This window comes from Dipodomys merriami, unplaced genomic scaffold, assembly GCF_024711535.1.
Source record: "Dipodomys merriami isolate MVZ:Mamm:240054 unplaced genomic scaffold, mDipMer1.0.p SCAF_156, whole genome shotgun sequence".
Taxonomy (NCBI): Eukaryota; Metazoa; Chordata; class Mammalia; order Rodentia; family Heteromyidae; genus Dipodomys; species Dipodomys merriami.
In genome coordinates this window covers 1,925,812-2,205,505 of record NW_027202893.1, presented here as the reverse complement: position 1 = coordinate 2,205,505, position 279,694 = coordinate 1,925,812, and the positions used below count along the sequence as shown (strand labels likewise).

The 279,694-nt window shown below is 46.5% G+C and overlaps 11 protein-coding genes across 25 annotated transcripts; 4 read left to right on the top strand and 7 right to left on the bottom strand.

Annotated features, from left to right (window-relative positions):
* The first annotated feature begins 19,698 nt into the window (after window positions 1-19,698).
* On the top strand, window positions 19,699-36,591 carry LOC138827497 (semaphorin-6C). 5 transcript variants are annotated; one of them, XM_070023060.1, is made up of 21 exons: window positions 19,699-19,914; window positions 21,850-21,902; window positions 22,662-22,762; window positions 23,574-23,751; window positions 27,308-27,422; window positions 27,712-27,775; window positions 27,933-27,989; window positions 28,924-29,025; window positions 29,236-29,326; window positions 29,522-29,641; window positions 29,782-29,870; window positions 31,078-31,295; window positions 31,580-31,711; window positions 31,993-32,145; window positions 32,371-32,544; window positions 33,036-33,182; window positions 33,462-33,539; window positions 33,985-34,040; window positions 34,177-34,221; window positions 34,566-34,661; window positions 35,036-36,589. In XM_070023060.1, the coding sequence occupies exons 4-21, from the start codon at window positions 23,628-23,630 to the stop codon at window positions 36,064-36,066; spliced, it is 2,892 nt and encodes a 963-aa protein (XP_069879161.1). In that variant the 5' UTR covers window positions 19,699-19,914; window positions 21,850-21,902; window positions 22,662-22,762; window positions 23,574-23,627; the 3' UTR covers window positions 36,067-36,589. The 5 variants fall into 5 exon arrangements, with proteins under 5 accessions (XP_069879161.1, XP_069879162.1, XP_069879160.1 ...); XM_070023061.1 differs by having other exon boundaries at window positions 19,699-19,918; XM_070023059.1 differs by lacking the exon at window positions 22,662-22,762.
* Window positions 36,592-48,028: 11,437 nt separating this feature from the next.
* Window positions 48,029-96,499, bottom strand: LOC138827496 (GA-binding protein subunit beta-2). 2 transcript variants are annotated; one of them, XM_070023057.1, is made up of 9 exons: window positions 96,225-96,499; window positions 84,402-84,541; window positions 80,560-80,727; window positions 79,382-79,576; window positions 72,604-72,754; window positions 65,398-65,505; window positions 60,695-60,880; window positions 56,747-56,877; window positions 48,029-56,322 (listed from the first exon to the last, which is right to left on the bottom strand). In XM_070023057.1, exons 2-9 carry the CDS (start codon window positions 84,507-84,509, stop codon window positions 56,023-56,025), a joined length of 1,347 nt encoding a protein of 448 aa, XP_069879158.1. In that variant the 5' UTR covers window positions 84,510-84,541; window positions 96,225-96,499; the 3' UTR covers window positions 48,029-56,022. The 2 variants fall into 2 exon arrangements, with proteins under 2 accessions (XP_069879158.1, XP_069879159.1); XM_070023058.1 differs by lacking the exon at window positions 65,398-65,505 and having other exon boundaries at window positions 96,225-96,496.
* Window positions 96,500-99,229: 2,730 nt separating this feature from the next.
* Window positions 99,230-108,078, bottom strand: LOC138827495 (protein AF1q). 2 transcript variants are annotated; one of them, XM_070023056.1, is made up of 2 exons: window positions 107,882-108,078; window positions 99,230-100,479 (listed from the first exon to the last, which is right to left on the bottom strand). In XM_070023056.1, the coding sequence occupies exon 2, from the start codon at window positions 100,475-100,477 to the stop codon at window positions 100,205-100,207; it is 273 nt and encodes a 90-aa protein (XP_069879157.1). In that variant the 5' UTR covers window positions 100,478-100,479; window positions 107,882-108,078; the 3' UTR covers window positions 99,230-100,204. The 2 variants fall into 2 exon arrangements, with proteins under 2 accessions (XP_069879157.1, XP_069879156.1); XM_070023055.1 differs by having other exon boundaries at window positions 99,230-100,483; window positions 107,882-108,072.
* Window positions 108,079-108,955: 877 nt separating this feature from the next.
* LOC138827494 (CDC42 small effector protein 1) lies at window positions 108,956-120,009 on the top strand. Its single transcript, XM_070023053.1, has 5 exons — window positions 108,956-109,084; window positions 113,680-113,982; window positions 114,968-115,078; window positions 115,959-116,046; window positions 117,834-120,009. Exons 2-4 carry the CDS (start codon window positions 113,929-113,931, stop codon window positions 116,031-116,033), a joined length of 240 nt encoding a protein of 79 aa, XP_069879154.1. The 5' UTR covers window positions 108,956-109,084; window positions 113,680-113,928; the 3' UTR covers window positions 116,034-116,046; window positions 117,834-120,009.
* A 614-nt stretch (window positions 120,010-120,623) lies between these two features.
* On the bottom strand, window positions 120,624-125,413 carry LOC138827493 (protein MENT-like). The gene is made up of 2 exons (XM_070023052.1): window positions 124,258-125,413; window positions 120,624-120,747 (listed from the first exon to the last, which is right to left on the bottom strand). Exons 1-2 carry the CDS (start codon window positions 125,284-125,286, stop codon window positions 120,727-120,729), a joined length of 1,050 nt encoding a protein of 349 aa, XP_069879153.1. The 5' UTR covers window positions 125,287-125,413; the 3' UTR covers window positions 120,624-120,726.
* A 120-nt stretch (window positions 125,414-125,533) lies between these two features.
* On the bottom strand, window positions 125,534-139,195 carry LOC138827433 (bcl-2/adenovirus E1B 19 kDa-interacting protein 2-like protein). Its single transcript, XM_070022920.1, has 10 exons — window positions 139,022-139,195; window positions 137,704-137,799; window positions 137,495-137,559; window positions 136,763-136,987; window positions 131,905-132,087; window positions 131,214-131,316; window positions 130,945-131,076; window positions 128,591-128,677; window positions 127,448-127,546; window positions 125,534-126,095 (listed from the first exon to the last, which is right to left on the bottom strand). The coding sequence occupies exons 1-10, from the start codon at window positions 139,060-139,062 to the stop codon at window positions 126,047-126,049; spliced, it is 1,080 nt and encodes a 359-aa protein (XP_069879021.1). The 5' UTR covers window positions 139,063-139,195; the 3' UTR covers window positions 125,534-126,046.
* Window positions 139,196-139,580: 385 nt separating this feature from the next.
* Window positions 139,581-171,702, bottom strand: LOC138827492 (exopolyphosphatase PRUNE1). The gene is made up of 8 exons (XM_070023051.1): window positions 171,519-171,702; window positions 157,805-157,897; window positions 156,732-156,934; window positions 153,853-154,037; window positions 152,763-152,921; window positions 151,301-151,395; window positions 148,225-148,383; window positions 139,581-142,025 (listed from the first exon to the last, which is right to left on the bottom strand). The coding sequence occupies exons 1-8, from the start codon at window positions 171,555-171,557 to the stop codon at window positions 141,597-141,599; spliced, it is 1,362 nt and encodes a 453-aa protein (XP_069879152.1). The 5' UTR covers window positions 171,558-171,702; the 3' UTR covers window positions 139,581-141,596.
* A 1,988-nt stretch (window positions 171,703-173,690) lies between these two features.
* LOC138827490 (ubiquitin carboxyl-terminal hydrolase MINDY-1-like) lies at window positions 173,691-186,499 on the top strand. Of its 4 annotated transcripts, none has more exons than XM_070023044.1 (10): window positions 173,691-174,297; window positions 178,461-179,251; window positions 180,159-180,216; window positions 180,952-181,016; window positions 181,559-181,717; window positions 182,510-182,612; window positions 183,229-183,371; window positions 184,895-185,044; window positions 185,580-185,732; window positions 185,959-186,499. In XM_070023044.1, the coding sequence occupies exons 2-10, from the start codon at window positions 178,799-178,801 to the stop codon at window positions 186,037-186,039; spliced, it is 1,365 nt and encodes a 454-aa protein (XP_069879145.1). In that variant the 5' UTR covers window positions 173,691-174,297; window positions 178,461-178,798; the 3' UTR covers window positions 186,040-186,499. The 4 variants fall into 4 exon arrangements, with proteins under 4 accessions (XP_069879145.1, XP_069879144.1, XP_069879143.1 ...); XM_070023043.1 differs by having other exon boundaries at window positions 173,692-174,297; window positions 184,853-185,044; window positions 185,607-185,732; XM_070023042.1 differs by having other exon boundaries at window positions 173,693-174,297; window positions 178,737-179,251; window positions 184,853-185,044.
* Window positions 186,500-187,241: 742 nt separating this feature from the next.
* On the bottom strand, window positions 187,242-207,934 carry LOC138827491 (annexin A9-like). Of its 5 annotated transcripts, none has more exons than XM_070023046.1 (17): window positions 207,049-207,934; window positions 205,929-206,064; window positions 203,966-204,208; window positions 202,488-202,558; window positions 202,284-202,385; window positions 201,835-201,924; window positions 200,615-200,711; window positions 199,890-199,984; window positions 199,448-199,561; window positions 199,118-199,208; window positions 197,879-197,958; window positions 197,626-197,685; window positions 196,052-196,136; window positions 195,800-195,895; window positions 195,644-195,702; window positions 188,695-188,817; window positions 187,243-187,538 (listed from the first exon to the last, which is right to left on the bottom strand). In XM_070023046.1, exons 6-17 carry the CDS (start codon window positions 201,907-201,909, stop codon window positions 187,476-187,478), a joined length of 1,038 nt encoding a protein of 345 aa, XP_069879147.1. In that variant the 5' UTR covers window positions 201,910-201,924; window positions 202,284-202,385; window positions 202,488-202,558; window positions 203,966-204,208; window positions 205,929-206,064; window positions 207,049-207,934; the 3' UTR covers window positions 187,243-187,475. The 5 variants fall into 5 exon arrangements, with proteins under 5 accessions (XP_069879150.1, XP_069879147.1, XP_069879148.1 ...); XM_070023047.1 differs by lacking the exon at window positions 207,049-207,934 and adding an exon at window positions 206,174-206,195 and having other exon boundaries at window positions 203,996-204,208; XM_070023048.1 differs by lacking the exons at window positions 203,966-204,208; window positions 205,929-206,064; window positions 207,049-207,934 and having other exon boundaries at window positions 202,488-202,825.
* A 2,867-nt stretch (window positions 207,935-210,801) lies between these two features.
* LOC138827488 (ceramide synthase 2) lies at window positions 210,802-221,292 on the top strand. Its single transcript, XM_070023040.1, has 11 exons — window positions 210,802-210,928; window positions 217,350-217,523; window positions 217,953-218,070; window positions 218,243-218,361; window positions 218,554-218,611; window positions 218,723-218,773; window positions 219,163-219,255; window positions 219,437-219,565; window positions 219,731-219,837; window positions 219,966-220,119; window positions 220,226-221,292. The coding sequence occupies exons 2-11, from the start codon at window positions 217,351-217,353 to the stop codon at window positions 220,364-220,366; spliced, it is 1,143 nt and encodes a 380-aa protein (XP_069879141.1). The 5' UTR covers window positions 210,802-210,928; window position 217,350; the 3' UTR covers window positions 220,367-221,292.
* A 94-nt stretch (window positions 221,293-221,386) lies between these two features.
* On the bottom strand, window positions 221,387-258,160 carry LOC138827487 (histone-lysine N-methyltransferase SETDB1). Of its 2 annotated transcripts, none has more exons than XM_070023038.1 (23): window positions 257,984-258,160; window positions 256,016-256,284; window positions 255,238-255,389; window positions 251,749-251,783; window positions 250,625-250,724; window positions 249,450-249,575; window positions 249,090-249,291; window positions 246,618-246,691; window positions 243,475-243,665; window positions 242,682-242,811; window positions 241,461-241,626; window positions 241,216-241,374; window positions 240,464-240,532; window positions 239,549-240,181; window positions 238,393-238,509; window positions 227,320-227,489; window positions 225,646-226,274; window positions 223,861-223,889; window positions 223,642-223,771; window positions 223,206-223,371; window positions 222,450-222,661; window positions 222,120-222,208; window positions 221,387-221,951 (listed from the first exon to the last, which is right to left on the bottom strand). In XM_070023038.1, exons 2-23 carry the CDS (start codon window positions 256,273-256,275, stop codon window positions 221,834-221,836), a joined length of 3,957 nt encoding a protein of 1,318 aa, XP_069879139.1. In that variant the 5' UTR covers window positions 256,276-256,284; window positions 257,984-258,160; the 3' UTR covers window positions 221,387-221,833. The 2 variants fall into 2 exon arrangements, with proteins under 2 accessions (XP_069879139.1, XP_069879140.1); XM_070023039.1 differs by having other exon boundaries at window positions 241,216-241,371.
* Window positions 258,161-279,694: the final 21,534 nt, after the last annotated feature.

Here is a 279,694-nt window from a genome sequence, read left to right as displayed (position 1 = left end):
AAAAGAAAAATCTTACAACCTGGTCAGGGAGAAGAATTTAAGCATAGATAATGATAATACCAACAAAGTCCATTAGCCTTGATGGAGGTTTAAAGAAGCTTGGATTCACTTCGACAGTGGAGAAAAAAAGACTTGCAAGGGTAGATTAAAGTCTCTAGTAGAGATGGGGATGAAGCACTGTCCAGAAGATGGGAATAACCTAATAATAACACATGGAATAAACCTAATCCGTGGCACTCACCAGAAGCGATGGCTTGTTTTGTATGTCTGGAGAATAGGTTGTCTGAGAACTGAAGGAAAAAAGTCCAGGATATGACAGGCTTTAAAGCATTTATGCTTAAGCAAGGTGCTGGTGTGGCTCATGCATAGAATTCTAGCTACTCAGGAGGCTAAGATCTGCAAATCCAAGAGTAGACAAGTCTCAAGAGATTCCTATCTCCAGTTAACCAGCAAAAAGCTAGAAATGGAGACACGGCTCATCTGGCAGAGCACTAGCCATAAATAAAAAAGGCAGAGTAATAACCAGGCACTGGTGGCTTACGCCTGTAATCCTAGCTACTTAGGAGGCTGAGATCTGAAGATCTCCGTTCAAAGCCAGCTTGGGCAGAAGTCCATGAGATTCTTATCTCCAATAAGCCACCAGAAAACCAGAAGTGGTGCTGTGGCTCAAGTGGTAGAGTGTTTGCCTTGAGTTGAAGAGCTGAGGGACAGCGCCCAGGCCCAGAGTTCAAGCCCCACAACCGACAAAAAAAAAAAAAAAAAAAAAAGCAGAGCAAGAGTTCAAGGCCCTAAGTTCAAGTGTTTCAGTTGTGGCAAAAGAGCTCGGGTTTACCAGGTACCGATGGCTCATGCCTGTAATCCTAGCTTCTCAGGAGGCTGAGATCTGAAGATCTTAGTTCAAAGCCAGCCTGGTGGGAAAGTCTGTGAGGTGTATGTGGACACACGTACACATGTGCTCCAATCCTGGAGCTTGAACCCAGCGCCTGGGAGCTGTCACAGAGCTTTTTTGCTAAAGGTTCATGGTCTGCCCCTTGAACCACACCTCTTCTTCCAGCTTGGTGGTTAATTGGTTTTGTTTTGTTTTTTGGGGGGGTTCCAGTTGTGGGGCCTGAACTCTGGGCCTGGGCGCTGTCCCTCAGCTCTTCAGCTAAAGGCTAGTGCTTTACCATTTGAGCCACAGCACCACTTCCAGCCTTTTTCTTTTTGCTTATGTGGTGCTGAGGAATCGAACCCAGGGCCTCATTCATGCAAGGCAAGCACTCTACCACTGAGCCACCTTCTCAGCCCCTGTTTGGTAGTTAATTGGAAAGAAGAGTTTCATGGACTTTCCTATCTGGATTGTCTTTGAACCATGACCCTCAGACATTTCAGCCTCTTGAGTAGTTACGATTATAGGCATGAACCACTAGTGCCCAGATCTGAGCTTCATCTCCAATAAACTACTTTAAAAAAGCTTGAAACCAGGCGATGGTAGCTCACACCTATAATCCCAGCTACTCAGGAGACTGAGACTAAGGATTGCTGTTCCAGCCCAGGCAAGAAAATCCGTGAGGCTCTTATCTCCAATAAACCACCAGAAAACTGGAAGTGGCGCTGTGGCTCAAATGGTAGAGCACTTGCCTTGAGCTGAAGAGCTGAGGGGCAGTGCCCAGGCTGAATTCAAGCCCCTTGACCACACACACACACACACACACACACACACACACACACACACACACACACACACACACACACACAGAGCCTGAAGTGGAGCTGTAGCACAAGTGGGAAAAAAAGAGAAATTTTAGAGTCAGAGAATAGTGGAACATGGCTGAAATCCACACACACACACACACACACACACACACACACACACACACACACACACACACACAGCCTGAAGTGGAGCTGTAGCACAAGTGGGAAAAAAAGAGAAATTTTAGAGTCAGAGAATAGTGGAACATGGCTGAAATCCCAGTATTTGGGAGGCTGAGGAGGGAAGATCTCAAGTTCTAGGTCAACCTGGGCTGCATAGTGAGACCATGTTTAGGATAGGGTGATCCTAGAAGGGAAAGTATTAAAAAAAAAAAAAAACAATTGGTTAAAGAATGTATAGAAATTTAGAAGTAAAAGTAGTCAGCGTGCTTCTGATCTGAACCCATTTGTTCTCCACTTTGAAGACTTTGTACACGTATTCTCGCCTCTTTATCACCCTGAGTGGAGCTGAAAGTCCTTGTTACAACTTGGATTGTGAACAGTTGACAACTCCTTAAATTAAGAGATAGGATCTCATTATGTAGTCCTTTGATGACCTCAAACTCAAGATCCCTTTGCCTTAGTCTCTCAGTACTGAGATTATAGTCAAGTGCCACTCTTCCTAGCTGGTTGACAACTCTTTGAAAGAGTTTAGTGACAAGGAATGAAGAGAAATAGAAAGCTTAAGGGAATGGAGAACTGGATTGAGAGGAAGACTATTTTTAGCTTTTGGTTTAGTATACTTGTCATTGGCTAAGAAAAGCGCCAGTGGAGAGATAGGCTAAGGAAATACAAAGGAGAACCATTCTCTTGCTGTTCTTACTATTCAGGAGGCTGACATCTGAAGAAAGAGGTTCAAAGTCAGCCCAGGCAAGAAAGTCTGTGAAACTCTTATCTCCAATTAAACAGCAAAAAGCCACGAATGGAGGTATGGCTCAAGTGGTAAAGCTCTCACCTTGAGTAAAAAAGCCAAGTGAGAGCATGAAGCCCTGAGTTCAAGCCCTAGAACTGGCACAAAAGAAAAAAAGGAAGAAAAGAAAATGGAAAGGAGTAAGGTGTAGGGGCAGATGGAAAAGAATGACACTGGGTAGTGGTGCATGCCTATAATCCCAGCTCTTAGGAGGCTGATACAGGAAGATTGTGAATTTGAAGCCAGCCTGGGCTACATAGCAAGACTGTGTCTCAAAACTAAAAATAAATAAAAACAATGAACTAAATGTTCAGAAGAAGGAAGTGAGAGGTGAGGAAAGGGACTAGCATTTGTGTAGTTTGTTAGATGTTACCAAAATCGCCTATTTAATCCTCATGGTACTTTGTGAATTAAATGTCACTACGTCCTTTTCTGCTGATGGGAAAAAAACCCGAAATCTTAAAGAGGTTAATGAGCTAGCACGGGGCAGAATGAGAATTTTATATGATTCTCAAGCACGTTTGTCAGTCATGGGGCCTGAACTCTGGGCCTGGGCGCTGTCCCTCAGCTCTTCAGCTCAAGGCTAGCACGCTACCACTTGAGCCATAGCACCACTTCTAGTTTTTTCTGTTTATGTGGTGTTAAGGAATCAAACCCAGGGCCTCATGCATGTGAGGCAATCACTCTACCCCTGAGCCACTTTCCCAGTCCCTCTCTTTTCTTTTCCTGATAAATTACCTGGCAAGTTTATGAAGTCATACATCATCAGCATGGCACAACAGTGTTCTGCTTCTGTATGCCCTATCAATACACTGAGCACATTATACTCTGGGGACAAAACACTTGGTGACACCACCAAAATCACAGAAGTAAGTCATCTTTATGAGAAACATATTACCTAGTTGGAAGATAAGAAGAAGAATAAAAACACAAGATGTGGTGGGGCTTGTGACTTATACTTCTTTGCTTTGCTAATTGCCCTAGACTAGACTTCCCATTAGACTGTAAACCCCTTGAAGACAGACACCAAGTTTTATTGTGCACAGTAAATACTTGCTGAAAGAATAATTTCAAAACATGTCCAGGCTTGGCTGGGAAGGTGGCTCAGGGGTAGAGTGATTGCCTCACATGCACTTGCCTTGCATGCCTGAGGCCCTGGGTTCGATTCCCCAGCACCACATAAGCAAAAAAATAAAAGAAAAAAGCCAGAAGTGGTGCTATGGCTCAAGTGGCAGAGTGCTAGCCTTGAGCTGAAGAGCTGAGGGACAGCGCCCAGGCCCAGAGTTCAGGTACCACACCGGACCCCCCCCCAAAAAAAAAAAAAAAACATGTCCAGGTTTCAAGAGGGAAGGGAGGCTGGTGCTGCTGGCTCACGCCTATAATCCTAGCTACTCAGGAAGCTGAGATCTGAGGATCATGGTTCAAAGCCAGCCCAGGCAGGAATGTCCCTGAGGCTCTTATCTCCAGTTAACCACCAGCAAACTGGAAGTAGTGCTATGGCTCAAGTGGTAGAGTGCTAGTCTTGAGCTGAAGAGATGAGGGACAGCGCCCAGGCCCAGAGTTCAGGCCCCACGACCAACCAAAAAAAAAAAAAAAAAAGGTAAGGGAGAAGCTAGGCTCCGGTGGCTCACGCCTGTAATCCTAGCTATTCCAGAGGCTGAGATCTGAGGGTCAAGATTTGAAGCCAGCCCAAGCAGAAATGAGCTCTTCTCTCTAGTAATGACCAAAAAGCCAAAAGTAGAGCTATGACTCAAGGTGTAGAGCACTAACCTTGAGCAAAAAAGCTAAAGGTCAGACTCCCTGGCCCTGAATTCAAGACAAAGTAGCCTTGCGCATGTGCACACACATAACACACACACACACACACACACACACACACACACACACACACACACACACACACACACACACACACACACACACACACGAAAGAAAGAAAGCCAGGTGCTGGTGGTTCAAACCTGTAATCCTACCTGAGATCTGAGAATCACAGTTCAAAGCCAGCCAGGGCAGAAAAGTCCATGAAACTCTTACCTCCAATTAATCACTAGAAAACTGGAAGTGGCACTGTGGCTAAAAGTGGTAGAGTGCTAGCCTTGAACAAAAGAAGCTCAGAGACAGCGCCTAGACCTTGAGTTCAAGCCAGTGACTGCTACCGGCAGGGGGACAGTCTCAGAATGTCCATTTAAATTTACATCGGAATAAGGCTTTCTTTTATTTTCTCTCAATCTATACTTCCTTATAGCAATCTCTGAACTTATCACATATAATTAGCAAATTAAAAGAGAAAGGAGGAACTTTTAGAAGAACAGTGATAATAAAATTAATACAATAAGAGAAGACTAGGGAGGGGTTGGGAATGTAGCTTAGTGGTACAGTGCTTGCCTAGTATGCACGAGCCTTTGGTTAGATTCCTCAGTACCACATAAACAGAAAAAGTCAGAAGTAGTTGGGCGCTGGTGGCTCATACCTGTAATCCTAGCTATTCAAGAGGCTGAGATCTGAGGATCACAGTTCAAAGCCAGCCTGGGCAGGAAAGTCTGTGAGACTCTTATCTCCAATAAACCACTAGAAAACTGAAGTGGTACTGTGGGTCACGCGGTAGAGCACTTGCCTTAAGCTGAAGAGCACAGGGACAGCACCCAAGCCCAGAGTTCAAGTCCCACAACTGACAAAAAAAAAGAAAAAAGAAAGAAAAAGAAAAGTCAGAAGTCGTGCTGTGGCTTAAGTGATAGGGTGCTAGCCTTGAGCAAATGAAGCTAAGGGACAGTGCCCAGGCCCTGAGTTCAAGCCCTAGAACTGGAAAAAAAAAAAAAAAAGGAAGAAAGAAAGGAAAGAAAGAAAGAAAGAAAGAAAGAAAGAAAGAAAGAAAGAAAGAAAGAAAGAAAGAAAGAAAGGATAGAAAGAAAGAAAGAAAGAAAGAAAGAAAGAAAGAAAGAAAGAAAGAAAGAAAGAAAGAAAGAAAGAAAGAAAGGAAGGGAAGGAAGGAAACACACAAAAACTAGGGAAACAAGAAGACAGTTGGATATTGCAACATCTGTGGTCAGAATTCTCTATATAAATTCTAGGCTTTGGGGTACTTGCTGTCATCTGGATGATTTTAAATGCTACTCTGAATAAACAAAACCTGATTCAAGGGCTGGGAGCCTGGCTCCAGTGGTAGAGTGCCTGTCTAGCCAGCACAGGCCCTGAGTTCAAGCCTCAGTACTGCCCAAAACAAAAACAGAACAAACAAAAACCTGGTTCAATGATGGCATCTTAAATGTATGTACCACTCTGAGTTTATGAGACATTTCACAACCTCCATGAAGTAGGCAGTTAGGCACAACATCCATTGAATATAACTGGTTTGTCCAAACCTGTTAACTAGAAGTTAATCTAAGTCTTAATATCTCCAGATTGTACCCTTTTTACTAGTTAACCACAGGAAGCCAGTAATACCTTTTTGAATCATCTCTCTTTGATTATATTATATTTATTTATATACGGTAAAACTGAGGCTTGAACTTGGGGCCACGTGCTTGCTACCATCTGAGCCATGCTACCAGCTCTTAATAATCTCTATTTGAAACAGAATAAAAGTTATGGGTATAGCACAGTGGTAGAGCACTTGCCCAGCATGCATGTGGTTCTGGGTTCAATCTCAAGCATTAGAAGAAGAAGAAGGAGAAAAAGAAAGGAAGGAAGGAAGGAGGAAGGAAGCCGAGGAGGAGGAAGTTGTTGCCAGTTACAGTGTGGTTCATACTTGTAATCGTAGCTACTTGAGAGGCAGAGATTGGAAATATGGAGGTAAATATGGAGCACAGGTAAAAAGTTAGGGAGGACTCATCTCAATGAAAAAGCATGGTGGCTACGCCTGCTATTTTTTGCTTCTTAGGAAGCTTAAGTAGGAGGATTGAGGTCAGACTGGCATGGACAAGAATGTGAGACTCTACCTGAAAAATAACTGAAGCCTTAAGACATAGAGTGAGGATAGCTCAAATCATAGAACAGCTGCTTCCCAAGCATGAAGCTCTAACTCAACCCAGTATCACAAAGGAAAAAAAAAAGCAGAATAAAAGCACTTAGAATGGAAAAGTCCCAAATTTGGCTCAGCTGAGGTTCCTGTTTGGGCAGGAGATTGAACACAATACTTCATACGCTAATCTGCTTGTTTGCTTGCATTTTTACTGGTTTTGGGGCTTGAACTCTGGGCCTACACACTGTCCCTGAGCTTCTTTTGCTCAAGGCTAGTGTTCCACTTGAGCCACAGCGCTACTTCTGGCTTTTTCTGAGTATTTTACTCAAGATAAGAATTTCAGGGCTGTGAAGTTGGCTCAGTGGTAGAGCACTTACCTTGCATGCCTGAGGTCCTGGGTTCAAATCCTCAGCACCACATAAGCAAAAAGAAAAAAGCCAGAAGTGGCGCTGTGGCTCAAGTAGTAGAGCGCTAGCCTTGAGCTGAAGAGCTGAGGGACAGCGCCCAGGCCCAGAGTTCAGGCCCCACTACTGGACCCCCCCCAAAAAAAGAATTTCATCCGCCAGGCTCTGGTGGCTCACCCCTGTAATCTCAGTTCAAAGCTAGCCTGGGGGGCTAGAAGGGTGGCTCAGTGGTAGAGCGCTTGCCTTGCATGCATGTGGCCCTGGGTTCGATTCCTCAGCACCACATAAGCAAAAAGAAAAAAAAGTTCGAAGTGGCGCTGTGGCTCAAGTGGTAGAGCGCTAGCCAAGAGCTGAAGAGCTGAGGGACAGCGCCCAGGCCCAGAGTTCAGGCCCCACAACTGGACCCAAAAAAACAAAAAACAAAAAAACAAACAATAACAACAAAGCTAGCCTGGGCAGGAAAGGCCATGAACCTCCTATTTCCAATAAACCAACAGAAAAATTGGAAGTAGCGCTGTGGCTCTAGTGGTAGAGCACTTGCCTTGAGCTGAAGAGCTGAGGGACAGAGCCCAGGCCTAGAGTTCAAGCCCCACAACTGACAAAAAAAAAAAAAAGAATTTCATGGACTTTCCTGATCAGGCTGGCTTTGAACCATAATCCTCAGATCTCAGCCACCTAAGTAACTATGATTACAGGCGTGAGCCACTGGTGCCCGGCCTAACATGCTTTCTACCACTGGCTATACCCCAGTTCTAGTCGAGCATCACCATTTTTTAAATTTTATTAAGGTGTCATACAGCTGGGCACTGGTGGCTCATGCCTATAATCCTCGCTATTCAGGAGGCTGAGATTTGAGGATTGCAGATTGAAGCCAGCCCAGGCAGGAGAGTCCATGAGACTCTTATTGCCAATTAACTGTCAGGAAATCTGAAGTGGTGCTGTGGTTCAAAGTGGTAGAACACTAGCCTTGAGTAAAAGAGCTCAGGGATAGTACCCAGGCCCTGAGTTCAAGCTACATGACCAAAAAAAAAAAAAAAAAAGAGGTGTCACTCTGTAGGTCAGATAATGAGTTCATTGCTGATTTGGATAATATCACCCCTCCCTTTGCTTTCCTCATGTTTCTCCCTCCTGTCCCTGTTCACAAGTTACATAGTTCATTTTCCAGGGTTCACCATTTTAAAGATCAGTTTCTTTTGTCAGTTCAGGAAGAGAAAGTTCAATGTGACTTTAAACAGTCAAACGACTTGCAGCTGGAGATAGTTCACAGCTTTTCATCTTTTGTCCCTCTTTAATCTTTGGTGCATTTATTTCTTCTTTTTCTTGCTGCATGCCAGAGATTATGACAAAGTGCTAGGGATAGAAAGATAAAAGGCAAGCTTCCTAGCTTCACACTAAGTGGTAAATACACATAAAAAAAATCCAAATCAAAGTATCCAATCAGCAATGAGTCTGGAGCTCAGGAGAAAGACCTGAAGACTTAGATTTAGTGGAGAGAAGCACGTCATTATTTTAACTTGGCGTGGATTGTTTTAACCAATGGGAATGTCCACAGCCAGGGGGTGGCTAAGTATGACCCCAGGGATCACCAACATTTAAGAAGAGGTCAGAGAAAGTTGAGAAAGACCACATTATTAGAAGGGAAGCCATTCATTCGCTTGAGAAATATATATGTATTAAGCCCCTCATCTCAGTCAAGAGAAAAAAGAACCCCAGGAGGCAAAAGAGGAGAAAATTTCAAGGAAGGAAAGGTCAACAGGGTCAAATGCCACAAAGAGGGCAAAAGGAAAAAGACTGAAGAGCTGTTCATTGAATATGACCAGGAGGTCTTTGGTGGCCTTGATGAAGCAATTTCCATGGACGGTGGGGGCAAAAATGAGATGGCCAAGTGGAAATCCTGAAGATGGATGTAGCCATCGGATAGAAAAGACACTCTAAGCCGGTGCTGATGGCTCACGCCTATAATCCTAGCTACTCAGGAATATGAGATCTGAGGCTCACAGGTCAAACAAAGCCAGTCTGGGCAGGAAAGCCTGTGAGACTCTTATCTCCAATAAACCACTATAAAACTGGAAGTGGCACTGTAGTTCAAGTGGTAAAGTGCTAGCATTGACCTGAAGAGCTGAAGGGCAGAGTCGAGGTCCAGAGTTCAAGAGAATTTAGGGGTGTAGAGGATTGAACTCATGGCTTCCTACTCTACCACTAAAGCTACTCCCTCAGTCTTTTTTTTTTTTTTTTTTTTTTTTTAAGATTTAAAAGAAATTAGCATTTAAAAGATTTAAAAGAAATATGCCTGGTGCTGTGGCTCATGCCTATAATCCTAGCTACTCAGGAGGCTGAGATCTGAGGATCATGGTTTGAAGCTAGCCCAGGCAGAAAAGTCCCTGTGGAAACTCTTATCTCCAATTAACCACTCAAAAAGTGGAAGTGGCACTGTGGCTCAAGTGGCAGAATGCTAGCCTTGAGCACAAAGAGCTCAGGGACAGTGACCAGGCCCTGAGTTCAAGCCCACAACCAACAAAAATAAATAAATAAATAAACAATTAGCATGTATTGGGGCTGGGAAGGTAGATCACTGGTAGGGTGCTTGCCTTGCATGCAGGAGGCCCTGGGTTTGATTCCTCAGCACCACATAAGCAGAAAAAGCCAAAAATGGTGCCATGGCTCAAGTGGTAGAGTGCTAGCCTGGAGGTGAAGAGCTGAGGGACAGTGCCCAGGCCCACCCAGAGTTCAGGCCCCACGACCAACAACAACAACAAAATTAGCATGTATTACTGGTACAGGGAGAGTGTTCACTGTGACATTTCTACACATATAAGCATTCATAATACAATGTACCCCTCCTTCTCTCTCCCTCATTCTCCCCTCTTAAAAACACTATCATCAGGTTTCAAGATTCTGTTTTCATTTATTTATTTATTTATTTATTTATTTTGTCGGTCGTGGGGCTTGAACTCTGGGCCTGGGCGCTGTCCCTCAGCTCTTCAGCTCAAGGCGAGCGCTCTACCACTTGAGCTACAGCGCCACTTCCGGTTTTCTGGTGGTTTATTGGAGATAGGAGTCTCACGGTCTCTCCTGCCCGGGCTGGCTCACCACGATCCTCAGATCTCAGCCTCCTGAGTAGCTAGTATTACAGGCGTGAGCCACCAGCGCCCGGCTTTCATTTATTTTCAAACACATAAAAAACATCCCACTGTATTTACCCTCTCCATTGGCCCTTCCCTTTTCCACTTGCACCTGCTGCCCCTACCCTATCACAGCCTGTTTTACTTTCCTGCGATTCTTTTTTCTCTTTTTCTTTTTTAATGAATATTAGTTGTACAAAGAGGTTTCACCATGGTAATGTGCACGTGCATACATTATACTTTAGTCAGCTTAACCTCATGTATTGAATTCTTGTTCCCCATCCCCCTTCCCACTCTCCTATTGTTCAGTAGCTGTCAGTGGATTTTTCTATGCCATCTTCATACAGAGACACTATGTATTTTAATATCCTCAATCATTCCCCTTCCTTCTCCCCGTCTCTCATCTCCCCAAACAGTCCTTCAGTTACATTCATTTTTTTTTCTTTCTTTTTTTTTTGGGGGGGGGGTCTGGTCGTGGGGCCTTGAACTCTGGGCCTGGGTGCTGTCCCTCAGCTCTTCAGCTCAAGGCTAGCGCTCTACCACTTGAGCCACAGCACCACTTCTGGCTTTTTTCTTTTTGCTTATGTGGTGCTGAATAATCGAACCCAGGGCTTCAGGCATGCAAGGCAAGCGCTCCATCACTGAGCCACCTTTCCAGCCCCATTCATTTTCTTTCTATATGGATGTACATACAAGTATGTATCTAAGCCGGGCGCTGGTGGCTCACGCCTGTAATCCTAGCTACTCAGGAGGCTGAGATCTGAGGATCTCGGTTCAAAGCCAGCCTGGGCAGGAGAGACTGTGAGACTCCTATCTCCAATAAACTACCAGAAAACCGGAAGTGGCACTGTAGCTCAAGTGGTAGAGCGCTCGCCTTGAGCTGAAGAGCTGAGGGACAGCGCCCAGGCCCAGAGTTCAAGCCCCACGACCAACAAAAAAAAAAACAAAAACAAAAACAAGTATGTATCTATGTATATCCTTTAGATCTAGACTCTGAAAATGCGCAAATATGTGATATTTGGCTTATTCCACTCAAGAAGATGATCTCCAATTTCACCCACCTTCCTGAAAATGTCATTCTTTTTTCTTTATGCCTGAGTAATATTCCTATCTAGCTAGCTAGCTAGCTAGCTTTTTTTTTGCCGGTCATGGGGCCTGAATTCTAGGCCTGGGCGCTGTCCCTCAGCTCTTCAGCTCAAGGCCAGCACTCTACCACTTGAGCCACAGCACCACTTCTGGCTTTTTCCACTTAGGTGGTGCTGAGGAATTGAACCCAGGGCCTCATTCATGCAAGGCAAGCACTCTACCACTGAGCCACTTTTCAGCCCTAGCTAGCTTTTTTTTTTGGTTAGTCGTGGGGCTTGAACTCTAGTCCTGGGCTCTGTCCCTGAGCTCTTCAGCTCAAGGCTAGCATTCTGCCACTTGTGCTACAGTGCCATTTCTGGTTTTCTAGTGGTTATAAGAGTCTTATGGTCTTTCCTGCCTAGGTAGCTTTGAACCGTGATCCTCAGATCTCAGCTTCCTGAGTAGCTAGGGTTACAGGCATGAGCCATCAGCGCCTGGCTTAGATGTCAGTCTCTTGAATAGGATACAAGTATGAGCCACCAGTGCCCAGTTTGCTAATTTGTTTGTTTTTCTGAGACAAAAAAAAAATCTCAATATGTGTCCCAGGCTGGCCTTGAACTCATGATCCCTCTGCGTCAGCTTTCTGAGTGCTGGGATTATAATGTCTAGCTGGAAATTTTTTCTTTTTGTTATCAGACTATGTATATATTAAAGGTAAGAAAGAGTTAAGAAATAAAAGAAGGAGGGCTGAGGGTATGGCTCAAGTGGGAGCGCCTCACCAGACCAGTGCAGGCCCTGAGTTTAAACTCCACTACAATAATAATAACAACATCTAAATAATAATAATAATATCTAAAGATGAAGGAAAGAAGGACCAGAGCATGGTGGTGCACACTTGTAATTCCAGCACTCTGGCGGCGGAGGCAGGATTGAAAGTTGAGGGTCAACCAGGGTTCCATAGCGAGTTCAAGGAAAGCCTAAGTTACGTAGTGAGATCTGCCTCCGTTTCCAGGGCAGCCCAATGAATAGCTCCCAGCCTTCTCATTTCTTTCCAGATCCAATGCTGTCATCCTAGCCGGCTGCCCCTCCTCCCTGGAGCTCTCCATTTGTTTTCTTGCTAATAGAGTTCTCTGTCTTCTTGCTTCAAAACAAATAAAACATTTCCACAACTTCAACCTTATAAAGAAAGGGCTTAAAACGATGCCCTACGCCTACTGGATCACTTGAACTCCTCACCTGAGTGTTGTGGGCCTTCCCGAATTTGGTTCCCCTGCTCCCAGCTAACCTCGCTGGGCCGTTCTCCACAAGCCTCGCAGGACTTTGCTAGTCAGACTTCGGTCTCCAGGCTCACCAGCTCAGAGTTTTTTTTCTTATCTCTGTCCCCCTTTGGAACATTTTCTTCATTTTCCAAGTTAACTCCCACCAAAGTTCCCTCGTCCTCCACAAGAAAATGTATCCAGCAGGCTAGAGATGTGACTAAGAGTAGAATGCTTGCACAGTGTGCTCAAGGCTGACGGTTTGGTCCCAGAGCTGAAAAAGAAAAACAAAAATGTATCCAGCATCTTTCTCTGGAGTCTTCATGAGAATGAATTTTGGTATGGGTTTTGTGTGTGTGTGTGTATTTTGTAGGGTTTTTCCTTTTGTGTCAGGGTTTCACAGTATAACCAGGTTGTGCTCCTACCTTAGCATGTAATTGATTGACTGATTCATTAATGAATTTTGTGCCCTATTGGAGCTTGAACTCATGGCTGTGCACTGTCGCTTCACTTTTTTGCTCAAGGCTGCCACTCTACCAGTTGAACCACAGCTCTACTTTCTGCTTCCCTTTCCCCCCCTTTCTTTTATGGTGGCCAAGCGGAGATGAGAGTTTCACAGGCTTCCTTGCCTTGTCTGGCTTTGACCTGTTATCCTCAGATCTCAGCACCCTGAATGGCTAGGATTACAGTTATGAGTCATTAGTGCCTGGATTGTCTTAGTTTTTAAGAGTGCTACGATTACAAACGCATACCACCATGCCCTGCTTTTGATATTGCTTTTTGACTACTTAGTAAATGCAAATCTTGTTTTAATTCAAATAAATGGTTATTTTCTTGTTTTTGCTGGTCATAGGGCCTGAACTCTGGGCCTGGGCGCTGTCCCTCAGCTCTTTAGCTCAAGGCTAGGACTTTTCCTCTTGAGCCACAGTACCACTCCTGCTTTTCCTGCTTATGTGGTGCTGAGGAATCAAGCCCAGGGCCTCATGCATGCAAGGCAAGCACTCTACCACTGAGCCACCTTCCCAGCCTAAATGGTTATTTTGAAAACTAGGATAAAACCCACCATGAATTTTGCAAGAGATTATGCTGGAATTAAATGTTTAATACTTATTGGATTGATTAAAATCTGAGTTAGGCCTTAAAAACTTTTTTTTCTGTTTTTTTTTGTTGTTGTTGTTGGTCATGGGGCTTGAACTCTGGGCCTGGGCGCTGTCCCTCAGCTCTTCAGCTCAAGGCGAGCGCTCTACCACTTGAGCTACAGCACCACTTCCGGTTTTCTGGTGGTTTATTGGAGATAGGAGTCTCACAGTCTCTCCTGCCCCGGCTGGCTTTGGACCGAGATCCTCAGATCTCAGGCTCCTGAGTAGCTAGGATTACAGGCGTGAGCCACCAGCGCCCGGCTTAGGCCTTAAAACTTTTATTTTTATTCCAATGAACTGTGTTTTGTTTTGTTTTTTAAGAATTTACATAGAGCCGGGCGCTGGTGGCTCACGCCTGTAATCCTAGCTACTCAGGAGGCTGAGATCTGAGGATCACAGTTCAAAGCCAGCCCAGGCAGGAAAAGTCTATGAAACTCTTATTTCCAATAAACACTCAGAAAACCAGGAGTGGTGCTGTAGCTCAAGTGGTAGAGTGCTCACCTTGAGCTGAAGAGCTGAGGGACAGCGCCCAGGCCCAGAGTTCAAACCCCATGAACTACAGACAAAAAACAAAAACAAAGATAGAAAGAAAAAGTATCACAGCTCCCTAGCCAGGTACTAACACCTGAAACTAAAACATTTTTAGTTAGTTCCCATCTTCACCTGTCAAATGTAAGAGTGACTTGACTAGGAAACAGCTGTGGTGGAGAAATTTGTAGGGAGAAGTTGGTGTCTTTTCCTTCCTTCCTTCCTTCCTTCCTTCCTTCCTTCCTTCCTTCCTTCCGTTCTTTCATTCTTCCTTTTCTTTTCTTTTCTTTTTTTGGCCGTCATGGGCTTGAACTCTGGGCCTGAGCCCTGTCCCTCAGCTCTTCAGCTCATGGCAAGCCCCCTACCACTTGAGCCACAGCGCCACTTCCAGTTTTCTGGTGGTTAATTGGAGATAAGAGTCTCACAGACTTTCCTGCCTGGGCTGGCTTTGAACCTCAATCCTCAGATCTCAGCCTCCTTAGTAGCTAGGATTACAGGCGTGAATCACCAGTTCCTGGCTTGCTTTATTTCTCTCTCTCTTTCTCTCTTCCTTTCTTTCTCTCTTCCTTTCTTTCTCTTTCTTTCTTCTTCTTCTTCTTCTTCTTTTTTTTTTTTTTTGGTTGATTGTGAGGCTTGAACTCTGGGCCTGGGGACTCTCCTTGAGCTCCTTTGCTCAAAGCTAGTGCTCTACCACTTTGAGCCACAGCATCACCTCCTGTTTTGGGGTTGTTAATTGAAGATAAGAGTCTCACAGAATTTCCTGCCAGGGCTGGCTTTGAACTATAATTCTCAGATCTAAGCTTCCCAAGTAGCTAGGATTGCAGGTGTGAGCCACCAGTGCCCAGCGTGGTGTCTTTTCATTTGGGAAGAATGGCCACCTTGTACAATCCAAGGAAAAGGGGTCCTGAGAAGAGACTGCTTTTTAGAAAACAGACCTCAGAGAGGGAGGACTGAATTCTACCTAAAATGATGGGTGCTCACTTGAATGTAAATCTACTCCTATTTTCCTAGTAATATACCATTCAGCAGTCCTCAGAGTTTTTAACAAAAGCCAGTAGCAAAGTCAGCCTGGGGCCCCTCCTAGCCTAAGACAGCCAATAGCATAGCCCTTGCTCTCTGTGTCTTAGGCAGGGAGTTGGGCAGGACTTGTAGAGTGGGTCTGGTTCTCGATTTACTTGAGAAACTTCTACTGATGTGCAAATACTGGAGTTTTAGGGGAAAGGCTCGCTGATCTCAAGTGCCCCAGACATGCAGCCTGATATTTAAGAACTTTAGATTATCTAGGAGTCTGGGTCAGGGAGCTGTGAAATAATATCTAAGCCTCATAAGCAAAATATCAAAAGTGTTTTCCTAGCTACTTCTGGGCTTAAGGATGAGAATGAGGGTGAGGAAAATATAGGCACCCAGCCAGCTGGGAAGTCTAGCAAGAAGACTATTGCCCTTCAGAGTCCAAGATAAAAGTATTGGAAAGGGAAATATTGGGGCTTTTTACTGAAAGATGATATGTAAGCCACCTCCAAAGCCACAGACCCTCAGATTCTGGGGCTGTAGGCATCAAACTCAAGAGTTAAGAGTCAAATCAAGGTTGTGCTAAGAGGGCATTATAGGCTGAGGGGCATGGCTCAAGGGTAGACTGCCTCCCTACCTAGCTTGAGGACTCGTGTTCAGCTTCCAGGACTAACAACAAAACAAACAAACAAGAATAAGGCATATAGATCCAGTCTGATGGATTTGCTGGTGACATGACCAGCAGATTGTCACAAGTGGAGGCTGCTGCCTGAAGGTGACCATCCACTCAATGTGCTGCTTCCTGGTCACTTGGAGGGGCTGGGCAGCATCAGCTGCAACAGCCAGGGGTTCAGGGAGAGGAGAGTCATTGAGAGGAGAGTTGTTTCTTTTGCTTTGTTTTGTTTTAGTTTGTCATGGGGCTTAAATTCAGGGCCTGGATGCTTCTCCTCCAGCTCCTTTTGCTCAGGACTAGAGTTCTACCAGTGTGAGCCAGAGTGCCACTTCTGGTTTCTGGAGGTTAATTGGAGATAAGAGTGAGTCTCACGAACTTTCCTGTCTGGGCTGACTTTGAATCTCAATCCTCAGCCTCCTGAGCACCAAGGATTGATTTACAGGTATAAGCCACCAGCACCTGACAAGGTTTTGTTTTTTGTTTTTTGGCCAGTCCTGGGGCTTAAACTCAGAGCCTGGCCCTGTCCCTGAGCTTCTTTTGCTCATGGCTAGCATTCTACCACTTGAGGCACAGTACCACTTCTGTTTTTTTCTGTTTATGTGGTACTGAGGAATTGAATCCTGGGCTTTATGCATGCTAGGCAAGCACTCTACCACTAAGCCACATTCCCAGCCCTTGTTTATTTGTTTTTCTTTGCTTAGATCCCTCACTGACTATTTGAAGGTGTTTTCCCATTACACTAAAGGATGGATCAGAGTTCCTCTGCACAGCCATCTTCTGTAGGCGGTCCCTCACCTTGAGTTCCTTCCTGTCTCTCCTCTGACTCAAGTACTACAAACTCAGCCTTCCAATGGGCCTTGATCTCCATTTGCAGGCTCTTCTTCCTGTCACCCGCCTCTTCTCCCTTCTCTCTTCCCTGGAGGATCTTGTACTCCCGCCATTTACTTGCTCTGCCAACACTTTATTACTTGAACCATGCTTATACCATGGCTAATGGCTTTCGCTGATAATTTTGGAGGCAGAATGTCACAGCCTTTTCTGCTTTGCTGGCTTCAAAGTTCAATCCTCTGCATCTCAACCTACTAAACTACTAGGATTATAGGCATGAATCACTGGTACAGGTTCTTTCCAAACTTTTTAATGCTTTCCAGTTTGCATATGGTATTTTGCTCATCTGCCCTACTTTTCTCAAATTTATCTCCTGAGTAACTTACAAATGCACAGCTAGGGATACAATAGATATAATGTCTTAAAACTTTAGATGAGTCAAATCTTGGCTCATACCTACTCAGGAGGCTGAGATTTGAGGATTGTGGTTTGAAGCCATCTTGGGCAGGAAAGTCAATGAAACTCTTACCTCCAATTAACAACCAAAGAGCCAGATGGGGAGATGTTGCTCAAGTGGCAGACTTCAGTGAAAAAAATTCAGGATCAGCACCCAGGCCCTGAGTTTAAGTCCTAGTACTCACAGTCTCACACACACACACACACACACACACACACACACACACACACACACACACACACACACACACACACACACACACACACAAACACAAACACACTTTTTTTTTTTTTTTTTTTTGTCGGTCGTGGGGCTTGAACTCTGGGCCTGGGCGCTGTCCCTCAGCTCTTCAGCTCAAGGCGAGCGCTCTACCACTTGAGCTACAGCGCCACTTCCGGTTTTCTGGTGGTTTATTGGAGATAGGAGTCTCACGGTCTCTCCTGCCCGGGCTGGCTTTGAACCGCTATCCTCAGATCTCAGCCTCCTGAGTAGCTAGGATTACAGGTGTGAGCCACCAGCGCCCGGCCTAACACAAACACACTTTAATGAATTGTACTTTAATCTTTTTCACTAATCTATTCAATAAATACATATTTGAATAACTAAGCCCTGTGTTAGGAGCTGGAGAAATTAATTTTAACCTTTAAGTGCTTCTACACTTTGAATTATCTTTCTCTTAAAACTTCTTTTCAATCTGGGCACCGGTGGCTCATGCCTGTAATCCTAGCTACTCAGGAGGCTGAGATCTGAGGATATATGATACAAAACCAGATCCAGATTCATATCTTCATTTAACCACCAGAAAACTGGAAGTGGCGCTATGGCTCAAGTGGTAGAGTGCTATCCTTGAGTTGAAGAACTGAGGGACAGTGCACAGACCCAGAGTTCAAGCCCCATGACTGACAAAACCAAAACTAAACAAAAAAAAAGCCTTCTTTTCAGCCTTTTAAACAATTCCTAATTTAACTATCTGCTAAATTGGCTTCGGTGGGGCTGGGAAGGTGGCTCAGTGGTAGAGTGCTTGCCTTGCATGCCTGAGGCCCTGGGTTCGATTCCCCAGCACCACATAAGCAAAAAGAAAAAAAAAGCTGGAAGTGGTGCTGTGGCTCAATTGGTAGAGCTCTAGCCTTGAGCTGAAGATCTGAGGGACAACACCCAGGCCCAGAGTTCAGGCCCCACGACTGGACCCCCCCCCCAAAAAAAAATTGGCTTGGGTCCAAAATCCCTCAGTGGTTTACCAGGCCTGGATCTCTGTTTCTGTGTGTGTGTGTGTGTGTGTGTGTGTGTGTGTGTGTGTGTGTGTGTAGGTGAGTGTATTACTCACTAATGTACTTAGCCCAGTTGTTGATGCTCTACACCTTCATCCCCATCCAGTCAAAGCTGGTGGAAAAATGGTACCTGCCCTTCCTTTCCTCTAATCTAATGTCCAAGATGTGGATGGAAGTGCCAACTCAGATAAAACTGTCCCAGAATGTCAATGTCTCCCAGGCCACCTACTTTCCTGGGAACTTTGAGAATGTCTTTTGTTCCAGCCCCACGCAGGGAAGAATCTTAGCAGCCAATTTTAGGGTGGAAACCAACAGTACTGTTTGAAGTTGCCTATTCTCCCTTCTCATGGACATTCCTAAAATCGAAGGTCTTTATGGAGGAGCAGTTTTGCTAATTGGAGGGATGTTCAAGATCCTCCCAGGAGAGGTGGGATACTACTGAGCCTGTGCTAATGGCATAGAATGAAGATAGGATAGCTGGTCACTTTACGTCTTTTAGATCTCCAGAGTGGCTCTTCCTTCTCTATTTCTCTGAATCAGTTAGGCTCAGTTCCATGTTTCTCTCTTGGCTTCAGCTCTCTCACCTGTCTTCTTCCATCAGCCAGCAGCCTGACTACTAACACTAGTTTCCTGACTTGCGTATGGTGGCCCAAGTCCATCCTGCTTTGGGAGGAGATGATGGGGACAAGGAAAACATGCCATGGGTACTTTCTTTCCTTTCTCAGGCCTCACGCCCCCAAATATGAGCTAGGCCTTCCTAGTGGGGTCAGGATGAGCTGGAGGCGGCACATGGGCATATAGAGGGAAAAGCACATAGAGGAGGAACGGAGGGTTGGAGCAGAGAACAGAAGAAGCAGGAGGAACCCCTAGGGGACGTAGTCGCCAAAGCCTTTGAAGGGAAGTGAGGGAGGACCGCGCAGGCTCTGACAGCCCAGCCCATTCGAGGCCCCCAGGTTTCCTGTCTCTATTTCCCTCAGCTTCTTTTCCCTCCTCTCTTATGACATTTCTCCCCAGGGCCTCTCCTCTGCCAGCTTGTCTGTTTCGGTGTGTGTCTCCTCTTCTGTCGGAGCGGGGAGGAGGGGGTCGAGGGGAGGGTCTCAGCGACTGTCCGTGGGGTCTCTCCATCTCGCCCCAGTCTCACCCTCCAGGTTCCGCCCTCTGGGTGGACGGTGCTTCTGGAGCTCCGCCCTCGAGCCATGCTATTGGTGGAAAGGTGGAGAGAAGGCGGAGTCTAGGCGACCTCTGAAGCCGCGATTAGTTGAGGCAACCTAGAGGCGGGCGGGAGGCGGGTCCTGCCAGGAGGCGGGCGGGGCCGCTGGGGCCGAGCCCAGAGCTCCGGGCGGTCGCATTGTTTTCCTCCGCGGATCCGAGGAGGGAGTGGGGGCCGCGACTCGAACCCTGGGCTCTCCTAACCCGACAGCGCCTGGGCGCCCACATCCAAGTACCGTTCAACCGGGACGCTCATCCCAGCTCACCTGAGCCCCAATCACGGATTTCGAACTCTGCACGGCGCGGAGCTGCTGACCGCCTGCTTCGAGCTCGAGCCTACTGACCCGGATCTCGAGCAAGTACCCCGGGGCGGGAATGGAGAGGTGGGGGGTGTGACGGGGGCGCTTGCAGGTCGGGGTCTGGCTTCCGCTGTGCCACAGCGACCCGGGAGGGGTCGCCGGCTTTCAGAGGGGGGGGTCAGCAGAGTTGGGTGCTGGGGGGGGAAGGGGTCCGCGGCGGAGGCCCCCCCCCGCCCACCGCACTGTTGGGCGCTGGGGCTGCGCTCCGTGCTCCTCTTCCCACCATTCTCACTTGTGTCGCCTCCTGCAAGATTCCAGGAGCACCAAGATGGATTTTTTTTTTCCCCGAGGCGCGCACGGTACAGAGGGTGGAAAGCCGCCCCCCCCGCCTCCCCCGCAGGGAAAACTGAGGCTCGGAGACCCGCGGAGGGCCAGACTCCCGAGGCCCCTGCAGCGATGCCAAAGGCGATGTGTGGTTCGGACTTGGGTGTCAGGGCTGCAGCTTCGTCCTTGTGCAAGCAGACGTCCGAGCACTCCCTGGGGGATCGGCTTGAGTAGAGTCGGGGTCTGGGGCATCGTCCCAGCTCCCGTCTCCTTCCTTCGCCCCCTTACTCGGTCCAGGGCTTTGTTAAGAGGAGAACCGAGGAGGAGGAGAACCGGGCATCGCCGCTCGGCGATGCCGCTCAGCGCCGGCCCGGGGCCCCGGGGTCCGCCCTCGTTGGTGCTCGGCTTCTGGCGCCGGTTCCCGGGGTCGGGGAGACCCGCCTCCGCTCCCCCACCCCCGCCCGGTCCCCGCCGCTCGGCGCCTGCAGGCCCCTCCAGCCCCTCCTCCCGCTAACGTGGCTCTGGGACCCGGTCCCGGCCGACTCTGCTGCCCGCCCCTCCTTAGCTTCACTGAGCGGGAGACGTCGAGCCCCTGGCCCGGAGCCCCGCCGCCCGCGAAGCTGGGGACACCTGGCTTCTCCTCGTTGGGGGCTGGGTGGGAGGGAGGCGGGGTAGGGGCCGAGCGCGGAAGGGCGGAGGGGAAAGGTCTTGGAGATCCGAACGCGCCCCCGACTCCCCCTAAAGAAGGTGGGCTGAGGCGGGAGACCAGCCCCAGGGCTTCCTGCTATTGTCCCCAGCCCGGCCTCCTCGGTCCCTTCCTCAGCTCCGCTACACTCTGGCTGTGACCTCGGCCACTCCCCAGAGGTGGCTGCTTGCCCCACCGAGAGGAGGGCTGAGTCCTTCTCCCAGCCTGGGGGCTGGGGGGGAGGGATCCGAAAGGGGAGGACAGAGTGGCCAGGTGTGTTCCTAGGGTTCCCCCAAGTCCCTGTGAGCCTCTCCCCCACCCAGACGCGAGGTTGGGTGGGAGCCACCCAGATGCTGCTTCCCCCAAGCAGCTATGGGAAGTCCTCTTAAAGATGTATCACTGCTGAGTCTCCTGGGCCAAGGCAAAGGCCAACCAAGTGTTTTTAGAGGCTGGACTAAGCCAGCTGAAGTGTGTGCGAGGGGGGCGGTGTGGGGAGAGGTTGGTGGAAGGGGCCGGGCCTGCTTTCTGAAGGAAGAAGGGACTGGGGTGTGTGTGAGGGGGGTGCTCGCTATCAGAGCATTTTGCCTGGAAATGAAGAGCATGCAAATGAGATGTAAATTAGCCTCTATTGTCCCTAGCTAGGGCGCTTTTTGCTGAGAATGCTGTTGGATGTTGAAGGTTTCAACATGGGAGTGGTCATCGTGTCCCACAAACTCTCCCGGGCACCCCTTTTCCCAAGGCTGGTGCCCAGCTTTCCGCAGCTTCTGGCTCGGGGCTCTCCCCAGTATGAAGATGTCAGTGCCTTTGTCACCGAACTAAATGTCAGCACCCCTCCTCACCCACGAGGTCCCCCTCCCAAAGCAGCATCTCCCCGATACTAGCCTTGGCAGACTTTGCCTGAATTCTCACATTGACTTTTAAGGGATGTGTTCAGGAAAGTGTAACTTAGTCTTTTTCCTCCTTTTGTCCCTTCTTCTGTCAGGTCAGAGGTCTCCTAAGCCCCCCTCCAGTCCCCCACAGGACTCCCCACCCCAGGTAAGAAAGGGCAGCCGAGTCTTGGGGGCAGGGGCTACAAGCAGGCCACTGCCAGGGAGCAGGAAGAGGGTCTGGCTATTTTCCCCACTTGTCAGAGACCAAAGTTGTTTCCAGGGTGAAGATACCAGTTGCCCTGGGCAACTTGAGGGGGGGCAGGTAGGGGAGCACAGGAGACAAGCTGTGTCCCTTTCTCTTCCCCTGGGAGCATCAGCATCCGGAATCATGGGCTGCGGGAGAGAAGGAGGCTAGACTTTGCCACACCGGAGGGTCGTTAGCTCGCTGACTGTCTGCCTCTGGGGAAGAGGGGGTCATCATTAGGTGTTTCTACCCCTTCCCTTCCTCCAGCTCTCATGGGGCTCCACCTGACGTCAGCCTCCCCACCAGTGACGCTGGAATGGGGGTGGGGGACAATGGGTCCTGGCTTCGAGAGCAGAATTACTGGGGAGATGGAAAGAGACTGGGCTTTGGTTTCTTCTTTAGAGGGGGACATGGGCTGGCCATGATCTGTTCACAAAAGAAAGGATGCTTCCCCCCTCTTGACCTGATTTCCGGCGCCTCCTCAGCCCCTCATTTCAATGTCAGGGAAAGGCAGGAAGCTGGTGTGCGCCTCCCACTGTGGGTCCAGCCAGGGTCAGCTGGCTGGGGGGGCTGATGAGTGGGAAGGAGACCCGGCTCATCATCCCTTCCACCATATCCGTCTTTTCTCTGGACTTTGGGCTACAATTGCCTGTCATTGAATTATTTATATTTCAATTTCAGAGGCAGCCCAATGAGGGAAGAAAGGAAAAGAGAGGCGCGTTGAGCTATTAAGCTTCACCAGTCCCTTCTCTCCCCGGCTCCTCATAGTTGGGGAGGAGGAGGTCTGTTCTCCCCCAAATCAAGTCCTTAGGAACCAGGGAGGGAATAAGGGGCTAGAGAGGCTGGGAGGGGGCCCAGTGGTCGAGGAGACAGCTGCAGCCAGAGCTAAATTTAGCCTCTGATCTGGCTTTGATGCAGATTCATTTTTGGCTAAGATTGTCGCCCCCCCCCCCTTTTCTCCCTCCCTGCCCAGCTTCTTCCCTAGCCTTGGAAGGACCCCTGAAATAGAAGCTTGGACCAAGACAATACCCCCCCCCAGGCTATCTGCCCCTGCATTCTGGTCTTCTTCACCCCCTAGAGAAGCTGGGAGCTGCCACCCAGCTGTGGGTGCCTGGGCGTGGTGCTTGCATTGCTCCCAGGGTGCCGTTGGGGTCTGGGAGGGAAAAGGAGCAGACTTGGTGCCCTCTGCCTCTTCCTCGTGCCAAGGAGTCACTATTTATAATTTTAAGGCTTCAGCGTCTAATTATAGCTGGAGAAGGGGTTAGCACAAGGGGGGCCAGGAGGTGTCACCTACCGAGTGTCCCAGCCAGTCAGGAGAGAAGAGTGAGAAGTCTGGGAGGGGGAATGGGAGCTAGCGTGTCCTGTCCTTACCTGGGGTCATGGGGGGGGGGGGGGCTCACACAAGCCAGTTTGGGCCAGTTGGAGAGGGAAGAGCCTTAGTGACAGTGACAGCTGGTTGGCACTGGGACAGTGCGGCGAGGAGGGCTCTAACCCCCACCTTACAAGGTCTTCTGGGGATAGGCGTGGGGAAGAGCCTACAACAGGGGTAGAAGGAAAGGGTCTCTTCCCCCACTTTTCTGTCTCCCTTTTCAGGGCCAGCTTATGGGTGAGGGGGCACCCCCTGGGGCCTGAGCTGCCCCGCACAGGATGCCCCGGGCCCCCTACCTCATGCCCTTGCTGCTACTGCTACTGCTGCTGCTGCTGTCACTTCCCCACACCCAGGCTGCCTTTCCTCAGGACCCCCTCCCTCTGTTGACCTCTGACCTGCAAGGTGAGTGCCCTCTACCCACCTCGCCCTTCTCATGAGCAAGGGGAGACTGAGATCCCTATGTGGGAGGCAAGGTACAGAAAGGCTCTGAGAAGCTAGGAGCCCAGCCAGCAACGGGGAAGAAACAGAGTGAGCTGGTACCTGATATTGGTTACTTCTCATCCTGGGGTCTGTATTTTTTTTATTATTATTTAAAAGGCAGTATCATTTAAGAATATGAGCTTTTGCCAGGCACTGGTGGCTCACATCCTAGCTACTCAGGAGGCTGAGATCTGAGGATCAGGGTTTGAAACCAGCCCAGGCAAGAAAGTCCGTGAGACTCCCATTAACCTTAAAAATGGAAGTAGAGTTGTGGCTCAAAGGGGTCAAGTGGCCCGGGAGCCCGGTGGCTTGTGCCTATAATCCTAGCGACTCAAGAGGCTGAGATGTGAGGATGGTGGTTTGAAGCCAGCCCAAGCAGAAAAGTCCCGATGAGACTCTTACTGTCAATTAACCACTCAAAAAAGTGGAGTGGTGCTGTGGCTCAAGCACAAAATGGCTCAGGGACAGACAACACCCAGGCCCTGAGTTCAAGCCCCAGGACTGGTGCGCGCGCACACACACACACACACACACACACACACACACACACACACACACACACACACACACACACACACACACACACACACACACACACACACACACACACACACACACACACACACACACACACACACTGGGGAGGTTGAGACAGGAGGATCTCAAGTTGAAGGCCAGCTTGAGCTACATAGAAAAACCCTACTAACAAAACAAAACAAAAAACTTGAGCTCTCAGCCAGAACAAAACTTAGCATACTTGAGTATCTGCTAAGCTGGTTATTCGCTGTGTGACCTTGTAAGGTTATTTAACCTCTCTATGCCTCAGTCTCCTCATCTGTAAAATGAAGATAATAATAGTATTCTACTTCACAAAGTTATTTGGAGATTAAATGAGGTAATAGATACAAATGAAGTAAAGTGCTGAGAACACTGTCTGGCATGAAGTAAATGCCTTATATTTGTTTGTTTTATTTTTGGCTACAAAGTAAAAGCCTGGGACTACTGCAGTGGTTCCCAACAATTCTTACCTCCCTGTCAACTGCTTGTACCACCAATAAGCCTGAGTCCCAACATGACAAATTAGAAGCCCACTTTTTCTTTTTTTTTTTTTTTGGGGGGGTCCGGTTGTGGGGCCTGAACTCTGGGCCTGGGCGCTGTCCCTCAGTTCTTCAGCTCAAGGCTAGCACTCTACCACTTGAGCCACAGCGCCACTTTCTGGCTTTTTTTGTTTTTGCTTATATGATGCTGGGAATTGAACCCAGGGCCTCAGGCATGCAAGGCAAGCACTTCTACCACTGAGCCAACTTCCCAGCCCTAGAAGCCCACTTTTTCTAAAACTTGTATCTGTTGACAGGCCCTTGCTTATATATTTAGGTTTCTGTTTGTTTATTATTGTTGTTTTGGTCTTTTTTTTTTTTTTTTGGAGAGCAGGGTCTTACTCTCAAGCCCAGGCTGGTCTGGAACTCATGATCCTCCTGCCTCAGCCTCCCAAGTGCTAGGATTACAGATGTGCACCACAAGCCCAGTTATATATAAGACTTGGAATAATTTTAAGGAGTTAGGAAATGCAGTTGAGATACTGGAGGTAATTGTTGGGGGACAGATAAGAATAACTGACAAAATGCCAGATGCAACCCTCTGTCATTTTATGAATAAAAAATTATCTATCCCTAAACTCTGGTCTTCCTTTGAACACTGATGACAGTGGGTTCAAATTACTTTTTTTTTTTTTTTGTCAGTCCTGGGGCTTGAACTCTGGGCCTGGACTCTGTCCCTGAGCTCTTCAGCTCAAGGCAAGTGCTCTACCACTTAAGCCACAGAGCCACTTCTGACAGTGGTTTCAATGATGAGACCAAGTCGACAGCTGGAGTGGGTCTGAAGTGGCAGAAGCAGCTGGGCGCTGGTGGCTCACGCCTGTAATCCTACCTACTCAGGAGGCCGAGATCTGAGGATCATGTTCCAAGCCAGCTCAGGAAGGAAAGTTCATGAAATTCTTATTTCCAATTAGCCATTAGAAAACTAGAAGTAGGGGCTGGGAAGGTGGCTCAGTGGTAGAGCGCTTGCCTTGCATGCCTGAGGCCCTGGGTTTGATTCCTCAGCACCACATAAGCAAAAAGAAAAAAGCTGGAAGTGGCGCTGTGGCTCAAGTGGTAGAGCGCTGGCCTAGAGCTGAAGAGCTGAGGGACAGTGCCCAGGCTCAGAGTTCAGGCCCCACGACTGGACCCCCCCAAAAAAAAACAAAAAAGAAGGAACTGGGCTCAGCTCTGGAATCAGTCTAATCCAAACGAGCTCCTAAGTTCCCTGGCGCTGTGGCTCAAGTGGTAGAGCGCTGGCCTAGAGCTGAAGAGCTGAGGGACAGTGCCCAGGCTCAGAGTTCAGGCCCCACGACTGGACCCCCCCAAAAAAAAACAAAAAAGAAGGAACTGGGCTCAGCTCTGGAATCAGTCTAATCCAAACGAGCTCCTAAGTTCCCTGATGCTCCCAGCCTTATGCTCCTCATCTGTGAAATGGGGCCAAAGTGAGTACCTGCCTCAGAGGGTTTGTGTACTAAATGAGACAGTGCATCTAAAGTGCTATGTAACCCAAGTGTGGCTCAAATGGTAGAGCACTAGCTTTAAGCACAAAAGCTTCAGGGACAGTGCCAGGCCCAGAATCAGTACAAGAGAAAATTTAAAAAAATAAAGTACTAAACAAGTGCTTGGCAGGAATTAAGTGCTCAGGGTTACTGGTATTATTAATTTGTGTGTGTGTGTGTGTGTGTGTGTGTGTGTGTGTGTGTGTGTGTGTGTGTGTGTGTGTGTGTGTGTGTGTGTGTGTGTGTTAGGGGGTGGTGATAGTAGAGATGGAGGTCTTGGGGCTTAAACTCAGGGCCTGAGCATGGTCCCTGAGGTTTTCCTGGTCCAGGCTAGTGTTCAACCAACTTAAGCCACAGCTTCATGTCTGGCTTTTTGGTAGTTAATTGGAGATAAGAATCTCATGGCCTTTCATGCCCAGGCTGGCTTTGAACCTCTGTCTTTTTTTTTTTTTAATATTTCTTTATTTGATTTGATTTGATTTTTGGGTCCGGTCGTGGGGCCTGAACTCTGGGCCTGGATGCTGTCCCTCAGCTCTTCAGCTCAAGGCTAGCGCTCTACCACTTGAGCCACAGCGCCACTTCTGGCTTTTTTCTTTTTGCTTATGTGGTGCTGAGGAATCGAACCCAGGGCCTCAGGCATGCAAGGCAAGCGCTCTATCACTGAGCCACCTTCCCAGCCCCTGAACCTCTGTCTTAAGATCTCAGCCTCCTAAGTAGCTAGGATTATAGGCATGAGCCACTGGCTCCCGGCTCACTGGTATTACTTTTATGAATAGCCTTGGGGCCCCTCTTACTTCACCTCTCCACTCTGTACATGGCCGTGTGTCACTGGTTAGACAGGGAGTCGTGGAAGAGGGTAGCATCCTGGCTGCTCTCAGCAGTCCACTTCTCTGTGTCTTCTAGGTACTTCCCCGTTAACTTGGTTCCGGGGCCTGGAGGATGATGCTGTGGCTGCAGAACTTGGGTTGGACTTTCAGAGATTCCTGACTTTGAACCGGACCTTGCTAGTGGCTGCCCGGTAAACTGGCCGAGGCCCAGTTGTGGGGCACACATGCATGCTCCTGGGCAGACATGGGACTTGCATGGCCACTGCAGCATCTTGCAGGGGACACATGCAGGTGCACAAGCCATGGGACATGGACATGCTTGGACCCAGTGCACAAATGCCAAGGCATGGAATAAAGGGGAGGGGAGGGGAGGAGGTCCGTGTGGTTTGTCCCTAAGCAGGTGATGAGGAGCAAGGTCGGGTAAGGAGCTCAGGCAGGGTGCGTTGGCTCAGCTCTGATCCCTCCTTACTGCCTCTTCAGGGACCACGTTTTCTCCTTCGATCTTCAAGCCCAAGAAGAAGGGGAGGGGCTGGTGCCCAACAAGGTGAGGAGCTGTGTGGGAGGAGGTGCAGGCCTGGAGAAGAGGCCGAGCAAGTTCTCCTGGGGGGCACGAGGGTGGGGAGAAGGCGCTGAAAAGAGCTGTAATGTGCAGAGAGGTCAAGGTTGTTCCATGGTTTGCCTTCTTTTGTGTTTCCTTTCAGTATCTAACATGGAGGAGCCAAGATATGGAGAACTGCGCGGTGCGGGGGAAGCTGACGGTGAGGAGGGGATGAGCACCGGAGCGGCCGTGCTCTGCTGCGGCCAATTCCTTACCCACTTCTCGCTGCCAGCCCACAGAGGACAGAGGGAGGAAGGAGAGCTCTTGCTTCTTATTTCCCTTTGGACACGAGAGAGAAAGAGAGAGAGAGAGAGAGAGAGAGAGAGAGAGAGAGAGAGAGAGAGAGAGAGAGAGAGAGAGAGAGAGAGAGAGAGAGAGAGCACGAAGAGGGGCTGAATGTGTCTTAGTGGTAGAGTGCTTGGCTAGCATGCATGAAGCCCTGGGTTCAATTCCTCAGTGCCACATAAACAGAAAAAGCTGGAAGTGGTGCTGTGACTCAAGTGGTAGAGTGCTAGCCTTGAGCAAAATAAGTTCATGGACAGCTTCCAGGTCCTGAGTTCAAACCCCAGGACTGGCAAAAAAAAAAAAAGAAAACAAAAGGAAGGAAGGAAGGAAAGAAGGAAGGAAGGAAGGAAGGAAGAAAGAAAGAGAAAGAAAGAAGGAAAGAGAGAAAGAAAGAAAAGTCGGTTGCTGGTGACTCACACCTGTAATCCTAGCTACTCAGAGGCTTAGATTTTAGGATTGTAGTTCAAAGCCAGCACCGGTGGAAATCCATGAGACTCTTGTCTCTAATTAATCACTTGAAAACCTTTGAGCAAAAGAGCTCAGGGACAGTGCCCAGGCACTGAGTTCAAGCTCCATGACTGGGGGGGGGGGGGGGGGGAAGGAAGGAAGGAAGGAAGGAAAGAAGAAAGGAAGGAAGGAAGGAAGGAAGGAAAGTGAGGCTCAGAGAGGCCAGAGGCTAGCAAATAGCTTAGTCTGGAAGCTTAGCCACATAACTCTGACTGGCTTAAGGATAGTAACCTTACTTCCTGTGACCCCCAATCCCAGTCAAGGGGTCCCCTATCACTAACCTAGAATTTTGGATTCTCTAGGACGAGTGCTACAACTACATTCGTGTTCTCGTTCCCTGGGACTCCCAGACACTCTTGGCCTGTGGGACAAATTCGTTCAGCCCTATGTGCCGCAGCTATGGGGTACAAAGGAGGTCTGGGGCGGGCCGGGGTAGGGAGGAGAGCTCAAGAGGAGCGATCGCTTTGGTGGGAAGGGACTAGCAGTTGGGAACGGGCCTGCATGGCATGCAAGGATTCTGAGGGTTTGGGGAAGGAGGCGAGGGGACAGGAGAGGGGGCTGCAGAGCCAGATTCCAGAACCCAGGGTTCTAGAACCTGCTTCCTCTGTCTCCAGATAACTTCGCTGCAGCAGGAGGGTGAGGAGCTGAGTGGGCAGGCTCGATGCCCCTTTGATGCCACCCAGTCCAATGTGGCCATCTTCGCAGGTGTGCACCTGGGCGTGAGGAGCCGCATATGGCTGGCGGGAGCTCCTTCCCCAGCTTGGTGTTTTCTCTGTGTCCCTGAGTTGGAGGGGTTGAAATAGGGGCCAGGGCAAGTCCTAGGTAGGGTGTGGGGGCCCATGCAACAGACAGGGAACAGACTTCTGAGCCCTTCCCTCACCTGCCTCCCCATATCTTCAGAGGGCAGTCTGTACTCAGCCACCGCCGCAGATTTCCAGGCCAGCGATGCTGTCGTGTACCGAAGCCTTGGGCCTCAGCCCCCCCTCCGTTCGGCCAAGTACGACTCCAAGTGGCTCCGAGGTCAGGGCCTGCCTCGGGAGGGAGGCTGGACTGTGTGGGGACAGTGGGAAGGTACTTGCCGAGGGAAGAGGGGGAGGAGCTAAGAGTGTCTGAGCAGCTATATAAATGCTCTTCCCTCCCCTTTCCCGTCCCACCCCTAGAGCCACACTTTGTCCATGCCTTGGAACATGGAGAGCATGTTTACTTCTTCTTCCGAGAGGTCTCTGTGGAGGATGCCCGGCTAGGAAGGGTAAGGAGATGGGCATCAGGGGTGGGTAGCCGGAGAGTCCTGTTGACCAAGAGGAGCTGGTTTGAGTCCAAGGGAAAGTTTCAGGTTCTAATCTCTACCACACAATTTCCTGAATGGCCCCCAGCTCTCTGCCGTGACAGAAGCTCTGAGCCTTATCCAAATTGACCCTTCACATCATTCCCTCTCTTTGCTATGGCCCATCTGCTTTTTTTGTGGAGGGGGGGGAGGGGACCGGTCATGGGGCCTGAACTCTGGGCCTGGGCGCTGTCCCTCAGCTCTTCAGCTCAAGGCTAGCGCTCTACCACTTGAGCCACAGCACCACTTCCGGCTTTTTTCTTTTTGCTTATGTGGTACTGAGGAATCGAACCCAGGGCCTCATGCATGCAAGGCAAGCACTCTACCACTGAGCCAACTTCCCAACCCTTTGTTATTTTCTTAAAGAAGCAAATGATGAGCCTAGTGCTGGTTATCTCCTACTAACCACCAGAAAACCAGTAGTGGTGCTGTGGCTCAAAGTGGTAGAGTGTTGCCTTGAGCACAAAAGTTCTGGAACAGGGCTGGGAAGATAGCTCAGTAGTAGAGTGCTTCCCTTGCATGCATGAGGCCCTGGGCTCCATTCCTCAGCACCACATAAACAGAAAAAGCTGGAAGTGGTGCTGTGGCTCAAGTGGTAGAGCATTAGCCTTGAGCTGAAGAACTGAGGGACAGCGCCCAGGCCCAGAGTTCAGGCCTCACAACGGACAAAAAAAAAAAGTTCTGGAACAGTGCCCAGGCCCTGAGTTCAAGCCCCATGACAAAAAAAGCAGGGGTGGGGGTGTGTGGGGAGGTGGCTCAGCAGTAGAGTGCTTCCCTCAGGGTTCGATTCCTCAGCACCACATAAACAGAAAAAGCCGGAAGTGGCGCTGTGGCTCAAGTGGTGGCAGAGCGCTAGCCTTGAGCTGAAGAGCTGAGGGACAGCGCCCAGGCCTAGAGTTCAAGCCCCACAGCTAACCAACCAACCAAAAAAAAAAAGGGTAGCAGTATTAATCACTTTGTCAGGTCACAAATTATCAATGTTTTTATATACTTACAATTTAAAATGGCTAGCCTTTTCACTTAAATATTTACGTAATTCCTCTTTCCCCCGCATTTGCTTCTTGGTGCTGATCGCTCAGCACGTTCCTTCCAGCCAACTGGCCCCGTGGTTCTCCGCCTCTCTTGCTGGCAGGTGCAGTTCTCCCGGGTGGCCCGGGTGTGTAAACGGGACAGGGGTGGCTCACCTCGAGCCTTGGACCGCCATTGGACATCCTTCCTAAAGCTGCGGCTCAACTGCTCTGTTCCTGGGGACTCTACCTTTTACTTCGACGTCTTGCAGGCATTGACTGGGCCTGTGAACCTGCACGGTCGCTCTGCGCTCTTTGGAGTCTTCACCACTCAGACCAATAGGTTGGTCCTTGGCTGACTAGTACTGAATCTGTTCCTTGTTCTACCTAAGTTCAAACTCCCCTCTTAAGTTCTATTGTTGGAGACAGTGAGGGTGTACTTTAAACACATCTGGTTTTCTGTTCTGCCCACTTGTTTTTCTTCTTCTCCTAGCATGGCAGCCAGTGGCCGCCGAGCCCCGGCTCTGCCTCCTGGCATAGTGCATGGAGGAAGGGCGGCCGCTCTTCTTACAGGCAGGAACTTTGCAGGCCCTTTCTTTCATCCTGCATTTTCTCTGGCTTCCTCAGCATTCCTGGCTCTGCAGTCTGCGCCTTCTACCTGGATGATGTTGAGCGTGGGTTTGAGGGCAAGTTCAAGGAGCAGAGGAGTCTGGATGGGGCCTGGACCCCTGTGTCTGAGGACAGGGTCCCTTCACCCAGGTACCCAGGATGGGGGTGGCTTTTGCTGGGGGGCAGAAGCAAAGTGTCTCGTCCCAAGATGGGATTAGGAGAAAGCCTAAGGTGGCCACGGCCTGAGCAAGGAGCTGGTGGGGGTCTGCAGTGACACTTGGGTTGCAAGAGGAAAGGGATGCAGTGGTGCCAGTGTCTGTGTGGAGGAAGCAGAGGTTTTTACCACCCCTGTTTGGGAGCAGCACTGGGGGCACGGCTTCGCGAAGGTCAGCTTCCCTGCCCTAAGGTGCTCCTTCCCACGTGCCCGCCAGGCCAGGGTCGTGTGCAGGTGTGGGAGGCGCTGCCTTGTTCTCCTCTTCTCAAGACCTCCCTGATGACGTCCTGACTTTCATCAAGGCGCACCCACTGCTAGACCCCGCTGTGCCACCTGCCACCCATCAGCCTCTCCTCACGCTCAGTAACAGGTATGGGGCTATGAAACACTTGACCATTGCCCCCTGTCCTTAGCCGCTCTTCCTTCTCTGGCTTTACAAAGTCAATTCCATTGGTGGGAGTAAAAGCTCGCGAAGGCAGAAGGGGGAGAGCGAAGAAGGGAGCCCAGAGGGTGCAAGGGAAGGACACTGGAGCGGGAACCTGGGTTCTCACCTTCAGCTAGACAGGTTGCCCTCACCCAAGGCCTATCACTCCAGGGCGCTATTGACCCAGGTAGCTGTGGACGGTATGGCTGGCCCCCATAGTAACACCACCGTCCTGTTCCTTGGCTCCAATGATGGGACAGTGCTGAAGGTGCTGCCCCCAGGGGGGCAATCCGGGGAGCCTGAGCCCATCCTATTGGAAGAGATTGATGCCTACAGCCCTTCGCGGTGAGTCTCTGGAGGGCTGCTCTCCGAGGGGCAGAGGTGGGCTGGGAGGAGGCGCATGGCTGTGTGGGAATGGACTAGGAACTCTAGTGATGGCTTTTGATGGGCCAGGAGCGGTGGGTCGAGAAAGGAGCATGGTGAGGAGAGCACCCAACTTAGTTTGTGACCTCCCTTCCTGTTCATCTTTTTTTTTTTTTTTGTCGGTCGTGGGGCTTGAACTCTGGGCTTGGGCGCTGTCCCTCAGCTCTTCAGCTCAAGGCGAGCGCTCTACCACTTGAGCTACAGCGCCACTTCCGGTTTTCTGGTGGTTTATTGGAGATAGGAGTCTCATGGTCTCTCCTGCCCAGGCTGGCTTTGAACCACGATCCTCAGATCTCAGCCTCCTGAGTAGCTAGGATTACAGGCGTGAGCCACCAGCGCCCGGCCCTGTTCATCATTTTGGGGAAAAGGGAACCTCGTTTGCTGCATTCTGATTCCTTCTGGCCTCACCCTAGGTGCAGCGGGAAGCGGGCAGCCCACACAGCACGACGGATTATAGGGCTGGAGCTGGACACTGAAGGTCACAGGCTTTTTGTGGCCTTCTCTGGCTGTATTGTCTACCTCCCTCTGAGCCGCTGTGCCAGGCATGGGGCTTGTCAAAGGTAAGAGGGGCCTGAAATCCAGTGCCACTGCCTCCCCAGGCTTCCTGGGTAGCAAGAGCACAGAGTGGGCTGGAGGGTGAAATGTAAGGGCATGCTTGGGGTAAAAGGGTACTTGAACGTTCTAAAGGGGACTAACAACCAAGGCCTTGAGGGCAGGCTGGGATGGGAATATGGGGCCGGGAACTTCCCGTAAGCCAGGGGAAGATTTGAAAAGGCCGTGAAATGGAATGTGACTGGAGTGAAGGGGGTCCCAGTCTCACATGACTCAGTTTCCCTTAGGAGTTGTCTGGCTTCTCGGGACCCATACTGTGGATGGCATAGCTCCAGAGGCTGTGTGGATATCAGAGGACCTGGTGGGTAAGTAAGGAGCCCGAAGATCTCCTGAGGATAATATTCTCCATCACTAAAGAAGGGGAGCCTGGGAAGCGGGGAGGGAGGATGAGAGGAGAGTAAAGCTAGGGGACTGCGTGCTAGGGAGTGGGAACAAGGGAGGGTGAAGAGAGGGTGAAGGAGGGGTGAATGTGATTGAAGTGCTTCTTGAGCAGGTATGAAAATAGAATAATGAAACCTGTTCCAAGTGTTCAAAAGGGGGAGGGGGGGTGAGAAAGATTAATAGGGGGGATGAATTTTATCAAAGTACATTATATGCATGTATGGAAATATCTAATGAAACTCTGTTCCAATTAATATACACTGATAATATATTAGAGAGAAAAGAATTAAAAGAATTGAGAAATAAAGGAGGTGTGGGAGATGGGGGTAAGGCACAGAACTGCTCTGAGTTGCCTCCTTTTCCTTCTAGGGCTGATGTGGCCCTCGCTGGGAACCATGAGCCCATGGAGCATGGTGACTGTCGAGGTAAACAGAGGCACACAGCTGCATGGTCTCATGGCCACATCTCAGGCTTTTGTCTCTCTTACCTTCAGTTCCACCTCCTTCAGTTCTTTATGAAGCTTCCTCCTACCCCCGTGTTTACCCTCTATTTTCTTCATAGATGGAGCCACCGGGAGTCAGTCTGGCCCTGGGGATTCTGCTTACGGTGAGTTCTCTCGTTCCAGCTCTCCTTCCCCTTGCTCAGCCTCCATACCAACTCTGTGGCCAAGAGCAGCAGCAGACAGCACTCTGCACACCTCATGGTCCCAGAAAAGGGTCAGCATCCTCCAGATACCAGCATCTGGCTCAATGCCTGGGTGCTTAATAAATAGGACTTAAACAAATAAAGGTTGTGTACGGTGAGCCCTTCCACCCCAAAAGGAAGTACAGATTAGAGTTCTGAACTCTTAGGTTCCCAAGATGGGGGCAGAGGGGAAGAGAACCTTTGTATGGGGGTGGCAGGGGGGAGAGCAGGAGCCTCACCGGCTCTGACCTGGTCTCTGTCACCAGTGCTTCTGGGTCCTGGCCCTTCCCTTGAGACCCCCAGTTCCCCCAGTGATGTCCACCCCGGGCCCCTGTCTTCCACTCTTGGAGCTCACACTGAGGGTAAGGGGACTTACCTGGGAGGGACGAGGAGTGCAGTGTGGGGCTGCTGATGGTTGGAGAATCCTAAGGCTGGTGTGGGGTGCCCACTAACGCCTGTGTGGGGCCTTCCTTGCCCAGAGCTGGGCATCGCAGCCCGCCTCCCCCTGCACGAGCAGTTCGGCAGAGGTTCTTGGCATGGCTCACAGGGGCCAGGCTGGGCTGGAGACCCCCCAGACCTACGGCCCAGCAGGTGTGGGGGGGGCCGCGGGGCGGGGTGGGGCAGGTGGTGAGGTCTGATCCGAGGCGCCAAGCGACTGGTGTTAAGACTTGCCCTGGAGGCCCAGCCTCGGCGGCCTCCGCGGGGCTGAGCCTCCCTCCTCCCTCTCGGTCGGCAGGCGTGCGCCGGGACCTCCTCCCCGCCTCGGCCTCCCGCTCCGTCCCCATCCCGCTGCTCCTGGCCAGTGTGGCGGCAGCCTTCGCCTTGGGCGCCTCGGTCTCCGGCCTCCTGGTCTCCTGTGTGTGTCGCCGCACCCACCACCGTCGGAACAAGGACGTGGAGTCGCCGGTGCTCCCGCGCCCGCTCTCGCTTCGCAGCCTGGCGCGGCTGCACGGGGCCGGCCTGGAGCCCCCGCCGCCGTCCAAGGACGCCGACCCGGCGCCGGCGCCGCAGCTCTACACCACCTTCCTGCCTCCGCCCGAGGCCGGGCCTCCGCCCGAGCTGGCCTGCCTGCCCACGCCCGAGTCCACGCCCGAGCTGCCCGTCAAGCACCTCCGCGCCTCCGGGGGCCCGTGGGAGTGGAACCAGAACGGGAACAACGCCAAGGAGGGTCCGGGGCGCGCGCGGGGCGGCCACGCGGCCGGCGGGCCCGCGCCGCGCGTGCTGGTGAGGCCGCCGCCGCCGGGCTGCCCGGGGCAGGCGGTGGAGGTGACCACGCTGGAGGAACTGCTGCGCTACCTGCACGGCCCGCAGCCGCCCCGCAAGGCCGCCGAGCCCCCGGCCCCGTTCACCTGCCGGCCGCTCCCGCCCGAGCCGGCCCCCAGCCCCCCCCTCTTCGCGGACTCGGGGGCGCTCCCCCGGGAATGCGCGCCGCCCCTCCGGCTGGACGTGCCCCCCGACGGCCAGGGTGCCGCGCCCGCCGCCCCCACGCGGCCCGCGCTCTCCGCCCCGGCTCCCCGCCTCGGGGTCGGGGGGAGCCGCCGCCTGCCGTTCCCCACGCACCGGGCGCCCCCGGCGCTGCTCACCCGCGTCCCCTCCGGGGGCCCCTCCAGGTACTCCGGGGGGCCCGGGAGACACCTCCTGTACCTGGGCCGGGCCGAGGGCTACCGCGGCCGCGCCCCGAAGAGGGTGGACGTCGACAAGTCCCCGTTGTCCCCCAAGTCTCCCCTGGTCGGGGCCGCCCCTCAGGGCAGCCATTTTAACTTTTAGAGGCTGCTGCTGGGGCGCCCGCCCCCCCCCCCCAGCCTCCCCGAGGATCGCCACCGCCCTCTCCGCCCCGCGCCTCCAGCCTTCCTGGACTCTGAGAGTCTCCCGGGGCCCCCGTCTGGCCCCGGGCTTATTTATTACCGTCGATTGTCTCCCCCCGCCCCGTCTCCGAGAGGGGGGTGGGAGGCGCGAAGCTCGTCCTCCCGGTGAGCCAGCGTTTTGGGGGGAAACGGCCGACTCCCACCTCCCCCCCTTCCCTTCCAGCCAAGCTGCCTTAACTCGCCCCTCCGGCGTCCTCGGAGGACTGGGCCCCGGGCGGGCCGCACGGCGGGCCGGAGGGGGGATGGACCGGGCTGGGGCCACGCGCGCGTTGTGTACAGAGTTCTCGGCCCCCCCGGGACTGGGACGTGCCTCCTCCTACTATGTAGGAGCCCCCGCTCCCCAATACAGCTGTGTCCCCGAGCCGCTGCCTGACTTCACTCGCGCCGGGGCGGGCGGGCAGGGCGGGCAGGGCGGGGTCGGCCGGCGCCCCCCCCCCCCGCGGCCCCCGCCGCCGCCCTCACCGTGGCCTCGCGCGCTCTCCCGGGGCGTTGGGAAGGCTGCAGTCCCGCCGGGGTTAATCAGGAAAGGTTTCCTGAAGGAGACGCGCGAAGACACGGCGCGTGGGGGATGAGCCGGGGCCCCCGGGACCCGCGGCGAGAGGTGAGGGACGCGCAGGAGGGAAGGGGCGGTCTCCAGGCCTAGGCTGGGGGGGAAGAGGGAGTTTTCTTTTTTTACCCCCTTTGAGAAATAAAATGAAGCAGCTTGATCGGAGTTTCACATCAGGAAATCTCGTCCTAAAGAGAATTAGACTTGTAGAGTCTGCAAAAACAAACACCCAGCAGAGAGGATTCCTCAGCCCTGTTGGGGGCAAGAGTTTGCCCCAGCAGTTTGGGGGGGGGGGAGCAGCTCCCCTTCAGTTAGCGGTAGAGGGTTTCATGCACGCATGCGCAGCCTCCCCTCCTGGAGCCTCCTGGCCGGCCGCTCGCCCAGAAACCCAGCGCGCCGCGCCGGGGATCAGTTCGCGTGTGCCCGTCGTGATGATGCTCCATTCCTTGGGCCGGTGCTGGCTGCAGATACCTGTTTATAGACCCTTGGGTACCGATGGGAAGCACCGGACCATCTGCCCCGCCCACCCCTGGAGTTAAGGACACTTAAAGCCTCGCGTGGGCGGCGCCTGCACCGGCGGATTTGCAAGTCCGGCTTTTCGCCCGCGCGTGGAGAGAACCATCCGCCCACTTGCAGCCCTGAGCCATCTCCAGCGCGCGCCGCCTGGAGGTAGGCCCAAGTCCTGCAGCCCAGGGACTCATCAGTTCCTCTCTCCATTAGCTTAAACGGTCTTGGCTCAGACCAAGAAGAAGAAAGAATTACTATCCCTCCTCCCGTCACTACTTGCGAAATAATGGGGTCGCTCAAGTGCTAAGGAGAAAGCGTGTTGGGGGTTCCTACAGAGTCATGCTTAGCAGTACGCTTTTACTAGGCAACAGTTTCCTTTTGCATCCTTATAAGCTTTGCGTGCATATTTTCCCCTCTGAATGGTTCTCGAATGTCACTTAAGCTTATTTGGACAAATTTGGTTGTCCTCCAGAATTTAATCTTTCTCCTTAGCAAGTTTTCCAACCAACCTCGGTTTTTCCCTTCTTGGATTCTGCTTTGGGGCCATCGTTACTGAGACTGTATAAAATAGGGGCGGAAGGTTTTTCCAGTCACCTGACTTCATTAAAACTTCTTCAAATCAGTATGGTAAAGCAAGGATAAAGAAAAGAAAACCTGAAGCCTAAAAACAGCCTCTGAGGAACTACTTTCACAGTTCTTGCCCTGAAGGTAGCTATAAGCAAAGGGGTAAATGATCTTAAGGTTTAAAACAAACTGAGAACTGGCGCTGGTGGCTCACGCCTGTAATCCTAGCTACTAAGGAGGCTGAGATCTGAGGATCTCGGTTCAAAGCCAGCCTGGGCAGGAAAATCTGTGAGACTCTTATCTCAAATTAACCACCAGAAAACGGGAAGTGGTACTGTGGCGCAGGTGGTAGAGTGCTCAGCACCCAGGCCCAGAGTTCAAAGCCACACAACCAACAAAACAATAAAACAAAAGAGACAGATAACTATAGTTTATGTTTGTAATCCTAGTTACTAGAGGCTGAGATTTGAATTGCAATTCAAAGCCAGACAGAACTGGAAAGTCTCAGACTTTAATCCATCAAAAAGTCAAGAATGAAACTTTGGCTCAAGTGGTAGAGTGCTAGCCTTGATCAAAAAATCTCAGGGAAAAAGCCGGGCAGTGGTGGCTTACACCTGTAATCCTAGATACTCAGAAGGCTGAAATCTGAGGATCATGGTTCAAAGCCAGCCTGGGCATGAAAGTCTGCAGACTCTTATCTCCAGTTAAACATCAGAAAACCGGAAATTATGCTATGGCTCAAGTGATAGAGTGCTAGCCTTGAGCTAAAGAGATGAGGGACAATGCCCAACCCCAGAGTTCAAGCCCCAGGACTTGCACAAAACAAAACAGACAACTGAGAAGGAAGTCTTTTCATGGGGGAGTTGGTTCTACTAATTGGTTCATACTAAAATCTGTGGATACTCAAGTCCCTCATATAAAATGTCATTGTAGGGGCTGGGAAGGTGGCTCAGTGGTAGAGTGCTTGCCTTGCATGAATGAGGCCCTGGGTTCGATTCCTCAGTACCACATAAGCAGAAAAAGCTGGAAGTGGCACTTTGGCTCAAGTGGTAGGGCGCTAGCCTTGAGCTGAAGAGCTGAGGGACAATGCTCAGGCCCAGAGTTCAGGCCCCATGACCGACAAAAAAAAAAGTCATTGTATTTGTATATAACCTATGTGTATATACTTCAGTATACTTTGAAGCATCTCTTGATTAAAATCATAATCTCTCAAAACAATAATCCCTAATGCAATATAAATACTATGTAAACTGCTGTTAATACTGTATTGTTTAGAAACAATGGCAAGAGATAAAAAGTCCACATATTCAGCAAAGACAGTTTTTTCCCACCAAATATTTTTGACCTGTGGCTAGTTGAATCTGTAGATTCAATCCAGACACACTGAGGTCAAGTATATATGCAGTAGAAATTTAGTGTTATAATTCTTTGCGAGCAGCAGCAATTTACAGATAAAGTCTTGGTTGTAATTTAATTGTAAAGGATGGTCATTTATTAGTACATATGACTATGGTGACTTCTCTTGCCCATAGTGTCTAATCTGGACTCTCAGGGCCAATAGAAACTCTTATGTTGTATTAAGTATAATGGGCCAGGCACTGGTAGCTCATGCCTGTAATCCTATTTACTCAGAAGGCTGAGAGCTGAGGATCGTGGTTCAAAGCCAGTTTGGGCCGTAAAGTCCATGAGATGCTTATCTACAATTAACCACCAGAAAACTGAAAGTGGCACTGTGTCTCAAAGTGGTACAAGGCTATCTTTGAGCAAAAGAACTCAGGGACAGCCTGGCCCCTGAATTCAAGCCCCACTACTGAGCAAAACAAACAAAAAACAGCCCTACTACTTGCTTTGTATGTGATGTTAGCAATTCAACTAACTCTCCTAGACAGTTTCATTTATTTATTTATTTATTTATTTATTTGCCAATCGTCGGACTTGAACTCTGGGCCTGGGCGTTGTCCCTCAGCTCTTCAGCTCAAGGCTAGTGCTCTAGCACTTGAGCCGCAACACCATTTCTGGCTTTGTCTGCTTATGTGGTGCTGAGGAATTGAACCCAGGGCCTCATGCATACAAGGCAAGCGCTCTACCACTGAGCCACCTTCTCAGCCCCTTTTATTTATTTTTTTGTTTTGTTTTTTGTTGGTCCTGGGGCCTGAACTTTGGGCTTGGGCGCTGTCCCTCAGCTCTTCAGCTCAAGGCTAGCACTCTACCACTTGAGCCACAGCGCCACTTCCAGCTTTGTCTGCTTATATGGTGCTGAGGAATTGAACTCAGGGCCTCATTCATGCAAGGAAAGCATTCTACCACTGAAGTCACCTGTGAAGGGGCTCAGTGAGGGGGTTTGAATTCAGGGCCTGGGCACTGTTCCTGAGCTCTTTTTGCGTAAGGCTAATACTCTACCACTTGAGCCACAGAGCCTCTTCCAGCTTTTTCTATTTACATGGTACTGAGGAATCAAACCCAGGGCTTTATGCATGCTAGGCAAGCACTCTGCCACTAAGCTATGTTCCTAGCCCTGCAGTTTCTTTTGTAAGGAATGGAGAGAACATATAACTTTTTTTTTTTTTTGTCAGTTGTGGGGCTTGAACTCTGGGCTTGGGCGCTATCCTTGAGCTCTTCAGCTAAAGGTGAGCTCTCTACCCCTTGAGCCACAGCCCCACGTCCAGTTTTCTGGTGTTTAATTGGAGATGCCCGGGCTGGCTTTGAGCTTTGGTTGATATCTTCATATATCAACCTCTTGAGTAGCTAGGATTATAGGCATGAGCCACCAGGCCTGGCAAGAACATATACTAATAGAGGTTTGTGAAACACTATATAAATAAATATTTAAATTACGTACTTCAGTCTGGGGATCTGTTTTCGTGGTAGAGTGCTTCCGGAGCATGTGCAAGACCCTAGGTAGATTCCTAGAACTGCAAAATAAAAACCTCAGTTAAGTTATTTAGCCAGTCATGGTAGTATATGCCTTAATCACAGCTGTTAGGGAAGTTAGGAGGATTGTGAGTTCAAGGACAGCTTTACTCTGCCTCACAAAAACCCAAACAAGGGCTGGGAAGGTGGCTCAGTGGTAGAGCACTTGCCTTGCAAGCATGAGGCCCTGGGTCCGATTCCTCAGTACCACATAAGCAAAAAGAAAAAAGCCGGAAGTGGCGCTGTGGCTCAAGTGGTAGAGCGCTAGCCTTGAGCTGAAGAGCTGAGGGACAGTGCCCAGGCCCAGAGTTCAGGCCCCATGACTGGCAAAAAACAAACAAAAACAAACAAACCCTGCTATTTGCCTCAAAGTACAATACTACCAAGTATGTAATTCACTATACTTGTGAGATACTTCCTCCTGATAGATTACAATAGTGAATAAAGGGGATGAATTCAAGAAATTATTATTGTGGATGACAGAAGTATAAACATCTCTTTAGCCAGGGGCTGATGGCTCACAACTGTTATTATAACTGCTCAGGAGGCTGAAATCCAAAGGATTGAGGTTCAAAGCCAGCCTGGGAAAAAGATCAAGAAACTTTTTTCTCCAAAATAACCAGCAACAAATGAGGTGGAAATGTGGTTCAAGTGGTAGAGCACTATCCTTAAGCAAGAAGACTGAGAACTTGAGGCTCTGAGATTAGGTGCCTAGCAAAAACAAAACAACAAATGTGTCTGCAGAAAACTAGAATAGGAGTGGGGTGCCCTTAGCTCATGCTTATAATCCTAGCTACTAAAGAGGCTGAGATCTGACGATCATGGTTCAAAGCTAACCCAGGCAGGAAAGTCCGTGAGACTCTTATCTCCAATGAACCACCAGAAAACTGGAAGTGGCGCTGTGGCTCAAGTGGGAGAGAGCTCACTTTGAGCTGAAGAGCTCAGGGACAGCGCCCAGACCCAGAATTCAAACCCCACAACTAACCAAAAAAAGAAAAGAAAACTAGAATTGTCAGGGCATGGTGGTTCTAGCTTGCAATCCCATTTACTCAGGAGGTGGAAGCAAGAGGGTTTCTGTGCCAGCCCTGACAAACTAAGTCAAGACCATAGCTTACAAACAATCTAAAAACAAAAAGTATGGGTATGGCCGGGCGCTGGTGGCTCACGCCTGTAATCCTAGCTACTCAGGAGGCTGAGATCTGAGGATCACGGTTCAAAGCCAGCCTGGGCAGGAAAGACTGTAAGACTCCTATCTCCGATAAACCACCAGAAAACCGGAAGTGGCGCTGTAGCTCAAGTGGTAGAGCGCTCGCCTTGAGCTGAAGAGCTGAGGGACAGCGCCCAGGCCCAGAGTTCAAGCCCCACAACCGACAAAAAAAAAAAAAAAAAAAAAGTATGGGTATGCCTCAGGTGGTGGAGCAGTTGCCTAGCATGAACAAGGCCCTGAGTTCCATCCCCAGTACTAGGGGGAAGTGCCAACCGGAGGATAGCGTTGTCATCCTTGGGGATTTCTAAGCTGATTTCTCAGAAGTATTCTAGTTATGGAGAAACCAGCTCCCCAGCAGACAGGGCCTATCAGCTTGAAAAAGGCTTTGGGGACCTGACACACAAAAGGTTCCCAAGTCACAGGGCTTGAAAAGCTGTTTAACATATTGAGTTCTTTGGGAGCTAAGTCACAAGGGCCTGAGCTATTACTATCAGAGTTGTTGTTCCTGATGCCACCATTCCATGCCTTCAAACACACAGGTGTGAGTCACTCTTTACTACATTATCCAGCATTTGATTCTTCAGAAATGTTGAGTCATAAGAATTTAAGGTTAAATCTGGACGCTGGTGGCTCATGTCTCTAATCATAGCTACTCAGGAAGTTGAAATCTGATGATTGAGGTTCAAAGCCAGCCTAATCAGGAAAGTCTATGCCACTCTTTGTCTCCAATTAATCACCAAAAAGCTGGAAGTTCAGCAGTGGCTCAGTGGTAGAGCAGTATACTTGAGCAAAAAAACAAGGGACAGTGCTCAGGCTCTGAGTTTAAGCCCCAGGATCAACACACACACACACACACACACACACACACACACACACACACACACACACCACGTGAATTTAAGCTTATACATATAACAGCTAGCCTCACGTGCATGGGTAAAATATGAGACATAAATTCAGAAGATCAACTACCTTTTATTAGGTGTATTAGGATTCCAACAGGGTGTAGATGACATGCTTAAAATAATGAAGGTGCTTAGATTACAGTCTTGTATCACCATGCCTGACTCTCCCATATTTATTTATTTATTTATTTGGGTCCGGTTGTGGGGCCTGAACTGTTGACCTGGGCGCTGTCCCTCAGCTCTTCAGCTCAAGGCTAGCGCTCTACCACTTGAGCCATAGCACCACTTCCGGCTTTTTTTTTTTTTTTTGCTTATGTGGTACTGAGGAATCGAACCCAGGGCCTCAGGCATGCAAGGCAAGCGCTCTACCACTGAGCCACCTTCCCAGACCCTCCCATATTTATTTATTTGCTATTGTTGGTTTGAAATGAAGGGCCTGGATGCTCTCCCTTAATTTTTTTTTTTTTTTGTCAGTCATTGGGCTTGAACTCTGGGCCTGGGCGCTGTCCCTGCGCTCTTCAGCTCAAGGCAAGCGCTCTGCCACTTGACCCACAGCACCACTTCCGGTTTTCTAGTGGTTTATTGGAGATAAGAGTCTCACGGACTTTCCGGAGCAGGCTGGCTTTGAACCGAGATCCTCAGATCTCAGCCTCCTCAGTAGCTAGGATTACAGGCGTGAGCCACCAGCACCCGGCTTTCCCTTTTTTTTTTTTTCTTTTTTGCACAAGGTTGGTACTCTACCACTTGAGCCACAGTTCCATTTCCAGGCTCTTGCTGGTTAATTGGACATAACTATCTCATGCAGCCAGGCGTAGCCTGTAATCCTAGCTACTAAGAAGGCTGAGATCTGAGGATCACCATTCAAAACCAACCCAGGCAGGAAAGTCTGTGACACTTAGCCACCAGAAAAAACAGAATTGGCTCTGTGGCTCTAAGTGGTAGAGTGCTAGCCTTGAGCAAAAGAACTCAGGGACAGCATCCAGGTCCTCAGTTCAAGGCCTGTGACTGACAAAAAAAAAAAAAAAAAAAATCTCAGAAACTTTCAAACCTTGATCCTCAGATGTCAGACTCTTTTTTTGGGGGGTCCAGTTGTGGGGCCTGAACTCTGGGCGTGGGCACTGTCCCTCAGTTCTTCAGCTTAAGGCTATCGCCCTACCACTTGAGCCACAGTGCCACTTCCGGCTTTTTTCTTTTTTTTTTTTTTCTTTTTTTTTTTTTTTTGGTCGGTCGTGGGGCTTGAACTCTGGGCCTGGGCGCTGTCCCTCAGCTCTTCAGCTCAAGGCAAGCGCTCTACCACTTGAGCTACAGCGCCACTTCCGGTTTTCTGGTGGTTTATTGGAGATAGGAGTCTCACGGTTTCTCCTGCCCGGGCTGGCTTTGAACCACGATCCTCAGATCTCAGCCTCCTGAGTAGCTAGGATTACAGGCGTGAGCCACCAGCGCCCGGCTTCCGGCTTTTTTCTTTTTGCTTATGTGGTGCTGAGGAATCGAACCCAGGGCCTCATGCATGCAAGGCAAGCGCTCTACCACTGAGCCACCTTCCCAGCCCCAGATGTCAGACTCTTAAGTAGCTAGGATTACATTTGTGAGCCACTGGGTGCTGTCCCCGTGTTCTTCAGCTCAAGGCTAGCGCTCTACCACTTGAGCCACAGCGCCACTTCTGGTTTTCTAGTGGTTTATTGGAGATAAGAGACTCATGGACTTTTCTGCCCCGGCTGGCTTTGAACCGTGATCCTCAGATCTCAGCCTCCTGAGTAGCTAGGATTACAGGTATGAGCCACCAGCGCCCGGCTCTCTCTTATTTCTTAAGTGCAATCTGAGATAAATGAAGCTGCCTAAATCCAGTGAGCAATATTCTGACTAAAGGACAAACTACAGAGGGATTAACACTAACAACTAGTATAGAAACTGTAGTTTTAGAAAGACTAATGTTTACAAGTTGTGAGGATAAGCAAAGACATAACTTGTATGCACTATATGAATGAGGATATACCTTGCAAGAGAGGTGTGTGTGTGTGTGTGTATCCATGCAAAGTGCTAAACTCATTGCCAGATATGTAGCAAAAATTTAAAGCCTCATAATTATTATTTATACATTGGGGCCTCTCCCAAACATCACTTTTTCTTCTTTTCTTCATTCCTTCCTCTTTACTATGCTGGTCCTGGGGCTTGAACTCAGGGCATGGGTGCCATCCCTGAGCTTTTGGCACAAAGGGTGCTCTACAGTTTGAGCCACACCTCCACTTCCAGAATTTTGGTGGCTAATTTTAGGTAAGTCTCAGGACTTTCCTGGGGAGGCTGGCTTTGAACCAGGATCCTCAGATCTCAGCTTCCTGAGTTGCTGGGATTATAGGTGAAAGCCCCTGATGCCCAGATTATTATTTTTCTTTATAATAATCTTTCATAAATTGAACAGCACCGTGTTTTTGCTCAAAGGTCCCCTCTCATCTTACTCACTCATGCCTCCTAGATGTCTTGCCTAAGGCGTTCATAGGTGTAGTTATCACCAGGTTGCTCCCATTCCAGTCTTTTTTCCTCTTTTCTTTTGTGCTGATACTTGGCTTTATCTCAGGGTCTTCAGCTCTTCAGCTTTCTCACTCACAATTGGCCTTCTATCACTTCAGCTATACCTCTAGTTCTAGCTTTTTTTCTGCCCCAGCTGGTTCTGAACCTCAATCCTCATTTTTTCGGCTTCCTGATTGGCTAGGATTATAAATGTAATCTACTGGTGCCCAACGTCTTCTGCATTTTCTATCAATCTAGGAGTAGAGGAATCTCGTCACAAAGAAAATATTAGTGGTGCCGGGGGCTGGTAACTCACGCCTGTAATCCTAGCTACTCAGGAGACTGAGATCCGAGGATCATGGTTCAAAGCCAGCCCTGGCAGGAATGTCCATGAGACTTTTATCTTCACTTAACCACCAGAAAGCCAGAAGTGGCGCTGTGGCTCAAGTGGTGGAGCAACCACTTTGAGCTGAAGAGCTGAGGGACAGCGTCTAGGCCCAGAGTTTAAGACTCAGGACTGCCAAAAAAAAAAAAAAGAAAGAAAGAAAATCTTAGCAAAGTCACCATAGTTCTTGGGTTTTTTTTTGGCCAGTCCTGGAGCTTGAATTCAGGGCCTGAGTTTCTTTCCTTCAAGGCTAGCACTTACTACTTCAGTCACAGTACCACTTCCAGCTTTTTCTGTTTATGTGGTACTGAGGAATGGAACCCAGGGCTTCATGCATGCAAGGCAAGCACTCTACCACCAAGCCACATTCTCAGCACTGGTTCATTGTTCCCCCCATTACTTAGGAATATGATATAGAACTTTAGTTGTTGTTTTTTGTTTTTGTTTTTTGGGTCTGGTCGTGGAGCCTGAACTCTGGGCCTGGGCGCTGTCCCTCAGCTCTTCAGCTCAAGGCTAGCGCTCAACCACTTGAGCCACAGCACCACTTCCGGCTTTTTTCTTTTTGCTTATGTGGTGCTGAGGAATCGAACCCAGGGCCTCATGCATGCAAGGCAAACGCTCTAACACTGAGCCACCTTCCCAGCCCCTAGGATTTTAATTCAAACAAACAGTTTGCTTCTCAAGGCTCCAGTTTTCCTACTCTCTTTCTTTCAGTATAGCAATGATCACGTATACATTTGTAAGGTACCTTTCAGAAGTACTTTGTAATTCATATATACATATTTATTCAATATATGTATTTACCAAAAAGTAATTTACCGGGCCGGGAAGGTGGCTCAGTGGTAGAGCGCTTGCCTTGCATGCATAAGGCCCTGGGTTCAATTCCTCAGCACCACATAAGGAAAAAAAGAAAAAAGCTGGAAGTGGTGCTGTGGCTCAAGTGGTAAAGCACTACCCTTGAGGTGAAGAGCTGAGGGACAGTACCCAGGCCCAGAGTTCAGGCCCACAACTGGACCCCCCCCCCCCAAAAAAAAAATTTTACCTATAGTCTAAATATATACTTTGAGAGTATCTGAGATTCTCATTGTTGAATCATAACTTTTTGTTGTTGTTGGTTGTGGGGCTTGAACTCAGGGCCTGTGCTTAGCCTCTGTGCTCAAGGCTAGTGCTCTACCATTTGAGCCACAGTGCCACTTCCAGTTTTTGAGTGGTTAAAGAGTCACAGGAGGCCTTTCTGCCCAGGCTGAGTTTGAACCTGGATCTTCAGATCTCAGCCTCCTGAGTAACGATTACAGGTGTGAGCCACCAGCACCCAGCTCAAAGCCAGACATTTTTGTTTTTGGCCTTGGTATTATGACCATTTTTTTCTTTTTCTTTTTGCAGGTCCTGGGGCTTGAACCCAGGGCCTGGGTGCTGTCCCTGAGCATCTTTTGCTCAAGGCTAGCACTCTACAACTTGAGCCACATTGCCACTTCCAGATTTTCTGAGTAGTTTATTGGAGATAAGTCTCTTGGACTTTTCTGTCTTGGCTTTAAACCAGGATCCTCAGCTTTCAACCTCCTGAGTAACTGGGATTACAGGCATGAGCCCCAGCGACCCAGCTTATTATCATCTTTGAAGAAAAGCATCCTTATTGCCAATGGAGCATCTTTTATGTGTGTGTGTGGGTGCCAGTCCTGGGCTTGAATTTAGGACCTGGGCGCTGTCTAACTTTTTTGCTCAAGGCTAGCATTATAGTTGAGCCATGGCTCCATTTTTGGCTTTTCAGTAGTTAACTGGAGATAAGAGTCTCATAGACTTTCCTGCCCGGGCTGGCTTTGAACCTGGAGCTTTAGACCTCAGCTTTCTGAGTAGCTAGAATTACAGGCATGAGTCACTGGTGGCCACTGGATAGAACATCATTTGAAAACACTATACATTAAATGGGAGCACCTCTCACTGGCCTAATCAGCTTATTCAACCCTAGCTAACAAGGGGATCATGCTACTATCAGACCGCTCTTTGTATATAATTAATAAATGGGTGCTGAATTTGGGCTGAGAGCAAACACCGTATTATCTAAGCAAATCCACTCTTTCCAAGCCTCCCTGAGCTCAGTGTTTTCCTCACTCTGGCTCAGCAATGACTCCCACATAAGACATAGGACACTTTCAGTTACCATTCTCCTCTCGTAGACGTCTACTGCTAGGCAAAGGGTAGATTTAATTTGCTCTGCCTGTCAAGAATACCCAGCCATGGAGTCACTAGATAAGGAGAAGGCAGAAGGTAGGAATACGATCAGAAGATAAATGTAATTTTTGCCTATGTGATGAAAAAGAATTCAATGACACTGATGTTTTATTAAGAAACATTTTTATTTTAACTGACAGTAGAAAAATTGTATGTATATATAGATCTGTGTAAGTGTATATTCACATAGCTGCTCATTCACACACACATCCACACAAACTTATCAGAATCAAACTATTTTATCGCAAATTTTAAAAAAAGGAAAGGATATTTAAGTTTTCCTAAAATTGAAGTTTCTGTACATAAAGCTGTCAGATGCCCTGGAAAACCAAGGACATTGTGAAGAGTCTAGGGACACGCCCCTGCCTGAAAAAACACAGTGGCCTTGGCAGAAGGAGAACACACAGGGCAAAGCCAGGAACAGAGTTGCTACCATTAAGCCAGGGAACAGAGTGGCTACCATTATTGTTGACAGAACAAGACGCTACAACCAACTGGGAAGAGGGTGTGACCTAGATTAATTCTCAGAAACAAATCAACGGCAGAATAAACAAAGTATGTGGTAATGGGGAGAGAAGGGGTCCAAAAGATAAGGCCTAAGGATTAAAGATGACCTACTAATTAGGTTCTAGTGCCTGGGAAAGCCTCAGTGAGATAAGAACAATGGAACCACAGAAGCAGTCGTGGGGCAGGGGGAAGGGGAAGGGAGAGAGATAGGGAATACAATTTCCTGCTATTAACAAGCCAAATTGCTACTGTAGAGTCTAGGAATGTCACCCCACCCCCTAATCCTAAAGAGGTTAATTTTTTTTTTTTAAGGGCAGCACCAGAGGCTCAAAGCTATTTAATTCCAATTCACATTCTTCTCAGTTCTGGTCTCTTGTTAGATAAATTGGCATAGCAAAGAGTACAAACTTAGAAAGGGGAAAGAATCACCACACAAAGTGGAGATAGATAAGGGCTGAAAGTGCATACAGGTGTCTTGACATGTATTCCATTTGGGGCTGCACAAAGACTAGAGAACAGCAATTCTCTAATAAACTAGGGCAAAAACTTATCCCATCACATTGTTAAACTTCTGGGCCAAGTTCATTCTGTGCTGTAAATCTTCTAGCCTGAAGGATCTTAATGTGAGGACATGGTCACACAGGCTTTCTCAAAATGAACATCATTTGTCAAAATGATGAGATTCTGAACCACAAAGGTAGCTATATTACAGAATGTTTGTTCTGTTCCTTTTACCATGACAGTTTATCGGGAGACTTCTGACTTGCTGGGATGTATAAGGGATTTTGTGTCAAAGTATCTTCCATAGGAGTAAAAGTAGGACTCTCAACCTTTCTGCATACATCATGTCATCACACTGTTGGCTAATCAATTCCATTTATTTATAACTTTTTAATGTTGTTTTTCTGGGGCTTGAACTCTACCATGTAAGCCACATCTCTACTTCCAGCTTTTTGGCTGGTTAACTGGAGATACAAGTCTCTAGGATTTGTCTGCCCAAGCTGGCTTCAAACCTTGATCCTCAGATCTTAGCCTCCTGAGTAGCTAAGATTACAGGAATGAGCCACCAGCACTTGGCAATAATTCCCTTCACAACCAGGCACTGGCTCTCCCTGAGACTTCACCCCTTGGGTTTCTCTTTACTGCTTGACAGAGAAGGGCAAGGTAAAGCAGTCTTCCTCATTTTCAGCCCATTCATTGGATATAAAGAAACCTCTGTGTTTCATTAAATTTAAAATTTCCAGGTTATACCAGGTAATTTAGAGATGAACCTAAAATGAACAATAGTGGGAAAATCCATATATATATATTTACAAACATGTACACTAACTTACATCTAGAAATACATATAAAAACTACCTATCATTCAATACCAAACAAATGGAGTTAGCTAGTAAATTTCTTTTATATCAGTATAAAAAAGGAAATCACTTTGTATGTCACAGATTTCTAGTATTATTGAGTAGACAAACATTTAATGCAATAGTAAAGCTGAAGTAGAGGGAAATCAAAGTAAAAAATAATAATATTTGACAAAAAAAAGTATCTTTTAAGGCACTGAGTTCAAAACAGGTAACCCTATAGCCAAATATTCTTACAGTTCAATCAAGATATCTTAACTCTGGCATTACAACTTAGAGGTCCCACAAAGTTAGGCACGGGAAGGGAATGTATATTTATACATTTACAATTAATTTCCCTGAAGTTAGGAATAAGAACAGAAGTATTAAAATTCTTTTTTTCCATCTTTTTACAGCAAAGGCTTAAGACCAAAATGCAAACATAGGGTCAAAATTCCTGACATTAATACTGATATTGCTAAAGCAGCATTATTTTAAAGCAAGCACCACTCTAAACTCCAAGTTCCTCTGGTTCAAACGCCAACTCTGGACTACTTGTCTGATGATTCTCAATAAACCAACTACGCCAAAAAGAAAAAAAAAAAAGGAGGGGGGCTGGGAAGGTGGCTCAGTGGTAGAGTTCTTACCTTGCATGAATGAGTCCCTGGGTTCGACTCCTCAGCACCACATAAACAGAAAAAGCCAGAAATGGCACTGTCCCAGGACCAGACCCCCCCCCAAAAAAAAGGCTAGCGCTCTACCACTTGAGCCACAGCACCACTTCCGGCTTTTTCTGTTTATGTGGTGCTGAGGAATGGAACCCAGGGCCTCAGGCATGCAAGGCAAGTGCTCTACCACTGAGCTACATTCCCTGCCCGAGCGCTAGCCTTGAACTGAAGAGATGAGGGACAGTGCCCAAGCCCAGAGTTCAGGCCCCATGACGGACCCCCCCCCCAAAAAAAAAAAAAAGTATCACCAGGTGTTGGTGGCTCCTAACTACTTAGGAGGCTGAGATCTGAGGATTGTGATTCAAAGGCAGCCTGGGTGGGAAAGGTTATTAACTATCAGAAAACTGGAAATGGCACTGTGGCTCAAAATGGTAGAGCTCTAGACTTGAAGGAAAAAGCGTAAGGACATTGCCCAGACCTTAAGTTCAAGCCTTATAACTGACAAAACAAAAACAGCTGGAATCTTCTAAACTGAAAGAATTAAGCCACATCTTAATGACTTCCATGACTGATTGAATTATGTAAAGTCATAAAATGGTAGTGCACTAGTTTGTTCGCTATTTACTTTTTTATGCTGGTAACTGAGGCTTGAACTGAGGCCTCAGTGCTGTCTTCTAGCTTTTTCACTCCAGTGCTCTACCAAACCTGAGTCACAGCTCCACTTCTGGCAGCTCTTCTGGCTTTTTGCTGGTTAATTGGATCCTTTTGTCTGGGTTGGATTCAAATTGTGGTCCTCAGATCTCAGCCTCCAGAGTAGTTACTAGGATTACAGACATGAGCCACCTGTACCCAGCTTTCTCCGCCACCCCCCCCCCCCCGCCCCACTCCTTTCAAATTTATCTTTTATTTTCAGACAATATTTCTATGTAGTCCAGGCTGGTCTCCAACCTCAGCTTTCTGAATGCTGGGATTAATGGTCTAACCCTTCAATATTTAATTTTTTTCTTGTGTGTGTGTGTGTGCCTGCGTGCGCGCACGCACACATGTGTTACTGGGGCCTGAACTCAGGGTCTTGCACTCTTACTCTTGCTCCAGGTTAGCCCTCTACCGTTTGAGCCACACCTCCAGTCTTCAATATTTAATTTCTAACTACTTGAAGGCATCCTGACCCACCCCCCTCTCCATGGTAATATAACTGGAGATCAAATCCTATGTCCCTTCTCTGGGATGTTAAACGGCCTATTCCTGTGCACCTCTTTCAAACATTTCCATTCTCTCCCTCCCTACCTTTTCTCTAACAAACTTCTTTCTTACTCTATTGTCAAAAATGACTTGACCTGTATTACAGGTTTTTTTTTTTTTTTTTTTTGTCGGTCGTGGGGCTTGAACTCTGGACCTGGGCGCTGTCCCTCAGCTCTTCAGCTCAAGGCGAGCGCTCTACCACTTGAGCTACAGCGCCACTTCCGATTTTTCTGGTGGTTTATTGGAGATAGGAATCTCAGGGTCTCTCCTGCCCGGGCTGGCTTTGAACCACGATCCTCAGATCTCAGCCTCCTGAGTAGCTAGGATTACAGGCGTGAGCCACCAGCGCCCGGCTATTACAGGTTTTTTTTTTTTTTTTTTTTTAGTGCAAACATATCTTTTACAATTCTCCTTATAGGTGGAGACTCTTTATGCAGGAAAGAGAGTGTCAGATGGATACTCACCATCCCCAATCAGTATAGCCCACAGAATGAGGTGGTTAGACTTGGGTGTGTTGGGTTAACCTCTACTCTCCCTTAATGGTGGAGGAGGAGTAAAACCAACATGTACACAAAGAACAAAAACAACTAACATCTAAAATGATTCTTGGTCCTTGTAGTTAAGCTAAGGTTTGAAATGCTGTACATAACAGCCTAATTATTAGCACTTGATTTCCAAAGGGACACAGAAGAAAAAAAAAAAAAGCACTTCAAATGGGAACAGGATAAGTTGATAGCAGATACAATTTCACTTTTTCTCTTATTGATGCATTTTGGAAGTGCTAGGTACTCAAAACCACAGAGAAAACCTAGCTTAGGTGGCTAGAAGCCAAGATTAGTTTCAAAACCAATCCTTTCTCTAAATGCCTCTAAGCCAATTCTGTTTGCTAAATTTGGTTTTGGGAATTATATTTTCAGTGTATTTTGAGCCCAAAATGATTCTGCAACTTGAAACACTACAAATTACTTCACTAATCAAGGTAAAGAGAATCAAGTTAACTTGTCAAATTCTTTTTTTTTAAGGTCAGTCGTGGGGCTTGAACTCTGGGCCTGGGCGCTGTCCCTCAGCTCTTCAGCTCAAGGCTAGTGCTCTACCACTTGAGCTACAGTGCCACTTCCCACTTGTCAAATTCTTTTCCAAATTAAAAATCCATGTGTTTGATTGGTGCTGGTGGCTCATGCCTGTAATCCCAGCTTCTCAGGAGGCTGAGATCTGAGGATCACAGTTAAAAGCCTGCTTGGGCTCCAATTAACCACCAAAAAAAGCCTGAAGTAGAGCTGTGGCTCAAATGGTAGAGTGCTAGCCTTGAGTAAAAAAAAAAAAGCTCAAGGGGCTGGGAAGGTGGCTCAGTGGTAGAGTGCTTGCCTTGCATGCCTGAGGCCCTGGTTCGATTCCTCAGCACCACATAAGCAAAAAGAAAAAAGCTGGAAGTGGCACTGTGGCTCAAGTGGTAGAGCGCTAGCCTTGAGCTGAAGAGCTGAGGGACAGCGCCCAGGCCCAGAGTTCAAGCCCCACGACCGGACCCAAAAAAGAAAAAAGAAAAAAAAAGCTCAAAACAGGGTCCAAGCCCTGAGTTCAAGTCCTAGGACTGGCACAAAAAAAAAAAAAAAAGCATGTTTTCCCCATGACCTTTAATTAAGAAAACCATATTCTAAACAATCATTCAAATGTTTACTTGGGGGCTGGGAATGTGGATTAGTGGTAAGTGCTCACATAGCATGCATGAAGCCCTGGAAGTGGTGCTGTGGCTCCAGTGGTAGACTGCTAGCCTTGAGCAAAAGAAACTAGGGACAGTGCCAGGCCCTGAGTTCAAGCCCCAAGACTGCCCCCCCCCAAAAAAAAAAAGTTTCTCTCAAGTTTCTTCTCATTTACAAACAAGCAAGCAAGTCTAAAATGGTGAGGGCTGGATTTCAAAGGCAATAATCTATCCAATGTAACCTCCTCACAACTTTTCTCTCTCCATCCCTTTCTCTCTTTCTTTTTTAAACCCTCATGCTGACATACCAAGAAAACCGAGCAATGAAACCACTTAACCAAAGCCTCTGGACAGATGGAGTAGGCAGTGGGAGAAAAAGGAGGAAGGTAGACAAAGGGGTCAGACACTGGTTTCTTACTTTATCACACGAATAGTTGCTATTCCCCTGGTCATACATACTGAGAAGGCATAAAGCTCTGTATTAGGCCCAAGCTTAGAGAAACAGAGTGATTTACTCACTCAAAATCAAATGGAAATGAAAATGATAGTCATCAGCATTCATCATCTCTACTCCATGACTTTTTTTTGCATGTAAGATACAGGGCCATAGAAAAGTCCATGTATCCTAAATGACAGGAGATTCAACAAAATTTCTAAAATTAAAGAGTTTGAGTTCAATTTTATATAAATAAATGTCTGGAAACAAGTTGTTCAGACTATCCTCCTGATTACAATTTTCTACAATACAGTCAATGTTAAGTTTTTATATCAAGACTAGTTTCACAGCCCAATAAGCCTCTTGTTGGCCGTTTTCCAGCACTCTGAAACTATAGACAGAGGACTTGGGTTTTATATACAACACTTCTCCCACATAAACAAGTGTTCTTTATAGTTTTAAATTTTTTGATTTCAGATTTTTTTTTCTTCTTTGTGCCAGTACTGGGGCCTGAACTTATGGCCTCGTGTTCTTGCAGGGCTTTCTTGCTCATAGCTGGTCCTCTATTAAACCTCCAGTCTGGTATTTTGCTGGCTAACTGGAGACTGTGTGCTGTGCTTTTCTGCCAGGTCTGGCTTCAAACATCAACCCTTTAAGTCTCAGCCTCCCAAGTAATTAGAATTATAGGCAAGAGTCACTCTCACTCAGCTATTTTTTTTAAAATTATGTATATGTTGCTAGAAATAGAACCCAGCTTTATCCATGCTAGGTACCCATTCTACCACTGAATTACATCTCCAGCAATATTCCCACTTTTTAAACTGATATCTGAGCTATGGACACATAATGGAGACAGAGCTTAGTTATGTAGTCCTGGCTGGCCTACTACCTAAGTCTCCTGAGTGCTGGGATTATTGATGTACACCACCATTCCAAGCTCATAATTTATTTTTGGTAAAATTACCTCAGGATAGTTGAGAGTGCCTCATTCTTTAGAAGTAGAATACATTCCTTTTTATTTCCCCAAAGTTTGCTTCTAATCTCCCTGCTAATCAGTTCCAAAGATATAAGGCAAAAGGCATTAGGTAACTTGAAATTTTCAGGCACAATTATTATTATTATTTTTTTTTTGTCGGTCGTGGGGCTTGAACTCTGGGCCTGGGCACTGTCCCTCAGCTCTTCAGCTCAAGGCGAGTGCTCTACCACTTGAGCTACAGCGCCACTTCCGGTTTTCTGGTGGTTTATTGGAGATAGGAGTCTCACGGTCTCTCTTGCCCGGGCTGGCTTTGAACCGCGATCCTCAGATCTCAGCCTCCTGAGTAGCTAGGATTACAGGCGTGAGCCACCAGTGCCCGGCTCAGGCACAATTATTAAAGGCTCTTCGTGTGTGTATATTAGAAGTATTATTTTGAAACCTTTTTATATAAAACCAGTTATTTATAAAAATAATCAACTTACAACATTCAGCACACATTTGCTTCTATGCTTAAAGCATTTACGATAGCTGAGAAATTTGGTCCTAATAAGTTGGGTCCCTTAGAAGTGTTTCCAAATATGGCTTTGAATTTTCCAGTTGCATACAGAGCCTTCGTGGGCCCAACCACTGTATCTTGCTATAGTTTTCTTCTTAAATATGTTCTTTTTCTTTTTTTGGTCAGTCGTGGGACTTGCACTCTGGGCCTGGGTGCTGTCCCTCAGCTCTTCAGCTGAAGGCTAGTGCTCTATTACTTGAGCCACAGTGTCACTGCTGGTTTTCTGGTGGTTAATTGGAGGTAAGAGTCTCACAGCGTTTCCTGCCCAGGCTGGCTTCGAATCACAATCCTCAGATTTCAGCCTCCTGAGTACCTAGGATTACAGGCATGAGCCACCGGCGTCAGGCATTCTTAATTATTATTTTTTTTGTGTGTGTGGTCGTGGGGCTTGAACTGAGCCTGGGAGCTGTCCCTAAACTCTTCAGCTTAAGGCTAGCGCTCTACCACTAGAGCCACAGAGCTACTGCAGGTTTTCTGGTGGTTTATTGGAGTTTCATGGACTTTCCTGTCCGGGCTGGCTTTGAACCACAATTCTCAGATCTCAGCCTCCTGAGTAGCTAGGATTACAGGCGTGAGCCACTGGAAACCAGCTCCATTCTTAATTTTTATTCGTTTGTCTTTGTATTTTCTTCTTAAAAGGAACAAGATGTACTCAATGCAAGTTGTGGCCCCTGCATGTTAAGATGAAACAGTTTCTATGGAAACTCCAACGTTGTTTTCTGTGGTGCCTCCTGACCTCCTCACTTCTGTTTCTCTTTCTTCCACCTCCCCCTCTGTTACTACTACAGTGTCCACTTCAGCTATCTCTTCAACCACAGTGAAATCAACTCCATTAGGCTGGTGTTGGGCCATAGCCTCTAGCTTAAGGCGGTACTGTTCTGCCTCCTGCTCTTTCTTTAGGAGCTGGTGTCGGTATTCTTGAGCTCTTCGATTGGCCTCCTGGAGTTGCTGCTGTAGTAATTCTCTTTCACTGCCTTCCTGTAAAGTGAACCGTGTCACCACATGGTAAACATTTCTTAATCCTTATTACCCACATCATATCACATATTATCCAGAAAGTAGATAAAAAAAATGAAGAAAGGTTCAGAGCTTAATAGTTACAGTTTTGGGTTTTCTCTTTTCTTTTTCTTTCTTTTTTTTTTGATCGGTCGTGGGGCTTGAACTCTGGGCCTGGGCACTGTCCCTGAGCTCTTCAGCTCAAGGCTAGCTCTTTACCACTTGAGCCACAGCACCACTTCCACTTCCGGTTTTCTGAGTTGCTTATTGGAGATAAGAGTCTCCTGGCCTTTCCTGCCCAAGCAGCCTTGAACCACAATCCTCAGATCTCAGCCTCCTGAGTAGCTAGGATTATAGGCATGAGCCACCATGCCTGGCTTCTCTTTTCTTCTAAAAATTACATTACCTTGCTCTCATCCACATTGTTTATTAATTCTTCCATCCTTGCTTTCTTTGTCAGTGGCAACTTCTCTGCCTCTTCTTCTTCCTCTTCAATTATAGTCTCCTCTGCAACCTGACCAGCAGGTACAGTTAGAACTATAAGCCAAAGGACACCAATTGGAAGTGATGAATACATAATAAAACAAAGAAGCTTTGTTTTTGTTTTTGGTTTTTTTTGGTCAGTCCTGGGGCATGAACTCTGGGCCTGGGCGCTGTCCCTCAGCTCTTCAGCTCAAGGCTAGCGCTCTACTACTTCAGCCACAGTGCCACTTCCAGTTTTCTGGTGGTAATTAGAGATAAGAGTCTCACAGAGTTTCCTGCCTGGGCTGGCTTTGAATTGCAATCCTCAGAACTTAGCCTTCTGAGTAATTAGGATTACAGGCGTGAACCACCAGTGCCTGGCTAGTTTTGCTTTTTACAAAAAAAAAAAAAAAAATGAAGTGAAGGGGGCTGGGAAGGTGGCTCAGTGGTAGAGCGCTTGCCTTCCATGCATGAGGCCCTGGGTTGATTCCTCAGCACCACATAAGCAAAAAGAAAAAAGCCGGAAGTGGCACTGTGGCTCAAGTGGTAGAGCGCTAGCCTTGAGCTGAAGAGCTGAGGGACAGTGCCCAAGCCGAGTTCAGGCCCATGACTGGACCCAAAAAAACAAACAAAAACAAAAAACAAAAACTGAAGTGAAATATATCCTGATACATTGTTTTTGATATCTCTGGGGTCTTAGAATCCACAGGTGTGGAAGTGGTGCTGTGCTCAGGTGGTAAAGTGCTCACCTTGAGCTGAAGAACTCAGGGACTGCGCCCAGGCCCAGCAGAGTTCAAGCCCCATGACCAAAAAAAAAAGAAAGAAAGAAAGAAAGAAAAAGAAAATTAGGGATAAAAATAGAGTCAACAGGTAAGTTATGGCTGTGTGTGTGTGTGTGTGTGTGTGTGTGTGTGTGTGTGTGTGTGTGTGTGTGTGTGTGTGTGTGTGTGTGTGTGTGTGTGTGTGTGTGTGTGTGAGAGAGAGAGAGAGAGAGAGAGAGAGAGAGAGAGAGAGAGAGAGAGAGAGAGAGAGAGAGAGAGAGAGGTCCACTTGTGGGGCCTGAACTTTGGGCCTGGGTGCTGTCCCTCAGCTCTTCAGCTCAAGGCTAGCGCTCTACCACTTGAGCCATAGCACCACTTCCGGCTTTTTTATTTTCTGCTTATGTGGTACTAAGGAATCGAACCCAGGGCCTCATGCATGCAAGGCAAGCGCTCTACCACTGAGCCACCTTCCCAGCCCGAGAACTAGTGTTTTATGTTGTTGTTGTTTTTTGTTTTTGCCAATTCTGGGGCTTGAATTCAGAGCCTGGGCACTGTCCCTGAGCGTCTTTTGCTCAAGGCTATTACTCCACCACTTGAGCCACAGTGTTACTTCTGGCGTTTTCTGTTTATGTTGTACTGATGAATGGAACCCAGGGCTTCATTCATGCTAGGCAAGCAGTCTACCACTAAGCCACATTCCCAGCCTGAGAAAGAGCTTTTATCAGACTGCTTCTTATCAGACTGTTTCTTTTCTGAGAGATTCTTTGTATCTGGCATTCTCCTGCTCTCACTATTAGTCGTTTTTTTGTTTTTTGCAGATCCTTGTACTTGCTGGGCTTCTTTGGCTGGTGCTTTACCACTTGAGACATGCCTTCCAGTCCTGCTTTTTGCTGGTTATTTAGAGACAGACCTTCAAGGACATTTCTGCCCAGACTAACCTTGAATTGTGGTCCTAGAGGTCTCAGCTACCTGAGTAGCTAGGATTACAGGCATGAGCTACCTGGTTCTATTATTTGTTCTTTTTTTTGTTTGGTCTTGGTGCTTGAACTCAGGGCCTGGGCGCTATCCCTGAATTCTTTTGCTGAAGGCTAGTGCTCTACCATTTTGAGCCACAGTACCACTTCTGGTTCTTCAGTGATTAATTGGAGATTAGAGTCTCACAGGAACTTTTCTGCCCAGGCTGGCAGAAAATCCTCAGATCTCAGCCTCCTCAGTAGCTAGAATTACAGGTGTGAGTCACCAGTGCTTGGCAAATATTATTTTTTTTTAATATTTCTTTTTGCTGGTCGTGGGGCTTGAACTCTGGACTTGGGCATTATCCCTTCGCTCTTCAGCTCAAGGCCAGCACTCTACTGCTTCAGTCACAGTACCACTTCTGGTTTTCTAGTGGTTTATTGGAGATAAAGAGTCTCACAGAGTTTCCTGCCTGGGCTGGCTTTGAACTGCAATTCTCAGATCTTAGCCTCCTGAGTAGCTAGGATTACAGGTGTAAGCCATCAGCTCTCGGTAGCAAATAGTATTTTTATTGTTTTGTTTTTGGCCAGTCCTGGGGCCTGAACTCTGGACCTGGGCACTGTCCCTGAGCTTCTTTTGCTCAAGGCTAGCACTCTACCACTTGAGCCACAGTACCACTTCTTTGTCTATTTTTTGTTGTTGTTTTGTGCCAGTACTGGGACTTGATCTAAGGGTCTAGATGCATTGTCCAGAGCTTTTTCACTTAAAGATGGCACTCTACTACTTGAGTTCAGCCTCCATTTCCAGCATTTGGTGGTTAATTGGAGATAGAGTCGCATGTACTTTCGTGCCTTGTCTGGCTCTGAACCTCAATCCTCAGATCTCAGCCTCCTGAGTAGCTAGGATTACAGACCCAGCAGGACTAATTCTTTTTATTTTATTTTTTATTTTTTATTTTTTTGCCGGTCATGGGGCCTGAACTCTGGGTCTGGGAGCTGTCCCTCAGCTCTTCAGCTCAAGGCTAGTGCTCTACCACTGGAGCCACAGCGCCACTTCCGGCTTTTTCTGTTTATGTGGTGCTGAGGAATCGAACCCAGGGCCTCATGATTGTAAGGCATGCACTCTGCCTTCCCAGCCCCTCTTTTTATTTTTTTATTTATTTTTTGGTTGTGGGGCCTGAACTCTGGGCCTGGGCGCTGTTCCTCAGCTTTTCAGCACAAGGCTAGCGCTCTACCATTTGAGCCACAGCGCCACTTCTGGTTTTTTTTGTTTTTGCTTATGTGGTGCTGAAAAATCGAACCCAGGGCCTCAGGCATGCAAGGCAAACGCTCTACCACTGAGCCACCTTCCCAGCCCATGGCTCTCAATTCTTGCTTAGGTTTTCTTACTCAAAGCTGGCACTCAACCACTTGAGCCACACTTGTACTTCTGGCTTTTTGCTAGTTAACTGGATCCTCTATGATCCCCATATTGAGTTTCTTGAATAGTCAGGTTTATGGGTGTGAGCCTCCCAGTACCTAGACTACTATTTGTCTTAATGGATCATTTTTGGGAACTGTTGAATGTCTAAAATACCTTTTTTACAGTTTTATGTGGAATTTGGGATTGAATGTAGGGCCTCACACATCCTAGGCAAATGCTCTACTACTTGAACCATACCCCAAGTCTTTTTGTTTGTATTTTACTTTTGAGATAGGGTCCCCATAAATATACCTGGCTGGTTTTGAGCTTGTCATCCTTTTGCCTCTCTCTTCAGTAGCTGGGGTTACAGGTACGTACCACCATACCGGGCTTAAAATACCTTTTTTTTTTTGGGTCTGGTCCTGGGGCCTGAACTCTGGGCCTGGGCGCTGTCCCTCAGCTCTTCAGCTCAAGGTTAGCGCTCTACCACTTGAGCCACAGTGTCACTTCCGGCTTTTTTTCTTTTTTTTTTTTGGGTCCCATCCTGGGGCCTGAACTCTGGGTCTGGGAGCTGTCCCTCAGCTCTTCAGCACAAGGCTAGAGCTCTACCACTTGAGCCACAGCGCCACTTCCGGCTTTTTTCTTTTTGCTTATGTGGTGCTAAGGAATCAAACCCAGGGCCTCATGCATGCAAGACAAGCACTCTACCACTGAGCCACCTTCCCAGCCCCTAAAAATATCTTTTAATAAACAATTGTCTATAGGCGATAACTTACCTTGATGTCCATCTTGCATAGTTACAATGAACGGCTGGCCAATGCCTCCAGTAGGAATTGCCGTTTGGATATTACTCAGAGGAACTCCATCCGTCACTATGGTGATAACTCTCTGGCCTCCACTGCCCATCACTTGATGGATTGATGAATCAACAGAATTCCCCTCTATGAATTCCTCTGAATTAGCTAGAGAAAACAAAAGTAAATTTAAGATTTCAACTTTTTAAAAAATAAGAATGTAATTTCAGCTGGGAGCTGGTGGTTCACACCTGTAATCCTAGCTATTCAGGAACGCTGAGATCTGAGGATCATGGTTCAAAGCCAGCTTGGGCAGGAAAGTCCATGAGTCTCCTATCTCCAATAAACGACTCAGAAAACCAGAAGTAGTCCTGTTTCTCAAGTGGTGAAGCGCTAGCCTTGAACTGAAGAGCTGAGGGACAGCGCCCAGGCCCGGAGTTCAAACCCCACAACCAACAAAAAAAAAATGTGTAATTTCATTCTCTTAGAAAAAGACACTATTCAGAGAAAGGAAAAACTGAAAAAAATAAGTTATTCCCAATACTTTACAAAAGCTTTCCTGAACAATGCTAAGTCAGAGAAGAAAAGAAAATAGGGAATGGATTAGAATGTATTTTCTGAAATGTCTTTGTTGAGATGCTAATTGCTTTCAACATGGATGGGTTTGATGTATAAATACATCTTCAAAATGCTAATTTAAATATATATATATATATATATATATATATATTTTTTTTTTTTTGTCAGTCGTGGGCTTGAACTCTGGGCCTGGGCGCTGTCCCTCAGCTCTTCCGCTCAAGGCCAGCGCTCTACCACTTGAGCTACAGCGCCACTTCCGGTTTTCTGGTGGTTTATTGGAGATAGGAGTCTCACGGTCTCTCCTGCCCCGGCTGGCTTTGGACCGAGATCCTCAGATCTCAGGCTCCTGAGTAGCTAGGATTACAGGCATGAGCCACCAGCGCCCGGCCTAATTTAAATATATTTAAACTTTTTTGTTTTGTGGCAAGTATCAGAGGCTTCAGTAGGCTAAGGAACATTGTGATTCTCCTACAATGTGTAAGATATGTTGAGTTTCCCCAATATATTTGTCTTGGAACCAATTTTTAGAAACATTTTATTTTTTTATTTTTATTTTTTTTTGGGTCCGGTCATGGGGCCTGAACTCTGGGCCTGGGCGCTGTCCCTCAGCTCTTCAGCTCAAGGCTAGCGCTCTACCACTAGAGCCATAGTGCCACTTCCGGCTTTTTTCTTTTTGCTTATGTGGTGCTGAGGAATTGAACCCAGGGCCTCAGGCATGCAAGGCAAGCGCTCTACCACTGAGCCACCTTCTCAGCCCTAGAAACATTTTAAAAGTCTAAATATATCTATGAAACTTAGAAAAATAACTGTAAATGAGAGTAGATAAAATGAGAACATTTAATAACAAGTTAACAAACTACCATGTATAGTAATTAAAAGATTGAAGTTTCACAGAAAAACATATGATACAAAGCTTTCCCATCTGATAAATCAACAGTAATATAAATAAGTGTTGAGCTAGGAATGTGGCTTCGTGGTAGAGTCCCTGCCTAGCATGCATGAAGCCTTGGGTTCAGTTCCAAAGTACCACATAAACAGAAAAAGCCGTAAGTGGCACTGTGGCTCAAGTGGTAGGGTGCTAGCCTTGAGTAGAAGTTCCATAATAGTGCCCAGGCTCTGGGCTCAAGCCCCAGGACTGGCAAAATAAATAAACAAATAAGCATTACATTTACCACTTACTATGTGGCAGGTTCCTTTCTAAGAGTTTTATATGAAGTATACTGAATTCCTATTTTGTTTAAGTATCTGAGCACACTAAGAAATATTAGACACACAGTTTCTACCACTGTGGGTAAGATTTTCTCTCTCTCTCTCTCCCCTCCCTCCTTTTTTTTTGAGCCAGTTCTGGGGATTGAACTCAGAGTCTGGGCACTGTCCCTGAGTTTCTTTTGCTCAAGGATAGCACTTTAAGCCGGGCGCTGGTGGCTCACGCCTGTAATCCTAGCTACTCAGGAGGCTGAGATCTGAGGATCGCGGTTCAAAGCCAGCCCGGGCAGGAGAGACCGTGAGACTCCTATCTCCAATAAAACCACCAGAAAACCGGAAGTGGCGCTGTAGCTCAAGTGGTAGAGCGCTCGCCTTGAGCTGAAGAGCTAAGGGACAACGCCCAGGCCCAGAGTTCAAGCCCCATGACCGACAAAAAAAAAAAAAAAAAAAGGATAGCACTTTATCACTTGAGCCACAGTACTACTTCTGGCCTTTTTCTGTTTATGTAGTACTGAGGAATCAAACTCAGGTTTTCATGCATGCTAGGCAAACACTCTACCACTAAGCCACATTCCCAGTCCTCAAGGCTACCTCTTGAGTCATACTTCACTTCAGGCTTTTTTGGTAATTAAATGGATGTACAATTCTCAGGGACTTTCCTGCCTCAGCTAGCTTTAAACTAAGATTCTCATATCTCAGCGTCCTGAGTAGCTAGGAGTACGGTATGAGCCACCAGCACCTGGTTGTACTTACATTTCTTGGGAAGAAATAGTAGTTAAATGTTAGATGTAAGGGCCTTGATAATTTAATACAACTATCATGCCAGAGATGAGAAAACTAAAGACTTAGTGAAGTTAAATGATTTATCCAAGATCAAAATAAAAGAGCAGCATGGATAAATTTAAGGTGAACAAATGTGGCAGTGGTCTCACTAGACACTTTGCTGAAAATGAATTATATAACTTGTGGGTTGGGATGGGAGGGAAAAACAGAGAGAATGAAGGAAGGGGTATTACTTTCCAAAAAGAAATGTACTCATTATGTGGCTTACATAATTGTTACCTCTCTGCATATCACCTTTATAATAACAATAAAAAATAAAAATTAAAAATTAAGCTGGGCACTGGTGGCTCATGCCTGTAATGCTAGCTACTTAGGAGGCTGAGATCTGAGGATCGTAGTTCAAAGCCAGCCCAGGCAGGAAACTCAGTGAGACTCTTTTTTTTTTTTTTTTTGTCGGCCGTGGGGCTTGAACTCTGGGCCTGGGTGCTGTCCCTCAGCCTTCAGCTCAAGGCGAGCGCTCTACCACTTGAGCCACAGCACCACTTCCGGTTTTCTGGTGGTTAATTGGGGATAGGAGTCTCACGGTCTCTCCTGCCCGGGCTGGCTTTGAACCGCGATCCTCAGATCTCAGCCTCCTGAGTAGCTAGGATTACAGGCACGAGCCACCAGCGCCCGGCTCAGTGAGACTCTTATCTCCAATAAACCACCAGAAAACTGGAAGTGGCACTGTGGCTCAAGTGGTAGAGTGTTCGCCTTGAGATGAAGAGCTCAGGGACAGCACCGAGGCCAAGTTCAAGCCCCACAACCAACCAAAAAAAATTTTAATTAATTAAAAATAAATTTAAAAAATACTTCCTTTCCTCAAGCAATGTCACTCATTCATACATATCTGAGCAGATATCCTTTATAGTTACTGATAGTAAGAAAAATAAGACTAGAATTAGAAGAGTGTTCTTATCACCCTACTGTCAATAGCACAAAGAAATCAGAGCAATCTGCTTTCATTTATTATAGAGTAGAACCCTATCAGAGTTCTATAAAGATTTCTAGGTGATTACTGAGCCCTACCTTTGACAATCTGCCCCCAGGTTTTCCTTTACATTAAACTATCTGTGGCTAAGTGATTTGGAAACTTTTATGTTTTTAAATATTAGAAGGGATATAACCTATAGATTCAAATAAATCCATTGAAAATGCCAAAATAAAACATGTTCAAAAACCAAAGCACATCAAAATTAAGTTCACAGGGTAAGACAATAAGAATGTGTATATTTAATTTAACTTAATTTATTTATTTATTTTTGTGGTCGTGGGACTTGAACTCTGGGCTTGGATGCTGTCTCTCAGCTCTTCAGCTCAAGGCGAGCGCTCTACCACTTTAGCTGCAGTGCCACTTCCGGTTTTCTGGTGGTTTATTGGAGATAAGAGTTTCACAGATTTTCCTGCCCAAGCTGGCTTTGAACCATGATCCTCAAGATCTCAGCCTCTTGAGTAGCTAGGATTACAGACGTGAGCCACCAGCACCCAGCTAAGAATGTATATATTTTAGTACTTTAATACAAGATATCTAGACTGCTACTTTGAATAGTTCTAAGATAGTTTTAGTCAAAACACAGCACAGATTATCTTTAAAAATCTAGGAATTTAAAACAAAACATTTCAATCCAAAACTATTAGTCAAGGCAAATCAATTTTTTTTTTAAATCAGTCATGGGGCCTGAACTCTGGGCCTGGGCTCTGTCCCTCAGCTCTTCACCCCAAGGCTAGCGCTCCACCACTTGAGCCTCAGCCCTACTTCTGGCTTTTTCTGCTTATGTGGTGCTGAGGAATCGAACCCAGGGCCTCATGCATGCAAGCAAGGCAAGCACTCTACCACTGAGCCACCTTCCCAGCCCCGGCAAATCAATTTTTCGTAAAAATACAAAGAAATAAGTCATTCTCTGTTATTCAACTCTCTGATACTATCTCTTTCTCATTGATTCAGTGATTCCATATCCTTTTCTCTAGCTTCCTTTAATTAAACTACAATTCTTTGATATTTCATGCAAATTAAATCTGCTGGAGATTTAAAAACAAAAGAAGACTGGAAATTCACCCAGCAGCTATCCCTTACCTACCTCTGTGTGAGCTGGCGAAGGGGGCTGAAGCCTCAGCAAGGGCTGCGAGGGTGGCCAGCACTGAAGTGGTGGGATGTGGGAACTGTACTGTTGATACATGGGGGTCACCTATTTCAGTAGAAAAGGCAAATGAGGTGCAGCGGAGTGAATAAATGGAGGCAAACTGAAAATGGCGTATTAAAAACTTCAGCTTTTCTCACTAATGTTCTTAATTTTGTTTTCTAATCCAAAATGATGCAAACCAATGATATCATGGTATCAAAACTCTTAAGAAACTAGAGTGTGGCTCAAGTGGTAGAGCTCCTGCCTAGCAAGTAGGAGGCCCTGGGTTCAAACCAGAGTACCAACAAAACAAAACCTTTTAAAAGTTTTACCCTGGGGGCTGGGAAGGTGGCTCAGTGGTAGAGTGCTTGCCTTGCATAAGTGAGGCCCTGGGTTCAATTCCTCAGCATTACATAAGCAGAAAAAACCAGAAGTGGTGCTGTGGCTCAAGCGGTAAAGTGCTAACCTTGAGCTGAAGAGCTGAGGACAGCACCCAGGCCCAGAGTTCAGGCCCCATGACCAACAAAAAACAGTTTTTCCTTTAAAATGGATTAATTTAATATGCTTGGTAGTAAGCCACTACAATCTCCTAATTGGATCATTCTCTTAGCACTGCCAATGCTGAGCATTTTAGCATTTTAGCAGTTTAACAGACTACAATCCACCCACTCATGAGTCTGGTTGTACATCTCTCCTTGGCAGCAGGTTTACAAGCATGCTTCACCTTGAGCTAAGTATGGAAAGGGAGCATGCTTTTCCTGCCTTTGTTCTACCATACGACCTCCGTTCATCAGCTAGAAAGATGAGAATAATATTGATCTCTAGTGCAAGGACAGTTAAAAACCTGGCATTTCATTGGCAGTACAATGGATTAATATACAAATTGATCTATTTTATAATATGATTTTTTTGTGTGTGTGCTACTGAGGTTTGAACCTAGGCTTTGTGTATGCTATGCCAGTGTTCTGCCAGTTGAGCTACATCCATAGCCCATGATGTGCTTTGTTTCTGAGGCAATTTCATTAGATAGTCCAGGCTAGCCTTGAACTCACAAGCTTCCTGCTTCTGCCCCTGAGTGCTAGACTTGATGAACTTTTAAAGAACTCTATTTATAACCTTTTACTCACAGAGGCCAGCTCAGACCTGTAATCCTAGATACTCAGGAGGCTGAGATCTGAGGATCACAGTTCAAAGCCAGCCAGGGCAAGAAACTCTGTGAGACTCATCTCCAATTAACCACCAGAAAACCGGAAGTGGCACTGTGGCTCAAAGTGCTAGAGTGCTAGCCTTGAGCTAAAGAGTTGAGGGACAGGGGCTGGGAAGGTGGCTCAGTGGTAGAGCGCTTGCCTTGCATGCCAGAGGCCCTGGGTTCGATTCCTCAGCACCACATAAGCAAAAAAAAAAAAAAAAGAAAGAAAGAAAAAAGCCGGAAGTGGCGCTGTGGCTCAAGTGGTAGAGCACTAGCCTTGAGCTGAAGAGCTGAGGGACAGTGCCCAGACCCAGAGTTTAGGTCCCACGACCGGACCCAAAAGAAAAACAAAAAACAAAAACAAAAACAAAGAGCTTCTTGCTGGAGCTGGCTTTGAACCATGATCCTCAGATCTTGGCCTCCTGAGAAGCTAGGATTATAGGCGTGAACTACTGGCACCAGCTTTTTTATTTTTTCCTTTTTCTCATGGCTAATACTCAACCGCTTAAGCCTTTTTATTTTTCATTTTTTCCCTTTTCTCATGGCTAATACTCAACCACTTAAGCCATTCTTCCAGTACCACCTTTTTGCTGGTTAGCCGGATGTAAGAGTTTCTCAAATTTGTCTGCCATGCTGGCTTTGAACCTCAATCCTCAGATCTCTGTCTCTAGAGCAAAGGCATGCACCAATGGGATCTGGGCTCAGTAATACTGCATTGTGCTAGACATGAGCTCTTCAGCTCAAGGTGAGCGCTCTACCACTTGACCCACAGTGCCACTTTCAGTTTTCTAGTGGTTTATTGGAGATCAGAGTCTCATGGACTTTACATGAGCCACCAGCGCCCGGCTACCCAGCCCTGATTTTTGCTGGTTATTTTGGAGATGGAATTTTCTTTTTTCTGGTTTTCTGAGTGGTTAATTAGAGATAAGAGTCTCACAGAGGGGCTGGGAAGCTGGCTCAGTGGTAGAGCGCTTGCCTTGCATGCCTGAGGCCCTGGGTTCGATTCCTCAGCACCACATAAGCAAAAAGAAAAAAGCCGGAAGTGGCACTGTGGCTCAAGTGGTAGGGCACTAGCCTTGAGCTAAAGAGCTGAGGGACAGTGCTCAGGCCCAGAGTTCAGGCCCCACAACCGGACCAAAAAAAAAAAAAAAAAAAAAAAGAGTCTCACAGAGTTTTCTGCCCAGGCTGGCTTAGAATTGTAATCCTCAGATCTCAGCCTCCTGAATAGATAGGATTATAGGCGTGAGCCACCAGAAACCAGAGAGTCTCAGGACTTTCCTGCCCAGGCTGCCTCCCAACTGTGATCCTCACACCTCAGCCTCCTGAGTAGCTAAGATTACAGTTGTGAGTCACTCACACCCAACTGGCTAATGTAAGTAAACTTACTGGTAAACTTATTTATATATTTATTTTGTGGGTTGTGTTGTCACTGAGCTCTTTTGCTCAAGGCTAGCACTCTATCACTTTAAGCCACAGCACCTCTTCCAGTTTTCTGGTGATTGAGGGTAAGATTCTCACAGACTTTCCTTCCTGGGCTGACTTCAAACTGTGATCCTCAGATCTCAGCCTTCTGAGTAGCAAGGATTACAGGCCTGAGCCACCAATGTCCTGCTGGTTTTTACTTTAAACAGTTGGGTAGAGCCAGGCACTCACTCAGACCTATAATTGTAGCTACTCAGGAAGATAAGATCTGAGGATCTCAGAAGCTAACCTGGGCAGGAAAATCTGTCAGACTTTTTTTTTGTTTTTTTGGTCAGTTGTGGGGCTTGAACTTAGGGCTTGGGTGCTATTCCTGAGCCTAGCCTCTTTGTGCTTAAGGCTAGCACTCTACCACTTGAGTCACAGCGCCACTTCTAGTTTTTGAGTGGTTAATTGGAGGTAAGAGTCTCATGGGGACTATTCTGCCCAGGCTGGCTTCAAACAATGATCCTGAGATATCAGCCTCCGGAGTAGCTAGGATTACAGGCATAAACCATCAGTGTCCTCCCAGATTTTTTTTTTTTTTTTTTTGATGGTCCTTGGGCTTGAACTTAAGGTCTGAGAGCTGTCTCTGAGCCTCTTTGTGCTAAGGCTAGCCCTCTACCACTTGAGCCTCAATGTCAAGTCTGGCTTTTTCTGTGTAGTTTACTGGAGGTAAAAGTCTCACAGACTTTCCTGCCAGGTTGGCCTTGAACGGCAATCCTTAGATCTCAGCCTCCTGAGTAGCTAGGATTATAGGCATGAGCCACTGGCACCCTGCCAGCCATGAGACTGTTATCTCCAATAAGCTACCTCCCCCCCCCCAAAAAAAAAGCTAGAAGTGGGGCTGTGGCTCAAGTGGCAGAGTGCTAGCCTTGAGCAAAAAAGCTCAGGGACAATGCCCAGGCCCTGAGTTCAAGCCCCAGGACAGGCACACAAATACATACAAATGGTAGATAGCTTGGCATGATAACTGTTGCAGTGGAAATGAGGGGGAGACACGATACCATATCAATTTCATTCTAATTCTCTCAAAAAACCCAGGGAACTAAGTGATAAGGGTGGAGCACAGTGTTTCACCTCCAGAAGATTCTGTATGTATTTAAAGACTCCCATATAGGGGAACATTCAGTTACCTATCCCTGAATTTTCCTGGTTAATGCACAACTATCTTATTATTTAGCCTGTCTTACCAAATGCTAAAATAAGAACTCACAATTCTTCCTGGATAATAGGGCATAAATGAGAGACCCTATTGGAAAAATAACTAAAGCTAAATGGGCTGGAGATATGGCTGAAGTGGTAGAGTATCTGCCCAGCAAGCACAAGTCCTGAGTTGAAACTCTAGTACTGACACACAGCAAAAATAAACTTATCTGCATGGGTAAGTCAACTCTAGTATGTGATTGTTTAGCAATGTCAATTTGCAGTTGTCAACACAGAAAAAGCAAAAGATCTGCCAACAGCTACTGACAACAATACTCATCTAAAGGGACCAAAGCAATGAATCTCTATTGAGAATATGTTTGGCTTTATTCCAGATCAGATAAGAAAAATTTCAGTAGTTAACCTAAAGACCATCTCTAGCTCTTTTCACGAGTTTTTGAACATATAAATATTAGCTTCTAAAGACTTTCTGGAGGTTGGAAGCATGGATCCTGAGTTTGAGTCCTGGTCTCAGACCAAAAAAAAAAAAAAAAGACTTTTTGGATTATAAAAGCACTTGCTTCTAAGTAATATAACCCAAACCACTAGGAACCAAAAGGTTTTGAATGTTTTAGATTACAAATGTATATATATATATATATATATATACACACACACACACATGTATATATATATATATATACACACACACATGTATATATATATATACACACACATATATATGTATATATATATACACACACACATATATATGTGTGTATATATATATATATCACATGTATATATATATACACACACATATATATGTATATATATATACACACACACACACACATATATATGTGTGTATATATATATATATGTATATATATTTAACTACTTTTTTGGTTAGCGCTGGGGCTTGAACTCAGGGCCTGGGCACTGTCCCTGAGCTGCTTTTGCTCAAGGCTAGCACTCTACCACCTGAGCCACAGCACCACATCTGGCTTTTTCTGTTTATGTAGTAGTAAGGAATCAAACCCTGGGCTTCATGCGTGCTAGGCAAGCACTCTATCACTAAGCCACATTCCCAGCCCTTAACTGCACATTTTTTTAAACCATTGAAATAAATTGACTTTAACTATTGATAGTCTATGAAATGAAAGTCACTATTGCCCCCTTGTGGGCATGGTATAGTCACCCTTCATTGAAAAGTTAAATTTTCTTTTTCTTTCTTTTTTTGGTTGGTGATATGGTTTTTGTCGTTATTTGTTTGAGGCGTCTTACTATGTAGTCCAAGTAGGTCTCAAACTCACTATGTAACCCAGGCTCATTTAATCTCAATTAATCTTCTTACATCGGCCTCTCAAAGGCTGGGATTATAGGTGTTCACTACCATGCCCAACACTATGTCATTTCATAGCTATTATTGAAGTATTGTTATAAAATTATACTGATATACAAAGCCTCAACAAGAAACTTATAAGAAAGTATCATTATATTCCAATTCCATGGACATGTAAACAAGGTTTATTAGAGAAGTACTTTTCCTATGTCAAGCAACTAGTTAGTCAATCAATAAATATTTCTGTCTGAAGTCTAAAATTCTATATGTATACCTGTTTCTTCAGTTTTATCAAACTGCCTTTCAATAATACCTCATTCAGGATACTTCCTTTAGCTGGGCACTGGTGGCTCATGCCTGTAATCCTAGCTACTCAGGCTGAGATCTGAGGACTGTGGTTTGAAGGCAGACAGACAAGCCTGTGAGATTCTTATTTCTACTAAACTATGCAACTATGGCCCAAGTGGTAGAGCACTTAGCCTTGAACAAAAGCTCAGGGACAGTGCACAGGCTGAGTTCAAGGCACAGGACTGGTATGAAAAAAAAAAGATACTTCTTTGATGTTACACAATTTAACTGGGAATATATTTATTTATTCTTATTTATTTTATTTATTTATTTTTCTGCCAGTTCTGGAGCTTGAACTCAGGGCCTAAGCGCTGTCTCTGAGATTCTTTTGCTCAAGGCTAGCACTCTACCACTTTGAACCAAAGCTCCACTCTGATTTCCTGGTGGTCAATTGGAGTTAAGAGTCTCATGGACTTGCCTGACTGGGCTGGCTTAGAACCATGATCTTAGATCTCAACCTCCTGAGCAGGATTACAGGCTCACTTTTACTGATGCCCAGCTCACTTCTAGCTTTTTGCTGGTTAACTATAGATCAAAGTCCTTTGAACTTGTCTGACCAGGCTGGCTTCAAACCATGATCTTCAGATAGCAAGTTACTAGCATTTGGCTATATTTTACTTTTTCTTTTTTGGTTGGTTGTGGGGCTTGAACTCTGGGCTTGGGCGCTGTCCCTGAGCTCTTTAGCTCAAGGCCAGCACTCTACCACTTGAGCCACAGGGCCACTTCCAGTTTTCTAGTGGTTTACTGGAGATGAGAGACTCATGGACTTTCCTGCCCGGGCTAGCTTTGAACTGTGATCCTCAGATCTCACCCTCCTGAATAGCTAGGATTAAAGGCATGAGCCACTGGCACCCGGCTTATATTTTACTTTTAACTTAAGTACTTTATGTATAATCCTAATGTGTGATCTTCCTTTCCCCCAGAAAGAATAAGTGCCTTGGCTTCAGAAGCTTTTTATAAATCTTTTGTTCAGGATTTTTTTTTTTTGGGGGGGGGGGGATTTATACCCAGGCCTTGCACATACTAGGCAAGTGCTCTACCTTGACCTTTAACCCCAGCACTGTTTTGGGAATATGTTAACAAAACAATGAGTATCAGCTGGGCACCAGTGGCTCATGCCTGTAATCCTAGCTACTTAGGAGGCTGAAATCTGAGAATTATGGTTCCAAGACAGCCTAGGCAGAAAAGTCCATGAAATTCTTTCTTTCTTTTTTTTTTTTTTTTTTTTGGTGGGGGGGTCCAGTCATGGGGCCTGAACTCTGGGCCTGGGCGCTGTCCCTCAGCTCTTCAGCTCAAAGCTAGCGCTCTACTATTTGAGCCACAGAGCCACTTCCGGCTTTTTTTCCCCTGCTTATGTGGTGCTGAGGAATCGAACCCAGGGCCTCAAGCATGCAAGGCAAGTGCTCTACCACTGAGCCACCTTCCCAGCCCCTCCATGAAATTCTTATCTCCAATCAACCACCAGAAAACCAAAAGTGGAGTTGTTGCTCAAAGCTGTAGAGCACGAGGCCTAAGCGAGAGAGCTCAGGGACAGAACCCATGCCCTGGAGTTCAAACCCTACAACCCCCCCCAAAAAAGGATGAGTATCATACCTTTAGAGTATTCATTCATTTCTAGAAAAACTTGGAGTTCTCTTCATTTTAGGTCTAAAAGCAATGTCATGTTATTGACCATTACCTGAGGTTGTTTTGGTGCTGGTTGAAGAAACAAAGCTAGCGAGGTTAACTACCTCTCCTGAGGTGAAGATGAATGGAGCAGCCACAGTCACAGGGTTAGTCACAGGGTTGGCTCTCTCTGGGTTAGCATTCACCTGATTCTGCATTGCTTCCTACCAAATGAAGCAGGGTATTTCAAAGTCAGAACACTGATTAACCTTAGTTATACAGTCATTGAACAGAAATGCACCTCCTCAATTGCCAGTGCTCTATCAAGCTGAACTAGTTCTGGCACACAATGTCCCAGGGAGCTCAGATCTCATTAAGAATACTGTTTTTTCTGTTTTGTGTTTTAAATCAGAGTTAACAGAGATGTTAGGTTGCTTTCTGAAACTTATTTCTGCTTGAGAAAAAGAAAGATGTATTATTTCCAACAACTTCTAGATAATTCACTTACCTTCTCTGGAAATTTTTTTCTTGAAATATGACGGAATTGATCTAAATAGTCTAAAAAGTAATTTACCTCACTAGAGATCAATTATCTACAAGTCAATGTGCTAGCAGGAGATCTCTAAAGAGAAAAATATTCTCTAGAGTTTTGTCCAACTACTTGTTCCATTCTGCCACGGAGGAAATTCCTAAGAGAATATATAACGAGCAAATAAATGAGTGCCAGATTTCAAAATCAAGTAGACTTTAAAGTACCATATGTTGTACTTTCATTTCCAGGGATATTTGCTCAATTTTGGTAAAAGGATGCTTCTCTATTATCTAATTAATTTTTTTTTTTTTTGGGTCCGGTTGTGGGGCCTGAACTCTGGGCCTGGGCGCTGTCCCTCAGCTCTTCAGCTCAAGGCTAGTGCCCTACCACTTGAGCCACAGCGCCACTTCCGATTTTTTTCTTTTTGCTTATGTGGTGCTGAGGAATTGAACCCAGGGCCTCAGGCATGCAAGGCAAGCGCTCTACCACTGAGCCAACTTCCCAGCCCCTCTAATTAATTTTTTAAAATATTTTTTTGTTGATTGTGGGGCTTGACAGTACCTGGGCACTGTCCCTGAGTTCTTCAGCTCAAGACAAGTACTCTACCATTTGAGCCATAGCACCATGTCCAGTTTTCTGGTAGTTAATTGGAGATAAGAGTATCACGAACTGTCCTGCCAGGGGCTGGCATTGAACTGCGATCCTCATATCTGAACCTCCTGAATAGCTAGGATTACAGGCCTGAGTCACCAGTGCCCAACTACTTTCAGAACTTTTATAAAAACATGATCACTACTTAAAAAGCCCAGTTATGAAAGGGCTCTATAAACAATTATTGGAAGTTGAAGAGAATAACCAGTCTCTGGGAAACCATCTGTTAGGGAAAACAAAAAGCTGAAACTGCAGCAGAAGTGGCTATTTTTCATATGCAATTATCCCCTTGACTAAGAATTTCAATTGAAACAGATTATTCACTCTGAGCACTGTTAAATTCCTTCTTCACTCTGCCCCTTTTTCTATCCTTTACCATCACTTCCTTAGTTCTAGCTCTCATCAGCGCTTGCCTAGTCTAATGAAAGTCACCATATGGTTATTTAGCATTGTCTTCCCTCTCCAATCTGTGTGCCATACTCCAAACAATTACCTTTTAAAAACAACAAATGTAATCATACCAATCCTCTACTATAAAACTTCCTTGAAGGTGGGTGTGATGGCATACACCTATACTCCCAGCACTTGGGAGGCTGAGGCAGGAGCTCAAGGCAAGTGCTCTACCACTTGAGCCACAAGTGCCACTTCCCATTTTCTTTTTTTTTGGTCGGTCGTGGGGCTTGAACTCTGGGCTTGGGCGCTGTCCCTCAGCTCTTCAAGCTCAAGGCCAGCGCTCTACCACTTGAGCTACAGCGCCACTTCCGGTTTTCTGGTGGTTTATTGGAGATAGGAGTTTCACGGTCTCTCTTGCCCGGGCTGGCTTTGAACCATGATCCTCAGATCTCAGCCTCCTGAGTAGCTAGGATTACAGGCGTGAGCCACCAGCACCCGGCTCACTTCCCATTTTCTGGTGTTTAATTGGGTATATGATTTCATGGACTTCCCTGCCCTGGCTGGCTTTGAACTCCAATCCTCAGATCTCAGCCTCCTGAGTGACTAGGATTATAAGCGTGAGCTGCCAGTGCCCCGAGAAGCAGTATCCTGTCTTAAAAGAAAGAATAGGGGCTGGGAAGGTGGCTCAGTGGTAGAGCGCTTGCCTTGCATGCATGAGACCTTGGGTTTGTTTCCTCAGCACCACATAAGCAGAAAAAACCGGAAGTGGTGCTGTAGCTCAAATGGTAGAGCGCTAGCCTTGAGCTGGAGCTAAGGGACAGTGCCAGGCCCAGAGTTCAGGCCTCACCACCACCAACAACAACAAAAGAACAATAAACAAACAAAACCCCACTATTACATATCCAAAAAGAAACGTAAAATTATATCATTTGTAGGAAAGCAGATGAAACTGGAGCTCACCATGTTGAATCAAGGTAAGACAAGTTCAAAAGCCAAATATTGCATGTTTTCACTCAGTTGTGGAATTTAGACTTAGAAGATTATTATATATATATATATACTTATATATATGCATATATATATATGTAAATATATGTGTGCATATATTTATTTGTGCTTTATATATATACATTTATATTATATATAATGTAACTGTATGGGATGGCTTGGAGGAGTAGTAGAAGATAGGAAGAGAATGATAAGAGATGAACTATTGAAATACATCATGTCTCTTATGAAGATGACATAAGGAAACTCACTGAAAGCTACTGAACAATGAGGGAGCTGGGAGGATGGGGAAAGAGACAGCAATAGATGAAGTTAAATTTAGTAAATTATATGTAAATTACCATGGTAAAACCTCTTTGAATGAAATATCCAAACAAATGATATATCCAAAAAAATCACAGAAACTAAAACAGGCTATATTGGGGGGAAGGTAGCAGATGGAGTAAAGAAGGACCAATAGAGAGGACGAAGGAGGGTGAATATAGCAAAGTACTTTATATGCATGCATGAAAATAGAATAGCACCTGGTAAAATTGAAGAAGGGAACCAGGAGAGATAAAGGAAAGAGATGGAGAGATAGGGAAAGCGATGGATAAGGGAAAGAGATGAGTTTGATTGGTGTACATTGCTCGTATGTATGGAAGTATGACAATGAACCCTGCCTTGTACAATTAATATATTCTAATAAAAATATTTTGAAGGCTGGGAAGGTGGCTCAGTGGTAAAGCGCTTGCTTGAGGCCCTGGGTTCAATTCCTCAGCACCCATAAGCAAAAAAAAGCCGGAAGTGGCGCTGTGGCTCAAGTGGTAGAGCGCTAGCCTTGTGCTGAAGCGCTGAGGGACAGCGCTCAGGCCCAGAGTTCAGGCCCACAACTGGACCCCCCCAAAAAAAATTAAAATTAAAAAAAAAATATGTATATATATATATATATATATATATATATATATATATATATATATATTGAGGGCTGAGAAGGTGGCTTAGTGGTAGAGCACTTGCCTTGCATGCTTGAGGCCCTGGGTTCGATTTCTCAGCACCACATAAGCAGAAAAAAAAAAGCCGGAAGTGGCGCTGTGGCTCAAGTGGTAGAGGGCTAGCCTTGCGCTGAAGAGCTGAGGGACAGTGCCCAGGCCCAGAGTTCAGGCCCCATGACCGGACCCCCCCCCCCAAAAAAGAAGTCTGAACTGGAGGTATGGCTCAAGTGGTAAAGTACCAGCCTTGAGTGAAAATGGTAAACAAGAATGTGCAGCCCTGAGTTCAAGCCCCAGCATCAGAATACATACACAAAAACTAGTCAGTAGATGGGTGCCAGAGGCTCGTGCTTATAATCCTAGCTATTCCAGAGGCTGAGATCTAAGGATCATAGGTCAAAGCCAGCCTGGGCAAGGAAAGTCTGTGAGACTCTTATCTCCAATTAACTACCAGAAAACCAGAAGTGGCAAAGTGGCTCAAATGGTAGAGCACTGCCTTGAGCTGAAGAGCTCAGATACAACATCTAGTCCCAGAGTTCAAGCCTCATGACCAATAACACAAAACAAAACAAAATTTAGTCAGTAAAAGTATTTTGAAAAACAACCAAAAAAAAAACCCAACAAAAAGAAGCTTCTATTAGATTCTTAATACCTATATAATAATTCAGGGTCCAGTCTAACTCTCAAGCCTTAACACTTGCTGTTCCTTCTTTGGCCATTCATTGGTCATATAATTATTTATTCTTTCTTAACACTTCATACTTCTTCATATCTCTATGTCTTTCATTTGCCTTTTCTAGCCTAGAATATAATTCTTTTACTTCTATCTACTTGTTCAAAACACTGTTTGAATTATACATATACTTCAATCCTTTTAAGTATCAATAATATTCCTTTGTGATCCCCTAATTTTTGCTAGATAGTATATGGTACACTAATGCTTTGTCAGTTGACCTGATGTGATCATTCCAAAGGCAAGGCCATATATCCTACCAATTTTTGTATGAGGGCTGGAGTTTTGGCTCAAGTAATAGAGTTCCTCCCTAGCAAGTGATATACCCTAAATCCAAAACCCTAGTACCTCAAGGGAAAAAGTTCTGTATCCTCTGTCCAATTGTTCTATGATATACAAATGCTGGCTTAAGAAATTAATGAGCCGGGCACCGATGGCTCACGCCTATAATCCTAGTTACTCAGGAGGCTGAGATCTGAGGATCGTGGTTAAAATCCAGCCTGGGCAAGAAAATCCATGAGACTCTTATCTTCAATTAACCACCAGAAAACTGCAAGTGGCTCTGTGGCTCAAGAGGTAGAGTGCTTGCTTTTTGCTGAAGAGCTCAAGGACAGCGCCCAGGCCCAGAGTTCAAGCCCCATGACCAACCAAAAAAAAAAAAAAAAATTAATGGAAAAGGGTTGGAGGCCTGCTCAAGTGGTAGAACAACAGTTGCCAGCAATTGCCAGCAAGCATTAGACCAAGTTTAAAGCCTTTCTCAAAAAAAAAAAAAAAGAAATGAATGAATAAAAAGCATCATAACTGGGGGGGGGAGGATTGGGTGGGGGGTCAGGGGCAGATGAGAACGGATGGGAAAGGAAAACAAAGGAGGCTACAATGCTTGATAAGAAATATACTCATTATCTTGCCCATGTAATTGTAACCCTCTGTTCAGCATTTTCACAATAAAAAAAAGGAAAAAAAATCATCATAACTGGGGGCGGGGAGGATTGGTTGGGGGGTCAGGGGGCAGATAAGAACGGATGGGAAAGGGAAACAAAGGAGGAGGCTACAATGCTTGATAAGAAATGTACTCATTTTTTTTGGGGGGGGGGTCCAGTCGTGGGGCCTGAACTCTGGGCCTGGGTGCTGTCCCTCAGCTCTTCAGCTCAAGGCTAACGCTCTACCATTTGAGCCACAGTGCCACTTCCGGCTTTTTTCTTTATGTGTTGCTGAGGAATCGAACCCAGGACCTCAGGCATGCAAGACAAGCGCTCTACCACTGAGCCACCTTCCCAGCCCCCAAGAAATGTACTCATTATCTTGCCCATGTAACTTAACTGTAACCCCTATGTTCAGCATTTTCACAATAAAAAAAAAAAAAGGAAAAAAAAACATCATAACTAGTTTTAATTCTGAGATGACTTTTTCACCCAATATGCTTTAGAGCTAAATACCATCTCAGTTGGTATACATTCAGAAAATATAATTTTTTTTTTTTTTGGTGCCAGTCCTGGAGCTTGAACACAGTGCCTGGGTGCTGTCCCTGAGCTTTCTTTTGCTCAAGGCTAGCACTCTGCCATTTGAACCACATCTCTACTTCTGGCTTTTTGGTGGTTAACTGGAGATGAGTTTCAGACTTTCCTGACCCGGCTGGCTTCAAACCATGATCCTCAGATCTTAGCTCCTGAGTAGCTAGGAATACAAGCATGAGCCACCAGCGCCTGGCTTATGTGTTTTAATGTTGTTCTAAGTCAAGTTTCATTAGAGAAAGGGAATATTTCATGAAAGCATATTCTAAAATAAAATAAAGGTGTTTGCTTTGGCAGAACTGGGGTTGAAACCCAGGACCTTACACTTGCTAAGCAGGTGCTCTACCACTTGAGCCACTGCCTCCACACTAATACTGATCATAAAAAAAAAAAAAAACAACAACTGACTGTCTATTTTTAAGCAAAAAGTGATTTTTCAATCAGGCAACCTTCAGAACATGAAGAGGTTCAGAGAGCTCTCCTCTGCAATGGGGGGCAGCGAATCTTTCCACATTCTTCTTTAACTACCTTCAAGGCTTTGTAGTCTTCTTAAATGCATTTATAACCAGGCATCCCAGTACTGGGAAGGCTGAAGCAGGAGTACTTGGAGCCTAATGCTAGCTTGGACTATCTAGTGAGACCCTACTTCAGAAAAATAAATAAATTTAGGGGCTGGGAAGGTGGCTCAGTGGTAGAGCACTTGCCTTGCATGCCTGAGGCCCTGGGTTCGATTCCTCAGCACCATATAAGCAAAACGAAAAAAGCCAGAAGTGGCCCTGTGGCTCAAGTGGTAGAGCGCTAGCCTTGAGCTGAAGAGCTGAGGGACAGCACCCAGGCCCAGAGTTCAGGCCCCACGACTGGACCAAAAAAAGAAAAAAAAGAAAAAGAAATAAATTTAATAAAAAATAAAAGTACTAATAGCAATGCGTTATAATATTAAGACACATTGGTAAGATGTGGAAAATTCACTTTTAATTCAACTTCCACCAAAAAAAAAGTCTTTATACTTTATTTGAAGTATACTTTGGGGAGTATAAAAAAGAGAACCATACCTGGAGGATGACCAAAATCTCAGCATTGTTTTTCTCCAGCGCTATGTCAAAGGCAGATTTATCAAACTTGCTGAAAGCATGGACATCAGCTCCATATTTGATAAGTAACTCTACAACATCTCGATGGTGATGCTCTGTAGCCCAATGTAAAGCTGTCATCTTCAGCATGTCCTTGGCATTCACATCTGCACCATTCTGTCATAGAAAAGCAACATTTCAATAGACACTGGTTACCACAGCACAGGTGCAAAATCCTATCACTAGATACAGAAGACTTCCATAGAGATCATACATACTTAAATTTAGATCACATTTACAAAATAGCAAAGAGAAAAACATTTCTCAAGTTCTCCTAAATGCTGATAAACATTATGCTTTCAATGAGTGGGTCTTCTAAGGACATTACTGGGAAATTATAGCAGATGGGAGAGGAAGGGGGAAAGAACAGATTTTTGTTGTAATTATTTTCAGAGCTGAATGCCAAAAAAAATATGCATAAGCACAGAAAACCTGCAGAAAAGGAATGAAGAAAAAAAATCAATAAAATCTATTTAGCCCTTTAAAAAATCAGAAAACAGGGCTGGGAAGGTGGCTCAGTGGTAGAGCACTTGCCTTGCATGCCTGAGGCCCTGGGTTCAATTCCTCAGCACCACATAAGCAAAAAGGAAAATGTCGGAAGTGGTGCTGTGGCTCAAGTGGTAGAGTGCTAGCCTTGAGCTGAAGAGCTAAGGAACAGCGCCCAGGCCCAGAATTCAGGCCCCACAACTGGACCAAAAAAAAAAAAAAAATTAGAAAATAATGATCATAGCCATGACAACTATAAAAAAAGAGGTACAACTCAATACTGTAAGTCATCTATACCTAATCTTTCCCAGCCCATTTTCCTACTGCTATTTAAAAAACAAACAAACCAGGAGGGGGCTGGGAAGGTGGCTCAGTGGTAGAGTGCTTGCCTTGCATGCATGAGGCCTTCGATTTGATTCCCTCAGCACCACATAAGCAGAAAAAGCCGGAAGTGGCCCTGTGGTTCAAGTGGTAGAGTGCTAGCCTTGAACTGAAGGGCTGAGGGACAGCACCCAGGCCCATAGTTCAGGCCCCACAACATACCAAAAAAAAAAAGGGGTGGGGTTGGGTGGTATATTTTCTATAACATATCTCTGCCATTATTCTTGCTTTACCCTAACAAGCAGTTCCACGATGTGTGCATGTCCATCAGCGGCAGCCATATGCAGAGGAGTCCTATCCACTTTGGTCCTGGCATCCCTGCTAACACCTGCACGAAGGAGCACTTCTGCTGTGGAATAATGACCATACTGGGCTGCAAGGTGGAGGGGTGATGTTCCAAGCTGTAAGGAAATAATACTCATTGAATATTTATTATGTGCAGAGTTCTAGAACATTGCTGGATACACAGCAGCAAGGTGAATCCTATGGTTCCTGTTCATGGAGACACAATCTGGGCAAATAAGATTAAAGAAGCCAGTGGCTCCTGCCTATACTCCTATCTACTAAGGAGGCTGAGATCTGAGGATCACGGTTCAAAGCCAGCGCGGGAAGGAATGTCCCTGAAACTCTTATCTCCAATAAACCACCAGAAAATCGGAAGTGGTGCTGTGGCTCAAGTGGTAGAGTGCTCACCTTGAGCTGAAAAGCTGAGGAAGGGCGCTCAGACCCAGAGTTCAAGCCCCATGACCAACCAAAAAAAAAAAAAATTAAAATAGTAATGGACAGATAAATCCCTCATGTGCATGAAGCCCTAGGCGCCATTCCTCAGTACCATATCAACAGAAAAGCTAACCTTGAACAAAAGGAGCTCAGGGCCTGAGTTCAAGCCCCAGGACTGTCAAAAAAAAAAAAAAAAAAAAAGATTTTAACCATGGTTATTTTAGAAAGTGGTTTTTTTTTGTTTGTTTTTTTAAAAAAAGGGCTATTAAAAAAAGATTCTAGCCAAGCACTGGAGGCTGAGATCAAGGTTCAAAGCTTGCCTGGGCAGGAAAGGCCATATGGGACTCAGCTCCAATTAACCACCTGAAAACTGGAAGTGGTACTATGGCTCAAAGTGGTAGAGCATTAACCTTGAACAAAAAGCTCAGGGGTAATGAGTGCCCAGGCCCCAAGTTTAAGCCCACAACTGACCAAAAAAAGGGGGAAAAGAGAGAGAGAGAGAGAGAGAAAGAGAGATTCTAAAGCTGGATATAGTGACAAACATCTGTAATCACAGAAGGCTAAAGCAGGAAGATCATAATTTCTAGGCCAGTGTGGGCTACATGATTAAGATGATGTCAAGTGGTGTGGCTGATGTAAGGGCTTCTCTGGGGCTCCCGCTTGCTGTGACACTGGCAGGCACCCAGCCCCCTCATAATGGACTATGGTGGGAGCACAGCTGCAAAGGTCCTCTAGGCCAAGTCTACTCGCAGTTTCACCTGTACCAGTCTGGTTTCTTCAGAGGTGTGAGGTGAGCTAGCAGGAGCTTTGATTTCATTCTAGCCTTCCCTACACAGTCTGGAAGTCTGAACCCAGTTGTCCTTGGTCGGCTAATGTCAGATGGGCCATCAAAAGCCCACTCAGGACAACTGGTGGATCTGAGTCGTGTGTTGGCCTGGGATGCTTGCCTGAGCCCTAGTTCCCAGGAATCAAAAGTGACCCAGGAGAGCCAGGCACTGGTGGCTCAGCCTGTAATCCTAGCTACTCAGGAGGCTGAGATCTGAGGATCACGGTTCAAAGCTAGCCTGAGCAGGAAACTCTATGAGACTCTTACCTCCAATAAACCACTAAAAACCAGAAGTGGCGCTGTGGCTCAAGAGGTGGAGTGCTCGCCTCGAGCTAAAGAGTGCAGGGATAGCACCCAAGCCCAGAGTTCAAACCCTACGACTGACAAAAAAAAAAAAAAAGTGACCCAGGAAAGGAGACAATGTATTTTTATTTTGAGTGTGTTGTAGGGCTTGAACTCAGGGCCTAGGCACTTCCCTAAGCTTTTTGTTCAAGGCTAACACTCTATTAATTTGAGCCACAGTTCTACTTTCGGCTTTTTTGGTGGTTAACTGGAGATAAGACCCTCATGGACTTTCCTGCCCTTGACTAGCTTTTTGAATCTTAATCCTCAGATCTCAGCCTCCTGAGTAGCTAGGATTACAGGCAGGAGCCATCCAGCACATGTCAACAATTATTATTTCTAATGGAGACCTGGGTTTCCACACAGGTCTTGATCTCTGAGGGCATCCCAATGAGGTATATAAATTCTCATGGCTGCAGCCTTTTGTCATTGGTCTGCCTCTTAAGGTCCTTGAGTTAAGGGATTAACGTTCTACTCAGCTTAAAGTTAGTAAATACATAGATGCCTTTTGTTGTTGTTGTTTTTGGTCATGGGGCTTGAACTCTGGGCCTGGGCACTGTCCCACAGCTTTTCAGCTCAAGACTAGCGCTCTACCACTTGAGCACAGCGCCACTTCCATAGATGCCTTCTTATTTCTAGTACTGACTGGAGGCCCTGAAGATGCACAATCAGTAGATGAAAACTTAAAATCCTATGCATTAACCTGAAGTTAATAAAGGGTTAAGAAGCCTCACCTTTTCCCATTCACCTCAGTGGCAACCAAATATCCCAAACTTAGTTTTAAATCAATGATCAGAGTTGGGCATAAGTGCTCATGGCTGTAATTCTAGCTACTAAGGAGGCTGAGATCTGAGGATCACAGTTCAAAGGCAGCCTGGACAGGAAAGTCCTTGAGAATCATCTCCAATTAATAACAGAAAAAACTGGAAGTAGCACTGTGGCTCAAGTGATAGAGAGCTTGCCTTGAGCATAATGAGCCCAGAGTTCAAGCCCCAGAACCAGAAAACAATGATCAGCATAAAACTATTTACTGAATTCACATAAATAAAAAAAAAGGATTTGAAAAGAAAAGGAAAGGAAAGGGTAAAGAAAAGAACATTCTGAGTCAGGGGTAAAGACAGACTCCAATGATCCTCAGGAAAAGACTGGTTACTGGAAGTTATGTGGAATTCAGGGTGAAAATTGCCTGGAATAGAAGTTTGTTGCTACAGTAAAGCAGAGCAAAAAAAATGATGAGATGAAGAGGCACCAAAAATTTAGAGATGGTGTTCTGACAGCAGTTAAGTTTGTATACCATCTCTGCAACCCTTGTAAAAGTTATCCATCAGCATCCGTTCTGCACACATATCTGTCTCTTTCCTTATGTTGCTCTTTAATCTGTTCACTTTAGACTCAGCCTCCATGCCTGACCGAATTTAATTCATATTGCTTCCTAAAGGTTTATTTATAGAAATGCTCATCTCATAGATTTCTTTCAACTCTTTTTGCTAAGAGGTTGTGCCTTCTTTTTTTTGGTCAGTCATACAGCTTGAACTTTTGGCCTGGGTGCTGTCCCTAAGCTGTTCAGCTCAAGGCAAGCACTCTTCCACTTGAGCCACTTCCAGTTTTCAGGTGGTTAATTGGAGATAAGAGTCTCAGACTTTCCTTCCCAGCCTGGTTTTGAACTGTGATCCTCAGATCTCAGCCTCCTGAATAGCTAAGACGTGAGCCACTGGTGCCTGGCAGAACCTGTGCCTTCTGAAGTTATTAATTAATTACCTCCACAATAGAGTTCATTTGTTCATTAACATTATTAACATCTTTGTTAAAATGACAAAATCCATGAACTTCACAAAAACCTTTTTTTTTGGGAGGGGGGCGGAGAAGAGGTGGAAAAGGGAGGTAGAAACTTCCCTCCCTTTTCCTTATTTATGCAGCACTTTTTTGCAGTGCGTGCTGGTACTGGCGTGCTTGAATTCAGGGCCTGGACACTGTCACTGAGCTTTTTCCACTCAAGGCAGGAACTCTACTACTTTGAGCCACAGCCCCAATTCTAGGTTTTCACTGGTTAATTGGAGATAAAAGTGAAGGAGGGCATTAGTTTAAGCCCTAGTACCAGCACAAAAAGAGAAAAAAAGAAAAGAAGAGACAAAGGATGGTAAAAGCACATTTTTGAAAACAATTAAGAGACATTTCTGCTAATCTTACCCAGTCTGTGGTGAATGGGGCACCGTTTGCCATCAATGTTCTTACTTCGTCATCTTGGCCTTTTCTTGCTGCTTCTAACAACCTCTTCCCCAAGTCCACCAAAGACATCTTTATGCATAGGAACAAAAGGTTTTGGGTGGCTAAAATTCAAACAAAAGGAAATAAGCCTATAAAATGTTTTTAGAAGACTTCTTATATAATAAATGCATGTGTACATGATACATCTCAAGTAGACTGTCTTGGGTCCAGGAAAGTGGCTTAGTGGTAGAGTGCTTACATAGCATGCAAGAAGCCCTGGGTTCGATTTGTCAGTACCACATAAACAGAAAAAGCCAGAAGTGGCGCTGTGGCTCAAGTGGTAGAGTGATAGCCTTGAGCAAACAAAGCTAAGGGACAGTACCCAGGCCCTGAGTCCAAGACTCAGGACTGGCAGGCATGCAGGCACAGACACACAGACACACAGACGACACACAGACACACACACACACACACACACACACACACACACACACACACACACACACACACAAGCAGACTGTCAAGTGGTCCCTTCTTTTTTGTTTTTTTTTTGTCGGTCATGGGGCTTGAACTCTGGGCTTGGGCACTATCCCTGTGCTCTTCAGCTCAAGGCGAGCACTCTACCACTTGGGCCACAGTGCAACTTCCAGTTTTCAAGTGGTTTATTTGAGGTAAGACTCTCATGGACTTCCCTGACCGAGCTGGCTTTGAACCACGATCCTCAGATCCCAGCCTCCTGAGTAGCTAGGATTACAGGCGTGAGCCACCAGAGCCTGGTGGTAGTCCCTTCTTTTCTTTTTTTTTTTTTTTTTTTTTGGGGGGGGGGTCTGGTTGTGGGGCCTGAACTCTGGGCCTGGGCGCTGTCCCTCAGCTCTTCAGCTCAAGGCTAGCACTCTACCACTTGAGCCACAGTGCCACTTCCGGCTTTTTTCTTATGTGGTGCTGAGGAATCGAACCCAGGGCCTCATGCATGCAAGGCCAGGGCTTTACCACTGAGCCACCTTCCCAGCCCTAGTCCCTTCTTTTCTATTTCAACTAATACAAACCAGATATTTGGGCAAAGTTTTTGATTCTAAACAATAGTTCCCTCACTTTTAATCTCTAGACCAGTACTATACACACACACACATATGACACAGTACAACCTTCCTAATATAAAGAATCCATAAAACAGAATTTCATTCCATTGAAATGACTCATGGTAGAATAGGAGTTTAGAAAACACACTGCAGGGCTGGGAAGGAGGCTCAATGGTAGAGTGCTTGCCTTGCATGCATGAGGCCCTGGGTTAGATTCCTCAGCACTACATAAACAGAAAAAGCTGGAAGTGGCACTCTGGCTCAAGTGGTAGAGTGCTAGCCTTGAGCTAAAGAGCTGAGGGACAGTACCCAGGCTCAGAGTACAGCCCCATGACCAAGAAAAAACAAAACAAAACAAAAAGCACACACTGCAGGGCTGGGAATATGGCTTTGTGGTAGAATGCTTGCCTAGCATGCATGAAGCCCTGAGTTTGATTCCTCAGTACCACATAAATAGAAAAAGCCAGAAATGGGCTGGGAAGGTGGCTCAGTGGTAGAGCACTTGCCTTGCATGCATGAGGCCCTGGGTTCGATTCCTCAGCACCACATAAGCAAAAAGAAAAAAGCCGGACGTGGTGCTGTGGCTCAAGTGGTAGAGCGCTAGCCTTGAGCTGAAGAGCTGAAGGACAGAGCCCAGTCCCAGATTTCAGGCCCCACAACCGGACCCCCTCCCCCCAGCAAAAAAAGAAAAAAGAAAAAAGAAAAAGCCAGAAGTGTTGTTATGGCTCAAGTGGTAGAGTGCTAGCTTTGAACTGAACTGCTCAGGGACAGCACCCAGGTCCCAAGTTCAAGCCCCACAAGTGACAAAAAACAAAAAACAAACCAAAACCCAGAGTGCAAAGTAATAAAACATTCATCCTAGTTCCAAGCAGGATGCAAAAAGGATGCCCATGGTGAAGCTTTTACTTGATGAAAATTGTTAGATTCCTTATTAGCAAATGATTTATTGCCAGTCCCGAGATTTGAATTGGGCCTGGGCTCTGTCCCTGAGCTTTCGTGTTCAAGGCTAGCATTCTACCAACTGAGCCATAGCTCTACTTCTGGCTTTTTTAGTGTTTAATTGGAAATGAGACCCTCATGGACTTTCCTACCCAGGCTGGCTTCAAACCTGATCCTCAGATCTCAGCCTTCTGAGTAGCTAGGATTAAGGCATAAACCATGGGAGCCTAGCTTACTTTTTCCCCTCCTGTTCCAGGGATCCAACCAGAGCCTCTCATTTGTTAGGCAAACGCTCTCTGAGGTATACTCTTGCCCCTCATTTCTTTCTGGAGGTGTATAGGTCTTTAGATGCCACAATGGAATAGGATACATCAAAGGCTCTAAATTTTTATCTTTTTTTTTTTTGGTCATGGGGCCTGAACTCTGGGCCTGGGCGCTGTCCCTCAGCTCTTCGGCTCAAGGCTAGCGCTCTACCACTTGAGCCACAACACCACTTCCAGGTTTTTCTGCTTATATGGTGCTGAGGAATTGAACCCAGGGCCTCATGCATGCAAGGCAAGCATTCTACCACTGAGCCACCTTCCAGCCCCCATCTTTTTTTTTTTAAATATAACTGTGATATACTGATATAATAAGGACCAAAATGTATAGAGGGCAAATTCCTAGTAGTTAAATACTCATCGGCTTAAGCTAGCAGTTAAAATCTGGTTCATGGACCAATTCACAGTCTTTCAGGGATGCATAGGACAAAACATTATCTGCCTTTTTCACTGTTAGGATTGCTTGTGTTTTAGCAGAAATCAAGTTGTGAAACAAACTTATTGTATTCTTTTTTTCTTTTTTTTTTCATTTTTGGAAATGTTTTTATTTACTTGTCTTCTATTTATTTTTCTACTTATGTTTTTATTTTATTTTTTATTGTGCAAATACTGTACAGAGGGGTTACAATTACATGGGCAAGATAATGAGTACATTTCTTATCAAACATTGTAGCCTCCTCCTTTATTTCCCCTTCCCATCCCTTCCCATCCTCTCCCCACCCCCCACTTACTGTATTCTTTACTGGCATGTTCTTTGAGAAAGAGGGGCTGGGAGGCCAATTCTACTTCAGAATATCCTGGACGCAATAGTAAACATTACTAACTTTATTTATTTTTTTTGGGGGGGGGGTTGGGGATTGGGGGCCTGAACTCTGGACCTGGGCGCTGTCCCTCAGCTCTTTATCCCAAGGCTAGCGCTCTACCACTTGAGCCACAGCGCCACTTCTGGCTTTTTTTTTTCTGCTTATGTGGTGCTGAGGAATTGAACCCAGGGCCTCATGCATGCAAAGCAAGCGCTCTACCACTGAGCCACCTTCTCAGCCCTTTATTAAATTAACATCCAAATGAGTGTTTATAATTCCTGTAACAGAAAGGGAAATAAAATATAAAGCACTTCTGCATGCCAAAATACAACAGGTTTCTTGGGAAACAGGATTGTGCAATTAAGTTGCAAACTGAAGTAACTTCTTTTATTACTTAGCACCATTAGTATTTTTTATTTTATTTTTATTTATTCAATTTTGTTGGTGGTGGGGCTTGAACTCTGGGCTTGGGTGCTCTCTCTGCACTCTTTAGCTAAGGCGAACTCTCTACCACTTGAGCCACTTCTGGTTTTCTAGTGGTTTATTGGAGATAAGAGTCTTATGGATTTTCCTCAGCCTCCTGAGTAGCTAGGATTACAGGCATGTGCCACTGGCACTGGTCTGGGCCCTGTACCTGAGCTTTTGTGCTGTAGACTAGAGCTCTATCACTTGAGCCACAGCTCTTCTGGATCTTTTGGTGCTTACTTGGAGATAGAGTCTCACAGGTTTTCCTGCCTGGGCTGGCTTCAAACTGTGAACCTTAGATCTCAGCCTCCTAAGTAGCTAGGATTACAGGTGTGCACCAATGGTACCTGGCTATCACTCCATTTTTATATGAAAGAATGACTAACAGAGGTGGACACTCAGGAGATAGAAGCCGGAGGATCAAGAGTTTGAGGCTGGTCTGGGCTACATAGAAAGAACCATTTTTACTTTCTTTCTTTTTTTTTTTTTTTTTTTGGGGGGTCCGGTAGTGGGGCCTGAACTCTGGGCCTGGGAGCTGTCCCTCAGCTCTTCAGCTCAAGGCTAGCGCTCTACCACTTGAGCCACAGCGCCACTTCCGGCTTTTTGCTTATGTGGTGCTGAGGAATCAAACCCAGGGCCTCATGCATGCAAGGCAAGCACTCTACCACTGGGCCACCTTCCCAGCCCCCATTTTTACTTTCTTTAAAAAAAAAGAGCTGGGTGCTAGTGGCTGATACCTGTAATCCTAGCTACTCAGGAGGCTGAGATCTGAGGATCACAGTTTCAAAGCCAGCCCCAGCAGGAAAGTCCGTGAGACTCTTATCTCCAATTAACTACCAGAAAACTGGAAGTGGCACTGTGGCTCAAGTGGCAGAGCACTTGCCTTGAGCTGAAGAGCTGAGGGACAGTGCCCAGGCCCAGAGTTCAAGCCCTACCACCAAAAAAAAAAAGAAAGAAAGAAAGAAAAGAACAAAAGAAAAAGAAAACAGAAACTAAGAAACTAAGAAACTGAGATCTGAGGCTCCCAGTTCAAAGCCAGGCAGGAAACTCAGGTAGGAAAGTATGAGATGGTGCCTACACCCTGAGTTCAAGCCTCAGTAACAGCCAAAAAAAAACCCCAAAAAACAAAAAACATGCTCCTGTGGGAAACTAAGATCTGGAGGACAGTGGTTTGAAGCCAATACATGCAGAAAGGTTCACTCAAGCTATGGGTTGAGGGCGAAGCTGAACTCCCTGGCATGTGCCTGTGATCTCAGAAACAATGGGAAGCCTACAGTAGATACAATTTCGGTTTAAGCCCATTTCCAGGCAGGAAATATAAACCTATCTCAAACACAGTCAAGAAAAAACAGGGACTAGAGATTGTGGTTCAAGTAGTAGAATGCCAGCCCTGAGCAACAAGGCCCTGAGCCTAAACCTCGGTACTGCCCAAAGCAAAAAGACACCAAATCCAGTGCAGCAGCTCATATCTGTAATCGCAACTACCTAGGAGGTAGAAATCAGGACTTCAAGGGCAGCTCAGGCAAAGAGTTAGTGAGACCCTCACCTCTTTCAGTCTTTGAGACTACCTATCTCTACAAATAAGCAGGGTGTGGTAGCCTGTACCTATGATTCTAGCTACAACTACATGGGAAGCATATGTAGGAGGAGCATGAGCTGAGGCTAGCTCGCAAAATACAAGACACATCTGAAAAATATAGTGAAAAAAGGCTGGGAGTATGACTCAAGAGGTAGAACACCCGCCTAGCAAGCACAAAGCTCTGAGTTCAAACTGCTCAATTCCCAAAATGTTTTTTAGAAAACTTGAATCTACCATCATGAGCTTGATAGCTTACTACTAAAGACTTTTGACAGAATTAGTGGTGATAGTAATGTGATTTTTGATACTGTACAATGAAATGAAATGAATCAACATTTGGAATTACACAATTTTGTAAGCCAATGCTTTTCCAAAGACCAATACTTGTTGACAAAGTGCTTTGGAGTACAGAGTACAAAAGTTCATTGATATGATTTCCAATTTCTCATTTCAACTAATTTTTATTCCCTTTTTATTTTGTCTGCTTTTTTAGTAGCATAAATAAGTTATACAAGGGGGGGTTCATATGACATGTCCATATATACATATAATGTCCCCCCTCCTCTCATCCTCGCTTCCCTCTTGTAACTAACTTTTAAGAAAAATTTAGCACAGGGGGGCTGGGAAGGTGGCTCAGTGGTAGAGCGCTTGCCTTGCATGCCTGAGGCCCTGGGTTCAATTCCTCAGCACCACATAAGCAAAAGAAAAAAGCGGACGTGGCACTGTGGCTCAAATGGTAGAGCGCTAGCCTTGAGCTGAAGAGCTGAAGGACAGCGCCCAGGCCCAGAGTTCAGTCCCCGCGACCGGACCCAAAAAAAAAAGAAAAAAGAAAAATCTAGCACAGAATATAGTCCAGGGCTGGGAAGGTGGCTCAGTGGTAGAGTGCTTGCCTTTCATGCATGAGGCCCTGGGTTCAATTCCTCAGCACCACATAAGCAGAAAAAGCACTGTGGCTCAAGTGGTAGAGTACTAGCCTTGAGATGGAGAGCTGAGGGACAGCGCCCAGGCCCAGAGTTCAGGCCGCACAACCAAATGTAGTCCAGTGGTGGAGTGCTTATCTTGCATGCAGGGCCCTGGGTTTGATTGCTAGCACCACAAATAAAAAGACCATTTTTCAAGTTTTGATGCAGCATCAAAGCAAACCTACAATTATCTGACAAAGGTATTAAAGAGCTGGGTGTGGTAGCAAATGCCTGTAATTTCAGTGTTTGGGAGATGGAGGCAAGGAAGACAGAGGCCAACCTGGGCCATTTGGCAAGAATGTCCAATGTGGATGAGTACTGTTCTACTCTGCCATTCTTTCTGCACCAGAATGGAATGGGTTTTCTAAAACCATGACTATCACAGAGTTTAGACATCAAGCAATTAAATGAGCTGAAGATGGTCAAGTGATTCATTTGCATAGGAACTGATACACAAACCTGAATGCCTACTCTGTACTCTGTACATGTATGATAATTGACATTTCATGTAGGATCATTTTGATAATTAAGAAAATTGTCTTAAAACAACAACAACAACAAAAAAAAAAAAAACAGCTGAATATAACTGTGGATGCCTGTAATTCTTGCAACCTAGGATCAAGACTTCCAGGGCAGTCAGCCAACAGTGGTTTATGCCTGTAATCCTAGTTCAAGGGCAGCCCAAACAGAAATGTCTGTGATACTCTTATTTATAAAATGAACAACAACAACAACAAAAAAGCTAGAAGTAGAGCTGTGGCTAAAGTGGTAGAACTCTAGTCTTTTTTTTTTTTTTTTTTTGGGGGGGGTCCAGTCGTGGGGCCTGAACTCTGGGTGCTGTCCCTCAGCTCAAGGCTAGCACTCTACCACTTGAGCCACAGCACCACTTCCGGCTTTTTTCTTTTTGCTTATGTGGTGCTGAGGAATCGAACCCAGGGCCTCATGCATGCTAGGTAAGCACTCTACCACTGAGCTACCTTCCCAGGCTAGAACTCTAGTCTTCAGCTTCAACAGAACTCAAGGACAGTGCTCAGGCCCTGAGTTCAAACCCCAGGACCAACACACAAACAAATAAAGAAGTCGGGCAGTAGTGGCTCACGCCTGTAATCCTAGATACTCAGGAGGCTGAGATCTGAGGATCACAGTTAAAAGCCAGCCCGGGCAGGAAAATCTATGAGACTCTTATCTCCAGTGATGCTGTGGCTTAAGGGGTAGAGCACTTGCCTTGAGCAGAAGAGCTGAGGGACAGCACCCAAGCCCCCAGAGTTCAAGCCCCAAGGTGGCATATGTGCCGGGGGGGGGGGGGGGGGGAGGGGGTTGGGGTGGAGACAGAGAGAGGTCATATTTAGATCAGTTGCCATTTAGTGGTAGTGATATCTGACTTACAAATAGCATCTTTTAGTGCTGGGAAGGTGGCTCAGTGGTAGAGCACTTGCCTTGCATGCACGAGGCCTTGGGTTCGATTCCTCAGCACCACACAAGCAAAAAGAAAAAAGCCAGAAGTAGTACTATGGCTCAAGTGGTAGAGCACTAGCCTTGAGCTGAAGAGCTGAGGGACAGCGCCCAGGCCCAGAGTTCAGGCCCCACGACCGGACCCCCAAATAGTATCTTTTAGCTGGGCACCCATAGCTTACACCTATAATCTTACTACTACTCAGGAGGCTAAGATCTGAGGATCACAGTTCAAAGCCAACCTGGGTAGGAAAGTCCATGAGACTTTTTTCTTTTTTTTTGGTCAGTCATTGGGCTTGGACTGTGGGCCTGGGCCCTGTCCCTCAGCTCTTCAGCTCAAGGTGAGCACTCTACCACTTGAGCCACAGTGCCACTTCTGGTTTTCAGGTGGTTAAATGTAGATAAGTGTCTCACAGATTTTCCTGCCTGGGCTGGCTTTGAACTGCGATCCTCAGGTCTCAGCCTCCTGAGTTGCTAGGATTACAGGTGTTAGCCATTGGCACCTGCCTAGGAGACTCTTATCCCCAATTAATCACAGAAAAAGCCAGAAGTGGTGCTGTGGCTCAAAGTGGTAGAGCACTAGACTTAAACAAAAGGAGTGCAGAGACAGTGCCCAGACCCAGAGTTTAAGCCCTAGGACTGGGGAGGGAGGAGATCATTTTCTTTCAGGCCCAAGACTGGGATTCAAAGTGAGTACCTGCTGCTACATTTATTCATTGGCTAGCAGTGTACCAACTGATCCATACATACGAGTTTTAAAAAGCACTATCGCCAGGCACTGGTGGCTCACGTCTGCAATCCTAGCTACTCGGGAGGCTGAGATCTGAGGATCATGGTTCAAAGCCAGCCTTAGCAGGAAAGTCCATGTGACTCTTATCTCCAATTAATCACCAGAAAACTGGAAGTGGCACTGTGGCTCCAGTGGTAGAGTGCTCGCCTTGAGCTGAAGAGCTAAGGGACAGCACCCAGACCCAGAGTTCAAGATCCGCGACCAACAACAAAAAAAAGCACTAAGTACCTATATGAAGGCAACTCTTAATCCCTTTTGCTTCTCTTAAGTGCTGTACAAGCTTGTGCCACAAAACTCATCTGCAATCTCATTCTTTAAGCCATGAAAAAGACTTTTTTTTCCTTTGTATTACTAGGATTTGAACTCAGGGCCTTGTGCTTTCTAGACAGGAACTCTACCACCTGAGCCAACCCTTTTTGATTTAGTTGCTTTTCAAGTAGGGCCTCACATTTCTTCCTGTGGACAGCTTGGACTGTGATCCTATTTTATGCCACCCTCACAGGTGAGGATTACAAATGAACACCACCACACCCTACTTGGCCTCAAATCATTCTTCTGATCTCTACCTCCCAAGCAGCTAAGATTACAAGCATAAACCATTGTGCCCAGCTGGGAAGCCTATACAGAGATATAATTAAACTTTGAAGTTAGAATGTAAATAGGCCCTTATGTCCATCACCCTGGTATAAAAGAGCATCTTAGAAATGTGTTCTTTTCTTGCTCTTTCCCAAGTTACTGGGTAACCTTTTTTTGTTGGTCGTGGGGCTTGAACTCTAGGCCTTGGAGCTGTCCCTAAGCTTTTGTGCTCAAAGCTAGCACTCTATCACTGGGCCACTTCCAGTTTTCTAGTAATTAATTGGGAGATAAGAGTCTCATGGGTTTTCCTGTCTGGGCTGGCTTCAAATCTCAGCCTCCTAAGTAGCTAGAATTACAGATGTGAGCCACCAGTGCCCTCCAAGTAATGGGGTTGTTTTTTTGTTTTGTCTTTTTGGTGTGTGTGTGTGTGTGTGTGTGTGTGTGTGTGTGTGTGTGTGTGTGTGTGTGTGTGTGTGTGTGTGTGTGTGTGTGTGTGTGTGTGTGTGTGTGTGTGTGTGTGTGTGTGTGTGTGTGTGTGTGTGTGTGTGTGTGTGTGTGTGTGTGTGTGTGTGTGTGTGTGCGCGCGCGCGCGCGCGCTGCTATTGGGGCTTAAACTGAGGGCCTAGGGCTCTGAGTGCTTTGCCATTTGACTTGTCTTTTCCCTGGTTAACTGAAGATAAGAATGGTGAAGATTTGTCTGCCCAGGCTGGCCTTGAACCTTGGATTGTCAGATCTCAGTCTTCTGAGTAACTAAGATTATAGGTATGAACTACTGGCAACTGGCTAAGTTACTCTGGATTTAACCTGAAGTACCTATCTGAAGTAAAAGTAAAATGCATTTTTAAGTAATAATGTTGGGGGCAGTGGGACTCTCCCAGTCATTCTCCCAGTACCCTATCTCAAGAGAAAAATCTAGACAATTTTACTAACAAATAGAAAACATTTTCCTTTAGTGGATTTACTTTCACTTCTATCAAATAAGAAAACAAGGGACTGTGAAGGTGGCTCAGTGGTAGAGTACTTGCCTCACATGCATGAGGCCCTGGATTCAATTCCTCAGCACCACATAAGCAGAAAAAGCCGGAAGTAGCACTGTGGCTCAAATGGTAGAGCACTAGCCTTGAATTGAAGAGCTGAGGGACACGGCCCATACTGAGTTGAAACCCCACGACCAACAAAACAAAAAATAAAAAATAAATAAAACCTGGGCCAGGAATGTGGCTTAGTGGTAGAGTACTTGCCTAACCTGCATGAAACCCTGGGTTCGATTTCTCAGTACCACATAAACAGAAAAAGCTGAAAGTGGTGCTGTGGTAGCCCTGACCACAGAGGCACTCAGGGACAGAGCCCAGGCCCTGAGTTCAAACCCCAGGACTAGCAAAAATAAATAAATAAATAAATAAATAAATAAACCACTTGGTGTAATGTGTAGCATTCTCCCCTCTCTCTGTCCTCCCCCACCCATTCTGGTGATTGAGTCAAGGGCCTCAGGAAAGCACTACAAGCTACCACTGAGCTATCTCTACCCCTAGCCCTGCCTCATAGGTCCTGTGAATAAAATAACAAAGCACCCATTCCACCTCCCTAATAAAAACACAAGAACTTCCAGTAAGTGTGTTTTAATAACTATGAAGTATTTGAGCCAACACAGCACTCTATTATCAAAGAGTAATTACTTTTGTTTACATAATAACTTGGAGTAAGATAGTTGTCTTTATCAAAAACGCGTTGGAAAATGTTGTTAAAGATCATCTCTCAGGCTGGGAAGGTGGCTCAGTGGTAGAGTGCTTGCCTTGCATGCATGAGGCCCTGGGTTCCATTCCTCAGCACCACATAAGCAGAAAAGGCCAGAAATGATGCTATAGCTCGAGTGGTAAAGCACTAGCCTTGAGCTGAAGAGCTGAGGGACAGTGCAGTGCCCAGGCCCAGAGTTGAGGCCCCATGACTGGTCAAAAAAAAAAGAAAAAAGAAAAGATAATCTCTCCTGGTCTAGGGTGGATCGAATGGTACCATGAAAATATGGTTACAGATCATCAAAAAAATAGTTAAAATTGTTCAAGGTAGACTGCAGAATGTCCTTTTCAATAGATGGTGAGACAGACAGAAGACAGTAGAAAAGAACCTTTATGGGACGAGGGAGAAGAACAGAGTGATGGTTCAAGGAAATCTGTAAGAATAGGAGAAAATTAGAGAGGGGAAACAATTGCAGAATCCATGGAAACGACTTTTTTTTTTTTTTTTTTTTGCAGCTGTGTAAGTTCCCACTGGGCGGCTAGCTGCACAAACAACTGTGCAAGCACTGAGGGTGGGGCCAGGATCGCTCGGGTTCAGATTACAGAGCTGGCTAAATGCTCAAATTATTCCTGAAACCAGAGCGTAAGGGGTCTCCGTCTGCTCCTCTATCACAACCCCCTCACTGCTTCACACCTAGATTTTCGTAGCAAAAGAGGAGGGTCAGTGTATGCATCCGGGAGCACTAAGGTGGGAGCCCCTGCAGCCCCCACCCCGCCCCTCCGGCCTGGCCTGCTCCGCGCCGCCCTCTAGTGGTCACCTCCGTGTCCTTGGGCTTCCCTCGGTCCAGCTCCCCGGCCCCAGGTCTTGCACCCACCCCCTACCTCACCTCCTTCCAGTCCCCTCCCCTTCCTCTCCACTGCATCCCCTTCCTCCGTCTCCCTCCCCCGAGGGGTGGGGGGGGGGGTGTCGGCAGGTCGGCCCCCACCAGTCTGGGGCCGGGCTGGGGAGCGGTCCTTGCCCCGGCCGGTCCAGTCCGCCCCTGGCCTCCCTCCCGCTCTCCCGCCCTCCCTCCCTCCCGTCTCCACGCATCTCTTCTTCCCCCTCACCTCCTCGTCCGGGGCGCTGCCAGCTTCGCTGTCACCGAGCCCGCCAGTTTGGTCCTGTTTCTCTCTCTAGTTAAGACTCCCTGTCAGTGACGGCTGCTTTTTGTTTTTTGGCTTTTTTTCATATATGCATATTTTGGGGGCCTCCCCCCCCCCCCGCGTGGAGAAATGGAGGCATCAAAATGGCGGTCCCGGAAGTGGAGGCGCAGCCAATGCCTCGGCGGAAGAATCTGTGGAAGGGAACTGCAGAGAAGGCTCACGTTTCCCTTGGAAGGGGACTGACGAAGCACCCTCGAGGCTCATTTCTTATCTCCTTGAGGCCGCCTAAGCCCTGGGGAAAGAGCGTGAGGGTCGCCTCTGGATGGGACTATTTGCTGTGGCGGAGGGTTATTGATTACGCTCTCACGTGAATGTAGATCCGGCAGGGGACGGGCCGCGGTGGTGATTTTGGCGCTAAGAGCCTGGGAACCTCCACGGAAGATCCACCCGGGGTCTTTTGAGCTCCCCGGGGGAGCGGGGAGGGGGAGGGCTGACTGAGGGGGAACACCTTCTTTGTCCCAACCCTGGGTGGTAGTATTCGGGACATCCCTGGCTTTGCGAGTGAGGCAGGCTGTGCAGCCTGAGGGACACACTTCCTTGTACAGCCTCCATAGAAGCGCCCTGCAGCAAGCTGTCAGGGACTCCCGAGACCTGCCTGTCCTGGGCCCTGCAAGAGGATGGCCCATGGGTTCAAAGTTCCTTGTCACTTCACCTACTACATAGTCGATCCTCATCTCCACAAGTTCCATGACTTCCGTGAGCAGTCAGCAAAGGACCTGTCATTTACCTTTTCTGCTTCCAGGATGTACCTATCTATGTAGACATATTTGATTGTTGAGGGTGGACATTAGGAAATATTACAAGTCTCCCCTTCTAAGTTCTGTTCTCTTTTTTTTGGGGGGGGGTCGGTCATGGGGTTTGAACTCAGGGCCTGAGCTCTTTGCTCAAGGCTAGCACTGTACTACTTAGCCACAGTTCCACTTCTGGTTTTCTGGTGCGCGCGGCTCCATGACAGTTTTTGTTTTGTTTTTTTGTCAGTCATGGGGATTGAACTCTGGGCCTGGGCACTGTTCCTCAGCTCTTCAGCTCAAGGTTAGTTAATGCTCTTGAGTCACAGCGCCACTTCTGCTTTTTCTGTTGATGTGGTGCTGAGGAATGGAACCCCAGGGCCTCATGCATTTGAGGCAAGCACTCTACCACTGAGCCACCTTCCCAGCCCCTCCATGAGACTTTAATCTCCAACTAGCCATCTCAAAGCCAGACATGGAACTGTGGCTTAAAATGGTAGCTAGCTACTCTTGAGTAAAAGCTCAAGGATAGTGCCCAGGCCCTGAGTTCAATCCCAACTGACAAAAAAAGAAAAAAGTATACTTTCCATATGGGTTATGTTCTTCTCTCATTCCTGTGAATATTCTATTGTCTGGCTGTGCCTTTCATGTAGTAGGAAAACTATATATATTTTTTTTTTTTGGTCCCGTTGTGGGGCCTGAACTCTGGGCCTGGGCGCTGTCCCTCAGCTCTTCAGCTCAAGGCTAGCGCTCTACCACTTGAGCCACAGCGCCACTTCCGGCTTTTTTTCTTTTTGCTTATGTGGTGCTGAGGAATCGAACCCAGGGCCTCATGCATGCAAGGCAAGCACTCTACCACTGAGCCACCTTCCCAGCCCCGGAAAACTATATTTTTCATTTGCTTTTTTTTTTTTTTTTTTTTTTGGCAGTCATGGGATTGAATTCTGGGCCTGGGTGCTGTCCTTCAGCTCATCAGCTCAAGGTTAGAGCTCTAGCACTTGAGCCACAGTGTCACTTCCAACTTTTTCTGTTTATATGTTGCTGAGGAATCGAACCCAGGGTTTCATGCATGCTAGGCAAGCACTCTACCACTGAGCCACCTTCCCAGCCCTGAAAAAAACTATTTGTAAATTCCAAATAGTCTTTTGGAATGAGGTGAGAAATATGCACATAGCCAGGGCCCGGTGGTGTATGCCTGTAATGCTAGCTACTCAGGAGGCTGAGGTGTGAGGATTGCAATTCAAAGCCAGCCCAGGCAGGAAACTCTGTGAAGCTCTAATTTCCAATAAATTTCTTTTCTTTTTTTTTTTTTTTGCCGGTCATGGGGCCTGAACTCTGGGTCTGGGTGCTGTCCCTCAGCTCTTCAGCTCAAGGCTAGCACTCTACCACTGGAGCCACAGCGCCACTTCCGGCTTTTTCTGTTTATGTGGTGCTCAGGAATCGAACCCAGGGCCTCATGCTTGCAAGGCATGCACTCTACCACTGAGCTACTTTCCCAGCCCCCAATAAATTTATTTTCAATAAATCCAGAAAACTAGAAGTGGCACTGTGGTTCAAGTGGTAGAGCACTAGCCTTTAGCTGAAGAGCTGAGGGACAGTGCCCAGGCCTAGAGTTCAAGCCCCACAACTGATGAAAGAAAGAAAGAAAGAAAGAAGCACATAACATTTGATCAAATAAGTTTCTTAGGCACCTAAGAAAATTACTACTTGAGGGGCTGAGAATGTGGCTCAGTGGTAGAATGCTTGCCTTGCATGCATGAGGCCCTGGGTTTGATTCCTCAGCACCACATTAGCAGAAAAAGCTGAAAGTGGCACTGTGGCTCACATGGTAGAGCGCTAGCCTTGAGCTGAAGAGCTGAGGGACAGCGTTCAGGCCCCAAGGATGGACCAAAAAAGAAAGAAAGAAAGAAAGAAAATTACTACTTCAAACCTGTTGGTACTATAAGCAAGCAGAACTTTCTACTTTAACTATGTTAATCTTAAATTGAACTCACTTTTTGTTACCTACCTGTTCAACTTGAAATGCACCATATAATGTATAAATGCTATTCAAATTGTTCTTCCTCAAAGCAGAATATTAGAAAGATAAATGTATATGCTATGTGTGTGTGTGTAGTTAGGAGCAATTTCTGGGTGTGTACTGTTTCCCTGTGGGAAGAAAGAGACAACAAGAATCCAGCCTTGGGATTTAATGTCTTTATTAAATAAATGAGTAAATGGCAGCACAAATCAGCAGCAATATTTTGGAAGGGGAGGGGAAACAAGGTATAGGGCCTGAGACCCATTGATCAGTATTATATATTGAAAATTCAGGGAGAGGTGGGGAGACATATTAAAGACCAAACCCTCTGTTACATGACTGAGTCAAAACTTTACAAATTGTTCTAATGGAAGGGTAACTTTTTAACAATTAAAATATTTTTCCTCAGTTCTAGATTTCAGCACAGAGATAAGGGCAAAGTTGTAAAGTAAGTAAGCTAAGTTCTCTCGAGAAAGTACTTCAGTATTTCTGAAATGTTTCAGTATTTTCCCCTAGTTTCATTTTCCATGATGTATTATTTCCTCCATTTTTATTAAACTCTCCTCAAATTTTTTTTTTGGAATAAAATGTATTGTATGAAGGAGCAGACTCAAAAAAGCAAAAGTCTTATTACCTTAATATTTTAGAAATCCTACTTGTTTTGTAGCAAATATCTGGAAACTTCCACATTTTCACCCTTGAGGAAATATTTATTGGCCTAGAGCAGGAATTAGGAAGATGTGAGTAATCTTTGACGCTGACTAAAATGGAATGAAATAACCCTCCATTTTTCTCTACTATACTACTCTTTAGTCCCCACCTTCTCCATAAACTCTGTTTTTCTAGGATTAATAATCCTGGAGTTTGGAGTGTGAGGAATCCCTGTTATCAACTACGCCATTGGTTGAACCCTATACATTGTGAAGGCCTTTGAGAGAATTTGAGTATACAGATCATTCAATAAATGAATAAATAAATAAATAAATAAATAAATAAATAAATAAATATAGAGATACAATTCAACTGGCAAATTCATCAGCACCACCAACACAATAGAGAAAAGAGAACAAGATTGAAATGGGAAAGGACTTCAAAGGGAAGACAATAAAGGTAAGATCATGGGAGAGGTCTTAGCCTTAGAGCAAGTCCAAATCAAAGGAGTGGATGCTGGCAATGGGAGCTCTCCAGAAGTTGAAGGTGCTGTATTCAAGGAGACTATCACCTTCAGGGCTTTTCTCCTGATCTGCTGCAGTTGCTTGTCCGGTTACTTTGCCAGGGCCGCTGTCTTTGATCTTGTAGGTAGATGTATCGGAGAGACCCAGGTCCTCCAACTCTGACAGATCCAGTTCTGGGATGGGCATCCTCCAGAAAAGAAAGGAGCTGTATTGGCTGCTCACAGGATCCCTCATAGCTTCCTAGGAAGAAACCGCTTGTTATTCTTATTGATAAAACTCCCTGGTCTTTCCATACTCAAATTCCGCATCCCCAGCTGGGCACTGGTGGCTCACACCTGTGATCTTAGCTATTCAGAAGGCTGAGATCTGAGGATTATGATTTGAAGCCAGCCTGGACAGGAAAGTCCATGAGCCTCTAATCTTCAATTAAACACCAAAAAGTCAGAAATGGAGCTGTGATTCAAAGTGATAGAGTGCTTGCTAAGAGACAGTACCTAGGCCCTGAGTTCAAGTCCCAAGACTGGCACATATATAAAAAGTTTCCAGGGCCAGGCGCTGGTGGCTCACGCCTGTAATCCTAGCTACTCAGGAGGCTGAAATCTGAGGATCACGGTTCAAAGCCAGCCCGGGCAGGAGAGACCGTGAGACTCCTATCTCCAATAAACCACCAGAAAACCGGAAGTTGCGCTGTAGCTCAAGTGGTAGAGCACTCGCCTTGAGCTGAAGAGCTGAGGGACAGTGCCCAGGCCCAGAGTTCAAGCCCCACGACCGACAAAAAAAAAAAAAAAAAAAGTTTCCAGGGGCTGGGAAGGTGGCTCAGTGGTAGAGCGCTTACCTTGCATGCATGAGGCCCTGGGTTTGATTCCTCAGCATCACATAAGAAAAAAGAAAAAAAAAAGCCAGAAGTGGTGCTGTGGCTCAAGTGGTAGAGCGCTAGCCTTGAGCTGAAGAGCTGAGGGACAGCACCCTGGCCCAGAGTTCAGGCCCCACGACTGGACCCAAAAAAACAAAAAAAGAGTTTCCACACTCCCTACTTATCTCTATAAGTAATCCAAGATCCTCAAACAGGAACTTTTCTTCTATTATTTTCTATCATTTCCTAACTTTTCCTATATTGGTATGATTTATTTACTGACTACTGGATTGTTTATCTTGGATCTGATTTTTAAGTTCTAAAATCTGTTTCCTCTCTTCCTAGCAATAGTACAGCGTCTACTAATTGTACTTATGCTCATTGTCTTGTTCAACTCCTCCACTCTTCTACCTTAAAATACTTCCCAATTTTTTTGGGGGGGTGGGGTCCAGTTGTGGGGCCTGAACTCTGGGCCTGGGCACTGTCTCTCAGCTCTTCAGCTCAAGGCTAGCGCTCTACCACTTGAGCCACAGCACTACTTCCAGCTTTTTTCTTTTTGCTTATGTGGTGCTGAGGAATTGAACCCAGGGCCTCATGCACGCAAGGCAAGCGCTCTACCACTGAGCCATCTTCCCAGCCCTACTTCCCAATTTTTTAAGGCTCTATTCAGGTCCTTAGAGAAATCTCTAACTCTTGGTATTTACAAGTAACTTTTTGGTTTTTGGTTTTTTGTAGGTCCTGGGGCTTGAACTTGGCTTGTGTGCTGTCCCTGAGCCTCTTTGTATTCAAGGCTAGCACTCTACCACTTGAGCCACAGCACCATTTCCAGCTTCTGAGTAGTTTATTGGAGATAAGAGTTTCAGGACTTTCCTGCCCAGGCTGGCTTAAACTGGGATCCTCAGATCTCAGCCTCCTGAGTAGTTAGGATTACAGGCATGAGCTACCAGCACTCAGCTACAAATAATTTTTTTCAGGTGGCACAATGTTCAAACCAAGGGCCTTGCTCTAGCACTACACAAGGCTTCTATAACATTCTGCTTTGTATTTTCCTTCTTCTAAACCCTACTATTAACTCATCTCTTCCAGAACAGCTTCCATTAACTTACTCAGCTCTGTCTACGCTACTCCCCCCTGCATCTCCCTCCTCTGGAGAGTTTTACCTGACTTCATTTATGATTACAGATAATGGTTATGTGTTTATAGGATGGTCTTATCTCCTTGAATAGATTAAAAGTTTCCCTGAGGGTAAACTTTCCCAGTCTATTTTCTGAGTACTACAGGTGCTAGACTTGGCAGAAAAAGACATTCAAGGCTGCTGATTAATTTTCCTTCACTATTTAAGACCATAAATACTTTGCCAACTCTCACCTATTACTTACTACACAGCAAAGTCTTGGTTTCTCTGTAAACTACTTTCTTCTTTTTTTTTTCTTTTCTTTTCTTTTTTTTTTTTTTCTTTTTGCCAGTCATGGCAAAACTCAGAACCTGGTCACTGCTCCTGAGCTTCTTTTTGCTCAAGGCTAGCACTTTAGCCACAGCTCCACTTCTGGCTTTTTCTGTTTATGTGGTACTGAGGAATGGAACCCCAGGGCTTCATGCATACTAGGTAAGCACTCTACCACTAAGTCACATTCCCAGCCTATAAACTGCTTTCTTTCAGACCAAAATCCAGTGCAAGAAAAAATTTTCTATGTTACAATAGGTTCTTTTATCCTAGTGCTAGAGTATCCCTAGCAAATTAACTGGAAATATTATTTAAGGAAGTAAAGTTTAGGTTGGAAGAAAATATTGTAACAAAATTATATATTTTTCCTTTTTGTTATTGTTGTTGTTGTTGGTTTGGGAGCTTGAACTCTGGACCTGGGCTCTGTCTCTCAGCTCTTCAGCTCAAGGGTAGCACTCTACCACTTGAGCCACAGTGCTACTTCTGGGGTCTTTTTGGTGGTTTATTGGAGAGTTTCACAGTCTCTCCTGCATGGGCTGGCTTTGAACCTAGATTCTCAGATCTCAGCCTCCTAAGTAGTTAGGATTATAGGAGTAAGCCACCATCACCCTGCCCTGAGCAACTTTTCCTCAAGACTAGCACTCTCCCATTTTGAGCTACAATACCTATTCCAGCTTTTTCTATGATTAATTGGAGATAAGAGTCAAGGATTTTCCTGCCCAGGCTGTCTTTGAACTGTGATCCTCAGATCTCAGCCTCCTGAGTTGCTAGGCATAAGCCACTGGCACCTGGTTTTATTTTTCCATATTTTAATGTTACGTAGTTCTATCACCTTTTCTTTTTTTTTTTTGGTCGGCCGTGGGGCTTGAACTCTGGGCCTGGGCGCTATCCCTCAGCTCTTCAGCTCAAGGCGAGTGCTCTACCACTTGAGCTACAGTGCCACTTCCGGTTTTCTGGTGGTTTATTGGAGATAGGAGTCTCACGGTCTCTCCTGCCCGGGCTGGCTTTGAACCATGATCCTCAGATCTCAGCCTCCTGAGTAGCTAGGATTACAGGCGTGAGCCACCAGCGCCCGGCCTTCTATCACCTTTTCTGTTCATCCTATCTGTGCCCTGCCCGATGTTCTATGACTACTATAGCTCCCTGGAGCTTCCACCCTGTTGCTTACTAGCCAAGGAAAGGGGTAAGAAGCTTTAGTTGAAATGTTCCTAAAGGAGCAGAAAGAACATTCCGCTGCCTCCAAAAATAGAACCCTAAGTTTGAAAAAGCTTTTTCTCCAGCACACTCCATGGGCTCTCACCAAGCCCAAGACGTCTAAATAGAGGCCTTAAGTAGGTTCCAAAATGCTTCCATATAATATGAAATGTCTGTTTATAAGTGGGAAAAGAAATCCTTTAATTTAGAACACAACACAATGATCTGCGAGAGTGTGGAGATTTTAGGAGTGCTGGGTGGGTAGACTAGATTGACTTATTTATTTATAGGATCTACACCTAAAAAGTTAGGCAAGCCAGCCTTGAGTTTGTGATTCTCCTGCCTCAGCCTTCCAAGTAGGATTAAAGGATGTGTCACCAGAATCCTAGTTGCCTGTGAGGTAATACATGCCTATAATTCCAGTAATTGGGAAGCAAAGGGAGAAGGCTAATAAGGGCTACATGTCGAGTTCCAGCCCAGCCAATGTTCCATAGCAAGACCCTTTCCCAAAGAACAAAACAAACCAGGTGCTAGTGGTTCAAGACTATAATCCTAGCTGCTCAAAAGGGCTAAGATTTGAGGATTAGGGTTTATAGCTATACCAGGCAGTAAAGTCCTTAAGATGCTTATTTCCAGTTAATCACCAAAAAGCTGGAATTGGAGCTGTGACTAAACTAGCATAACACTAGCCTTGAGTGAGAGAGTTAAGGGACAGGCCCTGAGTTCAAGCCCAAGTACCAGCACAAACACAAAACAAAAACCACATTCTGAATTGCTGAGTTAGGTATGGTGACACAGCCTGTAATCCCAGCAATCAGGAGGGAGGCTGAAGTAAGAAGAGCATGTTTAAAGCCAGGTTGGGCTACATAGCAAATTCCAGGCCAGGCTGGTTTACATAGCCTTGTCTAAAAAAAAAAAAACACACACACACACACACATAGTTTCAAACTCCAAAATAAACCCTGGGAACTGATCATTACTCAGCAGACAAGCTCTTAAAAGGAAAGTGATTCAGGATGGGGGAGTAGGTTGGAAAGGTGAGATCATCCTATGACACTCATCTCTGATCATCTCCACAGTAATTTGCAGAGACATGAGCATAGAAAGTGAGCAAAAAGAAAAAGAAAAGGTTATACCTATTAATCAACCAATGCCAATTTTGAACTGGGAGTACAGAGATCCTAAAAAGTAGGCTTTAGGAATAAACAATGGATTCTATTGGGATTGTTTACTATATTTGTTTTTTCCCCTAGTTATCTGGCTTTTGTTGTTGTTGTTGTTGTTTGTGGGGCTTGAACTCTGGGCCTGGGCGCTGTCCCTCAGCTCTTCAGCTCAAGCCAGTGCTCTACCACTTGAACCACAGCACCAGTTCCAGTTTTCTGGTGGTTGGTTAATTGGAGATGAGTCTTTCTGGGGTTGGGAAGGTAGCTCAGGCTGGGAAGGTGGCTCAGTGGTAGAGTGCTTACCTCGCATACATGAGGCCCTGGGTTTGATTCCTCAGCACCACATAAGCAGAAAAAGCCTGACGTGGCACTGTGACTCCAGTGGTAAAGCACTAGCCTACCCAGAGTTCAAGCCCAGAGTTAAAGCCGCACCACACGATCGACAAAAAAGAAAAAGAAAAAAGAAAAAAAAAGTCTTTCCTGCCCGGGCTGGCTTTGAACTGCAATCCTCAGATCTCAGCTTCCTAAGTAGCTAGGATTACAGGTGTGAGCCACCGGCACCCAGCTCATATATTTTTTTTGTTGTTGTTGTTGGTCGTGGGGTTTGAACTCTGGGCCTGGAACTGTCCCTCAGCTCTTCAGCTCAAGGCAAGGGGTCTATCACTTGAGACACAGCACCACTTCCAGTTTTCTGGTTGTTTATTGGCGATAAGTCTCAAGGACTTTGCTGCCTGGGCTGGCTTTGAACCGTGATCCTCAGATCTCAACCGCCTGAGTAGCTAGGATTACAGGGGTGAACCACTGGCGCCCAGCCGGGCTCTTAAGTCTTAATATAGTCCTGCTTGTATTATATACAATTGCATACAGCTTTATATAACCCTATATCTGTATTCTCAAAACTTATGATTATCCCTGTGTAGGGAAAATGTGAAGGGCAGTATAGACTAAGCTAGAATTTGAGAAAAGTGAAAAGACCTTTTGAACAAACTCCTTTTCTTAAAATTATAGTATATATAAAAATTGTCTGAACAGTCTGAGTATTTGGGAGAGGTTTTTGTTTTTGTTTTTTTTGCCAGTTCTGGGGCTTGAATTCTGGGTCTGGGTACTTACTGTCTCTGAGCTTTCTTTTGGTCAAGGCTAGCACTCTACCCTTGAGCCACAGTGCCACTTCTGGCTTTTTCCGTTTATGTGGTACTGAGGAATCGAATCCAGGGCTTCATGTCCACTAGGCAAGCACCTTACTGCTAAGCCACGTTCCCAGCCCTGGTAGAGCTATCTTGCAGTTTAATATAAAAAAAAAGGGGGGGGCTGGGAAGGTGGCTCAGTGGTAAAGTGCTTGCCTTGCATGCTTGAGGCCCCAGGTTCGATTCTCCAGCACCACATAAGCAAAAAGAAAAAAAGCCGGAAGTGGCGCTGTGGCTCAACTGGAAGAGTGCTAGCCTTGAGCTGAAGTGCTGAGGGACAGCGCCCAGGCCCAGAGTTCAGGCCCCATGACCTGACCCCAAAAAAAAAAAAAAGCTTACAGCTAGGTGAACTGGCACACACTGGTAATCCTGAGGAAGGAGGATAATGACAGGATGGCTATATAAGGGGCCCCTATCTCAAAAGAATAAAAAATAAAACTAAATAAGGCTAAAGGAAATTCTGTGAAACATAATGCAAAAAGACTAAAATCTCTAGCTATGTCATGGACCCAAAGACATGGAATGAATACATGGTAGATGTCCAAGCATATGTGCATTAAAATTAAGAATATAATGTAAGGAAGTGACGCTGTGGCTCAAGTGGTAGAGCACTTGCTTTGAGCTGAAGAGCTGAGGGGCAGCGCCCAAGCCCAGAGTTCAAGCCCCATGACCGACAAAACAAACAAAAAGAATATAATGTAAGACAACACAGAAAACTGAAGCTTAAATACCAAAGGTTATTTATTAAAAAAGACAGTAGTAATGAAAACATTAATCCCTAAGTCCTCCAGTTTTGTAAAAGCAACCTTTTCTGCTCGCTTCCCTTTCCCAATATTCTCCACCATGCATGATCTCATCTTTCTATTAGTTTTGACAGTGTCTTGTTCCATGGTATATATGCCCAATGAATCTTCCCAATATCCTTCAATTTAGTGGGGTATTTTAGACAAAGGTAATTTCTAAACAGTCTATTCTTAAGAGCTATTAATACATATATACATATTAAAAGGACATACTTTCTCTGAACCATATAGACATGCTCAAATACCCTTTGTCCAGATCCTTGGTGGGCCTTCAAGGCCTAGTCCACACAGCCTTGCTGTGTCATGCTGCCACCATAGGAGCGAGGGTGGAGAGGAATGGAAGCTCTCGGATCTCACGTGCCTCTTCTGAGCTTGGATTTTGCTATTAGCCACAACCTTCCCCCAGTTTTTTTCATAGCTGCAAACCCTCTGGCTATACTGATTTCAATACAAGATGAGACTTTTCTCTGACACACAGGTCCCCACTTTTCCTACCTCAAACTGCCTGGGAAAATTTGCAATGGGAAGGATCTATTAAAAATAAAGGTCAGGATTACTCTAACCCATACCCCACCCACCCAAATTCTCTCAGAGACAAATAGAACACTGTTGGGTGAGGTAGCGGGGGAGATATAGGGAGGTAGAGGTTAGAGAGATTATAGGAGTAGAGATTCCACAAGCAACTGGCAGAAAAAAAAAATTATAGCTTGAGAAAGAAGATATAACTGGAGTGAAGAAAATACACAGGACAAAAAATTATAGGAAAATGGATACTTGAAATAAGGAGGTAAGTGTCGGGATGTAATCACCTGAAAATTGCTAGAAATTAATGCCTAGGTACATGATAACAAGGCATGGATAGAGATCTTAGTCAAGAGATCTAAATCGGTGAATACTATTGTTCACAGCGCCCCCTTCTCTCTTCTTGAACACTTCCCCCACCCCAATCTTATCTGGGGGGGTCTTCAGTCAGATCCCCCTTCCTCAATTTATTTACCTGTTATCAATGAATTACTAGCGAGTTCCAAAGATGGAGGGGATGCCTCAGAGGCTCCGGGGTCGGGCGCTGGGCTGGAGAAGGAGGAAGCTGGTAGGGGCTTTGCCGGCTTTGTCTCCTCGCTCCTCCCTTCAGTGACAGAGTCTGCAGCTCCGTCTCCCCCTGCAATGCAGCCCCTCCTAAGAAGGGCGGGAGGACTCCCCGCCCGCTCCCAGCCTGACTCGGCTAATTCAAATGATAGGTTCCAGAACACTTTGGGGAGGGAGGGGCGCTGAAAGCATCTCCACCGGCTTATTGGTCTACCCCATTCTTCCTGGGCCTCTCCAGCATCCCTCCTGCTGACCGGGTGGTGGTGGTGGTGGTGGTGGTGGTGGTGGTGGTGGTGGTGGTGGTGGTGGTGGTGGTGGTGGTGGTGGTGTGTGTGTGTGTGTGTGTGTGTGTGTGTGTGTGTGTGTGGCGGGGTGGTGTGTGTGTGTGTGTGTGTGTGTGTGTGTGTGTGTGTGTGTGTGCAATGAATGAGCAGTTAATTGTCCTGATTTACATCTGTGGATTAAAAACCTCCACTCGACCACAATGGACTGCAGGAATGTCCCGTTCTTCCTAACATTTTAGGTTACCAGATGGTTCTCAGATTTAAAAAAAATCGCCCCCCCTCATCCCTCCTCCCTTGTCACCCCCCGCCCCCCCTTCTCCACCCTTGCAATGGGTCAGTAAACCCAGTCTCATTCCATTTGGGGCACCGCACAAAAGACTGGGGGGCTGGGGTGGGGGGCTTCGGCAGATCTCTGGATTCTGCTGGGGGCCGGGGGGAAGGACTTGATTTCGGGGCTGCACAGGGTTTCGCCCCGCACGGCTTGGCGCGGGACTCCAGGGAGCCCAAGCCCGGGTCCAGGCCTTTCCGGAGTTGCCCCCGCTCCCCTCCGGGGGCTGCGGGGACCGGGTCCCGCGTCCCTCGGCGGTGCAGTGCCCGGGCAGTCCTGGGGGGCGCAGTGTGCTCGGCCGCCACCGGACGGGTTTCGTAATCGCGTCGCCGGCGTTTCCGCCCTCGGCCAGCCCCACCTCTGCCGGCCCGCCCTCGGCTCGGCTCCGCTCCGCACCGCGCCGCGCCGCGCCGTGGAGGCTGCCCACGAACCCATCCCGGGTTCGGGTACTGCCCCCCGCCCGCAGCCGCGGCTGGACACCTCGATGCCCGGGGAAGAGCAGGTGAGCCCGGGGAGCGCCCCCCCCGCCGTGCGCCCCGCCTGCCGCGCCCGGCGGAGACGCACCGGATGCGGGGCGGGGGGGGGGAGGGCGTACGGGGCCACCGCGGAGCCGGGGCGGGGGGCCGGGGCTGCGCTCCCGGGGGGACCGGTCCTCGGTGCGCAGGCCGAGACCGCGGAGAGTGGAGGGGAAGAGGTGATTGGGGTGCAGGGCGGGGGAAGGACGGACCCGGGACTTCGCCCAGTGCCCCTAACCTCGATGGTGGCCTGTGCTCGGCGACACGGCGTGTAGCTGGGTCTGGGAAGGGCTCGGTCAGACCGAGGCGGCCGCGAAGAGCAGGGACAGAGCCCCAAAGCGACCCCGAGGTCCGGGGGGGGGGGGGGCAGGACGGGCGACTAGGTGATGGGATAGATTGGGGGAGGGGAAGCTGAGTGTCTCCAGCGGTTTCCTCGTAGCCTTTTCTAGACCTTCGGGGGAGAAGGGCAGGGTTGGTGCTGGGCAACTTGTCACTTGGTTGAAATATAGGGTCGACACCCCCTCTTCAAGGCCCTTCAACAGTCCTGCGTGCCTGGGGGGGGAGGGTCCCCCTCGACCAGCTGCATCCCTGGGCTGATAGCCAGATTTGCCCACTCCAGTCTCCATTCTCCGTCTCTCCAGCTGCTTCTTGTGAAGGCTTGTCAGGCAGCGGGTTGGAAGCCTTGGGGCGGGAGGGAGCAGACCGGGAGAACCGGTTTGGGACTACCACAGGACCTAGGAACTACCTCTGTACATCCTTCCTGTCCCCCCCCCCCCCCCCCGCTTCTCCTGCTTGCCCCCCAACAGCTTTGAGATTCTTAAGGCCATGACCTTGGAGATCTGGAGGCTGCCCTCCTCAGTTCCTTATTTCACTTTTGCTCGGAACGGAGGGGCCCACTTGTCAGAACTTCTCGACTGTCAGGTTGTGGCCTTCCACTGCCTTAATCCTTGACAGCTCCTGTTTTCCCAGCCCCTTCCCATTCATTCACTGTGGGGTTGAAACCGGTGGACACCTCCTCCTCTGTTGACCAGTTGAGGACTTCATTTTTCTCCAACCTCCTCTTCTCTAGCTGCTTTAAAAGAGAATGACAGCCACACACTCCTATTTCCTTTCTGGCTTGGATTCCATCCATTCCCCCCCCACACACACACACCAACTGCTGCCACTTTGACCCTGTCTTGTCTTTTTCACACCCCACCCCCAAGTTTCAGAGACCCTAATGTCCTAGGGAATGGCATTTCCTGGTCAGTTCCCAACGTCATTGGTCATTTCATGCCAAGTCCCACACATACTTTCCCTCCACCCAGCTCTGGTCAGATCCCTGGAAAAGAAACAGACCAGGCCTTGTTCCCTCACTGCCCCTTTTCCCTCTCCTTCCTCCTCCCCACTGCCAGCACCCTCCACCTCGATCCACTCAGCTTGGAGCACAGTGGGGAATGTTGGGGAGACTACAGTCTCAGTAAGGGCTGTCTCATGGTGTTGGGGGTTTCCTCTGATTCTTCATTGTTTTCTTCACTTCCCCCCAATCCTTACCACCTGCACCCACCACCACAAACCCTGTGACTGACTGACTTCTCCAATGAGCACCATTCCCCACTCTGGACAGCTGGGTTCTGACTTCCGCCCTGATTACTCCTCCCTTCCAGGGGTGGGAAGGGAAGTGGGAGAAAGCCCAGACTCTAGGGTTCTTTCCTCCCCTAGAAGCTGCATTTCAGTGTCTGTGTGATCTCAGCTTGAGTCCACTAAAAAAAAAAAAAAAAAAAAGGTTTTTATGTTGTTCTAGACCTGTGCACTAAGGTTCCAGGCCTGGTGAGTGGATGTGATTCGAAATATCCATAAACCGTTTCTTTTGGAATCTTTTTGGCTGCTTATAGCGCAGGATAGGGAAATGCAGTGAGTATAGGGAAGCCCAAATGGGCCCTACCCTTGACTGGCAGTAGTCAAAAGGACACTGGTGGCTCACGCCTATAATCCTAGCTACTGTGGAAGCTGAGATCTGAGGATTGCATTTCATTTAACTACCTTAAAAGCTGAAAGTGGAACTGTGGCTTAAGTGGTAGAGTGCTAGCCTTGAGCAAAGCTCAGGGACAGCACCCAGGCCCTAAGTTCAGGACCAGTGCAGGGGGTGGGGGAGGGAGGACAGAAAGTTCTTCCTTGAACACTAGCCCTACTGGAAAGTTCCTGTGTCTGGTTGACTGGTGAAGCCTGCTTGTAGGAGTGGTGAGGAGGGAGGAGAGAACAGGTCACAGCATGAGGGGAGGAGGGAAGGAGGGAGGCCTGGGCCCTATAGGGTGTGAGGCAAGGCAGAGCTGCAAGGTAGAACAGGTGAGAAGGGTGGGGGAGCTGGAAATGATTCCTCATGGGACAGAGAGATACTCAGCACCTGTACTTGTGCACAGATACACAAGACATGGAGATACGGCCATGCTGTACAAACAGGTACGATACGGCCATGCTGTACAAACAGGTACATGCACAGGAGTGCAGGACAGAGAGTAAACAGCTTTCAGGAAGGATCTCAAGGTCAAGTATTAAAGGAACTGCTAAATGAATTCTGGGAGCCGTGTGATCTCAGTTGAGGGAAATGAGAAGAAAGGGCAGTGAGTTGGGTGCTGGTGGCTCACACCTGTAATCTAGCCAGGCTGAAGGCTGAGATCTGAGGATCACCTTTCGAAGCAAGCCTGGGCAGAAAAGTCCCCGTGAGATTCTTCTCTCCAGTTAACCACTGAAAAACAAGTAGTGCTTTGGCTCAAGTGGTAGAGTGCTAGCCTTGCGCAAAAGAGCTCAGGGACAGCACCCAGGCCCTGAGTTAAAGCCCCAAAATTGACACACACACACCCCCACACACAAAAAAGCACAGTAAACTGAGAGAGGGAAGAAATTCCTCATTATAGAAGGTCTTAGGGCAATCACTGGTGGTGTCTCATGCCTATAATCCTATCTACTCAGGAGGCTGAGAAAAAAGGATTCAAGTTCAAAGCCAGCCCAGGCAGGGAAAGCTCATGAAGGTCACAAGACTCATCTCCAATTAATCAGTAAAAGGCAAGTGGCTCCAGTAGTAGAGCACCATCCTTGGGCAAAATAGCTAAGGGACAGTGCCCAGGCCTGGAGTTCAAACTCTAATACCATCATTCAAAAAAAAAAAAAAAAGTTTTTCTTTAGAACCAGCTTACTAAGTGGCTGAAGTGAATCTTATTCTTAAAATCTAGGTGTTCAAGGCAAGGTAAGTAAAATGGGAGGAAAAGGGTGGAGGTCTTGTTTGTGAGAACAAAAAACCACTATTTCCTCTTCAGAGGAAATGTCCCTCCCCTTCTGCCCTAAACCTATGGACAAGAGCTGAAGCTTGTAGCACGAAACTTCTCTCATTTCTGCCACACTCTTTTGGTCCACCCTCAAAGGAGAGGAGACCCTGTAGCCTCTTTCCTTTCTTGGTGCCAACATACTGCTCCTTAACCCTTTGGGGTCCATTGCTTTCTTGGAGAGTCAAACGGTGAGGTGTTTGGTTTTTGTTTTTGGTTGGTGGTGGGGCTTGAACTCTGGGCCTGGGCGCTGTTTCTCTGCTCAAGGCAAGTGCTCTACCACTTGAGCCACAGCGCCACTTCCAGTTTTCTGAGTGGTTTATTGGAGATGAGTCTCCTGGCCTTTCCTGCCTGGGCTGGCTTTGAACCATAATCCTCAGATCTCAACTTCCTGAGTAGTATGAGCCACTGGTGCCCTGCTCTCTCCCTTTTTTTGGGGGGGGGGAGGGGTCCGGTCGTGGAGCCTGAACTCTGGGCCTGGGCGCTGTCCCTCAGCTCTTTAGCTCAAAGCTAGTGCTCTACCACTTGAGCCACAGCGTCACTTCTGGCTTTTTTCTTTTTGCTTATGTGGTGCTGAGGAATCGAACCCAGGGCCTCATGCATGCAAGGCAAGCGCTCTACCACTGAGCCACCTTCCCAACCCTTTTTTTTTTCTTTTTTGGTCGGTCATGGGGCTTGAACTCCGGGCTTGGGTGCTGTCCTTGCACTCTTCAGCTCAATCTCTTCAGTTCAAGGTGAGTGCTTTACCGCTTGAGCCACAGCGCCACTTTTGGTTTATTGGAGATAAGAGTCTCATGGGCTTTCTTGCCCAGGCTGGCTTTGAACCGTGATCCTCAGATCTCAGCCTCCTGAGTAGCTTGGATTACAGGCGTGAGCCACTTGTGCCCGGCCCTTTTTTTTTTTTTTTTTTAACTCAGGGTTCAGGTTTGAACTCAGGGCTTTGATGAACTTGGGGCTTGGCTGCTGTTCTACAACTTGATCCATGCCTTCAGACCAGCTTTTTATCGGTTAATTGGTGATAGAGTCTTTAGTATTTTTATGCATAGGCTGGCTTTGAACAGTGATTCTCAGATCTCAGTCTCCAGAATAGCAATGATTACAGGTGTGAGCTTCCAACCCCCGGCTAGGTTCCTACAATTGGAAAAGATTGCTGTTGGGGTGGAGTATGTCCTTTAAGTGATATTTGGGAAGGTAGGGACATCAGACAGTTTCTGGGGGATTGTTGGGGGGGGGGGCTATGTTTTTCATTACCTTTTTTTCCTCCTTTATTTCTGCTAATCCAGGATTCTAAATCTGAGGAAGACAGCCTTGCTCCTGCCTGCCACCCTTCCCCGGCCCTGTTTGTCTTCTGGATTCTGAGACCCTGACCTTCATTGCTTAGCCTGAGGAGTTCACCCTCTCCACACCCATCCAGCCAAGTGAACCCAGGGTGCCCTTAACGGGACGAAAACAAGGAGTGGGTGGCCAAGGCACCAGAGCAAGTGCCCTCTGGGGCCTCTGGCAGAGGAGTGAAGCTGGAACCATCAGGGAATATGAGTGAATTTTGGCATAAGTTGGGCTGCTGTGTGGTAGAGAAACCCCAGCCGGTGAGTCTCCCCGCCTTACTCCAACAGGCCCAGAAATAAGTTACCATGAAGTAGATAGACCATCTAGGATCTGTCTTCTGATAAGCACACTACTCTTCCGCCCCCCCTCCCCCCCCAGGGAGGCAGTTTCTGTGGCCAGGCAGGTGTTTGCTCACATGTAATAAAGGAAACTGTGTGATGAAGAGTATAAATTTAGCTATCATCTCCTGTTCCTGTCCACTCAGAGGTATCTAGGATTGTAGGTAAGACCTGCCAGTTCCCCCACATTGTTCCCTCATCAGCCATAAATGACTTTGCCATGTCTTTTCTTTTTTGGTCAGCTGTGGGCCTTGAACTCAGGGCCTGGGCACTGTCCTTAAGCTTTTTTTGCTCAAGGCTAGCGTTTTACCACTTTGAACCACAGCTCCACTTCTGGATTTTTGAAGTGGTTAATTGGAGATGACTTTCATGGATTTTCCTGTCTAGGCTGGCATGTCATGTCTTTTTGTTGTTGGTGGCGGTGGTTGTGGGGCTTGGTCTCTGGGCCTCGGCACTATCCCTCAGCTCTTCAGCTCATGGTGAACATGGTGAACACTCTACCACTTGAGCCACAGCGCCACTTCCGGTTTTCTGGTCATTAATTGGAGGTTAAGAGTCTCACAGACTTTTCTGCCTGGGCTGGCTTTAAACTATGATCCTCAGATCTCAGCCTTCTGAGTAGCTAGTGTTACAGGCCTGAGCCACTGGCATCCAGCTTCCATGTCCTTTGTTTGTGTAGCATTACTTCACTCTCCAAGTACTGCCCCTGTAACTCTGGTCCTCTGGTCTTCTTTATGTTGTTCTAATCTTTCTTATTTAGTAACCTCCCTATTACAGTACCACATCCCCTCTTCCCACCTGCCCCATAGCTCTTCCTTAAGTGATTTTTTTAAGGCTCTTTCCCTTTTCTCCACTGTAACTAGAGATGGGGCTACATACCTGATTGCTTCTTATCTTCTCCAAGCAGAAGAAGAAGAGAAGACGGATTGACCGCACCATGATTGGGGAACCAATGAATTTTGTCCACCTGACTCACATCGGCTCTGGGGAGATGGGGGCTGGAGATGGACTTGCCATGGTAATGAGGAAATGTGACTGGGACCCTTTTAGGAAGATCAAGCAAGAGGCATAACATAATAGGGAAGCAAGAATCTTAGATTCTAATGTTGGTCATTAGTTGTGTAAACCTGACTTGGCATTTCAGATCTCTGGGCCTACATTCCCTCATATTTACCATTAACATACTGTTCTTTGTTGGACTGGAGAAAAACAAATATATTTTTTAATAGTTGGAATGTGTTTCCTAAAAGAACCATCTTTTCTAAGAATTGTGAAATCAGTGCCACAATTAAATCATATTGTTACTGTGTTAAGTTGTTAACAACTTATCAGTTTTGGGACATGAAAAAAACTGAGGGCCTCTGTTCTAAAAAGTATCGAATGCATTTCTGCTCTCACAGGTGGGGAGATGGGCCTTGAAATGGTGATGATGGGACTGGGAATGTAGCTTACTGGTAGAGTGCTTGCCTAGCATGCATGAAGCCCTGATTGTTCAGCACCACATAAGCAGAAAAAGCTGGAAGTGGTGCTGTGGCTCTAGTGGTAGAGTGGTCTCCTCAAGCAAAAGGAGCTGAGGGACAGCGCCCAGGCCCCGAGTGAAGCCCCATGACTGACCAAAACAAGAAAAAAATAGTAATGAATTTACACTGATGACAAAACGCACATGGGAGGATTTTTCTGTGAGATCTTATTAGTAAGTGGCTCATTTTACTTCACCTTGAATGCAATATGAAGGGAAGACCTGGACTTTCCTAGCAAGGAGGGTGGTTGGTTTTGAACTTTTCAGATGAGTATTATTGTCAAGGAGATGGGTAAACCTCTTCCCTGGATGGCACGGGGTAGACTCTTACTGTTGGATGTGAAGACTTGGAAGGGTTCTCATGTGTGCTTTTCAACAGACAGGCGCAGTTCAGGAGCAGATGAGATCCAAAGGAAATCGAGACAGGCCGTGGAGCAATTCTAGGGGCTTGTAGCTCCATAGGAATGGTGAGTTATTAGAGAAACCCACCTAACACCTAACATCCATTTGCACAGTACCCTGCTGCTCTGTTACAGAACTGTGGTCTTCTAATACAAGAATAGAAAGTAGGGGTGCAAGAATGAGAAGATTCCAGAATGGATCCATCCAGAAAGGCAGAGGGAATAATTATATAGACAGAAATTGAGCCAAGCACCAGTTGCTCATCTGAACATCACAATTTGAAACTAGGCCTGGCAAGAAAGTATGTTATTCTCTTATCTCCAGTTAATCATATACACATACATAAACGGAAGTGAAGCTGTGGCTCAAGAGGTAGAGCACTAGCCATGAGCAAAAATAGCTCAAGGCCAGGCGCTAGTGGCTCATGCCTGTACTATAATCCTAGCTACTCAGCAGGCTGAGATCTGAGGATTGAGGTTCAAAGCCATCCTGGACAGAAAAGTCCATGAGACTCTTCGGTCATGGAGCCTGAACTCTGGGCCTGGGTGCTGTCCCTCAGCTCTTCAGCTCAAGGCTAGCACTCTACCACTTGAGCCACAGCGCCACTTCCAGCTTTTTTTTCCTGCTTATGTGGTGCTGAGGAATAGAAACCAGGGCCTCATGCATGCAAGGCAAGCGCTCTACCACTGAGCCACCTTCCCAACCCTCTATGAGACTCTAACTTCCAATTAACCACCAGAAAAGCAGAAGTAGAGCTGTGGCTCAAAGTGGTAGAGCACTAGCCTTGAGCAAAAAAGCTTAGGGACAGTGCCCAGACCTTGAGTTCAAGCTCCATGACCAAACAAAGAAAGAAAAGGAATTGAGAAAGAGCATATTGTACAAATAGTTTAAAATTCATACTACCCGTACATTCTCCCTGCCTTGAATATGTGTGTGTGTGCGTGCATGTGTGTGTGTGTGTGTGTGCGCGTGTGTATGTGTGTGTGTTCCAGCCGGGCGGCCAGTGGCTCATGCCTATAATCCTACTTAGGAGGCTGAGATGTAAGGATTATGGTTCAAAGCCAGCACAGGAAGGAATTATGGTTCAAAGCCAGCATAGGAAGGAAAGTCTGTGAGACTCTTATCTCCGAAGTGGCAAGTGGCGCTGTGGCTCAAGTGGTAGAGTGCTAGCATTGAGCTGAAGAGCTGAGGGACAGTGCCGAGGCCCAGAGCTCAAGCCCCATGACCCACTAAATGAATAAATACATACATAAATACATAAGTAATGTATATATGCATATATTTTTTATGCCAGTCCTAGGACTTGAATTCTGGACCTAGGTGCTGTCCCTGAGCTCCATTTTGCTCAAGGCTAGTACTACTTCTTTTTCTGTGATTAATTGGAGATAAGAGTCTCATGGATTTTCCTGCCCAGGCTGGCTTTGAACTGGGATCCTCTGATCTCAACTTCTGAGAAGCTAAGATTATAGGTATGAGCCTGGCTTTATTTATTTATTTATGTATGTATGTATGTATTTATTTATGTCAGTGGTGGGTCTTGAACTCTGGGCCTGGGTGCTGTCCCTCAGCTCTTCAGCTCAAGGCTAGCACTTTACCACTTAAGCCACTGCACCACTTCCAGTTTTCTGAGTGGTTTTTTAGAGATAAGAGTCGCAGGGACTTTCCTGCCCTGGCTGGCTTTGAACTGTGATCCTCAGATCTCAGCTTCCTGAGTTATCCGTATAAGCCACCAGCACCCGGCTTTTTTTTTTTTTTATTGTTATAAAGGTGATGTACAGAGGGATTACAAGACCATTACATAACTGTCTTGATTTTTCTTAGAGGCAAATCTGATTTTTTTTTTTCAATTTAGGTTTTGGTGTCTTGAAGCTCCCACTCTGTGTCCAGCCCAGAAGAAATGCTGCCCCTACCAGATCCTTCTAGAACCAGTGACCCAAGGGCCCCTCTTTCCTTCCTGCCTAACAGTGCCTCAAAAGGCGTGGGGGCTGGACTCCCTCTACTTCCTCTGGCTATTGCCCCTCCTGGTGATGGGGTCAAGGCGGCAGGACTGACCAAGTGATTACCCATTGGCCAGAGGAGCTCAATGGAAGCCCTGGGTACCCGAGATCTGAGCTAGGAGTTCTGTGGAAACCTGGAATGAATTCCCCTCTCCTGAATGATGGTCTGGGTACCAACTATTTTAAACTTCTTATCTGGAATTCCTTAAATGGGGCAGGTAGGTGAGATTACAAAGCAGAAGTTAGCTTTGCTGAGACGCCTCCTACTTCCCTGTATACCTCTTTTCCTTCTGGAATGAGCTAAAGCAGATATCAGGGGGCTGGAAGGGGGACCACTGCCTAATCCACTCTTTCTCTTCAGATTTCAGATCTTAAGCTCCTCAGTTTCACTCTCCCAGTATCAGGGAGAGTTGGTCCTCTAACCCTGTATTTCTATAGCATTACTAGCATCCCAACAATGTTCCCTTTAAAAAAAAAAAGTTTTAATTTGAGTTTTTTCAATTAGCCCTATCCCGCTACTACCTCTGTCCTTAACCTCCTCCCTATTAGGAACTTCGTTAAATAAGAGGTATGAGGTGGCTCTTAACCAGATGACATTCCATTTAAGTCTTGGAGAGACCTAGCATATCCTCTGCCAACCTCCCTGCTGGCCCAGATGAGAGGAGGAAGAGAGGGTGGATAGAAAGCCACAGATTGCAGAAAAACTAGGTCTTGAAGTGGACTTCATCCTTAGGGACAGTGAGATGAGTAGGTGGGAAACAGTTATCAGAGAGTAATGGCCATAAGATCTTCATAGCATGCAAGCACGGGGAGGTGCTAGAACATTACAGACATTCTTGTAATGAAGAGCTGTATCTTACAAGCTATTTAGTGGCATCCCTGGCCCATCTCAGTTAAGACAACCAAAAATATCCCCAGAAATTGTCAGATGCCTCCTAAGATAAAAATCACTTACAGTTGAGAGCCACAGCTCCAAAGATGTTTCTCTTAAGTGATTTCATTCATGTTCAGCTTGACCCATGGATGACCCAGGCCCCCTAATAGAATGTGCTCAAAAGAGCTGCTCATAATCTTTATTCAATGTGTTGCTTGTGCTTGCAGGAGTTCAAGTTTCTCTGGTGGACATGCGCTATGCTTTTCTTGCTCAGTGGAAGAGGGGCAGTGTGGAGACATGACTAGGGTGTGTTGGTGTTGGAGGAAGGGGAGGTAAAAGCGGCAGACATACCTTAGTTGTCTTCCCCAAGTTCTATTTCTGTGCCCTAGTCCTAGAACCAGACACAAATAAGACTCAGGGAGTTTTGTCTGAAGACCATGTCCCACTCTCACCTGGCTAGACAGTGCTTTAGATAGAAGGGAGAGCAATGTAGGAGAGCAGGGTCTTTAGGCATTTTCAGTTTTCTCAGGTGTTTTTTTGTTTGTTTGTTCTGGCCCTTTCTTAAGGGTAATTAGGCAGAATAAGACTGAAGAGTTCCTGCCTGCTCTAAGACAAGAAATCTGGCATCATTAGCTCTGGTATAGGAAGCCTGTTTTATGGTAGTGGGGTCAGGATTGTAGGAACTGATAGTCATTCTGCTGATTCCACCGTCTGTCCAGTCTGTCCCCACCTACAGTGGCTGAGGTTCTACCATGTTTCCAGTTCCAATGTACTTCCTGCAGTTTTTAGGGTCTAAGACCGGTCATCAATTTACTCTGTTACCAATTTATTCTGTTTCATCAATCTAGGTGCTCTAAAAGCAGCCTACCTTGCCGCCCTAAAGGAGTGCACTAGACTAGAGATCTAAAGGGGTAACAGGATAGGGTAGAAAGGTTGGGGACTCCAGACCTCCAGCCTCATCCTAATACCTGTTCTTTGGACACAGTCTTCTCTTTGGTGCTCTCTTGCCTTGAGCTACCTTCTCTTACATGTATGCTAGCATCACTTTAACAATAAAGTGATAGGAACGGGTTTGAGAGTCATAATTTATATTGAAAAATTGTTAAGACTTTTAAATACATTTTTCAAATAAAAAAATGTAAGCAAAATAATTGCAGAGTAATTACTACAAGTGTTGTGTTGGATTCAAAGAATTGATGTGAAGCTGGGTGCTGGTGGCTCATGCCTGTAATCCTACTCAGGAGGCTGAGATCTGAGGATAGTAGTTCAAAGGTACTCAGGCAGAGGAAAGTCTGTGAGATTCTTATCTCCACCAGAAAATTGTAAACGGATCTGTGGTTCAAAGTGATAGAGTGCTAGTCTTGAGCAAAAAAGCTCAGGGACAGCGCCTAGGCCTGAGTTCAAGCCCCATGACAGACAAAAAAAAAAAAAAAAGGATGTGGCTGAGGAAAGTGTCTGAAGTGGAATTTTGTGCCAATACTGCCTTTTCCAGAGAGAAAGGGCCCAGCCCTGAGAAACAGCAATCTTCCAATGGCTGGAGTCTTTCCTCCTTGTTTTAAACAACCTGGGACATGAAGGTCAGAGGCTGCTGGCTCTGAAATGTGGGGCTGCAAAGTATTATGGCCATCCTCAAATAGCTCTGTAAAAAAGACACAAAACCAGATTTTGAAGGGAGGGGTGGCTCAGTGGAAGAGTGCTTGTTGAGCATGCACAAAGCCTTAAGGTTGATCCCCAGCACCACCCAACAAAAGGCACAAAACCAAGTAATTTTTCAGTTTTGTATTTTTATATGAAAAATATCTAGTGGGTTCTGGGATTGAATGGGGAGCAACAGGTTGAGATGCTGATAGCGCCTCTTGTGGGTGAAGTGGCCATTACCTCTGGTTTCTGTCTGTCTGAATATGGGGAAAAAATAGAGAAGGGAAATTATAACCAGATCTATAGTCTCATCCTTTCCTTGTTTTATCCTACCCTTTGACAAGTCCTGACTCCATGGATCCTACAGCTGTCTTTATGCTTTTTTTCTTCTTTTTGCTTGCATGGAGGCTTGAGCTCTGGGTGTGGGCGCTGTCCCTGAGCTCCTTTTGCACAAGGTTAGTGCTCTACCACTTGAGGTCACAGCACCACTTGCCACTTTGTTTTATTTTCCTGTGCTTAATTGGAGATAAAAGTCTCATGTACTTTCCTGCTCTGGTTGGCTTCAAGCCACAATCCTCAGATCTCAGCCTCCTGAGTAGCTAGGATTACAGGCAGGAACCACTGGTACCCAGCTATGCTTCTTTTATTTGATTTTTTTTTTTTTGGTTAGTCCTGGGGCTTGAACTCAGGGCCTAGGCACTGTCCCTGAGCTTCTTTTGCTCAAGGCTAGCACTCTACCACTTGGGCTACAACACTATTTCTGACTTTTCAGAGTATGTGGTACTGAGGAGTCAAACTCAGGGCTTCATGCATGCTAAGCAAGCACTTACCAATAAGCCACCTTCCCAGCCCAGCCATGCTTCATTTTTTTTTTTTTGGTCGGTCATGGGGCTTGAACTCTAGGCTTGGGCGCTGTCCCTGCGTTCTTCAGCTCAAGGGAACACTCTACTGCTTGAGCCACAGCGCCACTTTCAGTTTTGTAGTGGGGTTTATTGGAGGTGAAAGTCTCACAGACTTTCCTACACAGGCTGGCTTTCAACCACAATCCTCAGATCTCAGCCTCCTGAGTAGCTAGGATTATAGGCGTGAGCCAATGGCGCCTGGCTTTTCATTTTTATACTAAAAATAATACTGGGCTGCCTAGCAATTCAAACTCCATTACCACCAAAAATGTCTATAAGCCAGCAAAATCACTCTGTATATATACCCTTTATTTTTTTTGGGGGGGGTCCACTTGTGGGGCCTGAACTCTGGGCCTGAGTGCTGTCCCTCAGCTTTTCAGCTCAAGGCTAGCGCTCTACCACTTGAGCCACAGCGCCACTTCCGGCTTTTTTTCTTTTTGCTTATGTGGTGCTGAGGAATCAAACCCAGGGCCTCAGGCATGCAAGGCAAGTGCTCTACCACTGAGCCAGCTTCCCAGCCCTATATACCCTTTATTATCTCTCACATACCCATTATCCCTAGCAGTTAAGACTACTCTATCAGGTCAATTCAAACATTTATAATTCTTGGTAAAGCAAAGGACTGTCCTTTTCTTGAGGATTTGCATGTGTGTGTATGCCCGCACTGGGGCTTGAACTCAGGCCCTGGATGTTGTTTCTTAGCCATTTCACTTAAAGCTAGTGCTCTACCACTTAAACTATAGCTCCACTTCTGGCCTTTTGGGGGGAGGGAAGGGGAACCTGACTTCCCAAGCTATGGGGGAAGCGCAGTAGCTGGACACAGTGCCCCTCATCTGTCTTCCCAGCAACAAAGGGAAGCACAGCTGGGCGCCAGTGCCACCCGTAATCCTAGCTACTCAGGAGGCTGAGATCTGAGGATTGCGGTTCAAAGCCAGCCTGGGCAGAAATGTCTATGAGACTCTTATCTCCAATTACTTTCCATAAAACCAGAAGCAGTGCTGTGGCTCAAGTGGTAGAGCCCTCACCTTGAGCTAAAATGCTCAGGAACAGTGCCTAGGCCCAGAGTTCAAGTCCTACAACTGACAAAAAAAGTGGGGCAGGGGGGAGAGCACAAATAGGATCACAACCTAGGCATAAAGCAAGACCCTATTTAAAAAATAACCAGGGTGAAAAGAAGCTCACCATGAGCTGAAAAGCTCAGAGACAGTGCCCAGGCCCAGAGTTCAAGCCTTACCACCAAAAAAACCAAAACACAAAAAAACTGATAGAATAGCTCAAGAAGTAGAACACCTGCTTAGCAAGTGCAGCCCTGAGTTCAAACCTCAGTACCACATAGTAAAATAAAAAGCACCGAAGTTGGGAATGTGGTTTAGTGGTAGAGTGTTTGCCTGGGTTCAATTCCTCTGACCCAAATAAAGAGAAAAGGCCAGAAGTGGCACTGTGGCTCAAGTGATAGAGTGGTAGCCTTGAGCAAAAGCAGCTCAGGGACAGTGCCCAGGCCCTGAGTTGAAGCCCCAGGACTAGCAAAAAAGAAAAAAAAAAAAAAAAAAAGCTCCAACTCTGTGGTAGAGTACAGACAGCTTGCCTAAAATGGGGCTCTGGGTTCAATATCCCCAACACTAGAAAAAATAAACCAAGTTAGCCTGATGGCTCATGCATGTAATCCTAGCTACTAAAGAGTACTGTATGTGTATTGTAGTTCAAAGCCAACCCAAGCAAGAATGTCCATATTTCTCTCCAAAAAGTAGAAGTGGGAACTGGGTGCCAGTGGCTCACACCTGTAATCCTACTCAGGAGGCTGAGATCTGAGGATCAAGGTTCAATGTCAGCCAAGGCAGGAAAGTCCAGAAGACTCTTCTCTCCAGTTAACTGCTAGAAAACAGGAAGTGGTGCTGTTTGCACAAGTGGTAGAGCATTAGCCTTGAGCTGAAGAGCTGAGGGACAGCACGCAGGTCCAGAGTTCAAGCCCCATGACCACCAAAAAAAAAAGGCCAGGCGCTGGTGACTCATGCCTGTAATTCTAGCTATTCGGGAGGCTGAGATCTGAGGATCACAGTTCAAAGCTAGCCCAGGCAGGAAAGGCTGTGAAACTCTTATCTCCAATAAACCACCAGAAAACTGAAAGTGGCACTGTGGCTTAAGTGGTAGAGTGCTAGCCTGAGCTGAAGAGCTGAGGGACGGTGCCCAGGCCCAGAGCTCAAGCCCCACAACAGACAAAAAAAAAAGTAGAAGTGGGGATGTGACTCAAGTGCTAGAGCACCAGCTTTGAGTGAAAAAGCTACGGGACTGTCTAGGCCCTGAGTTCAAGCCCTACTACCAGCACAAAAGAGTTCAGAGCTGGGCACTGGTGGTTCATGCCTGTAATCCTACCTACTCAGGAGGCTGAGATCTGAGGACTGAGGGCAGGAAAGTGCATGAAACTCATCTCCAATCAACCACTCAAAAACTAGAAGTGAAGCTGTGGCTCAAAGAGGTAAAGCACTAGCCTTGAGCAAAAGAGCTCCGGACAACGTCTAGGCCCTGAGTTCAAACCCAGGACCAGCATGGAAAAACAACAACAACAAAAGAAGTATAGTAGTCTATGCCTGTAGACTGAGTCTAGTTAGACTGTAGTCTAACTCTGTAGACTGAGGCAGGAGGATCACCTGAGCCCTGAAGTTCTAGACCAGATTAGACAACATACTGAGACCCTGTCTCAAAAGGAAAAATGGAAATGGGTAGAATGGCCAACGATAATATGAATAAGTAGTGCATCTTATGAATCCATAACCAAGATAGTAACAGTCTGTGCAAACACTGGCATAGCAACAGGATTTGCTTAGTATCCCCAATTGTTAGATACTGGCTCATCATTCAAACACTTACTGGTTGCATCTCGGTGAACACTGAAGAGAGACTATTCCAGATATCTTCCAAACCATTCTTGACCCGTTTCCAAAAAGCGAGAGCTGGGCTGGGGGTGGTGGGAGGCACCGGGAGGGGTCTTCGTCGGAGGTGGATGGGGGGCAGGATGGTGGTGGTGGTGGTCCGGGAGGTGGTGGTCGTCTGAGAACTGCAGCTGCTTTCAGCACAGAGCCCGGGGTCCAGGGGGCATTCCTCCCGCAGTCGGTTGCAGGGACATTGCTGGTAGGTGCAAGGTCGGTGCTCGGTGCGGAGCTGGCTCAGTGCTCCAACTCTGAGGCGCCCAGATAAGCCTTGCAGCTTCCCGGCCCGGCTCCGGCTCATGGTGCCCGACTTGCAATGGCAGTGCCATGGGCCCCAGGGCATCAGCACCAACCGCAGATCCTCAGGAGCTGGCATGGCTGTGTGTGAAGATGATGGCCACGTCTTGGGGGTGGAGCCCGCGGTGGACCACTGGTTGAGGGAGGCCACGGAGCTCAGCAGTTCATCAGTGTACTTCGCAGTGAGGGGCGGCAGGTCTGTGGTCATCCTGATTTCTTTATCCTGACTGTTAGCAACCACCTTGCGGGCGCTGGAACTTAACACCTTATTGGGAGTTGTATTGGGCGTCCCAGAGCTGGTGTTATTCTTTCGGGCATCAATCACCACCCCTTCTTCCAAAGACCCGTCCTCGTCCTCATTGGGGCTGGGGATAGCCGTCCGGCTGATGCCTGTCACGGTGGCCAAGAGCTCGGCAGCCGCCGGGCCGGCCAGGCGGTCAGCGGTGGCCAGGGCATCGTTCTCGTCCTCCAGAGTTATCTTGGGCTTCCGAAGAGTGGTCTGGTTGGCGTTGTTTGTGGTCCTGCGGCTGCGGGCTGGAGCCCCAAAGCGGAAGCTGACCCGCTGCATCCCCGTGGTCATCGTGGGAGCCGAGGTAGAGTTGTGGGCCCCCGCCGCCGGGGACCCCAGACTAAGCAGCAGGGCCCAGAGCAGCACGCCGGCGGCGGGGACCATGGGGCTGGGAGGCTTGGGGTTGGGAGGGGGCGGGTTCCTACCTTCTCTCCCTCCCTTCCACTCACCACGACCCACGCCCCTCCCCTAAGTCCTCTCCCTGAGGTGGGGCTGAGCTCAAAATCCTAGGGAACCTGGGCCAGTGAGAATTCCGAGCTAGAACCAAAAGGCGGATTGTGATGTAAGGGGATGGGACAAGGGTCGTTTACTTCCTTGATACAGACTTTATCTCTCCTCCGTTTATTAACAGTTACAGGGCAGAATTTACTAACAAAGACAAAAACACAGGCGTTCAAAGTGCTCCTTCCCAGGAGCAGAGGCGGCAGGTATATATATGGGTTCTTGAGGTCCTGGGAGCGCCCTCCCGGCTCCCAGCAGGCAGGTTGGGCTGTGGTTGGCTCCTCTACCTCATCTCCCCTCAGCCCCTTCTCTTACAGAGGTGGAAAATGAGACCCAAAGACCTGAGGTTATTTGGCCAAGCTTTTACAGCTAAAGCAGGGTTGCAATCCAGAGTCTGACACTTCCAATGCTACTACAGTCAGTCAGCTTTCCATTGGGACAATGGTAATGAAAACCACTGGCAGATCAGATTCCCAGCCTCCAAACCCTCCTGGATTCCAGCAGCACCACGGAGGGAATGTCATCACAAGAAGTCAAGATGCCATGGGGTGGTGCTGGGATGGAGGGTGAGATGATTTACAAAGCAGCTCAGATGGTTCTGGGATTGATGTGTAGGCAGGTCTTTGCTTGGTTCTAAGGTCTTTTATCCAGTCGTGCTAGGTTTTCCTGAGCCATGAACTTCTTGGTCCAACCTATATAAGTGAGTGGGGAAAAGAAGTGGTTTGGGGTCAGGGCTTGGGTTTATTTATTAATCTGGGGAAGGAAGGAAGATGAATTGAACAGACTAGAAGACTGGGTGCTTGAGTCATTACATAGCATCTTTTGCTTCCTAATACTTCCTTCTCCACTGGATATAATCTAAGCACTGTCAACATGGCCCATCCTAATCTCTAGGTTGTTCTGATTGTAAAGTCTGGGCTATAATTATTCTTCAATGTCTCTGAATTTTAATATGTAATTGTTTTCATTTGTTCTTGATGAATGTAATAGTAGCCCTAATTTCTCCTCTAGGCAGATGAACATTTTCCAGATACACTGAAGACCTAAAAGAGTTATTTAGAGCCGGGCACCAGTGGTTCATGCCTGTAATCCTAGCTACTCAGGAGGCTGAGATCTGAGGATCATGGTTCAAAGCCAGCCCAGGCAGAAAAGTCTGTGAGATTCTTATCTCCAATAAACCACTAGAAAACCAGAAGTGGTGCTGTGGCTCAAGCAGTAGAGCGCTCGCCTTGAGCTAAAGAGCACAGGGACAGCGCCCAAGCCCAGAGTTCAAGTACCACGACTGACAAAAAAAAAAAAAGTTATTTAGTTCTTCTGTAGCTTCCCCAAGGCATTAAAAAAGAGGGGACTGGGGCTGGGAAAGTGGCTCTGTGGTAGGGTGTTTGCCTTGCCTGCATGAGGCCCTGGGTTCAATCCCTCAGCAACACATAAGCAGAAAAAACCAGAAGTGGTGCTGTGGCTCAGGTGGTACAGTGCTAGTCTTGAACAGAAGAAGATCAGGGACTGTGCCCAGGCCTGGAAAGAAAGAAAGAAAGAAAGAAAGGAAGAAAGGAAGGAAGGAAGGAAGGAGAGAGAAAGAAAGAAAGAGAGAGAGAAAGAGAGAGAGAAAGAGAAAGAGAAAGAGAAAGGAGGGAGGGAGGGAAGGAAAGGAAAGGTAAGGAAAGGAGGGGACTGCTGGATCCAGTTGCTTGTGCCTGTAATCCTAGCTACTTAGGAGGCTAAGATCTAAAGATCATGGTTTGAAGCCAGCTGGGGCAGGAAAGTCTATGAGACACTTCCCTTCAATTAGCCAGCAAAAAGCCACAGGTGGGCCTGTGGCCCAAGTAGTAGTGTTAGCCTTGAACTAAAAAGCTAAGGGACAGTACCTAGATCCTGAATTCAAGCCCCAGGACTGGCACAAAGAGAGAGGGGTGAGAGAGAGAGGAAGAAAGGGAGAGAGGGAGAGGAGGAGGGAGAGAGGGAGGGAGAGAGGGAGTGGGGGAGGGAGAGAGAGACACTGGCTTTACACATCGCACCCCAACCTTCCTCCTTAAAGAATACTCACTGTCTGACAGCTTCAGGAATGTGGACTTGATCTAAAGAGATGAGTTGGGCTAACTCCTCCAGGCTGTTCAAAAAACGGACTTTTCGTGTGAATTTAGAACTGAAAAAAAGAATATACAAAATATGTTTTGTACTGAGAGGCCAGTATTTGCACATCCTTGTTTTTTTTTTTTTTGGGGGGGGGGTTTATGTCCAGTCATTGGCCTGAACTCTGGGCCTGGGCACTGTCCCTCAGCTCTTCAGCTCAAGGCTAGCGCTCTACAACTTGAGCCACAGTGCCACTTCTGGCTTTTTTTTTTCCTGCTTATGTGGTGCTGAGGAATCGAACCCAGGGCCTCATGCATGCAAGGCAAATACTCTACCACTGAGCCACCTTCCCAGCCCTGTACATCTTTATAAAGGGTTGGGCATGGTTGGGCATGGCTATAATACTAGCAGTTCAGCAGGCTAAGACAAGAGGATAGGCCACAATCATCTATCTCACAGACAACCAAAGGCTGTGTTGTGGCTCAGGTGGCAAAACACTTAAGTGCAAGGCCCCAGGTTCAAACCCAAGTGCAAAGGAAAATGTATCAAATAGAATGGTGGGGAAGAATCTCCTTTTTTTTTTTCTTTTCTTTTTTTGTCAGTCGTGGGGCTTGAACTCTGGGCCTGGGTGCCATCCCTCAGATCTTTAGCTCAAGGCAAGCACCCACTTGAGCTACAAGCACCACTTCGAGTTTTCTTTTCCTTTTTTTTTTTTTTTGTCAGTCGTGGGGCCTGAACTCTGGGCCTGGGCGCTGTCCCTCAGCCCTTCAGCTCAAGGCGAGCACTCTACCACTTGAGCCACGGCACCACTTCCAGCTTTTTTCTGCTTATGTGGTACTGAGGAATCGAATCCAGGGCCTCATGCATGCAAGGCAAGCGCTCTACCACTGAGCCACCTTCCCAGCCCTCACTTCTGGTTTTCTGAGTGATTTATTGGAGATAAGAGTCTCACAGAGTTTCCTGCCTGGGTTGGCTTTGAACTGTGATCCTCAGATCTCAGCCTCCTGAGTAGCGAGGATTCTAGGTGTGAGCCACCAGCGCTAGGTTGGGGAAGAATCTCTTAAGTCTTGATTTTGAAAACAGGAAAATGGGGAGTCCTTCTCCCCAGGGCTAGTACCTGATGAAGGGCCGAAGCAGGGCCAGAAATGCCTTCACATACCACGTAGCATGGACAACCACTAGGGCGCGTAGGTTTTTCCGGAGCCTGCAGGAGAACATGAGGAAATGGGCTTATTCCTGGTTCCAGCTTCATCCTGGAGATCAGGTGGCGCTCTCTTCCATCCTGCAAGCTCCTTGGCTTCTCTAATTTCTAGATTTCTCCAGCAGTTGGGTCTAATCCCATTCCATTAGCTGCCGTCTCAGCTCCACCCAGCTTATTTAGCCCTCCACGCTCATTTTTAGGAAATCTTCCTTTCAGAATATCTGAGTCTAGCCTTTTTTTTTTTTTTTTTTTGGTCGGTTGTGGGGCTTGAACTCTAGGCCTGGGAGCTGTCCCTCAGCTCTTCAGCTCAAGGCTAGCGCTCTACCACTTGAACAACATCACCACTTCCGGTTTTTCTGATTGTTAATTGGAGATAAGAGTCTCATAGACTTTCCTGCCCAGACTGGCTTTCACCTGGGATCCTCAGATCTCAGCCTCCTGAGTAGCTAGAATTACAGGCGTGAGCCACCAGTGCCCGGCGAGTCTAGCCTTCTTTACCCCATTTCCCTCATGCCCTATTCTGAAAATTCCTTTTGCAAAAATAAATAATTTTGGGGGGTCTGTGTGTGCTGGTACTGGGGTTTGAATTCAAGCCCTCATAGTCTCATTCAGCTTGCTTGCTCACAACTGGTATGCTATCATGCTGAGCCATGCCTCTAGCCCAGCATTTTGCTGGCTAATTGGAGATGGTCTCACTCAAATTTTCCTACTCATGCTGGCCTTCATACCATGATCCTCCAAGTCTCAGCCTTTTTAGTAGCTAGGATTACAGGTATGAACCACCTCTTTTCCTGACCAGGACTATTTATAAAACTCCATTGTGGCTGGAAGAGTAGCCCAAGTGGTAGAGTGCCTACCTGAGTTCCAGCCCTAACACCTCAAAAATAGAAAAGAAAAAAAAAAAAGAAAAATTCAAGTGGAAGAAAATCAATAAGGAAGAAAAAGGGCAGGAAAAAGAATAGTAAGCAAAGGGAAGATGAGAGAAGCAAAAGAAAAAAAGGGAACATAGAAGTAGGAAAAGACATGAGGAACAGGTAGAAGGAAGAGAAGACAATGGTCATGGGCTGGGAAGGTGGCTCAGTGGTAGAGCACTTGCCTTGCATGCATGAGGCCCTGGGTTCAATTCCTCAGCACTGCATAAGCAAAAAGAAAAAAGCCGGAAGTGGCACTGTGGCTCAAGTGGTAGAGTGCTAGCCTCGAGCTGAAGAGCTGAGGGACAGCACACAGGCCCAGAGTTCAGGCCCCACAACTGGACCAAAAAAAAAAAAATCTCATGAAAAGACAATGGTCATGTGGAATGGGAAGTAAACACAGACTGAAGAAGAGAAAGAGAGCCTTCTGTCAGGAAATATGCTGATGTTTTTTATCTCCACAGACGCCTAGTGGCAAAGGTTACCATTGCCATTTTATAGACGAGGAAACTGAGGCCCAGAAAAGTGAAACAACTTGTCCAGATCATTCAGCTAATAAGTGATAAAAACAAGATTCAAAGCTAGATAGCCCTGGTGCCAGGAGTAGACCTTAGATAGAAGAGGCTTTGGAAGGGGCTATGGAGGAATGAAAGATAAAGAGAATCAAATGAGGCGGTCTACACCTGCAACCTCAGAACTCAGGAGACTAAGAGGGAAGAATTTATTTTTATTTTTTTGAACTGGTCCTGGGGCTTTGAATTCAAGATCTGGGCACTGTCCTTGAGCTTTTATGCTCAAGGCCGGTACCACTTGAGCCATAACTCCACTTCAGCAGTTTTGGTGTTTAATTAGAGACAGGTCTCATGGCTTTCCTGCCTGGGCTGGCTTTTTTTTTTTTTTTTGTAGTTATTTGTGGGGCATGAACTCTGGGCTTAGGCACTGTCCCTGAGCTCTTCAGGTCTAGACAGGCACTTGAGCCACAGTGCCACTTCTGTTTTTTTCTGGTGGTTAATTGGAGATAAGAGTCTCACGGACTTTCCTTGCCTGGGCTGTCTTTGAACCGTGATCCGCATATCCTAGCCTCCTGAGTAGCTAAGATTACAAGCGTGAGCCACCAGCGCCCAGCTGGCTTCAAATTTTGATCCTCAGATCTCATCTTCCTGAGTAGCCAGGATTACAGACATGAGCTATTTGGTACCTGGCTCCAAAGATAGGAGACTATTAAGTTTGAGGTCAGCTTGGGCCACATAGTAAGATCTAATCTTAGAAAAAGAAGTACGTAAATAAAAAGATGAAGAGACTAAAAAGATGGAAAAGTTTAGAAAAGTGTTTTGTGGTCCTCTTGAGCTATAGTCTTACCGTCGATCCAAAGTACGGTAACACTGGCGTATCCAGCTCAGAGGGGGAACTTGGGCCCTACTTGTGCCTCCACTCAAGTGAACAAGCAGGTAATTTTCAGCTACCAGCAGCTCTAGAGTTCCCACGATATACCTGAAGGAGGAAATGGTAGGTGAGGTACGTGTTGCTGGTTTGGGGGAATGAAGGGGTATTATCTATTGCTCTTGGACAGGCTTCTTCCCTTCCCTTCCTTATTCCCTCTCTGTGGCTCTTCAGACTTTGCACCTTACCTAAACAAGTGTTCCATGACATAGGTGTAATTGTGGATGTTGCTTCGGGGTAAATAACAGGAAGCAAAAATGATGACAGCATTGAGACCATCACCATGATAGCCTAGAGGGAAGGGAAAATTCACTTAGGCCACAAATATGAAATGACAGACAGTCCCTCTGTTTAGGTTGAGGGATGCTGAAGGTTTCTGGAAGTTACAGGAAGCGTGGTGAACCTAATAGCTGAATCTCCAGCTTAGGCAGTTTAGTCAAGAAGGTATAGTTTTAGTGGCGCTGTAGCTCAAGTGGTAGAGCACTCGCCTTGAGCTGAAGAGCTGAGGGACAGCGCCCAGGCCCAGAGTTCAAGTCCCACGACTGACAAAAAAAATAAATAAATAAAAATAAATAAAATACAATCTTATAAAAAGCCGGGCGCTGGTGGCTCACGCCTGTAATCCTAGCTACTCAGGAGGCTGAGATCTGAGGATCGCGGTTCAAAGCCAGCCCGGGCAGGAGAGACCGTGAGACTCCTATCTCCAATAAACCACCAGAAAACCGGGAGTGGCACTGTAGCTCAAGTGGTAGAGCGCTCGCCTTGAGCTGAAGAGCTGAGGGACAGCGCCCAGGCCCAGAGTTCAAGCCCCACGGCTGACCAAAAAAAAAAAAAAAAAGAAGGTATAGTTTTGACTCCTCCATTTCTGTTAACCATTACCTCCATGAGACAGGACCTTCTTATAGGGCTCAATGACAGTCATGTCCACTCGCTGCTCCCGCTGTCCTGTTCGAAACACTCTCCAGCGGTGACCATCTTCTCCAGCCACATCCCACACACAACCCCGGCCCAGCCTTTCAGCTGCCTCGCTGGCTCGGAGGCTCTCTGCCCGGGGCAGGTCGTCTAAAATAAAGGAGTAGGGAAGAATCCACAGAGTAGATTTCCTACTTTCAGTCTGGGTTCTAACCCTGTACTTTTGTGCTCTACCACTTTGAGCCACTGCACCATTTCTGGTTCTGTTTAGTTAATTGGAAATAAGAATCTCATAGACTTTCCTGTCTAGGCTGGCTTTGAACCTTGATCCTCAGATCTCAGCCTCCTGAGTAGCTAGGATTACAGACATGAGCCACGTGCCTGACATTCCTCAAATTTATTTACTTATTTATTTCTAGCAGTACAGGGGTTTGAACTCAAGACCTTACACTCTCTAGGCAGGTGTTCTATGACTTGAGCCATACAACCCAGCCCTTTTTTGCTTTAGGTATTTTTCAGGTAGGGTCTCACATATCTGTCCAAGGTTAGCTTCAGACCTTGATCCTAGGGCCTTTGGCATAGCTAGGACTACAGACGTGCACAACTACCTGCCTTATTTATTGAGACAGAGGGTCTCAATAACTTTTGTGACTGATTTAGACTTGATTTTCCTGATCTCTATCTCTATAGATGGATTATAGGCATGAGCTACTGTGCCCAGCTCATTCCTCAAGTTTTTCTCTTGATCTTTAACCCCAGTGAGTCCAGTTAATCCAACCCCTTACTGGTCTCTTTCTCCTGAGATTCATTAGCCTCACCTTTTCAAGGTCTTAGGGTGACCTTGTACTATGGCAGGTCTATGGCTCTTCCTAGTATCAGAATTTTATCCTCTATATTTTTTATTTATTTTTGGTGGTATTAGGGCTTGAATTCAAGGCCTTTAACTTACAAGGCAGGCACTCTACCATTTGAGTCACACCACCAGCCCCATTTGTTTTTATTTTTTAATTTTATTATTATTATTTTTTGCCGGTCGTGGACCTGAACACTGGGCCTGGGCGCTGTCCCTCAGCTCTTCAGCTCAAGGCGAGCGCTCTACCGCTTGAGCCACAGCGCCACTTCCGGCTTTTTCTGTTTATGTGGTGCTGAGGAATCGAACCCAGGGCCTCAGGCATGCAAGGCAAGTGCTCTACCACTGAGCCACCTTCCCAGCCCGAGCCCCATTTGTTTTTAGAGATGAGGTTCTCACTATGTCACCCAGGTTGGCTTTAAACCTGGGATCTTCCCACCTCAGACTCTCAAGTACTTGGGATTACAAGCATGCATCACCACACTTACTTCTCCATTTCTTTCTTTACATGCTTCTTCCAGGCTGAGCTCAACTATTTCTATGTCTTCAATTATAACCAGTAAGGTGACTCTCAAAATAGTCTCTGTTACTCAGATTCATATCTGTAAATGCCTAGAGTGGCATCTCCGCTGGAATCATCTGGTCAGCAAGTCACAGACCCAAAAGAGAACTCAAAATCATTCTATTTTTTCCTCTGCCTTGTATTTCCTATCTTGATCCCATTTACCTCGCTGCCTGAGAGAAAATTATATCATGTAAGACTATCAGGGGCTGGGAAGGTGGCTCAGTGGTAGAGTGCTTGCCTTGCATGCATGAGGCCCTGGGTTCAATTCCTCAGCACCACATAAGCAGGAAAAAAAGCCGGAAGTAGTGCTGTGGCTCAAGTGGTAGAGCCCTAGCCTTGAGCTGAAGAGCTGAGGGACAGCACCCAGGCCCAGAGTTCAGGCCCACCACTGTACCCCTCCCCCCACCCCCCAAAAAAAAAGACTATCAGCACTCAAATCCCCCAGTCCTCTACATCCATCATTTTCTTTGGTCATCATTTCCACTACCACCTCCATGGTTTGGGTTATTAGCATTTCTCACCTGGCATTAGTACTAGCCTCCTAACTGCCCTTGCTTTTTTTTTTTTTGGTCTTGAACTCTGGGGCTTGAACTCTGGGCCTGGGCACTGTCCCTCAACTCTTCAGCTCAAGGCTAGCACTCTACCACTTGAGCCACAGAACCACTTCCGGCTTTTTTCTTATGTGGTGCTGAGGAATCGAACCCAGGGCCTCATGCATGCAAGGCAAGCGCTCTACCACTGAGCCACCTTCCCAGCCCCCTGCTCTTGCTTTTTAACTTAAATGATAATATACTATACCCACCATCCAGCATGATTTTTCTAGAACACCAGAAAGAACAGCCTCATCTTTAAAAATAGTTGCATGGGGCTGGGGTATGTATATCTCAGTAGTAGAATACTTGCAGTAGTAGAGTAGCATGCAGTTTGCCTTGGATTCAATCCCCAGAATCATAAAATATATTTTAAAAAAATCTGAGCACTGAGCCGGGTGCCAGTGGCTCATGCCTGTAATCCTAGCTACTCAGGAGGCTGAAATCTAAGGATTGAAGTTCAAAGCCAGCCTGGGCAGGAAAGTCCAGGGGACTTTTTTTTTTTTGAAAGGTAACTATACACATTTTAATTTAAAACACATATATGTATATATAATACATGTATATATATATATATATATATATACACACACACACACACATATCTATTTTTGTTTGTTTGTTTGTTTTTTGTCGGACGTGGGGCCTGAACTCTGGGCCTGGGCGCTGTCCCTCAGCTCTTCAGCTCAAGGCGAGCGCTCTACCACTTGAGCTACAGCGCCACTTCCGGTTTTCTGGTGGTTTATTGGAGATAGGAGTCTCACGGTCTCTGCTGCCCAGGCTGGCTTTGAACCCTGATCCTCAGATCTCAGCCTCCTGAGTAGCTAGGATTACAGGCGTGAGCCACCAGCGCCCGGCTACACATATCTATTAAAACAAGATTATACACCTCTCACTAGAGAGGCTGACATTATGGACCAGGTCAGCACAGGTCAGCCTTCGGGAAGCGGGTGGTGTGCTGATGGTGGTAGTACAGGCAGGGCAGGAATAAATAGTAGTGCTTTGGGAGGGGTCCACCCTGGGTGCAAGTGCAGGAACAGCTCCCTAGTGGTAACGTGTGCAAAGCTGCTGACTGCTGGATGGAAGGGTGTCCCTGAGACTCTTATCTCCAATAAACCACTAGAAAACCAGAAGTGGCGCTGTGGCTCAAGCAGTAGAGCGCTCACCTTGAGCTGAAGAGCTGAGGGACAGCGCCCAAGCCCAGAGTTCAAGCCCTACGACTGACCAAAAAAAAAAAAAAAAAATCTGAGAACTGGTAGCTCATACCTGTAGTCCTAGCTACTATTGGATTGCAGTTCAAAGCCAGCCCAGGCAGGAAAGACTGTGAGACTCCTCTTATCTCCAATTAACCACCAAAAAGCTAACCTTGAGCAGAAAAGGCTGGGGGATTGTGCCAAGGCCATGAGTTCAAGCCCCAGCACTGACAGACACAGACACAGACACAGACACAGAGAAACAGACACACCGATATACAGACACATACACAAAGTAAGCTGCTGAGTGCTTTTTTGGCAATGTCTCACTAACCCAGTCTAGGCTGACCTGGATCTCCATCCTCTTGCCTCAGTCTCCTGAGGGCTGGATTACAGAGGTGCATCACCATATCTGCTAGGATGGCTTTTTTTTTTTTTTTGGTCAGTAGTGGGGCTTGAACTCTGGGCTTGGGCACTGTCCCTCAGCTCTTCAGCTTACTTGAGGCACAGCACCCTTTCTGGCTTTTTCTGCTCATGTGGTGCTGAGGAATCGAACCCCAGGCCTCATGCACGCAAGGCAAGCACTCTACCACTGAGCCACCTTCCCAGCCGCATGAGATGGATCTTTTAGTCTTTCAATTTGACCAAATTACTCCCATGATTAAACTTTGCACATTATCCCCACTGCCTACAACACAAATGTAGACTCTTTAGCATGGCAGCAAGTGCCTCGAGATTCGACCTTTGCCTGCATGACCCAGCGCTTTCCTTTCATATTCTTTTTTTCACTTCCCAGCCTTTCTTGTATGCAGTCATGCTTCATACTTTGAATTCCCCAGCTTCCATGCTATTGCTTTGTGGTTTAGTTTTCAAAGTTCACCAGAGAATCACCTCCTCTGTAAAGTCTTTCCTAACAGAAACTGACCTTTGCCTTCTCTACTGTATGCTAAGCACATGTAGCACCTAACCTTTAATTGCCATTATTTGTATATAATGTTTATTTCCTACTAAACAGAGTATTAACTTAGAGGAAGGGCTATTTTGCTTGTCTTTATAAATCCCTGGTATAGTAGTATAGAGCTCCCTATACTTAGGGAGGCTGAAGCAAGAGTATTTCTAGTTCTAGGCCAGCTTAGGCTACATAGTGAGATCCTCATCTCAGAACAAAACAGAATTAGGCACTGGTGGATCATGCCTGTAATTCTAGCTACTCAGGAGGCTGATATCTGAGGATTGTGGTTCAAAGCCAGCCTGGGCAGGAAAGTCCATGAGACTCTTATTTCCAATTAATTACTAAAAAGCCAAAAGTAGAGCTGTGGCTCAAGTGGTAGCTTGCTATCCTTGAGCAAAAGAAGCTTAGAGACAATGCCCAGGCCCTGAGTTCAAGCCCCAGGACTAGCACAAAACAAAACAAAAAAGCACAACAAAAATTCAGTCCTAATTGAAAGATTGCATGAAACTGGCATTCAAGTTTTCCTTCATAAACAAAGGATTTTTCTCCTCTTGACTAGTCTCACAATGGATGTATAAGCTCTAACTTTGCTAGCCTTTCTTTTTGGCCCTAGCCTTATCAGTTCTAATAATAACCCTATTAAATCCATCCTGAATCCTTGGATTAGTTTCCCACCTTCCCATTCGAATTCATGTCCACTGTCCAGCTGCTCTGAGTCTGAAGGCGTCTCCAATTCATCCACCTCCAGGTCTGAACTGTCATCAGAGGAGGAAGATGTGGAGTGGGTGGAAGGAGCTCCATTATCACTGGGCCCCACTGTCAGATTCAGCCTCAACTCTGGGGCAGAAAGACGTTTACGCATGGGGCGCTGGCCACACAGAGATAAAGTGCTTGGGGTACCTGGGGTTGGAGAGAGGGAGGAAAAAAATACATAGAAAGATGTGAGTTGGGGGCAGAGGGTGGGGGCTAGAATTCCTAAATATAGAAATATAGATACGAGCCGGGAGCTGGTGGCTCACGCCTGTAATCCTAGCTACTCAGGAGGCTGAGATCTGAGGATCGCGGTTCAAAGCCAGCCTGGGCAGGAAAGACCATGAGACTCCTATCTCCAATAAACCACCAGAAAACCGGAAGTGGTGCTGTAACTCAAGAGGGGAGCGCTAGCCTTGAGCTGAAGAGCTGAGGGACAGCGCGCATGCTCAGAGTTCAAGCCCCATGACCGACAAAAAAAAAAAAAAGAAAGAAAGAAATATACATATATGATATGATATGATAATAGGGGAAAACATGAAACAAAGTGCCACGGGGGATATTTGGGAAAGGGGGAGACAGAAATGCACAGGAATACAGATAACCCTTCAGTGCACTAGAACCAAAAACTTGAGGCCTAGCTGCTATCAAACCTACCTGCCTGTGAGTCTCTTTGAGGGTCTTCAGGATCTTCAGAAGGACCAACCTCTTCAGGAAGCAATCTAAAAGGGAAAAGATTAAAAGGGACTCATAGATACAGCAGACTAAAGGCATCACACCATAAATTTACCCCCCACCCAGCGTCCCCACCTCTTCCCATCCAGTCCTAATGCATCCTCCCTCCCCTATATTTGTGATCATCTCACCTAGGGAATTCTTCATCTTGCCATTCCTCCTTCAGCTCCAGCTCCTCAAGTCTCAGGGTTGCTCCTGATTCTGTTGCTTCTACATTCTCCTTGTCCCTAAGATAGTCCCCCAAAAGAAAAAAATAAAGAGAGAGACAATCTAGAGTGTCCTGAGTGAGTGTAACTACGGTACAATGGACAGGCCTTCAAAAGAACTCATCTGCTGGGTGCTGATGGCTCATGCTTTTAATCCTTGCTACTCAGGAGGCTGCAATCTGAGGATCATGGTTCAAAGCCAACACAAGCAGCAAAGTCCATGAGACTCTTATCTCCAATAATCCCTCAGCAAACTGAAAGTGGTGCTATGGTTCAAAGTGGTAGAGCCCTAACCTTGAGTGAAAAAGCTCAGGGATAGTGCCCTGAGTTCAAGCCCTAAAACTAGTTCAGGGATAGGCCCTGAGTTCAAGCCCTGAAACTAGCACCAAAAAACAAAAGCAATCAACAATCCCATCTCTTATCTCCATAGATGTTTCTCCCACCTTCACTGCTTGTTAGAACCAAAAGCAACCACTGATCAGTGGAGCAGAGAAAATAGAATATAAAGCTAATCATAATTTACCATTATGGCAGTGACTCCACCTACAATGTAAGGGTGAGATGTCCCATATTACAATTGCCTAGAACCCAGATAAACCTGTCCCAGCCATCCCTGGGCAAAGTTGGGAAAGATGGCACCTAACCAGGCCCGCCTTTCTCCTACCAAGCAGGGGAGTGGCTAGGGGAAACAATGGAGGAGGGAGGAGGTGAGAGATTTGCTGGGGAAGAACTTGGCTCTAAGTGGAGTTCTGAGTCATCTTTTCTGATGGATATTCTAGAGGATGGGAGACAGAAAAAGAAAAGAACATGGGCAGACTTATCAGAGACTAAAGAAAACTTTCACTTTTGTTGTTGTTGTTGTGGGACTTGAACTCTAGACCTGGGCACTGTCCCTGCGTTCTTCAGTTCAAGGCGAGTGCTCTACCACTTGAGCCACAGCACCATTTCGTTTTCTGGTTAATTGAAGAGTCTCACAGACTTTCCTGTCCAGGCTGGCTTTGAACCATGATTCTCAGATCTCAGCCTCCTGAGTAGCTAGGATTACAGGCGTGAGTCACTCAGCACCCTCTGGGCACCTGGCCTTCCTTTAACTTCTAAACCCACCCCAGCCCTCCTCTGCAAATTACCTCTTAGAAGTATTTTCCCTTAGAGGAACCCAAGATCCAACCTAGTAAGGGCTGGATGGTGGGAAAAATCCTCACTCCAATTTGATTCCAATCAAATGCGCCAACCTTTGACTTACCCAAGATCTGATTTTTTTTCTGCTTCGTGTATAGTCTCCATCTTCACGATCTTCTTCTGTTCTTTAAACAAAAGAGTTGCAAGGGAGCTGGCTGTCCTAGCCCCCCCTTCCCCCCCAATACTTCTTTACCCTTTTCTGGCTCCGCTGTTGTTGCTCTTGCCTCTCAGGAAGAGGGAGGTGTGGAAGGGAGGGAACCTCAACTTCAAACAGGTTTTGTCACCTCTCCTCCCAAGGAGCAGGTTTGCCCAAAAGAAAAAGCCTGCCTCCTACGTGGGGGCGGGCTTGGGGGAGGAGAGTGTTTGCGAAGGTGGCTAGTCACTAATACTTTGGTTATAAGACTATCTTAGGCCTGACTATCTTGGGCCTACTTTTTATTGTAAGTAAAACTGGAGATACGTATCTTACAAGGAAGGGTCTAGGAGAATGAATAAAAGAAAAAAAGAAGGGGAAGGATTCAGACCTTGTGGCTCAGAGACAACAAAAAAAGTAGAGTGGGAAGGAGGCTGAAAAAATTACTGAAGGGAAAAGCCTGATATTTGTAAAAAGAGACAATAAGACCTCAAACAGGAAAAAAAGTATTTAATACTTTAACAAAATGCAAAATAAGGTACCCAAGTTACAAAACATAAATTCCTTTGGTTCAGTAATCACACGACCATTTTTACATTCCAAATAGCTACAGACGTCGTACCCTTAAAGTCACACTGTCCCCCTCAACTGGAAGATGTCATACCAAATCCCTCACATACCCCGCTGTTGGGTGAAATGCTGGCAACTTACATGGGGTATGGAAAGGGGGGAAGAGGTTGGTCAGAAGAAAAAAGGGAGATTACACATGCAGAACAAGTCAGTGGAAGGAGCTCTTAGTTGGGTCATCATGGTATGAATCAATCACACCCCTGTACATGCTACATGAGGCTAAGTCCCTTAGTACCATCACACATAAACACAGACAGTCCAGTGACCCCGAGCGTTCCCAATGAAAATACAGAGAAGTAGAGGAGAGAAAGCAAGGCAGCCAGAGGCAGACCACAGAATACCAGGGAACATCTAGTCCAAACCTTTGTTTTACAGATGAGGAAAACGAGACCTGGAGTAAGGAAATGTCTTGTCAAAAGACACACAGTTTATGGCAGTCAGTATTAGAGTTGCATGCTGCTTTTTAACATGAACAAAAAAGAGGAAAAAGGGTGGAGGGGGGAAGAAAGTAAAGTTGGGGGAGGAAAACTGTCTTCTGTGAGCAGACAGACCAGGGTTCTTATTCCAGTTTGGTTGTCTTTTGGGAAAAGTGCCTATGGAGTCTTAAAGTCTTCCCTAGTGCCTTCTGAACTCTCAAGAACCAGAGATTGGGTTCTGATTGTCTATCATTCTGTACAGTGCCCACCTAGCAAGCTAGAGGCTCTGAGTTCAAAACCCAGTATCAAAACCAAACCAAACTATGGGGCTGGAAAGGTGGCTCAGTGGTAGAGCACTTGCCTTGCATGCATGAGGTCCTGGGTTCGATTCCTCAGCACCACATAAGCAAAAAAAAAAAAAAAAAGCCAGAAGTGGCGCTGTGGCTCAAGTGGTAGAGCGCTAGCCTTGAGCTGAAGAGCTAAGGGACAGCACCCAGGCCCAGAGTTCAGGCCCCACAACTGGACCCCCCCCAAAAAAAACAAAAAAACAAACTAAACCCACAGGGATCTTCAGGTTTCTTCAGGGTTCTTTTGGCCCTGTGAGCATGAGACCCAAAGAAAGGTTGGGTTGGGAAAGTGGTTCAGGGGTAGATGCCTTGCATGTATGAGGCCCTGGATTTGATTCCGCACCTTGGCGCTGTGGCTCAAGTGGTAGAGCATTAGCCTTGAGCTGAAGAACTGAGGGACAGCACCCAGGCCCAGAGTTCAGGCCCCACGGCCGACCAAAAAAAAAAAAAAAAAAAGGTCAAGAAAGAAGATAATGGACTCCAATTTGCTCCAAGTAAAACATGAAATACTTACAATAAGCTCAGAAGACAGAGTTCAAATCTTTGAATCAAACACTATCATCTAACTGAAGCCAAAAGAAGAGAGAGACTTCAAAATCTAGTGAAGGCTGAAAACTGGAAGAAGAGTTTCTAAAACATACTCCTTTTGGTTCAAAGTAGATATTCAATGAAGACTTGAATGAAAAAAAATGAATAACTGCATTAACGGAGACCAGCAACAAACATTGAATTCTGTGACAGATACTGATTCTGTGTACAATCCTTACTCAGGGCACTTTTGGGGTCTACATTCTTTTTGTCCCCTCTGCTAGGACACTGAGTATATTATAATGTATCCCTGGAAAATAGAGGAAAATCAGTGCAGATTTAAATAATAATAAAATTAAATAATAAAATCTGATTTGATAAGAGATTGGAGGGAAAAGGCAGAAAGCCATTCTTAAAAGCAGCTGCTTTCCTTCCCTTCTTTCTCCTCACAGTTTTATGAGAACAGTACACTAGATCCTGGAGCAATAAAAGACACAATTGCTGAACTCGCCAAACATCTCAAAACATGCACTAGAGGTGACTAAGCCACCTCCCCTACTCTTCCTAGCCCTTCTCTCCCCAGAGTCACTTGTTTGATGGAGAGGCATTGGCAGACTGCGACAGCGAGATCTGACTGCACTTCTCGAAGACGGCCTCTGCTGAGAGCTTGGGCAGCCCCTGGTCCAGAGGGCACTCATCCACCAAGCTGTTCATGGGCGTGGGGGGCAGTGGAGGGTCATCTTCATCTTGACTCAGTCCAGAAATCAGGGTGCTAGTTGCCCTGTCCGATTCCTTGTCCACCTGTTCCCTGGACACGTGTGCTGTCTCGGGCTGCCCTGAAGGGATCTTCATGGAGTCAAAATATGCTGAGAGGGCTTCTTGGAGCAAAGGCAGAAGTTTCTTTCGAGAGACCTGTGTGTTGCCTTGAAGATAGGCTTGGAGGTCAGGGTGGATGCTTGGCATAGAGGTCAACTTCAGGGCTGGGGAGTGGGAGCGTTCCAGGACTCCACAGAGCTATAAAGGAGACAAGAAGAGAAGTGATACATAGCTTTGTGTAGCAAAGAGCTGAGGCTTCTAAGCAAGAGGCTGCGACAAAGGAGGCAAACTTCAGTTTTAATGCTTGCAACAAAAGAAACATAAATTTCATTTGAATAAGGAAATCTGAGCTGAGAGACATTATCTACAGTGAGAGCATGTGGATGATAATAGAATCTGAGCCAGAACCCAGGGAGCCTCAGCTCTTAAACTAATAGGGTTTTTTTTTTGCTGACACTGGGTTTGAACTCAAAGAGTCTGAGCGCTGTCCTTTAGTTTTTTCTACTCAAGGCTGGTGCTCTATTACTTAAGCCTGTGAGAAAAGCATCTTTTCTTTCTTTTTTTTTTTTTTTTTTTGTTGGTCGTGGAGTCTAAACTCTGGGTCTGGGCGCTGTTCCTCAGCTCTTCAGCTCAAGGCTAGGGCTCTACTACTTGAGCCACAGCACCACTTCCAGTTTTTTCTGCTAATGTGGTGCTGAGGAATCGAACCCAGGGCCTCATGCATGCAAGGCAAGCACTCTACCACTGAGCAACCTTCCCAGCCCCCCACCCTTTTTTTTGGTTGGTTGTAGGTCTTGAACTTTGGACCTGGGCACTGTCCTTGAGTTCTTCAGCTCAAGGCTAGTGCTCTACCACTTGTGCAACAGCACCATTTCTGGTTTTCTGGTGGTTTATTGGAGATAAGAGTCTCATGGGGGCTGGTAAAGTGGCTCAGTAGTAGAGTGCCTGTCTTGCATGTATGAGGCCCTGGATTCGATTCCTCAGCACCACATTAGCAGAAAAAGCTTGAAGTGGCACTGTGGCTCAAGTGGTAGAGCGCTAGCCTTGAGCTGAAGAGCTGAGGGACAGTGCCCAGGCCCAGGGTTCAGGCCCCACGACCGACAGAAAAAAAAAAAAAAAGAGTCTTACATACTTTTCTGCCTGGGGGTGGCTTTGAACCCTGATCCTCAGATCTCAGCCTCCTGAGTACCTGGGATTATAGACAGGCGCCACTGGCTCCTGGCTGAAAAGCATCTTTTCTTTTTTTTTTTTTTTTGGGGTCCGGTCATGGGGCCTGAACTCTGGGCCTGGGCGCTGTCCCTCAGCTCTTCAGCTCAAGGCTAGCACTCTACCACTTGAGCCACAGCGCCACTTCTGGCTTTTTTCTTTTTGCTTATGTGGTGCTGAGGAATCAAACCCAGGGCCTCTGGCATGCAAGGCATGAGCTCTACCACTGAGCCACCTTCCCAGCCCGAAAAGCATCTTTTCTATCAAAGCAGTTTGTTTCCTTTCTGATAATCTTGAGAGAATTGTTTTTCTGAAGGGTTTGGCAGGTGGATTAGTCCTTGTTTACTGCATCCTTTTCCTGAACACCTTTAATTAAGACAACCTGTTAGTAGTTCCTTGAATTTTAACCATATCCTATTAAGCAAGCCACATCCTTTTCCAGACAGTTGAACCTGAGCTCAGCTAATGTGAGCAGAGGGGTAGAGGGTGCTGGGTTAGGGATAAAAAGGGAGCAGCCTACCTGGGTGCTGATGGCTCATGCCTGTAATCCTAGCTACTCAGGAGGCTGAGATCTGAGGATCCTGGGCAGGAAAAGTCCATGAGACTCTTATTTCCAATAAACCACCAGAAAACCGAAAGTGGCACTGTGGCTCAAGTGGTAGACCACTTGCCTTGAGCTGAAGAGCTCAGGAACAGTGCCCAGGCCCAGAGTTCAAGCCCCACGACCAACAAAAAAACAAACAAAAAAAACAGAAAAAGTGGCACTGTGGATCAAATAGTAGAGCACTAACTAGCCTTGAGCTGACAAGCTCTGGGATAGCGCCTGCCCCAAGACTACCAAAAAAAAAAAAAAAAAAAGTAGCCTGGCTCTGTGCTTGCTTGTTTTTTGGCTGATGGCACATCTCTCTGCAGAAGTAAACTTTGCTGAGTAACGTTCGTGTGTTTATTCTTTTTTTTTTTTCTTTTTCTTTTTGGGTCCGGTCGTGGGACCTGAACTCTGGGCCTGGGCACTGTCCCTCAGCTCTTCAGCTCAAGGCTAGCACTCTAGTACTTGAGCCACAGCGCCTCTTCCGGCTTTTTTTTCTTTTTGCTTATGTGATGCTGAGGAATTGAACCCAGGGCCTCAGGCATGCAAGGCAAGTGCTCTAACACTGAGCCACCTTCCCAGCCCCCGTGTGTTTATTCTTCCTATGTACTACCCCAACATCCCAAGCTATTTTTAACAAGCCACAGCTCTATCTCCAGCTTTTTGGTAGTTGGAGTAAGAGTCTTACATACTTTCCTGACCAGGCTGACTTTGAACCTGATTTCAGCTTCCTGTGTAGCTAGAATTACAGGGGCTCATGACTGTAATCCTAGCTACTTATTTTCACGTGTGTACCTGCTCTTGAAGATCTAAACTCTAACCTTACTTAGCTTGGAACTAGCACCTATATAGAACAGCTATATAGAATGGATAGAATACAAGGCTGGGTACGGGTGGCTCATACCTGTAGTCCTAGCCGCTCCAGAGCCTGAGATCTGAAGATCATGGTTCAAAGCCAGCTCAGGAAGGGAAGTCCACGAGACTCATATCTCCAACTAGCCAGGAGAAAACTGGGAGTACAGCTATGTCTCAAAGTGGTAGAGCACTAGCCTTGTGCAAGAGTTAGGGACAGTGCCTAGGCCCCATGACCGACCAAAAAATATTATCTCATTTAAATGAGCTACAGAACAACAGTAGAGAAGGGACTAGATTCTGAAAGGTAGGTAGTCTTCATGACATGATTAGTAAAAGCCACCATGTTTTGAGTATTCTGTTCCCAGCAATGTATGATATTAGGTTAATAACCAGTAGGGACTAGTATGCCATTTTCAGATTCAAGTGAACTGATTTACCAGAGCTCAAAGGCAAATAGAAAGGTATGTCTACTTGAATTATTTTTTTTGTTGGTTGTGGGACTTGAACTCGGCCTCAGCACTGTCCCTGAACTCCTCAGCTCTAGGCTGGCGCTCAAGCCACAGCGCCACTTCTGGCTTTTTCTGTTTATGTGGTACTGAGGAATCGAACCCAGGGCCTCATACATGCGAGGCAAGCACTCTACCACTGAGCTACCTTCCCAGCCCCATTCTATTTTTTTTTTTTTTTTTTTGCCGGTCATGGGGCCTGAACTCTGGGTTTGGGTGCTGTCCCTCAGCTCTTCAGCTCAAGGCTAATGCTCTACCACTGGAGCCACAGTGCCACTTCCGGCTTTTTTCATTTTGCTTATGTGGTGCTGAGGAATTGAACCCAGGGCCTCAGGCATGCAAGGCAAGCGCTCTACCACTGAGACATCTTCCCAGCCCCCTCTATTTTTTTTTTAAATTAGTACCTATCAGTTGTTCAAGGGGGTTTTACTCTGACATATTCATATTTGCTTACAATGAACTCTGATCAGATTCACACCCTCCCCTTCATAAAATAATTTCAACAGGTTTCTGATTTTATTTATTAGAGTATGGGGAGGGCAGGGAGGGCCTAGGGGTTTGAACTCAGGGCCTAGATGCTATCCTTGAGTTTCTTTTTGCTCAAGGCTAGTGCTCTACCAGTTGAGCCACAGCACCATTTCCAGATTTTTCTGAGTAGTCTGTTGGAGATGAGTCTTGTGGCCTTTCCTACCTGGCAGGCTGTGATCCTTGGATCCTGAATAACTAGGACTCCAGGCATGAAGCACCAGTGCCCGGCCTGATTTTATTTTTTGGAACAGGGTTTTGTGATGTCGCTCAGCCTAGCCTCACACTCACTAGCCTACTGCCTCTGCCTCTGTAATGCTGGGATTAGAGGTGTGTGTTACCACATCCAGAACAGTTTTTAGATCTAGTTCTTCCCACAATGTCAAAACTCCTGTATGGTGAATAAAATCACAGTCTTTCTGGAGGAGAAAACAAAGGTGAACAGATAGGGCAGACAGACCTTTCATGAAAACAAAGGACTATCTGGCTATATACATTTACATACATATATTTTTATTTATTTATTTATTTTTGTCAGTTGTGGGACTTGCACTCTGGGCCTGAGCACTGTCCCTGAGCTCTTCAGCTCAAGCCACTTCCAGTTTTCTGGTGGTTTATTGGAGATAAGAGTCTCACAGACTGTAATGCATGGACTGGCTCTTAATGGTGATCATCAGATCTGAGCCTCCTGAGTAGCCAGAATTACAGGGATGAGCCATCAGTGCCCAGCTATCTGGCTACATTTTATCTTTAGCAGTCCTCACATGGTCTGAGCAACCCAAAGAGCTCCTAAACTGCCTTAAGTCCACTTAGGGATTAATCTTTAACCAAGAGATAAAAAGAAAAGGGAGTGGGCTAGGAAGGTGGCTCAGTGGTAGAGCGCTTGCCTTGCATGAATGAGGCCCTGGGTTCCATCCCTCAGCACCACATAAGCAGAAAAGGCCAGAAGTGGTGCTGTGGCTGAAGTGGTGGAGCACTAGCCTTGAGCTGAAGAGCTGAGAGACAGCGCCCAGGCCCACAGTTCAGGCCCCACGAATGACCAAAAACAAAAAAAAAAACAAAAAAAGAGAGAGAGAAAAAAAAGGGAGGAGTTAGGAGAGGTGACCAATGGAAGGCCAAAAAAGAAACAAATCTGGTCTTTAATATATTATCATTGTCCTATAAAGTTCACACCATACAGATTAATCCAGGCATGTTGTATAGTAGAAAAAGTTTCTTCTGTTTTTTGTTAGTTTTTAGGCATGCGCTCTGCCATCCGAGCCACACATCTAGCCCTTTTTGTTCTGGGTACTTTTGAGACAGAGTATAAATTTTTGCACAAACTGGCCTGGACTGAGAATCTTTATTCACTTGTCTTGTGTTGCTAGGGATAATAAGCATATACTACCACACTAGTTATTGGTTGCTATGGGGATGCTAGGCCTTGTAAACTTTTTGCTCAGGCTGGCCTCAAAATGTGACATTCCAAGCCAGGCGCTGGTGGCTCACGCCTGTAATCCTAGCTACTCAGGAGGCTGAGATCTGAGGATCACGGTTCAAAGCCAGCCCAAGCAGTAAAGTCCATGAGACTCTTATCTCCAATAAACCACTAGAAAACTGGAAGTGGCGCTGTGGCTCAAGTGGGACAGCGCCCAAGCCCAGAGTTCAAGCCCCACAACCGACAAAAAAAAAAAAAAAAAAAAAAAAGTGACATCCCAGCCTTAGCCTCCCAACTGGAGACATGAGCTGGCTATTTCATTTTTTTTTTTTTTTGGTCCGGTCGTGGGGCCTGAACTCTGGGCCTGGACACTGTCCCTCAGCTCTTCAGCTCAAGGCTAGCGCTCTACCACTTGAGCTACAGCGCCACTTCCGGCTTTTTTCTTTTTGCTTATGTGGTACTGAGGAATCGAACCCAGGGCCTCAGGCATGCAAGGCAAGCGCTCTACCACTGAGCCACCTTCCCAGCCCCGAGCTGGCTATTTCTTATGGTGCTGGGAACTGAATCCATGGCCTCAAATATGAGGCTCTACTACTAAGCCACACTTCTAGGCTTCTCTTGTATCTATGTCAGGGCAATAGAAGAGAAAGGAAAGTTTTTCATGGGTGAGAAGTTAATGATTAAACCAAGAATCGAATTCTAATTCCACATTTGTAACATTTCTTCCTAAACCAGATTTCAAGTTCCTAATAGGCAGGAATCGTGTGTCTAATATTATTTATTATCTCTATGATTAAGGATTTTCACATGTGTACAGTATGGAAAAAAGCTGAAGTGAGAGGTCCTAAAATCAGGTCAAAGAACCTCTGTGTAAAGATGAGGACCAAACCTGGATGCCAGTGGCTCATGCCTATAATCCTAGCTACTCAGGAGGCTGAGATCTGAGGACTGTGGTTCAAAGCCAGCCTGGGCAGGAAATTCTGTGAGACTCTTATCTCCAATTAACCACCAGAAAACCAGAAGTGGAGCCGTGGCTCAAGTGGTAGAGCGCTAACCTTCAGTTGAAGAGCTCAAGAGTACCTAGACCCAGAGTTCAATTCCCACGACCGACAAAAAAAGATGGCGATCAAAAAAAGGCCCTTATAGGAAGTGGCGCTGTGGCTCAAGTGGTAGAGCACTGGTCTTGAGATGAAGAGCTCAGGAACAGTGCCCAGGCCCAGAGTTCAAGCCCCACGACCAAAAAAAACAAAAAACAAAAACGAGCCCTGCAAGGTCTCATGCTGGGGGAGGATGAAGACTCACCAACATTCGAAGTGCCATATGAGGACAGAAAATAGCCAACTGCCGCACTGGCTCATTGTGAGCATTGAAAAAGATAGTCATGGCAACCAGGGCATCATAGCTGTGAGCCTGGCAGAAAGCACTGAGCTCTGGAAGAAGGTTGGATCGCTGCAGAAAGGCCTGAAAAGGAAGAAATGGAGAGGGATGAAGGCTTAAAGCTGGACAATCCTTGTTATCATCAATATGTTAACCTACAACTTGTGCTCTATTAAAAAGATATCTACTATTGTGTTATAGACATGTTGGGAGGCAGTGTGATAGAATGGGGAAAATAATAGGCTTTGGATAAAACAGATTGGGTTTGAAAAAAATCAGCCCTATTGTCTATTTGCTATATGATTAAAGACTTGAACTACTTCCTGAACCTGAATTACCTCATTGACAAAATAAGACATCAACATTTGCTTTAAGAATTAAACATGATGGGCTGGGAAGGTGGCTCAGTGGTAGAGCGTTTGCCTTGCATGCCTGAGGCCCTGGGTTCGATTCCCCAGCACCACATAAGAAAAAAGAAAAAAGCCAGAAGTGGAGCTATGTCTCAAGTGGTAGAGCGCTAGCCTTGATCTGAAGAGCTGAGGGACAGCACCCAAGCCCAGAATTCAGGCCCCACAACCAGACCCAAAAAAAAAAAAAAAAAAAAGAATTAAACATGATAGCTGGGCACTGGTGGCTCTCACCTGTAATCCTAGCTACTCAGGAGGCTGAGATCTGAAGATTGCAGTTCAAAGTCAGCCCAGGCAGGAAAGTCTATGAGACTCTTAGATCCAATCAACCACCAGAAAACTGGAAGTGGCGCTGTGACTCAAGTGGTAGAGTAGCCACCTTGAGCTGAAGAGCTCAGGGACAGTGCCCAGGTCCAGAATTAAAACTCCATGACCGAAAAAAAAAAAACCCAAACAAACAAACAAAACAAACAAAAGAAAATGAAGCTGGGCACTAGTGGCTCACACTTGTATTAGCTACTCAGGAGGCTAAGATCTAAGGATTAACTACCAAAAAAGCTGGAAGTAGAGCTATGGCTCAAGTGGTGGAATGCTAACCTTGAGCACAAAAAGCACAAAAGCTCAAGGACAGAGCCCAGGCCCCAAGTTCAAGCCCCAGGACTGACACACAAAAAAAACCCAAAACAACAACAAAAAACCCAACACACACATAGTTCATTCCTATAATCCTAGCTACTCAGGAGGCTGAGACCTAGAGGATCTCAGTTGGAAGTCAGCCTAGACAGAAAAGTCCTTGAGACTCTACCTTCAACTAACTAGCAAAATCTTGGAAGCACAGACCAAGTGATACAGAGTGCCAGTTTTTAGCAAGCAAGCTGAGCAGGAGCCTTATGGCCCTAAATTCAAGAGCTGGTACTGGCCCAAAATAAACACTATAAGTGTGGGCTATAAGTGTGGCTTAAGCAGTAGAGTGCCTACCTAGCAAATGTGAATCCCCGAGTTCAAAACCTCCCCAATAGCCAAAAAATTACTACAGTTAAAGTTAAAATTTCCATTTGAAATAAGGCATTCAACATTCATTCAACAGTAACCACTATACCAGGCACAGTCAAAGGTGCCAGACAGAACAAAACAAATGGTGGTATTTTAGGGGAACTGATAAAGCAGCAGAGAAATAAGAGACGTGTAGTAAAGAAACCATAAAATAAAATTATTTTAGCTGGGCACCTATGTCTCATGCCTAGCTACTCAGGGGTCTGAGATCTGAGGAAGCCAGCCCAGGTAGGAAACTCCCTGAGACTCTTATCTCCAATAAATTACTCAGAAAGAGCCAGAAGTGGTGCTGTGGCTCAAGTGGTAGAGTGCTAGCCTTGAGCACAAAGAGGCTCAGGGACAGTGCCCAGGCCCTGAGTTCAAGCCCCAAGACTGGCAAGAAATAAAAATAAAAAACAAAACAAAAAATAAATAAATCCTAGCTGAGGCCTGAAGGATAAGAAGAAGCCAATATGCAAAGAGAAAATCAAGTTTAAAGGCCTTGAGTTTAATGGTTTTAGAAAAGAAAACAGGGGTGGCTACAGAACTGCTGGACTATGAGTACACAAGTGGGACTGGAATGAGAAGAGGTAAGAAAGACAGACAAGTCAGCCAGGTGCTCCTCACCTATCTATAATCCTTGCTACTCAGGAGGTTGAGATCTGAGGATCAAGGTCCAAAGTCAGCCCAGATAGGAAAGTCTGTAAGACCCTTTTCTCCAATTAACCACCAAAAAGCTGGATGTGGCACTGTGGCTCAAAGTGGTAGAGCATTAGGATTGAACAAAAATGTGCAGGGACAATACTCAGGCCCTGAGTTCAAGCCCCTCAACTGACTAAAACAAAACAAAGCCCAGCCCAGTGGCTCACACCTGTAATCCTAGCTACTTAGGAGTCTGAGATCTGAGCATCATGGTTCAAAGCTAGTCTGGGCAGTAAAGTCCATAAGACTTTTATCTCAAATAAATCACCAGAAAACTGGAAGTGTCGCTGTGGCTCAAGTGGTAGAGAGCTCACCTTAAGCTGAAGAGCTGAGGGACTGCGCCCAGGCCCAGAGTTCAAGCCCCATGACTGACCAAAAGGAAGGAAGGAAGGAAGGAAGGAAGGAAGGAAGGGGGGAGGGAAGGAAGGAAGGAAGGAAGGAAGGAAGGAAGGAAGGAAGGAAGGAAGGAGGGAAGGAAGGAAGGAAGGAAGGAGGGAAGGAAGGAAGGGCAGACAGACAAGGGTCAGATTGAGATAGAGCTACGGTCCCGCAACCACAGTGAGGCCTTTAGATTATATTAGAAGCACAATGGAAAGGAAGTAAGGTGAAGTATTTGGATATGATTTAACATCTTAAAACAATTGATCTGGTTGCTGTGGGGAGAGTGATTTGTAGAGGTGCAGAAGTGGAGTCAGGGAAACTGAAACGAGTATGTGGTGCAGTGAGAGACGATAGGCTGTAGAGTCACAGAGTACAGGCGGGCACAGAGGTATTCTAAAGCTAAGCTGGCAACAAGGGCAAAATCACACAATCAGAGCTAAAGGTTTTCCCTTCCCACTCACACCACAACTTGTTCTTACCTCCAAATCCATGTATACTGCACTAATGGCCACTTTGGTGCCTTGTCTATAAATGGTCTTCTGGTCCTTTCTGAGCATTTGCTCAGTGGTCAGTCCTAGAAAATAGATGTGAGAGTAGGAGTACGATGGGAGACCCAGGTCCCTGCACCAGGTTGGGAAAAACAAGGAAAAGGAAAAACATAGTCTCTCTTTGATACAACAAACACGAAAGAGAACTCAAAATGTTGTTTTATAATGAGCTAAATAATTGGGCACAGCAGTTACCTTTGGATCAAGGGACTTTATACAGAAAGGTCAAAGGAAGGAGAGGCTTCCACCTCTCCTGCTCCTTTGCTGTTTGTTTCTGCACTGCTGGGTTAATAAACTCAGGGCCTTCTGCATGCAGGCAGGTACAGCACTACTGAGCTATACCCCAGCCCTCCTTTCCCCCTTCTGTATTGCTTTAAATTTCTAAAAGTATATGTGTACTTTTCTTTCTTTCCTTCCACTTGTTTTAAATTAGCACATAGTAATACTACAAGGAGGTCTCATTATCCTAATTTCGTAAGAGTTTGAATTGACTGATGATACTGAAGTTTGGAGTCAAGGTCATATGCTTTCTAGTCAGGCCCTCTATCACTCTATCCATGCACCGCATACTTGGAATGAGTTTACCCCCTTTATTATGTTCCTTAAGCCCCCATCCAATTTCTCCCTTTTACAAACAGCATTTAGTAGGTTTCGTTATGTGTCTCTACTTATGTATATACATATATATATGTATACATTCACTCATGCACACACACACACACACACACACACACAGGTGTGTACATGGGCACACATGCAAATAATATACTTTGGACCTCTTCAACCCCCAGTATCTCTCCTTGCCTCTCCCCTAGACAATCCTCTTTCCTTTTCATCTAAATAGGTGGTGGCTGGGTTGGAGTTTATGGATATTTTTGTTCTCTTCATCATTTGTATGTTCATTATTATAGTACTGAAATTTGAACTTGGCCTCCAGGTTGCCAAGCAGGTACTCTACCACCTGAGCCACATCACCAGTCCTATATAGTCACTCTAAATGTTTCTTCTGCCTCCAACCAATTATATAGCACATTGATAATTCACTAGCCCTTCAATATATTTTATTTACGTGCTATATTCTCACATTTGACTTAAACCTGAGACTTTTTTTAGATAGGGTCTCCCTTTGTAGCCAAGGTCAGCCTCAACCTCAAAATCCTGTCTAAGCCCACTACATGCTAGGATTTCAGGTATACACCATCATACTTCCTTATATTACCCAAGAGTTAATGACAGGACTCATATGTTCATACTCCGCTTCTCTCTGGTATAAAGCTTAAATCATTACGCATGCTCTAAAATTGTTTAGGTGGCATTCAAGAATATAAGGAACAATGCTTGTCCACCAGCCTACTCCTGAGGAAGATGGAGAATTCAGGTTGAAATTTTATACCTGAGACATCAAACTTTGCTTTCTGTAAGGATTCAAAGATATCCTCTCTCTTGGGCAGATCTGGGAAGAGAGCCTCCAGCTTTTCCACATATTTTTTATCCTTTAGAGTTGCCTTTCCAATTTTAGGATCCATATTTACACAGTCCAAAATGATGGTTCCTAAGGAAGGGAGGTGACAGAATTTTAATACTGTGATTCAACCACTTACAAGCATAGGACACATAAAACCTTCAAACTAAACAGAAGAGATTTGCAAGATAAAGTCACTGAAAACAAAATGAGAAACATCAACTGATTGACTCAGTATCTTGAGTTAAGACTTCCCAAATCTAACCTAAAAAGTAGGGAGCTGAACACTGGAGCAGGTGGCTCATGCTTATAATCCTAACTAGTCAGGAGGCTGAGATCTGAGGACAGAGGTTCAAAGCCAGCCAGGCAGAAAAGTCCATGAGACTCTCATCTCCGATTACCCACCAGAAAACTGGAAGTGACTCTGTGGTTCAAGTGATAGAGACCTAGCCTTGAGCTGAAGAGCACAGGGACAGTACCGAAGCCCAAAGTTCAAGCCCCATGACCAACCCCCTCCCCCAAACCAAAAAAAAAAAAAAAAATAGGGAAACGGAGCAAAGGTGGAAAGGAAGCTTAAGAAGTCCTGGTGGAATTTCCTAATGTCATCAAATACATTTTCAGCGAGCTAAATTCTATCAATTTTTAAATTGGAAGAGATAATCCTCTTTTTTAATAAGTGGAGATAGGAGAAAAAGATTAGTAAGAGATTCACTTATGGACACATAACTATTTTCTGGTGGAAGTGCTATCAGAATCCGGATTCTGCCTCTTTGGCCCCTCCTCCTTCCATTAAACACTGCTATAGACAATAGGAAGCTTCAAGGTCTAGTCTATTGCCTTGGGCTTCCTTCACACTTTCTCCAATAAAACATGCCCTAGGCCACTGAATGCCCGTTTCCAAAAGAATCCCACCCTCATCATGAACTAAATGGCTTTGAGATCATATAGTTAGGCTGGAAGAGTCTAGACTTTTCAACTTCTTTGAAACTACTCTGATTTCATGGCTCACAGTCATATTTACCATGCAGAAGGGCTGCAGTTTGCCTGTCCAAGACCTCTGGTGCCCCCTGCAGGATTCTCTCGGTCACTAGGGTGGCACAGGATCCCACCAGTTCCACTGAAACATGACAGGGAGGGCAGTGTTTCTGATCGATGGGTCGATGGTCTAGCACCTCTGCTACTGCCTCCTCCAGAGCTCTGTCACTCCTGTGAGGAGGGAGGGTAAAAGAGAAAGAAAGATAGGCAGGGGTACTTCAGCTTCTAGCTAATCTTAGTCTGCCTTCCCAATAAAGGTGAGAATAGATGTCTCAGGCAAACATAGGAGATGTCTTGTCAAGCCTACCTCTGCCTCACACCTCCTCATTCTCTTTAATGTTGAAAGTAACATGGTATTTAAACATGTTTTGCTTTCCTTGTTGGTTCTTCCATTCCCATCAAATTCTCACTCCTTCCCTCAAACCTCTCAATATTCAAATTCCACGCAGATCACCAAGTACTGGGGTTTTTAACCAAGTCATCCTTTTCAGCCTGCTTTGTTCAAGCCTTCACTATCTCTCATCCAGACTTTTTCAACTGTCTCTTAACCAATCACCACTTCAGACTAAGGGCCTTCTTAAATTGTCCTTCCCAGAGTTGTCAATGATCATTTGAAAAAAGCAAATTCTGTTAGGAATAAATATAATCAAATTTAACATCACCTTAAAAAGTCCAATCTCCTTAAAAGGGCCTTCAAAGCCTCTGTGAGCTACCTCCTGCCTATCTTCTTAGTCTCATCTTTTCCCATGTCCTACTTTCCTCTCTGATTTTATGCTTCAGCTGTGCAAAACAAATTCCAGTCCCCCTAAATCATTATGCTATTTCATGCCTGCCTGGCTTTGCTTCTATTAATTACTCCCTTGCCCTGGAATGCCTTTCTTAAACATCTCCCCTCCCATTTAGGCAGTAAACACCTAGAACTCTCTTTTTGTGTGTGTGTGGGTCTTGGGGCCTGAACTCTGGGCCTGGGCACTATCCCTCAGATTTTCAGCTCAAGGCTCAAGCTCTACCACTTGAGCCACAGCGCCGCTTCAAGCTTTTTCTGCTTATGTGGTGCTGAGGCATCTAACCCAGGGCCTCATGCATGCAAGGCAAGCACTCTACCACTGAGCCACCTTCCCAGCCCCCCACCTAGAACTCTTAGGATTTTTTTTTTTTCTACTTTAGGCCTTTTTTTTTTTTTTTTGGATCCAGTCTTGGGGCCTGAACTCTGGGCCTGGGCATTATCCCTCAGCTCTTCAGCTCAAGGCTAGCGCTCTACCACTTGAGCCACAGCATCACTTCTGGCTTTTTTCGTTTTGCTTATGTGGTGCTGAGGAATCGAACCCAGGGCCTCAGGCATGCAAGGCAAGTGCTCTACTACTGAGCCACCTTCCCAGCCCCTAGGCCATTGTTTTTTTAATTGTGAAAATACCGTACTGAAGGTTTACAATTACATGGGCAAGGTAATGAATACATTTCTTATCATGCACTGTTGCCTCCTCCACTCTTAAGTCTCTTAAGACTGATCAAGGGGGCTGGGAAGGTGGCTCAGTGGTAGAGCGCTTGCCTTGCATGCATGAGGCCCTGGGTTCGATTCCTCAGCACCACATAAGCAAAAAGAAAAAAGCCGGAAGTGGCGCTGTGGCTCAAGTGGAAGAGCGCTAGCCTTGAGCTGAAGAGCTGAGAGACAGTGCCCAGGCCCAGAGTTCAGGCCCCACAACTGGACCAAAAAACAAAAACAAAAACAAAAAAGACTGATCAAGGATCAATTCTGCTACAAAACCTTCTCTGATACCTTCCATTCTCCTCAGGTATACTGAATTTACATCCCATCATTTATACTCATCACAATAATCTGTTTGTCTGATGCTCTTTTCCTGACTGAAAGCTTCAGGAAAACAGACTGTTTCATCTTCATACTCTCAGATTCGGAGATGCACTGATGCATTCAGAGTACAGTACTTTTCTTATTCCAATCATGATATACTTGAGGAAAATACTTAAGATTTGTAGAAATGGAAGTGGCGCTGTAGCTCAAGTGGTAGAGCGCATGCCTTGAGCTGAAGAGCTGAGGGACAGCGCCCAAGCCCAGAGTTCAAGCCCCACGACCAACCAAAAAAAAAAAAAAAAAAAGATTTGTAGAAAGTAGACCAACTTAGCCGGGCGCTGGTGGCTCACGCCTGTAATCCTAGCTACTCAGGAGGCTGAGATCTGAGGATCGAGGTTCAAAGCCAGCCCGGGCAGGAGAGACTGTGAGACTCCTATCTCCAATAAACCACCAGAAAACCGGAAGTGGCGCTGTAGCTCAAGTGGTAGAGCACTCGCCTTGAGCTGAAGAGCTGAGGGACAGCGCCCAGGCCCAGAGTTCAAGCCCCACGACCGACAAAAAAAAAAAAAAAAAAAAAAAAGTCTTAGGGACTGGGAAGGTGGCTCAGTGGTAAAGTGCTTGCCTTGCATGCATGAGGTCCTGGATTCAATTCCTCAGCACCACATAAGCAGATAAAGGTGGAAGTGGCGCTGTGGCTCAAGTGGTAGAGTGCTAGCCTTGAGCTAAAGTGCTCAGGGACAGCGCCCAGTCCCAGAGTTCAAACCCCACGACTGACCAAAAAAAAGTCTTAAATACTAAAGGAAGATTTAAATTATTGTGGGGGTTTTTCTTTAGTTTGAAAAACTAAAATTTTAATTCTTTTTATTATTTGTCTTTTATTATGGTACACAACTTTATGCCATAAACATGCACAGTAATGCTATTTTATATTGATTTTTCCATATTAGACATGAAGTTGTCAATCATAATTAGCTGTGAAATTCCTGAAAATAAAACTGCTTTTTTCATCTCTTTACAGTTCATTCACCAAATTCCAGTATGGTCCATCTCCTTACTTGGGTAAGACATGATGGTCAACAAGGATGAGGGTGAGTTGGCCAGCCTGATGCAACGCATGGAGGTCAATCTCATCCCGAAAAATCAAGACTGTCTCGGGAATGTGAACCTTCTGAAGAAAGTAGATGTTGTCGCCTCGCAGAGGTAGCTCAGAACGTTTTATATTTAAAACTGGTATAAAGATTTCCTCAGCTTCAGTTGTCTGGATAGTGAAAAGAAGGAATCAAAATGTTTTAGAATACACAGGAGGAAGTCACAAGCCTGGGCTGGCGAATATAGCTCAATTAACAAGACTACTGAGACCAAAGGAGACATACATGATCCTGGGCAAGTTACCATCTTCCCCAAGCCACAATTACCCAGTCTATGAAAATAAAAGGATTGTTCTTTTTTTTTTTTTCTTTTACCTTTTTTACTGGGAATTGAGGCCAACAAAGAATGGAGTTCATGCCACGTATGGACTCTGACAGACTTACACTAAACCTTCACTCTTGGTTCCAAAGGGATCTCAAGCCCCTTCCCTCTTAGCATGGAAAAGACCTAGTTATAGAAGTGCTGCTGTAGAGAAAGGATTAGCAGAGCTCAAGAACTAACCCGGAGCTGAGCAGCAATGGCTCACACCAGTTATCCTAGCTACTTAGGAAGCTAAGATCTGAGGTTCTAAGCCAGCACAGGCAAAGAAATCTGAGACTCTTATCTCCAATTAACCAGGAAAAAGCTGGAAATGGAGGTATGGCAACTGGTAAAGTGCCAGCCTTGATCAAAAAAAGCTAAGTGCTCAAGGCCTTGAGTCTAAGCCCAAGTACAGGCACGAAAGCTGACTTGACAGAAGAAATACATACTGGATCTCTGAAATTCAATGATAATTAGTTCAAATATTGCTTTATGACTTACAAATATCCCTCAAAACATATCTATTCATTTGGCCTTCACAACAACACTGTAAAACAGCGTCTTCTCAGATAGTGACCTGAGATTCAGCAGTCAAGGGATTTAATTTACCCACTGTAAGTGGCAGAGTTGGGTCTTGAATTCAAATCTATTCATTCTAAGGGATTATTTAGGTACTCACCTTTGTCATGTAAAATGCCAGGGCCAGAGCAGATACCATGGAGTCCAAGTCACAGGCTTCATTTCCCAATACAACATGTAGAGGCCGGGACTCCTGGAGAGGAGGAAGGGGAAACTGCCAAAGTGGTCTCTTCACTTCCATTCACCTTATACTCACCAGGCCTTCACACTCATCCTCTCACTGATCTTCACAGAGGAAGTGGGATAATCTTATTGTTCCTTACATCGTGGATGAGGGTTTTAGCAGATAGGGCCTCAGAGTTTTAGCTGAGCTGCACGCACTCCACACACATTCAGTTGGTGGAAAAGTGCTTTTTCTCTAAGTAGTCTCGGAATATTATCTTACAGGACAGTAAACAATGATCTAATTTCTTATGCCTCTTTAGGCACTCAATAGTCAAAAGTACCATATGGGGAGTTGGTAAATTCAAGTCACACTCTTAAACTATCAACCCTGGCTGTTGTCCCAATCTACTGCCCTCATTTTCAAACCAGGGATAACGATCCTTACATTCTAAACCATTGGACTAGGCTGGGAAGGTGGCTTAGTGGTAGAGTGCTTGTCTAGCATGCATGAAGCCCTGGATTCGATTCCTCAGTACCACATAAACAGAAAAAGCCGGAAGTGCTATGAGTGCTGTTTCAAGCCAGGTGCTGGTGGCTCACACCTGTAATTCCAGCTACTCAAGAGGCAGAGATCTGATGATCCAGGTTTGAAACCAGACCAGGCAGTAAAGTCTATGAGACGCTTATTTTCAATAAGCTATTCAGAAAAAGCCCAAAGTGGCACCGTGACTCCAGTACTACAGCACTAGCCTTGAGCAAAAGAAGCTCAGGGAAAGCCCATGCCCAGAGTTCAAGCCCCAGGAATGGGGCTTGATAATAAATAATAATAATAAATTAATTAATAAAGTTCCAGCTGGTCGTTGGTGGCTCACACCTATAATCCTAGCTACTCTGGAGGCTGAGATTTGAGGATCCAGGTTAGAAGCTGGCTCAGGCAGAAAAGTCCCTGAGAGATTTTTTTTTTTTTGTCGGTCATGGGGCTTGAACTCTGGGCCTGGGCGCTGTCCCTCAGCTCTTCAGCTCAAGGCAAGTGCTCTACCACTTGAGCTACAGCGCCACTTCCGGTTTTTCTGGTGGTTTATTGGAGATAGGAGTCTCACGGTCTCTCTTGCCCGGGCTGGCTTTGAACCGCGATCCTCAGATCTCAGCCTCCTGAGTAGCTAGGATTACAGGTGTGAGCCACCAGCGCCCGGCCCTGAGAGATTCTTATCTCCAATTAACCATTCAAAACCTGGAAGTGGAGCTGTAGCTCAATTGGTCAAGCACTAGCCTTAAGCACAAAGAGGCTCAGGGACAGCACCCAGGCCTTGGGTTCAAGCCCCATAACTGACCAAATAAAGTTCAGAAGCTCAAATTTATTATATGGAAAAATTCTATCAGGAGAAGTCTCAAATGATAACCATATATAACAACCAAGTACCTCACACAACCAACCCAAGAAACAGATTCAGATTATAGCAACAACAGTTGCTGCTACTGGAATTTTTATTTTTAAAGCTTTGGAAGCCCAGCTGCTGCTAAGAACTCTGAGGAGGGAGATGGAGGGGAAAGCTTTCGCCTTAGTCTTCCTTTTCTTTTTTTTGATCTTAGTATGCAGTCCAGGCTGGCCTCAAACTCACAACCCTCCGGAGTATTGGGATTACAGCATAACAACCATAACATCCAACTATGAGTACACATAAAGCACATTTAGACTATATGCCCACAACAGCAGAGACAGAGGTTTGCTGTATTTTTAAACATTTGAGTATGCCAGGCACTTTCTAATTTTCATGTGCATTAACAAATCATACTAATCATTTAATCCTCAAACCTAATGAGGCAGGTACTTTGAGAATTATTGACCAGGTGTTCATGGCCCATGTTTGTCATCCCAGCTATTCAGGAAGCAGAGACCATGAGGATTGTGGCTTTAGGGCAGCCTGGGTAAAAAGGTATTGAGACCCTCTTCTCAACAAAAAAGCTGAGCAGTGGTGATTCATGTTTTTAGTTCCAGCTACACAGGAGGCACAGGCAAAAGCACTGCAGAAATAAAGAAATACAAAGCCGGGAGCTGGTGGCTCACGCCTGTAATCCTAGCTACTCAGGAGGCTGAGATCTGAGGATCGAGGTTCAAAGCCAGCCAGGGCAGGAGAGACCGTGAGACTCCTATCTCCAATAAAACCACCAGAAAGCCAGAAGTGGCGCTGTAGCTCAAGTGGTAGAGCGCTTGCCTTGAGCTGAAGAGCTGAGGGACAGCGCCCAGGCCCAGAGTTCAAGCCCCATGACCGACAAAAAAAAAAAGAAAAAAGAAATAAAGAAATACATAAGTCCCTATTTAAAAAAAAAAAAAAAAGCCAAATGCCAGTGGCTCATGCTCGTAATCCTAGCTACTCAGATGATTAAGATCCGAGGATCACAGTTTGAAGCCAGGATGGGAAACTCATTTCCAATTAACCACCAAAAGACAGAAGTGGAGCTATGGCTTCAGTGGTAGAACACCAGTTGTGAGTGAAAAAAAACTAAAGGATAGCACCCAGGCTGTGAGGTTAAGCCCAGTACCAACATCACAAACAAACAAAATATAACTTGATGAAAAAGGAAAGTCCAGAATATTCAGTGTTGTCTTTCCTGTATAGACTATCCTTATCACTTCCCCTACTAAAAAGCCAGGGAGGAAGAGATGTTATAAATTATACTATCTAGTTATAAATGGGGTTCCCATCAAAGGAGGAGGCTGCAATGCTTGGTAAGAAATGTATGCATTAGCCGGGCGCCGGTGGCTCACGCCTGTAATCCTAGCTACTCAGGAGGCTGAGATCTGAGGATCGCGGTTCAAAGCCAGCCCGGGCAGGAGAGACCGTGAGACTCCTATCTTCAATAAACCACCAGAAAACCGGAAGTGGCGCTGTAGCTCAAGTGGTAGAGCGCTCGCCTTGAGCTGAAGAGCTGAGGGACAGCGCCCAGGCCCAGAGTTCAAGCCCCACGACCGACAAAAAAAAAAAAAAAAAAAAAAAAAAAAGAAATGTATGCATTATCCTGCCCATGTAATTGTAACCCCTCTGTACAGTATGTTCTCAAATAAAATAAAATAAAATTTTAAATTTAAAAATAAATAAATAAATAAATGGGGTTCCCCTTCCTCCCCCTCCCCCTCTCCCCCACCCTCCTCCTCCTCCTCCTCTTCTTTTGGTGGCTTGATATCAGAGACTCATGCTTGTTCAGCTGTCATTCTACCTCTTTTTTGGGGGGGCACAGTTGTGGGGCCTGAACTCGGCCTGGGCGCTGTCCCTCAGCTCTTCAGCTCCAGGCTAGTGCTCTACCACTTGAGCCACAGCGCCACTTCCAGCTTTGTCTTTTTTTTTTTTAATGTGGTGCTGAGGAATCGAACCCAGGGCCTCATGCGTGCAAGGCAAGCGCTCTACCATTGAGCTACCTTCCCAGCCCCTCATTCTACCTCTTGAGACATGCCTCCAACCTAGTTGTTCTTTTGTGTGTGTGCAGGTCCTGGGGCTTAAACTCAGGGCCTGGGCACTATTTCTGAGCTTCTTTTGCATAAGTCTAGTGCTCTACCACTTCAGCCACAGCTCCATATCCAGCTTTTTTTTTTTTTTTTTGGTAGTTAACTGGTGATAAGTGTTTCAGACCTTCCTGCCTGGGCTGGCTTAGAACCATGATCCTCAGATCTCAGTCTCCTGACTAGCTAAGGCTTTCAGGTGTAAGCCACCAGCACCTGGCCATTTCCAGCGTTTTGATGGTAATTTATTGGAGATAATAGTCTCACAGACTTTCCTGCCTGGGCAAGCTTTGATCTACAATCCTCATTTCAGCCACCTAGGTAGTAAAATTACAAGCATGACCCACTGGTGCCCAGCCAAACTAGCTTTTTTTTTTATTTTCTTCCTCAGCAAGGCAGTATTTACTTTTGCAAAAGGATGAGCCATCAGTCAGAAATCTGGCAAGCAAGCACACAGAACAGGCAGGCTACTCCCCTATTTATCCCTAATGCAGCAGCAGTCCCTGTCCCTCTGCTCAGATAGGTTGAGTTCAGGTTCACAAATCTGCTTGATTGCTAGCCCAGCTTCATTTTTCCCCCTCCCGGTGTGGGGTTGAATTCTAGGTGGGCGCTGTCCCTCAGCTCTTAAGCTCAAGATATATGCTCTACCACTTGAGCCACAGCGTCACTTCTGGTTTTCTGGTGGTTAACTGGAGATAAAGAGTCTCATAGACTTTCCTGCCCAGGCTGGCTTTAAATGGCAATCCTCAGTTCTCAAGCTCCTGGGTAGCTAGGATTACAGGCATGAGCCACAGGTGTCTGGCCAGCCCAGCTTTTTTTTTTTTTTTTTTTTTTTTTGGTCAGTTGTGAGGCTTGAACTCTGGGCTTCAGCCCCGTCCCTGTGCTCCTCAGCTCAAGGCTAGCATTCTACCGCTCTACCGCTTGAGCTACAGTGTCACTTCCGGTTTTCTAGTGGTTTATTGGAGATAAAGAGTCTCACGGACTTTCCTGCCCGGGCTGGCTTTGAACTGCAATCCTCAGATCTCAGCCTCCTGAGTAGCTAGGATTATACGCATGAGCCACCGGTGCCTGGCCAGCCCAGCTTTTTTAAAGATGAAGTCTTACAGACTTTTCTACTTTCAGGCCTCAAACCACAATCTCATAATAGAGTATTTATTCAGCTATAAAAGGAATGAAATTCTGTCATTTGCAGCAACATGGACTGAACTAAAGAATAGTATGTTATATGAAGATAGGCACGGAAAGTGAAATATCACACATTTTCATATGTGGAAGCCTAAAAATTGACCTCAAAGAAGTAGAGTAGAAAAGTAGTTACCAGAGCCTGGGGGAAGAGCGGAGAAGAGGACAGTTAATGGGCACCCTTGCCCATTAACCTTCTAGTGTCCTTTAATACAGCACCTGTAACTATAGTTGACAATGACTGAATATTCTAAAATAGCCAGTACAGAAAGTTTTGCATATTTCCGCATATGGAGAGAAGAGGCTAGGGTGTATAGCTTTGTTATATATATAAGTTGTGGTTAGCATGTACTACAAGGCCGTGGCTTCAATTCCTATCCTCCACACTCATATACACAAAAAATGTCAGGTTCCAGTGGCACATTTCTCTATCCTAGCTACTCAGGAAGCTGAGATCTAAAGATCTCAGGCCACCCTCAATTTCAAAACTAGCCCAGGCAGAAAAGTCCTTGAGATTCCATCTCCAATTATCCAACAAAAATGCTGATTGGAGGGCTGGAAGGTGTCTCAGTGGTAGAGCGCTTGCCTTGCATGCATGAGGTCCTGGGTTTGATTCCTCAGCACCACATAAGAAAAAAGAAAAAAGCCGGAAGTGGCACTGTGGCTCTCAAGTGGTAGAGCGCTAGCCTTGAGCTGAAGAGCTGAGGGACAGTGCCCAGGCCCAGGGTTCAGGCCCCACCACCGGACCCCCCCCCAAAAAATGCTACACATTATGTACATGTATCAAAACTAGATAAATTATTTTACCTTGGTTATTATGTCTATATTGTGTGGAAGCTCATGGATACCGGGAAATTTTTCAACACTATTTTCCAAAAGAAAGAGAACTCTGGGCACAAGATCTCAATCTTACAGTAAGTCCTCTGACTTGTAACTCCTAATCCTCATACCAGAAAAGGCCCCTTTGTTTCCTGGATACCAAACACTGTGGACCACATACCAGATGGCTGTGGACCAAAGTGACAGCAAAACACTTGAAATAGCTTGCTGTGGATAATCTACTCACTGAGGCAGGAAGGGGCATCCTGTGTTCTCTAGAGAGGGAACTATAGAAACACAGGAGAACCACATGGCCCTGCCTATGAAGAAGAAAGGTGAGAAACAGAAAAAGCAGAACAAGGTAGAGAAACTATTGCTATTCAAGGAGGCTCTTGGGGAAAAAGAAAAACTTTTCAGTTTGAATATGAGTTGCTTCAGCCAGGTGCTGGTGGCTCACGCCTGTAATTTTAAACCACTCAGGAGACTGAGATCTGAGGATCAATGTTCAAAGCCAACCCAGGCAGGAGACTCTTATCTCCAATGAACTACCCAGAAAAAGTCCGAAGTGGCACCGTGGCGCCAATAGTAGAGCGCTAGCTAGACTTGAGAAAAAAAAGCTTAGGGACAGTGACCAGGCCCTGAGTTCAAGTTCTAGGACTGGTACACACACACACACACACACACACACACACACACACACACACACACACACACACACACACACACACACACACACACACACACACACACACACACACACACACACACACACACACACACACACACACACTGCTGCATCATTGCATGTGGCAGTTGAATCAGGATCTGTAAGATTCGCAGCATGAAAAGTAGGCAAAGGAAAGCAGAAAGCAGGGACCAATATAACTTCGTGGCTCTGAGGTGAGGAGAGATCTCTAGAACAAAATGAACTAATAATTAACTGCTGTGCTAAGACAAGCCTAGATGAGAGCAGCAAACAAAAGGAATGAATAAAAATGGGATACTAGTTTTGTAGCAAACCTTGGAAGAGGTGTATATGGTGTGGTGTGGTGTGTAACTTAGGGAGGTGGTAGCATTCTTTCTCCCAGTCAGCACCCTCCATTACTCTAGCCTAACTGGAATATTCCACCCCCAAACCCTGATGTGCACATTCCACTCTGTCCTTTCTTTATACTGTTTGTTCTCTGAAAGCAGTAGGCCCAGCACTCGAAAAGCTGAACCTCAGATTTGCTTCTTACTGCTTTTTATATTAGAAAATGAGGCTGAGTGCTGGTGGCTCATGCATGTAATCCTAGCTCCTCAGGAGGCTGAAATGTGAGGATCAGGGTTGGAAGCCAGCCGAGGCAGGAAAATCCATGAGACTCTTATATACACTCACCCACCAAAAAACCAGAAGTAGAGCTGTAGCTTGAGCACCAGCCTTGAGTGAAAAAGTTAAGGGACAGCACCCAGACCCTGAATTCAAGCCCTAGTACTGGCACAAAAACAAACAGAAAAGAAAATAGAGCAGGGCTGGGAAGGTGGCTCAGTGGTAGAGCACTTGCCTTGCATGCATGAGGCCCTGGTTTGATTCCCCAGCACCATGTAAGCAGAAAAAAGTTGGAAGTGGCATTGTGGCTCAAGTGGTAGAGCGCTAGCCTTGAGCTGAAGAGCTGAGGGACAGCACTCAGGCCCAGAGTTCAAGCCCCATGACCAATTTTTAAAAAAAGAAAGAAAGAAAAAGAAAAGAAAATAGAGCTAACACTGGAACTAATTTTATGAAGTTATTAGGATTAAATGAGATAGCATCAAGTGCCTAAATGACCTGTTCCCTTCCATCTTTCTCTATTCTATGTTCACTCTAGTCCTACCTAAAAGCACCCTTTCTCTGTAAAGTCTTCCTTACCACCCAGGCCAGAGCAATCGTCTTCCTCTCAACTTCCAGCTTCCAGCAGATAGGTTTCTCAGACAGAACCTAACTTCTTCCTTAAGGGGTTCACTATCTTCATGGCTGTGCATTCTAATTCTTAACACAGCTATGAGTGACTATATGTTTTGAATTTAGACTAACTTCTCTTCATTCAGACTATATTCTTGGAACTCAGGGGGTTGGTTGTACTTGGTAGGCTTGTGCTCTACAGCTTGAGCCATTCCTCCCCTGCTTCTCCCCCCCTGCCCCCCCCCCCACACCAGTTGAAAACACAGGCCAAATAGCCTCAGTTTTCTAACCATCAGAGGAAGAGTTTATGGGAAACACAGCTATACTTAGAAGCATGAGGAAACCCAAGCTGCCAATGGAAGAAATACAATGCAAGAGCCACAAGTAAACATAAACTTGTTCTTTAAAAAGACCTCTAGTAGTTGCAATGATACGTATCCTGATATTTTCTTTGTGGCCTCAGTAAGGGATAAGAAGGGGGTTTAGGGCTAGCAAACTAAACCACTGAAGCTGAATAAAGTTGGATAACTATTCTACAAAATAGTTCATGAGAGAAGGGTTAAAAAAAAAAAAAGAGGCAAAGACAGGCAAACTCAGAAAAAAAATGGGACCCATGATGATAAAGGAACTAGAAATTTCTTTCTTTTTTTTTTTTGGTCGGTCATGGGGCTTGAACTCTGGGCTTAAGTGCTGTCCTTGTGCTCTTCAACTCAAGGCGAGCGCTCTACCGCTTGAGCCACAGTGCCATTTCCCTGAGTACATTTCTGGGTTTTTTTTTTTGTTTTTTGTTTTTGGGTCTGGTCGTGGGGCCTGAACTCTGGGCCTGGGCGCTGTCCCTCAGTTCTTCAGCTCAAGGCTAGTGCTCTGCCACTTGAGCCACAGCGCCACTTCCAGCTTTTTTCTTTTTGCTTATGGGTGCTGAGAAACCCAGGGCCTTATGCATGCAAGGCAAGGGCTCTACTGCTGAGCCACCTTCACACTTCACAGCCTGAGTACATTTCTTTTTTTTTTTTTTTTTTTTTTGTCGGTCGTGAGGCTTGAACTCTGGGCCTGGGCACTGTCCCTCAGCTCTTCAGCTCAAGGCGAGCGCTCTACCACTTGAGCTACAGCACCACTTCTGGTTTTCTGGTGGTTTATTGGAGATAGGAGTCTCAGGGTCTCTCCTGCCTGGGCTGGCTTTGAACCTCGATCCTCAGATCTCAGCCTCCTGAGTGGCTAGGATTACTACAGGCATGAGCCACCAGCGCCCGGCGTCTGAGTACATTTCTTATCAAGCACTGTTCCTCCTCCTTTATTTCCCCTTACCATCCCTGCCCTCCCATCCCCCCTACCTCCTCCACCCTCCCCCGCCAAAACTGTAAAGTTCATTTTTCTTTTTTGGATCCGGTCGTGGGGCCTGAACTCTGGGCCTGGGCGCTGTCCCTCAGCTCTTCAGCTCAAGGCTAGCGCTCTACCACTGGAGCCACAGTGCCACTTCCGGCTTTTTTCTTTTTGCTTATGTGGTGCTGAGGAATCAAACCCAGGGCCTCATGCATGCAAGGCAAGCGCTCTACCACTGAGCCACCTTCCCAGCCCCTAAAGTTCATTTTTCGACATGATGTCTTGTACATCTCATTGTTGCAATGGGTTCACCTGTATCCCAATTTAAACAATGTTTTTTCCCTTCTCCTCCCCAAATTATACCAACATCAAATACAGAGAAAACAAGGGTTATACCATGGGAGAGGGACATACAAAGCAACAAAGAAATCATCTTATAAATATGTTAGAAACAATAGCAAGAAAGAAAAACCATTTGAGTCCTTATCTGGGGTTCATTTCTCCTAACATCACCTAAGCTGCTTTTGCTCAAGGCTAGCTAGCACTCTATCTCTTGAGCAATAGTGCCTCTTCTGGCTTTTTCTGTGTATGTGGTATTGAGGAACTGAACCCAGGGTTTCATGCATGCTAGGCAAGCACTCTACCACTGAGCCACATTCTCCAGCCCTCATTTTATCTTTTCATATTTAATATTTCCCTATGTACATTTACTACTTTCTATAATTTAAAACAGTTCTAATGTTTGGTAGGCACTGGTATATCCTGTCATCAGTTTACCTAACAGTCCTAAAGTTTAATTTCCTTCTCTTCCCAAGTCCTGGCAAGACTGTGTGGTGATCAGTATTCTAACTCACCTTGAGTTCACAAGTTTAGAAATGAACATTTGCATCTTACTCTTTGGGGGTGGAAAAAGGCAGAGAAGAGCAGGGCGCCAGTGGCTCATGCCTGTAATCCTAGCTACTCAGGAGGCTGAGATCTGAAGATTGTGGTTTGAAGCCAGCTCAGGGCAGGAAAATTCTTGAGACTTTTTTTTTTTGGGGGGGGGGTCAGGTCGTGGGGCTTGAACTCTGGGCTTGGGCACTGTCCCTGCACTCTTCAGCTCAAGGCAAGCACTCTACCATTTGAGCCACAGCTCTTTTTGAGCTTTTTTCTTTTTGCTTATGTGGTGCTGAGGAATCGAACCCAGGGCCTCATGCATGCAAGGCAAGGGCTCTACCACTGGGCCACCTTCCCAGCCCCTCTTGAGACTCTTATCTCCAATAAATTACTCAGAAAAAGCTGGAAGTGGAGCTGTGGCTCACGTGGTAGAACACTAGCCTTGAGCACAATGAGGTTCAGGGAAAGCATCAGGTCCAGACCCTGCATTTAAGCCCCAGGACGGGAGGGAGGGAGGGAGGGAGGGAGGGAAGGAAGGAAGGAAGGAAGGAAGGAAGGGAGGGAGGGAGGGAGGGAGGGAGGGAGGGAGGGAGGGAGGGAAAGGAAAGGAGGGAGAGAGGGAGGAAAGGGAAGGGAAAGGAAGGGCAGGGGTGCAGAGGAAAGGGCAGGTAACAGCAATACTAAGAAAAATCAAATCTCTTCCAACTTTATAATACTATAGAGAGGCCTGGAGACTACAAAGGTACTAGAAAGTAGATTCACAGCAAACGCTTTTTAGTGAGGTTTCAGGTACAAGGGCTCTTCACCAAATGGTGGGAAAGTTACTTGGGAGAAAATCCCAACTGTTTTTGTTTTGTTTTGGGTTGGTTGGAGGGCTTGAACTCTTGGTCTGGGTGCTGTCCCTCAGCTCAAAGCTAGCACTCTACCACTTGAGCCACTGCACCACTTCCAGTTTTCTGAGTGGTTTATTGGAGATAAAAGACTCATGAACTTTCCTGCTTGGGCTGGGGCTGGCTTTAAATCATGATCCTCAGATCTCAGCCTCCAGAGTAGCTAGGATTACAGGTGTGAACCATCAGCGCCCAGCCCAACTGTTTTTGTTGTTGTTGTTGGTCGTGGGGCTTGAACTCTGGGCTTGGGCGCTGTCCCTGCACTCTTCAGCTCAAGGCGATCACTCTACCATTTAAGCCACAGCACCACTTCCAGTTTTCTGGTGGTTTATTGGAGATAAAGAGTCTCACAGACTTTGCTGCCTGGGCTGGCTTTGAACCTCAATCCTCAGATCTCAGCCTCCTGTGTAGCTAGGCTTACAGGCGTGAGCCACCGGCACCGGCTCAGCCCAACTGTTTTAAACCATAGAATGGTGCCATAAAAATTCAGCAACAGTTAATACCCTTTTCCAGCTGAACTCCAATAAGTTCCCAGAAAGTACCCCAAAAGAAGTGGGGTGTTGAGCTGGGAATGTGGCTTAGTGGTAGAGTGTTTGCCTAGCATGCTTGAAGCCCTGGGTTTGATTCCTCAGTATCACATAAACAGGAAAAACTGGAAGTAGCTCTGTGGCTCTCAAGTGATAGAGTGCTAACCTTGACCAAAAGAAGCTCAGGGACAGTGCCCAGTCCCTGAGTTCAAGGCCCAGAACTGGCAAAAAAAAAAAAAAAAAGTGGGTGTTAGTGCTCACATCTATTATCCTAGCTACCTAGCTACTCAAGAGGCTGAGCTATAGAAGATCAAGGTTTGATGCAGCTGAGCCAGAAAAGGGTGGCAAAGTCCCTGAGGTGTCATCTCCAAAAAAATAACCAGTAAAAAGCCCAGCCTAGCCGGGCGCTGGTGGCTCACGCCTGTAATCCTAGCTACTCAGGAGGCTGAGATCTGAGGATCGCGGTTCAAAGCCAGCCCGGGCAAGAAAGACCATGAGACTCCTATCTCCAATAAACCACCAGAAAACCAGAAGTGGCGCTGTAGTTCAATGGTAGAGCGCTCGCCTTGAGCTGAAGAGCTGAGGGACAGCACCCAGGCCCAGAGTTCAAGCCCCATGACCGACAAAAAAAAAAAAAAAAAGCCCAGCCTAAAGGTGTGGTCAAGTGGTGGAATGCTAGCCAAGCAAGCAAGCTAGCATGAGGCCCTGAATTCAAACCTTTATGGGGAGGAAAACAAAAGTGTGTGGGAAGGGGGCAGCTGACCTCCCTCCCCCCCTTCCCCCCCCCCCCCGCCCATGTCTCAGTTGGCAGAGCGCTAGCCAATAAGCAAAAGCAACAAGTATTGAGTTTGAGTCCAGGTCTGACCTAAAAAAAAAGAAAGAGAAAAGCCACGTGTAAAGGCACACAAGTACTTGGGAGATTGATATGTGTATTTCAAGACCTATCTGGGGGCTGGGAAGGTGGCTCAGTGGTAGAGCGCGTGCCTTGCATGCATGAGGCCCTGGGTTCGATTCCTCAGCACCGCATAAGCAGAACAAAAAAAAGCCGGAAATGGCACTGTGGCTCAAGTGGTAGAGCGCTAGCCTTGAGCTGAAGAGCCGAGGGCTGAAGAGATGAAGGACAGCGCCCAGGCCCAGAATTCAGGCCCATGACCAGACCCCCCCCCCAAAAAAAGACCCATCTGGTTACTCAGGAAGGCCCTGCCTAAGAAAAAAGGAAAAAGAATGGGGGGAGGGGGGAAGGGAATGAAAATGAAGAAAGAAAACATTGGCTCCAAATTGTTATGCATTAAAACGCTTCCCATAAATTTTTCACAAAGAAAACTTTGGTGTTAATTGGTGTTAAAACTGAACCTGGGGCTGGGAAGGTGGCTCAGAGGTAGAGTGTTTACCTTGCAAGCATGAGACCCTGGGTTCAATTTCTCAGCACCACATAAACAGAAAAAGTAGTTCAAGTGGTAGAGCACTAGCCCTGAGCTGAAGAGCTGAGGAACAGTGCCCAGGCCCAGAGTTCAGGACCATGACTGACAAAAAAATGAGGAAAATAAAAGAAAAAAAAAAACTGAACCTCATCCCAATAAGAGAGCATTTATTTATCCCAGAAAGGAATTAGGTGATGTTTGGCATTTGTTAAAGATCAGAACTTACAGGTAGACCTCAGTGTTTGGCTAGTTTTGTTTTTCTGGGACTTAGTCCCTCCTGCCTCCCAAGTACTTGGATCCTGGGCACAATCCACCACACCCAGATAAGATACTCTAAATGGAAGACCATAGGCCGTCTGTCTGGGCTTCTTCAGGAACAGTGTAACTCAAAGTAGGGGGATCCAGGAGACCTTCTAAATTCTCACTGAATAGCTTTGTGCTGCTAACAGGGGAGAAGCAGCCCACTGCTGCATGACCAGTCAGCAGGGTAGGAACCTAAAACAAGCGACAAAACATTCAGGTGTTTTGATTTCAAACACCCTGTGCTTATCCTGACCAGGAGGAGGGTGGGGATTTTTAAGTAATTTGTGGGCATTAGGGCCAAGAAGAAATCTAGAAGCAAAGGAATGCAGGCTGTGGGTCAACTCCTAATGCCTCATGTATGTCTGGCTTAAAATACACAGATTCTACGCGACCACCTTTAACACCTAGAAAAGAGTCGGGCCACCACAGAGAATCCGCCATTTAGAGCAAGTACAGCCGTGCACCCGGGTTCTCTCCACACCTTCGAGGTTCACCTGCGGACAACGGGCTAAGCCAAGCCTTGGGAGCAGATCACTGACAGAGGGGCGAGGGGAAAACAAGGAAAGAGCACACCCTAAGAGGCTAGGCTGGCGGCGGCAAGGCTCAGGTCCTTTAGCGGGAACTACCCGGGCGACAGCCAGCCGAGACTCAAACATCAAGACTCCTCCTCCCCATTCGATCCCGGTCAGTCCCCAAAGGCGGGGACTCAAAAGCCCGGAGCCCGAGCGGCCGCCCCCGGCGCGTGAAATTCCCCAAGCCTGATCAGACCCCAAACCTCCTTCCCACACGTCGGCAACCTCTCCACACCGACTGTCTGGGCTTCCCTAGATTCCCACATCATCCCCGTCCTTCCCGGACCCCCAAGATCCATTCCTTACGATCACAGAGATCCGTTACCTGCAGAGCAGCTCGACAACCCTGCAGGAAGGCCTCCATGGTGAACGAACACAGGTTACCCGGCGAACACACCCCGCCCAGGGCTCAGGGGCTAGAGGCGAGCCAGGAGGCGGGTCTCGAACCCGCCATAAAGGGATTCGGCCTCCGACCTCAGCAGGAAGTACGTAATCCGGTGCTCCCGGAGTCCGACGCCGCCCGCCCCCAGCGGCGGAGGCGGAGGTCTACGCCCAGAGGCTCATGGGACGTCTCCCAGAGAACGAGGGGGCGGGGTTGCGTATCGCGTGGCATTCTGGGAGACGTAGTTCAGACGTTCCAGACGCCCCATTCCATTGCAGACGGGACAAGTTTCTGAAAACTTTGACACATACTTATAGAGTCGTCCCTCGCTATATCTCGGTTCACTGTTTTGGGTTTTTTTTTTGGGGGGGGGGTTGTTGTTTTTGTCGGTCGTGGGGCCTGAACTCTGGGCCTGGGCGCTGTCCCTCAGCTCTTCAGCTCAAGGCTGAAGCCACACGCTTGAGCCACAGCACCACTTCCGGCTTTTTCTGTTTAGATGGTGCTGAGGAATCGAACCCAGGGCCTAGTACATGCGAGCAAGCACTCTACCACTGAGCCACTTTCTCAGTCCCTTCATTTCACTGTTTGTTTGCTTTTTAAATATGTAGTGATCCCTCACATTACATTCCAGAGACACCGCCCCCCCCAAATCCCTGCAATAGGTAAATATCCGCCAAGTACAAACAAGTGAACCATGATATAGCAAGGGACGACTATCCAACGCTTCTCGCTATGTAGTCTAGGCCAACCTCAAACGCGGGACCTTGCTGCCTAGTCTCTAGCGTGCTGGCATGACAAGTATGGGCCACCATGCGCATTCTGATTGACAAATTACAACATGGCATAACAGTTTTCCATTTTCCTTCCTTGAATTCTTCCCTTTCCCAAACTGACCATTCCCACCAATTTTCTGGTTGTCCATGATGGAAAGATATTAGCATAATTTTTTTTTACTCCTGTGCGTTTACATACAGTCCCTCTAACTTGGTTCTTCTTTACAACTCTATAGTTTTCTTCAATCTCCACAAATACCTCTTCATTACATTCTTAGGCTGTTATAACCCTGAGTTTGCTTCCTGACTACCCAACTGTTCAAATTGATCTTTCAGCTTTCAGAGTTGCTTAAAGTCTCATCTTGTGGCAGTTGTGTAAATAGAATGTGAAGGGCCCTTCAGAATGTTGAGAGCTACTAGCCAGGGGCTGATGGTTCGCTCCCACCTGCAATCCTAGCTACTCAAGAGGCTGAGATCTGAGGATCACTATTTCAAGCCAGCCCTGGAAGGAAAGTCTCTAAGACTCCCATCTCCAACTAAATACCAAAAAGCCAGAGTGAGGCTGTAGCTCAAGTGGTAGAGCAGCAGCCTTAAGCAAAATAATTAAGGAACAGTATCCCAGCTCTGAGTTTAAGGCCCAATACCAGCACACGCGCGCGCACACACACACACACACACACACACACACACACACACACACACACACACACACACACACACACACACCCCAGAATGTAGAGCTACACACACACACACACACACACACACACACACACACACACACACACACACACAGAATGTGGAGCTAGGTTTTGACTTTCCTTAGCGGCCACTTTCCAGCCCCAAAGTAGTGCAGAGTAATGAAGAAAAAAACCCCTTTGTCATCAAATGTATCAAATGTCCCCTCATTTATTAATCGATTCTTTCATTTCCTTACCACTAGCTTCCTACCAGCTTATCTTGCTCCCACAAGCTGGAAACTGAGAAAGAGGCTGAATCTGAAATCAGGGTTCGGAGCATTGAATCTCCCCTTGCTCTGATGGTTCTCTCCCGACAGTGTTCTTTTCTGAGAGCCTGGGTTTCTTCCACACCTTCTTCTGTGTACACTGGATGCCCAAACCCAACCAATTTTATTTCTAGACTTTATTTTAAACACCAGAGCAGGAAATTAAAAAAGAATTACATGAGTAAATCTGCAAATATGCTCTGTGACCAGGTTTTTTGGGTACAGAGCAAGTTGTGGGGAGGAGAAAGGACTGTCACTACGCTGCTGCTGTCCAGCCCTGCTCCTCCCCGCCCAGCCACGGCACTTGCTCTTCCCCATTCTCACCAGAGAGGCACAAGCGCTCCGTCCCTTCCAAGCCGCGGGAGGAGGGAAGAGAAAGGGTCTGTTGTTTTTCTCTCCTTATTTCTCTCTCTCTTTGCTGATCAGCAGGCTGCTGACCGGGTCAGAAGGCCATAATGGAAGTCCTTCAGTGCGAGGTAGGCCCTTCCTCTTCTTAGGAGCTTGTCCTTGATTAATTTTTCTTTGTCCCGATGGGCAAAAGAAAAAAAGAAAGAGAGAAGAGAAAAAGAATAACCACAAAGTTCCTTTGAAAACCAGCGTGTGCAGTCAGGGCCTGGAGCGGCACCACTGTTCCACTCTGCCACTCAGGAATTCGGAAGGCGCTGAGAACCACCGGGAGCATCTTGTCTGCACCTCTACTTGTCCTCACCCCTCTGCGGGGGGCTCCCCAATCCTGGAAGTGAGTCTGGAAGTGGCCATGATCTGGCTAGGACGGCAACGACAGCAGCGCTTCTGAACGTGTGTCAGCCTGTCCAAGCTCTGGCGTTGACTATTGGAAGGCAGCAGCTGGCCCTGGTGGGGGGCCCTGGTGTCCACCCCTCGCAGTCCAGCTGCCGAAGAGCTGAGCCCACCACCTTCCTGGAGCTTCACCCACCTCTTTAAGGTAAAAACACAACAACAACAACAACAGACAAACTTTGTTTTAATGATTTTTTTTCTTTCCCTCTCCACTATGTGAATGGGTTAGAAGAACTAAGGCAGAAGGAATATGTAAGAGGCACTGCTTGGTCTTTCCATTTCTTCCCTCCTCCAACTCACCCTCCCTCCTCCAACTCACCCTCCCTCCTCCGGAGCAGGTTGACAGTGCGTTGTAGTGGTGTGGGAGTTCTTCTGAAGATTTGGGTCAGACTGAGGAGATTAGCATGGGACTTGAGGGGAGAAGATGGTTCCTGGGAGTGGATGATGGCTTCTTGAAGCTACATCCAGACCTATTTGATACATTTCTTCCACTCTGGGGCTATTTACTGCCACTGACTGGGGAGAAGTCAAGGCTATTCTAAGCCCTTTACCTGCCACCTTAGGATAATTACAGCTGGAGAGGAAGTATAAGGAGTGAGGGTGAAGGCTGGGAAGGTGGCTCAGTGGTAGAGCACTTGCCTTGCATGCCTGAGGCCCTGGGTTCAATTCCTCAGCACCACAAAAGAAAAAAGAAAAAAGCCGGAAGTGGCGCTGTGGCTCAAGTGGTAAAGCTCTAGCCTTGAGCTGAAGAGCTGAGGGACAGCACCCAGGCCCAGAGTTCAAGCCCCATGACTGACTCCCCCCAGCCCCCCCCAAAAAAAGTGAGGTGAGAAAAGAGGAGGAAAAGGATGAAACCCTGATCTCGGGGCTGGGAAGGTGCCTCAGTGGTAGAGTGCTTGCCTTGCATACATGAGGCCCTGGGTTCCATTCCTCAGCACTACATAAGCAAAAAGAAAAAAGCCGGAAGTGGCGCTGTGGCTCAAATGGTAGAGCACTAGTCTTGAGCTGAAGAACTGAGGGACAGCGCCCAGGCCCAGAGTTCAGGCCCCACTACTGGACCCAAAAAATAAATAAATAAATAAAATAAGAACATCTATTAAAACAAGAAAACCCTGATCTCCCCCTCATTCTTTCCTACACTGAAATATACCTTGCCTTCCCACTGGGAGTGTCCCTTATAGGGGGGTTGGACCCTCTTATATGTACTGCCCACTTAGCTCTGAACAATTCTCTGAGATTCCATTCCCTTAGGTGTTTTTTTTTTTGGGGGGGGCGGTCCATTCATGGGGCCTGAACTCTGGGCCTGGGCGCTGTCCCTCAGCTCGTCAGCTCAAGGCTAGCTCTCTACCACTTGAGCCACAACACCACTTCCGGCTTTTTTCTTTTTGCTTATGTGGTGCTGAGGAATCGAACTCAGGGCCTCATGCATGCAAGGCAAGTGCTCTACCACTGAGCCACCTTCCCAGCCCATCCCTTAGATGTTGAGCACCCAGTTTTTTCTGGCTTATCCCTCTGGCCAGCTAGCTTCCCAGCCCCCACTTGGATTGATCATTTCTAGTACTAGGTAGAAAAGAGTCTTAACTTTTCTTCAAGCTTTCAGGTTTTGTCAGTTTTCCCATGTTCTAGCATCTGCTCCAAAGCTCGTAGTAAATGCCATGTATAAGGAAGGAAAATGACAGAGAGACTGAGAGAGAGAGAGAGAGAGAGAGAGAGAGAGAGAGAGAGAGAGAGAGAGTGTAAGGCCTACACACAATTTCTGATTCTAATCCAAAAGCAACTAGCATGAATTGTATTTGGATCAGGAGTTTGATCAGTTTGGGTGACTAGGCTTATTTTATTTCAGTAATTTTAATGTTCTTTATCTTTACCTTCCAAGCCTTTTCCCCAGCCCAAAATTCCTATAAGTTTACAAAAAGAAAGCATAGATAGCATTAGCTGTATCAGCTATCCTGATGCTATGGATGAAGCTGGAGGAGGAAAGAGATGATTTCTTTTTTTTTCTTTTTTTTCGTCAGTCATGGGGCTTGAACTCTGGGCCTGGGCGCTGTCCCTCAGCTCTTCAGCTCAATGCTAGCGCTGTACCACTTGAGCTACAGTGCCACTTGCGGTTTTCTGGTGGTTTATGGGAGATTAAGAGTTTCTCAGACTTTCCTGCCCGGGATGGCTGTGAACCATGATCCTCAGATCTCAGCCTCCTGAGTAGCTAGGATTACAGGCGTGAGCCACCAGCACCCAGTGAAAAGAGATGATTTCTAAATATAATTTCTCCTATAGATCCCCCTTTCCGTGTGTGAGCATGTGTGTGTGTGTGTGTGTGTGTGTGTGTGTGTGTGTGTGTGTGTGTGTGTGTGTGTGTGTGTGCAGTGCTGGGGATTAAACCTAGAGCCTTGTGCACTTGAGGAAGCTCCCAACCACTGAGCTACATTCCCAACTCTCTCTTTTTTTTTTTTTTTCCCTTTGCTGATCCTAGGGCTTGAACTCAGAGCCTAGGCTCCGTCCCTGAGCTTCTCTGTGCTCAAAGTTAGCTCTCTACCACTTGAGCTACAGTACCACTCTTGGCTTTTTCTGAGTAGTAGTTCATTGAAGAGTCTCATGGACTTTCCTGTCCAGACTGGCTTCCAACCATGATCCTCAGATCTCAGCCTCCTGAGTGGCTAGGGTTACAGGTGTGAACCACCAGTGCTTGGCTTTCCTCATTTTTTTTAATCCTGACTAGAGAGCTAGGAAGGGAGCTGGGAGATTGAAGAGAGAGGGAAGACAGAAAGTAGGGTTTGTGACTTTTTATCATTTACTGTTGAGTGTTGATTAAATGTCTCTGTGCTTGACTCAGTGCTTAGTGCTGATAGAGAACAGGTTAAACAGGTCCAGTGTTCACAAATTAAAAGAAAAAGAAGAGGCTGAGTGCCACTGGCTCACATCTGTAATCTTAGCTATTCATGAGACTGAGATCTGACGATCCAGGTTAGAGGCCAGCCAGAAGAAAGAGCACTTGAGACTCTTATCTCCAATTAACCACCAAATATCCAGAAGTGGAGCTGTGGCTTAGGTGGCAGAACACCAGTCATGAATGAAAAAACTAAAGTACAGCTCCTAGGCTCTGAGTTCAAGCACCAATACCTGCACACGCACGCACGCACACACGCACACACACACAATAAATATAAAATCGATGAATAAAATTTAAAAAATCCCATGACCTAGATGGAACCAGACAAAAAGAACATATGAGTTCAGTGAGTGCAGAGGGACTATTTTTGTGCAAATAATCATTATATGCATATTCATATGAATAATGGGCAAGGGAGTGTCTCTGGGTTTAGGCAGTTGGGAGAACAAAGAGAAGTTGCTGTGTCAACTCCAGCTGTCAAGAGAAGCTTACAGAAAGAATTTGTGGGGACTGTGTCTGATGCCCCAGTCTGTACTTAACTATTCTCGGATTCAAGCTTCCACAACCTACATTTCCCCTCTCCGGCCTACAGGAAGCCCCTCCCACAACCTTTTTGCTTGTGGTTTGGGATTGTGTAAGGTTCAGCAGAGTCCTTTGAGGAGAATAACTGCCCCTGTCACTATAAAGAGCTGGGGACAGGCTGCATCTCTACTCCACCCAACAAATAGGTGGTGATTAATCGTTTCAACCCTGGGGTGAGGTGGGGAGAAGATATCCCTACGGAGCCTGTGTGTACTCAGGATGTTCTGTGAAGAGGAGGAGTTTGGTGTGGGGCAGAGGAATTTCCGCCATCCTGCCTCTGTGTGGGTTACGGATGTGATTCCTTTTACTGGGTAAGCTCATGATCAAATTAGCCAAAGCTCACGATCAAATTAGCCATTAGGATAGTCTGCTTTTGATTCTTGGCCTTTTAAAACAAGTTACTAGTGCTAGGGATTGTACCTAGGGCCTTTTGCATGCTAGACCCTAGACCTAGGCCCCAAACAGTATTAAGATAGATTTAAACTAGGTACTGGTGTAATCCTAGCTACTCAAGAAGCTGAGATCTGAGGATCAAGGTTCAAAGCCAGCTGAGATAGAAAAGTCCAGGAGACTCATCTCCAATAGCCAGAGTAGAGGTGTGGTTCAAATGGTAGCCTTGAATGGAAAAAGCTAAAGGATGGCATCCAGGCCCTGAGGTAAAGCCTCAGTACAGAAAAAAAGAAAAACAAGCCCAGAGTTCAAGCCCCACGACTGACAGAAAAAAAAAAACCCACACAACTCAGAAAAAAAAGAAAAGATAGTTTAATGTTTCCTCATCTCTTTCCCTGATCTTTCTCCCTTTTTCTCTTTTCTTCATTTCTTGCCATTCTCTGTTTTAGGGAAGCAATTCAACCAGCTTCTTCCCGCTCAAGCCAGAAGCTTCCGTCTGTTCCTCTCATCAGGTTACAGCAAGTTAGAGGTGGAACCTGCTCAGCCTGAGTCCTGTTTACACAAGCTGAGAAGGGCCCGGTACCACTCAGAGCCAGGAGTGCCGGTGCTAGTGCCAGCTTTGCAGGCCACACACCTTTCTAACACTTTTCTAGATCCCTTTCCTTTTCAGCTCAATGGTCTTCTTATTGGACACATCTTGCTTTTGTATACCACAATTGGCCTAGGCAATTGTGGCCTGAGATCAGAAAACACCTTCAAGTGCCCTTCAGTGGATTTCCTTCCTACCATGGAACACCCTCAGCCAGAACATTTGGCCCCTGATAAGATCAAGAGTACGGAAGCCGGCACCTCTGAAAGCCACAAGGTCCCAGCAGAACGGGATGGGCACTGGCAAAACAAGGATGCCAGGAACACTGATGGAACAGATGGAGAACAGGAGCTAGGAGATCAAGCTTCGCTCCCTGGCCAGGTTGGGGATAATCTTGAGTCGTGTCCTCCTGAGACTAGCCCAAGTCAACCTGGGCCACCCTGTGGCATGTCACCTGAAATAGAGACACTAGGAGCAGTCTCCAGGGCCCAGGAGCTTCCCCAGTCCCCCAGGACCCGACAGCCTGAGCTAGATGTCTACTGTGTAAAGTGGATCCCCTGGAAGGGAGAACGGACTCCCATTATCACCCAGAGCACCAATGGCCCTTGCCCTCTTCTTGCTATCATGAATATCCTCTTTCTGCAGTGGAAGGTAAGACAGAGTTTGGATGGGAGCTCAGAAAATACCTGGGAGAATTCTTCCCTCACTCACCTGGATTGTCCTGCTTTTCTCCAACATTCCACTCACACCAAACTCCCAGCTACTCAGAAGGCTGAGACCAGGGGACCTACGTTTGAAGCCAACCTGGGTAGACGAATCCAAGAAACTTGTATCTCCAGTTAACCAGCAAAAAAAAAAAAAAAAAAAAAGCTAGAGGTAGAAGTGTGGCTCAAGTGGTAGAACACCATTCTTGAGCAGAAAAAGCCAAAGGGAGCAAGGCTCTGAATTCAAGCCTTACTACCATCACACACACACACACACACACACACACACACACACACACACACACACACACACACACACACACACACACACACACACTTCCAGATTATTCTCTGTTCTTTCTTTGTGTGCCCTGGGAGCTAGCACACACACACACACACACACACACACACACACACACACACACACACACACACACACACACACACTTTCTGTTCTTTCTTTGTGTGCCCTGGGAGCTAGTGCCTGGGAGCTGTTCCTGAACATTTTTGCTTGGCTAGGACTCTGCCACTTGAGCCACAGCTCCACTACTAGCTTTTTGGTAGTTAACTGAGATAAGAGCCTCATGGACTTTCCTGCTTGGGCCGGCTTCTAGCTGCGATCTTCCTGAGTAGCTTGGATTATAAGTGTGAGTCACTGGTGCCCAGCTCTATTCTCTTCTAGTTCTATTTCAACAACTCCCTAGGATTTGGGAATGCCTTACTTCCCCTTCATTCTCTTGTCTCCCCCACACACACACACCTTACCTTTAACAATGGATCCCTCTCTTCTTATGGGTTTCTCCTTTGTACTCTGGGCTGGAAAGCACCCACACAATTACCCTTTCTACTTCCAGGTGAAGCTTCCCCCCCAGAAGGAAATGATCACATCAGACGAGCTAATGGCGCATCTTGGTGAGTGACTGGGCCTTGAAGAGGAATTTCCCAAAGGGGTCCAAGAGCAATTCCCTCAGCCTAAAGTCCACACTACTGAAGGATCCCCACTGGGGCTTTGGTGTGGCAGGGATGGTAAGGGTAGGTGGGGTTTCTCTGCAAGGCTGGAGAGCAAAGGTCAGGGTGTCCAGAATCCTAGGTTATAACAACAATCCTGTGCTTAGCCTTTTTGTTTGTTTTCAGTGCTGAGGATGGAATCCAAGGCCTTGAGTATTCTGAACAAACGCTATTACCACTGGGCTGCATATATATTCTCAGCCTCTTCCCTTGCCTGAAATTGGTGGAACTTTCTTTCTTCCTCTGAGAACATTTTGTTTATTTTTTAATTTCTGCCAGTCCTGAGCTTGAACTTTGGGCCTGGACACTGTTCTTATGTTCCTTTTGCTAAAAGTTAGCACTTTTCACTCCAGCCACAATGCCACTTCCAGCTTTTTTATTTAATTGGAGATAAGAGTCTCACAGACTTTCCTGCCCAGGCTGTCTTCAAACCGAGATCCTCAGATCTCAGCCTCCTGAGTAGGACAGGTGTGAGGCACCAGCGCCCGGCCAAATGAAGGTTTTAGATTAGACTCTAAGGTCTTTTCCAACTCTGACACTATTTGTAGTACTATAAGTATCCCTATTTGTTAGGAGTTTGGAAAGCTGAACTTCTAAGGCAGTTGAAAGAGTAAATTGATAAGGGAACTTACCTTGTAGGAGACTGCCTCCTGTCCATCAAGCCCCAAGAGAAGTCAGAGGGACTGCAGCTTAATTTTCAGCAGGTAAGGGAATAGCTCTGCAGAGACGGGTTGCAGGTTTGGGAACACTGGCACTGTTGAGAGAAGCCTTTGCTGCTTTTAAAGAGAGTTGATTTTTTTTTTTTTGTGGGCGGGGGGAGTGGAGTAGTACTGAAGTTTGGACTCAGAGCCTTGTACTTCTAGGCTACTGAGCATACCTATGGCACTTAAAGAGGGTTTCTTTTCTTTTTTCTTTTTCTGTTGGTTGTGGGGCTTGAACTCTGGGCCTGGGCACTGTCACTGAGCTCTTCAGCTCAAGGTGAGTGCTCTAGCACTTGAGCCACAGCACCTCTTCTGATTTTCTGGTGGTTAATTGTAGATGAGTCTCCTGGAAGCCGGGCACTGGTGGCTCACGCCTGTAATCCTAGCTACTCAGGAGGCTGAGATCTGAGGATCGCTTTGAACCTCAAATCTCAGCCTCCCAGGTAGCTAGGATTACAGGTGGCCCCAGCTGTTTTATTTCTGGAGGTGGGAATGAGTCGTGTAGAGGAAGCTAGACTACCCGTCATTTTCTTTTCTGTCCGCAGAATGTGAATGATGCGATGACAGTGTTGCCTAAACTGGCCACAGGTCTGGATGTCAACGTGCGATTCACAGGCGTCTCTGACTTTGAGTATACGCCCGAATGCAGCATCTTCGACCTACTAGGCATACCTCTGTACCATGGCTGGCTGGTCGATCCACAGGTGAGGGCAGGAGGCCCAGGGAGATTCTTTTCCAGCTCATGCTCACAGTAGTGAAGCTGATTTTTGTGAGGTGGAAATTAGATTGGTTTGGGAAGAGTACTAGGGCTAACCCTGGTGCTGAATTCCTTACATTTTTTTTTTTAGGGGGTAGCATTCTAATCCAAGCAAATCACATGCAAATAGGCTTAGTTCTGTAGACATCGAATGTTCAGGAACCTTTGATCATGGGGTGGCTTGGTTTTATTTACCTTCTTTAAAAAAAATTCAATTTATTATTTTATTTTATTTATTTTTTGTTGGTCGTGGGCCTTGAACTCTGGGCCTGGGCGCTGTCTCTCAGCTCTTCAGCTCAAGGCTAGCACTCTACCACTTGAGCTACAGTGCCACTTTGGATTTTCTGGTGGTTTATTGGAGATAAGAGTTTCACAGACTTTCCTACCGAGGCTGGCTTTGAACTGTGATCTTCAGATTTCAGCCTCCTGAGTAGCTAGGTTTACAGGCGTGAGCCACTGACGCCTGGTTTATTATTTTATTTTTGTCAGTCATAGGTGTGAACTTAGGGCCTGGACGTTGTCCCTGAGCTCTTTTTCTCAAGGCTAGTGCTCTACCACTTGGAGCCATAGCTCCACTTCTGGTTTTATGGTGGCTAATTGGAGATAAAAGTCTCATAGACTTTCCTGCCAGGGCTGGCTTTGAACTCTGATCCTCAGATATCCAGAGTAGTTAGGAGTACAGGTGTGAGCCACCAGCACCCAGCTTCAATATCTTTTTTGTCCCACCCCATCTTCCCAGAGTCCTGAGTCTGTGGGTGCTGTTGGGAAACTGAGTTACAACCAGCTAGTAGAGAAGATTATCACCTGCAAACATTCCAGCGACCCCAACCTGGTGACAGAAGGTGACACTCCCGCTTCCTCATGGATCATGTACTCGGGAATGCTAATGTTTAGGTTTACTGTTTTCTGATTTTCACCTCCCACTACCTCCTACTAGAATATAAGCTCCACAAGACTGATAAATTATCTGTTTAGTTCACTGACGTATCAACCCAGTGCTTCATACATTACCAGACAACAAGGTAGCTGTTTATCAGTTGTTTTGTTTTCTGGAGATAGGGTCTCCCTGTGTAACTCAGGCTGGCCTTCAATTTGCTGTCTTCCTGCCTCGGTTTCTCAAGGGCTGAGTATTTCTTGAATACATGTATCCAGGCTTTAAGGAAGAGGTTTATCTCAACTTTTTTTGTACGTGCCAAGGATGGTATCCCAGGCCACATACATGTGAAGCACCCACTGCACCACGGACCTACATCCGCAGCCCTTAGGAAGGGGATTCGGAAGATGGGACTCAGGAAGGCTTCTGACAAGGGCTTACTGCAGGATCCTCCTGATGCTGGAATTTATTTTGTTGTTTGTGTCATGATATGGCAGGGATCAAACGCAGAGCCTCTCAGGTGCTATTCAGGGGACCATGGAGTTTGAATTTAAGCCAAATTCCTCTGGTTTTTGTGTCTTCAGGCCTGATTGCAGAGCAGTTTCTGGAGACCACGGCGGCGCAGCTCACCTACCATGGCCTGTGTGAACTCACAGCAGCTGCCAAGGAAGGCGAACTTAGCGTCTTTTTCCGAAACAACCACTTCAGCACGCTGACTAAGCACAAGGTGATGAGGGTTTGGAAGTGGAGGGGTTGCGGTGAGGTATTTCCCCATGCCTCTTTCTCTGGGTCAGTGTTTCAGTCGAGAGAAGGTCATTGAGCCAGCTACCATGACCCACACCTGTAATCCTAGCTACTAAGACCACCGAGATTTGTGGATCGAGGTTCAAAACCAGCCTGGGCAGGAAAGTCTGTGAGATTCTTCTCTCCAGTTAGCCACCAACAAGCTGGAAGTGGGGCTATGGCTCAAGTGGTAGATGCTATCCTTGAACAAAAGAGCTCAGGGCCAGCGCCCAGGCCCACTTCAAGTACCAGGACAAGCACCAAAAAAAAGGGGCGGGGTTAAGAAAAGATATTGGGTTAAGTTGTATCAACACATTAGCCCTAAAATCCTGTGGTTTAGCAAAACAATGACTTATTTCTCACTTATTCTGCCTGTTCATTGGGAACCAGCTACATTCTGGCCCATACTGTCTTCACTCTGGGGCCCAGACTGACAGGAAGTGCTTTATCTGGTATATGTGGGAAAGGAGAGGGAAACTCTGCACTCACTCTATGCTTCTTGCCTGGAAGTGATAAATGGTCCTTTTGGCTCACATCTCAAGGCCAGAGGGAGCCATAAAGAGGGATGCAAGCCTGCTGTCAGTGGGCAGGGAAGCGTAAGCCTCTCCCAAAAGGGGCAGTTGGAGCTTTTGAACGTGGTGAGTCTCCCAGAGTTACAAGTGGCCAGAGCAGTCTGGGAACTAAGTGAAGAGGGGAGAAGTCTCTGAGGACCAGGGGATATAGGATTGAAAGCAGGCCCTTGGGTTGATCAAAATCTCTACCATACTCACATCCCTTCCCTCTCCCCGCAGCTACACACATTTATGAAAGGCCCACATGCTCATACTGATATGAGCCAGCACACCAGTTGACTCAGATCTTTTGACAGGGCTGGGAATGTGGCTCAGTGGTAGAGTGCTTGCCTAGCATGCATGAAGCCCTGGGTTTAATTCTTCAGTTCCACATAAACAGAAAAAGCCAGAAGTGGCACTGTGGCTCAAGTGGTAGATCGCTAGCTTGAACAAGAAGCTCAGTCAGTACCCAGGCCCTGAGTTCAAGCCACAGGTCTGGCCAAAAAGAAAAAAAGAAAAAAAAAAGAAAAGATCTTTTTACATTTTTTTTTAAATGCTGCCAGTACTAGGGTTTGAACTCAGAGCTTGGGTTCTGTCCCTGAGCTTTTTTGCTTAAGGCTAATACTCTACCATTTGAGCCACAGGTCTACTTCTGGCTTTGTAGTGGTTAAGTGGAGATAAAGAATCTTATGGCCAGGCTGGGTTTTTGCCCAGGCTGGGTTCAAACCATGATCCTCAGATCTCAGCCTCCTGACTAGGATTATAGGCAAGAGCCACCAGCACCTGAGTTCAAAAGGTCTCTAACTTCCTGCTGGCAGCAGTAACCTGAGTCCAAACACCTGTCTCACCAATTGCTCTGTCCTTTTTTGGGCAGAGTCACTTGTATCTACTGGTCACCGACCAGGGTTTTCTACAGGAGGAACAAGTGGTATGGGAGAGCCTGCACAATGTGGACGGAGACAGCTGCTTCTGTGACTCTGACTTCCATCTAAGTCATTCCCTGGGCCAGGACCCTGGGGCAGAAGGTGGGAGTGGCTCCCCAGCAAAGCAGCTGCAGGTAGACCAGGTGTGTATGGGAAAGATGAAGAGAGCTCATTTGTCACAGAGAACTCTTTACCCTAAATGGGCTAGGTGCATTTTATCATGTAGAAATAACCCTTAACACCCCTGCTCCTTCACTGTAAGAATCCCCTTGCTTGGTGTGTATTTTCTGGTACCGTGAATAATACACTATGTTTAAATTCAGAGAGGCAAGGACTGCAGATGTGGGGTGGGGCTGGGGGTGGGTGGGTGGATGCATGCATGTGCTGTTACTGGGGCTTGAACTCAGGACCTAGACACTGTCTCTTAGCTTTTTTTGCTCAAGGCTGCCACGCTAACACTTGAGCCACAGCTCCACTTCCAGCTTTTTGTTGGTTCATTGGAGACAAGAGTCTGTCTTCAAATTGCCATCCTCAGATCACAGCCTCCTGAAGTGGCTTGGATTGTATCAGTATTGCCCAGCTAGGGCTGGACAATTTAAAGGAAACTCTGCTTTAGAAACATAACCTGAATCTCCATTCCAACGCCTTAGTCTACCCGGTGACTTTTGGTCTTTTTAGGACTACCTGATCGCCTTATCTCTACAGCAGCAGCAACAGCCACAAGGAACAGTGGGTCTTAGCGACTTGGAACTGGCCCAGCAACTTCAGCAGGAAGAATATCAACAACAGCCAATGGTCCAACCTGCACACACACGGGTCCTGTCACCTCAGGTGAGCCTGCTCTGCTCTTCCCTTGGCACGCTGGGCCACCTGCCTCTGCCTGGTCCAGAACAAATATTATTCCTTCACTATTCTCTGCCAGGTTTCCGTCCCTCTTTTCCTGGCACCCCTCCCTATCTTTCTTCCCTACAGATCATGACACTTGCCTTCTAGAATCTCCTCTGTCCTTCGTGTGCTTCCAAGGTTGTTAGATGACCAACTGTTAAATCCCATTTAGGGGAGAGGAGCTGCATCTGGACGCCCAGCCGGAGAACGACGGCAGAGACCAAAGCCCGAGTCAGACTGTGTTCTTCTATAGCCCCGCCTGATGCTGGGCAGACCTGCCCCTTCTTCCAGAGGCTGTGACTAGTTAGCTTACTTCTCCACCTCAACCCTTGACACAAGCAGGGTCATTTATTTATGGGCTAGTTGGAGTCAGAGCTGGCCATAAATGTCCAGATCAAACTCCATACTGTCTTTGCCCTCAAGTGCTGCTGACTTCTCTTCCACCCAGCCAGGGCAAGGCTGGGAGGGGTGGGGTGAAGATTTCTGGTTCCTAATTCCCTCTCCTAGAATAGTCATTGAATACACAGACTCAGGCACTAGGATCGGGTCCCTATCTGGAATGCATCTCTCCTCTGCTACCCTACCCTGCCTGCCTCAAGGCGCCTTGGCTACCCAGCAGGCTGGTTCCCATTTGTTTCAGGGTTTAATTTGGGTTTCTATCTTTGTTATTTGTAATGCCTTCCTAAGGGTTTGCAAATAAATTTCTTTCCTGAGATCGGTTGTTTGTTTTGCCCTGCAGCAGTGGGGTTAAATATTTGACCCAATGGAGGAATGTGAAAGGGGGGGGGGGGGGGGGGAGGAAGCTGCCTGTCATTTCCAATGGAGCCAGCAGGGGGAACCAAAGCCTGCCCCCTCTCTGTCTCTCTGTCTCTCTCTGTGCATGCACACGTGTACAAGCACACATGTGGGTCCTGGGCCACGTCCCTGAGTTTTTGTGCTCAAGTTCTACCACTTTGAGTCACAGCTCCACTTCAGGTGGTTAATTAGGGGTAAAAGTCTCATGGACTTTCCTGCATAGGTTGGCTTTGAACCGGGATCCTCAGATCTTACCCTTCTGAGTAGCTAGGATTATGGGTGTGAGCTACTGGCACCTGGCACTGACTCTCTCCTTTCTTGCCAGTTCATCTAGATGGTGCTTAGCTACCTCTGATCTCATTCTGGTATTTGTTCCTCAATTATCTTGCCTGAAATTTCCTGAGAGAGAATACAAAGGGTGAGGGGAGACCCAAGAGGGTGGATTGTGCGCAGAGGCAAAAACAGGATACCTTGCTGAGGAGCTAAGATCACATCAAAGGTACTTCCAGCCCCAAGGCCTCTTTCCTGGTCCATGTCCTGCTCCACCTGAACTTCAATCAAGGACCATGAACGATGGTGACGTTTGCCAAAGAAATCAAGCACAAGCAATATGTACTGGCCCGAACAGGGGAAGGATGAATGGGGCAAACACTATGGAAGAGGTCCTATTACCCCACCCCAAGACAGAGGTAAAAGACTCAGGGACGGAAAAAGTTTTGAGATAAGGGAATTTAAGGGACTTAAAAGAAATGTATAGCTTCAAGGAGAAGATGGAGTATGTGGTACTGGGTGAAAATATTCCATTCGGAGGCCCAGCTAGACTCCCACAGGCTCAGCCAAACATAGGCATTGCTCGTCTTTGAATGTCACGTGAAGATGATGGGCCGGAAGGTGTCAGATGTCTTCTGCTCTGCACAAGGCCAGTAGGGCTGACCTGCAGTCTCCTTTCACTGTGTCCTGTCAGCAAGGAAGGAAGTGTTAGAAAGCCTACTGCCAGCCAGGTGCTGGAGGCTCACGCCTGTAATCCTAGCTACTCAGGAGGCTGAAATCTGAGGATTGTGGTTTGAAGTCAGCCCAGGAAAGAAATTCTGTGAGACTCTTCAATTAATTACCCAAAAAGTGGAAGTAGGGGCTGGGAAGGTGGCTCAGTGGTAAAGTGCTTGCCTTGCATGCATGAGGCCCTGGGTTTGATTCCTCAGCACCACATAAGCGAAAAAGCCGGAAGTGGTGCTGTGGCTCAAGTGGTAGAGGGCTAGCCTTGAGCTGAAGGGTTGAGGGACAGTGCCCAGGCCAGAGTTCAGGCCCCACGACTGACAAAAATAAATAAATAAAAAGTGGGAGGTAGAACTATGGCCCTAGGGGTGGCACTAGCCTTGAGCAAAAATGCTTAGGGACATTGCCCAAGCCCCAACTGCAAGCACCAGGACTAGCACAATAAAAAGAAGGAAAGGGGCTGAGAAGGTGGCTCAGTGGTAGAGTACTTGCCTTGCATACATGAGGCCCTGGGTTCGATTCCTCAGCACCACATAAGTGAAAAAGCCGGAAGTGGCGCTGTGGCTCAAGTGGTAGAGTGCTAGTCTTGAGCTGAAGAGCTGAGGGACAGCACTCAGGCCCAGAGTTCAAACCCCACGACCGACCAAAAAAAAAAAAAAGGAGGAAAGCTCTTTGCCACCATGGGCCAAGCTCATCTCGGAGGGGGCATGCTTCTGGCGCTTGTAGTCCTGAACTCAATTCACTGAATGTTCATGGGTTTTTTTTTGTTTTTTTTTTGTTTTTTTGGTCAGTCTTGGGCCTGAACTCTGGGCCTGGGCGCTGTCCCTCAGCTCTTCAGCTCAAGGCTAGTGCTCTTCCACTTAAGCCACAGCCCCACTTCCAGTTTTCTGAGTGGTTTATTGGAGATAAGAGTCTCATGGACTTTTCTGCCTAGGCTGAATTTGAACCACAATCCTCAGATCTTAGCCTCCTGAGTAGCTAGGATTACAGGCATGAGCCACTGGCAAGTGGCTTGTTCATGTTTTATATGGTGAGTATGGTCAGCTGTGGGTAGGGAAGGTAGATGAAGGAGAGGAAGTGAGGCTCTGGGGCTTCACACTACAAACTAGACAAGTTTTACCTGGAGAGAAGAATACAAAGACTTTCCAAATTTCTTCTTGAACTCAGCTCGGATGCTTAGGAGGTCAGTCTCACTTCGAGAGATAAGGATTCGCATGAGGACTTGGTAGTTGGGCTCAGTTTCCTGAGAAAGAAAGAAACAGATTAGGGTGGACAGTAAAATTTTCATTAAGAATAAGGTTTGAGGGCTGGGAAGGAGGCTCAGTGGTAGAGCGCTTGCCTTGCATGCATGAGGCCCTGGGTTCAATTCCTCAGCACCACATAAGCAGAAAAGGCCAGAAGTGGTGCTGTGGCTCTGGTAGAGCACTAGCCTTGAGCTGAAGAGCTGAGGGACAGCGCCCAGGCCCAGAGTTCAGGCGCATGACTGACAAAAAAAAAAAAAAAAAGAATAAGGTTTGACTTTGAAAAGCAGTCTGGAGGTTCCTCAGAAAACTAAATATAGAACTCCCCTATAACCCAGCCATACCAGTTGTAAGCATCTACCCTGAGCAACAGAAGCCAGGATACAAGGACACATGCACCTCCATGTTCATTGCAGCACTGTTCACAATAGCCAAGATATGGAAACAACCCAGATGCCACACTACAGATGAATGGATCCAAAATTTGTGGTACCTATATACAATGGAATATTATGCAGCCATTAGAAAGGACAAAATAATGGCATTTGAAATGGATGGAACTAGAAAAAAATCATTTTGAGTGAGGTAAGCCAAGAGCAAAGGGACAAATGGCACATGGTGTCCCTGATATGTGGATGTTAAATCCAAAACATAAGGAGATAAGAAACAAAGGACCTCCACTCATCTGGTCATATCATTACTAAATGACCCCATGCTGCTGAACACAGATATGGTACATATGCACACATCTGAGGGTAACTGGAAGGAAGACACAGAAACAGAGAGAAACAGGAAAACATACAACAGCGGGACCCATCAGCTGCACTGGACATTGATGAAAACAAACTAAGCAACTCAATGGCAGCAATGGGAGGGAGGGAATGAGAGGGAAAGAGGGAACAGCTGACACTAAGCAAAAGGAAAGAAATGTACACATCACTAGATGCGGAAGAAATAGCTGTATTGTCAAAGCTCATAGAATTCACAAGCTTTATAGACCATGATAGTGACAACTTGTCCCATGAAGGTTAGGATGATAATGACAATTTGTCCCATGAAGGTTAGAATGTGTTTGTGACTTTAACTAATATTACTATCTCACAATACTATGAAATTTGTGAACTTTATGTAATAACTTAACCATAATAGAAAAAAAAAATTTTTTTTTTCTGGTCCGGTAGTGGGGCTTGAACTCTGGGCCTGGGCGCTGTCCCTCAGCATTTCAGCTCAAGGCTAGCGCTCTACCACTTGAGCCAGTGTCACTTCCGGCTTTTTTTTTCTGCTTATGTGATGCTGAAGAATCGAACCCAGGGCCTCATGCATGCAAGGCAAGCGCTCTACCACTGAGCCACCTTCCCAGTCCTATATATATTTTTTTAAAAAAGAATAAGGTTTGAATTGGCTGGTGGTGGCTCATACCTATAATCCTAGCTACTCAGGATGCTGAGATCTGAGGTTGCCCTTCGAAGCCAACCTGGGCAAAAAAGTCCATGAGACTCTTATCGCCAATAAACTAACCAGCAAAAGCTAGAAATAGCACTGTGGAGCCGGGCGCTGGTGGCTCACGCCTGTAATCCTAGCTACTCAGGAGGCTGAGATCTGAGGATCGAGGTTCAAAGCCAGCCCGGGCAGGAGAGACCGTGAGACTCCTATCTCCAATAAACCACCAGAAAACCGGAAGTGGCGCTGTAGCTCAAGTGGTAGAGCGCTAGCCTTGAGCTGAAGAGCTGAGGGACAGCGCCCAGGCCCAGAGTTCAAGCCCCACGACCGACAAAAAAAAAAAAAGAAAGAAAAAAGAAAAAAAGAAATAGTACTGTGGCTCAAGTGGTAGAGCAAAAAGAAGTTCAAGACAGCACCCAGGCCCTGAGTTCAAGCCCTACAACCAGGAAAAACAAAAACAAAACATTGTATTTCGTTGTTATTGTTTTGAATGTGTGCAGGTTCTAAAACTTGAACTCAGGGCCTAACTTGAACTCTGAACTTTACTGCTCACTGTACTACTTAAGCCACAGCTCTACTTCTGGCTTTTTGATATTTTAATTGGAGATAAGAATCTCATGGACTGGGGCTGGAAAGGTGGCTCAGTGGTAGAGCGCTTGCCTTAGGTGTCCTGGGTTCCATTCCTCAGCACCACATACACAGAAAAAGCTGGAAGTGGCGCTGTGGCTCAAGTGGTAGAGCGCTAGCCTTGAGCTGAAATGCTGAGGGACAATGCCCAGGCCCAGAGTTCAGGTCCTATGACCAACAACAAAAAAAGGGGGTGGCTAGTAAGGTGGCTCAGTGGTAGAGTGCTTGCCTTGCATGCATGAGGCTCTGGGTTCGATTCCTCAGCACCACATAAGCAGAAAGAAAAAAAAAAGAATCTCATGGACTTTATCTTGTTCCAGCTGGCTTGAACTATGATCCTCAGATCTCAGCTTCCTGAGTAGATAGGCTTATTTAGGCATGAACCTATATTTCTTCTGGAGTAATTATCATGGACTTCATGGCTACTTCATTAACTTTCATGAGTCATCAGTTGTCATAAAGACTGCCAATTGTTCCTGAGTATACATTCCATTCCTCCCTAATTCTTTTTTTTTAGACTGAGTCTCACTGTGTTGCCCAAGATAGCCTTGAATTCAGTCTTCCTGCCTCACCCTCCCCAGGGCTGGAAGTACAGGCCTGAGCCAGCACGTCTGGCTCCTTTAGCCCAATCTTATCCTACTAACAAAGGTATAAAACTGAGGCAAGAGCCATTCATTAACTAAATATTCTCACCGATGTGCAAGTACTCTTTACACCAAAGCTATATTAAACATAATTCTAGTCTTAGCACTTAAAAATATACTTGGCATCTCATAATGCCCCAGGGCCTTCACCGGGAACCTTCACTGAGAGTTCAGATGGAGTGGCGGCATGGCTCGAGCAGTAGAGCACCTGCCCCGCAGCATGAAGCCCTCAGCTTAAATCTCAGTACCACCAAAAAAAGAGTTCAGATTGATCTAAACATGTTCCAAGTTAGCCTTCACTAGAAGTTATTTTTCTAAACAAAAATTCGTCACAATCTCTCAGAAAAGTCTCTCAGAAAAGAATACTATGAGAGTATGGTGATCTTGTTTTTTTTCCCTTTTAAAGAAATTCAGGGAGCTGGGGAGGTGGCTCAGTGGTAGAGCGCTTGCCTTGCATGCCTGAGGCCCTGGGTTCAATTCTTCAGCACCACATAGGCAAAAAAGCCAGAAGTGGTGCTGGGCTCAAGTGGTAGAGCATTAGCCTTGAGCTGAAGAGCTCAGGGACAGTGCCCAGGCCCAGAGTTCAGGCCCACAACCAACAGGGGAGGGGGGGGTGGGAAGAGCCTGGCTCTGGTGGCTCACAGCTGTAATCCCAGCTACTCAGGAGGCTGAGATCTGAGGATCGAGGTTCAAAGCCAGCCTGAGCAGGAAACTCCGAGAGACTCTTATCTCCAATAACCACCAGAAAACTGGAAGTGGTGCTGTGGCTCAAGCAGTAGAGCGCTCACTTTGAGCTGAAGAGCATAGGGACAGCACCCAAGCCCAGAGTTCAAGCCCCCCGACCAACCAAAAAAAAAAAGAAAAACAAGAAAAAAAAAAAAGAAATTCAGAAAAATGGTCCAATATTTTTTTCTAACTTGAACGATAAACTTGACATTTACATCCAAGAATGTAGGTCCTATAATCCCAATAGTCTCAAAAATTATCTAATGGGGCTGGGAATGTGGCTTAGTGGTAGAATGCTTGTCTAGCATGCATGAATCCCTGGATTTGATTTCTCACTACCACATAAACAGAAAAAGCCAGAAGTGGCACTGTGGTTCAAGTAGTAGAATGCTAGCTTTGAGCAAAAAGAAGCTCAGGGACAGTGCCCAGGCCCTGAGTTTAAGTCCCAGATTGGAAAAAAAAAATCATGGAATGCTGGCATACGTGTATGTGTGTACGCACATGAGTGTACTACAGAGTACTCTGGCACTGAACTACACTCCCAGCCCACAAGTTATTTTTATGACAGGAATTTAGGCAGATAACCATAGCTCTTTGAATGAGTGTCAATGTTGACTCATTACAATGATCCAAGCTTTCTTGGGCAAGTATAGTAATCTTCTGTGAAGATAGAAATCTCTGGGTGAGGGAGCAAGTACTATATAGACTGTTTGGAATAGTCTTCAACGCCTTCTCAGACAGTAGACAGAAAGCTATTCCCTCTACAAAATGATCACCCTCTCCTCTTGTTCACAATTTTACACTTCAAAGATCTTCATACAACAGAATGACTGGATTCTTTTTTTGTTTGCTTGTTTTGTGCTGGAACTGGGGCTTGAACTCAGGGCCTGGGCACTGTCCCTGAGCTCTTTTGCTCAAGGCTAGTGTTCTACCACTTTGAGCCATAACTCTACTTCCTGTTTTTGAGTGATTAACTTGAGATAAGAGAGGGAAGACTAGGAGAGATGGGGAGGGAAGGGATGGTAGGGGAAGAACAAAGGAGGGGGTAACAATGCTCCTTAGGGGTCTGGGAAGGTGGCTCAGTGGTAGAGCGCTTGCCTTGCATGCATGAGGCCCTGGGTTCGATTCCTCAGCACCGCATAAGCAAAAAAAAAGAAAAAAAGCCAGAAATGGCGCTGTGGCTCAAGTGGTAGAGAGCTAGCCTTGAGCTGAAGAGCTGAGGGACAGCGCCCAGGCCCAGAGTTCAGGCCCCACGACCGGACCCAAGAACAACAAAAAACAAACAAACAAAAAAACAATGCTCCTTAGGAAATGTACTCGTTACCTTACTCATGTAATTGAAACCTCTCTGTATAGTATCTTTTTTTTTTTTTTTGCGGGGGGGGGGGGGGGGGGGAGAGCCCGGTCATGGGGCCTGAACTCTGGGCCTGGGCGCTGTCCCTCAGTTCTTCAGCTCAAGGCTAGTGCTCTACCACTTGAGCCACAGCACCACTTCCAGCTTTTTTCTTTTTGCTTATGTGGTGCTGAGGAATCAAACCCAGGGCCTCAGGCATGCAAGGCAAGCACTCTACCACTGAGCCACCTTCACAGCCCCCTGTATAGTATCTTTACAGTAAAAAATTAATTTTTTAAAAAAGCCTCATAGGGACTTTTCTGCCCAGGCTGGCTTTGAACCACAATCCTCAGATCTCAGCCTCCTAAGTAACTAGGATTACAGGCATGAGCTACCAGCTCCTGGTGGTCTCAGCTTCTTTTTTTTTTTTTTTTTTTTTTGGTCGGTCGTGGGGCTTGAACTCTGGGCCTGGGCACTGTCCTTCAGCTCTTCAGCTCAAGGCTAGCACTCTACCACTTGAGCTACAGCGCCACTTCCGGTTTTCTGGTGGTTTATTGGAGATAGGAGTCTCACAGTCTTTCCTGCCTGGGCTGGCTTTGAACCGTGATCCTCAGATCTCAGCCTCCTGAGTAGCTAGGATTACAGGCATGAGCCACCAGCGCCCGGCTGGTCTCAGCTTCTTAAGTAGCTAGGTTTACACAGCATGAACCATCAGTACCTGGCAAAATGGCTGGATTAGTGAAGGTCATCAGTTTCAGAACACCAATATGGACTCCAATGTAACATTTGAAGAAGAGGTACCCTAGGTACTAAAAGCACTTAAGACAAAGGAGTTTGCACAGGGCAGAAACTGTATGTTATGGCTTACTAGCTGTGTGGCTTTGGACAAGGTACTTAACCTCTTTGTGCTCAGTTTTCTCATCTGAAAGCAGAATGGCTTGGAGGATTATTGAGGTATGTCACATACTGATAGGCCTTGGCACACAATGAGCACCTAAGAAGCATTGGTTCTTGCCGTTAACACTATTGCTAGATTTATTGCCACGACCTCTGACATCTGATGATGGACAAGGCACTGTCTTACAAAGCAAATTCATATCTATATTTGATCCTCTAGACATTCACAATACCAACACTTTAGCTTCAGTGCCCTCATGGGCATCGCTCAATTCTAATGACAACTTACTCCTCTGTGCTTGACAAGACAGTGTGTAAACACTGTAAGAGAGCTACAATAGGTTTATAAAGTGCATAAGAGATTGTTCCAAGCCAGGCACCATAGATCATGTCTGTTACTCTAGCTACTCAGGAGGCTGAGATCTAAGACTCTTAGCTCCAATTAACTAGCAAAAAGCCAGAAGTGGAGTTGTGGTTTAAGTGGTACAACACCAGACTCATTTTTTTTTTTTGCTGGTTGTGTTATGGGGCTTGAACTCTGGGCCTCGGAGCTGTTCCTCAGCTCTTCAGCTCAAAGTGAGTGCTCTACCACTTGAGCCACAGCACCACTTCTGATTTTCTGTTGGTTAATTGGAGATATGAGTCTCATGGACTTTCCTGCGTGGGCTGGCTTTGAACCGTGATCATCAGATCTCAGCCACCTCAGTAGATAGGATTATAGGCATGAGCCACTGGTGCCTAGCATTTGATCTTTTTATTGTGGTTGTTTTTTGTTTTTACCAGTCCTGGGGCTTGAACTCATGGCCTGGGCACTGTCCCTAAGCCTCTCTGTACTCAAGGCTAATGTTCTGCCACTTGAGCCACAGTGCCACTCCAACTTTTTCTGTTTATGTGGTACCGAGGAATTGAACCCAGGGCTTCATGTATGCTAGGCAAACACTCTACCACTGAGCCACATTCCCAGCCCCCAACACCCGACTTGAACAGAACAAAAAGCTAAGGGACAGTGGCCAGGCTTTCTCTCTCTCTCTCTCTCTCTCTCTCTCTCTCTCTCTCTCTCTCTCTCTCTCACACACACACACACACACACACATGCAAAAATGTTCTAAACAACCTGGAAAAATCTCTTTCCATAGGAGGGAAAAGGAGTATACCTCTCACCTGCAGGGCTAACTGAAGTTTGTCTGCAAAGTACAGTGGAGTGTTCCTGATCACGGAGGCTGGAAGCAAAGAGGGAAGGATGGAGGGCCACTGTCAGAGCCCCAGCTCCCCATCCCAGCAGAGAACCCTGCCCACACATCCACAGCTGCTCCCTACCTAGGCTGAGCAGGGCCGCCTGGGCACCTTCGTGGAAATGCTTCCTGATTGCTTCCTCCACCTCTTGCCCAGTGCACCGCTGGTACTGATCAAACACTTGTGAGGTGAGGAAAACCAATTGAAGGGAAGGAGAATTAATTATCACAGAGAAAGATGATCCCATCCCTTCTGCCCTCATTCTCCTCAGCCTAACTCATCGTTAGAGAAAGCTGGGGTTGGGGGGAAGGGAGCGTTCAAGAAGGCTGTGTGTACCTCGAACAAGGTGCTCAGGATTGCGCTGGGTGAAGATTAGGATCCATGGGTCTTCTGTGCTGGGCTTTGCAGACTGCTGTAGTGCCTGGGGAGAGAGGAGTGACTCAGCTAGAAGTGAAGCGGGATCTTTCCCTTGGGGTGCTGCTGTTCCAGCGTGATGGAAGTGGATTGGGAGTGAAAGGGTAATTTTTTTTCACCTTTAAGTTTTTGTTTTTGTTTTTTTGGTCGGCTGTGGGGCTTGAACTCTGGGCCTGGGCGCTGTCCCTCAGCTCTTCAGCTCAAGGCGAGCGCTCTACCACTTGAGCTACAGCACCACTTCCAGCTTTCTGGTGGTTTTATTGGAGATGGGAGTCTCACGGTCTCTCCTGCCCGGGCTGGCTTTGAACCGCGATCCTCAGATCTCAGCCTCCTGAGTAGCTAGGATTACAGGTGTGAGCCACCAGCGCCCAGCACCTTTAAGTTTTTTAAAATTTCAATTTTAATTTTTTATTATTATTAAGGTGATGTAGCCTGGTGCTGATCGCTTATGCCCATAATCCTAGCTACTCAGGAAGCTAAGATCTGAGCACCGCAGTTTGAAGCTAGCCCAGACTCATCGCCAATAAATCACCAGAAAACTGGAAGTGGAGCTGTGGCTCAAAGTGGTAAAGTGCTAGCCTTGAGCAAAAGAGCTCAGAGACAGGGTCCAAGCCCTGAGTTCAAGCCCTACGAAAATCAATCAATCAATCAATCATCAATCAATCAAGTTGATGTACAGAGGGGTTACTGTTATATAAGTAGGTACTAAGTAGGGTTTTTTAGGTTTTTTTTTTGTATTTTTGCCAGTCCTGGAGCTTGAACTAAGGGCCTGGTCACTGTCTCTGTGGCCTTTTCTGTGTATGTGGTACTGAGGAATCAAACCCAGGGCTTCACCCATTTGAGACAAGGACTCTACCATAAGCCACATTCCCAGCCCCTGAGTATGTTTCTTTTGGGACAATGTCACCTCTTCTCTTGCTCTCTCCCAGTTTTTCCCTCTTAGACCCATTCATAAGTTGTATAGTTTATTTTCAACATAGTGGTGAGTTGGTTTTGGTGCCAGTTTGATCTCCAGGACTGTGTGCTGTCCCTGAGTTGTTTGTCTGTTTCTTGTTTTCTCAAGGCTAGAGCTCTACCACTTGAGCCACAGCTCTACTTCCAGCTTTTTGCTGTTTAATTAGAGATAAAGGTCTCACAGACTTTCCTACCGGGGCTGCTTCAAACCATGATTTTCAGATCTCAGCCTCCTGAGTAGGATTACAGGTGTGAGCCCCAGGTGCTTGGCATCGTTTGTTGAGAGAGGCCCTATATTTGCAACTCTATCCCTTGATTTGGGAAAATCCTTGTTCCAATCCCTAAGACAAGATCTAGGGAAGCTTCCTTGACCCCAGAGTCCTCCTGAGGAGTGTGTCAGCAGCAGAGGGGAAGGGGAAGGGGGGGGCGAGACACCTCCTGCAGCAGAAACGAGTTGACAGGGCAGACAGGTAGATGGTTCTAGGCCCAAAGATGCAATGGTGGAGGGGTGCTGTGCACACTCTCCCAAGCCCCTGGCTCACCTGGACGTCCTGTTCTGCCAGATTGTAGTCGATGATTCCAGAGTAGCTCTCCCGGCCTCCCTGCAAGGAGACACTGTTCTTAGGAAGACTTTGTGAGAGGCAGCTCTTACTTTTCATCTCCAGATGGACAAACCAGACCCTGGCCTCCCTAAAGCCTTTGCTTGTCCATCACCTGCCAGCCGTGCCCACTGCTCTCTCGCCCATCCCCAGATCGGAGGTGTGAAACTCCCTTCCTTCTCAAGCCGGTCCTCACCTTGGCCAGAGCCAGGAGCAGGTCCTGCAACATGCCACAGGTGTTACACTTGATGTCCGCCTCAACCTCCACCTGGAAATCTGCCGTGGGGACAGGAGCTCTCTGATCCCTCCTGATTTCTCCCTCCCCTCAGAATAGAGAGAGTAGAGTTCCCCGGGACGGGTTGCGTCTCTGACCCACTGTGTCCTGCCATCCTGGCTATTTCCACTGGTAATAACCTAATGGCTGTTCATTCCCAGGATGTCTGACACAAGTGCCAGTGTGACCACTCAAAAAGCACCCCAAAGCTGTGAGGTGGGCGTGGCCTCATTCCTTCTCCTCCCAGCAGGAAGCATCCATCATTGCAGTGGTGTCCGGCTGGGGAAATGGATCCCGTGAAGACAGATGGCTAGGGCCTAGCCCTCCATCCGATTCCCAGTGGTGGAGATAGGACACAGTGTAGAAGAACAAGAAAAGGAGGAACTGAAGGAAAACGAGGAAAGCATGGGCTGGGGGTATAGCTCAGTGCCAGAATACTTGTCTGGCACATGCTAAGATCTTGAGTTCTATCCTCAGCACCATGAAGAGAAAGAGGAGGAAGAAGGAAGGAAGGAAGGAAGGAAGGAAGGAAGGAAGGAAGGAAAGAAGGAAGGAAGGAAGGAATTAAAAACATAGGCCAAGATTGGGGAAAGCAAGATAAAGGAGTAAAATGGTAAGAAGAGATGGGACCCAGGCACCTGTGGCTCACATCTGCCATGCTAGCTACTCAGGAGGCTGAAGCAGGAACAGTACCAGCATCAAAAAAAAAAAAAAGAGGAAAAAAGCTAGTTACAAATTAGAGGGTAAGGCCTGTCTGTGGCAACCGGGCAGGGCCAGCTTCTTGGGCCTGAAAGGTGACATCCAAGACTTAAAGGCCCCACCTTACCCCCAGGCTTCAGGGAGGCATAAGGTTGACCCCTGGGGCTACGGGGGTGACAAGAGTCCCTTTGAAACTGTTCAGGAGTTTAACATTGTTATTACTTTTCCAATCTGCCCTGAAGTCTCAGACTAGGATAGTTTATCTTTGTTTCTTTGTCTTTAATGACAACATCTGGTTGTTTCCTCTGGGAAAACTGAGGCCCTGGCAGGGGAGAGAGCTTGAGGGAATGGAACTTGGTCATCCGGGTTCTCAGATGGCTCAGCTGAAGGGAAGTACTGGAGAGGAATGGACTGTCCTGTGGACCCCTCTCCCTCTCTTGTGACCCCCTCTTGAATTCTTACTGTGTTTGTAGACTGCCAGGCACTCCTGCAGCCTGGCTGGAGCTCGGGTGGCAAGAATTTCCATGGCTACATCCTCAGCAGAACCTGAGGCCTATAAGAAATGAGGAGGCTGATCTGAGACTGGACCAGGTCAGTAGCACAGCAAGATGGCAGATGGAAAGGCAGACAGCAGACACAGGCTACTGTCCACCCTGAGTCACTCGGGGTGGTTAGGAGGATAGGCACCAAGTCCACCCTCTGGAGTGGGCAAAGCCCAAGGAGTGGGTCCTCTCCTTCCCTCAGTGGTGTCCTTGATCCTTGGACACCTCAGCCAGTGTCCTCTCCTGCTACCTTCAAGGCTGTCCTCAATTCCTGGGCATCAAATTGGGCTGGGGGCTGCAGCAGAGCCACCACGATCCTCTCCAGGTTGCCTGAGAGCGCGGCCTGCAGTGACTTCAGCAGGTCCTGAAATAAATGCCCCCCATGGCAGAGGCAGTGGGGTTCAGGAGGAGAACTCCAGAAGAGTGTGTGTGTGTGTGTGTGTGAGTGTGTGTGTGTGTGTGTGTGTGTGTGTGTGTGTAGAGAGAGAGAGAGAGAGAGAGAGAGAGAGAGAGAGAGAGAGAGGGAGGGGAGAGAGATCTGGCTAGTTTTCATTTTATTTCAAGCATCAGCTTCCCGTTTAGCCAGAATGCAGGGGCTAGCTTAGGGAGCAGTTGCTGCTGCACCCCAAATCCCTGCCGCGGGTCCTCACTCTAGTCCTCTGTTCCTGGGAGGCCAGAGTGAATGGTCTCACCTGTTGGGTTCGTTCCTGGAAGGCTCGAGAAATGAGCTGTCTTTGCTCTCTGCTCCGATTTGTTAGGACATCAACAATGGCGCCATGGTCCACACCTGGACCGAGGGGAGAGCCAGGCTATCACCAGGGGCTCTGTAGGGGGATCCCCTACACCCCAGAGCAGAGAACAAGGCCTAAAAAGGCCTGGGAAGGAAAGAAGTCAGGGTGACTTCCCCCCTACTTCCATTGGCTCTCAAAAGAAAATGCAAACAAACTGCCAAAATGGCATGGAAATTTTACCCAAATTCAAGCCAAAGTAATCTGATGTGACGATTAAAAAAAAAATTCCAGGGCACTGGTGGCTCCTAAATGTGGCACCAGAGGCTCACGCTTGTAATCCTAGCAACTCAGAAGGCTGAGATCTGAGGATCAACCTGCAAAGCCAGCCCAGGCAGGAAAGTCCAAACTCTTATCTCCAATTAACCATCCAAAAACCAGAAGTGGAGCTATGGCTCAAATGGTAGAGTGCTAGCCTTGAGCACTAAAGCTCAGGGACAGTGCTCAGGCCCTGAGTTCAAACTCTAGGGCCAGCAGAAGTGTACATGTGCACACACATGAATGCATGTGCACAGACATACATACACACACACTCCCATGCAACTAGCAATTTTAACTTTCTGGCTCCTCTTAGGTCTATAGATTAGCTTGTAAAAGGTCATTCCTAATTGTAGAAGAAGAGGGCTCACCTTGGCCAGTAATGGCCTTCAGCAGCCTCTGCACATCCTTATCCACACTGAAGCTTAAGAAGGTCCTGAGAGTACCCAGGGTTCCCCAAGCGGCAGTCTGTAAGAACACGACACAATTAAGAGGGAGTATTGCTCAATGGCTCCCCTTGGCACAACCTCAGGAAGGTTCTCCACTCATAGCCCCTGAGTTAGCACATTAAAAACAATCCTGGAGGGGCTGGAAAGGTGGGTCAGTGGTAAAGCGCTTGCCTTGCATGCATGAGGCCCTGGGTTCGATTCCTCAGCAACACATAAGCAAAAAGAAAAAAGCCAGAAGTGGCGCTGTGGCTCAAGTGGTAGAGCACTAGCCTTGAGCTGAAGAGCTGAGGGACAGCACCCAGGCCCAGAGTTCAGGCCCCATGACGGGACCCAAAAAATTAATTAATTAATTAATTAATTAAAAAAAGTCTCACAGGAGGCTGAGATCTGAGGATCACGGTTCGAAGCCAGCCTGGGCAAGAAAGTCCATGAGACTTTTATCTCCAATAAAAACCACTAGAAAACCAATGGGAAGTGGCACTGTGGCTCAAGTGGTAGAGCACTAGCCTTGAGCTGAAGAGCTGAGGGACAGCACCCAAGCCCCATGACCAACCAAAAAAAAAGTGTCCCTTACTGACGGGTGCCAGTGGCTCAAGCCTGTAATACTAGCTACTCAGGAGACTGAGATCTGAGGATCATGGTTCAAAGCCAGCCTGAGCAGGTAAAGTCCCTAAGACTATCTCCAATAAACCACTCAGAAAACTGCAAGTGGCTCTGTGGCTCAAGTGGTAGAGCGCTAGCCTTGAGCTGAAGAGCTGAGGGACAGCGCCCAGGCCCAGAGTTCAGGCCCCACGACCAACCAAAAAAAAAAGTGTCCCTTACCTCTCTCCCCCTCCCCCCCCCCACACCGCCACTGCACTGGCAAAAGAGACAAGAGATGAAGGAAGGAAGGAAGGAAGGGAGGGAGGGAGGGACGGAGGGAGGGAGGGAGGGAGAGAGGCAGACAAGGAAGGAAGAAAGAAAGGAAAAATCCTGGGCCTAGGAGCTTGGCTCAAGGGTAGAGCACCTGTCTAGCTAGTACAAGATCCTGGTTCTGGAGCATTTATCTCCGGGGTAGAGCTCTTGCCTGACACACATAAAGCCCTGGGCCCCCATAAATATTATTTAGATAGATAAGTTCCTAAAATTCCAGCAGTCTCTACCTTGTTGGCAAGGCCCAGGTAGCTGAGTATCTCTCGCGTCACGGAGTGTCCCATACTGTCGCTGCTCACAGACATTGTACAACCGACTTCCTTAAGGAAGGAAACGGGGATGAGTTGAGGTGAATCTCCTCCTTGGGGCTACCATGACTGCCCTCCTCATGTAGACTCCGGGGGGCGGGGGGGGGAGGATAAGAGGGAACTTCCCACTTTCCCCACCTGTCACCCTCCTTAGGCAGCAAGCACTGACCAGAAAGACTTGGACCCAAGACTTTTCAGTCCTTAGCCAGAGGTGGTGCTTCCTTCTGAGGTCTAAGTCCTTCCAGGTCCCAGGGCAGTGCAGAGGAGTTCAGGGGATGTGGCTCAATTCAGCACACGGGAGAGGAGACAGCTCCGACTCGTGCCTCCCTCCCACAGGTAAGCCCCCAACCCCTGGCCACCAAGTTGCCTACCTGCTTGTCTGCCTTTCTCCCTAGGAATCTCAGGCTGGGGTCTTCAGGTCAGCAGGTGCAATCTCTGAGCTGATGGATGTGTCCTTGTGGGGACATGGGTCCCTGAACAAGACAGCAGAGCTTCTCAATCTGGGGAAGGAAAACATTTCCCCCTCTCCAAGTCATCCACAAGCCCCTCTCCCACACCTGCGGGCCAGCACTTACCCAATGGAGCTAGAGGTAGGTATGGTGGTGGCCTAGTGGCTTGCCTGTGTGGGCACCAGCTGGTGTGTAGCCTGGTAGAAGAAGGGGGCGTGGGCAGTCTCGGCTGAGCAGCTGGTCAGATGACCTCTCTTGTAGACCAACCCAGCTGTTGTTTTAGGCGTTGGCCCCTCCCAGCTGTGGGAGAGGACCAGGCAGTACCCGGTCCACATACAAACACCTCTCTGCCTAGCATCTCTCCTCCCAGGAACTGGGCCTTAACCCACGCAAGTGAACTCAGCCTGACTCTGGGCAGCTCAGCCGGACACAGGAGGCTTTGTGCATTGGTTTCCCTGTGGGGCCAGGTGGGACCTCAGAAGCCTGAAGTCTAGCTTCTGACCCAGCTCTGCCTCTGGCTCCAGCTCCCTGGGGGGGCAGGTCAGACAAGCTCGGGGCCGATTTCAAGATTGATAGAGAAAAACCAGTTAGGGCACATACCAGTAGGGCACCCCAGCCTGCACCCCACAGGGGGGTCCCAGCCTAGAAACTTCCTTGATGACTGCCTTATGAAAGCCAGCCAGCCTGGGTGGGGAAGACAGGGGACTGTTTATATCTGAAGAAGGAAGGGCCTAGGTAATCAGGGGTGGGATGGGCAGAGTCAGGAGAGAAAAATGTGCAGGGTGTTTCCTGCATGCTCGTGGGAGCATCCTGCTTCCAAAGGCCATGGATAAAGAAGGATAAAGCTCCCTGGGCCCTGGTTTTTTTAGATTCTTCCAGTTGCCTTTTGGCTGCTGGGGCTCTCTAGATGTTTCTGCTGCTGGTGATGCAAACTCAGCACCTGTGTTCAAGGTGGCTCAGGGCACAGAGCAGCAGGTGAAAGTCTTGTGGAGCCTCAGGAGGCCTGAGCGGTGGCTCCAGCCTCAACCCTCTAGGGGTTCAAGGCATTCTCCTTCTTGCCTGGCATGGAACCGGCATTACTTGTCTTCACGCCTCTGCTAATTGCCCAGACCAGGAGGCTGCTCCTGGTTTTCCTGTATCCCTAAAAGAGGGATTTACAGTGCTTCCACAGTCACCACACAAGAACATCCCAGCCTGGGGAAACACCACTAAGAAAGATTTCCAAGGTAACTAGTTACTTTTCATTTTTCTTTTGTATTAAAATGGTAAACCTGGAGCCAGCAGGCATGGGTTCAAGCCCAGGCTCCGCCAATTGTAAGGTTCTATCCACTTAAGTCATTGGAGCCCGCTAAATGGCTCTATTGGGGAAGAGACTGAGCTTGGGAGATATGCCCGGGCATCTAAGGACAGGTTTCCTAGGAGGAATAAATGAGATAATGTGTGTAATAGCATGTGGCAGACAAAACTACCTTGTAAATGAGAGGTGTTAGGGTGAGCAAACAAAAATACAGGACACCCAGTTAAATTAGAATTTCAGATAAACAATGAATGATTGTCGGTGTGACTCAAATATTTCATGTAATAGATTTCTGCCTTATGTTTACCTGGTGTTAGCTGGGTGTCCTGTGTTTTACCTGGCAACATGGAAAGCGCGACTGAGTCTTAGCATGGTGGCCAGAAGCAGAAGTGCTGGAGCCAAACTTGGCAAGCCAGAGTTCTGATCTCTGTGTGTTGCTGGGTAAGAACGTTAGCCTTTCTGTGCTCAGTTTCTCATCTTCAAAACAGTCATAGTACATAGCACTAGTCACAGGAGCCAAGCTGTGGAATCAGCCTACGTGCTTACTGACCTGTAATGAATTAAAGAAAATGTGGTATATATAGAGTGTTCCATAGAGCGTTCCTCAGACATAAACAAGAACAAAACTAGGCCGGGTGCTGGTGGCTCACGACTGTAATCCTCGCTACTCAGGAGGCTGAGATCTGAGGATCGAAGTTCAAAGGCAGCCTGGGCAGGAAAGGCCATGAGATTCTTTTTTTTTTTTCTTTTGTCAGTCGTGGATCTTGAACTCTGGGCCTGGGTGCTGTCCCTCAGCTCTTCAGCTCAAGGATAGCTCTCTACCACTTGAGCTACAGCGCCACTCCCGGTTTTCTGGTGGTTTATTGGATATAAGAGTTTCACAGAGTTTCCTGCCCGGGGCTGGCTTTGAACCGAGATTCTCAGATCTCAGCCTCCTGAGTAGCTATGAGCCACCAGCACCCGGAGGCCAATAAACCACCAGAAAACTGGAAGTGGCACTGTGGCTCAAGTGGTAGAGCGCTAGCCTTGAGCTGAAGAGCTGAGGAATAGTGCCCAGGCACAGAGTTCAAGCCCCACGACGGGAAAAAAAAAAGAACAAAACTATGACATTTTCAGGAAAATGGATGGCACTGGAGATCATTCTGGTGAGTGAAATAAGTCAAACTAAAAAGGCGGAGTATAGCTGGACGTTGGTGGCTCACGCCTGTAATCCTAGCTACTCAGGAGGCTGAGATATGAGGATCTCAGATCAAAGCCAGCCTGGGCAGAAAAGTCTGTGAGACTCTTATCTCCTGTAAAACCACCAGAAAATGGAAAGTGGTGCTGTGGCTCAAGTGGCAGAGCACTGGCCTTGAGCTGAAGAGCACAGGGACAGTGCCCAAGCCCAGAGTTCAAGCCCCACGACTGACAAAAAAAAAAAAGGCCAAGTATCACGTTTTCACTCTAGACCTAAAATGACAATGATGGTGATAATAATAATAATGTGACATGAGTATAAATGGGGGACTGCTTAGGGGTGATCAGAGGAAAGGTAGAAAGGAGATACTTCTAGGGAGTAAAGCGGGCATAAGTACATTAGACACACACACACACACACACACACACACACACACACACAAATATACAAGGAAGTCCACCAAACACTGTTTGAAAAAGAGGGTGAACTTACTCAAAGCACATAGTATCTATGGAATTATTAAAATGAACTCCTTGTGTGCCCGTCATGTATGCTAATAAAAATAGTAAACAAAACATAGTAGTGTTTACATTCTGGATTGTTGTGAAAATTAACTAAGTACACATGGGTAGGTAGGCAGGAAGCTCAGTGACAGAGCAGTTAATTGTCTGCCTAGCTGGGTGAGGTCCTGGACTCTATCCTCAGCATCTCCTTCCCCACCCAAATACACTTAAGAAAAGTTCTAGGTACAGAGTATTAAGTACGGGTGTCAAAATGTTGACTAATATATAACAATAAGTATTGTTACAACATTATTTTATAATGATAGCTTATTACTACTTGTCCTACTACATGTCCTACCTTAGCCCTCTTCTGCAACTTCCTCTTTGCAATCCCCCAATATGGCCACAAGAGGACACCACCAACCACCAAGAATATGGAGTCCTGCACTACAAGCTGCCTGAGATCTCTGGCTCCTCCCCCAGATATCAAAGGGCTCTTTCTGCCAACTTGTTGAGAAGTGCAGACTCCTAAGGACATGGCCCTGGTGGGTAGATAGAGTCAGAAGAGCTTCAGGTAGATTTCTACTTACCGCATCCACATGAGGCAGACCTCTGGATACATGCAAAGACTGCAGTGACGCTGGCTGACTACAATACAGCCATAGTCTCCATGCCCTGGGTTTTGGAACTCTTCAGAAGCTCTTCTAGCTGTACATGCCCAACAGGCTTGGGAGAAAAAGAAGGAAGGGTAAGGGTACCTGGTTGCCCAGTCCAAACCTTTCTAAGCAATTCCTGGCAAAACTGCAAGCTATCGCTTGGTGCTGGTAGGCCATACCTATAATCCTAGCTACTCAGGAGGCTGAAATCTGAGGATCATAAGTCGAGGCTAGCCAGGCCAGGAAAGTCTGTGAGACCCTTTTCTCCAATTAACCTCAAGAAAACCAGAAATGGTGCTGAAGTTCAAGTGGTAGAGTGCTAGTCTTGAGCAAAAGAGCCCAGAGACTGGGCCAGGGACCTGACTTCCAGCCCACAGGACTGACAAAAACAACAAACAAAAACCCCAGCAAACTACACTCTGAAATCTGGAGAAGGTACACAGAAGCCCAATCACGTGGCAGAAGTGAAGTCTTGTGGCTGAAGAGCAGGAGGTGTGTGTGTGTGTGTGTGTGTGTGTGTGTGTGTGTGTGTGTGTGTGTGTGTGTGTGTGTGTGTGTGTGTGATGCAATTTTAGTGGCTCTGCTGATACTAGGACGGAAACTCATTCCCTTTATTTACTTTATTTTTATTTTCTAGTTCTGGGGAACTTGAACTTGAACTCAGGGCACTGTTCCTGAGATTCTTTTCGCTCAAGACTAGCACTCTACCACTTGAGCCACAGTGCCACTTTCTGTTTATGTGGAACTGAGGAATTGAACCCAAGGTTTCATGCATGCTAGGCAAGTACTGTACCTCTAAGCCACATCCCCACATCACTCCTTTTGCTTGTGGGTTTTGTTTTGCTTAATACCAGGAGCAGAAGGAGGCTTTCTGATTCACCTTCCACCCCACGCTCTAAATTAGAGGATTTCAAGCTTGGTTTGAAATCTTATATCTAAGAGATTATCTAATCTGCTCTCCTTAATTACTGATTCAAGGAAGGCGTGTGATTTCCCAAGGCTATGTTGCTAGAATAGAACCCAATTTCCCAATTCCTTCTTGATGATATCTCACCCCTTGAGGACACGGCTGGTTTTCAGTCCCTCTTAGTGGAATACTCAACTGTTAGTTGAATCAGGAAAACTTGTATACCCTTAATCCCCATATTGCTTTTCTACCCATACTTTTGCATTACATGATGTCAGGATATACAGAGTTCTGTCCTATGTTACCTTGTCAGGAAACTTCTCCTCCTTGCCCAACAGTTTCTGTGTTACATATAAGGCCCACCTTTCAGAATTGAGGTCCCTGTGTTGGCCTGGCCCAGGAGCTTACTCAGCTATCTAAACTCTGGTCCTTAGGGCTTGTCCTCTGCCTTGGGACACCTCATCAGCCCATACAGAAGGAAGTGAGTCACTACAAGGCAGGCTGTACTTGAGGCACTATGGGCATGGGCATGCCAGTCTGGGGGAGGGGAGATGGTGATCAGAATCTCCTGGTCTAGCCAAGACAGTGCAGGAATAACATGGTCCTAATGCTGGCTAAGGTCCAGTTTTCCCTTCTCTATCCACTTTATCCATTGTCTCCTGGGGGAGGGGTACATTGTTTTTAATTCTCAGGCCTTCATTATCCTCCTGCCCCCATCTCCTCACTGCTATAATTAAAAAAGTTCATCAGTCTTCGGTCTTTGCAAGTAAGTATTTAAACATTTTGGAACTGGAAGTAGAGTGTCTACAGAGCAAGCATAAAACAAAAAACCCACAAAAGCTATTTCTAGACAGGTACAGTGGCTCATGCCTGTAATCTTAGCTACTTAGGAGACTTAAGATCAGGAGGATCATAGTTTTGAGGATAACCAGGGCAAAATTTCAGAGCTGCAAGCAATGGTGTACTCCTGTCAGCTTAACTATGGAGAAAGTATAAATAGTAAGGTATTTGTCCAGCTTGCCCTCTCCCAGCAAGAAGCAAGACCCTACTCAAAAAATGACGAAAGCTGAGCTAGAAGTGTGGTTCAGGTGGTGGAGTGCCAGCCTAGCAAGCAGGAGGTCCTGAATTCAAACCCCAGGACAGAAAACAAACAAAACCAGCCACAGAGCCCATTGCCAGTGCCCCATGCCTGTCATGCTACTCAGGAAGCTGAGATCTGAGGATAGCGGTTCAAAGCCAGCCCAGGCAGGAAAGTCTGTGAGACTCTTCTCTCCAATTAACCACCAGAAAACTGGAAGTGGAACTGTGGTTCAAAGTGGTACAGCCCTAGCTTTGAGTGGGAAATGCTCAGGGTCAGTGCCCAGGCCCTGAGTTCAAGCCCCATGACCCCAAACAAAACAAAAACACGCACAGATGGATTATGTCTTAAGAACTGAGGATCTGGGTTTGAAGCTGGTCCAGGCAGGAAAGTGGGAAACTCTTATCTCCAATTTACTATGCAAAAATGCCAGAAGTGGAGCTGTGGCTCAAGTGATAAGAGTGTTAGCCTTGAGCAAAAACGCTCAGGGGCAGCACTCGGGTCCTGAGTTCATGCCGCAAGACTGGTACATAAATATACTTAAATAAACAAGCTAGGGGCTGAGAAGGTGGCTCAGTGGTAGAGCGCTTGCCTTGCATGCATGAGGCCCTGGGTTTGATTCCTCAGCACCACATAAGCAAAAAGAAAAAAGCTGGAAGTGGCACTGTGGCTCAAGTGGTACAGTGCTAGCCTTGAGCTGAAGAGCTGAGGGACAGCGCCCAGGCCCAGAGTTCAGGCCCCATGACTGGACCCCCCCCCAAAAAATAAATAAACAAGCTAATCAATAAAATACAGCCAAAAGGGTTGGGGGCATGGCCCAAATGGTAAAGCCATCTGCCTTGCAAGCATCAAGTCCTGAGTTCAAACTCTAATACTGCCTAAGTAAACACAGAGAGGGAACAATGGGAAAGTGTGGTATCTATGAAAACCACTTGAGAAAAGGATCCAGAAGCTAAAAGAGGGGATATAAATAGCACAAAAGTTCCAGGATGGGGGGCTGGGAATGTGGCTCAGTGGTAGAGCACTTGCCTTGCATGCCTGAGGCCCTGGGTTCGATTCCTCAGCACCACATAAGCAAAGAGAAAATAAAAGCTGGAAGTGGCGCTGTGGCTCAAGTGGTAGAGCGCTAGCCTTGAGCTGAAGAGCTGAGGGACAGCGCCCAGGCCCAGAGTTCAGGCCCCACAACCGAACCCCCTCCCCCAAAAAACAAATAAAACTAGGAAAACCCATCTTAGTGAGTAGCAAAGACTCCAGGGGGACACTGAAGAGAATTGGAAGGCTGTCACAAGCCAGTAGAAAGATACAATGTATCATACTTTATGCAGCATAACACAGGTTAAGCAGGGAAGGAGTTTAAAGGGATATGGGCGGGCCCAGCCTAGATAGGTGAGAACTGGAAAAAAAAAATCAGGTAGGCCTGAGGTTTGAAAAGCCTAGAGGGCCCTGGGCGACTGATGATGCAGAGGACAGGTCAACTGATTTCCTGAATGTCCTGGTACAAGGAGGAAATGAACAGTTTGAAGTCAGTCAAACTTCTGCCTCTCTACCCTCCAAGAAAAGCCTTGGACGGGTAGGGGCTGGTGTTAGGTGATTACGATAAACCCTCCTCAGAGGATGGGAGAGAGCTTGGACTTGACTAGATTTTTCTTTTTTTTTTTTTTTGTCGGTCGTGGGGCTTGAACTCTGGGCCTGGGCGCTGTTCCTCAGCTCTTCAGCTCAAGGTGAGCGCTCTACCACTTGAGCCACAGCGCCACTTCCGGTTTTCTGGTGGTTTATTGGAGATAGGAGTCTCACGGTCTCTCCTGCCCGGGCTGGCTTGGAACCGCGATCCTCAGATCTCAGCCTCCTGAGTAGCTAGGATTACAGGCGTGAGCCACCAGCGCCCGGCCTTGACTAGATTTTGAAGGACACTGTCACCGGTGTTTCATCTGACAGCAGTAAAACACCAATTTGTTTTTTGTCCTTCGTGGGGCCTGAACTCTGGGCCTGGGTGCTGTCCCTCAGCTCTTAAGCTCAAGGCTAGCGCTCTACCACTTGACCCAAAGCGCCACTTATGGCTTTTTTCTCTTTGCTTATGTGGTGCTGAGGAATCAAACCCAGGGCCTCATGCATGCAAGGCAAGCGCTCTACCACTGAGCCACCTTCCCAGCCCCATCCTGTGAGACTCTTATCTCCAACCAACTAACTAGCAAAAAGCCAGAAGTGAAGGTGTGGCCCAAGTGGTGGAGCTCCAGCCTGGTGCAAAAAAAGCCAAATGAGTTCAAGCTCCAGTACTTACAGGGGGACTGGGGGGGGGGGAGAGGCAACAAACAAGCAAGGAAGAGTAAGAGTTCTCTCTAAACAAACTCGCCTGTCCCAGCTCCTCCTGTCACGTCATGCCGCGAGCCACAGCGGCCGGCCCTCCTGGGGTGTCCTCTCCCCAGGGGCGGCGAGACTGCTGTGGGCGGGCCGCGGGGGGGGGTCGGGAGGGGGGCGAGCTCTGCGGGGAACCCGCGGCCCCGGCAGCCCCTCCCCTCCCCCTTCTTTCCCCTCCAGCCTGCCCTCTCCTCTTCCCCCCACTCCCCTTCCCCATTCCTCCCCTCCCACCTTCTCTCTCCTCCCCTCCCCCCCAGCCCCCCCTCTCCCCTCCCCTCCTGGACGGCCGGCCCACGCCCAGTCTCGCGCCACCCTCGGCGGCCCGCGGCCTTTCTCTCCGGTGCCGGGCTGGGACTCGGCCGGCCTGAGCTCGGCGGGAGGCCGGAGGAGGAGGAAGGGGAGGAGGGAGGTGGAGGAGGCGCAGGAGGAGCAGGAGGAGGAGGAAGGAGGCGGAGGGAGCGGGCCGGCGCGCGCGGGCGGGCGGAAGGGGGAGGAGAGCGCGGGGCCGAGCCAGTCCGGCGGGGCCCGGACCCGGGACTACAAACGGAGCAGCGGCTCCCGGCCCACTCAGCCCCGCGACGCCGCCACCGCCGCGTGAGTCGGGTTCCGGGATCCCGGGCGGCGCGCGCGCCCGGGTGGGCGCGGAAAGGCAGGGGTGGAGGCCAAGTTGGTGCGTGGGGGGGACGGAGGCCTCGGGTGGGGGCTGGGTGGGGAGGGCCGAGGCTCGGGGGTGAGCGCGGGCTGGAAGAGGGGGCGATGCGACCCCGGGGGAGGGCGCCGAGCCCACCCGAGTTGCCGGGAAGGGGCCGGCGGCGGCCGGGGGGGCCTCAGCCGGGCGCTGGCTCATGGCGGCGGCCCGGGGCCGGAGGGCGGGCCGAGCGCCTGCCGGGAGCGGCCGGGGCCCCGAGCGCCGCCCGGGGGCTGCCTGGCCCGGCGCCTGGGCGTTTCGGGACGCGCTGCCCTGGCTCCGGGGAGCGCTGCGGGGCAACAGGTGGGGGCGGGGATGGGGCGCGGGCCTCCCCCCCTGCCCCCCGCCGCGGGCGCCCGCTGGCCGGGGAGTGGAGAAGCCCGATGACCCCTCGCGCACATCCCCCAGCGTGGCAGCGCCCCGCGGGGTCGTCCCGGCCCGGACGCGTCCGGGGAGCGGTGGGCAGAGGCGGCTTCTGCCGCCTTCTCTTCCTGTGCCCGCCGTGCCCACCCCGGGCCGAGGTTCAGGCGTCCATGTGCTTAACGGAAAACAGGAAGGAGTGGCCCTGAGCGGGCCCCGGCCCCGAAGGGCTTAGGTAGGGCTCCTCCATACCGTTATGAGCAGTGTGTGGCTGGTTTGGGGAGCAGCTGGCAAAACTGGCTCTCCGGGCCACCGCTGGCTCACGACCGGCCCCGCGGCCCCGCAGGCCAGGGCAGTCGCTGCAGCAGGTGTGTGACATTCCCCCTCCGCCTGAGTTTTTATGCCCCAAGCCAGGCTCCTGGCAGCAGAATCCGGCTCTTAACACTTGAGTTGTCACGAGCCAGGTGCCAGGCTGTCTTGTCAGAGAAGGAAGGCCTCAGGTGACTCACCCCTACCTTAGAGCAGAGGGCAGGGAGGGAGGGGATGGGGGCTGCTTTGTTGTTGGTGTTTGAGTGGAGGTGGGTCTGAATGTGAGTGACAGTGTTTGTGATGGACAATGATTTGTCTGCAGCCCTGTCCCTTAGGACCTGGCCCTGACCACATAGTGACCTGCACAAGGGAGAGGAGAGAGTGAGAGAAGTGGTTTTGTTTTCTCTGCTACCTTTTTTTTTTTGGTACTGGGGCTTCAGGACAGACTTTGCCCTGGAAGAGGGGTCTCTTTTTCCCACCACTGTGCGCTCCAGGAACACCCCCCAACACCCTCCAGCCTTTGGCTGCCCCTCCTGGCTCTAGTCTCGGGAGTGTTGGAGGGAGGGGGCTTTTGATGCATTAACCTGGATGAGCTGTAATGCAGATGAGGCCTGAGGACCACTGTTCTCATTGCCTCTCACCCCCATCTTTCCCAGAATTTGACCCAAATTTTGAGCCTGGAGTGATGACACACCTCTTGCTGGCTTCACTCATTGCTTGCAGCCTTCTAGTTCATGACCTGCTCCTGTGAGTGGAAAAGAAAGTTTGCAGCAGGGGAGATTATTCAGGATTCTTTCCACCTTTTTTTTTTCTTTTTCTTTTTTTGCAGTTGCTTCTCCAGAAACAGAGACTGAGACCCTCTTGTTTTCTCTCTCGGCCCTTGCTGATTCTTAGATTTCCTTATTTCTTCAAACTCAGCAGTCAGTAGGACTGTTCGGGTAAACATCTGCCTTCTGAGCCTTCTGGGTCTACAAGTTTATCCACCTGGACATAGAGGGGCTTGGGGAGGGGACCGTCAGAGTTGGGGCAAAGGTTAGGGCTGGGCAGAGCCCTGCTCAAGTTCCTAGTAATCTAATGCTCATGAAATCCCTGCTCTTTTGGCCCCTATCCAAGGCTTGTGCCTCAGAAAGTAGCACTGTCTCAGGCAGGTGTGTGTGTGTGTGTGTGTGTGTGTGTGTGTGTGAAAGAAAGATGCACGTACTTGCCCCATTTTGTGTGTGTGTGTAATAATGGAAAAGTATAGGTGTGTTGTTGTTTTTTTTTTCCTGTAAGAAAATTAAGAATTTGCCCCGAGGACTGAGGAGGCTGGAAAATCAGGGTTATCTCCTACACTTCAGTCAACATGACCTTAATTTTTTTGTTTTGTTGTTGTTTTGGTCAGGTCTCGTGTATGGGATGCTTTGTTTGGTGTGCAAGTACCAAGAAGACACTTTGGTTGCCATAGGGCGTAGGCTCCTTAGTTGTGTGGAGATGTGGTTTCCAAGTTGCATCCTTTCCCCTTCTATGCAGTCCGAAGTCCTGACCCTGCTCAATCCAGTGCCATCTCCCTGCTAGCTGGGGCAGGCAGTACATCTCTGCTAATGGTGTTCCAGAATACCTGGGAGGGCTGTGGTCACTGAAAGCCTGAAACCCAGGTGTGCGGGCGGCCGCATGAATCCCGACACATCCTGCTCCCACTTTCCCTGCTTGGAGAGGAAAGGACAAGTGCCAGCTTGTCCAGGGCTTGACAGAGGGGCACTATTCAGTTGTTTGCCTTGACCATTCGCTCACACCTACTCTGTCCATTTACTTCACATTCGAGGTGTAGACAAGATACTTTTGGGCCCCAGGAGGCTAGGGGAGAGGCTCCAGCTATCTCCAGCTCCCCGCCCCCCCCAGCCTTTCTAGTCCCTAACCCTCAAAATGCCCCTGACCAAAGAAACATCCCTATGAGTTTCCACTTCAGAGTGGGATGGACGGATGGGCGCAAGGTCTAGGCCTGTCTGCATCTTTGGCTGTAGGTCTCATTGGAAGAAAAGATGGGACTCCAGGACCTAGGCCTGTCTGCATCTTTGGCTGTAGGTCTCATTGGAAGAAAAGATGGGACTCCAGGACCCTAGCAGGCAGATAGCATTCCCCATTCCAGTCAGGCTAAAAAAAAGATTGGGGGTGGGTGGAGGAGGTGTGCAAATGGCATTGTCCTTTCTCTTCAGTTTTCTACTTTTCTGTAGGAAGAATGTTTGCTTGTGTGGGGAAAGTTTCACCATGAGCAATTATATTTAATTTTGTTCAGTTCAAAAAGCTTCCATCTCTTTTAACTAATTAAATATTTATTCTGGCTAAGGTGGAGGGGGAGAGGGTAGTAGTGCCTTGGGTGCTGTGGCCTGGAATGTGTGTGACTGGGAGAGGGCTCCACAAGGGGGGAGGTGGAGTTGAAGCTTCTTTATTGTCAAATGCTGACCTCTGATTTCATCCAAGAGAGCAGTGACCAGCAGTTGGGGACAAGAGGGTAAAGTCCTTGAGCTGGAATACTGACCCGTGACAGGCTGAGAGGGATTTCGCAAGGGCTTCTGTGGAGAGCAGGGCGGAGCTGGGAGGCTGATCGGAACTAGGACCAGCCCAGCTCAGCTGTGGGCTGAGGATTTGGCCTGCCTTCTGCCGGACCCATTGGCCTCTGCCACCTCCATTCATGGTGGAAAAGCTCTGTGCACCCTTTCCTAGATGAAAGGAAAATCACTTTTCTTTCTCAGTCTTCAAGCCAATCTGAATACTCTCCCTTTCCTCTTGGGAGGAGAATAGGGGGTGAGGAGCCTGAGCAAGACCTCCCTGGCTGCCCTGCCCTGCTTCCACAACTGCCAGGGGTCGCGTTCCACCCTGCATCCCTGACTTTCCAGAGCTGTCTTATTGCATCTCTGAGCTCCAAGCATCTACTGTCCCTCCATGAACCACAAACCAGTCCCTTCCTCAGCTGAGTGTCTAGTTGGTCATGCCTGCTCAATGGTCCCTTTATCTTTCAGTGGAGGGAAGGGGAGAAGCGCTAAAGCAACAGCTCTTTCCTGGGTTGAGGAGTGTTTATGATGGGTCTTCCTGCAAACTATTTTATGTACTTTGTATGAAAGAGCCCCTGAGAAGTGGGGGACTGAGAAGGAGAGAGCAATAGAAGGGGTTCCTCTGGTTAACATAGAATACATGCATGTGCAAAATCCTTTGGTAATACGTACTTAAGAGAAGTGAATGACGGGAGAGTAAAGCAAGTTCCATTGGAAAACAGGTGTCAGCAGGAGGGAGAGGGCATGAGTGAGGGCGATTATGTTAAAGTACTTTATATACAGGTATGAAAATAGCGAGCTGGAAGGCATGGCTCAGCTGGAGCACCTGCCCAGCAAGCACAAGGCCATCATGAATTCAAACCCCAGTTCTAGGAAAAGAAAGAAATTAGAACAATGAAACGACTTTTTTTTTTTGGTCGGTCATAGGGCTTGAACTCTGGGCTTGGGCACTGTCCCTGAGCTCTTCAGCTTAAGGCAAGCACTCTACCACTTGAGCCACAGCCTGCCCGAGCTGGCTTTGAACTGTGATCCTCAGCTCTCAGCCTCCTGAGTAGTTAGGATTCCAGGCATGAGCAACCGGCTTGACACTGTTGTAAGAAGAGGGGGTTGGGGATAAGGAAGAGTGATGAGGGGTGAAGTTGATTGGTGACATTGTATGCAGGTATGGAAATGTCACAGTGAAACACCCCCTTAAGCAACTGATAGAAGCTAATATTTAAAAAACAGACAAGCAACTTAGAAATAGCTTGAGTGGGGCATGATATCACCTGTAGTCTCAGTGCTGGGGTGGTCGTGGCAGGAGGCTTGCAAGCCTGAGATCCATAGCAAGACTTGATCTCAGGAAATGGAAAAGAAAGGGCTGGGAATGTGGTTTAGTGGTAGAGTGCTTTTCTAGCATGCGCGTTTGGGGCCCTGGGTTCGATTCCTTGGTACCACATAAAAAATAAAAGGAAAAAAAAGCTTAGTTCCATTAGATAAAGATGTTTGGCTTCCATCTGCGTTTTCTTGGTTTCAGCCTTCACTTTCTAAAAAGAGGTTCATCGATGGGGTTCCCTTGGCTCGTGTGGGGGCTCCATCACTTGTCTGCAGTGTCAGTTCTGTGTGCTGTTGTCTCACGCTTACTGCCTGTTCTGAAGGTTTTACTGAAGGACTTACTGTGCCTTATGTTGGCACAGTAGATGGTTCTTTTCTCTAGGTCGTAGGGAAGGGGAGGAAGCTTTTGCCCTAGTCTTCTGTTCTTGGGCTTTCTTCCTGCCCCTTGCTCCAGGGCAGCTAAAGGGTAGCCTTGAGAGTAAGGTGAGGAAAAAGAGCTTCTGACTTTAGATTGTTGGCTATAACTTCTCAAGTTAGGTCCTTATCCTCCAGGTTGAGATAGCAAAATGACAACCAAAGGCAAAAGTGGGTGGCGGGGGTGGGGGAGAGAACACTGTGGGCTTTGTGCTTCTTAGGCAGATACTCTACCACCTGAGCCACACACTCAACGCCCCCCCCCCTTTTTTTTTTTCTCAGTTGTGGGGCCTGAACTTTGGGCCTGGGCCCTGTCCCTCAGCTCTTCAGCTCAAGGCTAGCACTCCACCACTAGATCCACAGCGCCACTTTCAGTTTCTTCTGGTTATGTGGTGCTGAGGAATCAATCCCAGGGTCTCATGCACGCAAGCAAGCACTCTACCACTGAGCCATCTTCCCCCTCAACCCTTTTTTATTTCTCTCTTCCATAGAGTTTCACTTTTACTCCCAGGCTGGCTTGGACCATGGTCCTCCTGCTTATTTATGCTTCTTAGGTAGCAATGATGACATGCCCAGCTTTTATTGGTTGAGATGGGGTCTTGCCAACTTTTTGCCTGGGCTGGCCTCAAACCTTGATCCTCCCAATCTCTACCTCAGAGTTACTAGGATTACAGGTATGAACCACTACATCTACTGCAAAGTTTTTTTTTTTTTGGCCAGAATTGGGGTTTGAACGTGCTTGTTCAAATTGTATTCTACCATTTGAGTTGCTTTTAGCTGGTTATTTTGGAAATGGAGCCATGTGGACTTTACTGCCCTCCGGCCTTGAAAAGCAGTATTCCCAGATCTCAGCCTCCTGGGTAGCTGGGATGCAGGTGTGAATCACTGGCACCCAGCCACCAAGGTTCCAAAGATGTCTTTGATGTCAATGTCATAAACAGTATTTTTTTAAAAAATTGTACAGAGGGGTTATACTTACACATCAAGTAATGACTTCTTTTTGAACTGTGACACCCCTCGCTGTCATTTTCTTCCAATATAAACAGTAAATGTTAAGCCTCTACATCTCAGATGAGAAAATCGATTTGTTCCAAGGCCACATGGACAGGACCAAAATCAAAAAAGAGCAGAAGCTGCTCTTTTTGTGCCATTCTGGGGCTTAAATTCAGTGCCTCGTGCTCTCGATTATTTTTTTCTGCTCAAGACCACATCCTTGTCTTTTTGCTAGTTAGTTGGAGATAGGAGGCTTGCAATCCCAGTCTCCTAAATAGTTGGGATTACAGGTGAAAGCCATCAGTGCCTGGCAACCCCTTGGCACCTTTTGACATGCTAAGAAAGCTTTTCTTCATCTTTTTCCCCACAGGTACCCACTTTTGACATTCTCTTATTACTTCTCACTCAGGATGCTCCAGACCTTGTATGATTACTTCTGGTGGGAACGGCTATGGCTACCTGGGAACCTAACCTGGGCGGATCTAGAAGATAAAGATGGACGTGTCTATGCCAAAGCTTCAGACCTGTATATGACACTACCCCTGGCCTTGCTCTTCCTCATCATTCGATACTTCTTTGAGCTGTGAGCATACCAGGCGGCCTCATACCTTTCTCAGTAGCCTGTTATACAGTCTATTGGACTTCACCTTTGTTTCTTGCTATCTAGTTCTGGACTGTGTTCTGGCCCTTCAAGTCCCTGCCTACTGTGTCCCCCACCCCCCTCCCACCCCCAGGGCACCATTGTCTTCTGAGGGCTCGGCACCCCTAGGCCCTTTCCCTTCAATGGTTATTTGTTATTACCCTCCACCCGCTACTGCCTGGCCAGTAGTAAACACAGGCGGCTTTGTAAGCTACGGGCAGCCCAGTAGCCCAGAAGAAAGGGGGTTGCCAGGAAACTGGGGAAACTGAGGTCCAGAAAATGTTATCTGAACTTGGGAGTCCTTTCTCCCTTCCTAGTTCAGGGAATTGCTCCAAGAAAGCCAGACACATCTCTGTCATGTCCTTTCCCCAGTTATGTGGCTACACCACTGGCTGCCCTCCTGAATGTAAAGGAGAAAACTCGGTTACGAGCGCCTCCCAACCCCACCTTGGAGCATTTTTACCTAACCAGTGGCAAGCAGCCCAAGCAGGTACAAGCTGCAGACTGTGCTCAGGCTCTGTGAGTTCCTGGGTTCTGATGTGAAGGCTAGCCCTGGTGGGTGGAGACCATTAGGATGCTAGGGTGGATACTGGGAGAGGTTGGGCCAGTGCGGGAGCTGTTTATTCTGAGGCAGAACGAAATGACTTTTTCACTACACCCAGATAGAAGTGGAGCTCTTGTCCCGGCAGAGTGGGCTTTCTGGCCGCCAGGTAGAACGCTGGTTCCGCCGTCGCCGCAACCAGGACCGGCCGAGTCTTCTCAAGAAGTTCCGAGAAGCAAGGTGCAGCAAGTTGGGGCAAATGAAACTGAGGGGCAGAGAGGTGCTGTTCCTTGCTGGGAGGGGTGGGTCCTGGCAGTTGGCAATGGCAGACGAATTCAGTCTCTCACAGTGCTATCAGAGTCTCTGGGAGCACTTGGGAAGTGTTGGGGGCTGTGCCATTCTCTCCCTAGCCAGTTCTGCTTCCTCTTCCAGCTGGAGGTTCACATTTTACCTGATTGCCTTCATTGCTGGCATGGCCGTCATTGTGGATGTGAGTTGGGGTAACCGGGCAGTGGGAGTTAAAATTCTCTGGCAGAGTGGTTGAGGCCATTAGTAGTACTTGAGGTCCTTGGTCTTCTAACCTCTCATCATCTTTCTGCAGAAACCCTGGTTCTATGACATGAGGAAAGTTTGGGAGGGATATCCCATACAGGTATGAAGTAGGCCCCTTTATAGGGGTGGCTAAGACATTCACACCCTTGTGAAGAGTGTAAACACACCGTAGAGTAATTCAGTCATTGAACTGTGAATAACCCTAGGAGCTAGAAGGGCTGGGCTTGGAGAGGTGAGCCCCCCGAGACTTGTTGCTCTGGGGCTCACCTCTCTCTCCTCTCCCAGAGCATTATCCCTTCCCAGTATTGGTACTACATGATTGAGCTTTCCTTCTACTGGTCCCTTCTCTTCAGCGTTGCTTCTGACGTCAAGCGAGAGTAATTCAGTCATTGAACTGTGAATAACCCTAGGAGCTAGAAGGGCTGGGCTTGGAGAGGTGAGCCCCCCGAGACTTGTTGCTCTGGGGCTCACCTCTCTCTCCTCTCCCAGAGCATTATCCCTTCCCAGTATTGGTACTACATGATTGAGCTTTCCTTCTACTGGTCCCTTCTCTTCAGCGTTGCTTCTGACGTCAAGCGAAAGGTGGGTGAAGGGGTTGTACAATTAAATCCAGCAGCCAAGTGAGGCCCTTGTTTCTTTTGGGTTCTGTGGGCTTTGGAAGGAGCTGTTGGGATCTGAGTGGAATCGATGGTGGTGGGAGGAAGGAATAGTGGGAAGTTGAGGAGCAGGAAAAAGTTCCCTGGAGCCGGAGTCTTTTCTGCAGGATTTCAAGGAGCAGATCATCCACCACGTGGCCACCATCATTCTCGTCAGCTTCTCGTGGGTTGTCAATTACATCCGTGCGGGGACTCTCATTATGGCTCTCCATGACTCTTCTGACTACTTGTTGGAGGTTAGATTTCTTTCAACTGGAGGCTCCGCAATGGGGAGGGGGAGTGACATTCCTGGGGCTGAGTTAGGGGGAGGGGCACGGAGCCAGTACTGCTAACAGGGTGTACATGAGAGTGTACGTGGGAGAGTCAGGGACACATGATGATAGACGAGGCTATTTATGCAGTCAGCCAAGATGTTCAACTACGCGGGATGGAAAAACACCTGTAACAACATCTTCATCGTCTTTGCTGCTGTTTTCATCATCACTCGGCTAGTCATCCTGCCCTTCTGGTAAGTAGGTGGTCAGACTATACTGTGGTCAAGAATGTAGAAGTCTTGCCTTTCTTCCCCTCATTTATTCACCCTCCATCTTTTCCCCCTTCTGTGTTTACAGTTCTATTTCCCCCTTTAATCCTTAGGATGCTGTACTGTACCGTGTTGTATCCGCTGGAGCTCTATCCTGCCTTCTTTGGCTATTACTTCTTCAATATCATGATGACAGTGCTGCAGGCGCTACATATCTTCTGGGCCTACCTCATTTTGCGAATGGCCCACAAGTTCATAACTGGAAAGGTGAAGGTGTTTATAGGCCTTAAATCTTTTAACTCTTTAGAATTTTAAACTTACATTCCAGCAAACCCTTTTGAAATATATAACTCCTCTTATCCCTTTTTCACAGCTGGTAGAAGATGAACGCAGTGACCGTGATGAAACAGAGAGCTCAGAGGGGGAAGAGGCTGCATCTGGGGGAGGAATAAAAAGTCGGCCCCTAGCCAATGGCCATCCTATTCTCAATAACAACCATCGTAAGACTGACTGAACTATTGTCCCACCCGTTCCCCACATTAATGCATAAAGCCAAGGAACGAGCCAACTTTCAAAGTAGGGTCTATTTAAGTTCTGGGGACTGAGGAGAAAGGGAGAGGAGACTTCTCTGTGTCCTCCCTCCTCCTTTTATCACCCAGTTGCCTTTAAACCAAATTGTAACCAGCCAATTCCCAGGTAGAGGAGGCTGGTTATATCCTTTGTTAGAGGGGGGGATGGTCATATTTTCCTCTCTATTCTCCCAAGTTATTCTTTCTATTGCTTTTGAGACCTCAGCTCTAGAGGTGGAGGTTATAATTCACATTCCTTACCAAGAATTGGCTCTAGTTGTTTGCCTTTGACTCCCTGCTTGAAGTCGGGGTTGTGCCTTATTGCCCCACCTGTGGGCCTCATTCTGCCAAAGCTGGACCAAGGCTCATCTTTCTAAGCTCCCAAACTTGGGCCAGAAACCAAAGCTGAGCTGACTTTTAACTTTTTCTCTCCCCACACATGAATTGACTGTAGGAGAGCATATGTAACCCTTCCCACACCTCTGCCAAAAAGTGGGGCTACACTGGGGACTGTGCAGATGGTCTTTGTGTTATTTCTCTGCTAGCTGTTCCTTTAACCATAGGTCCAAGATCTTATTGCCTCCTTTCTCTGATCTCTCTTCTCTTCTTGTTTAGCTGGTTTGGAGTAAATGACAACTAGTTCTAATTTTTATTTATTAAACATTTGGGGTTTCAGTTTTAAAGCTAGAACTACAGCTAGCACCTGGCATTTCAGCAGAGGGACCATTTCAGACCAAAATGTACTGTTAATGGTTTTTTTTTTTAATTAAAATATATTAAAGATTAAATAAAATATGGTAACAAGCGTCCGACTATTAGGAATTAAGAAAGGGGAGCAACTAAATAAAGTAAAAGTCTTTCTTATGCCTTCCTTGTAGTTATGTAACATTTTCTTTTTAAAATTTCACATGGCAAGTAAGAAAACAAAAGTAGAGAAAGTACAAGATTGACAGCTGCCTATTGTAAAGGATGGGGAAACAGATCTTTGACTAAAGATCCAGAATTGGGATATAGAGACAGAGAGAGAGAAATAAAATCAAAATCACAATCTTCTTGCCAAATCTTTGAAGAACCAGTACAAACCAGGGATAGGCAGATGCACAGACCCGGTTTATCAGAATAGGGACACTTGTACAAAGAGATAGGAGGGTTATCAGGCTCAGGCTAGAGTGTTAAGTCAATCCCCCAATCCTTCCCTATTCTATCGCTCTGTAAATCAAGAAAGGGACCTTGCCTGCTAGCACCACAATGGAAGAGCTCTCCTGATCCAGTCTCCCCATTTCTACCTACTAAGAGCTGGGGAGTAGCTAGACCAGAGGCTTGCTTAGGTCAGAGTTCAACAGTCAGGAAGACCCAGTTCCTGAGGAAAAAGACAGTTCAAGAAGGGTTCTGAACATGAGGAGGGCTCTCCTCTAAAGAAGCCGGCCTCTGCATTCAATGGCTCCACAGCAGCAGAGCAGCTCCTTGCCTTCCACACTACCCACTTCATAGTTGTAGTCCCAAGTAAGTTCTGTCCCAGCTCGGATTCTCCTGGAGAGGGAAAGAAGGACACGGTGTGGTAAAGGTAGCAGATAACACAGGCACCTGGAGTTACAGAGTGTAGAGTTGGAGATTTGACCAGACACAATCCTAAGAGCCCTTAGGATTTCAATAGTTCTCACCCCTCCCCAAACAATCCCTCTTCCTACGTCCTCTTACTTGCTGGCAAAGAAGGCCACCCAGGGGAAGCGAAGATCGTGGGTATCCACAAAGACATTCTGGACAAACAGGTTGGGACTGCAACTGTGCTGTAAGTATAAGGATGGCATTGAATCAGAACCACAGAAATAGAATCTGGTTTTGTGGGGTGAGTTAGAAAGTAAATGATATCTAACCCTCCCCATTACAGCAGAGATGTTTTGAAAGAAAGCTACCTCTTAAGATTCTTTGAAGTCAATTTATAAGAAAAGGTGGCTTTATATAGGATGTTAACAGAAATTTAAGGACTGTGGGAAAATCCCAGTCTAGAAGTGGGGGAAAAGATCTCACATTGAGGTAGCGACCCAGGTTGCCTTCCAGCTTGGCATCAATGATGTAGCAAGACTCTTCACCATCATAGAATTGGCGTGTGTTCTTTCGAACAGGTGCACTCTCTCCCTTGTCCACAGAGGCCATGTTGGTTGACTTAATGGCAATCCCATGGGTTGATTTAAGAGCGAAGCCTCGGGTTGATTTAACTGCCACCTGGCGCTTTGTTGGACCTGGACAGGAAGAATGGGGTTAGTGCCCATCCTAATTTGTCATTCTGCCCTGCCCTTTTTTTTTTTTTTTGGGGGGGGGTGTCAATAAATGGGGTTTGAACTCAGTTTCATCCCAGCCTCCTGAGTTGTTAGGCTAAATGGCAGTTTTTGTTTTTGTCTTTTTAACCAGTCCTAGAGATTGAACTCAGGGCCTGGGCACTGTCCCTGAGCTTCTTTCTGCTTGAAGCTAGCGCACTAGCACTTGAGCCACAACGCTACTTTTTGTGTATGTGGTACTGAGAATCAAATCCAGGACTTCATGTATGTGAGGCAAGCACTGTATCACAAAGCAGAATTAGATCTAGACAAAGGAGCTAGGGAAAAAAGGAAAAAGGAGAGGAAGATTACTTGTTAAAGAACAGTTAGATTAGTCAGGGAGCCCTCCAGTGATGCCTGGAGTCCTAGAATCTGTGTTTTTTTCCCCCTTCTTGGCTTCCTTCAAAAATACTCTATTTCTACTTTGCTCCTGTTTCTTCCTCCCACTCCCGCAATTTTTCAAGACTACCAGACATGTTCTTCTTGTCCTCAAAGTCCTCCCCTTCTGAGCCAGAGGAGATGGTTTGGATATCATCACTGTCAACTGCTGCGTTTGAAGTCTGCCCCGCAGTGGGCTTGCGGCTGGTGCCACTTTCCCCCTCACTTTCTGTGCTGCTGGAGAGTGTCAGGACATCCTAGAGACACAAGGATAAGAAAAAAAGAAAAAGTAAATGGGAGTCTGTTTCAAGTCTTTGCAATGTAAGAGCTACTTTGCTCTGTAAGAGCCAAGCTCTAACAAGATTAGAGATGGGATGAAAGTTAAGGTAGAAAGGAAGGCTGAAGAAGCAAGGAAAGATTTAACAGTAATTCCACTAGTTGATATGGCAAGATGGCTCCATGCTTTTTCACTTAACTCTGGATAAAACAGAAGGGTGGGTAAGGCATTGCTCAAAAAGGTCACTTACATCAGGGTTGGCATGGGCAGAGGCCATGAGTCGCCGACTCTGATGCATATTAGTCTTACTAGATGGACGGCGAAGTCCTTCTGGCTTCACATGAGGATTATAACCATAATTCCGAGAACTTTCAGTAACTCTGATAGGAGGGAAAGAAATCAGGAGCTCAGGTCACTGGCTTGAGAAGAGAGAGCACACTTGGAAGCAAGTCAAATGACAAATACTTACACTGACACCTTGTTTCGATCATCAGGATCCTAGAAAAAAAGGTGAAACGTTAACAAGGTAGCAAATCCAATAATTTGACTTCATTTCAAATGATCTTCAGAGACAACCAACAAAGGTACATTGTCTAAATTGTGGTAGGGGTGGAGAAATCACTTGGCAATTTGACAGCAACAATCATATTGCAACAATACTGTTCTATCACTTATTTCTCCCCGCAGAACTCCTTAACCCTTTCACAATGATGAGACATAATCCTCACAGGAAAAATACTATGACCAGAGTCTAATAAAAGACCCAGAACACTTTCATTACCTGCAATGTATTAACTGTCAATATGATATACTTGAAATCAGTTCATTTTCTTTTTTGGAACTGGATATCCATATGTACAGTCCAGGCTGGCCTCAAACTTCTGGCTTAAATGAGCTTCCTCTTTAAACTCTGCTGCTTTGCTGGGCACTGGTGGTTCAACACCTGTAACCCTAGGTACTCAGGAGGCCCAAGATCTGAAGATTGTGGTTTGAAGCAAAGCCTGCCAGGCAGGAAAGTCTGTGAGTCTCTTGATAGCCAGAAAACTGGAAGTGGCAATATGGCTTCAAGTGATAGAACACTAGCCTTGAGCACAAAAGCTCAGGGACAGTGCTCAGGCCTTGAATTCAAGCCCCATAGTCAACAAAATAAAAACAAAAATTCCCTGGCTTTGAGCTATCTATTTTAGTAAAAGTAATCAATGATGTAGACAAACTGAAACACCTTTTCTGGGTGTGCAAGTACTGGAACTTGGTGCCTCAGAGAGCCTGAGAGCCACTCTGCTGGCACATTTGTAGCCCAGTATTTTTACTGGTTACTTGAAGATGGGATCTTAAAGACTTTTGGGGGGGGGGCTGGCTTTGAACTACAATTCTTTGGGTTTAACCCCAAATAGCTAGGATTACAGGCATAAGCCACCTGCCTATTTTTAAAACACCACTTAAAAAATAATGCTACCAGATGCCTAAAATCCTAGTTACTCAAAAGGCTGAGATCTGAGGATCAAGGTTCAAAGCCAGCCTGGCAGGAAAGTCTGTGAGGCTTTATCTCTAGTTAACCACCCCCAAAAAAGCCAGGAGTGGAGCTGTGGCTCAAGTGGTATAGTGCTGGCTTTGAGCTAGCAAGGTTTAGGCTAGCACCTCCAGACCTTGAGTTCAAACCCCTGGATTGGCCAAACCCTTCCCCAGCACAAGGAAAAAGAACTCCATATAAATCTTTTGGATAAATCTAAATCAGACACTCTCCCTGAGGAAGTGGATTTTAAGGTAATTCTTTGTTGGTGGTACTGGGCTTGAACTGCCAGGCAGATGCTCTATCACCTGAGCTACTCACAGCCCTTTTTGCCTTATTCTACAGTGCTCAGCTAAATTGGTTTTTAAATAAACACCAGGAATACACTGGGTTGAGAGGGCAGATAATCGGTTGTCATACACACATCATGTAAATAATCTAAATGCAGATTTATTACACCAAAGTTAAAAGACATTGTCCTTGTGGCAGTTGGGCAATGTGGTGGGTCACATCTGTAATCTTAGCTACTAAGGAAGTTGAAGAACTAGATGATCAAGGTTTGAAGCCAGCCTGGACAGGAAAGTCCTTGAGACTCTATCTATAAAATAACCAGCAAAAAAGCAACCTGGAGATGTGACTAGAGTGGCAGAACCACTTTGCTTGACTACTAGCCAAGCAAAATGAACCAAAATAACAGAAAAACCCACCCCCAAAAGCCTCTGCTCTCAATTTTCAGAGACTTACCTCTTTTTTGGCCTGCTTGATGTCTCCTTCATCTTTCATGCCCAGTACTGAAGTGGAGATCTTCTCAGCCTCCCCTCGGCCTCCTCCACTCCGACCCTCCCCAACTTCATTAGTCTTAAAGGATGAACGACTATCAGAGTCAGCAAAGCCACCTTCACTGACACTATTGCAGCTCAACCACGAGGCTACCTTATTCTTGGGTGTCTCTTCAGAGGAAGGTGGATTGCAGCCCCCTACAGAGATTGAAGGAGGGATAGGAATATGTGGGGGTCCAAGGTCTGGGGGGCGTGAGTCCTTGGAAGCTGTTTCAGTGGGTCCATTCTCTTTTTGGCCTCGGGTCTGCCTCCGGGTAGCATAGCTACGCCACACTGAGCTGGTGCTGAAGTCCTCATCCTTACAGAAGTTATCATCTGAGCTATCATCATTGGACTCTTCGGGGTCCTCTGTACCACTATTGCCATCTTCCTGGTCCTTCATGTCAACACCACTGCTGTCAGAGGAACAGGGTATATCGCTTTCATATCCTTCTTTGAAGTTCTCTACACTCTCAATATGATCCAGATTTGCAAAGTACTCATCACCCATTTCCAGGCCTTCTTTGTCTGCAAAGTCATCTGTCAGGATTTTGCCTAAGAATGAAGAGAATTTTAAGTCTTTCAGGGTTGTGGGGATCTTCTAGGAAAATAAAGGTTATTTTTATGAGTACCCTGTCCAGTAGCAGAATTGGAATGTCTACATTATAGTCTCCGGCTTCTCTTTTTTTAAATTGTTGGTTATGGAGCCTGAACTCTGGGTCTGAGCGCTGTCCCTCAGCTCTTCAGCTCAAGGCAAACACTCTACCACTTGAGCTACCGCGCTACTTCCAGTTTTCTGGTTGTTTATTGGAGATAAAGTTTCTTGGGTGGTAGAGCGCTAGCCTTGAGCTGAAAAGCTGAGGGACAGTGCCCAGGCCCAGAGTTCAGGCCCCATGACCAGACCCCCCCCCCCAAAAAAAAAAAAGAGTTTCTTGGCTTTTCCTGCCCAGGCTGGCTTTGAACCATGATTCTCAGATCTCAGCTTCCCGAGTAGCTAGGATTACAGGCATGAGCCACGGTGCTGACTCCAGCTTCTCTTTGATACCACCTTTGTGTCTTTAGGATGAAAGTATGGTAAAGGCTATTAATAGTTTAAAATGTTGCCATTTTGCCTTCCCATTTCTTCATTACTTTATTTACTGAAAGATTTCAACTATGCAAAAAGATCTCTGGGTGAAGTGATATAGGAGAAAATGATACGAGGGAATTTAAATGGTGTCACTCCTGTGAAATACCAATGTTCAAACCCTTTTCATTTTTGTTTTTATAAGCCACTTGTCCCTCTCTGGTCCTCTCAAACAAGAACATAATTCCTTTATAGAAGAAATCTCTATATATTCTTGGACCCACTTAAATAAGTACTGGAGACTGGATCAAATGGTACTGGAGACTGTATCCAGGGAAGGGACATGCCCAAGCCCTGAGTTCAAACCCAAGGACTAACACTAAAAAAAAAAAAAAAAAAAAAAAAAAGTTCCCCTGTTCTAGCCTTCTCCATGCTGGAATGTCTTGCTAGAACTTTATTCTGTTCAATTTGTCTCTGGATCAATACCCCACCATGTCAAAGTCCAGGAAGCAATCTTTGTATTTTATCACCAACCTGCATAAATACAGACAAAAGAGCCTCTGGCAATGTCATCCAAGCAGCGGATACCCCAGCCCTTGTTCTGTGTTTTAAATAGCTGTAGTCGAACCTGTAGTCCATGCTGTACCAACCGATTTGTGCACATGTTTGGGTCACATTTGCAGCGTTTGTTACACTCATAAACCCTAGGAAGAGGTTAGAGTAAAATCAATGAAGCAAACACATCATTAGGGCACTAGAAATCTACAAAATGTGTCATGTATAAAGATTACAAATTAAGGCATTACCTAAGTCACTTATGGGATTTTCTAAGATGACTTATTTAATATGGCCCATGGAAACATTTCAAAAGGAGGAAAAGTGATTTATAAAGATACTTAAAGGGATGGGGATGGGAAGTTGGCTCAGTGGTAGAGTGCTTGCCTCGCATGCATGAGGCACCCTGGGTTCGGTTTCTCAGTACCACATAAGCAGAAAAGAGCCAAAAGTGGCACTGTGGCTCAAGTGGTAGAGTGCTAGCCTTGAGCTGAAGATCTGAGGGACAGCACCCAGGCCCAGAGTTCAAACCCCACAACCGGACCCCCCCAAAAAAAGATATTTATACCTGGCTGCTGGTGCCTTATGCCTGTAATCCTAACTTCTCAGGAGGCTGATCTGAGGATCACAGTTAAGATGCCAGCCCAGGCAGAAAACCCCATGAGACTATTACCTCCAATTAACCACCAGAAAACCAGGAGTGGGACCGTGGCTCAAGTGGTAGAGTGCTAGACTTGAGCTGAAGAGCTCAGGGATAGCACCCAGGGCCAGAGTTCAAGCCCCATGCAGTCATGACCAAGAAAAGATATTTATAGTGATATAGTATATAAATGCCAGAATGCCTACTACCTAGAGGAAAGCTAAGCAAGCAATATGAACACAGGTTGCAGAAATACTAGAGTTAAGTATAAAGACTTTGTCAATTTGTAAAAGTATAAAATCTAGCTGGGTGCCGGTGGCTCACACCTGTAATCCTAGCTACTCAGGAGACAGAGATCTGAGGATCATGGTTCAAAGCCAGCCTGGGCAGGAAAGTCCATGAGACTCTTATCTCCAATAAATCACTAGAAAACTGGAAGTGGCGTTGTGGCTGAAGGGGTAGAGCGCTCACCTTGAACTGAAGAGCGCAGAGACAGCGCCCAAGCCTAGAGTTAAAGCCCCACGACCAACCGAAAAAAAAAAAAAAAAAAAGAAAGAAGTCATTATAGATATTGATAGGTAATAAAGGGAAAAGAAAGGCAGGAAGTTAATAGGATTTTTTAAATATAAAGCTGATTTTCATTCAGTCAGTAAACACTGAAGCAGCAAGAGCTGTGCATGTTACTGGGAATACAACAATGAAAACGGTCATAATGGCTACCTTCAACAATCTCTTTTTATTTATTTTTTTTGTGTGCCAATTCTGGGGCTTGAATTCCGGGCCTGGATGCTGTCCCTCAGCTCTTCAGCTTAAAGCTAGCGCTCTACCACTTAAGCCACAGCGCCACTCCTGGCCTTTTCTGTTTATGTGGTACTGAGGAATAGAACCCAGGGCTTCATTCATGCTAGGCAAGCACTCTACCACTGTGCCACATTCCCTGAGGCATTTTACATTGGAAAGCCAACAGTACCATTAGTTGGTGGATGACATTAACCATATCCTCTGGACAAAGGATAAACAACATCATCTACTTATTGCAAATACGCTTTGTGGTTGGACATTGCTAGCTCATGCCTATGAATAATCTTACTAATTGGGGAGGCTTAGAATAGGAGGCTCCTAATTCAAGCCAGTACAGGCAGAAAGGTTCATGAAACCCAAAATGCAGTGGTGCCTGTTATTCTAGTGCTGACAGGAAACCAAACATGGTAGATTGTGTCCAGTTGTATACCTGGGACACAAAGTGAGAGACCCTATCTAAAAATAATCAGCAGAAGCAGGGCTAGAGTCCTTGGCACAGCAGGAAGAACATCTGCTTATCAAGTACAAGATCCTGAGTTCAAACCCGAGTACTACCCCTAAATATATGTGTATGTATACAGATACCCTACACTGTCTGGCATTATGTAAATATCTTATGTTTAACGCACATTATTTTTACTCTATCTTCAAAGGTGCCTTCCAAAAGGTTTTTTTTTCAGTTGTGGGGCTTGAACTCAAGGCTTGGGCACTATTCCTCAGCTCTTCAGCTCAAGGTGAGGGCTCTACTGCTTGAGACGCAGTGCCACTTCCGGTTTTCTAATGCTTTGTTGGGGATAAGAGTCTCACGGACTTTCCTGCCTGGGCTGGCTTTGAACCGTGATCCTCAGATCTCAGCCTCCTGAGCAGCTAGGAGTACAGGTATGAGCCACCAGCTCCCGGCTGCAAAAGCTTCTTTTTTGTGCTTAGCCCCCCTTTTTTTAACTTTCAAGAGGACTACTGGATCCAGGTATTGGTGGCTCATGCATAGAATACTGTCTATTAAGTAGGCTGAGATCTGAGGATCACAGTTTGAAGCCAGCCAGGCAGAAAAGCCCATGAGACTTACTTCCAATTAACCAGCAAAAAGCCAGAAGTAGAGTAGTGGCTCAAGTATAGCACTAGTCTTGAGTAAAAAAAAAAATAAAGTAAAAGTATGAGGTCCTTAGTTCAAATCCCAGTAACAACAATAAAACAACAAAAAACAACTATTGGGGCTGTGTATATAGCTTAGTAGTATGGGGCTGGGAAGGTGGCTCAGTGGTAGAGCGCTTGCCTTGCATGCATGAGGCCGTGGGTTTGATTCCTCAGCACCACATAAGCAAAAAGAAAAAAGCCGGTAGTGGCGCTGTGGCTCAAGTGGTAGAGCGCTAGCCTTGAGCTGAAGAGCTGAGGGACAGTGCCCAGGCCCAGAGTTCAGGCCCCACGACCGGACCCAAAAAAATAATAAAATATATAGCTTAGTAGTAGACCTGTGCTTAAGCACACATGAGACCCTGGTTCAATCCACAACAGAAACAAAACAAATGAAACAAAAAAAGTATTACTGAGTGTGATATAACACAGGAAATCATTCACATTAGAACCATATAACTCCATTTCCACAAACTGCAAAATAAGCATCAGATCAGGAAACAACTTTGTTTCCATTGGGAACAGAATGCTATTTGTGTTTTTATCTTTTGTTGAGAACCAACAAAACAGGATTAGCTTGGAATGTACAGGGCCAGAATTAGAACTCAGGTCCAACACTACCACATAAAACCTTTATAGAATGGCCACACTGAGTCATTTATTTCACAAAATCTGTCTAAGTGGCTATTATATACCAGCCATTGTATTAAGTTAGCTGCTACTGATGCAGTGGTATATAAGACAGATAGGGAGACAGACTTAAGAGCCCCAGTTCTCATATAGCTTACATTCTTTTCGTTTGCTTGTGCTGGTTCTGGGGCTTCAACTTAGGGCTTGGACACTGTCTTCAGCTTTTCTGCTCAAGGTTAGTGCTCTATGACTAAATCCACAGATCAACTTCCACCTTTTTAGTGACTAATTGGAGGTAAGTCTCATAGACTTCCCGCCTGGGTTGGCTTTGAACTGCTTACATTTCAATGAAAAAAACAAAACCAAGTCAATGAATAAGACTGTTATAAAGATTATAAAGAATACAAACATGGTGCTCAACAGGAGAATTAAGAGTAAAAACGGCCTACTCTTAGACTGACATGGACAGTTTCTGTTTGTTTCCATTTCCTAGAATCCATTCCAATGAACATTTTTTTTTTTTTTTATTTTCCGGTCGTGGGGCCTGAACTCTTGGCCTGGGCGCTGTCCCTCAGCTCTTTAGCTCAAGGCTAGCACTCTACCACTTGAGCCACAGCGCCACTTCCGGCTTTTTTTTTTCTGCTTGTGTGGTGCTGAGGAATCGAACCCAGGGCATTAAGCATGCAAGGCGAGCGCTCTACCACTGAGCCAACTTCCCAGCCCTCCAATGAACATTTGATATGATCAAAGGCACAGAGGCATTGTGCCTTTGCGTTCCTCTCCTTAAACTATTCTCCTTTGGTCTCACCGTGTGCCTACCTGTCCTTTTTTTTTTTGTCGGTTGAGGGGCCTGAACTCTGGGCCTGGGCACTGTCCCTCAGCTCTTCACCTCAAGGCTAGCACTCTACCACTTTCGGCCTTTTCTGCTTATGTGGTGCTGAGGAATCAAACCCAGGGCCTCATGCATGCAAGGCAAGCACTCTACCACTGAGCCACCTTCCCAGCCCCCCTCACCTCCCTGCTTTTTTTGGTCAGTGGGGCTTCATCTCAGTACTTGGGTAATGTTTCTAAACTTTTCTACTCTATCATTTTGAACCACAGCTCTCCTTAAGGTTTTTCTGGTGGCTAACTGGAGTTTCACAACCTTTCCTGCCTGGCCTGGCTTCATATTGCAATCCCCAGATTTCAGCCTCCAAAGTAGGTAGGATTACAGGCGTGAGCCACTAGTTCCCAGCTTTGGACAGTCTTGTTTATTTTTCCGGTCCTGGGACTGCTTGGGTGCAGTCCCTAAGTTGCTTTTTGCTCAAGACTAGCGCTCTACCACTTGAACCACATTGCTACTTCTAACTTTTTCTGAATAGTTTATTGGAGTTAAGAGTCTCACAAACCTTCCTACCTCAGCTGGCTTTGAACCAAGACCCTCATATTTCAGGCTCCTGAGTAGCTAGGATCATAGGTGTGAACCACCAGTGCCTGGCTTTGGACAGTCTTTTTAAGGAGGGAAGACTGAAGCTGCATGCTCAATGTAAAAGAAGATATCACACAAAGAACAATGTAGAATGCCAAAAAAGTACAGTGTGTACAAACGCCACAGAGGCACTCTGGAAAACATGGTGTGAAGTAAACTGAAGACGTAAACTTTAGGGGGATGGGGAAGGTAGTTGTGGAGATGGAAGGGAAGGAATGGTAGGGGAAAAATCTAAGGAGGCAACAATGCTCAATAGGAAATGTACTCATTCCCTTGCTCATGTAACTGTAACCCTTCTGTACAGCATTTTTACACAAAAAAATGTACAAAAAAAAGTGAACTTAAGCATAACTGGAAGAACTTTGGAGGAAGAGATAAGGAGCCAGATAGCCCTTAACCCAAATGAGTTAAGGGCTAGAATAAACTTCCAGTGCAATGGGAAGCTAATAGGATTAGCAGGGAAATAATAAGCATTATTTGTGGTTACTCAAAAATACTTTTGCGGGGCTGGGAAGTTGGCTCAGTGGTAGAGCGCTTGCCTTGCATGCCTGAGGCCCTGGGTTCGATTCCTCAGCACCACATAAAAAAAAAGAAAAAAGCCGGAAGTGGCACTGTGGCTCAAGTGGTAGGGCACTAGCCTTGAGCTGAAGAGCTGAGGGACAGTGCTCAAGTCCAGAGTTCAGGCCCCACAACCAGACCAAAAAAAACAAAACAAAACAAAATCAAAAATACTTTTGCCAGGCATGGCTGCACATACCTGTAAAATCCTAACACGAGGCAAAGGGAGGAGGATGGATATCAAGCTCAAATGCTAGTGTGGAATACAGAGTGAATTCTAGGCCAATCTGAGCTATACCTGTGAGATCCTATCTCAAAAAATCAATTTTTTTATAGGACTGGAGATGGAGGTCAGTGGTAGAATACTACCTAGCATGTGCAAGGCTCTGGGTTAAACCTCTTCTCCCTGACCCCTCTACCTCCTCAATATATATAAAACATTTTAACCTTTTTTTTGTCAGTCATGGGGCTTGAACTCTGGGCCTGGGTGCTGTCCCTAAGCTCTTCAGCTCAAGGTGAACTCTCTACCACTTGAGCCACAAGCACCACTTCTGGTTTCCTGGTGGTTAATTGGAAATAAGTTTCATGGTGCCAGGTGCTGATGGCTCACGCCTGTAATCCTAGCTACTCACAGGAGGCTGAGATCTGAGGATCATGCTCAAAGCCTGCTTGGGCAAGAAAAGTCCCTGAGACTCTCATCTCCAATTAACCACCAGAAAACCAGAAGAGGTGCTGTGATTCAAATGGGAGAGTGCTAGCTGAAAAGCTGAAAAGCTGAGGGACAGTGCCCAGGACCAGTGTTCAAGCCCCATGACAAAAAAAAAAAAAAAAAAAAAAGTCTCAGACTTTCCTGCTTGGGCTAGCTTTGATCTCAGCCTCCTGAGTAGTTAGGATTACAGGCATGAGCAACCAGCACCCAGCTTCAACTTTTTTTTTCCTTTTCGGTACTGGGGATTGAACACAGGATGTTGCACTTGTGAGGCAAGTACTTTGCCAATGAGCTACATCCTGCTATGTAAAACACTTGTTTTTTTTTTTTGTTTTTTGAGGTGGGGGGTCAGTCATGGGGCTTAACTCTGGGCCTAGGTGTTGTCCCTCAGCTCTTCAGCTCAAGACTAGCGGTCTACCACTTGAGCCACAGTGCCACTTCCAGTTTTCTTATAGTTTATTGGAGATAAAAGTCTCCCGGAAGCCGGGTGCCAGTGGCTCATGCCTGTAATCCTAGCTACTCAAGAGGCTGAGATCTGAGGATCGCAGTTCAAAGCCGGCCGGGACAAGAGCCCTGAGACTCTTATCTCCAATAAAACCACTAGAAAACCAGAAGTGGCGCTATGGCTCAAGCAGTAGAGCACTCGCCATGAGTTGAAGAGTGCAGGGACAGCGTTCAGCCCATGACCAAAAAAAAAAAAAAAAAAAAAAAGTCTTCCAGATTTTCCTGCCCAGGCTGGCTTTGAACCGCCATCCTCAGATCTCAGCTTCCTGATTAGCTAGGATTATAGGTATGAGGCACTGGTGTCCAGCTTCTATAAAAACATTTTAAAGATTCAAACAACAAAAAAGACTCAAACAAGGTATAATAAACTAGATGCTGGTGGCTTATAGTTGTAATCCTAGCTACTCAAGGAATCTGATACCTGAAGATCACACACAGTTCAAAGGCAGAAAATTCCATGAGACTCTTTTTTTTTTGGGGGGGGGGGGGCTGGTCGTGGGGCCTGAACTCTGGGCCTGGGCGCTGTCCCTCAGTTCTTCAGTTCAAGGCTAGCACTCTACCACTTGAGCCACAGTGCCACTTCCGGCTTTTTTTTCTGCTTATGTGGTGCTGAGGAATCGAACCCAGGGCCTCATGCATGCAAGGCAAGCACTTTATCACTGAGCCACCTTCCCAGCCCCCATGAAGACTCTTAACTCCAACTAACCACCAAAAAGCAGGAAGAAGAGTTGTGGCTCAAGTGGTAGAGGGCTAACCTTGACCAAAAGAGCTCAGAACTGGCCTTACCTCCGCTCCCCCCCGCCCAAAGATATTAATATACACTCATACAGCTACCAACCAACCAGTATTATTAAATCAGAAAGTGTTATGAGGTCCAGAACTTTACTTACAATTAAAATGTAAATGTAATACAATAATACAATTAAATAACTATCTTTTTTTTTTTTTTGGGTCCGGTCATGGGGCCTGAACTCTGGGTTCTTCAGCTCAAGGCTAGTGCTCTACTACTTGAGCCACAGCGCCACTTCTGGCTTTTTCTGCTTATGTGGTGCTGAGGAATCGAACCCAGGGCCTCAGGCATGCAAGGCAAGCACTCTATCTACCACTGAGACACCTTCCCAGCCCCTCTTATCTTTTTTTTTATGATCATGCCTTTTGCTATTATTTTTGGTGGTAAAGAGATTTCAAACTCAGGGTCTTGCAATCCCTTTCACTTGAGACACGTTCCTTGCCCTTTTTGCTGCTTTAATTTTTCAGACAGGGTTTTGAGTTTTTGCCAGAGGCAAAAAGAAAGGTTTCAGACTTTCTATCTTATCTCCATTTTCTGAATAGCTTGGATGATAGACCTGTACCACAAGGCCCAGTCTAAGAAATCTTGTTTTTGGCTGGTCCTGGGGCTTGAACTTGGTCTGGGATCTGTCCCTGAGTTTTTGTACTCAAGACTATCTCTCTACTGCTTCAGACCCAGCTCTCCTTCGGTTTTGTGAATAGGAGTCTGACTTTCCTTCTAGGACTGGCTTTGACCATGGTCCTCAGATCTCAGCCTTCAGAGTAGAGGATTACAGGTATGAGCCACTGGCAACTGGCTGATTATGGTGGTTTTTTTTTTTTTTTTGGGAGGGGGGTCAGTTGTGGGGCTTGAACTCCAGGCCTAGGGCTGTCTGAGCTCTTCACCTCAAGGCAAGCACTCTACCACTTGAGCCACAGGGCCACTTCCAGTTTTCTGCTGGAGATAAGAATCTCAAACTTTCCAGCACTGGCTGGGCTGGATTTGGGCTGGGCTGGATTTGATGGCAATTCTCAGATCTTAGTTTCTTGAGTAGCTAGGATTATAGGCATGAGCCACCTAGTTCTTTTGTTTTTTATGATGAGGCTTAAGTAATACTTTTTTTTTTTTCTTTTTGGCATAGATCTAGGCCTCACACTACCACTGAGCCCCCCATTCTCCACTGCCTATAAGCCTTTGACTTTGGAAACAGATTTTTCAATTAGAAGAAATCTTACATTACCTCATTGATACTTTTTTTTTTTTTTTTGCCAGTTGTGGGGCTTGAACTCTGGGCCTGGGCTCTTCAGTTCAAGGCTAGCGCTCTACCACTTGAGCCACAGCACCACTCGTGGCTTTTTCTGCTTATGGGGTGCTGAGGAATCGAACCCAGGGCCTCATGCATGCAAGCCAAGCACTCTACCACTGAGCCACCTTCCCAGCCCCTCATTGGTATTTTTTTTCTTTTCCTCTTCTGTCATCTTGAGCATTCGCACAGTTGAGCATGTTATATCATACCTCACTCTCTCATCATCCTCTTCTTTCCCTAACCTATTTTTCTCAATCTCACACGCTGCCTCTCCAATACATGTGGGTACAACCAGGGATTGTTCCTGGGCCTCTTCTTCATGATCAACATTCTCTATAGAGTAGATAAAATTCCTTTAAATTTTAATATTATGCCTCTACTGCTGATTCCCAGAGTTTTGTTTTGTTTTGGTCAGTCGTGGGGCTTGAACTCTGGGCTTGGCCGCTGTCCCTGCGCTCTTCAGCTCAAAGCTAGTGCTCTACCGCCTGAGCCACAGCGCCACTTCCAGTTTTCCAGTGGTTTATTGGAGATAAGAGTCTCAGGGACTTTGCTGCCCAGGATGGTTTTGAACCGAGATCCTCAGATCTCAGCCTCCTGAATAGCTAGGATTACAGGCATGAGCCACCGGCACCCGGCTGATTCCCAGGTTTTTATGTCAAGCTCCTACTCTTTGCTCCAGAAATCATATCACCTTCTTGATATCTGTATGTAGGTCACATAATAGACATGTAAAAAAAAATTTTTTTTGGGGGGGGTCTGGTTGTGGGGCCTAAACTCTGGGCCTGGGCGCTGTCCCTCAGCTCTTCAGCTCAAGGCTAGCACTCTACCATTTGAGCCACAGTGCCACTTCCGGCTTTTTTCTTTCTGCTTATGTGGTGCTGAGGAATCGAACCCAGGGCCTCATGCATGCAAGGCAAGCGCTCTACCACTGAGCCACCTTCCCAGCTAGACATCTAAAATTTAACATGTGAATCTCCCCACTCTTGCTAGAGATTGAGCCCACGGTTGTGTACACACTGTGCTCTCTACTATAAAGCAACAACTCCAGCCCCAGCCTCTTTTAATTCTAACGTCAGCCCACTATAGTAAAAGCCCCAGCTTTTATAATTTATTTTTGATACTTTTCTAATTATCTCTTAGTCTTCTAAATAATTTTTTAATTTTTTTTTGCCTGTTCTGGGGCATAAACACAGAGCCTTGTACATTAACTCAGCTTGCTTGCTTATGGCTAGCACTCTGTAACTTTGTTGTTGTTGGTCATGGGGCTTGAACTGACCTGGGCCCTGTTCCTCAGCTCTTAAACTCAAGGCGAGCGCTCTACCACTTGAGCCACAGCACCACTTCCGGTTTTCTGGTGGTTTATTGGAGGTAAGAGCCTAAGTACTTTGCTGCCAGGGCTGGCTTTGAACTGCGATCCTCAGATCTCAGCCTCCAGAATTGTTAGGATTACAGGTGTGAGCCACCAGTGCTGGGCCAGTCTAACTTTTGCCTCACCTTTAGCTTCTTTTTTTTTTTTGCTGGTTATTTTGGAGATGGACTCTCTCAGACTTTTCTGCTCAGACAGGCTTCTAATCTCAATTCTCAGATCTTAGCTAGGATTGCAGGCATGAATCACCAGAGCTTGGCTCAAATTGTGCTTTAATCAAAGCACTAATGGCTCAAGACTGTAATCCTAGGTACTCCAGAGGCTGGTATCTAGGTATCTAAAGAATCATGATGTGAAGTCAGCTTTGGCAGAAAAGTCTAAGACACCATCTCCAAAATAACTGGAAAAATGCTGGACTAGAGGCTTGGTTCAAGTGGTAAAGCATCAAACAAACTCGAAGTCCTGAGTTCAAACCCCAAAAGGGTTAAAGGGCAGCTTTCACTGCTCTAAAATCTACACTCTACAATGAAGCTAGAGAGTTTTAAAAACAAATAACTACCTACAAGTAACTACTTCCCATCACCCCATACATTTGATTCTAACTGTTCAGTCTAGGTTACAAAACCCTATTATAATTCATTCTTTACCTGCTTGTCCTCTCTAGAAAATAAATCACTTGCTATAATAAATCATAAGTACATTCACATAGCTATCAAATTATCCTCATCTTTTTCTCAAACAGAAAATGACTATACATTCCTCTTGAGACAGTATCTCTGTATCAAACTCACTACATAACTCAGGCTGGGGTTTAAACTAGGACTCCTCCTGCCTCTACCTTCCAAGTGCCACTACATCTAATCTTTGGATTTTTTTTTTTTTTTTTTTGGTTGTGGGCTTGAACTCAGGGCCTAGGTCCTGTCCCTGAGCCTCTTTGTGCTCAAGACTAGTGAGAGGATCAAAGCTAGCACTCTCCCACTTGAGCCACAGCACTACATCCAGTTTTTAAGTGGTTAATTAATGAGACTTTTCTGCCCAGGCTGGTTTCAAACTAGATCTTCAGATCTCAGCCTCCTGAGTAGCTAGGATTAAGGTGTGAGCCACCAGTGCCAAGTTAACAAGAACATATTCTTCAGCTTCTGAGATGTCCTAACTGCCCTAAGTACTTACCCTGTAGGCAGACACTCTTCTAATCTCTTGTACTGGTAGCCAGAATTAGGGTTGATTTGGCCCCCTGGGGTACAGGCCGTAGCCTGAATAGTGAGTTGATGGCAGGCACATTTCGACCTGTAGAAGATATAAATATATGACGGTTAAGAGTTGAGATTTTCTTTAGAAACTAGAGTAAAAATAAATAAATAAAAGCCAGCCCGGGCAGAAAAGTCCATGAGACTCTAATCTCCAACAAACCAATAGAAAACCAGAAATGGCACTATGGCTCAAGAAGTAGAGCTCTTGCTTTGAGCTGAGGAGCGCAGGGACAGCACCCAGGCCCAGAGTTCAAGTCCCACACCGACCAAAAAAAGAAAATGGGGACAGTAAAATTTTCTTTTTCATTTTTTGTGTTTAAATAAAAAAGGGAGGGCTGGGAAGGTGGCTCAGTGGTAGAGTGCTTGCCTTGCATGCATGAGACCCTGGGCTTGATTCCTCAGCACCACATAAGCAGAAAAAGCCGGAAGTGAGCATAAATGCTGAGGGACAAGTGCCCAGGCCCAGAGTTCAGGCCCCACGACTGACAAAAGTAAATAAATAAATAAATAATAAAAAAGGGAAAGAACAAGAGAATGAGAAAATTGAATGGGAGTAGCACTGAAAACATGATAGACAGAAGTCTAGGAAAAGTGGGAGATAGGAGCCAAATAAAGGAAGGAGGATCAGAGAAACAACACAGGACACATGTGCCCAGGATTACTCAATGGCGCCACATCAGATGTTGCCCTCCCTACCTCATTATTTTCATGAAGGCCTTATGGCAGGTATTCCAGCTGAAGGAGGAAGTAAAGTGAGATGGGGAAAGAAGGAAGAGGTGAAAAGAAAAGCAATCACAGAACTGGGAAGGTGGCTCAGTGGTAGAGTGCTTGCCTTGCATGCATGAGGCCCTGGGTTCAATTCCTCAGCACCACATAAGCAAAAAGAAAAAAGCATTAGTGGCGCTGTGGCTCAAGTGGTAGAGCGCTAGCCTTGAGCTGAAGAGCTGAGGGACAGCGCCCACGCCCAGAGTTCAGGCCCCATGACCCGACCAAAAAAAAAAAAAGAAAAAAGAAAAAGAAAAGCAATCACAATAAAGTTGGAGGCCGAGGCAGCAATACTCCCTCCCCCAACTCACTTGTCCCGACACCCATCCTTGCAGTCACAGCCAACCAGAAACTCGGGGCCTGTATTAATGAAAACACCCTTGCCGGGGATTCGCTCTTTGCTGTAGGCGACCTGGGGTGGGGGGGTTGTGTCAATTTCATTAACACAGGACAGAGGAACATCTTCTTTTCCATAGGTGATATCCAAAATATAGTAAAACGGTTTATAGGGTTGAAACTTTCTGTCCACAAGAACATAAGGATCCAAACAAAACATCTCCAGGAAAAGGAAGTCACAGCCAGTTTCAAATAGGTATCGTTCAATCTCCTGCATTGTCCGAAGGCAGAGGCCACAGGGTGTCTTATAGATAACATGAAAGCCCATCTTGCGGTTGACTCTGCGTCGAGCCGTCATCCTCCGGAAGTCATACAATAGTGGAACTAACAGAGGGTTCTTGCCTCGGTACTGCTCATTCCTCATAGGTCTGATCCGAGACAGACAAGTATAGCTACAAACATGAGGTAAGTAGAAAAGCTTCTCCATTGGGGCACGGTAGGAGGGCTCTGCAGGGGCCCGCTCCAACATGCCATGGAAGGCTGGTGGGGCTGGAGGCCCAGAAGGAGCTGGGGGTGCTGGAGCAGAGGTTGTTGAGACTATTGGTAATCTGCAAATAAAACACATGTAATCACATCAGAAGTCAACAGGACCTCTCTCTTACATAATTATCCTTCCGCCTAGCTAAGACATTTTCCTCATCTTTCATACAGAAAAGATGTTTTTCTTTTGATAGTCTCATTATGTAGCCATGGCTGGCCACAATTTACAATCCTCTTTTTCTTTGCTTCCCAAGTGCTGGGATTACACATGTGTACCACCACACAACTAAAGATTACATAAGAAAATTAGACTGCCTTACCAAACCCAGCCAATGAAAAGCCTCACTTACTCATCACTGACTGGAGGCAACTGAGGAGCTGAGAGTGCTGGTGCAGAGGTTGTTGAGCCCAAAGGTGATCTGCAAATAAAATGCAAGACATAACTTCCCTATTTCAATAGTATACTTTTCCCTAAGACGTATTTACTTTGAATCCTGACAGTAGAATACAGTCTTCTGTACACAATGTCCTGTATGCATCCTTACTAACTCTTAGGACTCAAAGAAGTAGATAATGATATATCCTTTCTACTGAAGCAATACTGGCACCTTGTTCAATTGTAAGTTTTGAAAAGTAACTGCCTAATAATACAGTGTGTGTGCAAGTGTATATAAATTTTTTTTTTTGGTCGGTCACGGGGCTTGAACTCTGGGCCTGGGCACTGAGCTCTTCAGCTCAAGGCAAGTGCCCTACCACTTGAGCTACAGCGCCACTTCCAGTTTTCTGGTGGTTTACTGGAGATAAGAGTCTCACGGTCTTTCTTGCCCTCCTCCCCGCCACCCGGCTTTGAACCTCGATCCTCAAATCTCAGCCTCCTGAGGACTTAGATGATATACGTGAGCCACCGGCGCCTGGCTAATACAGTATTTCTAAGTATCCAGTAATTCAGAAGTGTCCAAAGTTAACACTTCCTTTTGAAGTCCACATTTCTATCTAACTTCAAAGTAAAGCCTGTTGGAGCCAAGGGCCTTTCACTACACAGTAACCACTTAGGCCACATTGCCAACCTGCCTACATAGACAGAGGCTGACATTTGTCTCACCTGTATGTCTGGTTAATCCCAGATTTCCCGCCAGAGGCATTTTCATTGAGTGGAGGAGATGTAGGAGAGGAATGACCAGAGCCCACAGATCCTGGTCGACATGATGTGCTCTTTTTGGCCACCTGCTTCCGTGACTGAGCAAGCTGGCTTTCCAAGCTTCTAGGAGATTTGAGATGAAATCATATAATAAAGGATGTAGAAAATATATAGAAAAAAGTGAAGAAGAAACAGTGAACAGCACTCACTCATTGTCACCTGCTTGGGGGGACAGAGGTGGAGCAGGTAAAGCAGATGGAGCAGGTGGAACAGGTGGAGCTATGGGTTGTGGAGGCTCCATTGGCTTGAATTGGGTTCCAGTACTAGTCAGGTCTTGGGTGTATTGGACAACAGGACCTTTGCTCCTCACAGCACCTATATAAAAAGGAAACTAATCATTGAGAAAATGACATCTTGCTAATTATATTCATTTATATATCTGATCCTCAACTTACAAGAGGCATTCTGAGTAAGTGCTAAGACTATTCTCATTATTAACACTAATAAGTAGGAATACTACCATACAATGGTTTTGAATTTCATCAATCAGATTATACTTCAGTGTATATTTTGGTTTTTGTGGGTTTTTTTTATTTTTTTATCAGTTGTAAGGCTTGAATTCAGGCTGTCCCTGAGCTTTTTTTGCTTAACGATATATAACTCTACCACTTTGAACCACAGCGCTACTTCCAGTTTCCTGATGGTTAACTGGAGATAGAGTCTCATGGACATTTCTGCCCAGGCTGGCTTTGAACCACAATCCTCAGATCTCAGCCTGAATAGCCAGGATTATAGGCATGAGCCACTAGCCTGACTTTGGTGCATATTTTGAGAAATGTACTCTTTGATAACTAATGTTGGTGAGAAAAATCAGAAACTAAGCTGGGCGCCGGTGGCTCAGACCTGTAATCCTAGCAACTCAGGAAGTCTGAAATCTGAGGATATTGGTTCAAAGCCAGCCCAGGCAGGAAACTCCATGAGACTCTTATCTCCAATTAACCACTCAGAAAACAGGAAGTGGTGCTGTGTGGCTCAAGTGATAGAGTGCTAGCTTTGAGCTGAAGAGCTGAGGGACAGCACCTAGGCCCAGAATTCAAACCCCATGATCCCCCCAAAAAAAGAAAAGAAAGAAAAATCAGAAACTATAACAGACACAATAAGAAACAACCAAAAAAAGCAGTCTAAGCTTAAAGAAATAACCTAACGATTGATAATACAGAAAGCAGATAATTTTCACATGGGGAACAGCAAAAGTTATCAGTTGTTGCACATTTTTCTGTGGCTGTTTAAAATCAAAGCCACAGAATGTGGGGGCAGAACCACAAATCCATCACCATTACTAGCAACAACTTAGAGTAAACAAAGCATATATAAAATCCTTGGCTACCATGCCCTATTCTTCCTTCCTTCAGGTGCTTTTTAGGACATACCCATATTTGGACGTGTCCTGAGCTGTCCTCCTTGTTTTTTCTCCAATGCAGAGGCTGAAGATGTTTTCATGCTGAACATTGGCTCTAGCCGTGTAGAACCTCGATAGATCCACTCACATCTTTTGTCATCCTGGGGGACAGGCAGATAAGGAAAATCAAGGGAAATGAGCAAGATCTGTTAGAATCTATCCTGTCACTTGTGGAGAATATATATAATAGCCTTGAGTGAAAAAAACTAAGGGATAGACCCAGCCCGAGTTCAAACCCCAATACCATTCCCCCCCCTTAAAAACAAAACAAAAACATAATGAAGAGCATAAGTCTTAGGAACAAAGACTATTAAAACATGGAGAAAAAAAATCAAAACCATGCAATGGGCTGAGATATAGTTCAGTGGCAAAGTGCTTGTCTAGCAAGTGTAATGCCCTAGGTTTGACCCCAGTACCCAAAGGACAAAAACACCCCAAAAACCCAAGCTATGCAGATTAGAGTCATGGTTAAGTCGGAAAATTTGTTTGCAGGGCTGGAATGTCACTCAGTGGCAAAGCACTTGCCTAGCAAGTGCCACATCCTGAGTTTGATCCCCAGTACCAAAAAAAAAAAAAAAGAAAATTTGTTTGCAGTAACTAGTTTATAGGAACAAAAGGACAAAATAAAATTTGACCAAAATAAGAATAAAGGAAGAAGAAAGCTATGAACAACTATGATATCATCCTGATTACTCTTATGGCTGCCCCCTAAATGTACCAAATCCCCACCTTAACCTTCCCAAAATTCCATGGAGGAACAGTACCAGGAAGAGGATCTTGACTAGGCTGCCATCTACTTCCTCAACTCGGGATTTCCACCATGTGCCTTCCCATTCAGTCTTGATAAGCTGGCCACTCTTGAGCAGCACCATGGGACGGTTGGGATAGGCAGTAATATATTCTTCTATGAAGTCTCGGCAAGAAATGTCTTCTATGTCCTCCCAAGTCTTTTTCACTGTCCCAAGGAAGAGATAAAGCTGAGAGAGGGCAGGTAGGACATGTCTTGATAGAGGAAAATGGTTGGTGAGAAGGTAGTGCAAATTTTTGTATTATTCAAGTTGAAAGAGAAAACAAAGTAAGTGAAGAATCGTAACTCCAAGGGAAATAAAACCCAAATCATCTTAAGTATTGAACCTAATGTATAAATGCATATACAGGGTTGGGAAGGTGGCTCAGTGGTAGAGCACTTGCCTTGCATGCATGAGGCCCTGGGTTCGATTCCTCAGCACTACAGTGGTAGAGTGCTTGCCTTGCATGCTCGAGGCCCTGGGTTTGATTCCTCAGCACCACATAAGCAAAAAGAAAAAAGCCTGAAGTGGCGCTGTGGCTCAAGTGGTAGAGTGCTAGCCTTGAGCTGAAGAGCTGAGGGACATCGCCCAGGGCCAGAGTTCAGGCCCCACAACCGGACCCAAAAATAAATAAATAAATGCATATACAAATCAAGTAAATACTAAATTAGAAAACACACTAATATAAGTGATACTCATTTCATGTAAATGGAAACTGGGGGGGAGGGGCGCAGTACTAGGGCTTAAACTCAAAAGGAGCTTAAATTTTTTTTTTTTTTTGATTGGTCATATGGCTTGAACTCTGGGCCTGAGCACTGCCCCTCAGCTTTTCAGCTCAAGGCAAGTGCTGTATCACTTGAGCCACACCTCCACTTCCAGTTTTCTGAATGATTTACTGGAGATACAAGTCTCATGGGGGGCTAGGAAGTTGGCTCAGTGGTAGAGTGCTTGCCTCAAATACATGAGGCCCCGGGTTCAATTCCTCAGCACCACATAAGCAGAAAAAAGCCAGAAGTGGTGCTGTAGCTCAAGTGGTAGGGTGCCAACCTAGGGCTAAAGAATTGAGTTCAGCCCCCATGACCAACAACAACAAAAAAAATTTCATGGACTTTCCTGCCTTCACTGGATTTGAACCATGATCCTCAGATCTCTGCCTCTTGAGTAGCTAGAATTATAAGCATGAGCCACCAATGCCCAGCCTTGAACTCTTCTTACTCATGGCTGGTACTTTACCACTTAAGTCATGCCTCCAGCTGTAGATTTTTGTACTAGTTCTGGAGCTTCAATTCAGAGCCTGAGAGCTGTTACTAAGTTTATTTTGCTCAAGACTAGCATTCTCCCACTTGAGCCACAGCTTTTCTTCATGGCTTTTTGGTGGTTATTTGGAGATAATAGTCACATAGACTTCTCTCCCCTGGGTGGCTTTGAACTGCTATCCTCAGATCTCAGCCTCCTGAATAGCTAGGATTATAGGCATGAGCCACTTAGCGCCTGGCTTAAAATTATACATGTTTTTAAAGGATTATAAATATACTCATTAGCCAGCCGGGCGCTGTAGCTCAAGTGGTAGAGCACTCGCCTTGAGCTGAAGAGCTGAGGGACAGCGCCCAGGCCCAGAGTTCAAGCCCCACGACCGACAAAAAAAAATAAATAAATAAAAATAAAAATAAATATACTCATTGACTTGATATATAGATACACAGAAGTACTTGTTGATTCTTTTGCAATGAAATACAACTGCTGCTGGGCATAGTGGTAGACATTTATGATCCCAGTTAATCAGAAGATACAGGAAGATTGTGATTTAAGGCCAGCCTGGGAGAAACAAAACCAAAAACCTAGTGGGACTCTATTTCAAAAAATAAGCAGAGGGGCTGTGAAGGTGACTCAGTAGTAGAGTACTTGCCTCGAATGCATGAGGCCCTGAGTTTGATTTCCTCAGCACCACATAAACAGAAAAAGCCCAAGTGGCGCTGTGGTTCAGTGGTAGAGCGCTAGCCTTGCGCTGAAGAGCTGAGGGACAACGCCCAGGCCCAGAGTTCGAGTCCCATGACCTACCAAAAAATAAAAGTAAAAAAAAAGCAGAGCCAGGCACCGGTGGCTCACCCCTGTGATCCTGGCTACTCAGGAGGCTGAGATCTGAGGATCATGGTTCAAAGCCAGCCTGGGCAGGAAAGTCTGTGTGACTCTTAACTCCAATAAACCACTAGAAAACCAGAAGTAGCACTGAGGCTCAAGCGGTAGAGTGTTCACCTTGAGCTGAAAGGCTAAGGGATAGCACCTAAGCCCAAGGTTCAAGCCCCACGACCGACCAAATAAAAAAAAAAAACAAAAAAAAACAACAGAGTTACTTCCGTAGGAGTGTGTTATCAAACCAGAGTAATAGAGACTACCATGAAGCTTCATCTAACACAGCTTCTCTAGGAAGCATTAGGCAAACCACAGATTTACAAATGTTATGGTGAAGTATGGGACTAAAAAAGAAGTAATACCTTTTAAAACTTAAATCACTGAGAAAGGAAACCAAAACACATCTCTAAAAATGAGCAGTCTACCTAAGGTAAGTCATGATCTAGTGTTTCACTCTTCAATTACAAAGACCTAGCCACAGTTAGCCAATAAAACCTGTATTTCCCAAAGGACACTAACCAATTTCAAGACTAGAAGACCAAGAACATTATGGTCGGGCTGGGAAGGTGGCTCAGTGATAGAGCACTTGCCTTGCATGCATGAGGCCCTGGGTTTGATTCCTCAGCACCACATAAGCAGAAGAAAAAAAAAAGCCAGAAGTGGCGCTATAGCTCAAGTGGTAGAGCACTAGCCTTGCTGGGAAGGTGGCTCAGTGGTAGAACACTTGCCTTGCATGCATGAGGCCTGAGGTTTGATTCCTCAGCACCACATAAGCTAAAAAAGAAAAAAAGCCAGAAGTGTCTCTGTGGCTCAAGTGGTAGAGTGCTAGCCTTGAGCTGAAGAGCTGAGAGACAGCACCCAGGCCGAGTTCAGGCCCCACGACTGAACCCCCCCCCCCCAAAAAAAAAAATCAATCCAAACATTATGGTCTTTCAACTGAACATCTCAAGAAAATGATACATCTATGGATAGAATGGAAAGACACTTACATGGCCGGCAAATCGGATACAGTTCTGATTGTGTGACATAGGATGCATAGCCATCATCAAAGAAAATGAGAAACCTATAAGGGAAAAGTAATGATTTTTTAAAAGCGGGGGTATATTTATATAACATCCAAAGATAATTTTATCTTAACTCTATTCCCCTGGATAAAATGTACTCCAGAGAAAACAAGCCAGTTTTCTCCACAGCCCAAAAATTAAAAATTTTAAGCTAGGTGCCAATGGCTCATGCTTATGATCCCAGCTACTCAGGAGGCTGAGATCTGAGAATGGCAGTTCAAAGTTAGCCCTGGGAGGAAAGTCCATAAGACTGTTATCTCCAATTAAGTACCAAAAAAGGTTGAAGTAAAACTATAGACCAAGTAGTAGAGTACTGGCCTTGAGCAAAAAAAAAATCTCAGGATGGGGCTGGGAAGGTGGCTCAGTGGTAGAGCGCTTGCCTTGCATGCCTGAGACCCTGGGTTCGGTTCCTCAGCACCACATAAGCAAAAAGAAAAAAGCCGGAAGTGGCGCTGTGGCTCAAGTGGTAGAGCGGTAGCCTTGACCTGAAGAGCTGAGGGACAGAGCCCAGGCCCACAGTTCAGGCCCCACGACCGGACCCAAAAAAAAAAAATCTCAGGAACAGCTCCCAGGCCAAGTTCAAGCCCTAGGACTGGCACCAAAATAAATTTAAAAAAACAAACAATTGAAAGTGGCTCTGTGGCTCAAGCGGTAGAGCACTCGCCTTGAGCTGAAAAGCGCAGGGATAGCGCCCAAGTCCAGAGTTCAAGCCCTGAGAAGATGGCTCAGTGGTAGAGTGCTTGCCTAGCATGCATGAGGCCCAGAGTTCAGTTCCTTACTACCACATAAACAGAAAAAGCTGGAAGTGGCGCTGTGGCTAAAGTGGTAGAGTGCTAGCCTTGAGGTGAAGAGCTGAGGGACAGCGCCCAGGCCCAGAGTTCAGGCCCTATGACCGGACCCAAAAAAAAAAAAAAGTTTCCTTATGTAATCAATATAGCCCGACTTTTTTTTTGCTGGTTCTGGAGCTTGAACTCAGGGCCTGGGCACTGTCTCTGAGCTTCTTTTGCTCAAGGCTAGCACTCTACCACTTGAGCTACAGCACCACTTCCAGCTTTTTCTGTTTATGTGGTAGTAAGGAACTGAACCCTGGGCTTCATGCATGCTAGGCAAGCACTCTACCACTAAGCCACATTCCCGCCCCTACAGCCTCACTTTTTAAAAGTCATTTCTAGGCGGGGTAGGGGGGGAGAACGGGAGGAAAGCAAGAAAAACAAGGGCAAGGATAGCAATGTTTGTCAAAAAATGTACTCATTACCTTACTTATGTAATTGTAACCCCTCTGTACATCACCCTTATAAAAAATAAAATAAATAAAAATTATTTATTTTCCTTCTCTCTTTTTTTTTTTTTTTTTTTGGTTGGTGGTCGGATTGTACTCTGGGCTTGGGCATGTCCCTGAACTCTTCAGCTCAAGTCAAGTACTCTACCACTTGAGCCACAACACCACTTCCAGTTTTCTGGCGGTTAATTGGAAGTCTCACAGACTTTCCCGCTGCGATCCTATCTCAGCCTCCTGAGTAGCTGGGATTGCAGGCATGAGCCACCAGCACCCGGCTTCTCTCTATTTTTTAATGCCAGTCCTGGGGCTTGAACTCAGGGCCTGGGCACTGTCTCTGAGCTTCTTTTGCACAAAACTAGCACTCAACCACTTGAGCCACAATGCCCCTTCTGGCCTTTTCTGTTTATGTGGTCCTGAGGAATTGAACGCAGGGCTTCATGCATACTAGGCAAGCACTCTACCACTAAGCTACATTCCTAGCCTTATTTTTCCTTCTTTATTTCATTCTTCTGGTGTCAACTTGTCTCCATCTCATTTCTTCATTCTGTGTGAATTCTCTATTCTCTTAATGATTAATCAATCTTGTTTACTCTAGCTTTCCATTGACTTCTCCTTAAGAAAAAAGAAAAAGCAAATGAAATTGCCCTCATGTGCACCGTGATATATTACAGACTGTGATAGACAATTTGTTCCAGGAAAGTTAGAATGAACTTGTGACTTTAAATGAGTATCATTATTCCACAATACTGTGAATTTCCGGAAATTATGTAATCACAATCAAAAAAAAAAAAAAAAAAAGAACCTGGGGGAGGGAGGGAGGGAGGGGATGGTAGGGGGAAAACAATGGAGGGGGTAACAATGTTCAAGAGGAAGTGTACTCATTACCTCACTCATGTAACTGTAACCCTCTGTATAGTATCTTTACAATAAAAAAATTTAAAAAAGAAAAAAAAGAAATTGCCCTCATGACTTGTGTGTTAAGAAATAAACCTTTTCTGCTTATGCAGGATCCTGGCCACTGAGGATTAAGAGTACAAAAGCTAATTGTAAAATCTCAATTAAGGCATGAACAGGACAGGCATTGTGTTTCTAGACTTTTCAATCCCCTGTGCAGGTACCTGAGCTTGTTTTTGACGTTTGGTGTCTCAGCTACAATGCCAGCATAAAGCCAGACCTGATTCCCATCTTTGTACTTGGCTACCACGCGACTGCCCACATAGAGCTTGTCAGCAGGAGGGTGGTAATCATAGGCAATATGGTTCCCTGACAGCAGACTCTTTCCTTTGTTGTCAAATTTCACCTTGTATTTCTTCCCTGGTCCTAGGTAAAAAGAAAGACAAATTAAAATTTAAAAACAGTTTCCATGTAAGTCCTGACTTCTATGTAAGAAGAAAGGAAAGACTATAGGGAAAAAAAACTATCAGCAAAGGAGACTAATATGCCACCTTTTGTTAGTCCTTCCTCTAGCTTGAACATACCAACTGTCTGGATAGCAATAAGGGTGCCTTTGTGCCATGTCTTGGTTCTCTTCTTGCCCAAAATCCGCATACTGACTATCAGGTCACCATCTTTGCTCAGTTCTCCAGACATGGGACTCAAAGTTCCTATGGAGAAAAGTGAAGTTGTTCTAAAAAGTGACACCACAAATGGGCAGTATGGTATCAAATAAAATGAGGTAATCCTCAGTCATTTTTGTTGAATTCTTGTTAAAGAAACATAAGATACAGATAACTATTTATACTAACAGGAAAAACATGAAAATCAGCGCTAGCGTGGTTAGGCTTTAATGACTATTAAGGACAATGAATCTAGAATATCACAATCAACAGACAAAAGACAAGCAGACAAGAGAAACAAATGTGGACATATGTGGTAAAAGAAACTGATACAGGGCTGGGAAGGTGGCTCAGCGGTAGAGCGCTTGCCTTGCATGCATGAGGCCCTGGCTTCGATTCCTCAGCATCACATAAGCAAGAAGAAAAAAAGCCAGAAGTGGTGCTGTGGCTCAAGTGGTAGAGCACTAGCCTTGAGCTGAAGAGCTGAGGGACAGTGCCCAGGCCCAGAGTTCAGGCCCCATGACCAGACCCAAAAAAAAAAAAAAAAAGAAAAAGAAAAAGAAAAGAAACTGATACAAGGACTGAGAAGGTGGCTCAGTGGTAGAGTGCTTGCTTGCCTTGCATGCATGAGGCCCTGTGTTTGATTCCTCAGCACTACATAAGCAGAAAAAGCTGGAAGTGGTGCTGTGGCTAAAGTGGTAGAATGCTATCCTTGAGCTGACGAGCTCAGGGATGGTGCCCAGGCCCAGAGTTCAGGCCCCAGGACAGACAAAAAAGAAAAAAGAAAAGGGGCTGGGAAGTTGGCTCAGTGGTAGAGTGCTTGGCTTGCATGCCTGAGGCCCTACGTTCGATTCCTCAGTACTACATAAGCAAAAAAGAAAAAAGCCGGAAGTGGCGCTGTGGCTCAAGTGGTAAGGCACTAGCCTTGAGCTGAAGAGCTGAGGGACAGTGCTCAGGCCCAGAGTTCAGGCCCCACAACCGGACCAAAAGAAAAAAGAAAAAAAAGAAACTGATACAGATAGGAAGGAATTTCATAATCATGAAATCACTGTGAGAATTCACCTCCCATCTATACCCAGGTACTCCTGGACCCTAACCTTTATGCAGACCTTGGGAACTGCTCTTCTTATTGACAGCATCCATGAATTTCTGGACATCTTGAGCTGATTTTCTCAAGGCAGCCATAGCTTCACGAAGCTGTAGGAATGTGGATAAAGGACACAAACTTTAACAGGATAGTTTAGAAATAATGTGAGAGAGCTAAAGGCAACAGCTCAGTGGCAGAGTACTTGCTGTTAACTAACAGCAAAAAGCAGGAATTGGAGGTGGGGCTAACCTTAAGCAAAACAGCCAAGCAAGAACTAAAGACCATAAGTTCAAGCCCTAGTATTGGCGCACAGGTGTGTGCATACACACACACAAACTTGAGAATAAGAAATACCTCCTTAAAAAAACAAAATGGAATCAATTATATTTGGAAAACACAGTTACATCAAGCAAAAACTGCCCTGTTTTAAAAAGCCACTTAGAAATTAACTTTACAAAGCTCTTCTGAATCTTTCCTTGCTGAGCCCCGTTGTATTTGGTATCTTGGTAACTTTTCCATTATTTTTGGAGTCAGTCATGGGGCTTGAACTCAGGGTATGGGCACTGTCCCTAAGCTCTTTTTGCTCAAGTCTAGCCCTCCTACTTGGGAACTACAGTGCCAATTCCAGTTTTTAAGTAGTTAACTGGAGATAAGAGTCTCAGGAATTTTCCTGCCCCCACTAGTTTGAACCTTGATCCTCAGACCTCAAGCCTCCTCAGTAACTAGGATTAAAGGCACGAGCTACCAGTGGTTAGCCTTTTCCTTTTTGTAATGTCTATCAGAGGACTGTCAACTGCAGGGCTCAGAGCATGAATGACTGGTGGCTAATTTGTTGTTTTGTTTTGTTTTTTCTAGTCCTGGGACTTGAACTCAGGGCCTTGGCACTGTCCCTAAGCTTATTTTGCTTAAGGCTAGTGCTTTACCACCAGATCCACGGTGCCACTTCCAGCTTTTTTCTGAGTAGTTTATTAGTGATAAGAGTCTCATAGACTTTTCTGCCTGGGCAGGCTTCGAACTGTGATCCTCAGATCTTACTGATCCTCAGATTTTTAGCTCTGAGTAGCTAAGATTACAGGAATAAGCCATCAATGCCCCGGGCTAATTTCTTAACGTTCTTTATCCATCCCAACTCACCTTCTGGTCTTTGGGAGTTCTACTCCCAGCATCACCTATGGAAGAGAAGAATTCTATGAGTGTAAGAAACTTAATACAAAAATTTCCAGAAATTCAATAAATAGTGACTTAAAAGTATAGTAACAAAAGCATTAATGGTAATAGCCAAAAACAAATTAAATAAAAACATATACACAAAACCAGGTGCTGGTGGCTCAAGACTATAATCCTAACTACTCAGGTAACAGATCTGAGAATCATAGTTTGAAGACAGCCTGGGCAGAAAAGTTCAGGAGACTCTTATCTCCCAATTAATCACAAAAGGCTGGAGATGGAGCTTGACTCAAGTGGTATGGAGTTTACCTTGAGCAAGAGTAGCTCAAGAACAGAGTCCAAGCCAGGACCAGCATTAAAAGAAGAATAAGTAAAAAAAGCAACTCAAGAAGTGGAACTATGGCTCAAGTGGTAGACTGCCAGTCTTAAGCAAAGAAACTTAGGGACAGTCCCAGACCTTGAGTTCAAGCCCAGAACTGACCCAAGTAGAAAACAAAACAAACAAAAACACCCACTGGGTGCTGGTGGCTCAAGGCTGTAATCCTAGCTACTCGGGAGGCTGAGATCTTGAGAATCTCGATTCAAAGCCAGCCTAGGCAGGAAAGTCTTTGATCTCCAATTAACCACCGGAAAACTGGAAGTGGCACTGTGGCTCAAGTGGTAGAGTGCTTGCCTTTTTGGTTTTTTGTTGTTGTTGTTTTGCACCCGGTCATGGGTCCTGAACTCTGGGCCTGGGTGCTGTCCCTCAGCTCTTCACCTCAAGGCTAGCTAGCGCTCTACCATTTGAGCCACAGCACCACTTCCAGCTTATTTTCCCCTGCTTATGTGGTGCTGAGGAATCGAACCCAGGGCTTCATGCATGCAAGGCAAGCACTCTACCACTGAGCCTGGTTTGTTTTTTTAAATACCGTACAGAGAGGTTACAGTTACATGAGTAGGGTAATGAGTACATTTTCTACCGAACATTGTTACCCCCTGTGATTTTCCCCTACCATCACTTCCTTTCCCACCCCCCCAGTTCCTCCCTCCCTCTCCTTGAGCTGAAGAACTCAACGACAGCTCCCAGGCCCAGAGTTCAAGCCCCACAAGACACCAGCAAAAAAAAAAAAGACCCAGGTAGGAAAGTTGTTTAGTGGTAAGAGTGCTTGCCTAGCATGCATGAAGCCCTGTTAATTCCTCAGTACTGCATAAACAGAAAAAGCCAGAAGTGGCACTGTGGCTCAAGTGGTAGAGTGCTAGACTTGAGCAAAAAAATAAGATAAAAGCTGGGTAGTGGTGGCTCATGCCTGTAATCCTAGATACTTAAGAGGCTGAGATCTGAGGATCACAGTTCAAAGCCAGGTTCAAAGCCAGCCTGGGCAGAAAACCAGAAGTGGTCCTGTGGCTCAAATGGTAGAGCACTTGCCTTCCCAGCATTCAAGCCCCACGACCAACCAAAAAAAAAAAAAAAAAAAAAGAAGCTCAAGGACAGTGATCAGTATCTGAGTTCAAGCCCCATGTATGGTGGGGAGGAGGGGGAGGAGTGGCTAACAAATTAACAAAATATTTATTTGCAAGCAGCACTGTACAAAAGAGCCAGCCACGATGATAGAAATATCCTATATATCCAATACATTCCACTAACATGAAATGTGGTTAATATAACTGAGGAAATCAATTCTGAATTTCATTTAATTAACAAGCTGAGGTATTATAATTTGCTTTTCATAAAAATCTACCTTTTCAAGATAAATATAGTTCAGTGACTTTTAAGTTCATTCACTATTATGAAACCATTATCCCTATCTACTGAGAATATTTTCATTGCCCCAAAAAGAAACTTTTTGCCCAATCCTGGCACATAGAAATCTATCGTCTATCCCTATGAAGTTGCGTATTCTAGACATTTCATATAAATAAAATCATATACTATGCAATCCACACAAGGTTCATTTATGTTGAACCTATCAGTACATTATTGCTTTTGTGTGTGTATGTATGTTATAGAACTGGGGATGGATGCTATCCCTTACAACTTTCTCTGCTCAAGGTTGCAGCTCTACCACTTGAGCCACAACACCACTTCCAGTTTTTTCTGTTTATGTGTTGCTGAGGAATAGAACCCAGGGCTTCATTCGTGCTAGGCAAGCACTCTACCACTAAGCTATATTCCCAACTCACTTCACTGATTTTTATGGCTAATAATAGTCCATTATATGGATATACCATACTTTGTTTACCTATTCATAGTTAATGGATATTTGGGGCCTTTTTGGATATTATGAATAACACTGAAATGAACATATATACATGCATATTATATGTATATATGGATACAGACATATATATGTGTATATATAAGTGCCTAAGTGTATGTTATGTACATATATACATGAAATTTGTCCCAGGGCTTCTCTAACGCTCAAGCATGTGCTCTTATGACTTGAGCTATGCTCTATACCTTCTTTTTGGTCAGTCATGGGGCTTGAAGTTGGGGCCTCACTGAGTTTTTTGTTTTGTCGGTCCTGAGGCTTGAACTCCGGGCCTGGGCACTGTCCCTTAGCTTCTTTTGCTCAAGGCTAGCACTCTACAACTTGAGCCACAGCACCACTTCTGGCTTTTTCTGTTTATGTGATAATGAGGAATTGAACCCAAGGCTTCATGCATGCTATGCAAGCACTCTACTACCAAGTCACATTCCCAGCCTGTCCCTGAGCTTTTTTTTTTTTTTTTTTTTTTTGGTCGGTCCTGGGGCTTGAACACTGGGCCTGGGCATTATCCCTCAGCTCTTCAGCTCAAGGCAAGCACTCTATCACTTGAGCCACAGAACCACTTCCAGTTTTCTGAGTAGTTTACTGGAGATAAGAGTCTGACAGTTTCCTGCCCAGGGTGGCTTTGAACCTCAGATCTCAGCCTCCTGAGTAGCTAGGATTACAGGCATGGACCATGGAAGCCTGGGTTGTCCCTCAGCTCTTTATACTCAAGGCTAGTGCTCTACAACTTCGTTTTCTGCGGGATAATTGGAGATAAAGAGTCTCACAGACTTTCCTGCCTGGGCTGGCTTTGAACTGTGATCTTCTTGAGTAGCTAGGATTACAGGTATGAGCCATGACACTTGGCTTGAGCTTTTGCTTTTATTTGTTTATTATTTATTTTTGTGCCAGTAATGGGGCTTAAATGCAGAAACTATGCTCTCACTTTGCTTTTTAGCTCAAGGCTGGCACACTACCACTTGAGACACACCTCCATTTATGTCTTTATACTTGATAATTGGAGATAAGTCTTATGAACTTTGCTGCCTCAGCTGGCTTCAAAGGGTAACTTGGAGATCTTAGCCTCCTATATAGCTAGGATTACAGGTATGGGCCACCAACTCCTGGCCTGGTTTCTCCATTCTTCTTTTTTCTTCTACCTGCTCATCTTTCAGTATTTGAACCTCTACGTTGAGACTTTCTTATCCAAAGCCTCATCTCTTACCTGAATCAATACTTAAGACATCATCATCTTCATCAGGAATCTCAATTATTTCTGTGGGCTGGGAAGATTCATCCTCAGAGCTACTGTCATGGTATTCAAGTCCCAGATTAGAGTAAAAGTCCTTCACCAAAGATTCACAATTAGTCACTGCCCTGAGAGTAGAACACATTTTGAAAAAGTCAAAGTCAACAGAGGGTGTAGGAAGTGGCGCTGTGGCTCAAAGTGATAGAGTGCTTGCCTTGAGCTGAAGAGCTGAGGGACAGTGCCCAGGCCCGGAGTTCAAGACCCAGGAATCTGAGATCTGAGGATTGCAGTTTGAAGCTAGCTCAAGCAGGAAAAGTCTGGGACGCTTATCTTTCAATATCTAGCAAAAAAGAATCTGGAAGTAGAGCTATGGCTCAAGTGGTAGAGCATAATCCTTGAGGGAAAAAGCTAAGGGACAGAGCCCAGGCCCCACATTCAAGCCCTAGTACCAGCAACATCAACAACAAAAAGACTTGTATTTCCTTATTATTGATAATTTAGTTTCAGAAAGCTAAAAAACTTAATAGGTTTCTATGTACAATAATATGCACATATATGTATATATATATGTGTGCAGTACATATACAATACACACATACATATAATTGTGAGATCAAATTTTGGACTTTAAACTGAGGAAGAATAAGGTTCCACACAACTGTACTTCACAAAGTATAAAGTACTTGGTACATATCATGCATAATTATACTCTAAAAATATGTGCCAACCAACATATTTCATTATTTCCCATTACCTTGATGCATCATCAAAGAGCTGGTCCACATGAGCGACTTCAGTTTCTTTCTGTATTACCCATGTCTCCAACTCTGCTAGCTGCTTCTTGCGTTGCTGTACACAGTCCATCTTTTCAAGTTCTTCATCAATGAACTGCCGAAGTTCCTCCATAGAGATACCCAGCTCCTGCACCACTGTCTGCTGCAGCTCTGCAATCTCTTCAGACTCCATTGCAGCTCTTGCTGCACCCAAACCAATGCACCCAGGGAGGGAGGACATGCTTTTGTCCTGTGTTCAACAAGAAGCTCAAATTATTTCAGAAAGGGCTGAATATATTGGCTCAGTGATAAAGGAAGCTTGCCTAAGATGCACAGGACCTGAGTTTAACCCCCTCCCAATAAATAAATAAAAATAGTAACACTGCATTGCAATCACATATAGTCACAATTAAGAAACTCTCTCTTGCCTGGCACTCATTGTAATCCTAGCTACTCAGAAGGCTGAAATCTAAGTATCTCAGTTCAAAGCCAGCACAAGTCAAAAAGTCTGAAGCTCTGATCTCCGATTAGCCACCAAAAAATGATGTCACTCAAGTGGTAGAGTGCCAGCCTTCACTGAAAAAGCCAAAGGAGGCTGGGAACATAGCTTAGTGGTGGAGTACTTGCCTAGCACACATGAAGCCCTGGATTCAATTCCTCAGTACCACATACGCAGAAAAAGTTGGAAGTGGAACTGTGGTTCAAGAGTTAGAGTGCTAGCCTTGAGCAAAAGAAACTCAAGGACAGTGGCCAGGCCCTGAATTCAAGCCCCAGAATTGGTGAGGGGGAGAGGGGAGGAAGGATGGAGGGAGAAGAGAGGAGAGATAGAGAGCTCACCTTGAGTGGGAGAGCCATTTATTGTTTTTCAAATAGGTCTCTCTCCTTCTCCAGAGACAATCTGATACTGAGATTTTTATGGCCTCATCTTCTGAAAGACTATCAGGCCTGAATACAACTTCACAAGTTTGAGAACACTGCTTATACAATGGAGCTACAGAAAATAATGTTTCAGGAAAGTGAAGAGAGCCAACCTACAAATGAAGTTATCTCTGTGACCTAATGTGTCCCCTGAGAAATAAATCTTTGTTCCTAGTTTGTATCTATTTGAAACAACACATGCTCCTAGGAATCACTACTTCGTTGTTTTTCTTATTGCTTGTTTTATTGCTTTGTTATATGTTAATTTACTTTTTACAAGTCTACCATGCCGGGAGTGTACGGACTCCATGAAAAAGGCATGCATGCATAGTATTCATGAGGCCCTAGCTTCAATCCTCAGCCTGAAAATGATCTGAATAGGTCGTTCATAGTTAAACACACAAAGACTGGCAGCGAAAAGGTTTCTCCAAAGACAAAAGCAGGCAAGTAACAGGGACATAAAATGTAAGTATCTAACACCCACCATAAAAGGTCGGGGGGTGTGGGTGTGGGGAAGCTGGGCATCAGTGGCTTCCTCCAGTAATCCTAGCTACTCCAAACTGCTATCTAAAGATCAAGGTTCGAAGCCAGCCCGTGCAGAAAAAAAAAACCTTTATCTACAATAAACAAAAAAAAAAAAGTCGGAAGTGGAGCTGTGGTTCAAGTGGTAGAGCCTGAGCCTTGAGCGAAAACGCTCAGGGACAGCGCCCAGACCTTGAGTTCAAGCCGCCCCAGGACCTGCACCAAAAAACAAAAAAGTGCTTTTTTTTCCCTCTCTCGTCAAACCGTTGAAGCAACGCTGATACCACACGTGTCCAAGACCCCAACGCGGAGCAGCGGCGCCCACTCCCCCACGCCCCCACGCCGGCCCCACGCTACCCACTGTGGGGGTGCGGCCCCGCGCCGCAGGCCCAGCGCGGGCTGCGCCCCCGGCCCCCGCTCGCGATCGCCTTTCCAGAACATTTCCACAGCCGCGCCGACCTCCCCCACACAAACAAAACGCCTCAGAGAAGCTTTTGGTCTTTAAATACCTGAGTAAGAAGTACTCGCCTCTCCTCCCTGCTTCCCACTACGAGCGTTTTAATGTTCCTCTCACCAGACCCCGCACTCTCGTTCAGGGGTCCACCTCGAAGCAAAAACAAAACCCGGCGAAAAAAGGGACCAGGGGGAGGGGAAGCAGCGTGAGGGAGGGAAAAGGAACCAGAGGAGATCGCCGGAAGCAAGCATTCAGCGCTCTTTTCCGGTCACTGCGACGGTGGCCTAATGGGGTCAAATCCAAGCTACTCGGCGCCCCTGGGAGTCTGCGCCAACTAACGTGGCTGACTACGCATGCGTAAAAGCAGGGCCTTCCAACGCGCTCAAGGCTCCCCCAGCCCAGTAGGCGTGGCCGTGGAGAAGCTCCGCCCTATTGTTTGCCCTAATATTTATTGTGTGAATTCTATTTTTTTTTTTTTTTGGTCAGTCTTGGGTCTTGAACTCTGGGCCTGGGCGCTGTCACTCAGCTCTTCAGCTCAAGGTGAGCGCTCTACCGCTTGAGCCACAGTGCCACTTCTGGTTTTGTGAGTGGTTTATTAGAGATAAGAGTCTCACAGTTTCCTACTCGGGCTGGCTTTGAACCATGATCCTCAGATCTCAGCCTCCTGAGCAGCTAGGATTACAGGTGTGAGCCACCAACACCCCACTCTGTGTGAATTCTTAGTTAATGTTTTGTTGTTGTTGTTTTTAATTGTAAAGGTGATGTACAGAGGGGTTATAGTTACATAAGCAAGTTAATGAGTACAGTTCTTTTTGAAGGGTCTTATCCCCTCCTTAATATCCCCCCCACCCCGCGTTTTTTTATTATCTCCCCCTCCCCTTTACTTGAGTTTGTTCGTGTGTGTGTGTGTGTGTGTGTGTGTGTGTGTCCAGTTGTGGGGCCTGAACTCTGGGCCTGGGCACTGTCCCTCAGCTCTTCAGGTCAAGGCTAGCACTCTACCACTTGAGCCACAGCGCCACTTCCAGCTTTTTTCTTTTTGCTTATGTGGTGCTGAGGAATCGAACCCAGGGCCTCATGCATGCAAGGCAAGCACTCTACCACTGAGCCACCTTTCCAGCCCCGAGTTTGTTCTTTTATGAAAGTCTTACAAATTGTAATGGAAATCTAAGCATCTTGAGATGTGGGCTTAGCGCAGCTCAGTGGTAGAGTGCTTACTACCAAGCATTATGTTGCAGGCCCAGCATTGCAAACAAAAAGCATATAAATATGTAATAAGAAAGATGTGAACCATGCTCAGTGGCCATGTCTGTAAACCAAACTAAGGGAGACAGATTTGGAGAATCCAGGTTCCAGGCTCACCTGAGCAAAGAACCAGTAGAGCACCCATCTCAACCAGAAAACATTGGGCACAGCTGTATCCCAGTTACCAAGAAGTACAGGTAGTGAACCCTACTCTGGGCAAAAACAGGAGACCCTATCCAAAATATAAATATAAAATGAAGTAGGAGAGTGGTTCAATTGGTAACAGTACCTGCCCTAACAAACAAGGCCCAGACTTAAACAAAAAACAACTAGTCTGCCAGGTGCTCGTGGTTCACATCTGTAATCTGAGCTACTCAGGGGACTGAGTTCTGAGAACTATGGTTCAAAGCCAGCCCTGGCAGGAAAGTCTATGAGATTTATCTCCAATTAACCACCAGAAATCCAGAAGTGACTAAAGGTGGTAGTCCACTATCCTTGAGCAAAAGAGCTCAGGTACAGTGCCCAGGCCCTGAGTTCAAACCCCATGACTGACAAAACAAAAAACTCATATCTCCAAAAAAGAAAAATGTGATAATATCCTTTCCAGGACCATTACTTAGTATTCTACACCTTTAAAGTAAAGCAGCTGTCGGCGCCCACGGCTCATGCCTATAATCCTAGCTACTCAGGAAGCTGAGATCTGAGGAGCGCAGTTCAAAGCCAGCCCGGGCAGGAAAGTCTGTTAGACTCTATCTCCAATAAACCAGTAGAAAACCAGAAGTGGCGTTGTGGTTCAAGCAGTAGAGCATTGGCCTTGAGCTGAAGAGCGCAGGGACAGTGCCCAGGCCCAGAGTTCAAGACCCACAACTGACAAAAAAATAAAATAAAATAAAATAAAGTAAAGCAGCTTAGTGTTCTACACTTGTAATGTTGTTGTTGTTGTTATTATTATTATTTTTTTGTGTGAGTGTGGTATGGAGGCTTGAACTCAGTCCTGGGCCCTGTTCCTGAACTTTTTTTTTTTTTTTTGTAGGTCGTGGGGCTTGAATTCTGGGCCTGGGCACTGTGCCTCAGCTCTTCAGCTCAAGGTGAGCACTCTACCGCTTGAGCTACAGCACCACTTCTGGTTTTCTAGTGGTTTTTATTGGAGATAAGAGTCTCACAGACTTTCCTGCCCAGGCTGGCTTTGAACCACGATCCTCAGATCTCAGCCTCCTGAGTACCTAGCATTATAGGCCTGAGCTACCGGTGCCAGGCTGACCTGTTCCTGAACTTTTGTGCTCAAAGGCTAGCACTGTTCTCTTGAGTCACAGCTCTACTTCCAGCCTTTGCTGGTTAATTAGAGATAAGGGTCTCAGAAAATTTCCTAATACTGGGCTGGGAAGGTGGCTCAGTGGTAGAGCGCTTGCCTGGCATGCCTGAGGCCCTGGGTTCAATTCCTCAGCACCACATAAGCAAAAAGAAAAAAGCCAGAAGTGGCACTGTGGCTCAAGTGGTAGAGGGGCTAGCCTTGAGCTGAAGAGCTGAGGGACAGCGCCCAGGCCCAGAGTTCAAACCCCACGACTGACCAAAAAGAAAAGAAAAGAAAATTTCCTAACAGGGCTAGAAGTGAAGCTGTGGCTCAAGTGATAGAGCACTAGTCTTGAGCAGAAAAGCTTCAACAGCGCTCAGCCCTGAGTTCAAGTCCCAGAAACCACCAAAAAAAAAAAAATTAAGATAGGAGGAAGTGGTGCTGTAGCTCAGAGTGGAAAAGCACTAGCCTTGCCTTGAAAAAGCTCAGGGACAGCATCCAGTGTTAGGTCCACCCAGGAGAACAGTCCCCCTTTTTCTTTTTTGTGAAGGACAGCAGGAGCCTTGCCAGAAATCAACTGGCTGACACCTGTAACTGTCAATCATCTGTCAATCACCTGACTGTGAGTCAGTGAAAGGACCCAGGGTTCTAAAGCACTTCCTCCTTTAACACAGCCACACCTCCTCTTGCAATACTTAGTTGTTGTACCCAGCAACTAAGTCAAACAAAGTCAGGTTGTGACACCCTGCCTTAGAGTGTTGTCCTGCAGTTTGGCTCTTCCAATAAACTCTTTTTTTGAGGGGAAGGTGTCAGTCGTGGTGCTTGAATTCTGGGGCCTGGGTGCTGTTCCTCAGCTCTTCAGCTCAAGGTTAGCACTCTTACCACTTGAACCACAGTGTCCCTTCCAGTTTTTCTGGTGGTTTATGGAGATTAGAGTCTCATGCAGGGGCTGGGAAGATGGCTCAGTGGTAGAGTGCTTGCTTGCCTTGCATACTTGAGGCCTTGGGTTCGATTCCTCAGTACCATAAGAGCAGAAAAAGCTGTAAGTAGCACTATGGCTCAAGTGATAGAGTACTAACCTTGAGCTGAAGAGCTGAAGCTGAGAGTTCAGTCCCCATGATTGACCAAAAAAAGAAAAAAAAGAAAAAAAAAAAAGAACCTCATGGACTTTCCTGCCTGGGCTGGCTTTGAACCGTGATCCTCAGATCTCTGCCTCCTTCTTAGTAGCTAGGATTACAGGCATGAGCCACTGGCTCCCAGCCCCCAATAAACTCTGTCTGAACTGTGTGGTGGTCCTTTCACCAACCCTTACACTCAGGCCCTGAGTTCAAGCCTCATGACTGACACATGTAATCCTAGCTACTCAGGATGCTGAGATCTGAGGATCAAGCTACTCAGGATGTTGAGATCTGAGGATCAAGCTTTGAAGCCAGCCAGGGCAGGAAAGTATATGAGACTCTTACCTCCAATTAATCACAGAAAAAGCCAGAGCCAGGTGCTGGTGGCTCTCGCCTATAATCCTGTGTACTCAGGAGGCTGAGATGTGAGGATTGTGGTTCAAAGCTAAACCTAATCTCTCCACTTCAAAAGAACCATGGAAGGGCTGGGAAGGTGGCTCAGTGGTAGAGAGCTTGCCTTATATGAATGAGGCCCTGGGTTCGATTCCTCAGCACCACATAAGCAGGGAAAAAAAAGCCGGAAGTGGTGCTGTGGCTCAAGTGGTAGTGCACTAGCCTTGAGCTGAAGAGCTGAGGGACAGTGCCCAGGCCCAGAGTTCAAACCCCACGACCGGACCCCCCCCCCAAAAAAAAAGAACCATGGAAATTTACTAAAGTGACAGAAAGAAGGGTCCTATTTCAAGGAATCAAGAACAGAAACAATTATGACGTCTCTGTTAACAGTACCAAGCGAGTTGTGTCTCCATCTTACACGGTATAGCTGTTCTCCTTGATCAGTGAGGGATAAGTTTCAGAATGAAAGAAAGAAAAGAGGTGTTAGCATTTCCTCCCTATCAGGTTCTTAGCCCCTTCCATTCCTTCTTAAAGAACTCTCCTGGGGGACTCCTACCAGGATGGGTAGGCACTCCTACTCTCTGCCCAGACCTAGCTGCACATGCAGAGTACCTCCTATCCCTATCCCTACCCCTCAAGTTATAAGGAAGCACCTAGATAAGAACAGGTGCCATATTGCCCCCTCTTGGGGTGGGGGTGGGGAAGCAGGAGAGAGGAGATGCTCTTTTTCTTTTTTTTTTTTTTTTTTGGGGTCCAGTAGTGGGGCCTGAACTCTGGGCCTGGGCGCTGTCCCTCAGCTCTTCAGCTCAAGGCTAGCACTCTACCACTTGAGCCACAGCGCCACTTCCGGCTTTTTTCTTTTTGCTTATGTGGTACTGAGGAATCGAACCCAGGGCCTGAGGCATTCAAGGCAAGCGCTCTACCACTGAGCCACCTTCCCAGCCCCAGGAGATGCTCTTTCTAATAAACGTCTTTATAAACCTCCTTCTCCTGTAGTGACTGTCTTCCCATGCTCTCCTGGGATGGATTCTTACAGGAGAAAGGAAAGAAAGAAAACAAAGGAAGGAGAAAGAAGAAGCCGGGTGCCGGTGGCTCATTTCTGTGATCCTAGCTACTCAGGAGGCTGAGACCTGAGGATCATGGTTCAAAGCCAGATTGGGCAGAAAGGTCTGTGAGACTCTTAACTCCAATTAACCACCAGAAAGCTGGAAGTGGCGCTGTGACTCAAGTGGTAGTAGAATGCTAGCGTTGAGCTGAAGAGCTAAGTAAGGGACAGCACCCAGGCCCAGAGTTCAGGCCCTACCAAAAAAAAACCCAAAACAACAACAAACAAACAAAGAAGAAAGTAGAGAGGAGGGAAGAAAAGGAAAAGGTGTGAAGGAAGAATTTTGCATCTTTTTTTTTTTCTCTTGCCTGAATTGCTAGATGTCTAATCTTCAGCTTTGGGGTAGTATTATTTTTTAAAAAGTAATGAATCCAAAAGTAATAAGAAATGACTTCTGAATACTTGGATATCAATATAAATGTTAGATATGCTGGGACAAAGGTAATTGACCTCAGCTGCAGAAGAGCAGGAACATATTAGACTTATCATACTACTCGGAAGAGCAGGCAGCCAAAGATTTATGGATTGTTATTTCTAAAATGTTCCATTTAACATTTTCGAGCCATGGTTGACTGAAATCTCAGGTAGCTGAAACCTCTAAAAGCAGAACTGTGGATAATGAGGGGAAAATGTTCCTCTATCTACATGGGAAATTGGTTCTAGGAGCTGACAGCTGACCTGTACTCTATTACTGTTAAAACCTGGTCCAGCACAGCCCATGGAAACATGTCTTCTCTGCAGTGATTACTTATTGATCCAATTCCTGTATCACTGCAAAGGCCCAGGTGATTCTTCATACTTAAGAGTTAAGATGGCTCTCAGTTCCCACAATTTCTTATTGTTACTTAGACTGTTTGGCCAGCATGGCTGGGCATGAAAGTTTTAATTCTCCATTACTTATTATGACCGAAGGAATCCTTTGTCACCCCGCCCCCTCCCCCCCCATAGTGAGCTTTGGTCACTTTTTAATGACTTTCCTCTTAGTGGGCCCAGTTGGCCCATAGCCCACTCTTCCAAGTTTCTTTAATTTCAGACTTCAAGATTATAATTTCATTTCCTTTTCCTTTGAAAGATCTCTAGAAGCCGGGAGCTGGTGGCTCACGCCTGTAATCCTAGCTACTCAGGAGGCTGAGATCTGAGGATCGCGGTTCAAAGCCAGCCCGGGCAGGAGAGACCGTGAGACTCCTATCTCCAATAAACCACCAGAAAACCAGAAGTGGCACTGTAGCTCAAGTGGTAGAGCGCTTGCCTTGAGCTGAAGAGCTGAGGGACAACGCCCAGGCCCAGAGTTCAAGCCCCATGACCGACAAAAAAAAAAAAAAAAACTCTAGAGTGATGATGGTGTTGATCAATATGTATTTGTTTCCTGGGATTGTCATAAGAAATTATTTTTTCTTTTGTTCTAGTTTTGGGATTTGAACTCAGGGCCTGGACATTGGCCCAGAGCTTTTTTGCTTAAGGCTAGCACTGTACTACTTGAGCCACACTTCAACTTCTGTGTGTGTGTGTGTGTGTGTATGTGTGTGTGTGTGTGTGTGTGTGTGTGTGTGTGATTGGAAATAGGACTATCATGGACTTTCCTGCTCAGGTTGGTTTTGAACTACAATCCTCAGATTTCAGCCTCCTGAGTAGCTAGGATTACAAGCTTCAGTTTTGTGATTTAAAGCACAGAAATTTATTCTCTCACAGTTCTAGAGACAAGACATCTACAGTGAAGGTGTTAGTGAGTCCACACTACCTGTGAGACTGTAGAAGGGAATCTTTCTTTCCCTCTTCTACCTCTTGGAGCTTCTGGTGATTCCAGTCAACAGTTTCTTGGCTTGGAACAACCTCACTCAAATTAAGCCTCCATCTTCACATGGCCTTTTTCTCTGTCTCCTTTTACAATTTTTTGTTGTTGTTGTTGGTTGTGGGGCTTGAACTCTGGGCCTGGGCGCTGTCCCTCAGCTCTTCAGCTCAAGGCGAGCACTCTACCACTTGAGCTACAGCGCCACTTCCGGTTTTCTGGTGGTTTATTGGAGATAGGAGTCTCATGGTCTCTCCTGCCCGGGCTGGTTTTGAACCGTGATCCTCAGATCTCAGCCTCCTGAGTAGCTAGGATTACAGGCGTGAGCCACCAGCGCCCGGCTTCCTTTTACAATTTTTTTTTTTTGAGGGGCTGGGTATCCATGAGTCTCACTTACAAGGCTAGCACTTTACCATTTTAGCCACAGCGCCACTTCCAGGTTTTTCTGTTGATATGATACTAAGGAATCCAATCCAGGGCTTTATGTTGCTAGGCAAGCACTATACCACTAAGCCACATTCCCAGCCCTAGAGATTCTTTTTTGTTGTTATTGATAGCTACAGCTCCATTTCTGCTTTTCTAGACATTAACTGGAGATAAGAGTTTCATGGCCTGTTCTGCTTGGGCTGGTTTAAGTGCAATTCTCAGATCTCAGCCTTCTAAGTAGCTAGTATTATAGGTATGAGCCATGCCACCTGGCTTTTTTTTTTTTTTTTTTTTGGCCAGTCCTGAGGCTTGAACTCAGGGCTTGGGCACTGCCCTTGAGCTTCTTTTTGTGCCCAAGGCTAGCATTCTACCACTTGAGCCACATCACTACTTCTGGCCTTTTCTGTTTATGTGGTAAGATAGCCAGAGCAAGCAGGAAAGTGGGCGAATCTTTTATCGCCAATAAACCACCAGAAAGTTGGAAGTGGCACTGTAGCTCAAAGTGGTAGAGTGCTAGCCTTGAGCAAAAAAGCTCAGGGATAACATCAAGGCTCTGAGTTCAAGCCTCACAACCACCACCACCAACAACAAAAAGCAACCAAACATAAAGTCTAGATCATAAAAGTCTGTATAAAAGATCGCCAGGGGGCTGGGAAGGTGGCTCAGTGGTAGAGTGCTTGCCTTGCATGAATGAGGCCCTGGGTTCAATTCCTCAGCACCACATAAGCAGAAAAAGCCAGAAGTGGTGCTGTGGCTCAAGTGGTAGAGTGCTAGCCAAGAACAGCTCCCAGGCCCAGAGTTCAAGCCCCACAACCACCAAAAAAAAAAAAAAAGATTGCCAGTTTATGGACTGGGAATGTGGCTTAGCGGTAGCGTGCTTACCTAGCATGCATGAAGCCCTGGGTTTGACTCCTCAGTACCACATAAACAGAAAAGGCTGGAGTGGTGCTGTAGCTCAAATGGCTCTAGCCTTGAGCACAGAGAGGCTCAGGGACAGAGCCCAGGCCCTGAGTTCAAGTGCCAGGACCAGCAAAAAAAAAAGATTGCCAGACTAGTGAAGGAAGTGAAGGAGGAGTCATCCAGGGTTTATCTTCAGTTCAATGATGGTTCTGTGGCGATGGAGCTTGCCTTGTAGGGATTTTTCACCAACTTGGCACACCGGAAAATCATCACAATTAGGAATAGAAACAGAAGAACAACAAAGGCAATAGCAAAGCCCTTGTCCACATCAACACTTCTGGACAGGCCTGAATCTTCCATGGGGACTTGCACCTGTTTACTGTTCCCAGATGCAGCTACCTCTTCATTTGTAGCTTCTGATTGATTATAGTCCTAGATGAAAGAGTATAAAAACAAGTGTTTGAGCTGGATGCTGGTGGCTCCTGCTTGTAATCCTAGCTACTCAGGAAGCTGAGATGTGAGGATCATGCTTTGAAACCAGCTCTGGCAGGAAAGTCTATGATACTCTTTTTTTTTTTTTAGTCATAGGGCTTGAACTCTGGGCCTGGGCGCTGTCCCTCAGCTCTTCAGCTCAAGTCAAGTGTTCTACCACTTGAGCCACAGCGCCACTTCTGGTTTTCTGGTGGTTTAATGGAGATAAGAGTCTCATAGACTTTCCTGCCAGGGAAATGGCTTTGAACCATGATCCTCAGATCTCAGCTTCCTGAGTAGCTAGGATTACAGATATGAGCCACTGCCTTCCCCCCCCCCCCCAACTCTATGAAACTTCAATTAACCATTGAAAAAAGCTAGAAGTGGAGCTGTGGCTCAAGTGTTTGAGTACCAGCCTTAATCAAAATTGTTCAGGGACAATGCCCACACCCTAAGTTCAGGCCCCATAATAGACATCAAAATTTAAAATTAAAAGTAAATAAATAATAATGTTTGGCCAATTGTGGCTTGAACCTATAATCCTAGCTATTCAGAAGACTGAGATCTGAGGATCACAGTTCAAAGCCAGCCCAGCTAGGAAAGTCTGTCAGATTAACTCCAAATAACTAGCAAAAAAGCCCGAAGTGGAACAATGCCTCAAATAGTAGAGTTCTAGCCTTTAGTGAAAAAGCTAAAAATCAGTGCTAGGCCCTGAGTTCAAGCTGCAGTGTCAGCACACACACACACACACACACACACCACACACACACACACACACACACACACACCACACACACACACACAAAACAAACGAACACAAACAAACAAAACAAAAAAAACTGTCTTGAGCATTGTCTGTGTGTGTGTCTGTGTGTGTGTGTGTGTGTGTGTGTGTGCGCGCGTGTGTGAGTCCTGCCACTTGAACTCAGAGCTTGGGCTCTGTCCCTGAGCTTCTTTTGCTCAAGGCCACTTGAAGCATAGCACCACTTACAGCTTTTCTGTTTATGTGGTACTGAGGAATTGAACCCAAGGCTTCATGCATACCAGGCAAGCACTCTACCACTAAGCACATTCCCAGCCCCTGAGCATCCGAATTCTATGGTAGTTCCCCCCCCCCCCCACACAAGATTTCTTCAAATTCCCAAAACACTTAATTGTACCCTAGTTTGTTGTATGATCGTAACTCAGTGGGTAGGGACATAAAGTTGTTTTACTTTTTTTTTTTGGTCAGTCCTCTGGGTCTGGGCATTGTGTTTAAGCCTCTTGTGCTCAAGGCTAGTGCTCTACTAGTTGAGCCATAGTGCTACTTCTGGATTTTTCTGAGTAGTTTATTAGAGAAAAGAGTCTCATGGACTTTCCTGCCTGAGCTGGCTTCAAACTGCAATCCTCAGATCTCAGCCTCCTGAATAGCTAGGATTATAAGCATGAGCCACCAGCACCAGCCTTATGTGTGTGTGTGTGTGTGTGTGTGTGTGTGTGTGTGTGTGTGTGTGTGTGTGTGTGTGTGTGATGGTCATGGTTCTTGAACTCAGGGCCTGATCACTGTTCCTTAGCTTTTTTGCCCAAGGATAGCGCTCTATCATTTCAGTGCCACAACTCTACTTCTGACTTTTTTGGTGATTATAGGTAAAAGTCTTAGGGACTTTCCTGCCCTGGCTGGCTTCCTCAGAAAGCCTCCTGAGTAGCTAGGATACAAGTGTGAGCCATTGGCATCTGGTTGCTTAATTTTTTTCTAATCACTATGTTTATTGTGCTGTCCTTATCTCTTAATAAAAATCAGGTATAACCCAGAGGAGATCAATGTCAGTAATTATATCTTAGTTCATCAAACAATTCTGAAAAAGAGGAAAAGGTCATAGGGCCTGCACTTAAAGTTACAGGGATCAAAAGAGAGTACTGCTGACAGACCTGCACTCTTTCGCTTGAGCTACAGCTGCACTTCCAGTATTTTGTGATTCACTTTTCCGGCCTGGCTTCAAACAAGATCCTCAGATCTCAGCCTCCTTGAGTAGTTATGGTTACAAGTGTGAGCCACCAGCGCCTGCCTTAGGTTTGTCTTAAAAAAATAATAATAATAATACTGCCAGGCGCCGGTGGCTCACGCCTGTAATCCTAGCTACTCAGGAGGCTGAGATCTGAGGATTGTGGGCAGGAAAGACTGTGAGACTCCTATCTCCAATAAAGCACTAGAAAACTGGAAGTGGCTCTGTAGCTCAAGTGGTAGAGCGCTCGCCTTGAGCTGAAGAGCTGAGAGACAGCGCCCAGGCCCAGAGTTCATGCCCCATGACCGGGCGCTGGTGGCTCATGTCTGGCTCATGTCTGTAATCCTAACTACTCAGGTGACTGAGATCTGAGGATTGTGGTTCAAAGCCAGCCTGGGCAGGAAAGTTCCTGAGACTCTTATCTCCAATTAACCACTAAAAAACTGGAAGTGGCGCTGTGGCTCAAGTGGTAGAGCTTTCCCCTTGAGCTGAAGGGCTGAGGGACAGTACCGAGGCCCAGAGTTCAAACCCAATGACTCACACACACATATGTGCACGCGCGCACACACACGCACGCACACGCACATACCACACACACACTTAGGACTGGGAATATGGCTTAGTGATAGAGTGCTTGCCTAGCATTCATGAAGCCCTGGGTTTGATTCTTCAATACCACATGAACAGAAAAAGCCAGAAGAGGTGCTGTAGCTTAAGTGGTAGAGTGCTAGCCTTGAGCATCAGCTCAGAGACAGTGCTCAGGCTCTGAGTTCAAGCCCTAGGACAGGTAATAAATAAAAAATATAAAATAATACTTTAGTGGGTCTTTTGGTTACATACAAGTAAAGCTAAAAATCTTGTTCAGTAAAGGACTAATTGAGATGGTGAGGAGCTAAATTGTTCTGTGATATATCAAGAGTTGTAGTTAGGGCTGGGAAGGTGTCTTAGGGGTAGAGTGCTTGCCTAGCATGCCTAAAGCCCTGGATTCGATTTCTTAGTATTTCATAAATAGAAAAGGCCGAACGTGGTGCCGTGACTCAAATGGCAGGGTGCTAGCTTTGAGCAAAAGAAGCCCAGGTACAGTGCCCAGGCCCTAGAGAGAGTTATAGCTACTAGGGCCATTAAATTGGTTTAGAGTGCCTCCTGATGGCTGAAAAAATGTAAAAAGATTCGCAGTTATTTGTACCACCCTTAAAAGTATTTACACATAGGGGCTGGGAAAGTGGAGGGACAGCGCCCAGGCCCAGAGTTCAGGCCCCACAACTGGACCCCCCCCAAAATAAAAAAAGTATTTATACATAATCATGTTACTCATGGGTCTTATACTTTCTTTTTTTTTGGTCCAGTCGTGGGGCCTGAACTCTGGGCCTGGGTGCTGTCCCTCAGCTCTTCTGCTCAAGGCTAGCACTCTACCACTTGAGCCACAGCACCACTTCCGGCTTTTTTCTTTTTGCTTATGTGGTGCTGAGGAATCGAACCCAGGGCCTCGAGCATGCAAAGGCAAGTGCTCTACCACTGAGCCACCTTCCCAGCCCCGGGTCTTATACTTTCTGACATGCTCTTTTTTTTTTTTTTTGCCAGTCCTGCCAGCCTATTCTAGTGTTTTTACTCTTATGCTTTTGAGTGCTAAAGACTTGTGGGATAGGCTGACAGACCCAGAGGGTTAAAGCATCAAGCACTGAGAACCAGAGATCTATGGATCAAGTTCTTAGAAGTCAGAGACTTCTAGGTACTTTGGTTAGAGGCTTACTGATGATCTCCATTGGCCCAGCATATTGCAACTAGTAAAAATCCTTGGCTCTAAACAGCAGCTAATGACAGCAGCAGGCAATGCTTGCTAGTATTTCAGCTCCCAGCAGGCCTGAGGTATTGGGTCCCCTCAGTTCTTACAGTGGCTAATGTTCCAACTCTTAAAGCATAGGGTGTCAGAACTTGACTCTTGACAGTGGCTAATGTTACAGCGCTCAGGTTTAGGGTACTATGACCTTTAACCCATAATTCTTGGAAGTTCTCATCCTTGGCTTTTCACAGCCTTCTGTTCTCCTTCAGCCTGGGCTCTGCACCCTCTCCTCTCTTGTCTTTTCTCTACTGCTGCCCCTCTTGTCTGTACTGCTTCTGCTCGCCATCACCTCTGTTATGCCCACTGCAACTATCTGACTGCTTCTGTACTGCTGCTCTTTATATTATCACCTCAGGCTAAGCTACTCCTTATAAAAATCACACGTAGGCTGGGCAGCGGTGGCTCACACCTGTAATCCTAGTTACTCAGGAGGCTGAGATCTGAGGATTGAGGTTCAAAAACAGCCTGGGCAGGAAAGTCTGTGAAGCTCTTATCTCCAATTAACCACCAGAAAACTGGAAGTGGTGTTGTGGCTCAGATGGTAGAGCACTTACCTTGAGTTGAAAAGCTCAGGTACAGCGCTTAGGCCCAGAGTTCAAGCCTCACGACCAAAAAATTAAAAAAAAAAAAATCACAGGTAGGTGTGGGTGCCAGTGGCTTACTTCTGTAATTCTAGCTATTCAGGAGAGTGAGGGCAATAAAGTCCATGAGACTCTTAGCTCCAATTAACTACCAAAAAGCCAGAAGTGGAGTTGTAGGTAGCTTTGGACACAAAAGCACCCAGATCCCAGTTCACACACACACACACACACACACACAAGTAGGCACAAGTTGTTTGAAATAGTTACTGGGACAGCGCCTTCTAGAGCTGGAGTGATGCTTCTTCAGCAAGCAGGTGGTTGCAATTTAGCTTTCTCGAGTGTGTGGAGTGTTTTAGTGAGGTAGAGAGACCTTATTTCAAGTAATCAGCTAGAGCCCGGCGCTGGTGGCTCACGCCTGTAATCCTAGCTACTCAGGAGGCTGAGATCTGAGGATCGCGGTTCAAAGCCAGCCCGGGCAGGAGAGACCATGAGACTCCTATCTCCAAGAAACCACCAGAAAACCGGAAGTGGTGCTGTAGCTCAAGTGGTAGAGCGCTCGCCTTGAGCTGAAGAGCTGAGGGACAGCACCCAGGCCTAGAGTTCAAGCCCCACGACCGACAAAAAAAAAAAAAAAAAGTAATAAGCTAGTTGTAGTGGTTCCCTTCTGTAATCCCAGTTATATGAGAAGCATAACAAGTCCAAGATCTTATCTAAAAACTAAGGGGCTGGGAAGGTGGCTCAGTGGTAGAGCGCTTGCCTTGCATGCCAGAGGCCCTGGGTTCGATTCCTCAGCACCACATAAGCAAAAAGAAAAAAGCCGGAAGTGGCGCTGTGGCTCAAGTGGTAGAGCGCTAGCCTTGAGCTGAAGAGCTGAGGGACAGCACCCAGGCCCAGAGTTCAGGCCCTATGACCTGACCCAAAAAACAAACAAACAAAATAAGTAAAATAAAAAATATTACAGGCGGGGCTGGGAAGGTGGCTCAGTGGTAGAGTGCTTGCCTTGCATGCATGAGGCCCTGGGTTCGATTCCTCAGCACCACATAAGCAGAAAAAGCCGGAAGTGAGACTGAGGCTCAAGTGGTAGAGCACTAGCCTTGAGCTGAAGAGCTGAGGGACAGCACCCAGGTCCAGAGTTCAGGCCTCATGACCGGATTAAAAAAAAATATATATATATATATATATTACAGGCATGGCTAAAGTGGTAGAGCAACTGTCTGGGAAATTCAAACAGTAGTAATAATTAAAAAAAAAAAAAAAGCTGGGCATTTGTGGCTCACACCTATGATCCTAGCTACTGGGGAGGCTGAGATCTGAGGATCATGATTCAAAGCCAGCCTATGCAGACAAATCCAGTAGACACTAATCTCCATAAACCAGCAAAAAGCTGGAAGTGGATGCATGGCTTAAGTGCAAAGTTCTAACTGTGAGTGAAAAAGCTTAGCATGAGGCCATGAGTTCAAGCCCCAATACTAAAATCATCATCAGGGGCAATAAAACTCTAATATATTGGATTGGGAGTGTGACTCAGGTGGTTTAGTATCTGCTTAGCAAGTAACTGCAAGTCCCTGAGTTCTATCCTCACCCCTCCAAAGTTTAACATTACGATAAGCAGTGATTTAATACTATTTCACAGTTTTCTACTTTTCAAAACAGTTTTTTTTTTTTTTTTTTTTGTCATGGGCCTTGAACTCTGGGCCTGGGCACTGTCCCTGAGCATTTCAGCTCAAGGAAAGCATTCTATCACTTGAGCCACAGCACCACTTCCAGTTTTCTGGTGGTTAATTGGAGATAAAAGTCTTATGGCCTAACGCCGGTGGCTCACACCTATAATCCTAGCTACTCAGTAGGCTGAGATCTGAGGATCATGGTTCAAAGCCAGCCCAGGCAGGAAAGTCCCTGAGACTCTCTCTCTCTCTCTCTCTCTCTCTCTCTCTCTCTCTCTCTCTCTCTCTCTCTCTCTCTCTCTCTCTCTTTTTGTCAGTCCTAGGCCTGAACTCAGGGACTCGGCACTGTCCCTCAGCTTTTCAGCTCAAGGCTAGCATTCTACCACTTGAGCCACAGCACCACTTCAGCTTTTTCTGCTTATGTGGTGCTGAGTTGAACCCAGGGCCTCATGCATGCAAAGCAAGCATTCTACCACTGAGCCACCTTCCTAGCCCCATGAGACTTATCTCCAATAAACCACTCAGAAAACCAGAAGTGGCGCTGTGGCTCAAGTTGTAGAGTGCTACCCTTGAGCTGAAGAGCTGAGGGACGGTGCCCAGGCCCAGAGTTCAGGCTCCATGACCGACTAAAAAAAAAAAAAAAAGTCTTATGGACTTTCCTTAGGATTACAGTCATGAGCCACTGTGTCCAGCTCTTCTTTGTTATTTTTTTTTTTTTTTTTTTTTGTCGGTCGTGGGGCTTGAACTCTGGGCCTGGGCGCTGTCCCTCAGCTCTTCAGCTCAAGGAGAGCGCTCTACCACTTGAGCTACAGCGCCACTTCCGGTTTTCTGGTGGTTTATTGGAGATAGGAGTCTCACAGTTTCTCCTGCCCGGGCTGGCTTTGAACCGCAATCCTCAGATCTCAGCCTCCTGAGTAGCTAGGATTACAGGCGTGAGCCACCAGCGCCCGGCCTTTGTTATTTTTAAGTCACCACTTTTGTTAGCGTCAGGCTATGATTCCCCTATCTAGCTGGGATCACAGGATGGCCTTAGACCGCAATTTACCTAAGCTGTACCTCCTGAGTAAAAGCCACAACACCGATGATTGAACAGAGGGTCTTGTTAGGCAAGTATTACCACTTGAGCAAAGGCCCTAGTCTAACAATGCTTTACTTTTAATTAAATTCCCCTGGAGAGAGTGGATAATTTTTGTCTGTCTCACATGTCTCAAAAACAGAAAAGATTGAGAAAAAAAAGCCATGAAATTATCAAAAGCTTGGATAATTTCCTTTTCTCAAGATCTCTTAAGCAAAAATAGCTTTTCTTGACAGATGTACTATAAAAATGGTAGTTACAAAATTTGTTTTCCAAAGAGAAAATCTGTTTGAGACTTTTTCTTTTAGTGGGGTTTAATCCTGTTTTGAGACAAGTGGAGCACTGCTCAGGAGCAGCATGGAGGAAAGAAGGTGAAGCATGATACCTTCTGTTTATATTACATTTAATCCTGCTAACCAGAATGAGAACATTTAAGATCTTCAGCAAAGCCACTTCTATTTTTGACCTCCAATAAAGATGAAACCTTTTTTTCCTTTTTATGTTTTTCCTCCAAGGTATTTAATTCCCCTCACCTACCCTATCATTCCTGAAAAGAAAAAAGAAAAAAAAAAGCCCAAAAGGCTTTAATCTGTTGGCCATAAATTTAGTCTGAAGGAAGATATAGATGATGGTGGAAAGAGACAATAATGAAGGTTTTTTTTTTTACTACAAGTTCTAAAATTAAAACACACACACATACTCACGCGTGCGCATTCGCGCACACGCACGCGCGTGCACGCGCGCACACACACACACACACACACACACACGCACACACACCCCTCTGGCTAACAGGACCAATCAGAGGTTCCTCTAACTTGCCCCTGACAATCAACTTCTCAAATGAAAGTTTAACTCTTCCCAGAAAGTTCTAGTGCAACTTCCCCCAGCATCTCCCCCTGTAGTTCCGAAGGTAGTATTAAACTCTGAATCATAGAAAATTTTCCCAGTTAAAATGCCAACAGGGGCCTGAGAATGTAGCTTAATAGTATAGTGCTTGCCTAGCAAGCATGAAGCCCTGGGTTCAATTCCTTAGTACCACATAAATAGAAAAACCCGGAAGTGGTGCTATGCTCAAGTGGTAGAGTGCTAGCCTTGAGCATAGAAAGGCTCAGGGACAGAGCCCCCCTGGGTTCTGAGTTCAAGCCCCAGGCCCAGAAAAAAAAAAAAAAGTCAATAGGAAGGCAATGTGTTAGTTGAATACCTTTTGAGAAAGTTCTTCCAGGCTTGATTTGGCCAGGACAGTCTCCTCCTCTTCAAGCACATCTCTTGGCAGTCTCTTCTCTTTTTATCAATCCCCTTTTACAAAAGGAGAGCAGTTGGTAGCTCTTCTCCATTCTGACTCAGAAGCTTCCTGAATAGTTCAAACTGAAACAGGATCAAGTTTCAGGCACTCCTGTAGTGAGTGAGAAAATGATCCTGCTAGATTAAATTGGAGCCTAGATCAGTGGAGGAATATTTCCACCACTCCGCCAGGGCTAGAGCAGCCAAGGTTAATAGCTCAGGTAATACCTTCTATGGTCTTACCACAGGGGTGATATAGGATGACATAGTATTGGCTATGAAATGGGAGGAGAGGGCAGTCTAGATCAGCGTCCTCACCTACGAACTTGTTAGGAGTGTAAATTATTAGATTCCCTCCAAACCAGCCTTAATGAGTAAGAACTCCTGGGGAGTTGGCATCTGGGTTTTACTAGCTCCTGTAGGTGACTGTCATGTACACCTAGATTTGAGAACTACTTGTCAGCAGGATGAGTGAAGCTTTAAAATATTTCCCAGCTGGGTGCTGGTGGCTCACACCTGTAATCTTAGCTACTCAGGAGGCTGAGATCTGAGGATCATGGTTCAAAGCCAGCCGGAGCAGGAAAGTCCGTGAGACTCTTATCTCCAATAAACCCCTAGAAAACCGGAAGTGGCGCTGTGGCTCAAGCAGTAGAGCACAGGGACAGCATCCAAGCCCAGAGTTCAAGCCCCACGACTGACAAAAAAAAAAAAAAAGAAAGAAAAGAAAACTCCATGAGATTCTTTTTTTTTTTTTTGTCAAGTCGTGGAGCTTGAACTCTGAGCCTGGGCGCTGTCCCTCAGCTCTTCAGCTCAAGGCTAGCGCTCTACCACTTCAGCCACAGTACCACTTCTGGCTTTTTTTTTCTGCTTATGTGGTGCTGAGGAATCGAACCCAGGGCCTCATGCATGCAAGGCAAGTGCTCTACCACTGAGCCACCTTCCCAGCCCTTCACAAGACTCTTATCTCTAATAAACTACTCAAAATAGCCAGAATGACACTGTGGCTCAAGTGGTAGAGTGCTCTTCTTGAGCAAAAGAAGCTCAGGGACAGCTCCTAGACCCAGAGTTCAAACCCTAGGACTGGAAGAAAGGTGGAAGGAAGGAAGGAAGGAAGGAGAGAAACTTCTCCTTTTTCCCCAAAAGAATTTACTTGAGGGGCTGGGAAGGTGGCTCAGTGGTAGAGCGCTTGCCTTACATGCCTGAGGCCCTGGGTTCGATTCCTCAGCATCACATAAGCAAAAAGAAAAAAGCCAGAAGTGGCGCTGTGGTTCAAGTGGTAGAACGCTAGCCTTGAGCTGAAGAGTTGAGGGACAGTGCCCAGGCCCAGAGTTCAGGCCCAACGACCAGACACCCCCCCCCCAAAAAAAAAAGAATTTACTTGAGATATTTGAATGAGAAAAGTAAAAATGTTTCCAATTACCTTACTTATTGTACAAGTTAGGGAATACTTCCAATGCACAATTTACTAATATTTTCTCAAGCTTGTGTGTGTGTGTGTGTGTGTGTGTGTGTATGTGTGTGTGTGTGTGTGTGTGTGTGTGTGTGTGCCTGTATATACAGAGACATACACACTAGTACAAGGACTTGAATTCAGGGCCTTGTGCTCTTACTCAGCTTGTTTGCTAGGATGGCACTTTACCACTGAGCCACTCTTCTGATTTAGCATTTTATTGGTTAATTAGAGATGAACTCTCGGAGACTTCATCTGCCTGGGCTGGCTCTGGACTTCAATTCTCAGATCTCAGCCTCCTGAGTAGCTAGAGTTACAGATGTGAGCCACTGGTGCCAGATGCTTTTTTTTTTTTTTTTTTTTTTTTTGTGGTGAGGTTCTGGGGCTTGAACTCGGCCTAGGAGCTGTCCTTGAATTTTTTGCTCAAAGCCAGTTCTTTGAACCACAGTTACACATCCAGTTTTTTGTTAATGGGAGCCAGTGCCAGGCTGTTAGCCGCTTAAGAGAAAACCATAAGTTTCAAATTGGAAGAGAACAGAAATCGTATTCAATTGCATTTGTTTCATTCAGTTCTGAGAAGTATTTCTCCATTCTTTTGCAACATTTGGATGAGGTTTAGAATATATTCAACAATGCATTCTTTTTTCCCCCTCTAATGAAGAAAGAAAATGTGTGTTGGGAAATAAATTCTTGGCAAAGAATTTGCATCATAGTGTGGTTTTCTTACAAAATTCTGTTACTTTGTTCTTAACATTAAAAATCATGGTTTTGGGGGGTTGGAGGGATGAGAAGGGATATGAAGGGGAAACAAAGGAGGAGGCAACAGTGCTTGATAAGAAATATACTCATTATCTTGATGTAATTGTAACCCCTCTGTATGGTATTTTCACAATTAAAAAAAATCATGGTTTTGCATAGATCTACCTAGAACATCCTAAGTCAGGATACCATAAAGACACTTACACATCCATGTTCATTGCTGCACTATTCACAATAGTCAAGTTATAGAAACAGCCCAGATGCCTACAACAGATGATTGGATCAAAAAATGTGGTACATATACATAATAGAATTTGGCATGTCCATTAGAAATAATAGCATTATGTATTTACAGAGAACAAATCATGTTAAGTGAGGTAAGCCAAGCTCAAAGAGACAAATGGTGCATATTTTCTCTCATATGTAAAAGCTAGATCTAAAATATAATGATATATGATAAATTACACAAGACTCTAGGCATTCACATACAGTGAGAACAAAGGAGAATACTCTTAGGGGAGGAATCCAAAGGCACAATGCCTCTGTGACTCTGAACATATAAAATAATATTTGTTGAAATGAATTCCAGGAAATGAAAATAAGATTTGTTATTTTTGCCAGTCCTGGGGCTTGGACTCATGGCCTGGGCACTGTCCCTGAGCTTCTTTTGCTCAAGGCTAGCACTCTACCACTTGAGCCATAGCTTTTTCTGTTATGTGTTACTAAGGAATTGAATCCAGGGCTTCATGCATATGAGGCAAACACTCTACCACTAAGGCACATTCCCACCAATGTTAAAAAAATTTTTTTAAATCATTTTTTTTTGTGTGATCCATTGTAAAACTAGAACCAAATACAGATTTTTTTAAAAACTTTTTTTTTGGTGGGGCTGGGAAGGTGGCTCAGTGTTAGAGCGCTTGCCTTGCAAGCCTGAGGCCCTGGGTTTGATTCCTCAGCACCACATAAGCAAAAAGAAAAAAGCCGGAAGTGGCACTGTGGCTCAAGTGGTAGAGCGCTAGCCTTGAGCTGAAGAGCTGATTGACAGTGCCCAGGCCCAGAGTTCAGGCCCCACGACCGGACCCCCCCCCAAAAAAACAAAAACTAAACTTTTTTTTTGCTGGTAGGACTAAGGTTTCAACAGGGAATGGCGCTTGCTAGGCAGGTGCTCTACTGCTAAGCCATGTCTCCAGACTATCATAAAAACTTAGAGGAAATACATCACTGCCAAGGCTGAACCTTCTGAAATAATAGAAAAGATAAAAGATTTTCCAGGATAAGGAAGGAATTCTTTCTAATCAACAAAGACTGATATTTGTTTTTTTGTTGTTGTTTGTTTGTTTTTTTTGGGTCCGATCGTGGGGCCTGAACTCTGTCCCTTAGCTTTTCAGCTCAAGGCTAGCGCTCTACCACTTGAGCCACAGCACCACTTCCGGCTTTTTTCTTTTTGCTTATGTGGTGCTGAGGAATTGAACCCAGGGCCTCAGGCTTGCGAGGCAAGCGCTCTACCACTGAGCCAACTTCCCAGCCCCAAAGACTGATATTTGATGGCAAGTAAATAGAAGATGAATATACCTTCTTTGACTTTTGATGTTGGGGATTAAAGCTAATGCCTTATGCATGCTTACTCCACTCTTCATTTTGTGTTGAGACTTTGTGGTGCTGCTAAGAAAAAGAAGTGGAACACATATCATGGCTGAATTTCCTAAAGACAATATGGAAGAAGGATTCTGGGGCCCAGTTCTGAAATGGTATTATTAATGAAGCAGCACCTTATAATACGCATATCAGTGATGTTTGTCTGGGACCTGTTATTTCATTAAAGAAATAGAAAGGCTAACTTTTGTCTCATTCTTTGAAGATCAGTCTGGAGTGAAGAGGTCCCAAGCAAAGCAGTTCTTCAATGATTCAGGAAGACATAAGATGATAATCTAGCCAGGCTCTGATGACTCATACCTATAATCCTAGCTACTCAGGAGGCTGAGATCTGAGGATCAAGGTTCAAAGCCAGTCCGGGCAGGAAAGTCTGAGCGACTCTTATCTCCAATAAACCACTAGAAAACTGGAAGTGGTGCTGTGGTAGAGTCCTAGCCTTGAGCCAAAGAGTGCACAGAGAACGCCCAAGCCCAGAGTTCAAGCTCCATGACCGACCAAAAAAAAAAAAAAGTTATAAATACTGTTCTGGAGACAGAACATGGCCAAGGTCATGTAAGATTTCAATAACTATTTTGTAAAGGATTTCCTGATTAAACAGAAATGGAATAAGAATTTTCTAGAATACTTAATTATGAGAAGTGCTTACTAAAGATGCAAGGGAAGAAAAGTATATATGAAGAGGTAAAGCGACTGAACTTCTGAGGGCAGTACAGTGAGTTTTCCTATGATAGTAGGTCTCAATGCTT

Bases quoted from the DNA above. Each gene is read 5' to 3' on its own strand.
- LOC138827497 (XM_070023059.1), top strand. From the start codon at position 23,628: ATGCCCCGGGCCCCCTACCTCATGCCCTTGCTGCTACTGCTACTGCTG. The intron at 23,752-27,307 runs GTGAGTGCCCTC...TGTGTCTTCTAG, and splicing joins GTTGACCTCTGACCTGCAAG to GTACTTCCCCGTTAACTTGG. The intron at 29,026-29,235 runs GTACAAAGGAGG...CTCTGTCTCCAG, and splicing joins CTATGTGCCGCAGCTATGGG to ATAACTTCGCTGCAGCAGGA.
- LOC138827496 (XM_070023057.1), bottom strand. From the start codon at position 84,509: ATGTCTTTGGTGGACTTGGGGAAGAGGTTGTTAGAAGCAGCAAGAAAA. The intron at 72,755-79,381 runs GTATGGTTCTCT...TTCATTTGGTAG, and splicing joins AGATTTTGGTCATCCTCCAG to GAAGCAATGCAGAATCAGGT. The intron at 65,506-72,603 runs GTAATGGTCAAT...CTACTGAAATAG, and splicing joins CAGCACCAAAACAACCTCAG to GTGACCCCCATGTATCAACA.
- LOC138827495 (XM_070023056.1), bottom strand. From the start codon at position 100,477: ATGAGGGATCCTGTGAGCAGCCAATACAGCTCCTTTCTTTTCTGGAGG.
- LOC138827494 (XM_070023053.1), top strand. From the start codon at position 113,929: ATGAGTGAATTTTGGCATAAGTTGGGCTGCTGTGTGGTAGAGAAACCC. The intron at 113,983-114,967 runs GTGAGTCTCCCC...TTCTCCAAGCAG, and splicing joins TGGTAGAGAAACCCCAGCCG to AAGAAGAAGAGAAGACGGAT. The intron at 115,079-115,958 runs GTAATGAGGAAA...GCTTTTCAACAG, and splicing joins CTGGAGATGGACTTGCCATG to ACAGGCGCAGTTCAGGAGCA.
- LOC138827493 (XM_070023052.1), bottom strand. From the start codon at position 125,286: ATGGTCCCCGCCGCCGGCGTGCTGCTCTGGGCCCTGCTGCTTAGTCTG. The intron at 120,748-124,257 runs GTAAGTGTTTGA...CCCCATATTCAG, and splicing joins TGTTCACCGAGATGCAACCA to ACAGACAGAAACCAGAGGTA.
- LOC138827433 (XM_070022920.1), bottom strand. From the start codon at position 139,062: ATGGAGACTATACACGAAGCAGAAAAAAAATCAGATCTTGG. The intron at 132,088-136,762 runs GTGGGAAACTAA...CCTTTATTTTAG, and splicing joins ACATGAATTCGAATGGGAAG to ACGACCTGCCCCGGGCAGAG. The intron at 128,678-130,944 runs GTAAGACTATAG...GTTCTCCTGCAG, and splicing joins TACCGTACTTTGGATCGACG to GCTCCGGAAAAACCTACGCG.
- LOC138827492 (XM_070023051.1), bottom strand. From the start codon at position 171,557: ATGGAGGCCTTCCTGCAGGGTTGTCGAGCTGCTCTGCAG. The intron at 157,898-171,518 runs GTAACGGATCTC...CCTCCTCTCCAG, and splicing joins GTTGTCGAGCTGCTCTGCAG to GAGTCCCGGCCTCTACATGT. The intron at 148,384-151,300 runs GTAAGAACAAGT...CTTCCTTTTCAG, and splicing joins CAGTATACATGGATTTGGAG to GCCTTTCTGCAGCGATCCAA.
- LOC138827490 (XM_070023042.1), top strand. From the start codon at position 178,799: ATGGAACACCCTCAGCCAGAACATTTGGCCCCTGATAAGATCAAGAGT. The intron at 180,217-180,951 runs GTGAGTGACTGG...CTTACCTTGTAG, and splicing joins CGAGCTAATGGCGCATCTTG to GAGACTGCCTCCTGTCCATC. The intron at 182,613-183,228 runs GTGACACTCCCG...TTGTGTCTTCAG, and splicing joins CCCCAACCTGGTGACAGAAG to GCCTGATTGCAGAGCAGTTT.
- LOC138827491 (XM_070023046.1), bottom strand. From the start codon at position 201,909: ATGTCTGTGAGCAGCGACAGTATGGGACACTCCGTGACGCGAGAGATA. The intron at 199,985-200,614 runs GTGAGCCCTCTT...CCCTCGGTCCAG, and splicing joins GAAGGCCATTACTGGCCAAG to GTGTGGACCATGGCGCCATT. The intron at 199,209-199,447 runs GTAGCAGGAGAG...CATTTCTTATAG, and splicing joins AATTGAGGACAGCCTTGAAG to GCCTCAGGTTCTGCTGAGGA.
- LOC138827488 (XM_070023040.1), top strand. From the start codon at position 217,351: ATGCTCCAGACCTTGTATGATTACTTCTGGTGGGAACGGCTATGGCTA. The intron at 218,774-219,162 runs GTATGAAGTAGG...CTCCTCTCCCAG, and splicing joins GGGAGGGATATCCCATACAG to AGCATTATCCCTTCCCAGTA. The intron at 219,566-219,730 runs GTTAGATTTCTT...CTATTTATGCAG, and splicing joins CTTCTGACTACTTGTTGGAG to TCAGCCAAGATGTTCAACTA.
- LOC138827487 (XM_070023038.1), bottom strand. From the start codon at position 256,275: ATGTCCTCCCTCCCTGGGTGCATTGGTTTGGGTGCAGCAAGAGCTGCA. The intron at 242,812-243,474 runs GTACTGTTCCTC...CCTGTCCCCCAG, and splicing joins TAGTCAAGATCCTCTTCCTG to GATGACAAAAGATGTGAGTG. The intron at 238,510-239,548 runs GTGAGTTGGGGG...TATCTTCTACAG, and splicing joins AAGGATGGGTGTCGGGACAA to GTCGAAATGTGCCTGCCATC.